The sequence below is a fragment of the Lissotriton vulgaris genome, unplaced genomic scaffold (assembly GCF_964263255.1).
Source record: "Lissotriton vulgaris unplaced genomic scaffold, aLisVul1.2 SCAFFOLD_2100, whole genome shotgun sequence".
Lineage (NCBI taxonomy): Eukaryota > Metazoa > Chordata > Amphibia > Caudata > Salamandridae > Lissotriton > Lissotriton vulgaris.
In genome coordinates, this window is record NW_028249252.1 from 5919 (window position 1) to 294276 (window position 288358).

At 47.3% G+C, this 288358-nt stretch overlaps 2 protein-coding genes across 2 annotated transcripts; both read left to right on the plus strand.

Annotated features, from left to right (window-relative positions):
- The first annotated feature begins 7562 nt into the window (after nucleotides 1-7562).
- LOC147663641 (uncharacterized) lies at nucleotides 7563-233055 on the plus strand. Its single transcript, XM_086950302.1, has 5 exons — nucleotides 7563-7691; nucleotides 75476-75547; nucleotides 76207-76259; nucleotides 100321-100412; nucleotides 230315-233055. Exon 5 carries the CDS (start codon nucleotides 231026-231028, stop codon nucleotides 232034-232036), a length of 1011 nt encoding a protein of 336 aa, XP_086806428.1. The 5' UTR covers nucleotides 7563-7691; nucleotides 75476-75547; nucleotides 76207-76259; nucleotides 100321-100412; nucleotides 230315-231025; the 3' UTR covers nucleotides 232037-233055.
- LOC147663642 (uncharacterized) lies at nucleotides 76788-79681 on the plus strand. The gene has a single exon (XM_086950301.1). The coding sequence runs from the start codon at nucleotides 77888-77890 to the stop codon at nucleotides 79277-79279; it is 1392 nt and encodes a 463-aa protein (XP_086806427.1). The 5' UTR covers nucleotides 76788-77887; the 3' UTR covers nucleotides 79280-79681.
- Nucleotides 233056-288358: the final 55303 nt, after the last annotated feature.

Genomic DNA, 288358 nt, shown 5'->3' on the forward strand with positions numbered 1-288358 from the left:
AGGCCCACAGCACAGGATCCTCGACAGTGTAGTGGCGCTCAGTGGGTGGTCCTCCTCCCAGTCGCGGTTCCGGCCACCCCAGGGTGATGTGTAGGGGCAATGGGTCACCAATGGGGGATCTGGTGGAGGGCAGCAGGAAGGAGGTCGCGGCACCACAGTCTAGCCGGAGGAGCTATGCAGCCCGGGAACCTCCACGGGCGTCTCTGGTAGTCGGGCCCCGCAGTAATGTTCAGGCACCCCCTCTTCACTGTGCAGGGGGGGGGGGGCCGTGCTAATGTGTCAGGGCTGTGACAGTCTCACCGCCGCAATGCGCCCGGTGCAACTCAGTGTTCCGCGCTGGGCGTTGGGAGGGCCTGGGGTGCTGAGTGGAAGCAAGATGGTGACTGGTCCCTGCGGCGGCGGGAGGCCGGTGCGGGTGATTCCCGTGTTCACCACGGTAACAGTGAATTGGGCAGCAGTGTCCTTTGCGCGTCAAACCCAGGCCCCAACTCCTCACCGGTGTCAAGCAGGCGCGGTAGTCTCCTCGCTGTCCGGGCGGGTGCCGGGGCGGCTGCGGTGACGGAGAGCCGCGATCCGGGCAGACTGGTCGGAAACGGGCCCCCAGGCTCGTAGGTTGAAAGGAGATAGTGCGGTGGCAGAGGGGACCGCATCCGCCGCCGATCCGGGCAGTGCCTCCGGGCTCCGCAGTCTCGCTCTCCTCCGGGGTACGCCAGCAGTCCGCCAATGCAATACAGCAGCCCGGCTCCCAGGCTAATCGAGTCCGCGGCTTGCCACGAGGGGGTCAGGCCTCCGGGATCGCCGCAGGTCCGCAGTGCCTCGGCGGAGCCCAAGAGGGGTGGTATGCTTCAAAGGTACGCCGCTCTCTCCCTGAACTTCGGGTGTGAAGATGGGGGAGGTAAAGGTGCAGGATGACAGGATAATCCGCGTGTATTCAGGGCTCAGGACGGAGCTCCTCAGCTACACGTCCGCCATAGACAGTTCTCGGCCACGCCCCTAGTCCGGTCCGGGCTATAAACCTTGGCCCCACTTCCATCTCTTCAGCCAACACCCCACCCAGCGGTGCACGCAGCGGCTAAGTGTGATGTCTACACGCGAGTACAGAAGCAGGGCAGCTAAGGGGAAACTGCAAAATGGAACACTTGATGACTTTATCACCAGAACCAATATTGCAATAGACAAAGAGATTAATAAGATGCAGCATAGGGTCTCCATTGAGTTAGATGCTGCCAGAAGGCTCTCCCAGGAGATGGCTAATGCCAAGAAATCCTCTCTGGGTCACTTTGCTTTTGCGAAAACACCGGACCGTACAGTGGGTCCAGCACCAAATTTCACACAGGCACTTATCCACCATCAACCAGCCTCACCTCCTGCAGTTCCAGTATTGGAGGCCGAAGCTCAACAGGAAGCCCCAACACTATTACCCAGGGTGGGAGGGGTAGACGGGCCACCCATGGGTACTCTACCAACTACAGAACTTAAGGGCAGGAGCGCGAGTACCCCGCCTATATCCCTAAAGGGCCCCAATCAAAAACGGAAGCGGAATACCAATACCGCCTATTCCAGGAAAAAGGCCATGGTTGCAAAGGCCCAGCTGCCTTCTCAAGCATTAGCTCAGCCTTTTCACATATCTGCTCCCAAGGTAAATGGTTTTCCCCCAGTCCAAGATTCTAGTCCAGTGGGGTTGATGGAGGAACACAAGAACCTTGTAATTGAAAATGGTGGGGTGCCACTTTGTACGATTGAAGGGAAGGATGTTGAATTCTTGACGATTGTGTGGGAAACGCAAAAAAAACTGCTGACCCCTTTAGAACTCAGATTTTCCCGCATAGAAACCCAGCTCCTCGAGACGGAAAAAAGCATCCTACACCTTGCCTCCCTGACCATCCCTGGTAACAAATTATCTAGCCAACCTCCAGCGAACAATATTCCTCCAGTAGTGGTTGCCTCCCAGCCGGTACCTACGGTAACCAAACCTGTTCCAAAGCCTCGGCATAAGGTTCCTGCAACCACCAATGAAAATAGAGTAGCGGGAAGAGCAAATGAGGTGCCGGCTCCATCTACAACAGCTCCGGAAGCACCGGCTGCCCCGCAGAATAAAGATCACGATACATATGCTCACAGACATAAATACTCGAAAAATCATCATAGGGCTTATGTTGATCTCCCCCCAGAGGTTAGACCATACGTAGTAGTGCTCACAGGGGTGCCTGAAATTCAGTACCATCAGCAGGAGGATTTTGGATCTTTAAAAAAACAAGGTCATCTATTGGCTCAATGTGAACAGACCTCTACCCAATCACCTGAGAAGTAAAATTCTCATGGTGCGACGTGTCCCTTGGATAGGAACATCGCACAAATCCATCACAGGTGATTGTGTCATGGTCTCATTTGAAGATCCTAAAATCGCACACTTCATACTTTCATCGAGTAATCATGGAGCAAATTCTCCCATTGCAACTAGATCACTAACCTACTTCTAGCCCCCGCATCTTCAAGCCCAAACGGGGGGAAATTGGAATTGGAACACGATGTCGGCACGGAACGGTGCGCAGGGGGGGTACCCAATTTCTGGCAAGGTGCACATGGAGGGTGGAATGGGGTCCTTACACACAATAGATTTGGATGCCTCGAGGACGTGGATTGCCTTCTATATAGTGCAAATGTCACCTTGTCAGCACTAGACTCACACAGCTCTTTGTCTGATCCCTCTCCCTGTTCTGTCCCTGTATCATCACCAACACATAGGACTACTGAGAAATTGCCACCGGGACACTGTTCCTTCCCATGCTTAGCCACACCTTCGAAATCGTCTCTCTCGGAAGACCATAATCAAATCATGGGTGACAATAAGTATGTGAAGGGGCAGCCCAATGATCATCTGGAGGGGGGCACATCCACTGAACTTAAGCAAGATAAAGTCACTACCACCAACACATGTATAGCTGGCTATATTGACAAGGACAAAGCCTCCCCTGAGGTGCGCAACGTAATTTCTCGTTCGACACCAGAGGCTTTGCCTTTTTCAAACCCTAGCCAGCTCCGGATAAGTAGGCGCAGAAACCCCCATAATCTTAGAGAGAAGCGGGGGGCACCGAGTACACTTTCGATACTTTCTTGGAATGTGGCTGGGTTGGCCAATAAGTTGGATTCCGAGGAATGGGCAGAATTCATAGAGGAATATGATATCTGCCTGTTCCAGGAAACGTGGGCAAGAGAACAACACTCCCGCACAGGTTACGTAACCTTCGAGACTATGGCCAAATGGGGTGGGAAGGGCACACCGTCGGGCGGTCTATCAACCTGGGTGGGTTCCCATCTTGGTTGCAGGGCAAGAAATATCGAAACTAACTCACCGGACTTGCTGTGCGTTCTCCTAGAGTGGCCAGCCGGAGCAAGAGTAGCAATAATAAACGAATACTCTAGACCAGTTGCCATTACGGGCACCTAGGGAACGATCGAGGATTTATCTGTATTTATTGATTCCATGACCCTTTCTCCATTACTCGTAATTGGGGGGGACTTCAATACTCAGTTTGAGCCCCTCCCGGATCACATGGAAGGGGCAATTAATGAAGAGGATGTTCTCTCGGAGATACCCACCATCTCGGGTCCACCTGTAAAAGCATGGTCACCTTTAGTTACACAAATAATATCCTTCACCCTATCCCATTCGTTGAGGGCTTGCAACGGGCGGCTTAAGGGAGATATCCCACCCCAGAACACCTTCAACAGACCAGGACACGAATCACGGATAGATTACATCCTGGTGTCAATTAAGGATTGGGCTAAAGTGAGGGACTTTACAATACTTAGTAGGACCGATAGTGACCATAATTCATTGTCACTGAGACTAGCTATACAGGGTGTCCCGATAGCAAATACAGATTTAAATGTAACACCCACGGAGGGCCTAGTTGCAGCTTGCAACAGACGCAGAATCAGATGGCCAACATTGGTCCAGAACCCCCAAAATATCCAAAGGCTATATGAGGTAGTGGTGCCCGCCCTTGAAAAGGTTAGGGAACCCGGAGGTCAGGGTGAGAAAGGTTAAGGGGAAAAGAGCCTCCTGGTTCAATGCTGCTTGTAGAAGAGCAAAGGTTGCCCTTTTGGAGTCCCTCAAGACATGGGAAACTCCTAGTAAGATCAGGGATAAACGGATGGCCTACAAGTCCATCATACGTATAGCCAAAATAGAATGGGACCAGGATAACTGGTCAGAAATGACGGCTGCCCTAGCCCGTAGGTTCTGGATCAGCCGAACCACTAGCGGCAGTAAATGCAAACATTTCTGCCACAGTTTGGGAAGACCATTTTAAATCTTTGTATAGTCCCCCCGACCAGAGCCAAGTGGGTAACTCTTCTGAATTCGCTCTGGACGGAACCCCCGAAATCCTAGCCCAAATGGACGGGTTCACCCTGGATGAACTTAAAATGGCAATTCAGGGTCTCGCGCCCGAAAAGGCGCCAGGCCTGGACAAGCTCCCAGGAGATCTTTACAAGCACGAAGCAATGATCTGGGCACCGTACCTAAGGATGCTGTTCAATGCAATTCTGGACGGCATGACGATCCCCACAACTTGGCTGGGGGCAGAGATCGTCCCTATATTTAAGAAGGGTTCGCCTCTGCTCCCAGCCAACTACAGGCCAATAAGCCTGATAGATGTTTCGCAGAAACTCTTTACAAGGCTACTTTTGGATCGTCTGTCGGACTGGATCATGGACCACTCTATTCTGAGCCCACTCCAGGCGGGATTCAGAATGAAGATCTCCACCACAGACTAGGTCTTCCGGTTTGCCCTCATTTTCTGGAAAACGGTACAGCTGGAGGGTGGCAGCCTCTACACTGTATTCGTGGATCTGAGGGCGGCCTTCGACCTGGTCCCCCGCGGTAAACTTTGGGAAGTGCTGGCCAAACTGGGGGTCCCGAGGGGCCTGTTAGAGATGATCATCCGTCTCTATATGGCCAACTTCGCTCAGGTGAGGTGTGGCAAGGATGGGGCGCTGTCTAATCGATTCCCCGTTGACAGGGGGGTAAGGCAGGGTTGTGTGCTTGCACCGACCCTGTTCTGCCTCTACGTCAACGGGGTATTGGCATACCTCAACGGAATTCCCAACCTAGACGCTCACAAGCTGGCAGGCAGCAGGGTGCCCGCGATCATGTTTGCCGATGACACCCTGCTGCTCTCTAAATCGCCAATGGGGATACAGCGTGTACTAAATGGTTTTGTAGATTTCTGTGGGGAACATGGACTAGAAATCAACACCTTAAAGACCAAATTTATGGTCTTTAATCCCCTACCAAAACTACGCACTACACCTACCATTGGTCAGACTAGTCTTGAAAGGGTAGACACCTTTGAGTATCTTGGGGTCATGATAAATGAAAAAATGACTTGGTGCTCACACCAACAGAAAGCACTACTTAAATTGACCCGGTACTCGGGAGGGGTTCTGAAGTTAATACGGAATAACAGGTCATCTATCAAACCCGTTGGTCCACCACTCCAGATTTACAAGGCACAGGCAAGGGGGGCTGCTATGTATGGCTCTGAGCTATGGGGTCATGAAGTCTCCCCAAACTTAGTGAAAGAGGAGAACAATTTCATTAGGCGGTTGGCGGGACTACTGCCTAGTACACCCCTTGTCCCATTGAGGCTAGATCTGGGGCTGCGCCCTTTAAGCGAAGAACTGGCATTGCGCCCCCTAGTTTACTGGAGGAGGTTGTGGGCTGTCCCGGAATTGACCAGCTATAGGCAGGGTTTACAGGAGGTCCTAGCCATCCCGAATGCGGGGAAAATCAAATGGCTAAAATTCATTAAAACTCAACTGGAGGTTATAGGCCTAGCGACACTCTGGTCTGATCCTTTGACTGTATCTCCATCAATTTCTAAGAAGAGGCTGGCAAAGGTCTATCGTGACAGTAAATTAGCGGCACTCTGTCGCCAGCCAACATTGGGGACACTTACGGATGATTTTTTAAAGACTAAGGATCATTATACTTTTGAACCAGCCCTGGAAAAAATGTACCCAGTCTTACTCAGAAAACTCTACTTGCAGTGGAGGCATGGGACCCTCCCACTAAGAGCGCTAACTAGTAAGTGGAGAGACCCAACCATCAGTATATGCCCGGCTTGCAGAGTGGCCACTGAATCAGAGCTCCACATGATCTTTTTTTGCTCAGCTTATAAAGCTCCCAGAAAGACATGGATTGTCCCCATATGTAGGAACATGGGGTTCGCTAAGTGTCTGGCCGCGTTCAGAGTACTAAAGACAGATATGACTGACCACATTGTTTTTGCTGTAGCCAAATATCTAGGCGTAATATGGACGCTGAGGATACAGAGTCTCAAGGCTGGTCACTAAGTGTACTCTGATCCCGAACCTTGTAACCGTTAATTTGATGACTAAAATGGACTGTGATGTTTTAAAGTTTTATTGTTTTATCAATGATGAATGTACCTTGTGTATTTTATGGTGATAATATTACCGAAATAAAGATTTATGAAATGAAATGATTGCTGCCTGGTTACTGAGGCTCTAGTGAGGTTGAGACATATTTGGGGGAGTTTTAGCCTCATCAGATGATGCTGTGCAGGCCCAGGTACAATGAGGCGCAGTCGGTGCTGACAGGGAGTGTGTTCTTTCACTTTCAGTTGGCGGGGCTGCCCCCTTTTACTCTGGTGAAAGCCAAAAACAGAATTCAAGTCGATCTTCTCATCACACAGACAAAATGTGACCGTTTGCTGAGGCCTTCAAAAGAGTGACCCAACTCCACCACTGAGGCCAACGAGCATTTTTGATACAAAATAATCATCCTTCAATACAACAACAACAAGAACAAATGATTCCCGGAGAGCAGGTTCGAGACCCCCCATCAGCAGACAATCTTTGTATCTCTGGACCTCACCTGGGGTTTCATGTGGGTGCTGCGGGCCCTGCTGGGGTCGGTTTAAAAGAGGGCCTCGGATGAACAACTGCGCATGCGCCGAGAACAGACACTGCCTCCTGCCACGGAGCCCGAGTTCAGGAAGGGCTTAGGTCTTGGATGAACAACTGCGCATGCGCCGAGTATAGACACTGCTTCCGACAGTGTGGGTAAAAGAGGCTTCGGCTTAACAACTGCGCATGCGCTAAGGACAGACATTGTGTTCGCAATCGAACACCAGAAGTCTTTGCAAGAAATATTCCTTTATTTAGTTCACAGCACGGAGCGCAGCACAGGCCCGGGGCGCAGTAAAGGGCTCCACGTCAGTACCAGTGCAGGTGGGACGGGGTCCGAGCAGGGTCACATTGAATGAGATACAGCACGCGCTGAGATGTACTGAAGTGCAAAGCTCCTCTGTCCGGCTCCTCTATGGGGGGGTGTCTCTCCTCTGCGCAGGCGCAGTGACGCTGAGCGTCCTCTGTCCAGGGCTGTTCACAGTCTGCAGTCAGTGTAAGGGCCCAACACTTTTTGATTGTTCTGCGATAGGGAGTAGTGTCTTTGCTGCGCACGAGCGCAGCTGTGACGCGCGGTGCTGCGCCTGCGCAACCGTGAGACGCCATCTACTGTTCGTTTGGGGGAATAACACACCGGGCCCCACTCCTCACAGGCAGCCGGGCCCTCGGTGCCGGACTCAGGCGGGCCGGCCCCCGGTGTGCCCCCTCCCTCCCAGGCCCTGCAAACCCCACTGAGCGGTGCACAAGGAGAGGTGAGGTTTTTATTTTATTTTATTTATGCATTTTTATATAGCGCGGACTTTACCCGAAGGCGTCAGAGCGCTTCACATTAGGAACAGAAATGAAACATAATGAGAAACATTACAGAATAGCAGATTACTAAAACATACGTTACTTACATAAGGTAATAGTGACAATTGTGAGCAAACAAAATACTTGAGGTAGTAAAAATTGCGAGCAACCAAAAATACATGAGGTAGTCAAAAGTGCACAAGAGGAAAAGTGACAAGTGTGCAGTTAAAAGAGAAAACAGAGTATAATTTGAGGTATAATACTGCAATAAGTGCTAGGCACAAGAACAGGCGTTACGTAGGCAAGGTGGCACTTGTGCAAGTATCAAAGGTAAAAACATGTGAGAGGTGTCCTCAAAGCGCCCAATCATTTGTGTGTGTTTAATAATATTTTTAGTGGATCTTATGTTTTTTGTTGTTGTTTTTGTTGTTGTTATTTATGAAGAACAAAATAGAGACTATGAACGTCATCGCCATAGTCAAACAATTCCATATAATCCCATTCACCGTGTGTGTATTTGTGGAATACCAAGTAATGTCCCTGGTGTCTGATTACTGGTGTTTGTTTTTATTTATTTTATTTTATTTTTTTAACCCCTTGGCCGTGGCTGTAATTCCACGGCGGCGCTAGGGGGGAGCCGCGCGGCGCCGCCATGCTCGTGACGGAACCACTCCGTCACAAGCCGCGGGCGCGCTATGCTTGTGACGGAGTAGTTCCGTCACGGCCCGCCTGCTCCATAGAACACGCCGCGCAGGCGCGGAATTGATGCCGCGCAGGCGCGGCGGCCGGGTCATGAAGGAACCATTCCGTCACCAGCACAGCGCGTCCGTAGCTCGTGATGGAGTGGTTCCGTCACGTGCACGGAAAGGGTTAATGCATTTTTATAAAGCGCGGACTTTACCCGAAAGTGTCAGAGCGCTTTACTATAGAACCAGTTACGTTACATGAGAGAACGGTTACAGGAATGGAACAAACAAAAATAGCATGCCATAGAATCAAAGCGACGCAGGAAAAAGGCACACAATCTCAAGCACAGCAAGCGCAGACTGTACAAGCAAAAATATGAATATATATGACAAATTTTACAATGACTAAAGCACTTCCTGGCGAAAAATAGCAGGCCATAGAATCAAAACAACGCAGGTAAAAAAAACACAATATTAACCGCAGCAAGCACAGGATGTACAAACAAAAATATAAATATAAGTGACGAATTTACTGAGAAGGAGGGAATTAGTTCTGAAAGTGTCTTTGGAATTAAAGAGATTTGAGGTCCGCTTTGAAGATCTGGATGGAGGTGATGGCACGGAGCGGTGCGAAGGAGGAAGCGAGTTCCAGATTCTCACAGCATTACCTGAGAACGATTGTGCCATCAATTTTTCCCTTTTGATGGAGGTGGGGCTCAAGCAGGAACTTTTCCGCATTGCGAGAAGGTCTTGAGCCTCCAGCCAATTTCAGTTTCTTCGCCAGATAGCGAGGGAAGGAAGAGTGCAAAGCTTTGTGGGTGATGCATGCTGTTTTGTAGATAGCTCTAGCCTTGATGGGAAGCCATCGGAGAGAAGATAAGATAGGATAGGAGTGATGTGGTCACTTCGTTTGGACCCTGAAATGAAGCGAGCTGCTGAATGGAGGACGGATTTGAGGGGGGAGAGGTGAGATTTGGGAAGGCCAAGTCAGAAGAGAATTACAATAGTCCAGTCTAGAGAGAACTAGCGATTGGACCAAGGTTTTTAGGTCATTCTCCGGGCAGAACCGGCGAATCCCCCATAAAAGGCACAGCTGATAACGTGCGATCTGGGCCATGGAACTGTGAGGTTAGGTTGAGTCTTTTGTCAAGTATGACACCTAAGGATTTAGCGCAGTCCACAATGATGGGTTTACTGTTGAGTAGATTTGATTGATCCATCCAGGATTGAACAGGAGGCGGAGAGAGAGAGCTAGATAAGAGGAGGAATTCCTTTTTAGAGGGAATGTGAATTACTTGGTGAGCTAACATCCAGTTGTGAATAGGGTTGAGAGTAGAGCTGAGTAGTGAGAGATCATGAGGGGAAGACACCTTGAGGTAGATTTGGGTATTATCCGCATAAAGATGGTAGAGGATTCCAGATTTGCTTAGAAGGTTCCCTAATGATTCCAAGTAGAGATTGAACAGAGTGGGAGCAAGGATAGAACCTTGAGGGTCACCTTGACCAACCACCAGTGGAGACGACAGACTGTTCGCAATCTTGATCATTTGGGATCTGTCCGAGAGGAAAGAGGCAAACCATTTGAGTACTGTGCCTTCCACGCCCATTCTCTGTCGGAGAATGTTAAGGAGGGTGTCGTGATTAACAGTGTCAAAAGGTGCAGAGAGGTCAAGAAGAATCAGAAGGCACGATTCCCCCGAATTAAGAATATGCAGCGCATCATCGAATACTAGCAGAAGTGTTGTTTCAGTGCTGCAGTTTTGAATAAAGCCCGACTGGAACATGTTGAGGAGATTATTGTCCATAATGTGTTGGGAGAGTTGTTTTGCAACACATTTTTCTGTGATCTTTGAAAGAAAAGGGAGATTGGTGATGGGGCGGAAGTTATTGAGGTCATTTGCATCTGCAGAGGGTTTTTTTTAGAAGGGGGTAAACCTGACCAGTTTTGAGGACAATTGGGAGGGATCCTTGACTGAGGAAGAGATTGACTAACCTGGTCCAGTAGGAGAGAGTGTCAGTATAGAAATTAATGGCGATGCCACTGGGTTTGGGGTCAGAAGAATGGTTGGAGGGTTTGATTTCGCGGATGCATTTGAGAAGCTCAACCTCTGAGATGGCGGCAAAGTTCTGCCAAGTGACTAAGGATTTTCGCTCCTCGATGGGGGTGGATTGGGTGACCTGTTCCACCAGAGATCTACTGTAAAGAACTCTGATACACACCAGATAATGGCGAAGAAGTTCTTTATTTATATATCCTTGAGTATCCCTTCTGCTAGTAAGATGCTTCTTAATTACGCTCCGGCTGTGTGGATGAGAAGTGTTTATTTTTCCTTCTTTATTTTTTTTAAAATGGCGCTGACGTACAAGGCAGGTAAACTGGACTGCTGATTTATTACTTTAAAGATGGCCGCTTGACGTTGGAGGCGTCCGTCTACGTCGCTGACGTTTACACAGATGGACTGATGACGTAGGAAGAATAATTCAAGGCAGCAGTTGGTGAGTGTTCGTTAAGGCAGTTGTGTACCTCAGCAAGTGTATTTTCCAGTCAGAATGTAATTCCAGCAATATTAAAAGTTGAAGAGAAAGTGTCAAATTTTTTAATATTAACCTTGAAATGTGTTGCTCGAAGCTTACTTGCTGTTTAGAGTTTTAGATGAAGTTTGGCTTGTTGTTCGCTGAAAATTCTTGTTGGTTTCTTTGTTGTAGTACGTTTTTTTCCGATAATTTTTCCTTGTTACTTCTTATTTCGATTGCAAGTTCCAAGTAAGTATTTTAGCCAAAGTTCATTTCTGCATGTTCAAATTTTATCAAGTTTCTTTTTCTTCAGTATTTTTACTCGTTTGAGTTTACTGTGTTTACCTTAATTACATATTTGACTGTTCTCCGACCTTAAGTGCACTGATGTTAACGACATCAATTTATTCTTTGCAAATCTTGGAATTCACCTGACACGAGGTACTTGAAATCGCGTATCTTCTATGACTGTATCCTTGTATATTTCCTTAAGTGCTGAGTTCTCGTGTTGGTGCTCGTCGCCACTTTGTAAAGAACTCTGATACACACCAGATAATAAGCGAAGAAGTTCTTTATTTATAATCGTCAACACAGGCTCCAGGGGAGCTATAGCGTAACTTGTCAAAGCAGTCAAAGCAGTGATCAGTTGCCAACTGTCAGCTGATGACCTCACGGCTGGTCCGGTATCCGCACAGGGACATCAAGAAAGCAATGGCAGAACGGTGTCCACGGAGGGACACAACTACAGAGGACGTAACATCTACTCATTATTTCTATGATGAGTTTGTATTGTTCTTGTTTTGTCTCAACATTGGTTTGTTTGTTCAACCTGGTGCGTTCAAGGCACTCTATATGCTCGATACTACCGCTGACCTAATGGCCTATTTAAATGTTTTTCCATTTAGCTGCCTACACCCGGAGGCTTTCTGACCATACCATTACTAAGTGGTTTATGCTTGCTATCATGGCGCTCTCACCAATATTGAAGTAGAAGATCGTTCTGAATATTTATGAGTAAGTGTTCCCTGTATCTGATGGCTTCTTCAGGCTTTTCGATGTTTGACGATTAGGGCAAGTGCAAGAGCACACTACCTGTTGTCCAATAGTTTGCATACCAATGTTCTGGTTTCTACTTACTTGTCGTTCCAGGACTCTTTACTTACGTATAACTACTACGAAGGTTCACTCGACACAGAGAAAATATTTCTGACCGACTACTTGGGCCACAGATACTCCTCTCTAAAGTAAGTGTAGGGAAGAGAGGTTGTTAGTGTCACTATATAGCTGGTTTTTAGAGATAGGTGATTTAAGTCATCTTTTGATTCTTTACATTTACTATCACCTATACTGATCTCTTTAGCTGCTGGTACTTACGCTGTGAGGGGTCTCATATTTCGGATGCTCCATCTTACTGCTGGTTATTAGTCTGCGGGCCCAGTACTCTTTATTGGATTTAGTAAGTTTTGGCTTGTTACTAAGCAGCCCACATGAGTTAAACCATTCATTGTATCTTGCATTAGTTACATTATATATATATATTTCTTTTTTTTTTACTATACTACATCACATATATACCTTTCCAGTAAATATATTTTTTAGCTGGTATGAAAGGTCATGTGGATCTATGTTTTGACGAGATCAATCAGGACTTTGAGGAGCTAGTTGTAAAACATATAAGAAGATTGTATAGGAATAACTCGTGGATTTTCGCCTTTATTTTATTTTTAGTATACATTCTACGTATTTGCAGAACATCTTCTAGCTTGGCAGCCATACTACCTCATCAGAATACCCTTTGAAAAGCCTCATATGATATTTATAACATTCTCAACTTGGGTATTTACTTATATGTTTCTCTCTGGAATTGTTTCACTTCACCAATTATCCTTGGATTTGGAATTGGCTTACTATATGGAGATTGGGTCTATTTTTCATTTTAATTAACTTTTTCTTTCTTTCACTTGGAGCTTCAATTTGTGTACGTGGGTGTCTTTGTGATTCACTGGATATTTCCAACATTTTCCCTTCGTTTCCCTTTTTTAACCAACACTTTTAAGACCTTCCTTTCTACCCCTTCTTGTTTCTTCTACAGGCATGTTTTTATTAGAATCTTAATAGATTTTTCTACATACAAAAACGTTTTTTGTGAATAACTATTAAAAAGTTATGAATGAAATGTACTTTTCTGTTAAACAGCCTTGAAAAAGTCGTCCCAAGATAAAACACGTGTCGACTGTTCTTGTTTCTGTCTCTACGTGTCAACATTTGAGAAGACTTATGAATAAAATATTTCTGTTACATATATAATTGGACTTGTGCTACTATTGTTCTCAGAGCTGTGGACCCACTTGAGTCCCCTTTATAACGTATTTGAGCTGTGCTCTGTCATTCAGATTATTGTTTTGCTATATGAAGATTTTCTACATATAGATCAGCACTGTGGATGGCACAGTGCTTGGTATTGAACCCGCTGGAGAAAATCTGCTTCATCTTGTTAACTTTGTGGCAACCTTTTACGGAGGTGCTGGCTGTTGTGTACCACTGCCATCAGGTTTTTTTGTAACAAGCCAGAACTATTGGCTTTGTCTATGGTTGTTAGTTGCATAAAATAAAAAAGCAGCAACCATGGCTGCTATATTCTTTCTCGGGAGGATGAGTATAGTCTAGTGATAGTGGCGCCTCACTTGATTATCGGTGTATCTGTACTATACTATTTAGTGTGTTATGGTGCTTAGCAAGGGGGTCCTCATCCTTGACCTCATCATTCAGTACTCCACATGAGAACTGTACAAATTTTGTTACAATGTCCTAGCACACATAAACCCTTATTCCGTTTTGTTCATATATATATATATACAAAAAATAGCAGTAAACAATCTCCGTATTCATATTTTCTTTTCTTTATTCCAAAAGTTGTTGCCAACACGTGTTTCGTCGCTGCCTGGGTAGTTCACCCGCGACTTCGTCAGGGCTGTAAAACATATATACAATGCGATGTAACAACATCACACATATGTTTTGCATCAAGATCTATGCATATGTGTACATAGTCCCTCAGTCCCCTTTTAAGGTAGAGGATAAGCACCCCAAAAGTGTGAGTTTAGTGAGACATATTCTTCATGCTATCTGTAGGGCTTACAGTGTATACCCCAGGAGTAGCATACCTGAGATACTGGAATCGAGATCAGCTGGCCTGTAATTCATAAGACCAATATGAGTATTCGGGCAAACATCAGAAAACGTAATCACTCCTAACTAGTTGACATATAATCAAAATGTCACCAAAAGAGCCTACCTTCCGACCGATTGTAATTCCGTCCCGGCCAATTGTCGTCCTGGGTGAGGATGTAGGTATCTTATGTCGTATGCTCAGAAATTCTGAAACAGAATCATACCTGTCCATTATTTCCAGTCTTCATAACATTTCCATCGAGCACCATATTACTCATCCATTACCGACTCCTCCAAATCAATCACCAACCTATTGTGTATCATCTTATCCTTAAAAACTAAAAACGGGAGTGGATTCCGTCACAACTATTAGTTATGGAATCGCTGTGCTGATCCCATTTTACCGACCTAAACCTGTCTGTATTATTAAAATTATAGATATCTTATCTGTTGTACCAGATTATCATGGGAAATATCTATCAGTTCTAAACTTGCCATGCATTATTATTATACAAACTCAAGTCTTATACTGCGTTTAGTAATATAAACCACTGTAACCCATGGTAATCCATATATTAGGTAAATCTACGCACAAAACTGCTCGTATAGATACCTTGCGTGTGTCTCAGAAGGCTCGTAGTAAGTCGATGTTTGAGAAGGCGGAACGCTGTACGTGGCGTCGTCTTCCCCAGTAATATTAGTAACTGTGTCCCAAAGTCCTAATTCGGATTCTGCATACAAGTATATGGAGATTTAGAGTGAGAGAGGTACCCCTTGGGAATGTCAAGAGAAATAGGGTAATTAAACCAATAGAGTTAAACCAATAGAGGGCAGAGTTTCCCTGGACCGTGATATATAAATACACAATCAACATACAACAATATAGTATAACAACGTAAATAAATAAATGATTTCAAAATGTATTGAAAATACATCTTAACATAAAATCATTAGAAATATATGCAATTCTTAATCCCCACAATGTAAGAGCATAGATAAAAATACATAAAAACAATCATACAATTATGACCAGCATAATTTATACAAGACAGAACATGTTATGTGACTTAAATTTGTCATTCCTCTTTGTACATCTCATATATTTTACTGCCACATAATGTCATCCACTTTCAAATATTTGATGATTGACAGAAATGTTGCTTAATGGGATGGTACAGGTGAATGCGTCAACGCGTTTCGATGGCTTGAAAATTTTACACCATCTTTTTCAAGACAAGTACGTTTTGTCTGTCTCTGACAGGGTTATTGGTCTTTTCCCTATAAAGATATACAGAATTAAATTCTATTCTTTTTTTGATAAAATCACATTTTATTCATCACGTTAATTTAAATGCTATACTTTAACATCATACATATAACGTCCCCTACAAAACATTATATGCAATCTGAAACCTTCTTAATGCTGTTAGAACATCATCATTCTTTCTTTTTTTTAAATTTATTTTTATTGCAGATACACAAGGGGCCATTATACAATCTGTCAGCGAAACTCTGTGTACAGTAGCTATTATTACCTCGCACCCCGAAAGATACACGGCCATTCAGCCCACACCCCAGAGGTCGGGCGGCGCGCGTCGGCAGTGGCTCTGTTACTCCCAAGGTTGCCAGCCATGATCAGTCTTAGGCTACCCAAGTTTTCACTTTTTCTTTTTTGTTGTAAGTATTGAAACTGTCCCCTTCCCTCCCCCCTCCCTCAACCCACGGCGGTCAAACGTTAAAAAACTCAAGATAGAATTCAGCAATATACAAGCAGTTTACAGAAACGTATCATTTTCGCTTACCTCTCCCTCCCTCTCTCTCCCACCATCAGCCAGGTACATACATTTGTTCGGAGCTTGTTATGATCAGTGACCCTCTACTCCTCGTGCGGTTGAAAGCATGTCCATTCAGTCCCTCCTATACCCCAACCGGACAAAAGCAGTGACGCAATCCCTCTAACCTCTCACATCCCATTACAACCCCCCATCCAATCCATGATAGTGTCTCCATTTAGACCAAACTTTCCTGAATTTCCGGGGACAACCTCTCGCCTTGTACGTGACCCTCTCCGCTGCCATATACAGGTCTAAACCTCTCCTCCACTCCTCTAGGTCCGGGGATTCTGGCGCTCCCCAATGTTTTGCAATGTCCCGCTTGGCAACTACTAATGCCAGGACCAGGAAAATGAGTAGTGGGCGGGTCAGGTCTACTTCGGTCGTCATACCAAGCAGCGCCAACTTAGGGTCTATAGGGATGGGGGCCCCGAGGACTTCTTCAAGTTCCTGAAAGATCTGCGACCAGTACCTCTGTATGACAGAACAGGTCCATACTGTATGAAAGAAGTCCCCCTCCTCCCGCCGGCACCTAAGGCATCTTGGTCCCTCTATTCTCCCCATTTTGTATAGACGTACCCTGTCGAAGTATGTTCTGTGGAGAAAGTTAAATTGGATCAGTCGCAGCCTGGACTTGATGGCCACTTCCCGGGGGTGTGTCAAGACTATCTCCCAGTCCAGGTCTTCCATCTCCCCTCCCTCCGCCTCCCATACCTGTCTAAGTTTTGTTAAGTCACCCAACATATGGTTCGTCAGTGTTTTATATGTGAGGGACACCGCCTGTCCAACCATGTGTTCCTGGAGCAGTCTCCCCTCTAGTGGGGCATACTCGGGAATAACAAGCAGCAAGATATTCTGGGTCTGCCAGGCATGGCGCAGCTGTACCTATTTGAAATGTTGCGTGGTGTGCAACCCGAACTCCATTTGGAGGGCCCTGAACGACTTTAGTTCCCCCTTGGCTATTACATCTCCAATAGTAGAAATGCCAATGTCGTCCCATCTCTGGAATCCACGTATTTTATGTAACTCATGTAGCCAGCGACAATACCACAGTGGTGTCTGCCTTGTAGGTTTGTGTTCCCACCCCATGCGTTTTGTAGCTTTCGTCCAGGCCCTTGGCGTTATGGATGTAGCAGGGAGAAGGTGGGCTCTCCTCGCATCCCCATAGAGATACTGCAGTATATTTCTGGGCGCCAGCTTAGCTCTTTCCAGGGAATATGTTGGGTGGTCCGCTGCCGCATGGAGCCAATCATTGATTGGAGTCAGATGTTCCACCCAATAGTAGGCTTCCAAATTGGGAAGCGAGATTCCCCCGTTGTACTGGTGTCTTTGTAGTGTGGCCAGGGCCACCCTCGCCTGTTTCCCGAGCCAGAGGAAAGATCACAAATCTGCATGGATCCTGGAGAAGACCGTAGTTGGCAGCGGATAGTACTCGTTTTGGAGGGCGTATAGAAATTTCGGTAGGACAACCATTTTATACATGGCCGCCCTGCCCAGGAGTGTTAAAGGGAGCTGTCTCCAACGGTCCATATCCGCCACCACGTTCACGATGATACGCTCCACGTTTTTTTGGAACGAGAGAGGGATGTTCGTCGTAATATAAACCCCCAGGTACTGGAACCCTTCTGCTGTCGTCGTCAGTTCCCCTGGTAAACTCCCCCACTGATTTCTCCCCTTCGGGTCGTATAGTACTGATTTGTGCCAATTTATTTTGTGGCCCGCCATCTCCCCATATTGTTCCAATTCTCGGAAGAGCTCCAGTACGGTCGTCTCTGGCTCTGTTATATAGAGCAGGACGTCATCTGCGTAAAGCGAAATCTTTTCGGGGTGGGGAGGCGTCGTCGCCCCATCAGTGCAGCCGTGGATATTTGCATTGTGTCTGACCCTGTCCACTAGGGCTTCTATTACAAGTGTAAAGAGAAGTGGGGACAGGGGGCATCCTTGCCTAGTACCTCTCTGGATAGGAAATATTCGGGAGAGCGTTCCATTAACCCTCACCCTAGCCCATGGGCCGGTATAGAGTAGTCTGATCCACGCCGTGAACTTTGGACCGAATCCAAATCTCCAGAGCACTGCAAACAGGAAGGGCCAATGTACCGCATCGAACGCTTTTTCAGCGTCCAGGGAGAGGAACCAGTGTGGGTCTTCCCTCTCCTTTACCTCCTGGAGCCAGTTATGAGTTCTGCGGAGATTTAGCTTCGTTGCCCTGTCAGGTAGGAAGCCTGACTGGTCCATATGTACCAGACCTGTTATGACCGCCCTCAAGCGAACCGCTAGGATGGTCGCCAGCACTTTTACTTCTGTGTTGAGTAGAGATATCGGCCGGTAGGAGGCACATTCAGTTCGTGGCTTACCCTCCTTGTATAATGGTATAATTGTGGCCATAGTAAGATCCGGAGGGAGTTCTCCTATCTCAAGGGCGTCTACTAGGAGGCCCCGAAGGTGGGGGGTCTGCAGGTCTGATGTGCGTTTAAAGAGTTCTGCCGGGAATCCATTCGGGCCCGGTGTTTTACCCGGTCGGAGTCTGGCAATAGCGGTCGTGATGTCTTCTAAGGTTATGTCAGCTTCTAATGTGTCCACGTCTTCCGGTGGAAGGACCGGCAAGGTGGTGTTGTCCAGATACTGAAGGGCCTCCTCGTAAGTCGCCAGGTTGCGCGCTTTGTATAAGGTTTCATAGTGGGTAGCAAAAGCCTCCGCTATTTCTACGTCAGTTTTGACCGCATTACCTCCCATCGTGGCTATGCCATCTATCCACCTCTCTGCTCTCTCCTTCTTGCTGAGCCATGCCAGTAATTTCCCTGACTTATCCCCCACGTCATACAATCTGTGTAGGTCGCTTGTGATTAGGTCTTGGCTTCGTTAGTCACCAATTCCCGATATTGCTTCTGAACATCAAGTAACCGCCGCAGGGAGTTTTCGGACTTATGGGCTAGGTATTCGCCTTCCTATTTTAGAATAGACTGTTCCAGGGCTGCTACCTCTGCCTGAAGTCGCCGTCTGTCTTCCCCTAGTTGAAGCCTAATCCTATCGCGCATGACTGGTTTCAGGGCCTCCCATAATGTGATTTTTTACATTGTCCTCGAGGTATATCTTTATGTCTGTCCTCACATCTTTCAGTATTTTTGCGTTCTGGAGGTCCCAGGCCGCGAGTCGCCAGTACCCCGCATCCTCAGCTCTGTCACGCCCTACTCTAACATACAAAGGTGAGTGGTCAGAGATGCCCCTGGCTCTGTAGTCAGCTACATCCCCTACTTCCAGCCATTGCCTGTGCATGAAAACATAATCAAGATGGGAGAATGTCCGATATGCCCCTGAGTAGGTGGAGTAGGCGCGCTGCGTCGGATGAAGCCACCGCCACGCGTCTGTCAGCCCCAAGGAGGACATCAGATCAAACAATGCCGTCCTATGTCCGCCGTCAACTGTGGTGCCTGATCTGTCGAGGGCAACGTCCATGACATCATTAAAGTCCCCTCCCACCACCTGTATCTTGTCTGCTGTGTCTAAGAGGATGTTCGCGACTGAGGCATTTGTGCGCGACTGCAGCTTAGGTGGTGCATAAACAGAGATCAAGGAATAGGTGTGCCTATTCCAGTTGCCCTGAACTCCCGCATAGGTACCCTGTGGGTCAAGCCACGTATGTGTGATGGCGAAAGGTTGGGATTTTTTAATCATGACTGCCACTCCCCTGGAGTCTGAAGTGTAACCCGCATGGACCAACATCCTGTATTTGCCCCTAGCAACAAAGGAACACTGAGTACCCCTAAGATGCGTCTCTTGCAGAAAAATGATGTCGGGTCAGTCTTTTTAATGTATGCGTTTACCAGCCCTCTCTTGATTTTCGATCCCAACCCATTGACATTCCACGTCAGTATGTTCAACCTCTTGCCAGCCACGCGTGATGCGTCTACGGTACCGGCCATGGAAGAGTGCAGTGACCATGTGTGACCCAACACTTACGGTTGGCAGTGTTGCGAAGACATAAATTGCTGAAGTGATTTTCTACCCGAGTCTTCAGTGTTCCCACCTGAGTCCCTCCCCGTACCCTGCCCCAACAAATTTGAAATACAAATAACTGTAATGCCCTTCCCCCTGCATCCCCACCAACTTGAGCATCCCCCTCCCTCCCCTTCCAGATGTGTCCTTGCACAGGACATAGCTTTTCGAAGGAGTAGGCCTGTCGCCCACCCGCCAACCCACCCTAGTAAACACCCATCAACCCTATCTACGTGTCAAACAAAGCACAATAAAGTGGTGCGCAACGCCGCGCCTCTCGACCCGGATGCAGCTGCACCTCTTGGAGAAGCGGAGCGCTCTTTCCTTGCCTGTCCTGTACCGCGGCTTCTGTATGGCGTCGCTGGGGTTTGCCTCTTAGATCGCCTGGATTTCAGTCATTGAGGTTTCGTATGTTCCCAGTGTGTCGCATTTTTCCGTGACCTATCTAGCACGTCACTCTCTCTACTGTTGAGGATCGGACGCTCCTCCAGCCATTGCCAAGCGTCTTCCGGGTGTACGAAAAAGAGTGTCCGCTCATTGAATATCACCTTAAGCTTCGCAGGGAACAGTAACATGTACGGAATTTTTAAGTCTCTGACTTTAGCCTTTACTGAGTCGAAGGATCGCCTCTGCTTTTGCATCTCCTGCCTATAGTCCGGGAAGATCATAACATGCGAGTTTTCCAGACGAATCTCCCCCATCTTCCTCGCCTCCCTCAGTATCAAATCTCTGTCTGCAAAGTTCAAAAAACGTGCAATGACCGGACGCGGTCTTGCTCCCTCAGGCAGTTTCGCGAGGAGTGCTTTGTGTGCCCTCTCTATTATGAAGCATGGTGAGAATTGCGCCAGGGGGAATGTTTCTCGTAGCCACGCATGAAGGAAGGATACCATGTTGTTCTTTTCAATTCCTTCTCTGAACCCTACAAAGCGTAGGGTGTTGCGCCGGGCCCTATTTTCGGCGTAGTCCACCTTCCAGGTGAGCTGGCGATTCGTGGCCGCAAGTTCTGCCATGTCTCTTCGAAGAGTTGTGATTGAATCCTCGGCTTCTCCCACTCGAGCCTCCGCAGCGGTGACCCTGTCAGATAGATTGCGGAAGTCCTGTCGTAAGAGTGTCACTTCCGAGCCCACCGAGCCGATTTTGACCTCCAGTGCCGCCCTGGGCTCCTGAATGTCGGTGCGGGAGGCCTGAATTGCCGCCATCAGTAGCTCAGTGTCTGAACGCGTGTTCGAGGGCGCGGGTGGACCTTCTGCCCCTGGCGCGGTGCCGCAAAGTTGTCCATCGGGCCTTGTTTGGGTCCTTTCGGCAGAGTCTCCTTTTTCCCCATGGTTCTTCGGGTTGTCAGCGTCCGGGCACCCCGCCGGCCGGTCTCCTCCCACCGCCGGGTGTTGTGAGTTTCCCCCAGGTGCTCTCCCACTGCCTGCGGCCTCCTCAGCCTTGTTCCTCCGCCGCTACCCGGCTGGGCGTCTTTCAGTGTGGCCCTCTCGCTGTTCCTCAATTTCCCCTCGCAGGGTCCCGGGTGTCCCGCTTATCTCTGCACCAGCTGTGGCCCCGTCCGAGACACTCACCCTCTCAACGGCTCCCGCTGTTTTGCCTCGGGCGTGTCATGCTTCATCATCGGGGTCATCGTACCCCTCTACGGGGTACGGCGTGCTGCGACCTACGGAGACGCGGGAGCACTTGTTAGACTATGTGTGGTGTTGGTGAGGGGGTATTTTGAATAAATGTGAGTGTATTGTGGGGTTTGGGAAATAGTGATAGTTAAAAAGAACCTGGCTCGTGGGGTGACTAAAAATTATTTAATAAGCCCCCGGGCTGGTGCTGTTAAAAATGAGGGTGGGAGGTCACTACGCTGACAATGTGCGTTACCTCCTTTTTGTGTGTGTCAACATGTTTCGGTGCCAGAAGCACCTTCTTCAGGACGGGGTGCACAAATCCCCACCTTACTCACGTTTCTCTAACTAATACCAGAATTTTCTAATAAAAGTGAGGAAAAATTACAGTGCAGGTAAAAGTAATGTACCTAAAAAAAAGATGTTGTCTGAAGTCATCTGCGGTGTACCACAAGGATCTTCACTCAGCCCCACCCTCTTCAACGTATACATGAGCCCCCTCGCGGCCATTGCACGCCAACACAATCTCAACATCATCTCCTACGCTGACGACACTCAACTGATCCTCTCACTCACCAAAGACCCTAACACCGCCAAAACCAACCTACATGAAGGAATGAAAGAAGTAGCCGAGTGGATGAAGCACAGCCGTCTGAAATTGAATTCAGACAAAACAGAAGTCCTTATCTTAGGTACCTCCCCCTCCGCCTGGGATGACTCTTGGTGGCCAGAGGCCCTTGGAAAAGCACCCATCCCGACGGACCACGCACGGAACCTGGGCGTCATCCTGGACTCCTCACTCTCCATGAACAGACAAGTCAACGCCGTTTCATCATCCTGCTTCAACATTCTTCGCATGCTCAAAAAAACATTTAGCTGGATCCCCACCGAAACTAGAAAAACAGTCACCCACGCACTGGTCACGAGCCGCCTGGACTACGGAAACACCCTATACGCCGGTACCACCGCAAAACTCCAGAAAAAACTCCAACGTATCCAGAACGCTTCAGCCAGACTCATACTAGACATCCTGCGTAAAGACCACATCTCTTTTCACCTGAAAAACCTCCACTGGCTCCCCGTCAATAAGAGGATCACTTTCCGCCTCCTAACCCACGCACACAAAGCACTTTACGAACTGGGACCTGAATGCCTCAACGCACGACTCTCCTTCTACACCCCCTCTCGCCAGCTACGATCCTCCAGCCAAGCCCTTGCTACTGTACCTCGCATCAACAAAACCACCATGGGAGGTAGATCCTTCTCCTACCTAGCAGCTAAAACCTGGAACTCCCTTCCTACCCACCTTCGCCTCACTCAGAACCACCTAGCATTCAGAAAGCAACTTAAAACTTGGATATTTGACAAGTAATTCCCCACCCTTCTTCAAGCGCCTTGAGACCCTCTGGGTATGTAGCGCGCTATATAAATCTTTTGACCTGACTTGACTTGACTCTATTGATCAACCTGTAAAGGAAAGAAGACACAAATGTTTTTTGGGGTGGTCTCTCTCTCCATATCCATAGGTAAAATGGCCAGTGGTTACAGGTGACATACTATAGCTGTATTCCAGTGCTTATAGTGGGATAAAACTATTTTACCAAAAACACACTAGACTCACTGACACACAACATAGAGCACACACACTTAATGAGGAAATTTTTGATCAGATGTTTTCAAATCATTTCCTGGTGGTAACACTATTGTTGGTAAAGAGGGAAAGGACAAAGTTTGTGTTATATCCCTGTAAAGTGAGGAGGAACAATGTCAATTTCATGCCATTACATATTTAAAACATACTGTTTTGGAGCTGTAGATAAACCTCATGAGACAAAACGTCAGGATCTGGTGTGCTAACTAGCACCTGTTTGAGAAAGAAAGGCATATTCAGGTCTTGGTTTAACTTACATTCATGTAGTGGTGGCAGTGCTCACAATCATCAGACCTTTCTACTCACGATTTCTACGAGGAAATACCTCCCGATCGATCCCTACGTGGCTCCGGTGATAATGCCAGAAGTAATTTTGAAACCGGGGTTTTATACCTTTTCCCGGGTTGGAGTTAATTAGTTAATTGCATGACTAAGGTTTCCTTATGGCCATATATGGTCATTGTCGGTTTTAGTTAGTTAATTGTTGAGGAAATGTTGTGCCCATTGTTATTTCTCCATTTTCCCATGATATGCCCCTTCGATGCCACCGCCAGGTTTCCCAGCCACTGAGAGTTTCTTCATCCTTTTCTGCAGTAGAATTAACCATTTCCAGCGCAGGGAAAGGTCCGATTTGAGTTTGTGAATGCTCATATACTCGCAAGCTGGTGGCCATTCACAAACTGAGAAGGCAAGCCACGCGTGCGCTGCATTTACGATTGTGCAATTCTACCCATGCCTGGTTAAGAATTACCTGGCGGGTTTCATTTTATTTTATTGGCTAAGAGGTGTTTGAACTGGAAACACAGTAGCAGGGGACAGACCCAATGAGGTGTCCAGTTTCTATTTGGCACCACTTCCCCCTTGACTAGTTTTATTTATTAACATTATAAGAAGAGTCCTAAAGACTTCCGGGAACCCGCAGGTGTGATCCCTGAGATTATGATTGGACAAAGTGCCCAACCTTCTTTCAAGTTAAAACTCTCTGCGCTTAAATGCGATAAACGTGTTTCCCTTTGTATCTCTGCCCAAGAGAGTGGTGGTGACGCGAGTTTCTTATTTTACGTACATGTATCATGACTTGCATTGATGTCGTATTTTCCAATGTTAACAGTGCGTTGTTGAACCGCCTGTTCGCTGGAGGGCCTGCTCCTGTGCTCATGCCTTTGTGATCTGGATGTTTCTAGTCTGTTTTCGGTTGAATGTAGGCGCTGGCTACACCTCTTTAGTCTCCAGCCAGCCTTGGGCATCTGGTGGTTTTGTGAATAATAGCATGGCTTCAGAGTCCACCAGGAGCAATGTAGCCATGTATATAAGAGAACATTCCAGGCCTGTTTGACCAGCAGGAATGAACCTCTCAGTCTCTGTGCTTCTGTAGTGTAGTCTGGATAGATGGTCACTTAGCCTTGGGCAATTTGCCTGGGGCCCATGGACCAGGCGACATGCATAGTGTAGTCGCGGTCCTGGTAGTTAAAGAGATGCAAAATGAATCTGTGGATTGTGGCACGCTCTTGTAGATGAAACCTAATGTATAAAGCATCCGCGCAGCACACACAGGCGACACACAAGGCACACTACAAAAAGACTCCTCACCAGGTTAGGTGGAAAACAGTATGTGTATTGTCAAATGAACACATCAGAAGGGAATCACTGGTGCAGATAAACTGTGCCAGCTGGCACTAGGTAATAATTCACATGGGACTATTTACTAGGCAGGGCCAATCAGAGAAGTCTAAGGAATAGATGTAGAGTCCATCAGCTTTAGCCTTAGGGGAAAAACATTATCAGCATAACACCACAGCATTACCATAAGTCCATTATGCCTAGCCTTAGCAACATTGCCATAAACATAAAGCATTATCAATCGGCATACACCTGTGGGCATAAACATGTGAACGTTAGGGGCATATTATGCACAACGACCATCAGTGCAAGGGCCTCCACACATTTGCATAAATCATGAGGCTCCTCCCTAGGCGTAAATGCACACCAGTCGCACGGGACCTACACACAAGGTCTAGAAGGAAGACATCCCTGCATCATCATATCACCACCAAAGTATGAGCATGGGAACATATGGGCAAGGAATCAGCACTGGACGCCTACATCACATTATTTAAGTGCAACGTAAATGAGGCATAACAACATTAGTGCACATGCTCAAAACAGCCCAGATCAAAGGTGTTCAGGAGAATATAAATGTGAAATTTAAGCAAAGTGTGGAACCAAAGTGCGGTAGCTTAAAGTTTTCCGTTTGTGATAAAAATGAAAATCAAACTGCCCAGAGCTGAAGCGATCCGAACTTGTCGTTATGGGGATAAAGTAAACTAAAGAAACTAACCACGTAGTCTCTTACAGTTCCATTACGAACCGGCTAAATCAATGTGTCTGTATGCACTGGCATGCAGGACAGTTAGTTTCACGGCTGTATTTCCAACGTAATTAACCCCTTCAATGCTGATGACGGCCCCCAGCCGTCATGCATCACGGGGCTCGTGTGCTGATGACGGCTGGGGGCCGTCATAAACACGCCCACTTCGGAAAACACCGCACAGGCGCAGAATCGCGGCCACGCCCAAGGGGTTAAAGGAAGTAGAAAAGGGACTAACCGGAAGCCGTACCCAAATGTAGACTTTCGTGACCGCAATCTAAAAAAAGGCAACGGCCAAAGCAAAGGTGCTCAAGACCGTGTAGTCGCTTATCGTTAATTTACAAAGCGGCATGTTTGGAGTGACCATGCACGGTTGAAGACGAGTCAGTGAGTTTTGTGCTCTACCATATTTACTTTCTGGGGTGATTTGCGGGATCTCTGGCAGTGCTGACCTTATTTCCAGTTGTCTTTGTAAGTCGCTTAGTGTTTACGTTGGTTGCTGTGTCTCTGTAAGTGACCCATGTCGCTTTGTGATGGGTCTGAAGTGTTCTTTTTGCTTAGCGATGGTAGATGCAGTGTTAGCTAGATTGACTTTTTAGGTCTCGCCTGTCAATGAGCATGCGCATTGAGCTTGCGAGACTATAGGGGCTTAAACAGAGTTTAACTAGACTGGCGATTTGATGCAGTGCATGTGCGCTTTTAGCTCAATGCGCAAGCGCAATGAGTTAAAATGCGCGTGCACAGCATCAAATCGCCAGCCATCTGTTGCCCAGCTTGGTGCCGCCAGCAGCTCTTCCCACTCCACCGCATGCTGCATCAAAGGCTTTCACGGCCGGCCGGCCGTGCTTTCAGTTTCACGGCCGCCAGGCCGTGTCTCCTTTTCTGTTGTCCAGCTTGGTGCCGCCAGCAGCTCTTCCCGCTCTGCCCCCTGCTGCATCAAAGGCTTTTACGGCCGGCCGGCCGGCCGTGCTTTCAGTTTCACTGCCGCCAGGCCGTGTCTCCTTATTTTTTAACTTGTTTTTTTTAATTGCCTACACCCAGTGACTGAAACACTTTTAATGTTGGGCCAGGCTACATATTTTCCCAAGTTTACTGACAACGTGGCCTCTGTTTACAGTAGATGCTTGGCCACAGTTACTTCCAACACTTTGCACTGGCACTTCTTGGGTTGCCTTGTCCTACAGCTAAATTCGAACTGTTCTGAACTAGAGTCTCATAATTTTCCCAATTTTGCAGTAAAACGATCAAAGAGGTACTAACTTTATTTCGACATCATTATTGAAGTGCAGTTTATCTTGTCTTCCTCAGTACTTCGTACATCTCTCTAGAGATGTGGCCTAACGGCCAGAGCTGCCATCTAAGTCACGTAAATACAAAACATGTTGCATTACAAATGCTATAGGTGTCACATTCGCGAAAGTTATAACTATTGGCATTGTAAATGACAAAGCTATCAATTTAGATATTTTAAAAACCAACACATAAATAAAATATTTGTCATTTACAAGACCAATAGCTCCAACTTTTCTAATGCGAGACCTATTGCATTTCCAATGCTTGTTTAATACTGATTATCTGTTCTAGAACCGCCGGTAGGGAGCTCAGTTTGTTGATTATAGGGTCACAGGCATAGGATCCTGGTAATGATGAGTCCATGGATTGAACTCTCGTTCTTAGACTGGAGTCAATGGATTGAACTCCCAATGTCTCATACCGGGATACTACGTCCTGAGGAGTGACCGGTAACAGGGGAGGGGAGGAGGCATTGCCATTATTTTAAAAGAGGGTTGTAAATGTCACATCGTCTCCAACATCCTACCGGATTGTGAAAAATGTTCTTTCTCCATCACGCTTTCCCTCACCCACACCTTTTCGAGTATTCTGATTTTCCACCTCCCTTGACCCCATGGACAATTGTTCAAAGTTTTACCACAAATTGTCTCCAACATGGCAAGCTCCCCCTCCAATTTCACTGTACTAGGGGATCTCAACTTGCATTTTGACGATCCCTCGGACCCAGTAGTGACTGAACTAATCCAGAATCTCCTAGGTATCCAGATGAAGCAAAGTGTTACTAGCCCCACCCATGAAAAAGGGCACCTCCTAGACCCCATTTTCTCCAATTGGAAGGAACTCTCAGTAGGAGACCCGGTCCCAGTGCCATGGTCTGACGACTTTTTGGTCCCTTTCTCCCGGGGGTGCTGAAACCCACTCTTACCACCGGCACGACCAGTAGCTGGAAATGCTCTTTGTCCAACCTTCCGTTGAACTCTTGGAATTCAGCTCTGGAAAACTCCATACCTTCTTTAGATTCCTGTCCCGAATAACAAATTTAACCATTGGATCGATTCCTCCCTGGACCTAGTCATAACTAGGAAACACATTCATAAAAAACTAGGAATAACCCCGCTCCGTGGAACTTCCCCAAGCTGCATGAGTACAAACAAACCTGAAAAAAACTTGAGAGGAAATGGAGAAGAAACTACGACGCAACAGGTAAACTGAAATACAGGGACTCCATAAAAATGTATCAAACCAAAGTGAAGGATGCACAAGCATCCTACTATGAGGAAAGAATTAACTCTGTTTCAAACTCCTCACACAATTTTTTTTAAATTGCTAAGCATCTCCTAAAGCTACCGATGAGGGATGCCCCCCTTGAGGGCTCGCACGCATGGTGTGATGCACTTTCAGAGTTCTTCTCCTATAAAATCAAGGATATCTACAATTTCTTTCCCCCTCCGGTCTCCACTGTTAATCCGCTTTCCATGGAGAACTCCGTGCCCGATGAGCATGCTCTCAAGAAAATTCCCTTTATGGTTATGGACACCCTATTGAACATCTGTGCCTTAGTAAAATCCATCTCTCCCTGTGACCGGGCAGACCCTCAATTCCTAAGCAAGGCTGAGGAAGTAGTCCTCCCGGTGTTACTAAAGATGATTAACTCCTCCATCTTGACCGGACTAGTACCGCCACTTTGGAAACACGCCCTGGTGAAGACGCTACTGAAGAAACCCAACGCTGACCGCGACATTCTTGGGAATTACCGCCCTACTTCCCTCCTTCCTGGGTTCAGTAAAATGCTAGCAAAGCATGTTGATTCAGCTATTTCCACCTTCTTCGAATCTCACAACATACTTCACTCCTTGCAAACCGTGTTCTGCCGCCAACATGGGACTGAAACCGCGTTACTGGCTTTGTTGAAAAGCCCAAAATGATTATCGACAAAGGTAAATCGACAGCTATCATCCTTTTGGACCTCAGCGCCGCTTTTGACACTGTTAACTATGACATCCTGATCCATAGACTGAGGAATGTCGGACTATCAGGCAGTGTTATCACCTGGCTGCAATCTCTTCTCGAGAATAGAACCTTCCAAGCCTTTGAAGGGGGTAACATTTCAAACCGGATCCCACTTGACTGCAGTGTTCCTCAGGGCTAGTTTCTGAGCTTGATGCTGTTTAATATCTATATGAGCTTCCTGGCACAGATTGTTGTCCCTTTTGGGATAGAAATTGTCACCTACGCCGATGACACCCAATTAGTGGTGGCCTTAAATCATCCAGAAAACTCCTCACCATGCCTAGGCTCCTGCCTGGAGAGAGTTCCCAAATAAATGGAACCCTCCTTCCTTAAATTGGATGGAAATAAAACGGAGCTTATTCTGCTGGGTAAGTCACCCACATTTGATATCGGTTTAGCATGGCCAAACTGTCTCGGCTCTCCACCCACGCCCAAAAATCAGATCAAAAGTCTCGACATGTGGCTAGATCGACCACTGACAATTTATTATCAGGCGACGAAACTGGCCGCATCCTGCTATGGCATCCTACAGATGCTCCTTAAAGTCCTCCCGCTCCTCCCCCTCTCAGCAAGGAAACTCATGGTCCAGGTCTTGATCCTCTCCCGCCTCGACTACAAAAATGCTCTGTATCTAGGAGCTCCAGGGGTGACAACAAACAAACTGCAAGTAATTCAGAATTGTGCAGCACGCATGCTTCTTAAGATCTGCAACAGCCACTCTGCAAGACCTGCCCTGAAAACCTTGCACTGGCTCCTGATTGTGGAAAGAATAACATTCAAGCCCCTATGTATTGCTCATGAATCTTTCTGGAAAAAAGGCCCCCCATCCTCCGATCCATAATCTCCCCCTTCTGTACTAACAGATGCCTCTGATTATCCATTCTCTACCTAGCTTCTCCCCCCCCCGGGGCCCCCAGTTACGTTCAGAACCCAACCCCCTTTCCTTCTGTAAACGTCTGAAAACCTGGTTATTCCAAAAACCCACCTACTAAGCTGGTGTGGCCTGCCATAAATCTCTGCTAGCACAAGGACACCTTCTGGTAGCCATGCGCTCTATAAATATCCTTAACATAACATAACGTTATTTTATAGAGGTGGGCGAGCCAGTGAAGGACGCCTGGCTTTAGCTCTGCTTGGAGTTTACTCGGATCCTCGGGCCAAAGCAAGCCAAGCCACTTGTCTGCCTCAGGAGGCCTTCTTTAGGGGTGACTGATATATATTAAAAATAGTGTTTGACTTTACCACACATGGTCAAGGCAGAGTCGAGATCAAGCAATTTACACTTTTCTGCAGTATGCATTGGCCGTCCTCATGTGAGTAGTTTACTTGGGCTACTCAGGGTGGCATAAATAGTGCTTCAGGCCCTGGTGACTACTTTAACACCCATGCCCTGGGTACCATTGGTACCATGTACTAGGGACTTATAAGGGGGTTAAAGTCATTGCCAATTGAGGATGCCAATTCACATATAGCAATTTCAACCTGCTCCAGTGCACTTTCAGAGTCCTAACCAACAGTATCTGGAGCAAAAGGATTGGGGGTAACCATCCCAAAAGGGTACTTTCCTCCAGGTGATGATGACTTAGGCTGACTTGGGGCCTGCGTCCTGTGAGTCCTCTCTATATTAAAGCACGGGTATAGCTCTCTGTCTGGAATCCATGTTTTAAACCAGTCTCCCCGGTTTGTGTTCTCGACTCATAGTGGGAGGCAAGATGCTGGAGAATTGGATTTGACTATGTTATGCCCTGTTGCGTCATTAATGTAACTTGTCTCTGTTTCCCAAATTTTGGTCCAGTTCATTGTGTACCTGGAAAACGCTTTAAAATCTGATATGGTGAACATCAGTGCTGACAACAAACGTTCTGGAGAGGCTAAAGTCAGGAGTATGTTGTCTGCTTACAGCATAATTTCCAGGTTGCCGGCTTTGGTTTCAGTTCCCCAAATGCCTTCTGAGCAGTATAGGGTGAATGTGAGGGTCTCTGGGGCTATCAGGAAGAGTATGTGTGAAAGGGGACGGCCTTGTTTCATGCCGCGTTCAATGAGCTTCTTTCTCTTCCTTTTGCTCTTCTCCACTTCTTTTCTTGTCTGTCATCTGTTTGTTCTAATCCAAGTGTGCACTTCACATTATGTGTTGTATGCATGCTCAGAATTCCTAAGTGTAAAGATTCAGAAGGTCTCAACTATTATGCATTTCATCCCTTGCTTTATTAGCATCCAAGTTAAACACAGTTACAAAAAGACTGCACTTCCCAGAGCCCATTGGAATACATGACTACGGAAAACTGAACCTGGTGCACCGTCATGGCACACTCGTTGTAAATCCTCCCGTGCATGCAGCAATTCCTCTTCTCTGATAATGCACATTGAAAACAAGGTGCATAAGCTTTTCTGTTATCAGTTTATATAGGTTCTAAATTGTGGTGTTTTTTCAGTGTTTTACAAACGTTTAAAACATTTTTGCTTTGTAAAAATTCACAAGGCTGGTGTTTTTCCAAAGAAAGTTGAGTTTATTTCCTTCTCTTGCTTGTCCCTAGTGCCATTACCAATATCCATCTATCTTCTCCTAACTCTCTTATTTGACTTTGTTCTTTCAGGTAATGTTTCATTGATTTGCTCACCTCCAAACCAATCTCATTTCCCATTGATCGCTTTCCAGCAGTCTAGTCCCAGGATGTGTAGGATGGAGGCATATTTGCATCTCATTATCTCATAAAGATTTGATTGCAGCTGGTGAAAGTTTTTTTATTTTTTATTCTTTTAAAACATCAACAAGAGGAAACTCAATTAGGGATACAGGTTGCAGGCAGCATCAATGACATAATATATGTGACATATGTAAACACATCATGGTTGGGCAGCATTGCCATTTACATCAGTGTCGGAGCAAGAGCTACTAAGATAAAGGGTGATCACAAGGCAAGGAGGACAATAAAACATTCCAATCCTAATCACAGACAGCGCATCACTAAAAAAATTAAATATAAGGAAGCAGGTGTAAGGGGGAGACTGCATCGAACACATAAGGGGAGATCAACATGATGTCTAATCCATGCCATATGCCGGCGTGGCTCCCGTCCTCAGGGGAACGCCAATTGCATGGACCGGAGGATATACATCATACTTTGGTACAATTGTACAGAAGTTATGCATTCATAAGGTCCTGGCCATAGTTCCTTCATGGTGGTCGAAAATCGTTTTTGGCTTCTATGCTAAGGATATCCATATTCCCCCCCATCCACTACCTACTCCTCTAGTGAATAGCATGTGTAGTGTGTTGGCCTCTGTTCGTGCACATTGCAGGAGAGTATGCAGCTGCCTCTTAGCACAGATGTTGCTTTACAAGAAATTTCAATTTGGCGCTTCAAAAGTACCTATGCACGGTCTGTAAACTGGTGTAAGTGTTTACCCCCCTTAGCTTTAAGGCAAAGGCCTAGCAGGCAGGATTCAGGAGTAGGTGACCATGTATGCGAGTTCCGATATGGTGGCTGTAACCTCAAGCCATGACATCTGTAGTCATGGGCACCCCCACACCATATGTTAGAAGCCGGCGTCACCCAGTTTACCGCGCAGCACTTTGGTGTCGAGTCAGGAAACATGCGCTGGATACGGTGAGGGGAGAGAACTGTGATGTGTGTAGTTAAATTATGTGAATTGGAATCGAGGATTCAAGTAACCCTTCGCTAACATGTTGTAGCGCCCGCAGGCATGACTTGAGCGGTTGCAAGAGCACGGTGTTCATCTAGCCAATGCAGTCCCCATGTGCAGCTGAGGTGGGGTGCTCGGTGCTGTCTTATTGGAAGCCAGCGTCCTACTACCCAGTTCTTTATCTCAAAATACTACATAGCTATAAATGTATCATTTCTGTCTGATCTGGGCCTGCATTGCTCTACCTGTCATAGAGGAGAAACTGCTGAGGAATTAGCACACATGCTGCTAGTTTCAGGCCCTTTGATCACAATGCAGTAACAATTCCACTATACAGCTGCCTCAACTATCACTCATTGACTCTGTCCCTGCCTTGGACCGATAGGGAGCTCAGCTGCTTTTAGGTTAGGTTTGTGCTGTACAAACACCACATGCATAGCACCTTTTTCCAAGGAAGAACGGCTTGGTGCCATTAAGCTGTGCTGCTGGATGAAGCAGCTGATATAATAAAGACCCTTGTGGCATGCAGCACGCTTTGTATCATTTGCTGGTGTGTTTCACACTGAGAATTCTTTTTATTTTACATTGTGGAGCTGTGCCTTGGGCATTTTGTGTATTTGTAAAGCAGTTCTAAGCATGTGGGCCTTTGTAAAAGCTGAGTATGGGCTGTGTACTTGCCGGGAATGTGTGAGAGTCGCAGAAGGCATTTATTAGGTGTTATGTGCAGCGTGCACTGTTGGGGAGCATTCTCCATCTTGTGGAAAGAATGAGCGCACCTCAGTATTGTTCCATTAAATGTGGCCACAGTGGTTTGTACAGGTGATGTTGAAAAGCATGAGTAGGAGGAGAGATCCATGAAAAGTCATGGGAAATACATGGTTTGAAAATCTTGTTCACAGGCCTCCGGCTGGAAAAGGAATGTTGATAGCAGGGCAATGCATGTGTGGAGCAGGTGAATAAATGTAAGAACCGGGCCTACCGTTATGGATACAAGAGTGGAGGGCAGCCGAGGTGTAGGACTTCTGGACAGAGCCATTTGACTTAAGAGATGTTTTTAAGAGAGTGTTTCACATGCTGGGCATGGTCCAGGAGTGAAAGAATGTTAACAGGCTTTGGCGCACCATCCATGCACTCGCTACACAGATGCACCCCAGTGTTCAACTAGTAGACAGCCAAGCTGGTGTGCTATGTCACAAAGCTCTAAAGTTAAAAGTGGGACAACTCAACAACAGACTAGCTCAGCTCAGTCTCCTAGTCCAGCCGGTGATCTCCCACTCCTGTGGATAATACTGGCCAACTAAAAAAGCTAAAAAAGAAATTGCAGCAGTTTACTGACATAATGAAGGGTATCATACTGTTTTGGGGTCCGATGTTCGATTCCCGCAATATCCGACGCCTGACTAGAATAGATGAGGTAGTCGGTAACACCACCACAGGTATACTGACTAATATTACAGTTGAGCTCCAAGCTACCAGACGTGTCTCGCTTCAAAATCGGATGGTTTTAGATTTTATCTTAGCTGACAGGGGTGGAACCTGCCATGTCATCGTCAGCAGCAGCTGCTGCGTGTACATACATGTCAGTGCCCCGACTGTAAAATCTGCAATGCAGAAATTGTATAGACTGGCTTCAGAAATTCACGAAGACAATGGTACCTGGTCCCTCTCGGGATGGCTCTGGGGAATATTGACATTATGGGGTTGGAAAATACTCCTTTTCCTGATAGCTATTGCAGGGTTTGTTTTCACATGCTTTCTATGCATAAATTGCCACCCAGCTTGCTGCACGTATTGCATAAGCAGACTCATTCCCAGTGTCTCACTACCAAAAAGTAATAATAAGCACACTCTCATGATGATGCAAGAAATACAGTCAATAATGTTAATCGACGAGGGAGTCTTCGAATATTGATTACAATTTATGATGTTTGCATTTGCTTTCTTTTCACATTTACTTTGGATAGATAACTATATCCTTTTCCCCTTATCATTGTAAAGACCCTACCGGATAGCCAAATAAAGCTAATTAGCATATAATGCTAAAAGGAGGGTCTGTTAGTCTGAAAAATCCCTTGCTATCCTTGAACTGTGCTATATTAGATTAGCATTATATGGCTAAGTTAGTTGCCGCTACCACGTTTGTATGCAACCCGTTGAGCTATCCCCGTAATGTGCAAGTCTCAGTTAGCAAGTGTGACTCCATTTTGTATTTTGTAATCCTTATTTAGACTGCATAGGCTGCACCAGCATTAGGCCCATGTATCCAGAATTGCTTGCCTCAGCTGAACACTGTATTTCACTGTTATTTTCTTTTATGTCCAAGGTTGTTTCTCGACTTGCTAATGAATAAGGTGCTCTCCCTTCAAATACCAAACTGAGCGTGTAGCTCTGCTCCCACGTTTAGAGACGCTGAGGCCCAGCACGATAACCGTGAGTTGCCGATAAGGTGTACCCATCTCGCAAGTAGTAGCGCATCTCTCTGTACCCCCATTTTTCGGATCCAGCTCGAGCCAGTACATTTCCATGGTGGGCGGGGTTGGAGATGGCTGGGAAGCTTCTTTACCTACTGTAACCAGTTTGGAAGGCAGTCCACTCAGCAACCATCTTAGGGTTCAAGTCTGACCGGATCTCTCTCTGCCGAGAACTGATAATAAATCCTATTTATATTCTCTACTGTCTGACCGACTCTTCATTCCTGGGAAGGCATAGCAGGTGGTTCTTAGTAACCCGGGTGGCCCCTAAGGGCCACTTCCTTCAGTTCTGAGGGACAAGAAGTCGTTGAACACCTTCCTGAACTCTCTGATAGTGACTCTGCCACTCTTAATGAATACGAGATCTGCATCAAAAAGCTGGACTTTCACTACCTCACCAAAGTGAGTACTTTCCTTGAACGATATTACTTCGGGAGAAGGATGCAATGGCAGGGTGAGTCGGTAGAACAGTACATAACTACCTTGCGCAAATTGGCTTCGACGTGCAATTTTGGTGCAGCTTTAGATGAGCTCTTAAGAGATCAGTTCATATTGGGATGAGTCCTCGATAAAAAGAGAGACGCCCTGTGGCAAAAAGGCACGCCATTGCTTCAAGAAGTGCTGACCATAGCCAAAAGTCACAAGCATTCAAAAGCGTGTGTTATTATTATACGCAAAGACAGTTCAGGTGATAAAAAGGAGAACACTAATGTCAAGGTCGTGGTGGATAGATTTGTTAAACCCAAATCGAGCACCACTTCAAAGCCCTTTAATACAAACAATTTTCAGGGGAAGTGCTTCAGGTGTGGCAACCAGGCCATATGGCCAACTTTAAAGACTGCCCATGCTGGAAGGCCATGTGCAAAATGTGTGAGAGAAAAGGTCATGCCTCAAAGAACTGCAGAAAGTGCACAGGCATAAAAAAGTCAGGGAAGTTGATCTTTATGAAGAAGAATCGAAATTTGCCAAGCTTATGTAACGGTAAGTTTCAATTCTATTAAGGACACGGAGGCGAGGATTATGCTATATCTTCCTTCGCTTTATTAACATAAAGACTCCACAGCAGCTTAGGAAAATATATATAACAGTGAACAAAAAATGCTTTAAGGCCTAAAGCATTTGACGGTACGTTTAACAGATCAAAAAACCACAACTCCCAAGAGTCTCTTGTATATTGTCAGTCCATAGTCCTTCCATTATGTCCATCACCGCTAGAAAACCAGCCTTCTCTTCCTCTTCCTCCTCTTTCTTCGCGCAGATCACGCATACACCTCATTGATCCTGCTTAGCACCCTCGTTGCCTGTCGAAAAAAGGGGACATCGTAAGCGAGGTGGCCCAGGAATGCAACAATAAGGCGAGGAGCCGTTAGTGACTATTACAGTACAGACATTGTAAAGGAAAACACTTTACTTACTGCCATACGGGTGGGTAGAGAAACCACTGTGTAGCCTGGGTGGGATAATCCTCGCCTCCGTGTCCTTAATAGAATTGAAACTTACCGTTACATAAGCTAGGCAAATTTCGATTCTATGTCAGGACCGGAGGCTTCAGATTATGCTAGTTCAAAGCTTACATACCACCAACTGGGCCAAATCCACCACGGGCTTAAAATAAAACCTCTTAAAGGTGGAATCCGAGGACCAATCCGCAGCTCGCATTAGATCCTCTTAGCGAGCACCCACCGAGAACGCCTTAGAGGCCATGGCCCCTCTGGCAGAGTGTGCTCCAAACAGAGTCGTATTGATGCCCGCTTCGTGCATGACCCAACGCACCCACCGAGCAATAGTGGGGGAGGAGACAGCTTTGTGTGGCTTCCGCAGGGCAATCAACAACTGACGTTCGCCCGGGGGGCGCAATTCCAAGGTCAGGTCTTCATATGCTTTGAGGCATTGCACAACACACAACTTAGGAGTGTCTAGAAAAGCTGGATAGGAAATGGATCGCGACGACGTTTTGGTGCGTCGGCCCACGGTAAAAGTAACCCCATCCGGGGAAAAAATGCGTGCAGATATATCCAGCGCGCGCACGTCAGATACGCGTCTACAAGAAACCAAACATAACAACATGGCCAACTTTGCCGAGAGTGCCTTAAGAGACAGGTAGGAATTGGCCGGCCAAGACAGGAACAAGTTCAGAACCAAATTGACGTCCCAAAGGTCGGAGTACCTAGGTTCAGGGGGCAAAGCGAGACAAATAGCCCGCAGAAGCCGACAAACAAAAGGATGTTCCCCTACCGGGTGGCCATCGATGTTGTCATGGCCTGCCGAAATTGCCGATCGAATCGCATTGATCGTTCTGTAGGCCAAGCCCTTGTCGGCTAGGTGAGCCAGGAAATTCAGCACGGGAACGAGGCCCGCGACCAAGGGATCCAAATTCCTTCGTAGACACCAACGCATCCACTTAAGCCAAGCGGATCTGTAGCGCTTCGTCGTACTATCGGCCCATGCTTTGGAGAGCAAGTGCTCAGCAGACCCCGAAAGGCCTGGGAGCGACCAGTGTCTCCTGAGAGCCTCCATGCCATGAGGCGGAGAGAGCTCTGCGTGATGAGAGGATGCGGTTCCCGATCCGGATTTTCCAGGAGCAGAGGAAACAGGGGGAGTAGGATTGGAAAATCCCAAGAAAGTTCCAGAAGAACCGGAATCCACACTTGAGACCTCCAGAGCGGTGTAACCAACACCAACTCCGCTCCTTGGCGGCGTATTTGGGCTGCCGTTCGCACTATCATGGAGAACGGGGGAAACGCAAACGGTCTTTCCCGACTCCAGTCCTGTAGAAAGGTGTCCGTGGCTTCCGCCAGAGGGTCCGGCCTCCAGCTGAAAAAACGCGGTAGCTGGTGGTCGAGACGGGACGCAAACAGGTCCACCGAAAAAGGACCCCAGAGAGTTTGTAACCACCGGAAGACTTCCGGATCCAATTTCCACTGACTGGCATCCCTGAGGTGCCTGGAATGCCAATCCGCTACTTGATTGGCCTGACCCGGCAGGTACTCCGCTGTCACCGCAATGTGTTGCGACAGGCAGTAGTCCCAGAAGTCCTTCGCCAAATCCGCCAGAGCGCGGGAACGAGGACCCCCTAGATGGTTCACATAACGAACCGCCGAAACGTTGTCCATTCTCAGCAGGACACAGGCTTTGACCGAATCCTTGGTCCAACAACGGACTGCGAAGGAGCCCGCCAGGAGTTCCAAACAGTTGATATGCAATCGTTGTTCTTCTGAAGACCAGGCGCCGCCGGTGGAGAAATCCCCGCACCGGGCGCCCCAGCCCGACCTGCTGGCATCGGACTCTATGACTAGATCCGGGGCCGATCCGAAGATCGCCCGACCATTCCATGCCTCCATGTGAGACAGCCACCAAGACATTTCCTCCTTCACTTCGTCCGTGAGAGGAACCCACTGATCGTAGCTCATCCCTCGCCGTAGGTGCTGAGCCTTGAGACGCTGGAGCGCCCTGTAGTGTAGGGGCCCCGGAAAAATCGCTTGGATGGAGGACGACAGAAGCCCTACCACCTTGGCGATATGGCGCAAAGAAGTGCGATCTTTGGCGATCGTCTGCCGAAGCAGGTGTCGTATTTTCGCGACTTTCCGACCCGGCAGGCTCAGGACCTCCTGTACCGAGTCCACCACGAAACCCAGGAAGGTAATCTTCTGAGTGGGAACTAAAACCGATTTGGAGCCGTTGATCACAAAACCCAGTTTTTGAAGAAGGTGCACGGCCTGCCGAAGCTGGCCCGCCAATACCTCTGGGCACTGCCCCATGAGGAGGATGTCGTCCAAGTACACCAACATCCGAACCCCCTGACCCCTGAGAAACTCCACCACCGGATGTAGCACCTTCGTAAAGCACCAGGGGGCCGATGACAGGCCGAACGGCAGTGCGGTGAACTCGAACACCCTGTCGTTCCATAGAAACTGTAAGAAACGACGATGCGGCGGGTGGATGGGGACGACCAGATAGGCGTCCTTGAGATCCAGTCTCACCATCCAATCCCGAGGGAGGAGTACGTCTCGAAGGAGGTGGATACCCTCCATCTTGAAATGTCGATAGATCAACCACCCGTTGAATTCCTTGAGATTGATCACAGGTCTCTTGCCCCCATCTGTCTTGTCCACTAAGAAGACATTGCTGAGGAAACCGTTGGGGTGGCGCGTTGATAGACGGATGGCCCCTTTGCGGAGCAGTTCCGAGACCTCTCCGTCTATCAACCGCGCGTCGGACTCTGAAAACACCATTGGACGTGGGGGCACCGCTTGCGTGGGCTGGTCGTAGAACTCTATGTGGAACCCATGTACGGTTTGCAAGACCCAAGCGTCGGCAGTGAGCAACTCCCACTCCCCGTAAAATGTTGCCAACCTCCCTCCAATCGGAACTTGATCTAAACAAAGTACACTCACCGGAGGCATTTCCTTGTCCAGAGTTCTTCCTGAACCCTCTGCCGCCGAAGCGCTGCCCTCTGGTGGGATAGAAGTTATTAAAGTTTGCGGAGGTCTGGTACTGGCCTCTGCCAAGGCCTTGTCCCTTATTGTTGGCTTGCTGGCCACGGCCGGTCGCGCGGCCCCTACCGCGACCGGCCCCTCCGGAGAAACGTTGGTGAAACACACTTTTAATGCTGGACTGCGCTTTGTCCAGCGACGTGAACGTGTTCACGAACTTGCCCAGCTCCCTGATAAAGGGCTCGCCGAAGAGGCCTCCCTGGGCCACTGCACCCGCCTCCGACGAGGCCAGATCCCCCAACTTCGGGTCCAATTTAATCAAAAGGGAATGCCGTCGTTCAGTAGATAGGGCGCAATTGGCGTTGCCCAGGAATACAATAACCCTTTGGGCCCAATTGGAAAGCACCTCCGGGGAAATGACGGTGCCATTAGCCTTCGCCTCCTCCGCCATGTCGAGGATCTTCGTGGCCGGCCCCACTGCATCCAGCAGTTTGTCCTGGCAGGATCGCCAGGACCGATCGATACCCTTCCTGGGGTCTTTCATAAACTTCGCCAAGAAGGTGGCCATTTTCGCGTCCAACTCGGGAGTCATGGCCACTTTACTCTCCAAAGTTGGTCGAGGGCACTCTCCACGCAGACAACCTCTTGCCTCCTTCTCCAACGGCTTGCGTAGCCGACCTGCCACGAATTTCGCCACCGTCTCACCCGGTGTCCAAGCCGCGGAGCGTGGGTGGACGATTTAGTCCGGATCCAACATGCCCGACTCATCCCGTGGCAGTTCTTTGGCCGAGGTCGACGGGCGCCAAGAGCGTACAGACTCCCCGTCGTCATCCGTGTCCGGTGAGTCGTATACAGGGGAAGCGAGGGCTGTCGACACGTCCCCCGAAGCACCAGGATCCGCTAAGGGGGCAGGGGGCACAGCCGTTGCCTTTGCCAAAAAGGTGTCTCGGAGACGCTCAAACGCGCCCCTGTCCACTCCTTGGGCCTCCGAGGACGGGCCTTCCCTGCAGGGCTTTTTCGATGCGGGCGGCAATCCGCCTGGAGTCCCCGGGAGGTCGGGAGCCGGAGTCACATGCGCGGACGCAAGCTTCGCGCATTCCTCCACAATGCGGGCGGAGAGGCGGTCCTCCATAGGCCCTACCACCTTCGTCACGCAGCGGTAAATGGAGCTATCCACCGCCTGGTAGAATTCGTCGGCCTGTAGGTAGGAATAGGGTTCCTCCTCGTACTCCCCTTCCATTCTGAAAGCACAGAAGTAACTCTAAAGGCACCCAGGAGGGTGTTAATCGAGATATTCCTCGAGTATGGGCAGACCAACTGACTGCGATCACTTTGTGGGCCAACGGACATGGCAGGTAGGGCTGCACCGACCCCCCAGCGCGCGGACTCTCCTCGCCGGGACCGAGTCTCCGTACCCCTCAAGCGTGCCAAGCTACACACAACCAGTGAGGTGCACAAAATGCGCCCGAAGGCGTTTCACGCGGTCAGCGCCGCAATACAGACCCCAGCGGGGCGTCAGAAATAGGGATTACAGACCCGGAGCACCAGGTGTCAGAGGGGTACGCGAGGGCTGGCTCCTGCGCAGGCAGACTCCTCAGCGCGGCTCCTGTAACTGCGGAGGCGCGCCGAAGAGTCGGCGAGACGCGTGGGCGCCCCCTGGCGGCTTTCTTAGTCACCGCACACAAATGGGAAAGAAATATCGCGTAGGAACGGTAGAACGTTCCCGCGACCGGGGACTCTGTAATGGAAACAAACCATGGGACGAGTCCCCCAACAATCGTATATACAATACAACCAGTAAATCTCATAAAAAGGAAACATGAAAAGCACTTATCTGGCTGCGGGAGCAGCGAAGAAAGAGGAGGAAGAGGAAGAGAAGGCTGGTTTTCTAGCGGTGATGGACATAATGGAAGGACTATGGACTGACAATATACAAGAGACTCTTGGGAGTTGTGGTTTTTTGATCTGTTAAACGTTCCGTCAAATGCTTTAGGCCTTAAAGCATTTTTTGTTCACTGTTATATATATTTTCCTAAGCTGCTGTGGAGTCTTTATGTTAATAAAGCGAAGGAAGATATAGCATAATCTGAAGCCTCCGGTCCTGACATAGAATTGGAAGAAATCAATATTCTCCCAGTCACAGGGAATGCTGATGATTGCCCTCAGGAGCTAGTTTTGTTCAATGATCCTCCCATGAACATGCTCTTCGACTCTGGGGCCAAGGTAACGCTAGTTCCCAAAACATTTTATGAGCGTAATCTGCTGGGCAAAGTCACCCTGTTGAAGCCAGACATTAGACCAAAAGGTTAAGGTGGGGTGACTATTGAGTTGCTGGGTTATTTCTGGGGCACAATTGACTTCAAAAGGAGAGTCATCCCTGGTAAAATCTATGTCTTGATGAAAGGGGACTCGCTCATAATTTGGTTCCATCAATGTGATCTACATATCTGCGTTGATCCCAATGAGATCTGTCTGCCTAAAAAAATTACCACCAATTAGTGTTGTTAGTAATGCTAATCGAGACTGTGTACATCGGATAAAGGTCAAATCTAACGCTGTTCTAAAAACAGCTAAGGAGCTAAGGTCAGGAATGCACGTCTGTTAGTAAGGGAGAGCATGAAAGTTGAATTAGACAATCTCTTAGCCAAGGGAAACCTTCAAGAAGTTGAAGCAACGGAGTGGGCCTCTCCTGTTGTTATGGCCCGCAAAGCCAATGGGGAGGAAAGGCTCTGTGTCGGCTCAAGAGAGCTCAACGAAGCAGTTATTGTTGATCATTGACCTTTACACAACATAACTAAAATGCTGTGTTCTCTTGAGGGGGCAAGGCATTTTTCATCCTTGGACTTGACCTCTCCCTTTCACCAGGCCAGGCTTCACTCCTCTTCGGAATACTCAGAAAATTCACTCCTCTTCCCAGGACCTTACCTCCTTTGAAACACCCTTTAGTACCTTTAGATTTCTAAGAATGCCTTTTGGACTGATTTCTGCATCCTCAGTTTTTTAGTGGGCGATGAAGGGCATTCCTGATGGCCTTCAGGGTGTCAAGGTGTACCCAGATGATGTGCTCATCTTTGGTGTGGATCTTGAGGAGCATGATGGGAGGCTGAGGTCAGTATTGAAGAAGTTACATGATGCATACCGCACTCTTAGGGCTGACAAGTGCAAATTTTATATCTTGGGGCACTTTTTGTCCGCTGCAGGCATCGAATCCAAAGTGTCATTGGTAAATAACCTTTGTAATTTGCACACCCCTTTAAACAAGGAAGAGTTTGTAAAGTTTCCGGCCATAGCTGAATTTTATCAAAAGTTTGTTCCGGAGGGGCGTGGCTAGCAGCCGATCATGGCGGCAGCATAAGGGACGAGCTCCGCGGCTGAAGCGGCCTCTTCGTCGATCCGACACAAAATCCGTTACAATTTCAAGCCCCAAAGGCAGGCACCGGATCCCAGGACCGGGCGGAGTGAGCAGCGACAAGCAGCGAGAAAATCCGACGTCCGTAGCCAAAGATACGTCGAAGCCTCCGACCGGCCTGCCAACACCTCCAGAGCCGGGACCTTCCTTGGCTTTTCACCCAGCCGGAAGTGCATCCTGACCGGAGAACTTGGACCGGAAGTGCCCGCGCTGCGGTGGCCTCAACAATTCGACCGCACCTCAGGAGGTCGGAGACGGCGGCTCAGGCAAATCAAGGAAGCAGTGCCCAAGGGAGGGACCGCTGGAATCCTGACAGCCTCGAAGGTCATCTCCTAAAGTGCCGAGAGCCTGGGCATCGACAACGGAGTGAGTACCCGCCATCTTGTGACCTGATCGTCGCTACGCACTTGGCGAACTACGGAGCACCTCCCGCCCCGAAGAAGCTCGCCCGACCTGTTCGCTGCTGTATCGGACTGGTCTGGGGGCCTGCACTGATCCCTACATCCTGGCGCGTAGGGGCACGAGGAGCACAACCTTCGGCGGCATGGCGGGGAAAGGCCCTAAGGGCGGCGTCACACAGACTCGCATAGATCGCTTCACCTCCGACAAGCCCACCGGATCCCCGGCAGGGAAGGAACAGACCGGTAAAACAGCCGACTCCCCTGGGGGTAAAAAGGCCACGCTGGACGACGTCATGGTGGCATTGGCACAACTGCAAACAACTGTTGGCGGAATCTCCACGGACGTCACCCTACTTAGAGCAGACCTCCACAAAATGTCGGAAAAGGTCAAGAGTATGGAGGTGATCACAAAATCACTGGTGGAAGACGTCGCGGAACTCCAGCGAGAAATGGGGAAGATGGCGCAGGACAATAGAATGCTCAGGGAGAAGCTGGATGAGCAGGAAGGGCGTTCCAGGCGCAACAATATCCGCATTATAGGGGTACCGGAATCGGAAGGCGTGAAGGCGATGGATCTCTTTGTAGAGAACCTGATCACCAACGACCTAAAGCCAAAGGGACTGTCCAACTTCTTTTCAGTGGAGAGGGCCCATCGAGTCCCGGGCGGCCAACCGAAGCCAGGGGCTAACCCGCGACCCATAGTGGCACGTCTGTTTAACTTCCGTGACCGGGACACAATCCTACAGGCAGCCAGGTCCTCCCCTCCCCTCAAGATCCAGAACGCCACCATTGCCATCTTCCCCGACTACACCGCGGAAGTCGCCCGTCGGCGACGCACGTTTTTCGACGTGAAAAAGGAACTGAGGTCCAGGGAACTGCCGTATTCCATGTTATTCCCCGCAAGACTACGGGTGGTAGCGGAGAACAAAACCTGGTTCTTCGACTGCCCCGAAAACGTGCAAGAATGGCTCGAGGGATATAGACCGGGTCAGAACCACAGACGGACGAATCGCTCCAGAAAGGATCGGGCCGACGGCCATCGCAGAGACTCGCAGGCCTCCGGCGGGAGGCCGGACAACAGTGACTCTTTGGGAGCTGAGGGCGGCGTGGACGAGACTGAGGAACAATGAAAGCTTGGGGACAATTCATTCGTACTTCAGTATTGAGACTATTAAGCTGTGAAGCGCTTCCCGCCATTGGACACTGGGTGAAGGGCCTCCGGGGGTGTGAATGAGAGACTGCCGGCTGCGGAGAGTCCCTCACCCCAACGCGCAAGTACACTGGTTTGGGGATGGGGTATGCACTCTGCTAAGTTGGGGGGGCGGGCAGTTTTGAGTCCGTGTAGCAGGGGGGCAGGGAGGGGGGAAGAGTTGAAAAAGTTTTTTCTATGGGACTTTTTGGTCCTACAAGTTTATGTTCTATGCACACTTAAGTATCTAGGCATGTTCTATGTAACCAAGAACTACTGGCACACTCGGGGCGCAGGGAGGTCTGATTGGGAGTCTAGCAATGGCTGCAACGGATAGCCCAACCACGAAGAACTCACTGATTGTCATGTCCTGGAACGTGAGGGGCCTGGGGGATAAGATCAAGCGAGGGCTAGTGCTACAGGGGATAAGGAGACGGGGCCCGGCTCTCATTCTCCTGCAGGAGACACACTTGTCGGGAGTGGCCACGAAGGCCCTGGATAGGAGAGGCTATCATATGGTAGTGCATGCGGAGTTCACCTTGGGGTCCCGTGGTACCGGCATCCTGCAGAAAAAATCTTCCAAGTTCATCGTCAAGTCTACAGCAACGGATGACCATGGCAGATTCGCGGCAGTGCATGGCCAGTGGGAGGGGAAGCTCTTTAATATAGTCTCTGTCTATATCCCACCAGCACTACACTCTGAGGCCTTGCCGGATCTGGGCAAATTCCTGCTAACACTCCCTGATGGGGAACTACTACTAGGTGGGGATTTCAACATGGCACTCACAAACTCAGAGGACCGCTTTCCCCCACGTACGCACGCAGGTGGGCCCAACAGGCTCCAGACATTCTTGACTGCACAGGGGTTGGTGGATGTCTGGCGCGCTCTGCACCCTACTCAGCAACAATACACATACTACTCGGCCACACACAATAGCCTGTCCAGGATAGACTACATCTTCACTTTGATTAATGGTCACCTTACGATAGCCGAAGCCGAGATACTACCAGGGGGGTCTCCGATCACTCGCCACTCACATTGACACTCACCACTTCGACCATGGCACGGCGCAGATTATTCCCGATTTTCCCGGGCTACCTCAAAGTGCCCCGGATTAACAAGGATCTTAAGAAGGTAACCCAACAGTACTTCGAAGAAAACCAATCCTCGGTGGCCTCCCCCTCCATACTGTGGGAGGCGTATAAAACAGTGTTCTGGGGTCAGGCCATAGCAGTGATAGCGAATCACAAAAAGACGCACAGGCGGGAGGTTCTCGAGATAGAACTAGGCCTAGAGCGGGCCAACACGGCCCATATGGCGAACCCCTCTGACGACACGCTTCACGAACTCCAGATCCAACAGCACCGCCTCACAGATCACATGCGCAGGGTCACGATGTCGGACATTGCGGCTACACAGCACAGGGTATACGATATTGGAGACAAGGCCAGTAAATTGCTGGCATGGTTAGACAAAAGACAGGGGGGGGGGAGAATATCTTGCAGATTATGGACCCACAGGGCAACAACCACACCCGCCCCGATGAGATAGTAAACGTCCTCGCCGATTATTTCGCCTCAGTCTACACCCCAGAGATAGTGGTAGAGGAGGGGGAGGTGCAGACTGCCCTTGAACATGTTCCCTTGCCAGAGCTGACACCTGAGATGTCCGAGGACATAGACGCACCTCTCACGGTGGAGGAGATCCAGATGGCCATAGGCGCCCTTCATCCAGGCAAAGCGATGGGCCCCAGCGGGATACCCATTGAATGGTTGAAAGTCATGGCCGAATCCTTAAGCACACCCCTACTCAATATGTACGAGGAATCTAGAACACAGGGAACGCTGCCGCTCGATCAGCGGATGGCTACTATTGTGGCGATACCGAAGCCAGGTAAGCCCCCCAACGAATGCACCTCATATAGGCCGATCTCCTTTTTGAACCCGGAGGCCAAAATTATTGCCAAAGTGTTGGCGAACAGGATCTTGCCAACTCTGTCACACCTGATCCACCCGGACCAGTCCGGATTCATGCCACACCGCAGCACTGCTTTAAATATCCGCAGGGTGCATGGCGTGTTGGCGCGAGTTCCACTACTGCAAGTACCGGCTGCCATCCTCTCCTTGGACGCCAAGATGGCGTTTGATATGGTGGAATGGAGCTACCTCTTTGCAGTACTCACGCGTATGGGTTTTGGCCCGGTGTTCCTTTCCTGGATACGAATGCTGTACAGGGACCCGGTGGCGCAGGTGACGGCCAACGGCCATATTTCAAACACCTTCCCCCTAGGCAGAGGCACACGACAGGGCTGCCCACTTTCACCCCTGCTCTTCGCCTTAGTTTTAGAACCACTGGCGGTTACGATTCGTACCACCCAACTCCTGAAAGGGATACAATGGACCCCGTTATGGGAGGACAGAGTGTCCCTCTACGCAGACGACATGCTGATCTATCTCACAGATCTGGAAGAGAGTCTCCCTAACCTCCTGGCTCTCTGTACGGCTCATGGGCGAATCTCGGGTTACACCATTAACTGGGCTAAGTCCACCATTTTTGAACTGCGAGGCCCACTCCCGCCTCTCCCGGATTCCTGCCACTGGAACTGGCCCACACGTCATTTAAATATCTGGGGATTCATATCACCCATAACGAGGCAGATTTCTCACGCCTCAACCTACTACCCCTGTTAGCTCGTCTCCGAGGAGACGTGCGACATTGGAAGGATCTCCCCCTAACACTCCTTGGCCGTGCAGCACTATTTAAAATGATGGCTCTGCCGCGCTTCCTATATGTGCTGGAGAACGCCCCGTATCTGGTGCCGGATGGCTACCTCCAGAAAATAACGGCGCAAATCTCGGGCCTGTTATGGGGCAACCAGCCAGCCCGCATTTCCCACACTAAACTGAACAGGGGGTGGTACGACGGGGGCATCGCCCTCCCGAATGTACAGTTGTACTACTGGGCGGCCCAACTCAAAATCCTTAACCAATGGATACATGCCCCGCAGGAAGACCCAGCGTACAAGGCCGACAGGGCACAACTGGGTGCCAACACCTTATTGGCCCCACTGTATCACCGTGGAGTGGCGGCAAAACTCACGGGGCCTACGAAACACACAGTCCGCATATGGTACAAGGCGCAGGCAAAGTTGAAGTGGGATGGCGTCATAACGAAACTTACACCCCTGTGGGACACAAAGGCGTTGGGCCATTTGCGGCGCTCCAAGGGCTTCGCACAATGGGACAGCATCGGCATCTCCACGGTGGGGGACATGTGGACGAGGGAAGGAGTGATCTCATTTGCCACTTTGCAGGACCAATATGAGTTGGGGAACACAGAGCTCTACAGATACACCCAGGTCCGACACGCACTACAGGCAGCGATCTCACCAGACGCACCCCTGCCCGAATCCTCCCCTCTGGAGGATCGGCTACTTACTGACTTCATGCAAGAAGGGGCGACATCGCTGACATACCGCAAGCTGATTAACAATATGCCTGATCCACTGGGGAAACTGAAGGACAAATGGATGGCGGAAGTGGGTGACCTGGATGACAATGACTGGAACGCAGCCATGGCATCCCCCCGTGAAGCAGGCATATCATCTAAATTTCGCCTAGTGCAGCTAAAATTTCTTCACAGAATCTACTACACCCGTACATTACTTCACAAACTGCACAGGGCGGATCATCCATTTTGCCTTAGGGGCTGCGGGGCAGAAGGGACCTTCATACACACGGTGTGGGAATGCCCATTGTTAGTCGGCTCCTGGCAACGGGTAATACGCACGATGGCCCAAGCTCTTCATACCACCCTCACCCTAGACTCACGGCTCTGTCTGCTAAACATCTGGGAGCCGACTGACCTCACCTTTTATGCAAGAACCTGGGTCACAGTGGGGATGGTAACAGCGAAACGGGACATAGCACAGAAGTGGGGGTCGGCAGATCTCCCCACGCTGCCCCAATGGCTCCGCAACATGGACATGCTCATGTTGACTGAAAGGGCGGTGTACAAATTGAGGGGTAACCCACGTAAATGGAACGGATTGTGGCAATCCTGGAACGCATACAGGGGGGATATCTGCGAACCATTGGAGGAAGATGATGACGGAGGGTCAGAGAGTGACGAGGAGCGTTGATTGGGTTGTAACTAGGTGAATAGGGCGAGCGCAACGGAGGTGGGTGGGTGCAGCCGTGGGAGGTGGCATGGGAGGGAGTGGGAACTAGGGGGCTATGCAACAATACACTGCTCTCTTTACAGATGGACTGTGCTACGAGTGCCGAAAGCTACTACTTCAAGTACGTGCCGGACTAAAGTGTGCTGTTTTTACTGTTTTATGTTTATTGCAAGGTGTGAACGGCAAGACTCAGACGGATAGTAGCCAACAAAACACAAAATTGCAAACTGTATTTTTTTCGACACAAGTATATTCCTATTCATCACATCGTCGACGAAACTCGCAATGCTATATACTACTGTGGATGTTATAAGTTTTGCCATTGTGAATACTGTATCACCTCATTCACCTAGTAACTTATGTATGGAACTGCGATGGATGACAATGTACTTACTATCTTTGTTTTGCACCAAAAATAAAAATTAAAAAAAAAAAAAAAAGTTTGTTCCGAACTTTGCAGAGAAAACCTCTTGTTTGAGGTCTCTCCTCCAGAAGCGAAGCACATTTGTTGGGTCCAAGGGCTGTGAGAAAGTGTTTGAGTGCATTAAGAAACATATGAATGAAACACCTTGTCTAGCAAGTTTTGACTCCACAAAGGCATCTTATCTCATGACTGATGCCAGCTCGAAGGGGTTAGGATCACTTCTTTTGCAGATGCTTGATAGGGAGGATAAAGCCATTCTTTTCGTCTCTAGGCCCTTGAGAGGTGCTGAATGCAACTGTTCTGTTGTGGAGAAAGAAGCTCTGGGTGTTTTCTGGGCGGTACTCAAGCTAAGAAAGGTTTTGTGGGGGAAAGGATCAGAAATCTTACTGGCCACAATCCTCTTAGGGAGGTCTTCTCCAAGAAAGACATTGACTTTGTCTCCCAAAGGATACTGAAGTGGGTTGTGGCTCTACAGTTCTGGCAGACTGTCTGTCAAGACTCGGGGTGAGGAGTGTGAAACGACGGATGATGTTGAGTGGTTTGGAGGTGAATAACTGGATGAAGGAATTAATTTGTGTCTGATTAGTGAAGGGTTGATACCTGAGAGTGAGTACAGTGAACCTCAGATGAACGATTTAGACTTGCAGAAAGTTCTAACCATGGTCACAAGGTGGTTGGTGTGAAAAGAAGGACTGTGAAGAGGTCCTCGAAGGCGCGGTAGTATGTTGGTTGGTATGTTGGTTGCACCCCTTGCACTAAGGGATAAGCTAGTAAAGAGTGCTCACACCTCGCACCTGGGCATTGACATGCCAAAGAAAAGGATCAAGTAAGCATATTGGTGGCCTGCCATGGATGTACATGTACAGAGGTTGGTGTGTGAATGTGTTGAATGTGCGTGGTGTGACAGGATACTGAAGTGCAGGATGCAACCCATGGTTATTAGAGAACAGGCTTCTGGTCTGTGGACGGACATTTCAATCGATATTTTGGGACCTGTGAAGTTGAAGACTCGGGATTGCTATTTGATCGTGTGTATTGATATGTTTTCCGTTTGGCCTGATATCAATATTGTTAATTCCGTTGAGCCTGGTGTAGTGATTGAGTTTCTAGAGTTTCCCGTTAACACTCTTGTCTGACAATGGTCTTCAGTTCACATCCTTAGTCATGGAAGAGTTTCTAAGTTCCAGGGGGATCAAGCATAAGAACGCGGCCCTGTACCATCCACAAAGCAATAGTGTGGTGGAAAGGTTTGTCAAGGTTCTTAAAGAGACTATGCAACAAGCTGTTGCCTGTGGTGAAAGTTGGGACTGGGCCATTGTTGGACTTGGCCCTTCTGGCAGGTTTACCCCTAAACTCTTTGCTTTTAATTGTGACCTGGTGTTTGATTTTGTTTGGCTTCTGCGCACTTTCACTGTGTCCCAGTGTAAAGTTTGTGCGCACTCTTCAGTGCGTGTGGTGAGATTGGCCTGCCCTCCCATAGGAATGCAAGGGGAATGTGTGTGTCCATGTTAGTTCCTGATGTGTGGGGAGTGCAGGGTCGAGTTGATATGTGCAGACTCGTGTGATCAACTAGAAGTTGGCAGGTCTGTGTAATAAAGATGAATTGACTTTCTGGCTTGTTTGTATTTAGCTGGCTCCAGGAGTCAGGATGGGTCTGCCCCGGTGGTGAATAGAGAGATTGACAGCCAGATGGGTGGGAGGAGTGCACCTGGGACCTGAATAGGGCTGGGCCTTCCCTACACAATGCTGGCTTCGCCCCCTGTGGTGCGACTGATGTCCCTAGCCTGAATAGTGAATGGGGCTGAGCACAACAAAGTGCTCCAAAACCAGCTGCGTCTGATTTTCCCTTAACTCTGCAGCCTCAGACAAAGGAGTTATGTGTATAAAAAAGGGCTGTGACCCCATATAAAATGCCCTGGACTTTTGTGCACCTCAAGCGCCTGGGTGCGCTTTGCCTTTATTTCTTTACAGCGCTTTGTTTTCCTCCAGGGAGTGCTTCTGCTTTTTACTGCAGCACGGAGCTGAGATCGTCCTGCAGAGGGAGTCCCCGGCATGGGGACCCCCTGCCTTTGTGCCGTCTTGTGCCCCTGACGGGTGCCCACCCTGCCAGAGACTTGGCGCTTGTTTGTGTCTCAAGCGGGTGCCTACCCCGTGTGGGTGGTGACTGGCAGCTTAATTACGGCGTGGGAGTCCACCCCATCTCGCCAGCCGCATCGGAGATAGACCAGGATTCCTCTGCGCATCTGTTGATTTGAAATTCCTAGCGGGTGCCCACCCCACCAGGGACTTTTGCCTCTAAACGGGAGCCTACCCCGTATCTTGCCAAGGGACTCACCGCCGCAGCCCGGGGCCTCATCGAGAGGGCCGCACTGCCATTGGCTAGCGCGCCCCAGGGCCTGAAGGTTTGTCTCCCGGGCCGCGTTGCCATTTGTTTAAGTGCCCCGGAGCCTAGAGGCTCGTCTGAAGGGCCGCGCAGTGATTGGCCGCTCAGCCAGCCTGCACCTCGAGCCAGGGGGTGCTTCCCCGAGGTGAGGCTGCACCGCCTGGGACCCGCGGCGGAAACAGAGAGACCGGAGAGCCCCCACGGAGTCCAGGAGGCTCTCCCGGACACCGCCTGCAGCCCCGCAGAACCGCCACAGGAAGGAGAAGGGAAGCCAGCGGAGACGCCACCTCCCAACAGCCGGTGAGTGCGGGCATCTCGGCGAGTCGCTCCTCTGCTAAAGGAGGCATTTGTTTGGAGCCTACGAGGCTCCACCTGATTTCGGGGCATTGTTTTAGTTAGAGCCCGAGAGGCTCCTGGGGGCATTGTGGTTTCGAGCCTGAAAGGCTCCACCGTGACTTGGGCACACTCTTTGTTTTAGAGCCCATGTAGCTCCAACGTGACCCGGGCACATTTTGTTTCAGAGCCCAAGAGGCTCCAACGTGTTGGGGCCCCGTTCATTTCGAGCCCACGAGGCTCCAGCGAGCATTTTGTATTCAGAGCCCACAAGGCCCCACGTTGTATTAGGGGGCATTTTGGAGCTTAGAGCCTGCGTGGCTCCCACATCGTGTTTGGTCGCATTCCTATATTCAGAGCCCCAGAGGAGAGCCAGGCTCAGTTCACCAGCTGCCCAGCACTTAGTGGGCAGCTGCATCGTTTAGGCCTTGTACAATCTTCTTTGGCTGCCTGCGCAGCCAGCCCAGACATTCTGGACATTGGGCCTGTGAACCCCTGAGAGGCCAAGCTGGCCTGGGGTCAGATATATGGTTTTCTGCGCAAATGTGTGATTACTTACCTACTGTGATTTCTGCATAGTATGTAATGCTTTTTGCCTCTACCCCTAAATGTATTTTTATGCCTAGGAGGTTGTTTTACCTCCTAGGTATAGTTATACTAGTGAATTCATGGTGCCCTGCGTGATATATGCCTACGGTGGTTAGGGTTGCAAAGTGTGTACTTACATTTTACCAGTGGTTACTGGTTGTGTGCTACATGTGCTATTTGGTGCTACAATAATTCTATGTTTTAAGTGTTATTCCTACAAAGTGCTATTTCTACCAAGTGCTAGTTCTAAAAGTTCTTATTCCTGACAGTGGTCTACGTGGCCCTGTCCCGTGTATATAATCCCCTGTAAATTCTGCCCGTGCCAGTTGGCACAGTGTAAATTGTGTGTTTATTATCTAATGTGTTTGGTATAATACAAAGGCTATTTTTATATATAACCTTGTGTCGAGTTTCCTTTGTGGTGGGCCTTGGGTGTTGTTGCTGGGTGCACGCGCAAACGCTTCACATTGCCTCCGGGATAAGCCTGACTGCTCGTGCCAAGCTACCAAGGGGGTGAGCAGGGGTTATCTTCGGCGGGTGACTTCCTTGACCTGCATCCATGAGGAAGAAGGTTTGCGAGTATAGGTACACTTCTTGATCGTCCACTGTTGAAACTCCCTTTCGTTTATTTAAAGGAAGGGTCCCCAACACGGAGGTCACTCGGTTGTGGGTAACGACCAAAAGAACCTTAGTGGATAAAAAGGTGAGCAGCATGGAGGGCTGGAAAGAGAGAAAGAGGTGATGAAAACAAGAAGGATCTTGTATGATAAAAGGAGGGCTGTGAAGAGAACAATGGTCGACGTGGGAGACTAGGGCAAGATTAAGTCTCCCAGGAAAGGCGGAGGCAGATCCAAATTCACTCTTCCATTTAATGTTATCAAGGTTTTAAAAAAATTGCAATAAAGACCAGGGACCATAGAATTTAGAATTTAAGTTGTGTGGCAAAGTGTCAGGCTAGTGCTAGTTTTGATACTAGCTCCGCAACTGGTGGGCCTGATTCGGGCTCTGAGGTGGAAGAGCCTGTTGCACGAGAAAGGGGCTCTGGGCCACTTTACTTGAAAGGTATTCCCCAACGTTTGCACGATTGTGTTTCTTAAAGTGAGCACTTTCCCATTTGCCATGCACCCCAGTTTTCTCTTTGCCTATGAAATCGCTTTGTTGAGTTCTTCAAAGATCGTAACTGCATTCTCTATTATGTTCTTAGCATTCTTTGCATTCATAGTTAAGTTTCCTTTTATTTTCTTCAAGTTTAGAATGTGTAAGGGGGGAGAAGGGGTGACGTCCTGTCTCATGATACTCTGGAATGTGGGGATGGTTGCTAGGTGGTGGGCTGGAATAGAGACATTTGTCGGTCGGTCTTAGCTTGATGATGGATGGGGTCTCTGTAGCTGTGATACTTAAATAAACCTTTCTTGACTTACACTGTATGTTCTACTCTGCTTTCTGGAGGGACACACTTCCACAGAAGTCCATGTTAAATCTAGAAGCGCACAACCCACTGAGCATTCCTGCAGGTATGGTACTTGATGGCAAAAGTTTATTGTCAGTGGTTTATGCCATAATGCCTAAAACATTAATATTTACAGCACATAATAAAACAATCACAATTCTTATTCACTTAAAACAACTTAAGCACAGTTGATATAAATACTACATCTTGCGCATCGTCCATGATCTGACGTTAAATGCAAGTGCAAACGGATGACGTACATCACGATTAAAACCAATCAATTAGATAGAGCGGTCATTAGATCTTACAAAGCGTATCAGCTCACAAGCGCGTACCTAGGTCCAGATACCGGCATCTCCGTCTGCTCGTTGCCTACTCAGAGAAGGTAAACCTGCTAGGAAGCCTGAAAGCTGTCTTATAAACAACAGAAATAAAAGAAGAGCACAAGATTGTGGCACAGACGTTACCTAGTATGGTAAAAAAAGCAAGATTGACCAAATAATGACAGTTTTGCTGACAGCCCAATGAAAATTAACCCTCAGATATGCGCCAATAGACGGCCAACACCTAAGCGAGCATTTTATAAAGTGCAGGTGCAAGTAGAAATGTGCAACAATACCTCTCGATGCTCTGTTCAGTCAATAAGGGGCTCCAGGTCGTCCATAGTGCCCTAGTGCTTTTAATGCCGGAGTCGAGCCACGCTCCATTTTATGAGGGCAGATATGTGTCAGTGTTCGATAACCAGATGCCCAAGAGTCCACAGGAGTGAAGAGAAATCCCCATAACCTCTAAAAAACAACCACAGGATTGATGAATAACATACACTCCTATGGGCTGTTCTCTAAAAGTATGGGGGAAAAGTCCAAGGAGTGTCCACCACTCTCCCCATACAAGGGGGTGGGGGGTATTGCAGGAGGGTAACAGGTCTGTCTGGTCTCAAGATGCTGAAAGGAAACAATAGGAATATACCAATACACTGTTTTATAAAATTTACCTAGCAGTACATTGACATGTGATTAGCATAGCATTACACTTACCCCAGGTAGGTCTCGAAATGTCCTTGAAGAGTAGCGTGGGTAATATATTGGACTCAAGGAGATAGGAGTCCTGAGGGACTGGGAAGGGCTACTCAATATCGCACTCACACGACATACAACCATACTGACCAAAAAGAAAGTGCCAAAGGAACAACTCAAGGGTTTTAACTTAGGGAATTGAGGAGCAATGGCCGGCTCTTCTGGGACACCGAAGAGCGGAGCATCTACTCTCTACGCACAAAGCTGGCCATTTGTTAGACCCTGTCATATCGAATATAAAGGAGCTAAAGTGGCTAAAAACCGACCCCATTTGCTGGTCAGATCATTTTCTAACACTTTTTAGTATTACCCTCAGAGAACCCACCCACTCATGTTCCACCCGCCCACCGACTCTCATGAGAAATTGGAAAAGGTTGGATTTGACTGAATTGCAGATTGCATTGAAGAAATCTTCCCCTGTTCTGGGTTGCGACATGGATAATAACGCGCTTGTAACTCATACATGGTTAGAGAAGGTGGTTGATACTTGCCTGCCCCTTGCTAGGTGTAGAAGGAATGTTCATCGCCCACCTGCTCCCTGGTACACTGAAAGTCTTAAAATAGAAAAATCTAAGTGTACGGCGCTTGAAAGACAATGGCGTAAACACTATGACCCTTTAAAAAAAGAGACCTATCGCAAGGCTAGAAATCTTTATCATTCGGTCTGCACGAAAGCTAAAGCCTGTTATGTAACGGAAACCATCAATACTGCTGCAAATAGATCACGTACCCTTTTTAATACGGTGAAAGAACTAGCTGGAGCTAATTCAATGGCTGCTGCATGTCCTCTTACTACCCAGAAATGTCAAGACTTGGCCACTTACTTTGTGGAAAAGATTGAGACCATCATCACTAACATTAATCCTCCTACTAAGGATGACAGAGAGGACTTTCCTCCGATTACAATTAAAACAAACTTCGGCGTCCAAGCCGAGAAGTGCACCGAGCGGTGCGGAAAGAAATAGGGACCCGGTTTCCTAGTTAACCGAGGGCTTGAAAAGGAGGTAGGTGGAGAAGTCCGCGCCGATGAAGCTGTCTCGGCAATCTCCCCTAAAGCAATCTTCGGAGAGCGGGGGATTCGGGGTGGAACCAGCAAACAGGCGTCACGCTAGGAGCGATGGCGATTAGCAACAAACAGGAACTGGAAAGGGGGTGTGGTCACGGCAGTAAGCCAAGCATCTGCTTCACGGTAGAGCGTCCCTTTACGTGATTAAGGGATCGTCTCTAAAGAGCAGTCTATGTTGTTCTATGAGGGAGTGAGGGAAAAGAGACACAGGGTGGCCATGTAAACACATGTCAATGCCTCTCCCGGCTTCTTGCTTGCTCTACATGAATGACCAATATGTCTTTGTAACCAGTTCTAGGGTTGCCTTACTCATCAGTTCCAAGTTATTCTATTGCTCTACCCTACAAGTGGATGTTGAAATGTTCTTAACATGCTTGAACCAGGGTAAACTATTATAGCATAACAAAACGGTTGGAGTGGGGTCTAAGGGGAAACCATATTTATAGAACCACTAGACAGTCTACACCCCCATATACAAGTAGAAACAAACAAACTGACTGTCAGTGGTCTGTAGCGTAAGAGGACTATGTGTCTGGAGAAACAGGAAATTTCACTGAGTACAGGAAATGAATCCCATCAGCCCACCCAACTGGCGGAGCATCATCATCTGGGATTGTTGTGGAAACTCGTATAGATAGGGAGTAACACTTTGTTGAAATATTGTGTTAATCTCCACTTCACCGAGACCACCAGCGATGGATCCAGCCATGGAATGACAGGGAGGGATAGAATGGTGTGGGATATTTAATTGCAGTGAGAAAAATGTGTAAACAAAGAGTGTGTAATTTAAAATTGGCTACCGTGACTGCAAGGAATAATTTTAATAGGGAGCAATCAGGTGTCAATATTAAAACAAAGTGTATGACAGTTTGACAAAATACCTGCCGGGGAAAGATGGTATAATGGTCAACATGTTTCTGCCAATTATTAGGGGTATTCCCTACTGGCTTTCGTCAGGACCTAATAATACACTACTGCAAAGAAAGGAAAACAGTGCAAAACAAAGTATTTACACCAAGATAAATGATACCGGGTATACTGTTGAGCGTGGAAGATCTCCTACGTCTCTTTATCCGGTTCAAAATCCTATTGGATACTTTCCTGCAAAATTTACTTTTTTTTTTTTTTTTATTTAAATATTTTTATTATCACAGGAATCGATAAGAAAAAAAGCATCATACATAAGTACAGTTACATTCTCAAATGTTTTTTTAAAAAACATAAATTTACGTTGCTTATAATAAAGGGTTAGGGTGTTGGCATAAAAAAGCAATAATAAAAAAAAAGAAGAAAAAGAAAAAAAGGAAAAAAAATGAGATAAAGCAAGAGTTAAATTATACAGCTTCAGGACGGCCATATTAAAAAAAGAGCTATTTCCCAAAAACAAATAATGATGATTCAATTAGATCTCACAAGTATCTTCATATATCAACACTAATCCATAGTTTTTATACTTCAAAGAATTGCTTCCAGATTTTTTCTTTTCTAGCTAAAGTTTTTGGTCCTCTATGTTTTGCGAGTGTAAGTTCCATGGTTCTGATTTCAATAACTAATGTTAACCATTCAGCTACAGTTGGAGTGTTCTTAGATATCCAAGCTCTTGCTATAATTAATCTTGCACATGCTAATAAGATTGTTATGAGATCTTGATTGAGACAGTGAGTCTCATAAATATCAAGTAAAACCAGTTGGGGTGATAAATCCGGTACTTTAATCTGACTGTCTTGAAGATGTTTTATAATTCCCATCCAATAGCTAGAGTACGCCGGGCAGGAGTAGAGCATATGTTCTATATCAGCAGCGTAAGTATTACACTTCACACATTTTGTTTTTTCTGATGTTTGGTTCCCTTGAGCCCAAGCGGATATTCTCTCCTGTATGATTGTACTCTTAAGTTGGAGGAGTGCACAACATCATTTATATGAGTTAAAGCTTTACTGATCTGTTCTGAATTTATGTCCCGATTTAACCGGCGAGACCATTTAGTAGCTAAGTTGGTGGTATTTTCAATTTTATCCTTGGTTAAAAGTTGATATCCCAACTTTATAAGTGATTTAGTTTTATCGGAATATATACACTCTATAATTTCAGACTGAGTAATTGATGTTAATTTCATTTTATTGATAAAGAAGTCTCTCAGCTGGCGATATCGGTAGTGCATATCATTTGTCACACCATTTAAAATTTTCATGGTGTCAAAATCTAGCATGCCATTATGTCCAAATATGTCGCCTAGTGTGTTAAGACCACAATTAATCCAACGATACCCAGTCCCATCTGAAAAAATTCCTGGAAGACCCGGGTTGTCCCATAGCCTGAGTTCCGTATTATAAAATGATATCTGACTGATGTGCATAATCTTCTTCCAGATATTTATAGCATGCTTAGCAGTCTTAAATCTCCCCCGTTTGTAGTAATTTGGGTCGTGTGTGCGGAGCAGAAATTGGTTGGAATCAGTACCTAACAAATATTGATTAAAAAAAATGCAAGACTCTTTCTTAAGTAAGCTCCGAATTCTAAAAAAAAAAGTTGCCAGGAAATATAATTTAAAATCTGGAAAAACAAGTCCCCCTTTTGAGATTGGTAGTTTCAAAAATGTTATAGCCCTGCGTGCCTTTTTGTATCCCCAAATAAAGCTGCTACACACGGAGTCTAGTTTTTTAAAGAAAGATTGGTTCGGTTGTAGTGGTATGGCTCTAAACAAATAGAGTAGCTTGGGGAGTATTTTCATTTTGATCAGATTTAACCGACCTACCAGACTAAGAGGGATTTTGTGCCATTTTTTAAGAGTTGTGGAGGTTTCTTTTAGAAAAGTATCATAGTTTATTTCCAATATTTTCCCTACTTTAGCCATTAACTTGATACCTAGATAAGTAGCTTCTTTGCAAGTGTCATAGACATGTATATCGGGAGTATAGTTAGCTATGATTTGAGTTTTACTCACGTTCAGTTTGTAACCTGAAACTAGACCATATATATGTGCCTCGTTAATAATTTCTGGCATAGCTCTGTTAAAGTCGCTCGTATAAATAGCTATGTCGTCGGCATAAGCCGTTAGTTTCAAAACAGTTCCTCCATGACTCACTGGAATAATGTTTATTTGATCATTTAGTGCATTTAGAAAAGGTTCTAAGGATAGGGCAAAAAGTAAGGGGGAAAGGGGGCAGCCCTGTCTCGTGCCTCTTAGTATTTTAAAGTTTGCTGATTCTTTATCTCCATAACTAACCAAAGCTAAAGGTTCGTCATAGAGGGACATAACCCAATCCAGGTAAGACCCGGAAAGACCCAATTTCCTTAATACTTCCCACAAGTAGTCCCACCCCACTCGGTCAAAAGCCTTTTCTGCGTCTAACAAAATCATACCGAGTGGGGTGTGTGTAACTTCAGCAACATCAAAGGCAATTATTGAGGTGTTAACGTGTGTAGTAGTATCCCTTCCCATGACAAAACCGTGTTGTTGTAGATTAACCATGGAAGGCATACTAGGGGCCAGCCGATTTGCCAGTATCTTAGAAAAGATTTTAACATCAGTGTTAAGTAAAGAAATCGGTCGATAAGACCCACATTCTTTTTCCGGTTTCCCTTTTTTCAAAAAAAATATTATTTTCGCTATTTTCCATGAAGGAGGTGCTTTTTTGGATACACTAATTGAGTTTATCACTTTCTCTAATAGAGGTAGTAGTTCTTGTGCGCAAAGTTTATAAAGTTCTCCTGGTAGGCTATCTTCTCCGACCGCTTTCCCTAATGGTAGACTATCTATGGCCCGTTTTATTTCATCTAGTGTTATTACAGAGTTGAGTTGTTCAATAGTTTCTATACTGAGTGTTTCAGATGCGGTTAAGTATTTATCTAAATATTGTGTTATGGCTGATTTTGCAGGTGATGTCTCTGGAGTGTACAATTGTTGGTAAAATTTAACAAACTGGTTTAATATTTGATCCGTTCTGTCGTATGTATTTAAGTCATTCCCTACTATTTCTTTAATTTTTGTTTTAGCTTTCCTGTCCGCGGTTTTAAAGGCCAGTAATTTCCCAATGTGATCGCCGCCCTCATATTGTCTGAATTTGTATTTTTGTAGTTGTGAAGTGTATTTTTCTCTCAGTGTTTTTAATAAACCTGCTTGTGATTTCGCCAGCTTTAGCCTAATACTCTCAATGTTATCCTTTGCATATTTCGTTGCCTCTGCCAAGCTTATTTCCAAATTTCGTATCTCATCTATTATTTGTTTCTTCTCATGGCGAATCTCAGCATTTTGCCTAAATATGTACTGTTGGGCAAAGCCTCTGATACTGCATTTACATGAGTCCCATACCATATTAATGTTAGCGGTATTAATATTAATTGAGATAAATTCCTGAATATGTTGCTTGAGTAAGGTTGAGAATCTTGTATCTGTCTCGGGAAAGAAAACTTTCGTGTTTCTTTAGTTTGGTCAGGAAACATAACCTCAAGTAATAGTGGGTTGTGGTCAGAAGTAATTTTAGGGCAGATATCTATCGAGCAGTTATCTAAAATTTGTTCTGTGGCCCAAATCATGTCAATTCTTGAACAAGATCTATGCGGTACAGAGTAATATGTGTATCCTGCCTGAAAAGGATATTTTGATCTCCATATGTCTCTGACATTATTCAATCTAGCTAATTCCAAGATAGCAGTTCTAACTTTATTCATTCTTTTAAGTTTACTTTGCCCAGTGGAATCAATTTTATAGTTGATAGTGCAATTAAAATCCCCAGCTATTACTAATTCTCCTTCCCAATCCAGTAAGTATAAACTTAATTCTTCGTAAACCCTAGGGTCATCGATATTTGGTCCGTATATTACACATAATACTATCTTGCAGTTATCACATTGTATCTGTGCAATTGCCCACCTCCCACGAACATCTGATGCAGTTTTTGTTGTTACATATCTAGCACCTCGTTGTATTAAAATAGCTACCCCTCTTATGGTCTCATCAAAAGTAGAGCATACCACCAAATTATAATTCAGTTGTGAAAGCAGCTTAGGGTCTTGATATTTAATATGTGTTTCTGACAGTAGAACTATATTCGGGTTGTACATCTTAATCTCCTCCTTTACTAAGTTTCTCTTATTCTTACTATTCAGGCCGTCCACATTCCAACTTAGTATTCTTAATTTAGACATGTTACTATCCTATTGGTTATCCAGTACAAATTTCTCCCAACTACCTTTGCCCTTTTCATATATATTCCATTTTCTTTGTTAAGCTTAAAGCAACAATCGAATCCTGCGATCCATTTTTTACACACATTTTTCCCCCCCACCCCTGACCGATATGGTCAGACCCTCCCCTGCCAGGACCCCAGCGAAGCCCTCGCACCCACCCGTCCCTTAGGGGGGAGCACCCCTCTATCTAGTGCTACCGCTGAGAAGGCAGCAGAGAGAGAAAGCTAACATGATAGTCTGCTCATGCTCATGCCACAATTACTTAATTACATAACAGTTACATAACTCCTTGTTTGCTCTTTCTTTTTTATCTACAACAGTTTAACCGATATGCTATTTAATTTTCATTCTGTTTTTCACTTTCATTTTCCCTAGAGAGTTTTTCCAGAGCTTGTTCGGCATCTTCTAAATCTGTAAAAAAAAACACCTTGCCATTTCGTATGACTTTAAGACGAGCAGGTTCTTGGAGATAGGCCATGCACCCCAAATTTTTGAAAGGATCTATCAACTTCCTAAGCTCCCAGCGTTTATCCATGGTGCCCTTACTAAGATCCGATTTCACAAAAAATGTTAAATTATCAACAGTCACGGGATTGTTTGGTCTTGCTTTCAGTGATACAGCTTGCCGCAAAACAAAATTACCAAAATAAATCCGAAACGGTCGAGGAAATTTACTATTAGTATTCTTTTGTATCAGAGGCAGTCTATGGACTCTTTGCAACTGTGAGTCCCAGTCCCAGTCCGCAAGATCAGAAAAGGATCTCTGGAAAAGTTTCACCACAAATGTCCTAGGATCGGACCCCTCCATTCCTTCCGGTATACCAAATAGGCGGAGATTTTGCCTTCGAGCGCGATTTTCCAAATCCTCCACCTTGGCCTCTAGTTTAGTGACTCTTAGAGAATTTTGTTTTGTGGTTGCTGAGGTCTTATTAACATCTCCTTCAACTTCTACAATGCGTTGTTTAATATCTTCAATCTCTTTAGTCACGCCTCCCAGGCCTTGGCAGATGGTACTCATTGTTTCTTGCATCTTAGTGTTGTCTTCTCTAAGTTGCAGATACTGTTGTTGAATCTCCGCTCTTTGCTCTAGGAGGGTCTGCATTATTGATTCCATGAACAACCTTGTTGGATCTGGAGTCTCATGAGTATTAAGAAGGCTAGAAAGACTAGACGAGTTAGTGTTAACGGAGTCGTAGGATTCATGTGGTACCTTTACTTGAGCGCATGTTTCAGCTAGCACTCCAGAGCCTGTTGGTATATCTTGGATCTTACTATGAGAATCATCTGATCTCATCTCCCTGACCTTTTCTCCATGACTATTGGCTATATTCTCGATAAGGGTTTCTGTAATCGGTATCTGTGTTTTTTTCAGTTTCGAGATTATAGTCTGATTTTACTCATTTACCTCATTTAGTTGACCTGAGCTGATGGTAACAAGATCCGGGTCTTGATCATCTGGTTCGGGTGTCTCAATATTAAGTTCGGTGGGAGTTGAAACATTATTATCAGTTAGAATAGGCCGGGGGATTGTACCTGTTGCGAGTGCCCCAGATGCAAGCCCTGAGTCAATCATGGCTAGGACAGATTGTTGCGGGGACTCTTGGTTGATAGAGGCATCATCTTGAGTATGTTCGCTTGTAATGTCTATAAAATTGTTTTTGCAAGCCCCCTGAGTATTGAGGGCCTCGTCTGGGCTGGCACCTGACAATCTTAGAGCCATGCTCTTGACTCCCCCCTTCGCCTCAATCCACCTTCTCAGAGGGCTATCGTCAATTAAGCGACTTTTCTTATTTCCAAGAGCTTCCTTGTTAACTGTTTTAAGTAGAACATTTTTTGTTTAGTTCTTGTTTTCATTTTAATTTTCTTGACGGTGGTTTTTTTAATTGCTGGGTTCTTAAGTGCTCCTTCAGCTCCCTCGTCTTCTGTCAACTCGTCGTACTCTAAGTTCGAGTCATCATCGTCAGCTACAGCCGTGCGATCCAGCACTGTGCTCTCGCCGTTTCCTTTCTCCCTTAATTCGATTATTTCAACTGGGGCATTATTAGTGTTTTCGGTAGCGGAGATAGACTGCTCCACCCTGCTTTTTGGTTTGTCTTGAGGTTGAGCATTAGTTTTTGCACTCTCAGGGTCTTCTACCACTTCTAATGATTGCAGGGTTAAGCTTCCAATGTTAGAGGTGGTCACTCTGTTTGCTACCTGTGTCTCCAGAGTAGCTTCTGATATATCTGTACAAGAGAGATTAGCAGTAGCGGAGAGTTCTTTAACAGTTTCCACGTCCGAGTTTACCACCATTATTGAATTAGATCTGTTGTTTCCTAATTTTTCAGCTTCTTTCTCAGTGTTGTTCAGTTTTTGAGATTTGAGCGCCGTTACATGCGCTAAGTCTGAATTAAGTTCAACACATTCATCACTGACCAAAGTGCCTTTCCCTTCCCCTGGTACCTTCCCCTCAGTCTCATTAGCCGGTATACCATTATTCTCTTTTGCTTTTGACCCCCCGTTTTTATCTACACCGTTGTTTTCCTGGGCAAACTGAGCAGACTGAGTCTCTTTACTGCTGTTGGGCCCTCCCACAGCTACAGCCCCAGCAATCCCTGTGATTGCAGCCATTGTACTTGCGTTTAGTTGTCTGCCAGCTGGGGCGGTCTTCTTGCTCCGTGTAGTCCGCTGCCGTCCGGACATCGATCCCCCTGATTCCTCCGCCTCCGCTCGCTGTAGCTGCCGCTGTGCACCTGTGAAGGCTGTTTCCAGGTACAGGTGTGCAGTCCGCTGAGGTGAACCAGCTCCGCCTCTCCCTCTCCCTCTGCCTCCCGGCGTGGTGACCGGTCGGGCTACCGCGTAGAACCAAACGCGGGAGGTGCGAGAGGTATTATTGCTTAACTGTAAAAATGCCCTTAGCATTGATCTTCTTTATTTTTTCCAGCCGGAGGACTGAACACACGTAGTCCCATATAATTGTGCGTCTCTCCGCTGCTCCGCTTTCCGCTTTTCTCTACTTCTCCGGCTTTTGAATGTCTGTAGTTTCCTCCGCTCTGACACAGAACGCTAAGCGCCGCTCAAAGCAGACTCTCGGCACCTCTGAAAAATCTGTAGTCTCTCCGCTCTCCGATCTCACATATCTCACTGCTCGCAGAGCGCTGCTCGAAGCAAAATCTCGGTGCCTCTGAATATCTGCAGTTTTCTCCGCTCCCGATCTCACATATCTCCCTGCTCGCAAAACGCTGACCCCTCAAAGCAGAATCTCGGCGGAGCAGAGCAGAATCATGTAGCGTCCTCACTCGGCGGTATCAGCCCGCCATCTTGACTCCTCCTGCAAAATTTACAAGCATAGAACAGTTGTACATGTAACAGACACAGAAAATACAGTTTCTAACCTAATGTTAGATGTCACTCTTATGTCTGACTTCTAGAGATAGTCGAATGTAACTCACCCAAAATTCTTTGGGAGTAAGCCCCACCTCTCCTGGCCACTGCTCAGGAAATGGAGGCCCGCTCTAAATCAGTGAAAAGAATAGAAATAATGATTGGTTGGTGGTACGGGTTCTAACTCTAGAGATACCAAAACCCATTTGTTCACTGTATTTACTCAATAGTTTAATAGAACCTTGGCATTTGATTTCTGAAGCACTTCAGACGACGGCATTCAGTGAGCTCACACCCAACGACGACATTGTGTGTTAATATTATTCAAGGATTTAGCCAAACTGCCAACTTCAACTCTAACAATTAAAAATCCTAATGCATTTAAGAAAAAAGGCAGGGTAACACTTCAATATAGCACTCTTTAACAACATAAGGTTTAGTCTAAATATTCTGACAACCAAATGACAAGAGAGAACAAAGATCCGCTATAGTTTTGCAGAGTGCCCCATTTTCCTGCTGTCTCTTACCTCTCCGTCGATACCTCTGGCCTCGTCCTGAGCCAAGAGGGGACGTACCGACTGGTTGAGCAGGTTCGTTATTTCTAGTCTGTTGTAGCCAATCGCAATGGCTTAACAGAACTCGTGGTAATCCGGACCGCAAAGGGCACCGCGTGTAGAATGCTCCACCCTGGTCCGCTATTTAAACCAGGCGACAGACTAGCATGGGACGTGCTGCGATCGTTGGCTTAGCATTCTTCTTATGAGCAAAGAGCCTCACTAAAGCCCAGTATGCAGACGTCAAGAAAGGAAAATAGTGGAAACAAAGCGTCTCTGAAACCCGAAAGTTCATCGGGGTAGGTGTACTGCATACCAAGGCTAAGCCGCTTCACTGTTAGAAAAACAGTAAACAGAGCCCGCGACCGCTGATTGGTTAACGCTATGGCCAATGGCGGGTGGTGGCTCAGATATCTCATCTATTTACCTTTTCGGCTCCAAATACGTCATATGGGCTAATCAGACACGGCAGCAGAGAGAGTAGAAATACACGCCGTCGTTTTATCCAGCGCGGAATATTTATAAAAACCATGCCGTTATTGCGATACATAGATAACAAACAACACCAAAAAACAAACGTCCGCTGATTAGGCATTGGCGTAATTAATCTCAGATTGCGGCAAGGAAAATGCAGAAGTCTCTTGAACGAGTCTCAGGCAGCATAATGCAGGCTATTTATGATCTATCAATCATCACTAGACCATGTAGTCTGCTTCACGGTAGAGCGTCCCTTTACGTGATTAAGGGATCGTCTCTAAAGAGCAGTCTATGTTGTTCTATGAGGGAGTGAGGGAAAAGAGACACGGGGTGGCCATGTGAACACATGTCAATGCCTAATTCTCGTAGCTGCTCTCAAACCCCTAACAATATGTCAAAGAACGACCACAGCCCCCAGAGACAAACCGAAAATGGTAAAACCATCACTACAGTTGGTTTATGGTTTGAACCCACTTCCTTCGCTGCTGTGTGTGGCAGGTCTGCATATACAAATCAACTGCCTGATAAATCTCCACACGATCAGTTCTATAACATAAGGATAGTGCTGCACTGCAGCATCTCAGTTTACTTGCTAGCAGGTAGTACCTTCGGCTTTTAAGTGACATATCATGCAACAGCATAACACGCATAAATGACTCGGTCCCCCTTATGTTCGGGGGCACGTGTCAGATCCGCCTCCAGGGGCTTTACCCGTGATTTAATAAAGGTCCGCACCTAAGGAGTTCCTAATCTGAACATGAGATATAAAGCCATTTTCTCAGCAGGGAACAGCAAGTCCAAGAACGGCCCCCAGTGACGTTCACATGTTACTTTCTGGTAATTAGTCGGAAGGATGCCTGTCCCGGCTTCTTGCTTGCTCCACATGAATGGCCAATATGTCTTTGTAACCAGTTCTAGGGTTGCCTTACTCATCAGTTCCAAGTTATTCTATTGATCTACACTACAAGTGGATGTTGAAATGTTCTTAACGTGCTTGAACCAGGGTAAACTATTATAGTTCCTGCATCATTGCAGTTCCTGCAGCTCCATTCTATATCAGGCAAGAGCTGGAGTCGACCACACTCGCCCCCGGTGTCTTACGGGGTCGAGATCCTCCAGTGTGGTGAACCTCAGATCAGCAGTTAATGCTGCCATTTGGGTACCAGGACCCAGGTTCAGTAAACTTCATAAGAAGATGTTTCCCAGTTTATGAAGAGCCTGAACTTTCATAAAATCTCACAGTTAGCACCAGAAGAACAAGCCACCCGTGCGTTTGTCTTGAATGCGTCAGTGCTCCTTTTATTGGTCTCTTGCTGCTTGAGTTAGCAAAATGTAGAATTGTGGCGTCAAGTTTGTTTCCAACTTCGCCCGATGAGTTTTCCAATATAAATGGTCTGCCGGGGTATGTGGGCAGCTTCCAGGGACACGTATTTCACACAGATTATGTACAACCTCAGAGCCTGGTCGATTCTACTTTGGCCTTTTCAGAATCCGGCCTGAAGGTTAGAGAGAATATTTTTCTCCTTTGTCCCGGTCTTGAGTCGTGACTGTAAGAGTTTCCTAAAGATTGCAAGATTCTAGAATCGCACCAAGAGTCATTACGGTGTTAAATAACTCTGTTAAAGGCCCTGAAGCACTGAATGTCTGAACTGGCCCTCCCTCCTCTCCTCTGAATCCATGCAATAACGCCTTGCGAAGGTGTGGCGGAGGGAAGCCCATGTCACTGCACAGTAAATCTCAGCCACAGGAACACCCCTGACAAGTGCTGATGCGGAGGACTCTGCTCTGCGGGACTGAGCGCAGATTCCCTCAGTCAGTTCCTTTGTGATGCACAAGATGATACAATGACATAAGGTCCTCTTCTGGGCAGAGGTACCCTTCTTGCAGCCTCTACAGTCGGCACCTCGGGTCAATATAAATGTACACTTCCTTTCGGGGCTCTTACTGATGTAATGTCGCCTCCTCTGAGGGTAGAAGGTGGGAAGGGTGACAGATCGCCTCAGATGGAAAGAGGTCACTCCTTGGGAAGGAGGGGCGATGTAGTTCTGAGGAATAATTCCTCCAGGAAGAAGAATGTGAAGGGCGGCAAAATGCTCAGTGCCTGTAACTCACTGATGCGCCGCAACGAAGTGATGCTATAAAGAGTACAAAGATATAGCCAAACTGCTAGACGAGGAACCTGGGGGAACAGCAGATAACAAGCAACAACGCTTCACTGTAGAGTGATTTCTGAAAAATACCAAGAGCGGTCCATTAACCAGAAATGTACAGTTTTAACATTTGCTGACATGACGTGGACAATATGGAAAATACAGTTCAAAAGCAAAGATAGAACAATCACACTTGATTAAATCTATTCACAGAATTTAGCAACTGAAATCAGCAATAATCATGAAATAAAGTGCGCAAGAAGTGAACAGATACTCATGTGAATAAAGAAGTGAGGGGTGCATCGAGACAAAGTGAAGACGTATGACTCGACTCCTCGAGTGACTTCCAGGCGCTATAGACACTCCATTTCGTTCTATGGTTTGTAAACTGTCTTAGTTCATAATAAGTCTACAGCGAACCATTGTTGTTTGTTGTATATCATCAAAATAATAACCACAAAAAACGGTGTACAGGATCAGTAACCATAGCTAGTAATTATGGAGGGGCTCAGAAATGTGAAAACAAGTCCATTGAAGTTTAAGCAATGGAATAGGTGCAAAGATATGTGCCAGTCCTCTCAAATATCTATGATTGGAGATTGCATGAGGCATGCTGGACAGGGAATCAAAGTATCCTTCGTCTACTGCTCAACTCTGCAGGACCAGCGACAGAGCACAATGGAAACCTTCTGAAAGGAGAGCCTTCAAAGAGTCCACGTTATGATCAACACGCCAGACGATGTATGATTTTTATCTTCCAGAAGAGACTGACTCGGTGGAGGGGCAACAAGCTGATAAAATTAGATCGACCACCTCCATTGGCAGCTGGAAGGAGCTCCGATGCCCCTTTCAAACTCCAGACATGAAGGTGGAGGCTCTGGAAACCGAGGTGCGGGTCCCGTCTCTCTCGATCTCCAGGCATGAAGGTGGAGGCTCTGGAGAACGAGGTGCCTTTCCTGCCCCTCTCGATCTCCAGACTTTCCAATTGGGAAAGAAGGTCCACTCGAGGCAGATGTGGCAGGTGGCACATGGAGAGGCGCAGGCAGGCCATGTACCACACCCTTCTGACCAGTGATGGGTGGTAAGAATTGCTTCAGAACAGTCATGGTGAATATTCCTGAGAGTGGGAGGGATTAAGGATATGGGAAGAAAGGTGTAGTGAAGCGGAAAACCCCACCTCAACCGAAATGTGTTCCCCAACATTTCCCACAGTGTAAACTGGAGGACACACAATTGTGGACAATGGGCGTTATCACAAGTTGCAAATCGGGGTCCCACAGGGCTAACATGTTCTACACCAGAATCCAAAAGGAGATGCCATTCGTGCCTGGCAAGATGAAGCCAACTCAAGCTGAGAGCTGACCAGATGGTTGGCACCTAGCCAGGTCCCATGCTGGTGCACGTAGAACCCAGAGACTGGCACTTTTGCGATGCCGGAACTTCACTTTTTTTAAGCTACAGTGGCGCAATGTGCCACTGCATATTTATAAGGCCACGTGAAAACTCTTTACATGGCTTTTCATGGCCTTATAAATATGTGCCCCTTTCACGCAGAGCACTGCATGAAACGGGTGATCCATAGTTGTTACTGTGGGTGGCATTAGGGAGGCACAACCAGAAGATGTATTTTTTATTTCTCCTCGGGCTTTCCTTTTTCTATTTGTGCTGCATTCTGCTACACACCTATAGTAATAGGAAATCGCCTCTTGTGATTGACTTTGTGCAGGAACGTCTCCCTACAATCAATCAACCCTGCAACGCGGGCACCCTTGCATTACACCTGCACTGGGGAAAAGGACAGGAATGCGCTGAATCACATAGATACGGTGCATTCCTACCCTTTTGTTCTGACGTAGGACAGTGCAGCAAGATTCCTTGTGGTGCTGCCCTACCCAAAACCTCATAAATTAGGCCCAGAGTCTCTGGGCTTCCTGACTGAGGAGGAGAGACCTCCAGCAGGACGGCGTTGGATTGACTGAATCCAGTCGAGCGTGAACTAGAAAAAGAAGAGATCACATTCTTTGGCCACATCTACACCGACACAAGATGTTTGGACGAAAGAGCCAGACCACCCGCAGGATCATGAGACCACCATGAGCCAGACCACCGGTAGGATCATGAGACCACCACGAGCCAGACCACCCGCAGGATCATGAGACCACCATGAGCCAGACCACCCGTAGGATCATGAGACCACCATGAGCCAGACCACCCATAGGATCATTAGACCACCATGAGCCAGACCAGATTACCCACCTCCCGTAGGATCATGAGGCCACCATGAGCCAGACCTGATTACCCCAACCGTAGGATCATGAGACCATATAGCGTTTGAGCAAGAAGCAACAGCTAAGACGAAGACATTCGCTGTATCAGAAGTCCACAGAGATGGGTCGAGGAGATGTGGTCATGTGGTGACTCGCGTGTATTCTCTTCCTCAAGCATTCTCTTTTTCGTGTTTTCTTTTCTTTCATTCTTCTCCTTCCTGTCTGATTTTCTTCCCCTCATACCACCTGATGGCCCAAAATTCTTTCATTTGTCAAGCAAGCGGTAAGATGTAGATTAGAGCTTAGTTTGAGGTGGTGGTCGGAGGTGGGGCCCTTCAGCACTCTCTTTTTGGAAGCTGACACTTATTTTTCCTCATCAGACTTTTACCCATCAATCCATCCATCCATCTACCCATCCATCCACCCACACATCCATCCACTCACCCATCCAACCGCCATCACACATCCATCCGCCCATCCACCCACCCATCCACCATCCATCCATCTACCCACCCATCCACCAACCCATCGATCCACCCACCCAACCATCCAACCACCCACTGACACTTCCATTCACACATCCATCCACCCATCCATCCATCCACCCACCCATCCATCCACCCACCGACACATCCATCCACCCACCCATCCATCCATCCACCCATCCATCCACCCACCCAACCATCCGTCCACCCACCCACTCAGCCACTGACCCATCCATCTAACCATCCATCCATCTACTCATCCATCCACCCTGACACATCCATTTCACCCATCCATCCACCCACTGACACATCTACCCACCCATCCATCCATCTCCACTTCTTTCCTCCATCTCTGACCGCCTTGGCAAAGTGGGCTCTGGCCCGGGCCCCGGCCTTTTAGGGGCCCCTGATACACCTGGCTCTGTTCTCCACACAGCCCTGCCCTGATGACCTTGAATGGTTTTTAAACACAGTTTGTTTTCATATATTTGTATTACAGGTGGGTGGCAGGGATTGTGCGCAGTGTCAGTGAGCTGCTGCTGGGTCATTGGACACACTTTAGAGTCTGGAGCAGTCTGATTAGATCAGGAAACCACAACTGGTCTGAGCAGGGGCCCAAAAATGTTTGGTCCAGGGCCCTCACAATCCTTAAGATATACCAGCCTCCCCCTCCTCTTCCTCTCTTTCCATCCATCTAATTTCTACCTCCCACCCCCAGAAGAGAAGCAGAGTAGCCCCTTCCAGAAGCAGAGGGGCCCCTCCTATAAGCAGAAGCAGAGGCGCCCCTCCCATATGGAGAAACATAGGTGCCCTCCCATATGGAGAAGCAGAGGGGCCCCTCCTATCCTTCTACAGGGGTCCCCAGGGGGAGGCAGCAGCAGTCGCCCATGGAAGGGATTATTCTGTCTTTATTTTAGGATCTTTATAAAGCGTGAACGAGGGGGGGGGGCAAGGCGCCTCGGATTAAACATTTATTATCACAAGTTGTGACAAGAAGAGATACACACGGTATAACACCCCCAGAGGGACAGACATCAGGAGTGGGGTACAGTGGGGTGCAGTGTCAGCTGCACAAGACACGATCATCACCTCAAGTCAGAAATACCCCAGAGATCTGCCCCCTCCGGAGAGGACATTTCATGGTTAAAAGTCACTTTTTGGGGACGGATCGTTGGGGGGGGGGCAGCAGCATCACGCGAATCAGGCCCCGGGGCTGAAAGATGGAAATGGATCAGGACATTTCCCTCATTTCCCTCATTCTGAGTGATGAACACGTGCCTCGTGTGTAGCGCCTCGTGTCTGGTGTGTGGTATTAAAGCGCCTCGGTCCGAACCACAGTCCTGCCACCGGGGGGCGCCTCTGGGCAGGTCCTGGGGAGCAGTGTCTCTCTTCGGGGCCTGTGGATAGCGTCCCGAGGCTCAGGGCGGAGTCAGAGGCGCTGTATGGTGTGGAATGAACTCTGGGCTCCTCTGTCCTTAATGAGAATCCTTCACTGAGAGGCCTGTCCAGGGGTCAGAGGAAATGAGGCCTGTCCAGGGGGACAGAGGAGGAGAGGCCTGTCTAGAGGAGGGGCAGATGAGTTGAGGCCTGTCCAGGGGGGCAGAGGAGGAGAGGCCTGTCCAGGGATGCAGAGGAGGTGAGGACTGTCCAGGGGTGCAGAGGAGGTGAGGCCTGTCCAGGGGTGCAGAGGAAGTGAGGCCTGTCCAGCGGTCAGAGGAAGTGAGGCCTGTCCAGCGGTCAGAGGAGGTGAGGCCTGTCAGGGGTCAGAGGAGGTGAGACCTGTCCAGGGGTGCAGAGGAGGTGAGGCCTGTCCAGGGGTCCGAGGAGGTGAGGCCTGTCCAGTGATGCAGAGGAAGTGAGACCTGTCCAGGGGTGCAGAAGAGGTGAGGCCTGTCCAGGGGTGCAGAGGGGGTGAGGCCTGTCCAGGGGTGCAGAGGGGGTGAGGCCTGTCCAGGGGTGCAGAGGAAGTAAGGCCTCTCCAGGGGTGCAGATGAGGTGAGGCCTGTCCTGTGTTTGGGTGGTTCATAGAAGGTGGGCCTGTCCAGGAGGAATGCAGTGGAGATGAGGCATGTTCGTCCAGGCGGCGTGGTCGAGAGCTGAGTTTAAGTTTGTTAATTGTTGTCCCAAGAGATTTGTGGAATGAGTGTAAGTTGCTTGTAAACTGGCCAATTGAAGAGCCACAGAGTGAAGCGCCGCAGAATACTTTATTATATATACAAGAAATTAATGCAGATTTACAGACAATATTGCAAAGTCGAAGACCGGGTAAAAGAGGGCGCATCTTTTAGCTATGCATCCAGATGTTAGTGCTTAATGTGAGGGGCTGCAGACTAATATTCTGGATGAGATTTTGTTGTAACCAAAGTACTCTAGTGACAATTGTATTACTAAGCATAAGAAGATCAAAATAATAATAATGATGGCTCAGTCAAAAATTATCCAGAAGGGTGACAAAAGTGGTTCTCACCGATTGTATTCTCGTTTTGATTCTGGGTTTGTTGCTGGTGTGAATTTGGATATGCACGGCGTTGGTGTGCAGAGTAATGATGTTCAGTATGTGCAAGGAGGAAATGTTGTTCCTCTGGGTCAGGGCCGGACTGAGAACCCAAACCAGGCCTGACAATTTTGACGGACCAGCTCCCTGCCTCTTTTGTTGCTGGGGGCGATATAGCAGCACCACAGCAAAACCGCCCCCAGTAAGAAATATGTTTCCCAGCATTGAAGAATGGGCCCCCACTCTTTCAGCCTCCCGGGGAACCACTGGAAGCCCGTTACGGCCAGTCCGGCCCTGCTCAGGGTATAGGTTTTACTGACAGTGGCAATTTAAATACTTCAAACACTAATAATGTGCAGAATAAGACATGATCCTTGCGATGTTTGCAGGAACCTGGGAAAATGGAACATGAATCAGATGGCACAGAATGGGATGTCACAGTCAGTGGTCCCAGCCCAACTGGCCTGTGTGCCGAGCATGCAGAATCAAAGGCAGATAATTGGAACATGCCTTCAGTCTTGATGGCCCCACAGCCCAGTGCAGAATAGAACGCTAAATTTTAAACAAATGTAAGATTTCAACAACATCCTTTAGTGAGTAATAAGGATTTTCCACAACTTGCATCTACACTAGGAGTTTCTACTGGACTGAATCAGACACAATGACGGTGCCTGAAATGGAAGAAGAATTGCGTGCTTGGTGCAGTCCTTGAGGTCACCCAGAGGGCCCTTTTGTAGAATAAGTAAATGGGAATCCAGCATCTCTTTTAATCAATAAATGTGCCTCCCGTTTTACAGTCAGACTGACGGGAGCTCCCAACCCACCCCTCTTGGGAAACAAGTCCAATTTGTAGGCATTTCTAATAAACAACTAATAAGCTGTCAGCAAATGTTCCCATACAAATTGGGTCAATGATGAATGGCCACAAACTTAAACTGTGATTAAGATCCAGTTATTATGTTAGGGAATAACCTTGTAAAATGATTGGTGGCTTTTAGGTGAAGAGTCACAATTCATTATTCATTTTGTGGGTGTGGTTTATTAAGTTACATTTTGTTGTGCCATGTTTTCATGAACATTCATTGATTGCTGTCATTTTTACCTCATCATGAACCATGTTAATAATGTGTTCTCTCTGTCTAAAAACTTAAGAACGTTTCCTTGATTTTTAACTAAGCAGGTTCTAGTCAGTTTGCTATTTGATATTATAAAAAAAGTTTTCTTGTTTCTTAGCACACATTTGTTGTGGTGGTCTGTCTATTGACTTTAGAGCTAGAGTTATTTCTGAGTCTGTCTTTTGATATACTTTGGAGGTTACCTTTATGTGATCCTCTTGCAAATATTATGATCATTATTTCTCTGATTGAGTAACCATGTTTATGCCTTCAGTAATAATTTGAAACCTTTAATATAGCTTTGTAGCTTGTTGTAGCTCCGAAGGCAAGGGCCTTTACCAAGGGAACGGTCCTTTAATGGGCAGTATTGCCTGCTATGGCTGACTATAAGGTCATTACACTTTTTGACCTATGAGGGCAGAATGTGTTACTTAATAAAACAACGGTGTCCCAGAGACCCAGGGGGTTGAAACTCCTCCGGTACTCCGAACTGCTGTAAGCGTGAATGTTGAACAGTTAACAGCCGCATGCAGGACCACAGGGGTTAATTGTTGAGAAATCAAAAACAATCGCTGTGAAAGGAGGCTGAAGTCAGCCCCTGGTTCTCCCTGGGCTTGGCTAAACTGCTTTTCATCATTCAGGTGAGTCGGGAGATACGGGAGATGAGCAGAACCCCCCCTCCTTCCGAGATGCCAGTGACACTGCGAGCTACGGGAGGAAGAAGGGGGGGAGGCTCCTGTGTGTCCTGCTGCAGGCTCTATCTTCTGCCTTCTCCTGTCCAATCCATATATTTCAGAGAGGCAGAGGCTGTGTATTAGGACATTGTAATGTTGAGAGCAGCGGGCCTATATCAGGTTGTATAGGCTGCTGCTGCTTTGTTGTCTTCAATGGAGATCTAAACATTTCAATGTTCCAAGCTTTGTCTCGTGAAGGATTTATTTATGCTGACCCTCTGCATCATCCCTTCAGATAAGTTATAGATAAAAAGCGCCAACACATTGATGCTTTGTTACTTCCATTGCTTGGCATTCAAACTCTGCATCAGTTTGACCTTGAATTGCAGTTGCTCAGAGAGCATGGTTTGTATAAATATAAGAGTCTGGTTGATTTATGAAGTGTGGGCAGAATTATGTTCAAGGACTTTAACATACCTTTGCCAACCAGATTGTTTTGATTTGCAAGTTTCATGGTCTGTAAATGGAAAGATGGGGGTTATGAAGAAGTGGACTGTGTTGTTGGGGTTTGTTCTCTGAGACTGTGGGTGCACTCCATATTCACAGAGACCTTTTCCAGCAAGGGATCATGGTTCTTGGTGAACCAAAAAAGTATTTATTCATACCCATATTTGCTTCACAATGGCCTCCAGAGAACAAGAGATTCTTTTGTGTTGTAAGTTCAGGATGGTTATTTGTAAAATGTGATGAAGTGTGATAGTCGTCTGATGCAAAACTATTTCTTTACTTCCTTTCAAGGTATTCTGGGATGACCAGGCAGTGCAGCGTGGCTGCCACCCTTGGAGGAACAAAATATAATATAACTGTCAGGTAAGGATTCCTATAACTCTTAAGTTTCCTTTTCCCCTGTTTCTACTTTCTCTATTCCCTTTCTTGATCTCAGTCTTTTTTTTTGTCTCTTCAGCTTCAACATTTGACTCCCTCTGTACACTATTCTTGTTGTTATCAAATTTCTGATAATAATATGATGGAGCCACATTCCTCCTGGAAATGTTGGGGGTGTAGTGCAGGTCCGATTCCTTTTTAGGTCGGTTTTGCCCAGCAGTTCCTTAACTATTGGCACATTTGTCTCCTCCTCTACACCAAGTGATACTCTCCCCCCTCTGACTGTTCTTTCGGCGTCTTTTCTCTCTTGATCTAACTTCCATCTCTTTATGTCCTCCTAAACTATCCTTTTCTGTCTTATCTACTACAAGCAAAAGACACAGTATATGTGTGTGAAGACACATGCACACAGGGCTTGCTTTAGGGTGATGCAACCGGTGGAGCTGCACCTAGTGCTGACCTTGGGGGCACTGTCTTTAGAATTAACCTATGGGTTTACAAGCATCTGCTGCACAGTTTCCTGCGCAGGAACATGTGGTGAGAGTGGAAGATAGCCTTTTATCTCTTTCTTCTGTTTTGTGTTTTTCTTTTCTAGACCCTTATTTGTTTCCTTTACTGTTGTGCTGTTTTTTTCTCTTTTTCAGGTGTTGCAGTGCCTGGGTCCTGTTGGAGGAGTGTGATGAGTTCTGGGAACCAAGTAAGTCCTTATCATCCGCACAATTTGAAATAGTGAATTCCACTGAGCTAACTGGACACAGCGTCAGTCTACAGTGGCATTTAAAGCAGTGATTACAACAAAGCGAATTCCTTTGTTCAATAAAATGTCCCTTCCTAGATCACTGGAAAAAGGAATAGATTAACAGTCTAGGTGGGCAGGAGATAATTCATTAAAAGTATTAGAAATATCTCATTGTGATGCAAGCTTTTGCCACAGAAATTGTAAATTGATAGTGTTGGCTGCTGCTGAGAATCTGTGTCACAATATAAGTGCAACTTGTGTTTCTTTCTTAAATAGTAATTACGTTTTCTCTCACATCCATGAGCTCCAGTGATCCGAAGCTCCTGATTTACAGTGTCCCCGAGCTGTTTCACCACTATCAGAAATGATACTCAACTGATTTCCTGGCTTGTTTTTGTCAGTATATTCTTTGTGCAAAGTATAAGGTCATAAATATTTTTTCTTTGTGTTCATTTACAATTTCTGACTCCGTTTCTACAGGTGACTGAAGCATGAACAGAAAAAAGAAGGTTTAAATTTAGAGAAACACAAGGAAAGTTAAAACATTCTTGAGCTCTTAAGAAGAAACACATTCTATGTACCAGGAATGGTGAGGATGTTGGTGCGGAAGAAACTGGTGAATGTGAAAGTTGTCAAATCCCTAAAGGAAAATGACCATAAATGTTTACCAAGTGTCAGTAACTGAGATTGAGGAGAACATTGGCCACAATTGATGCCCACGCAGTGCGCATGGGAATACTCAGTGTTGTAAATTCTGTTTGATGGTTTATGAGAAATACTTTGGAGACGTAAACCCTCCACAACAGATCAGCATCCGTAGATGTGTTGTGATGTGACAGAACCGTCAAAAAGACTAATATCCTCGGTTTACAAGAGCAAGCTTTTGTCTCTGTCTCCTGAAGATGAGAGGAGAGAAAAGGTTGTTTAAAAGAAAGTCATTGTAAATACGCTTTCTCAGATGTCAATTCACCAAAGATGCTGGCTTACCATTTCCAATATAGGAAGATTTTCCCCCACCAACTCTGTCTCTTGAGGTTGATCCGAGGGGTTTCAAAGGGTCCTGTAACTCCAAAGTGGATCATGTACCTCATGTACCTGTCTTAGTCACTGAGCAAAAAAAAGCATATACTGACAGAAAGTATAAAAGGGGCCAGTGTTACGGTGTTGATAATTCATAACCCACCCTGGCAAGCCCTAAGCATCTGTCATTACTTGTATGAAAAAACATACCTAACAGTCAAACACTAAAGGCCAAAGACCTTATCAGTGCTTTTAAAACTCCTAAATCAAATGTGATAAACTAGAATCACTAAATGAGACTAATTAAACTTGAGAGAACTCACCCGGCATAACTTGGAGAACATGAATCCATGAGGGGCCTCTTAATCAATACAAGGGGCTCCTCAGTGAAAGTTAATAAGACAAGTTAGATAGGTGCCTTTAAAGGTAGGAAAATGATCTCCAGGTAAAAACTATCATTAGTTAAAATACATATGTTAAGAAGAGCATCTGAAATGTATTTTAGAAGTTAATGCTGAGTTGTAACATAAACAAGTACACAATCAGAAATCAAATTTAGTCTTAAGATGGCATGTACCCAGGAACAAACCCAACTTGGAGAAACAAACAACTCTAATAAGAGCAATGAATGTGAGAACAGCTTTAGTCATCAATCCCACCTCACTAAACATGAGAAAACTATCGTTGGACGAAAACCCTATCAGTGTCCCGAATGCCAGAAAGTCTTCAATCACAAATCCAGCCTTACGGTACATGAAAGAATCCACACTGAGCTTAAACCGTATCAGTGCTCTGAATGCTGTAAAAGCTTCAGTACCAAATCCAATCTCACTTCACATGAAAGAAACCACACTGGGCATAAACCGTGCTCCACATGTCAAAAAAGCTTCAGTTTTAGTTGCAGTCTGATTCACCATCAGGGAACTCACACTGGCCAAAAACCTTATCAGTGCTCTGAGTGCCGGAAAAGCTTCAGTCGGAAAATAACTCTCACTCACCATGAGAGAACTCACACTGGGCAAAAACCTTATCAGTGCTCTGAATGCTGTAAAAGCTTCAGTCATAAATCCAGCCTTACTGCACATGAAAGGACCCACACTGGACAAAAACCTTACCAGTGCTCTGAGTGCCGGAAAGGATTCAGTCAGAGATCCAGTTTAATTGAACATGAGAGAACTCACACTGGGCAAAAACCTTATCAGTGCTCTGAATGCTGTAAAAGCTTCAGTTATAAATCCAGCCTTACTGCACATGAAAGAACCCACACTGGGCAGAAACCGTATCAGTGTTCTGAATGCCAAAAAGGCTTCTATCACAAATCCGGTTTAACTCAACATGAGAGAATCCATACTGGGCTCAAACCCTATCAGTGCTCTAAATGCCAGAAAAGCTTCAGTCGGAAAAATTTTCTCACTCACCATGAGAGAACTCACACTGGGCAAAAACCGTATCAGTGCTCTGAATGCTGTAAAAGCTTCAGTCAAAAATCCAGCCTTACTACACATGAAAGGACCCACACTGGACAAAAACCTTATCAGTGCTCTGAATGCTGTAAAAGCTTCAGTCAGAAACACAACCTTACTGTACATGAAACAACCCACACTGGGCATAAACGGTATCAGTGTTCTGAATGCCAAAAAGGTTTCTATCACAAATTCGGTTTAACTCTACATGAGAGAATCCATACTGGGCTCAAACAGTATCAGTGCTCTGAATGTCAGAAAAGCTTCAGTCTGAAAAAGACTCTCACTAGACATGAGAGAACTCACACTGGGGAAAAACCTTATCAGTGCTCTGAATGCCAAAAAAGCTTTGGTCAGAAATCCAACCTTGCTGTGCATGAAAGGACCCACACTGGGCATAAACCATATCAGTGCCCTGAATGCCACAAAAGCTTCAGATTGAAATCAACTCTCACTAGACATGAGAGAACTCACACTGGGGAAAAACTTTCTTAGCTCTTTGAATGCTGGAAAAGTTTCAGTCGGAAATCTGGTCCCACTCAACCTGTGAGAACTTACCTGGAAAAATCCTTGTAATTGTTCTAAATGCCAGGAAAGGGTCTGCTGGTGATTCAGTTTCATTCAACAAGAGAGAACCCACAATGAGAAAGAAAATGACCCGTGCTCTCAATGTGACAAAAACTTCAGCTGTAAATGTAACTTTCCACATAAGAGAGACAATGTGGGAGAATAAAAGGTGCTCACTGTCAACCCTGAGGAGGAGCTTTCAGCATTGCAAAACATTTACATGAAGCAGCCACAAAGACATCAATCCATTGATTGTCCAACAAACTGTCTACTGAGAACAGCGCACAGCGAGGGATGGAAATGCTTGAATTAACCTCATTCTTTTGTAACTATTTGTGGCCTCATTCATTCAGTGTGTTTTGTTCCCTGAGTGTTTATAAGCAGTGGCTCTGACCCACAAAGGCCATTCGATCCTGAACTTTGAGCCCACGCTGCTAGGATCTGGAATGCAGGTAACTTCAAACTGTTTCCAGTGTTAACGAGCCTCACCAGGGGGCTGCAGCAGAAGTCCCATTGTCGTAGGTCTCTATGGGACCAATATCTGTTCATGTCTGTACCACGTAGGGCTGATCACTGAGAAAAACTAAAGGTGATGGGTGGACTGGTAGTTAATCTTGGCAACATCCCGCCACATCATTTTCTATTCTCCGTGCCACTAAAGACAAGGCCAACCATATGCAAACCATTTGTGGCCCCACCCTAAATAGTCCTAATGATTTCTGTTCCAATGGGACATGGCCTCGTATTACAAAGATCCACATGAGTGGCCTCTTTCCATCTTCTTTTTGTTTCAAATAGAACCTGCTATCCCTTTAACCATGCCTCAGGCCTGCCACGTTCCATGCTTTGGCTCTTATCATCAACCTTGAACCATCTCCATAACTTGGCAGCTGTTGTAATTGCTTGAAGTTTCACACATTTTGATGGCCGTGGATTCAGGTTCAACTTGATGACCCAACTCTACTCTGTGGGAATTTTGCACTTCAAGCCACTTCTGTGCAGCTCATCACCTTCTGAGACTGATTCAGCCAAAAACCTTGCATCAAATTCCAGTGTTAATCATCACCAGAGACTAAACTTATCTTTGCCCTCTCGAGCATAGCTACCGAAGTCAACTACAATTTTGTAGGTGACTTCCTGATTGATTCAGTGGATCTACTAGTTTTTTATTCATTTACCTTTTTGTTTGGCTTTGACAGTTGTTTTTGCTAATTAATGATCCTTACATCACAGCCCACCTTTAGATTTTGCTTCTGAATAATTATTAAATTTTCTTTTTGATCTAAACTTGGTTTGAATCTTAAAGTTCCTTGTCCATTTTTAATAAACTGTATTGAAATGTGTGACTTCCACTGTTTTGCTCTACCTACACACCATGCTCCTGTCGCGTTCTAATCTAGGACCCCGATCAATACTGTGACCTTATGCCCCTATACGGCTATAATCCATTTATTCCCCTATATTGGCATAAACGATCAAATGCAATATTCAGAAACTCGTCTCTGGCCTCACACGATCAGAGCCACATTTCAGAATCACTTCCTCTGCAGCTCATTAGAGCAAATGACACAGCAGAAGCCACTATCTAAGATTCCTAGATTACACTCCGAGTTCTTCAACAAGATAAAAACTCAGCAACCTGGGAAAGCCCCGCTTGCTATGTTTTGATTAGTAATAGAACTCTAATGAGCACTAAGAGACGATCACTTCCTAGTGACATCTTTATTGACGTCTTATGTCCAAAAACTTACGTCAAACCAGGCACCTTTCAGGTATAAATATTACCAATGTTGCCTTAAGCAAACGCTGATGCTGATGCTATCGCTGCCTCGACGACATCGATGATAGCGATGGTGTGGTGAACATAGGAGCAGAACAGCTGTCCCCCTGCAGAGCCCAGCAGATACTAGCTGCCCACGGACGCTGCCCCTCCTCCTCTTCCTCGACGCGCTGAGAGAGACGCTGTCTTTTCTCCTGCCGAGAAATCCAGCTCTGGCGTTTCCAGCCCACTCTTGCGAGTGACTGGGATATCGAGTCCTGGAAGGAGATACAAGACCTCCAACATTCTTTTCCAGAGGTATGGTGTTGACTAAACCCTTAGAGAGAATTCTTGAAGCAAACCTTGGCAAAACCAACTTAACTAAAACTGCTACTTACTTACTCCCTCCCAAGTATTAGGCTTAGGTCAGGTACACTGGGGTAGGCGTAGTTAGAAGCACCAGTTGAGTACGTTAGCCTACTGTATATATGAATGAATATATGTTTTATTCATTTTAAACCATTGTATGGCTAAGAAACCATATCAATGTTTTTACAGTATTATTTCGCAATACTCATTTTACTGTACGCACTTTTTTATAATAACTAGTCTTGCAATTGTGGCAATTCATTTCTCTTGTATGAGAATAAAGACTGTTCAATAAATAATACCTTTTTATTAAAAACGCCTGTCTCTCTATTCTCTGCACTTTGGTGAAAGTAATCTGCACAAAACTGACTGAGTAAAATAACTGTCTATTGTTTCACACGACTCTAGAGATTGACTCTTATTCTAAGGAGCAAAGTTGTCATGTTTATGCGGTTGTTAGAAAACTGAATCCCTTCTTGTCTGTACCAGGGAAGCTGATCACTTCCTATTCAGTCAAGAAAGTTTCCAGTGACCTCTGAGCTAGTTGGTAACAAACCCAATTAAGTTTAGCATAGTCAGTGGAGACCTGGAAGATCCGCACTTCTACGTCCATACTACTGTTTATGTTATTCCAATGCGCAGGGCCTATTGGGAAAATAGGAACTACACTACACTCCCATCTCTTCTAGTGCGGATGATAATGTGAGAACTGTAACAAGATCACAATCAAGGGCTGTATTGAGAAATAATTGTCTTCCAAGTCACACAGTAGTTTGTAGTTCTTTATTTGTCTTTTATATGTACATCCCCCCATTCCCTTCCAAGGTAGAGTATAGTTTGCGAAGCATGACTCTCTTGTGGCCCGCTCCCCAGATTAAGTCCATAAGAACAGAAACAGAGTCCAATGTCCTAAAGAAGCGCCGAGGCGGGTAAACTAGAGGTGTCGAAAATCAGTATACCGTATTTTCCGACGTATAAGACGACTTTTTAACCCCTTAAAATGTTCTCGAAAGTCGGGGGTCGTCTTATACGCCGGGTACAAAATTTTATGGTATGTTTTCATGCGCTTTTTCATAGCGAGGACTTCACTCGAAGGTGTCAAACCGCTTCACAATAGGAAATAACAAGAAACAACACACCTTATGTTAAAAAATACAGCCACCGGCCCTGGCAACGTCCACACCCAGGCCCCGCGCCATGAATTGTGCAAGTATCGAAAGCGAGCGTTTTTTTGTCATAGCGAGGACTTCACTCGAAGGTGTCAGACCGCTTCACAATAGGAAATAACAAGAAACAACACACCTTATGTCAAAAAATACAGCCACCGGCCCTGGCAACGTCCACACCCAGGCCCCGCGCCATGAATTGTGCAAGTAGTATCAAAAGCGAGCGTTTTTTTGTCATAGCGAGGACTTCACTCGAAGGTGTCAGACCGCTTCACAATAGGAAATAACAAGAAACAACACACCTTATGTCAAAAAATACAGCCACCGGCCCTGGCAACGCCATGAAGTATCGAAAGCGAGCGTTTTTTTCATAGCAAAGACTTCACTCGAAGGTGTCAAACCGCTTCACAAGCGAGCAAATGGCGCCATGAGTCTTACCTCGACTGCCGCTGCCGCTGTACACGCGCCTCCAACCGCTTGCACATCCCCAGGCAGACGAGGCAGCAGGACGAGGCAGCAGGACGTCCGAAACACGGTACATGGTAATGGGCAGCCAGCGCCGAAGATGGCAGCGCCCAGTGTGTTGACACGTTTGGCACGTTTGCCACGTTTTGGCACGCGCACCTCTCCCCTTGACATGGGCGTGGCATAGAAAGGGGACTGTAGAATGTTCCCGAATGTTACCGAAGGCAGTAGAGCACTTGCCGTGATTGGCTTGTTGTTGCGAAGAGGAAAGGCAGTCTGGTGAGCAGATAGCGTATTTGCCGTACCGTACGTGTGGTGTTGAAGACAGTCTGCACCTGTTCATACTGTACAGCACCAGTACATCGAGTGCAAATGGCTGACAGTCAAGAACCCGGCAAGGCTCCAGCAGCACATTCCGTGCAAATGGCAGACAGCGAAGAACCCGGCAAGGCTCCTGCAGCGCATCCAGTGCAAATGGCTGGCAGTCAAGAACTCAGCAAGGCTCCAGCAGTGGCAAGAAGAAGGAAATATGAAGCCAGTTACAAACTTAAAGTTGTGGATTTTGCCACGGAACATAATAACTGTGCTGCTGCTAGACAATATGGAGTGACAGAAAAGATGGTTCGGGCCTGGAGAGCAAATGAGCAAGCATTACGGAGTATGCCATGGGGCAAGTGTGCACTAAGAAGAGGCACCCCACATTGGCCAGAACTGGAAAAGCATGTAAAAGACATGGTGGCCGAGCATCGGCAAAGCGGGTATGTCGTGACCCAAAATAAAATCCGATTGGTTGCACTTCAGTGGGCCAAATCTAATCCAGATCTCAGCCACAGATTTAAGGCCACTGTATCCTGGTGTACCAGATTCTTGGGAAGGCATAATCTGGTATTGCGGCAAAAGACAAAAATTGCCCAGAAATTACCTGCGGATCTTGATGCCAAAATGCATAGCTTCCATCGCTACGTTATTAGGCTGCGCAATGAACATGGCTATGCGCTAAGTAGCATCGGAAACATGGATGAAACTCCAATGAATTTTGATATGATTGCCAACAAAACTGTCCATCAAAAAGGCGAAAAGACAATTTTAATAAAAACAACAGGACATGAGAAGTCCAGTTTCACAGTGGTACTTGCATGCACAGCTGATGGTGGCAAACTGAGACCAATGGTTATTTTTAAAAGAAAAACAATGCCGAAACTCAAGTTTCCTGTTGGTTGTTTTGTGCATGTGAATGAGAAAGGATGGATGGATGAAGAAGGGGTAAAGCTATGGCTTGATAACGTATGGAGCAGGCGACCAGGTGGACTTCTACAAAGGCGTAGTCTACTGGTGTGGGATATGTTCAGGGCTCATTTAACTCCCAGCACCAAGCAAAGGCTGGCAAGACTAAAAACAGATGCTGCAGTTATACCTGGAGGACTGACATCGTTGGTGCAGCCACTGGATGTGTGCCTAAACAAGCCATTTAAAGATCGCATCCGAGAACAGTGGAATGAGTGGATGGTTAGCGGTGAAAAAACATTCACAAAAGGAGGAAACATGCGTGCTCCACAGTTGGATGTTTTGTGCACCTTTGTTATAAAGGCCTGGAACGACATCGATGCAGAGACTGTAATAAAGTCTTTCAAGAAGTGTGGCATATCAAATTCATTAGATGGTATGGAGGACGACTATCTGTGGGAAGGTGAAGAGGATGCCGAAGAAGAGACCACATCATCTGATACGGAATTGGTACAAGATCCATACGATGACTGCCTTACAGATGTACCACAAGATCTCATTGACTTACTTATGAGATCAGATGACGAAGAGGAGGATTTTGAAGGCTTTTAAAGGGAACGTTGTAAATCCTGTAGAAATCGCTTGGATTTATGGGAAGTTATGGAACGTTTAATCCACTTGCACTGTTTCATGCACTAATTTATGTTTGCCGTACCGTACCGGTATATTCAGAAGTGACAGTTTTTGATATGGTTTTAAATAAAAATATTCCGAGTAAAGCAAGATTGTTTATACAACCAATTTGTTTGCGTTCAGTCTTTGAGTTTGTAAAATAAACGCTTATAGGTACCCACTGCCCACTGATAAAGCCTTACTGCTCACCCACAGGGAGGAGGACTAGACTAATACGGTAAGTTCAAAATACCGGTACATTCTCGGAATGGCTATGCTGCGCTGGAAGTGAGGGGTCGTCTTATACGGCGAGTATAGCACAAAACCTAAAATTTTTCTGGCAAAGTAGGGGGTCGTCTTATACGCCGGGTCGTCTTATACGCCGGAAAATACGGTAAATGTATTAACAGCATTTTTGCAACTTCCACTCTACCCATGGGTCGATAGTGGCAGGGAGCCCCAAAACGACAGGGAGCTGCTAACATTGGACATCACCTAAGTTGCCCAGTATAAGTTCATCATCGGTGTGGTACGTTCACCCCTAAATACCTGAAGATGTCAGGGTGCCACCCCAGTGCTAATTGGGGCAGCACTTCCTGTTCTAAGTTGTGAGTTTGCACATTGAATATAAGTTGGATTTGGTCCAATTTAGCCTCAGTCCAGAAGTCCTACCAAAAACGTCTAGAACATCCATCACCTGTGGTAGATCGCCTGCACATTCCTGAGGTACACAAATACATCATCAGCATACATTGATATGGCCTCCCAATTTGGCCCACTCCGTATACCGACTGCTGGGTCCTGCGAATGAAACAGGCCAGCGAACAGGTCCATGACTAAGGGTGGTGTCTCAGCCTGAGTATGGCTCTTACTGCGGTGCCACTCAGATGTTGCTGAGGAGGATGTGGGCGGTACCACTACACTACTGGGGACAGGTCTAGAAAGGCCTCCCTCTTCTTCACCTTCCACCGCAATAATATCGTCCCCTGATTCTTCATGCCCAACTTCAATGGGTTGAGTTGGGGTAGTTTTACTTAACGAAAGTGCTGATGTGCGTGAAACTAGGTTCATAAATACTGCACTGGGTAATTCTCCTCTACACCAACACGCTGGCCCACATCCGGACAGGCAGAGATCTCAGTTTCTTTTGAAGCATGAGCCTAAGTGGGTTAATGAAAACAACAGCAGCACAAAGGAAAGTAATCCATTCTACCATTAACAACATGCTTAGGTTGGAGGGGCAGTTCCAACGCAACCACCCAAAGGCACGGTAGTACAATGCGAAGCTTGCTAAAATGTTAGCAATGGACCTTCTCCCTTTTTCATTTATGGAAGGGGTGGGTTTCCTTAAATTTGTGTCAGCCATCTCCCCTAAATGGAAGGTACCCAGCTGGTCCTATTTCGCAAGAAACCTGTGGAAAAGTCCCCAGCTATGAAACATCCAAGTGGTTGAATCCTGGTCAGTTCTATCCAAAATCCTTCCTCACAATCTGTATTTCATACAGAAATTTTCAATATACAATCACACTTAAAACTCCACTCCTGAATTAATGCAAGCACTCTCGCAATCACGCTGTGTATACATAATACATAAATACCATCTGGGACACTCACCCAAAACAAATATTATATAACTCTGTGTTTAAATATTAGATTGTGCATGAGTCAGGCTCCCACTGAAACCCGCTTTAAAAGAGACCAGCCAATGCAATAATAAAAACACATTAACACAACCAAGATTCCCCAAGATGAATAATCCCTGAAGTTAAAACAAACTGCATATCCATCGCCCTGACAGCCTAGTAATGCTGCATCTGTGTGGCGTGCTGGATTGTAAATGCCATTTTTGTATTGTGTGTCTTAAGACCATCCATGTCTGTGACTAGTGTTGCCATCTCAGCTGGTTTTAGGTGTCAATCCTGTCTGTAACATCTAAAAATCTAAAACCCCAGGTCTTTACAGGTATAAATGCTTGCTTATGTGAAAAATTCAATGCTGGAGCCTGGAGGCAGCTGTTCCATCAGCGGCCACCAGAGGGCGCTCCTCGCCTGCTGATGAAACCCACTGAACTGCATATTGGATGAAAGGAGAAGGGTTTCCTCTTCCGGGTCTGCGGTGGCAAAAACAGCACCAGCAGCGATGCTGACATCACTTCCAGCCTCTCCTGGTGTATTTAGCCTGCTCCAGAGCTGGAAAGGCACCCCTGTCTGCTGGGCAGTTACCTTCATCTTCCGACCCTCTCAGACCCCAGATCTGCCCCCCCTCAGATCCCAGATCAGCCCCCTCCCAGACCTCATATCTGCCCCTCCCCCCAAGCCCCAGGGGGAGGAGAGAGCCTGGACAGGTTTCTGCTCAGGTAGGAGATTGTCAGCACCTTCTGCTGTGTTTGTAGAAATAGACTGAATAATCCTGGAGGGAATCTCTGCAGGAGCCAGGCTGAGATGGGCTCTTCTATCTGGGGGCCCCTGGGGCTGAGCGGGGCTCTTCTATCCGGGGGCCTCTGGGGCTAAGCTGGGCTCTTCTATCCGGGGCCCCTGGGGCTGAGCTGGGCTCTTCTGTCCGGGGGCCCTGAGGCTGAGCTGGGCCCTTCTATCCGGGGGCCCCTGGGGCTGAGCTGGGCTCTTCTATACGGCGCCTCTGGGGCTGAGCTGGGCCCTTCTATTTGGGGGTCTGTGGTATTGGGTTCCCAAGGCCTACATGCTCCGCAGAACACCCACTTACACCATAAGAACTGTTGGCACAGAAACTGAAAAGTACAAAAGACAAGTTTATTAAGACCCCATGGGGTGGTGGTACATTCCTACAGCACCCTTCGGCAATGCAAGAAGTATCACCCCGAACATCGGTGCGAGTTCTTCTTTTATACACATTTACAGTAATAAAAAGGTAGGCGGTACATGGTCACAGAGTTTAGGTACATATATGGTCATTTTTGGAGCACAGCCAACTCATGGGAGGGGTTACAAGACCACTGGTCAGTTTGGCGGAACATTCCAAAAGGGTGACTGGTCAGTCGGAACTGCGCATGTACAAGCTTGACCGCTACTAAAAATAGCCTGTTGCTGGGCAAACTCGAGTGGTCAGTAACACGGACAAAGGACAAAAGGGCATGCTGACCACGAGGCGGCTCATTCTCTAAAATGGCCGCCGTAACATACAAAATGGCGTTTTCGTGTAAGGCCAAGATAAGAAGAAAAACATGTAGCAAAGCTAAACGCTAACCCAGTCATTGTCAAATTACGACAGGCCCTGGGGCTGAGCTGGGCTCTTCTCTCCGGGGGCCTCTGGGGCTAAGCTGGGCTCTTCTTTCCAAGGGCCCCTGGGGCTGAGCTGGGCTCTTCTATCCGGTGGCCTCTGGGGCTAAGCTGGGCTCTTCTTTCCAAGGGCCCCTGGGGCTGAGCTGGGCTCTTCTATCCGGGGCCCCTGGGGCTGAGCTGGGTTCTTCAATCCGGGGGCCCTGAGGCTGAGCTGGGCCCTTCTATCCAGGGGCCCCTGGGGCTGAGCTGGGCTCTTCTATCCGGGCCCCTGGGGCTGAGCTGGGCTCTTCTATCCGGGGGCCCCTGGGGCTAGGCTGGGCTCTTCTATCTAGGGGCCCTGGGGCTGAGTTGGGCTCTTCTATCCGGGGGCCCCTGGGGCTGAGCTGGGCTCTCCTATCCGGGGGCCTCTGGGGCTGAGCTGGGCTCTTCTATTCGGGGGCCCTGGGGCTCAGCTGCGCTCTTCTATTCGGGGGCCCAGGGGCTGAGCTGGGCTCTTCTATCCGGGAGCCCCTGGGGCTGAGCTGGGCTCTTCTATCCAAGGGCCCTGGGGCTGAGCTGGGCTCTTCTATCAGGGGCCTCTGGGGCTGAGCTGGGCTCTTCTATCCGGGGGCCCCTGAGGCTGAGCTGGGCTCTTCTATCTGAGGACCCCTGGGGCTGAGCTGGGCTCTTCTATCCAGGGCCCCTGGGGCTGAACTGGGCTCTTCTATCCGGGGCCCTTGGGGCTGAGCTGGGCTCTTCTATCCAGGGGCCCTGAGGCTGAGCTGGGCTCTTCTATCCGGTGGCACCTGGGGCTGAGCTGGGCTCTTCTATCCGGGGGCCCCTGGGGCTGAGCTGGGCTCTTCTATCCAGGGCCCCTGGGCCTGAACTGGGCTCTTCTATCCGGGGCCCTTGGGGCTGAACTGGGCTCTTCTATCCAGGGGCCTTGAGGCTGAGCTGAGCTCTTCTATCCGGGGCCCCTGGGGCTGAGCTGGGCTCTTCTATCCGGGGGCCCCTGGGGCTGAGCTGGGCTCTTCTATCCAGGGGCCCCTGGGGCTGAGCTGGGCTCTTCTATCTGGGGCCCCTAGGGGGCTTTCCTTCCGGCCCTGGGGGTGTTTATGGGCATCATTTGTGTTAAAGAGGGGATCTGTGCACTTCTGCACTGCATTTTACTGCGCTGTGAGGAGTCTGTGCGTGCTGCACTGTATTTCACTGCACAGTAAGTTATGTGTGTGCACTGCCTCTTAATGCACTCTGATGAATCTCGGCATACTGGACTGTATATTACTGCACTATGGTAAATATGTTCCACTGCATCTTACTGCAGTGTGAGGAATCTGTGCATGCTGCTCTACATACTACTGCACTGTGAGGAATCAGTACCACTGCACTGATCTGTACTGCACATGCATTCTGCCCGTATCCTACTGCACTGTGAGACACCTGTGCATGCTGCACTGCTTTTTACAGCATTGAGGAATCTGTGCACACTGCTTTTTATTACACTTTACGAAATTTGAGCACGCTGCGGTGCATTATACCGCAATATGAGGGATCTGTGCACACTGTTCTGCATCTTACTACACTTTAAGAAATATGTGCACGCTGCACTGCATCTTACTACAATATGAAGGATCTGTGCACACTCTTCTGCATCTTACTACACTATAAGAAATCTGTGCACGCTACACTGCATCATACTACAATATGAGGAATCTGTGCACACTGTACTGCATCTTACTACACTGAGTAATCTGTTCACACCACACTGTTTTTTCTATGTGACGGCAATATATGGGCTGCACTGCTTTTTGTTGTACTGACGAATCTGTGCACACTGCACTGCTTTTTACTATGCTCGGTGTATACGCTTCATTACTTGTAATTGACTATGATAAAGCATTGCATGCAGTAGTTTACCAAACAATGAGATATATGTGCACATTGCACTACTGTTTGCTGCACCTTGAGAAATAATGGGACGATGCAAAGCCTTTTACTACTTGAGGAGAAATCAGTGTACACTTCAGTGATGTTTACTGTACTCTGGAATCTGTACACACTAAGCTGCTGTATGAAAAATATGTGCACAATGGATTGTGCATTCTGAACTGCTGTTTAATACATTTTGAAAAATCTTTTAACGCTACTGAGATTTGTTCTGATCAATTAGTAATGTGTGCGTACCTCACTGCTTTTCTGCTACACTGTTAGAGCACTATTAGCACCATGAGAAATCTGTTATGCCCTTTGGTTTAAAAAATGGCCCTGTCACCTTCCAGTGGTTGGTGAATCAAGTCCTGACTGGGTTGGAGTCCTTTAGTGCAGCTTATCTTGATGGTATTGCTGTCTTGAGTTCCACCTGGCAGGATCACCTGATCCACCTTGGGAAGGTTTTAAAAGCCCTGCAAACTGCAGGCCTAACCATCAAGTCATCCAAATGCCAGCTAGGGCATCTGTGGTGTACTAGGGCCACCTTGTTGGTGGAGGCCAGGTACAACCCTTAGAGCCCAAGAGCCAGGTTATCCTGGACTAGGCATCTCCAACAACCCAGGCCCAATTCAGGGCATTCCTTGGCTTGACTGGGTACTACAGGAGGGTTGTGAAGGGATATGGGTCCATTGTGGTTCCCCTCACAGAACCCACCTCCAAGTAAATGCCCATAAAGGTAAACTGGACAGTTAGTTGTCAAAAGGCTTTAGACACCCTGAAAGAAGCAATGGGCTCCTTCTAATCAGGTACCCAGGGCCTATGTTTCTTCCCTAAAACTGTTTTGAAGCCTAACCCCAATTGGCATCTCTGGCCACATGTCAGCCCCTTGTAAATGGTACCACAGGTACCCAGGGCACTGTGACCAGAGAAGGCCCCTAAGGGCTGCAGCACTTATTGTGCCACCCTTAGAGGACCTATACCCTGACACTCACACACTGCCCTTGCAGGCTGCGTGTCTTGGTGCAGAACAAAGTGAAGAGTTGACATGGCACACATCCCTGTATGCCATGCCCACAAACCACTGCCCTGGCATACATCAGTCACCCCTCTAGCTGGCTGCCCTTTGCCAGCGGTGAGGATACAAGTGCATGAGCCCTGTGCCCCTACAGTACGCAGTGCCATTAAGAGTATATGGTGCTGGGAGTTTGTCATCACGAAATCTACAACCCCATAATGGATACACTAAAGACTGAGAGGTTTGTTACCAAACTTCTCAGCACATAAAACCCACACTGATGCCAGTGTGGGATTTAATGTAAAATGCACCAAAGAGGGAATCCTAGAGATGCCCCTGACACTCGACCAACTCCTAGTGACCTGACTGAGTGGCTGCTTAGGCTGCCACCAACAGACATGTTTCGGGACCCCTGGGTCGAGAGCTTGCTGCTCTTGGGGGCCTAAAACAATGCACATCCTGGGACGAGGTGACAAGCCTCAGGGTTCGCAAAGGAGAAGATTTAAAGGCATACTGCCTTTGTGAGCCTCTCCAGACAATTTGCTGCTTTCAGCAACTGGTCCCTAGTGGTTCTACCCCTTACTTTATGTGGGAAAAAAACAAGTGAGAAAGAGGGATGTTGCCAACTCCACCCCTCAGTTGGGGGAAGCGGGTTGAAGCACAGCCTCGAGTCCCCGCCATCTTGAGGATGGGGAACCCAGCCAACCAGGGACAGGCTCCTGCCCCCCTACCACTGGAGAGTGGCAGAATAGGGGGTGTACCCACCCCAGGGAATGGACCCATTGGTCCATGCCCTTTACCTACCTGTAATATCCCTAAATCTAGTATTTAGGGGGCACCCTGAATCTTGCTTCCTCAGATCCAGAAATGACAAGAAAAGAAGATAAGAAGAAGGACCGAAGAGCCGTGCACAACTAACAAGAGGACAGCGCCCACTAACTTGGCCCCAGTCCTACAGGCCTGCCTCCCCTCGAACCTGCTCCTGTGAAATCCCGGTGTGTCCTGCAGCCAGCAACCTCAAAAACCACAGAGGACCTGCCTGCCTTCACTTTAAAGACTGAATCTCCTGTGAACACCGGATTTGTTCAAACAGCAACCCCTGGCAGCAGCCAGGGCCTGCGAATACAGCCCACTCTGCACCCGCCGAATCCGGCCCGAACTCGAGTGGAAAAACACCACAAGGAGGTCACCCCGGCGATCCTGACCTGAGATCCGGCGACCCCTGACCTACCTCAAGCCACCAGCCAACGAATGCAGCCTAAATCCAGAAGGCCCCCTTAAACGCGACCAGGAGCTGGTAAGAAGACCCGACCCCAGAAGTCAACCCTGCTCCCGATGCCCCGCGGCCTTGTGTGCCCAAACCAACGTTGCCTAACCAATCCTTAACTTCCCAACTTACCTCTCCCAGTGGTGGTCGCACCCAGAAGTCCTTTGTCTTCCTGCCTAAGGTTCTCCATAGAAAACAACAGGGCGCCCAACGTCGAAACAGCACTCTGCACCCGTCCGCCCCAGTGACGCTGAGGGTGCACCTTTAGTGCTACTTTGTTTCCCCATTTGTCCTGACCTTAACCCTAGGAGCTTTGCTCTCACAACCCAGTGACCTGCTTGCCAGCAGCCACCAACCGGAGACTCCCTGTCCCTCTTTGGATAACAGTGGGCCTCAGCACTCCGCACCCGGCTGCCCTAGTGCCACTAAGGGTGCAACGACAGTGCGCCACTGACCCTGGGGGACCCCTGAGTTTAACCCCAGAACCTTAGCTCCCACAGTCGATTACTTACCTATGGACCGTTAACCTGTTTTCTCTCCATAGGATAACATTGACACTTTTACTCCAAAAAGTTTCTAAGTGTGGTGTTTTGAAACCTAAAAATATTCTTTAAAAATCATGTGAATAACCAAAACGAATTTACGTACCTGTTTCCAGGAAATGTCCCAGTGCTAAATCTAGGTATCCAGCACTGAGTAAGAAAAGTAACGTAGAAATTAACCTACCTGAAAAAGCATATTAATTTCAATGTACTGTATTTGCTAACTGTTGCATCCTTCTGCATACCCTGTAAATCAAACAAAGTACAATTTCTATTGCATTTTCAAACTGTTCTCTATCCAGTAACTTATTAATGAAAAGTATTTAATGCATACCTGTGCCAGGCTTACTTGGTTCTAAAAATAAAACAACAGTATATATTTTTATACAAATACAATTGGCCTAGTCAAGTCAAGTCAAATGATTTATATAGCGCACTACATACCCAGAGGGTCTCAAGGCGCTTGAAGAAGGGTGGGGGAATTACTTGTCGAATATCCAAGTTTTAAGTTGCTTTCTGAATGCTAGGTGGTTCTGAGTGAGCCGAAGGTGAGTTGGAAGTGAGTTCCAGGTTTTAGCTGCCAGGTAGGAGAAGGATCTACCTCCCATGGTGGTTTTGTTGATGCGAGGTACAGTAGCAAGGGCTTGGTTGGAGGATCGTAGCTGGCGGGAGGGGGTGTAGAAGGAAAGTTGTGTGTTAAGGCATTCGGGTCCAAGTTCGTAGAGTGCTTTGTGTGCGTGGGTTAGGAGGCGGAAAGTAATCCTTTTATTGACGGGGAGCCAGTGGAGGTTTTTCAGGTGTTGCTTTAGGTTTTTGCCAAGGATGGATGAGTTGACACTTTCACAGGTTCAAATGTCGGCTGGCCAATGATCGAGCAGAAAAGGAAGCCTCGTTTGCATAGTATGGGTCTGGCCTTTGGGTCTTTTTGAGACTACGGAGGCGATTAAAAAGTAGTGTCTCCGCTACCAGCAAAACACAGACAGGGTTCTTCCAAAAAAGCTTATTCACATGAATAAAGAACAGTTGTAAAGGCAAATAGTGACGTCACTCAGAGCATGGGACAACAGTTTTGCATAAAATGACAGTAATACCAGAACCTGTCCTAGGCAGGCTCCCTAAGCCATTGCTGGGGTCTCCATACATGGGGTGTAGGGCAGGTGGTTTAGGGGGTGGAAACAGGTGAGGAGCTTGTAAGAAGCTCTATATCTTAAGGGAGAACAAACTTCACAATGCAGTTGTTACACTGCGATAGCTTTACAACCCGGTCATTACAACCCAAGTCGTTACAACGACTTGCGCCGGATGGCGCTCTACACTGAGGAATAGTATGATTTACTATTCCAACACCTTCCCTACTGTTCCACACACTGGAGCTGGAATAGTAAATCATACAATTCAGTATGAGTGCTTGAATTCATTTGCTGACTGAGTTTGTACATCAAATGCTTAACACTGTCCTCTGATACTGCCTTACTGCTCGACCAAGCTACCACAGTTAGAGAGTAAGGATCTATCTAACTTTAACCTCATCCATCCTTACATTATGGCATTGAGTGTTTTTGCAACAAGTGATGGATGGGACGGAAGTCTCTGTAAGGTTTGCTCCAAGAATCATGAAAGATTTAAAACACAATATTCTGTAATAGAAAGTGAAATGTTGGAATGCGTTTGGGGTGTCGGCAAGTTTAAGCCTTATCTCTTGGGAAGAAAATTTTGCTTGAGGACCGATCACAGACCACTTGTTGCTATTTTGTCTAGGATCCAGATTAAGATCCTCAGCCAGATTATCTATCAAATTATTTAGTGTGCTTCATATTACAGGAGAAAAGAACATTAGAATAGACTTTCTGGCTTGGTTACAATTAGAGTTTGTTAAGTAGATTTACAGGAAGAAATTGCGGCATGTATCATTGCCTAAGTTGAAGCTTTGGTAATTTGTTCTGATATAATGGTATTGTGTGATCGGTTGAGGGAGGATACTTTATTGAACAAGGTCATGAATTTTGGGAAATTTGGGGGGCTGAGGGAAACACTTTGGAGCCTTCTTTGCAATCTTATTGCAAGGTGGCGGATGAGTTATCTTTGGAAGGAGGATTGTTGGTAAGAGTTGATAAGTTAATTCCACAAGGATGTTTCCACCAAAAGATTTTGGATACAGCTCATGTAGGCCATCTGGGTATGAGTGCCACTAAGCGTAGGATAAGAAATGATTTCTGGTGCCCTGGAGTGGATGTGGAGGTAGAAGGATTAGTGAGAAATTGTGCACCATGCTGTTTGAGTGATAAACATTTAGTGACCTCTGTGTGCACTGCTGTTCCTGTTTCATGTCCTCGTAAGGTGTGGCAGATAGTTGTGGTTGATTTTTGAACCCAACATGAACTCTCCCGAAAAGCAATTTTACATGCTTAACAGCAAATAACCAATTCACAAAAATTTCTTTTTACAATGAAAACATTAGGTAATGAGAGAGATGATGATTTTGGGGTCTCCCCTAACCTAGGGAGAGCACCAAGCAGATGCCTTTAACACAAAGAGCATAAACTAAAAGCACATAGTACAGTACTTCAGTGGTGATCCCATCATTTTAGAACCACCCCAAGCACAGTTATTGGCAAAAAAAAACAATCCCAACCAAAGGCCCTGCAAAGCATTATGGGACGAGATTAGCAGTGGCAGAGAATAATATAGTATCCAATATCAAAATAATTCTACAAAGAGCTGCAGTTCACCTAGTTGTTACTAGATGTCCCTCACGAGTCAATGCAAAGCATTGAAATTATTCTTACATCAAGCTGCAGTTCCACTGGTCGTCCCTAGATGTCCCTCACGAGTCAAATGCAAAGCATTGAAATTATTCTTAAATCAAGCTGCAGTTCCACTGGTCGTCCCTAGATGTCCCTCACGAGTCAAATGCAAAACCATTGAAACCCTTTCATCAAGCATTTGCATTTGACTTGTGAGGGACATCTAGTAACCACCAGTTGAACTGCAGCTCTTTGTAGAATTCTTTTGATATTGTATGCTATATAATATTCACTGCCCACTGCTAATCTCATCCCATAATGCTTTGCAGGGCCTTAGGTTGGGAATGTTTTTTTGCCAATAACTGTGTTTGGGTTTGTCCTAAGAGGATGGGACCACAATTAAATTGTTCAATAAGATGTGTTTTTTTGTTTTCAAGGCATCTGTTTGGTACTCCCCCTAGGTTTGGCAGGATCCCAAAATCATCACATCTCCCACTGCTTGCTAATTTTTCAGTTTCACCAATGTGAAAGTACTATATACATTTTAGCATATAAAGATAACTTATTTTATCATATCTGGTCATGTACAGGAAGTTTTTTGCAATTTTGGCACAGTACAGACAAGTACACAGTGTCTTCAGCTCTGCTGTTCTATGCAAAGTTAAAAGTATACAAGCTACGTGTAGTGCTGCTACGCAAACTACGCCCAGGCTTAATGTTGAGTGGCATCTGGTTAGTTTTTCATATTTACCTTGGGTATTGTTTTTTTCTGGTTCTCTGGGTTGATTTATTGTCCTGTTTTGTGTGTGGTAGTGTCTCTGTGGTTCTGTGTGTGTGTGTTTGTGTGTGTGTGTATGTGTGTGTATGTCTGTGTGTGGTGTTAAAAAGGGGCGAAGATGTGTAGCCTCTGCAGATAGGATGCATTTACTGTTTATTGTTATATGATGTAATACGGCAGTGTACAGACATTGGTCATGTTGTGTTCTGTTATGGAATTTTGTTATGTGATGCTTTGAATAGTGTTATAGATGCCAGGATCCGCTGGGCCTTCTACAGCTGTGTAACAACTGGCTCTTCTGGAACTTCTCAGACCTCTACCCCCACCCTGCCCCCCACCTTGTGGATTGGCGTTATTTCCAAATGGTTTCTACCCCTCTGTTTCGGGGGTTCTTGCCTGTCCTCCCCATGGCCTCCACATGTTTGCCGCCACTGACCCATACAGTAAATAGTGGTGGGAAGGTAGAGTATATTTGTTTGCGAGTTTCACAAAGTTCCTTAGTTTTCCACCTGTTACCCACGCCATAGCACTATGATACCCTTTCTCTCCAACAACCTAGACCAATATCCCTCATGCGAGAGATGTAGTAATGCCGACAGTGTGAGGTACTTCTCACACGGAACCCTCATTTGTGTTCGCTGCAAGACCCAGGCCCATTGAAATTGTAGGATGTCCAGCAAAAGACCAGATATTTAACGCTTGTTTGAGCATTAGGGCTAATCAATCTGGCCCATAGCATGGAACTGGTGTAGAGAAAATGTACGCCAGTCTCTATCACGCCCCTCTCCCCCATCGACAATGTCATCAGTAAACTGCCCATTTCAGGTGCGCCGCCAGGCAATAAAGCTCCAAGTCAGGGACCGCTAACCCACCTCCATCAGTGGGGAGCCGTAGTTTGATTAATGCCAGTCTACGACATCCTGTGCCTTATATGAGGTATATCAATAGGCTGTTAATCTCCCAAAAGATGGATTTTGTGAGCCAATTTGGGCGAGCTGCAAAGTAATGAAAGAGACTGGGAAGGAAAACCACCTTCACAGTATCACCCTGCCTGCGACTGATAGAGGAAGTATTAGCCAGAAATGTATGGATGTCTGCAAAAATCATTGTCAGTTGAAGATTGCTCAAGATCGGCCAAGTTGTAGTAAATATGAATGCCCAGGAAGCATAATGTGACTGGTTCCGAGCAGAGATCCTGCGCCATTTCTGGCAGAATAGTGGCTGGTGTCAGAGCATGTATCGAGAATGCATTTGACTTATCCCAATTCACCTGGACTCTCGACGTCTGGCTAAAATCATCCAAAGCTCTAAATGCGTGATCCACATTTGCGTGTTCCCCACACCGGTACACTTATAGATCCTCTCCATATAGGGGGATATAGATGGGGTGGTCGTCAATCACTATTGCTCGATAATGATGGATGGTGCAGAGTGTCAGGGCCAGGGTCTCAACAGCCAAGGCAAACGGCACTGGCGACAGCGGGCAACCCTGTGTGGCAATGGCCTCTACCCTACAGGGTGCTGATATCACACCCCATTTCGGACCGGAGACATCAGGGGCACATATAGCAGACGTGTTCAGGTGAGGAAGCCATTCCCCAGTCCCATACTGGCCAGAGTAGCATCAAGAAAGTCTCAGCGCCGATAGTCACATGCTGTCTCTGTGTCAGTGCTTATCACTTTCCCTTCATTGGTGGTAGTTCCCCCACTGTTTTTGCTGCATTATACAGTGTAGTCAATATTGGGGCAAGCGAGTTTGCACAAAATGCATAAAATTCCAGGGTCAAGCCATCTGAGCCTTGTACCTTGCCCAGGGCTTTACTCGCCCCCTCACCTCCTGGATTGTGATGTAACCTCCTAGGGATGCAGCCACTACCTGTGTCATTTGCTTCGTACTTGCCGATAGAACATAATCCTGCACTGGCTGGGTTGGGTCCACATCAGAGCACCCATAGAGGTCAGAATAATAGACAGCAAAGGCCGTATTAATCTCGGCTTACCTATAACACTGGTCACCCTCCCCTTGTTTTGCATCTGCAATATTTGGGAACCCTGTCTATCAAGATTGAGCATCCACACTAATAATCTGCTGGATTTATAACATTCTATGTGTGCCCTAGTTTTATATATGCTCACTATTCGTATGCCGTGAGTCTCTCCACTAGTTTTAGGAGTTTTTCGCTTTCTGCTCTCAGTCTGTCATGCAGCACCTGTTCTCCCTCTGTCGGTAGATCCGGTTTTATTAAGAGGTGCTCCAAGTGTTTGATCTCAGTGTGACGCTGGGACCGAGTCCCTATTACTGCTGAGATTCTGTGACCACGTACCGCTATTTTGAATTCCTCCCACTCCGCTAGTGGGGAGGAAGTCATACACGTATTTTCATTAAAGTAATAACTGATCACGTTCCTTAGGGTAGATCTGAAGACTAGGTCATCAGCTTCGCAGTATTGAGCTTCCATGTCACAGTGCGGGGTCTGGACAGCGCCCAGGCCAGAATCAGTAATAACGGATGGTGGTCGCAGTATTTTTCACCAGATATTCAACCCTTCTAGCTCTTGCATGTACGCTAGCCGAGCATAAGCAAGCATTTAAGTGTACTGATAGCTTGTGTGTACCCAAGTAATAAGAACCGAACCCGCCCTCTGAAGTTAAGGTTCTCCAGGTATCAACAAATCCTCAATTGTTAATCCAACGTGGGCAGTTTTATGTAGTAGGGATGTGAGCAGTGGGGGTGTGATCTATCTAAACGTACACCAGCCATGCAGTTAAAATCTCCTCCAAGTAACATAGGGTAATGATGTATTCGGGTGAACAGAAAATTAGGGAGAAAAGGAATGATAGTTTGGCCCACATTGGGGGCATAAATATTCACACAGGCCATATCTTTGCCATCCAGTTTAACTGTTAATATTACGTAGTGACCTTCTGGGTCTACGATCTCGATCTGTGAGAGAAACAGGGAAAGAAGGAAACAAACCAGCACCCCCTAGCAAAGGCGGAGTACATGGTGGCAAAGATTTCCTCCTTCATCGCTTCTGTAGCGCTAGGCCCACAAAGCAGTTCTGTTTGAGGTATCTGTGAGGGATGATGCAGATATACCACCTGCGGTCTCCTTGACCACCCACAGTTGTTGTTTCAGGAGTACCCAATTGATGCGTTTCCATCTTTGGAAGTCTCAGTCCGCATGAAGTAGCAGCTTGGAGTTTCGACATGGCCAGTCCGCGTGTCTCACCTTGCCGGAAGTATGTTATAAGGGCTGCGTCTATTATGCATAGTTCTGATGCCAAGACCAGTATAATAAGCATGCTGCAAATGTAGTTAAACCTTGGACTACCACCATGTTCCCAGTTTAGACTCGTCCCCACAGCGACAATTGCCATTTGATCAATTTAGTGAAATCCCTGTGCATTTGATCAGTCAGTGCAGTCATATTGTCTTTGATCATCATTGGAAATCAATACTTATAATATTTCATCTTTGTGTCGATTTACCGAAATGGACGTGCACGGAGGGCTTCCCTCGTGGTATAGAACATCAAGGGTAAGACTTCACTTTTGGTCTAGTTCATTTTGTACTCTTCTCTGATCATAGGCATTGAAAACAAGATGCATAGGCTTTTCTGTTTTCAGTTTCTATAGGTTCTAAATTGTGTTTTTTTCAGTACTTTGCTAACTTTAACTTTTTTTGCTCTATAAAAAATCACAGGGCAAGTGAGTTTATTTCCTTATCTTGCTTGTCCCTATTGTAATTTCTAATATCCATCTATCTCCTCCTTACAATTATTTTTTAATTTGTTCTTTCAGGTAATGTTTCAGTGTTTTGCTCACCTCCAAACCTTTCTCATTTCCCATCGATCTCTTTCCAGCAGTCTTGTCCCAGGATGTGCAGGGTGGAGGTATGTTTGCATCTCATTATCTCATAAATATTTGATTTATTCTTGTCAAACATCAACAAGAGAAAACTCTTTGAGCAAAATTGGTTGCAGAGAGCATCAATTACATAATATATTTGGCAGATGTAGAGCACATCATGGTTGGGAAGCATTTCCAGTTACATCAGTGTCAGAGCTAGATCTACTAATCCCCTTCCAAGCCTTGGACATAACGGTTACGTCCAGGTTTGTGGTGCTCCGGTGCCATGGATTGAACCATTACGTCAAGGCCCACTATTTTGAAATCTAGCTGCCCAAGGCACTTTTTTCCAGTATACTGACAATCGGCGTGCATGGTGTGCTGACTTCCTTATAGTGAAATTAGCTGATCGGTTCATTTAATTTTCACTGTCTATATGCTCTTGACACCGCAAGAGGGCGATCGCCTAGCAGGGATCCACCACTAGACACCAGAGAGGGGGGATTGGCCCCTTGGGCAAGAGTATTTGCTCCCCCATAATAATTTGGCCATATTCAGTCTTTCCGCCCCCTCCCCCCGGGTGCGGGCTGCCCAAAGTGGGCATTATAATGCCCCCAACTGTCACAGAAAGCCAACTAGGCACCAGGGATTATTGTCTTTTTTTAATAATAGAGAGGTGGAGGCTGCCCACAATGGGCATGTCTATGCCCATACCCCAAACACAACAGCAACAGTCTGCTTGCCCCTCTGGGAGGTAGATGGGGATTGTTAGACCTGGCATCCTTGGCGTGGGTCTCCCTTTCCATTTTTCATTATGCCTCCTACGTGTATGACCTATTTTTGTGCTGGACAAAATGCTCTGAGCACTGTGCCACTGCTGATCAGTGCCACAGTGCAAGTGCTCCTTCTGATAAATATGACATCTTATATTCGTATCTGACCCAGTGAACATGGTAGAGATCCCAGACGAGTGTCCCTGAACTCAGAAGTTCGTAATGCATTCTTTTAGGGGAATGATTTTTAGACGCTTGGAAATAGCACTTTTAGAAAGTGACTATTTTCTTATCCAAACCTTGCTGTGTGCTGCCGTAGATGTGTAGTCAGATGTCTGGGAAAAGTGACAGGGTCTGGGCCGTCTCCAGAGCCTGGTGTTAGCTGGCTGCATTTAGATAGGAGGGGTGGAGTCGTTTCTGTTGAGCATCTTGCCTTCCGCAGTGCCGGCCCCACTTCCAGCTGAGCGTCTGGCGACCCTGCCTTCCTCCTTCAAAGGAAAGAGGTGTCATCTGGCAGGAAACACCCACAACAAGGACCTAGGTACCGGGGAACCCCCTGCCGGATCAAACAACTTCAAAAGCCCTTTTGCCCTACATCTAGGGGCCTTTTTGGCTGTAGTTTAGATTGCTTTGGACTAAGAAGAGCCCTGCTGAATTCGTCGCGGCTCACACCCTACGAACCGTACCTTCTGTACGCATCGCATCTTATCTGTTGAGCCCTGCTGACATTGTCGTGGCCTACACCCTACGAACCGTACCTCCTGTATGCATTGCATCGCATCTGACAAGCCCTGCTGACTTCGTCGCGGCTCACACCCTACGAACCGTACCTCCTGCACGCATTGCAACGCATCTGATGAGCCCTGCTGACTTCGTCGCGGTTCACACCCTACGAACCGTACCCCCTGTACGCATTGCATCGCATCTGATGAGCCCTGCTGACTGCGTTGCGGCTCACACTCTACGAACCGTACCTCCTGTATGCATTGCAACACAACTGACGAGCCCTGCTGACTTCGTCGCGGCTCACACCCTACAAACCGTACCTCCTGTACGCATTGCAATGCATCTGCGAGCTCTGCTGACTTTGTCGCGGCTCACACCCTATGAACCGTAACTCCTGTACGCATTGCATCGCATCTGACGAGCCCTGCTGACTTTGTCACGGCTCACACCCTATGAACCGTAACTCCTGTACGCATTGCATCGCATCTGACGAGCCCTGCTGACTTCGTCGCGGCTCACACCCTACGAACCGTACCTCTTGTATGCATTGCAACGCAACTGACGAGCCCTGCTGACTTCGTCGCGGCTCACACCCTGCAAACCGTACCTCCTGTACGCATTGCAACACTTCTGCGAGCTCTGCTGACTTAGACCCGGCTCACACCCTATGAACCGTACCTCCTGAGTGCATCGCATTGCACATCTACAGCCCGGCAGTATTTTAGCGCGGCTCGTACGCCTCGTACCGACATCTACAGCCCAGAAGTATTTCAGCGCGGCTCGTACGCCTCGAGCCGAACATCAAGTACGCCTCGCACCAACGTCTACAGTCCAGCAGCTTCTCATCGCGGTTCCCCAGAACCATCTCGTACTATCGAACACATCGTACCAGATGATTCCACATCACACCCCTGTCGACTGTGAGTATCCGAGTCGCCCCAGCCACTCGAAACCGAACTGAACTGAGTCTTGTTGCAACGCACTTACAATCATCTTTTTCTTCTAACTTATTGTGGATTATTTTTTACCGTTATTGGCCTGATGATAAAGATTATATAAAGAACACTATTTTTTCATATACAACTGGTGTGGTGTCCATTTGTAGAGTGTCAAGATATTACTGTACATGGTCATAAATGCGTCATACCTTTCCTCGAAGATAAGTCTAACTGCTTGGTAACACTACTAAGGGGGTAACCTTCTACCCTAACTAGAGGAGGTGGGTCCCTGCTTGGCCAGAAGTAACTACCTCTGCCTACCAGAGACAGCCAAATCTAACAGGGATTATTACCCCCGATCAGCCCCCCAGTGGGGGCAGAAAGCCCACTAGACGCCAAGGTTTTTTTTCCCTCTCTGAAAGAAGAGTGGGGGCTTCCCAGAATGGGCATGCTAATGTCTCTACACCCCAAAACTAAAGGGACAGTCTTTCTGTTCCTCCCTGGGGCAGATGGGGGTTATTACCCCTGATCTCTGCCCCCCGGGGGGGAGCCCACTAGACACCAGGGATTTCATTTTTATTAGAAAAGAGGGATGGGGGGGCTACCCACAATGGGCAAAGCCATGCCGCCATTCACAATTATAAAAATAGAAGTCTTTCTGCCCCTCCTCAGGTTTAATTGAGGTTACTAGCCCCCGCTATGCCCCCATGGGGGCAGAAAGCCCACTAGGCCCCAGGGATTTCTTGTTTTTAATATGTATGCCAATGCCCCCAACTCCAAACAAAAAATGGGATAGTCTTTCTGCCCGCCTTCAGGGGGCAGATGGGGGTAATTGCCCTTGATTTGCCCCCGGGGGCAGAAAGCCTATTAGACACCAGGATTTGTTTTAATAAAAGATGGGTGCGATGCTAATGCACCCTCCCCCAAAGGGGCAATAGCCCCTGATCCGCTCCCTGGGGTGCAGAAAGCCCACCAGGAACCAGAGAAATGTTTATAGGCTTAGGCTGGGCCGGTCTCCTTTTTTTGTGAACAAATCGTTGCTGCTTCTGTCCCCCTCCACACTCTTGGGGGCAGATCAGCAATATTTTTAGGCTAATCTGCTGAAAACCTCTAGACACTAGCTTCTGTGTGTGAACTGGAGTGCGGCTGATGGTCGGTGTTTACTGGCGTTTGGCTGCCTGTGTGTGAACATGCATTTTGCTGGTGGTGTGTGTGGGCTTGCGCTTAGCTGCAGTGTGTGTGGACTAGTGCTTGGTTGGCAGTGTGCGTGGATTGTTCCTTGGCTATCGGTCTGCATGGATGGACCATGTCTTGAGGTGTGTGTGTTGACTTCAGCTTTGCTTGTGGTATGTGTGGGCTGTCACTTGGCTGGCGATGTGCGTGGATGTTGTGTTGCTGGCGGTGTACATGGATGGTGCTTGGCTGCAGGTGTGCATGGATGGTGCATGGTTGGTGGTGTGCATGGATGGTCCTTGGCTAGTGGTGTGCATGGATGGTGCTTGGCTGGCGGTGTGCATGGATGGTGCTTGGCTGGTGGTGTGCATGGATGGTGCTTGGCTGGTGGTGTGCAAGGATGGTGCTTGGTTGTTGGTGTGCATGGATGGTGCTTGGCTGGTGGTGTGCATGGATGGCACTTGGTTGGTGGTGTGTATGGATGGTCCTTGGCTGGTGGTAAGCATGGATGGTGCTTGGCTGGTGGTGTGCATGGATGGTGCTTGACTGGTGCTGTGGGTTGCGTGAAACCTCCAGCCTTTGCCTACCCAGAATCTCCTGCATAACGTCAATTTAGATAAAAAGTCACACTTTCCTCACATTTCAGTGTGGAAAAGTTGTGGGATCACCATGCCGGCACAAATTTCCCACCACCCAGCGTACTCCTCAGTTTCCTGATAAAAATGATACCTCAATTGTGTGGCTGCCCAAAACAGAGAACTTAAAAACTTATAAAATGAAACACTGATGGGGACCAAAGAGGGTCCAAAAGGGCAGTTTTATTATATAAGTTATTAGGCTGGCTCTGCTTTGGGCACCCACACAAGTGAGGTATCATTTTTATCAGGAGACTGAGGAGACAATGGGTGGTGGGAAATGTGTGCCGGGCAGTGATCTCACAAACTTGGCACACAGAAATGAGAGGAAAATGTGACCTTTTAGCTAAATTTGAGCTTTGCAGGGGATTCTGGATAAGAAAACTTTGGGAGATCCATGCAAGACACACATCCCTGGACTCCACCAGGTGTCTAGTTTTCAGAAATATCTATGGTTAGTAGGTTTCCATTGATGGCATGCAAGCCAGGGCCCAAAAACGCAGGTGCTCCCAATCTATCACAAAACAACCTATTTTTGCGAATGGAGTTTTTTACCAAGCACTCACACATTTCCTACCACCCAAAGTTCTCCCAGCTCTCCTGATAAAAATGCTACCTCACTTGTGTGGGAAGGCTAAGGGCCTGCGACAGGGAGGGTCCAAAAACACAATGTGAAGACATCAAAATTATTTACCACAAAATGACCTTGTTTTGCAATGTGGGCATCTGCATTTTTGGTCCCTGGCTCTGTGGCTATCTAGGAAAACCTTCCAAACTCAGACATGTCTGAAAACTAGACACCCGGGGAGTCCAAGGATGTGTGGTTTGCATGGGTTCCCCAAAGTTGACTTACCCAGAATTCCCTGCAAATCTCAAATGTAGCTAAACAATTACATTTTTCTCACAGTTCTGTGTGGGTACACCATGCTGGCACAAATTTCCTGCAACCCAGCATTCCTCTTGGTCTCCCAAAATTATGCTTCACTTGTTTGGGTTACGATTTTGTATCACTTAATATTTATAACAGGCTCAATGGCAATGGAAACATTGGAAGGAGGGTGGCAAAAGAAAGAGAGACGCACACCTGTACCATGAAGGACATTTCCTTATATTTAAGAATTTGATCATGAAAAATACATGTAGATAACTTGCGACATACAAATATTACACAAAGTGCAGTGTATCCCAAGTGAATAATAGGCGAACCAAGAAGGTGTATAAAAAAGTGAACTATACAGGTTTCAGCTGTGAATATTTACAAAAAACAGGAAACTAGACTCTAAACCAATTATATCAACAAATGATTAGCCAGCTGCTATAAAATTATAGAAACTGTGTTGGTCTGATTTGTTTCCTGAGGCGTCGACGGCGTTTCGACCATTAGAATAAAGGTCTCATCAGGACTGGGCAGTGAGGGACATCTATCAAAATACAGAAACAAAAATAGTTTGTAACTATTGGCAGTCGCCATGAATAAATAATATTCATGAGTATAGTCAGGAAGGTTTTGGAGACACTGATTGGTTGGCCACTTTGGACATATCGTCTCTATACACAAACATCCCACAAAGAGATAGTATCCAATGTATAAGAGAGCTTCTTGACACTAGGCCTAGGCCCTGGAATGTGCCAACTTCATTTATAATTGCACTATTGGAAGTGGCACTCCAGAGAAACTATTTTGTATCCAATGGACAGTTCTATGAACAATGCTGTGGCACCAGTATGGGCGCAATTTTTGCTCCCAATCTGGCGAATATCTATATGAACCATGTGGAGGGACTATATGTCCTGAACAACCATAATCCACACTATGCCAGCATTAATGGCTGGCATAGATATATTGATGACATTTTCCTTATTTGGAAGGGGAATGAAGAGGATTTCACTGGATTCATTCTATATCTCAATACGGTTCAAACCCACCTTACTTTTACATCCACATTGCATAAAGAAACCATTCCTTTTCTGGATCTTAATATCATGAATATGGATGGTAAACTAATAACATCTCTTCATAGAAAACCTACGGAGAAAAATACGTTATTATCGTATGAGAGCCAACATCCCAGGGCCCTAAGAGATGGATTGCCCTTTGGGCAATTCTTGAGGATCCGCCGTAATTGTGCACGACGTGAAGACTATATGAGAGAGTCAGAAGTCCTAAAAAACAAACTACTAATGAGAGGCTATCCAAATAAATTGGTTAAAAAATCACTAAAACGAGCCTGGTACTGTCCCCGAGAGGAATTGTTGGTCATTAGACCGAAAAAAGTGATGGATAAAATTGTCTGTGTCACGACATTTGGAGTCCATACTAACATGATTCGTAAAACCATCACGAAAAACTGGAACATCATTAGGAGCATTGATCCAGCGATCGAGATACCCCTTTTTGCTTATAAGAGAGCAAAAAACTTAAAAGATCATTTAGTTAGATCGTCCACTGAAACAGCTGTCCAGAAAAGTGGCACGTTAGAATCTAATTGGAACCTGCCTCCCATTTTGGGACATCACCCGTGTGGAAATTGTGTGATTTGCCCATTAACATGTAAGACATTGAATTTTAAACATGGCAATTGTGACTATAAACTTGATTTCTTTTCAAATTGTAACACACGTAATGTCGTGTATTGCATTTGGTGTCCCTGCGGCTTACCCTATATTGGACAAACGCAACAACTAGTAAAGGCCAGAATAGGACAGCACCGCAGCCGCATAAGGAAATCTGTTTTGACTGCACCTCTTGTTGCCCATTTCAAAGAGTTAAACCATTCTGCGGATGAAATGAGGTGGCAAGTGGTTGATATCGCAACATTACCAGAAAGAGGCGGCGATATTGCCCAAATATTGCAGCGTCGCGAGTACCATTGGATTGACAAGATCAATTCCATAAATAAAGGTCTTAACACGGCCGATGAATGGAGAGGCTTTGTATCCAATATGACATAGACAGTATGTTAGTTTTTGTAAACATTCAATTGGTTGACTCGATGGTGTAACATCGCTATTGGTTCCAGTATGCGCAATAATGTAATTCCAAATATTGACATTGTGCACTCAGTGTTTCTGTAAAGAAAGGAGTTTTCTCTTGCAAAATGTTTTTTAAAAAAAATGTATATATGTGTTAATGCCTGTATATAGTTGTGGCTTCATTATGTTTTCATAAGGGTGGGTGCCCATGAAATTGTAGAGCTCCATTGTAATTCACTGGTTATATAATGCAATTGTTATTTGTTATTTGTAAAATGCTCATTATTTGAACTGGTAGCTATGAGAGAACTAGATGTAATACGTAGATATCGGCACAGTGGCCATCTGCGAGAGTAAATACTATAAGGACGCGCAAGTCCTCTTTCTATGCTGACACACGCCGTCCATCTTGTCATAACGGCGATCACGCCGCCTTCCGTGACACTCCCCTTACCAGAGGTTTGATCGGAGCAGCCATCGAGCAGCACGATTCGAAAGCGCCAAGGTATGTGAAAGCCTTGTAAAAGCCTGTAACCAACTAGGACAGGTAGCGGAATTATTTCGCTCTACAAGAGCGGTTGACACAGTTTCACTTTTTATCCTTAGCACACCTGTGAAACTTGGCGGTGAAACGGCATTGACCGCGAATATTCAATATTCAAAATTAAACAAAACAAAGACACGCTACCAACTGTGGCTACAGTGGTAAGTTGCATTTGTAATTGGGCACCCCCGTTTTTTGATGACTAAGTCATTTTCAGATATATTACATTGACGCTTGGTTTCTCCCTGTTTCTGACAGTGCCCGGCCGGGTTCACTGTAAGTAAATTCAATTTACTTTCACACGCTTGGGCTATCTACACCCTGGTGCAAGGTACAAAACCTTCCTGACTATACTCATGAATATTATTTATTCATGGCGACTGCCAATAGTTACAAACTATTTTTGTTTCTGTATTTTGATAGATGTCCCTCACTGCCCAGTCCTGATGAGACCTTTATTCTAATGGTCGAAACGCCGTCGACGCCTCAGGAAACAAATCAGACCAACACAGTTTCTATAATTTTATAGCAGCTGGCTAATCATTTGTTGATATAATTGGTTTAGAGTCTAGTTTCCTGTTTTTTGTAAATATTCACAGCTGAAACCTGTATAGTTCACTTTTTTATACACCTTCTTGGTTCGCCTATTATTCACTTGGGATACACTGCACTTTGTGTAATATTTGTATGTCGCAAGTTATCTACATGTATTTTTCATGATCAAATTCTTAAATATAAGGAAATGTCCTTCATGGTACAGGTGTGCGTCTCTCTTTCTTTTGCCACCCTCCTTCCAATGTTTCCATTGCCATTGAGCCTGTTATAAATATTAAGTGATACAAAATCGTATGCCATAGGAACCATTGTTTTTCTATATAAACGCACTGCCCTGGTTCCGCTGTGAGTAGGGTTCCCTTGTTTTCACATTTCGCTCACTTGTTTGGGTGGCCAAGAGTCTGCGACTGGGAAAGGCCAAAAACGTAGAGACTGAGAAAATAGCACAGCAAGCTCTACGCACCCTATTTTTAGGTCGAGCTGACCTAGCATTCAATGCGAAAGCATTGAATGTTGTCAGCAAGACAACTAATGTTACCCGTATTTGGGAATGTGGACACGAGAAGGTGCACGAGCGCAGAGCGCAGATTTCACCTCGTGGCCGCGCACGGCGCCGTGCCCCTCTCGTGCCTCATTCCCATGCGCAAACACACTCCACACTCACGCATGCGCACATACACAGCCATACACAGGCACACACACACACTGCATACACACACGCAGACCCACGCGCACACACACAGACACATTCGAACACACACAGACACACGCGCGTACACCCCCCTCCCCTCCCACTCACCGGGCTCTTTCGGCGTGTTCCGTGTCTCCTCTGCAGCGCTGGTCGGGCACTCACCGGGCTGTTGCTGGGGACCAGGCTCCTCTCTGCGGCAGTCTCGTCTCGTCGCGGCACCAGGGGGCAGGACTTCACTTCCAGGGCTCCCTCCAGCACCTGGGAGCCCTGCAACACTCTGCCCCGCAACACTCTGGCTGTTTTGCTGTTGGCAGCCCCGGGACTCTCCTCAACTCATGGGAGCCCCGGGCTGCGGAGAGGCCATCAGTCGGCCGGCTTCACTTCTTCCTTGGCGGCGGCGGGCGGGACTTCCTGCCGGATTGCAGGCCCCGCCCCCGTCTCGGCCAAAAGTGCCTGACTTCCGGTTTTCACAGAGCAGGGCTGCGGCGGTGATTTCTTTCGGGGGCAAGAGGGGTAGGCACCCTCGAATTAAAATATAATTATATATGCGAGGTGGGCACTCGCAAAGGACCTAAAAACGGGTCCCGTAAATAATTAGATAAAGTGCACTCGAGGCACTCGGGGCTAATGCCGGGTGGGCACCGGCCTGGTAACAAAGCACTCTCAAGCGTACAAGCATTTGCATTGCAATAGGTCTCGCATTTATGCGAGTTTTAGCCATTTGCATTGTAAATGACAATGCCTTTTATTTATGTTTTAAAAACAAAAATAAAAGGCGTTGTTATTTACAATGTCAATAGCTCAAACTTGCGCAAATGCGAGACCTGTTGCATTGCAAATGCTTTTTTTTTTTTTTTTAGGCGATTCTGCAATGGACACCCAAACAAGGGAGGTATCATTTTTATTTTTTAAGGGGCACTCTGGGTGGTAGGAAATCTGTACCGGCATGGTGATCTCAAACAGAAATTTGAAGATAATATAATTTTGATTAGCAAAATTTGAGCTTTGTAGGGGATTCTTGGCAAGCAAACATTGGGAGATCTACGCAAGCCACACCTCCCTGGACTCTCCCAGGTGTCTATTTTTTAGAAATGTCTGGGTTTGGTAGATTTCCCTAGATGGCTGCCAAGCCTGTGACCAAAAGCGCAGGTGACTCCCTCGCAAAACCATGTCTTTTTGTGATTAATACTTTTGAAGTCTCCACAGTACGTTTTGGGAAATTTCCTGTTGCTGTTTCCCTTCGTGCCGGCTGAACTAGGGTCTAAAATCCACAGGTAGGCACGTTGCGAAAGAAGGGTCTGTTTTCCTGGCAAAACATTATGTGACCACATTTCTTTTATTTTGGACCGTTTCCTGTTGCGGGCTCTAAATCTACCCACATAAGTGGGGTACCAATTTTATCGAGACACTTGGTGGAATGCTGGGAGGTTGGAAGTTTGTGGCTCCCCACAGATTCCAGAACTTTCCATCACAGAAATGTGAGGGAAATGTTTTTTGTTTTACAAAGTTTGAGGTTTGCAAGGGATTCTGGGTAACAGAACCTGGTGATAGCCTCACAAGTCACTCCATCCTGGATTCCCCTCGGTGTCTAGTTTTCAAAAAATATCCATGTTGCATTTTGACCCATTTCCTGTCACAGGCTTTAGGCCTACTCACACAAATGAGGTACCGTTTTTATCGGTAGACTTAGGGGAACCCAGAATAGTAGAATAAGTGTTATTAGCAGCTGTTTTTCTAGGCATTTCTGCCTTCGAAAATATAACACAGTGGGTAAAAAAGACATTTTGAAAAATGCCCCCTAATTCACATGCTGGCATTGCTACCCACAAATTCAGAGATGTGCAAATAACCACTGCTTCAAAACTCCTTATCTTGGTCCCAATATGAGAAATAGCTATGTTTCTTTGATACCTATTTTTCTCTCTTTATATTTTGCCAAATGAATTGCTGTCTCCCCGGTACACAATGAATAACCATTGCAAGGCGCTGCTCAGTTATTGGCTCTGGGTATCTCGGGTTCCCAGTGGACCTTCAAGCCTGATATATACCCGCTAACAGAAGGGTCCTGCAGACATAACGGTATATTGCTTTAAAAAATCTAACATAGTTAGAAGTTACAGGTGAAAATGTAGGCACAAATGACTGTTGTTTTGAACTAATTTTCAATATATTTTATTTCAACTGTTAATTTCTATAGGAAAACCTTGAAGGATCTACACAATTGACCCCTTGCTAAATTCAGAATTATGTCTTTTTTCATAAATCTATTTCTTTCCTGGATCCATTATTGGTTTTACACCCATTTCTACCACTAACTGGAAGGCGGTTGAAAGCACAAAAAATAGGAAAATAGCTTATTTCCCATTAAAATGCCAAAACCTTGTAGAACATTTTGGTTTTCTGACAAATATTTGCCTGTTCGTGAAAGCTGGGAAGATCGTGATTTTAACCAAAAAGGGAGTGGCACAGGGGGACAAAAGGCCTGTCAGCGAGGGGGCTAAGGTAAAGGGTGATCACAGGGCAAGGAGGATGGTGAGGACTGTAAAACATGCAAATCTTAATAGCAGACAGTGTGTCAATAAAACAATACATTATAAGGAAGTAGCATGTAAGGAGGAGGCTGCCAGGAAGACTTAAGTGTAGATCAACATAATGTCTAATCCATGCAATCTACCAGCGTGGCTCCCGGCCCCACTGTCCACAGGGGAACAGAGATCACATGAACAGGAGGATATACATCATACTTGGGTACAATTGTACATGCACCAACTCACACAGGCTGCAATGGCATGCCTGTAGTCAGAGTTAGGAGGTACCCTTATGGGTGGCATAACACATGGTGCAGCCTATGGGGGTCCCCTGGAGTACCTAGGCCCTAGGTACCTAGTACCATATACTAGGGACGTACAAGGGTACACCAGCAGCCAATTAGGAATGTACCAAGGTACTCACCATAGCCAATTTAGGAAGGAAGCACAGTGACTGGGGTCCTGATTAGCAGGATCTGACGCAGACTAGTCAGAAAAACTGTATGACACCAGCAAAGAGTGGGGGAAACCATGAAAGCAGATCCTACCTTCCCACCACCCCACCCATTCTCCCCACTCCTCTAGAGAGCAGCATGTGTAGTGTGTTGTCCTCTGCTCGTGCACAGTGCAGGGAAGTATGCAGCCACCTCTTAGTGTCCGGCACAGAGGCCGCTTTCCTAGACATTGCTATTTGTCACTTGAAAAGTACGTATGCAAGGTCTATGAACCTGTGTAAGTGTTAGCTCCCTCTTTGCTTTAGGGTGAAGGCCTAGCAGGCAGGATTCAGGGGTAGTTGACAGTGTATGATCTGCAAGTTCTGCTATGGTGGCTGAAACCTCGAGCCATGACACCTGTAGTGGTGGGCACTCCCACACCATATGTTAGAAACCAGCATCAGCCAGCTTACAGCACGGACACTCTGGTGTCGAATCAGGAAACGCGCTCTTGATACGGTGAGGGGAGAGTTAACTGTAATGTGTGTAGTTAAATTGAGTGAATTGGAAACGAGGGATCCAGGACACATGTTGTAGCACCTGTATGCATGACTTGAGCGGTTGCGGGAGCACAGCGTTCACCTAGCCAATGCAGTCCCCGTGTGCAGCTGGTGAAAGGTCGATGGTCAGCATTTAAAACACCTTCCTGTTGCTATGCTCTTCAAACAATCGTTAAAGATTGGCTGAGGTGGAGTGCTCAACGCTGTGTTATTGGAAGCCAGCATCCTACTTTCCGCTACTATATCTCTGAATATTACTGAGCTATACATGTTTTATTTCTGAGAGATCTTGGCCTGCACCCGCTCTACATGTCATAGAGGGAAAGCTGCTGAGGAATTAGCACACATGCTGCTAGTTTCAGGCTCTTCGATCACAATGCAGTAACAATCCACTATCCAGCTACCTCACCTATCACTCGTTGACTCTGTCCTTGCCTTGGCCCGATAGGGAGCTCAGCTGCTTTTTGGTTAGGTTTAGGTTTGTGCTGTACAAATACCACATGCATAGCACCTTTTTCAAAGGAAGAATACTTTGGTGACAGCAAACTTTGCTGCTGTAGAACGCAGTTGAGATAGTAAAGAACCTTGGTGGAATGCTGCACGCTTCGGATCATTTGGTGGTGCATTTCACACTGTGAAATACTTTGATTTTACGTTGTTGAGCTGTGCCTATGGCATTTTGTGTGTATTTGAAAAGCAATGCTAAGCATCTGGCCCTTTGTAAAAGCTGTGTAGGGGCTGTGTACTTGCCGGGCATGTGTGAGAGTCGCAGACGGCACTTTATCTTTATCTTATGTGCAGGCTGAACGGGAGGGGAGGTGGGGTTGCGGTAATTTATAAAGATACCTTGAAGATGGGGACTATTGATATTGATGTGGTTACTGGACTGGAACTATTCGGCATGGCCATTAAAAATGATTCTGGTCTTATTTCAACGGGGATTATCTGTTACAGACCCCCCGGGCTTTTAGTGTACAGCAGCAGCAATCACTATTGGATACCCTCACTGATATGGCAGCCACGCATCATAGATTAGTAATTTTGGGTGATTTTAATTTGTGGTTAAATGGCTCTCTTGACTCTGGTTTTTATAATGTACTTCACTCATGTGAAGGTCTTGGCCTCTTTCAGCAGGTCTCCAAGGCCACTCATAAAGCTGGGCATCTTCTTGATTTCATTTTCTCAGAAACCCATCTTCTGCATATTGGCGAAATTCTGCCTATGGAATGGACGGATCACTTTCTGATTAAATTCTTTGTTAACTTTAATACCCTTAATACTAAGGTATCTCACTCCACAACAGAATATATCAGTAGAGATTGGAAGGCTCTCACACGGGTGAGGGGTTCTGATATTGTGTTCAAGGTCAGAGATTGTTTCTCATTAGACAAGCAAGTTAAGGAGAATTATGCCTCTCTGTGTCTGAGATCACCTCGGCCTTGGACTCTTGTGCCCCCCTGAAAAAACATAGATGTAGGGGCAGGGCCCCGTGGTTTAACGATACTTTGAAAGACTTGTAATTAGCGTGCAAACAGGCTGAGAGGAGATGGAGGCGAGGCTACAAGGAGATGGACAAGCTCCTGTGGAAACTCAAAATTATGGATTATAAGAAGGAGATCAGAAGGTCTAAGGCTGACTATTTCTCTTCCTTAATCTGCAATGCCTCTAACAGCTCTAGAAACATTTTTCACATCCTGAACAGTCTTACTAGCCCTGACTATTCTAAGAATGTGATACCCCCTCTCAAGAACTCTGTGAGAACCTGCTCAGGTTCTTCCAGGAGAAAATCCAACTGATCATTGATGATCTGGAGGGTGGCCATCAGGCAGCAGGGAGTGTAGTCTCTGAGGCTACGAGCGTTGACGCTCCTGTGGTGAGTGACTCTGAAGGTGTGGATATTAGCACCGCTTGTCAGGCCCCTGAATATCTATCTGAGTTTGTGCTTCTGGCGGTGGAGGATTTCAGTAGGGTGGCACGGGGTATTTCCTCCGGTTCTCCCCTGGACCCAGTATCACACAAGATTTGGAAGGAGTTTGAGGAAGAACTGTTTCCAACTCTCCGCTTGATCTGTAATCAGTCTTTAGCCAGTGGTGTGGTCCCTCCCTAATGGAAGCAAGCTCTGGTGACACCTCTGCTGAAGAAGTCTTCTCTTGATCCAGAGTGTTGTAAGAACTATAGACCTATTTCCTTGTTGCCGTTCCCGGCCAAGATTGTGGAACGTGTGGTCAGTAACACTTTTTCTAGGCACCTGGAGCAACATAACTTGATGGAGGAGGTGCAGTTCGGATTTCGGCCAGCCCACGGTACCGAGACGGCCTTGGTGACCGTTATGGATGACTTTCAGAGGTGGGCAGACAGGGGTCAGGCAGCAGTGCTGATCCTGCTCAACCTGTCTGCAGCCTTTGATACGGTCAACCATGAGATCCTGCTAAGAAGATTGAGCAAGGTTGGGGTGAGGGGCTGTGCCTTACAATGGTTTCAGTCTTTTCTACAGGACAGACAGCAGGTGGTGTCCCTTCCTCCTTTTCAATCTGCCTTCTCCAACGTGCCGCATGGTGTGCCACAGGGTTCGGCAAAAAGCCCTATTTTATTTAATATTTATTTGAAACCCCTGATTGCGGTCATCAAAGCATACAATATTGACATCGTAAACTATGCTGATGACACGCAGCTGATTCTCTCCTTTGAGGGAGAGGACTCAACATCAGTTGATGTGTTTCACAACTGTCTGCGGGACACAACCCGTTGGCTTAAGGACAACTCATTACAATTTAATGCAGGGAAGACGGAGGTGATTTCCTGCTCAGTGGGCAGGATTCCTCATGTCCTTCCTTGCAATTTTTGGCCCTCTGGTAATTCAACCGCAGTTCGGCCTGTAAAAGCGGTCCGTAACCTGGGCATTATGTTTGACAACAAACTTACTATGGAAGCTCAGGCTACAAAAACGAAAGCTTGTTGTTTTGTGATCATTAGATCCCTGCGGAAAATCTTCCCTTTGCTACCTCCTCAGGCGCGTGCGCTAGTGGTAAGGTGTACGATTCTCAGTAGGTTAGACTACTGTAATGCCCGATTGCTTGACTCCCCGAAGTTCCTTTTGGACAGACTACAGAGGATCCAGTCAGCAGCAGCCAAGGTAGTCCTAGGGCTGCCTAGAAGGTCCTCTACATCTGCAGTCTTGGAAGAACTGCACTGGCTTCCTCTGAGACAGAGAGTTTATTTATTTTATTTTTAGAGTTGGTGAATTCTGGCTTCAAATGGTAGCCAGTTTAGAGATTTAAGGTCAGGGGAGATGTGGGCCCTTCTTTTTAAGCCAGTGATGAGTCTCGCTGCCGCATTAGTAGATGCTCTTAGGGGAGCTCTAGTAGCTGTGGGGAGACCGCATAGCGAGACACGTCCGTAGTCCAGCCGAGAGAGACATAGAGCTTGAACCAGTTCTAGTTCAATCTCTTTGCCTTGTCTGGGCTGAATAAAGATATTCAGCCCAGTGAAGTGCGACTCCGCTTTCCTTAAGCAGAGAAGGAAGATTGATACAATTTACTACGGCGTGGTCCAGCCGTGGGAGTAGCGCACAGTCAGCCAGAGCGCCAATCAATTCCCCGAAAAGGACTACAACTGACTCACCGTGAATGCGGATTACAGGGGAAGTGGCTGCCACTGGAAACCATCTCCAGCATGACTCCTGCATGTACCTGAAGAGGGGTGCAAGCGGGGCACTGGGTGAGTGAAAAACCACCGGAGGTCAACTAATTGCAGGGAAAAACTACAAGGACCAGCATGCCCACCAGAGGGAACTGAAAAAAATGCAATATAAGCATCACAAATTAAAGAAGCTGGCGTTGTGGGAACTCCGTGCAAACGAAAAGCGGCACACCTTTGAAAAAGTCGATGTTCGACGAAACGCGTCAGGACTGCCCAACCTGTTGTTAACAATAAAGATATTCAGCCCAGTGAAGTGCGACTCCGCTTTCCTTAAGCAGAGAAGGAAGATTGATACAATATATATATATATATATATATATATATATATATATATATATATATATATATATATATATATATATATATATATATATATATATATATATATATATATAAATTCGATTGCGAGTTGCCCAATTCGTGCAGGGGCCACAGCAAGGCTGTTCTGTTTCACTTCAATTATTCTGGCTGCAGGCACGCGTAGGACTGCACAGGAATCCTCTCTCCTTAAAATCATCCGCCTGACGCGTTTCAGGAATGTGCTTCCTTTCCTCAGAGGATATATATATATCAGATACAAAACGGCATCAGAAAACACGCACAGGAATCGTTTAAGTGCAGTGAATGTTGAAGTAGGTTTTATAAATATTCAATATTAAGTACTGATCAGCAAACACACACTGGAAAAGCCATGTCATTGCAGAAGAGGTTTAGTTGATTATCACAACTAAAACAGCATCAGAGAACACACACTAGGGAAAAACCATATCATTGCCATGAATCTAGAAGTAGTTTTAGTGAATCATCAACATTAAGAAAATATCAGCGAATACACACTGTAAAAACCATTCAAGTGCAAGGACATATATATATATATATATATATATATATATATATATATATATATATATATATATATATATATATATATATATATATATATATATATATCAGATACAAAACGGCATCAGAAAACACGCACAGGAATCCTTCAAGTGCAGTGAATGTTGAAGTAGGTTTTATGAATATTCAATATTAAGTACTGATCAGCAAACACACACTGGAAAAGCCATGTCATTGCAGTAAATGTGTGAAGATCTTTTGTCAACTTTCAAAGCTACAAAGACGTCAGCCTCTCTTCAGAAGAGTGCAGGATCAATAATGACAGTCGCAGAGCTCCAGCTGTGTGATAGCCAGGCCGAGCACACTTCAGAAGAGTGCAGGATCAATAATGACGGTCGCAGAGCTCCAGCTGTGTGATAGCCAGGCCGAGCACACTTCAGAAGAGTGCAGGATCAATTATGAAGGTCTCAGAGCTGCAGCTGTGAGATAGCCAGGCCGAGCACACTTCAGAAGAGTGCAGGATCAATAATGAAGGTCACGGAGCTGCAGCTGTGTAATAGCCAGGCCGAGCACACTTCAGAAGAGTGCAGGATCAATTATGAAGGTCACAGAGCTGCAGCTGTGTGATAGCCAGGCCGAGCACACTTCAGAAGAATGCAGGATCAATAATGAAGGTCACGGAGCTGCAGCTGTGTGACAGCCAGGCTGAGTACTTCACTTCAGAAGAATGCAGGATCGAAAAAAAAAATAGAAAAAAAGTTTATTGTTTAGTTAATTAAAACCATAACAATTTAAGGCTAATAACAAATGCGAGAAAGACCAATATTATAGCAAAATACATTAAAAAAGAATTAAACATACAATCTCTTCTTCTCTTCATGATGTTTCTAAAAATCATTGTTAATAAAAGTTCTGTGCAGAGTGGTAGTCCATTTTTTGTTCCTCGTTGCCGTATTTAGCACAGCTTTTTAAATGCTGTGAGAAATGTAATCAGTCTACCGTTCAATGGTGGATCTGAGGGATTTAGGCACGCCGTTATTGCAGCTCTACAGGATCTAATGCCTCTGTCATTAAAGATTGATTTTAGGATCCTGACTCGTTCTTTATACAGATTCTTGCATATGCAAATTACATGGATAAAATCTTCTTTGTGAAAGTTGCACAGCCGACATGATTTAGAGCCTGTATGCACCCAAGCAGGCTGGTCAGCCAAGGATGGCAGTGACCCAAAGCGTAATGCCAGAAGTTGTTTTTTTACATTAATTGAAAATGTTTCGCTCAGATATACCGCCGGTGCAAGGGACTTATAGTTGTTTATCACCATCCAAGCGTGCGACCCTGATCTAAAAATATTTTTATCCAATGTTCACGAATGGATTTTTGAAACTTTGTTTATAGCTTGTTTGAAAGATTGGTACGGCAGATTTTTATTCCATAATTCCGTTGTACCTGTAGTTAATGGGATTTGCATAGGTACTGACTAAAAAGGGAGGTTTTGACCACAGGGCTTCATTTATTTCTGATGTAGCTACATTTTGCTTCAGGCGATACCAAGTTTTCACTGTCGCGTACATTCTGCCTATGTCTTCATTTATTAGGCCGAATTCAAGGCAAACCTGGGCTGGAGAGGCAGATCTTTGTATCTGGAATACTTTTTTATAGATGGAAACTATTAGTTTATTTAAGACCTCTCCATCTTCGCCATGGAAGGCAACACTAGCATATGTTTGTGTTGGCAGGATTTTTGCCTTCATTACAGCTAGCAGGGGTTTTTGTATGAAGGGCCCTTCAGATTTTTAGCCAGTAAGCTCAAAGCAAATATGAGCGCGCTTGTTCTCTGAGACATGTACCTTTTTTGCTCCGTGATGTTTCTTGAATTATCAATATAGAGACCTATGTACTTATTTACCTCCTCAAGTTTGTTACCGTTAAGCCAGATTGTCTGTTTACTTTTCTGTTTGGCCCCAATCACCATTGTTTTAGTCTTGGATATGTTTATTTCAAGATTATTTTCTGAAGTATAGGCTGACATTTCATTAAGACTTCTTTGGAGACCGATCTTTGTTTGGCTCATTAGCACCACATCGTCGGCGTATGCAAGGTGAGAAAGTCTCAATCTACCAAGTTTCAAGGGATGGGAGTTAATACAATCCAGCCTTTGAGCGAGGTCGTATAGAAACAAATTAAAAAGGTGAGGGGCCAGAACACACCCTTCTTTGAGGCCCCTGGTGGTTGTCAGCTTCCGTGATAGTCTCGACCCATCACCTATCTTGATCCTTAGCCAGGTGTTTGAATAAAATAGCAATAAGCCTTTTAATAGCTTTTTAGGGATGTCCCAGGCTCGCAGCTTTTTCCACAGGAGGTGGCAATCAACGCTATCAAAAGCTGCTGTTAGGTCTATAAAGCAGAGGTAAAGATGTAGTTTCCTCTGCTTATACTTGTTTGCAATTAATGATAGACCTAAAATATTCGTCGTCGTCCCTAAACCTTGTTTGAAGCCTGTCTGGTTGGCCGGGATCAGGTTAAGGTTATCAGACCATACCTTGAGCTCTTCTAGCACCAAGGTGGCATAGTATTTGGCCTCTACATCCAGCAGAGCTATCAACCTGTAGTGAGCTGGATTTGCTCTTTCTCCTCCTTTGAATATAGGGGTCAGAATCGAACCTTGCCAATTTACTGGTATGTTGTTTAGGTGCTCTATTTCTTGATATAGGTTAGTAAGGTAATTACCCCAAAACGAGATATCATGTTTAAAGATTGCTTGGGGAATTCCGTTGGGGCCTGGCGCACCGTCATTTCTGCCTTTCTTGATTATACGTCTAACTCCTTCATTTGAAGGTGGCGAGTAACTTATTGCCGCTATCAGAGAGGCATTTTCCTCCGTTGGAATGGTATCAAGGTCTAGTAGCTCTTTTTTATGAGGAGTTATCACATCTTCATGGCTAATCGTTTCACTGGCCTCTTCGAATTTGCCTTTTCCAGCAGCTAGGTGGTGAGTGTTTCCCACGGATGTATCTTAGGTAGATGTTTCAGTAAACCTTGTGGATAAAAATTCCACCCACTCTGATTCTTGTATGTTAGACGATAATGCGTTCACTGGTCTATGCAGTTTATTTATGATTAACCAGAACTGTTTTGAGTTGGATTTCCTGGAGCTACAGAGAAGTTCGGCCCAGAATTTATCATTGCTCTTTCTTTTATTTTCCCAGAGCTCTCTTTTATAGCGTTTCATTAGCTCCCCTACACTGTCCCAGGCCACTGCGTCAGGGACTGTTCTTTTTAGCCTCCTTATATATTTTCTGAGTTTACATTTCAAGGCTCGCAGCCCTGCCGTTAATGTTCGTCCCGAGTCGTTTTTATGGCCGTGATTGTTTGTCTGTTTTTGTGCAGATGACATTAAAGAAGTTCAGTCTTCTGTGAGGTTTTCCCATGCTTGAATTTTATTCTGGGCCCCAGCTATGCTTATTGTTAGCTTCTTTTTGATTTTTAACTGCAGCATTTCAATTGTGTCATTTGACCATTTTAGTTGTTTTAAGTCGTTTAAGTTAACCGTGTGTATGTAGCCTTCAACTGTTGCGTTTACCTGATGTTTAATGAGTTTTAACCTAAAATGGATCCGCTGATATGAATGATCGCTCCTGGTTGTGAACTCTATTGAGAAGTGGGAAAGGAATGGCATCAGCGATACTGAGATGGCTGTGTAGTCCAATCTTGATCGTGTCTTTCCCCCGTGGTAAGTATGATTAGGGGGGAAATCGTCCTGAGTTCTACCATTTATGACTCTTAGCCCTAGAAACTCTATGGCATTTACCAACCCCTGACCTACGTGATCCGTTTTTTGCCTCGCTGGCTGATATTGATGTGGGAAATTCCAAAATATGTTATCCGATGTTAGAGATTCATCCTCATCCGGGGTGTGAATTAAGTTTGAATTAAAATCCCCATGTGAGTATCAAGTCCCATAAGGGAAAGGTACTCCTGATTTTTGTGATGGTTGCAATTAGTTGTTTGTTATGGGCCAATTTTTTTCTGGCCGTTGGATGCGCATATGTGTTTATGAGGAGGATGGTTTTTGTTCTGCTTGCTGACCCAGTTGATAATTTGATCAGTTGGATGTTAGGTCCTACAGAGGCCATCTGTTCGCTTTCAATTTTTAGCTCTGTGGATATGTAGACTGCCAGGCCCCCTCTTGGGCGACCAAAGGTTTTGGTTTTGCTGGCTGGAACTGTGTAATGGATGTAGTTTGGCAAAGGGAGAACTTCTAGTGCCCAAGTCTCCTGTAGAGCTATTATGTCATAGTTTACCCATTTTTCTGGATGGGACCCGTTCTCCAGCCATTTTTTTGCCCCTGCGATGTTCCATGAGAGCATTTGTATGTTGTTCAAATCTTGGGTTGCTAGTTTCTTTTTCGTAGGTCAATGGCATGAGGTCGAATTTTGCGCTCCTGGCAGCCAGCCCCAACTGTCCTTGGCCACATCCAATCCGTGTACTTGGTCGTTCTGCAGCTCCCTTTTCAATGTTGTCAAAAGGCTGCTACCAATTGCGCCTTTAAGGAATGTTTTATTATTCAGCGTGATGTCTTTACGCTTTTGACTGTTACCATTGCAGGGATTAAAAATGTTATTTAAAGGGCCAGGATAGCGTGGTGTTGCAGGCTTTAACAGTTTAATTCCCCAAGCTTCAAATTGAGCCTTAGCATTCATGACTCATGCATATCAAGACCTTTTTATTTGTTTAGCTCATCTTGGGTCTTTTCTCTTTTTGCTGCCCGCTATTAATGCTGTGTTGTGTTTACCTCCTCAAAGTGCCAGGACGCCCCTTTGCTGGGGCAGCTGTACGCGGTACAAATAAAAATAACATAACATAACATAACATAACATATGCTGGGCGTCTTCTTTGGTCAGCCAAGTTGTCAATGTTTGCTCCTTATTTTTTAGGTGATCCATTCCGATAAATTCTACTGTCAGTAAATTCGCTGAGGTCAAATATTTTAACACTGGGATATTTGCTGTTAGTTTTAATATATTCCCCTGTTCAATATATCATGATGCCCTTTTGAGTCATATTCCGGGATTAGCAATAATTGCCGTTTGGTTGGATCGTTGCAATGACCTGACTGAAGCATTGGTTCGACAGACTTATTTTCCACTATGATTTGCTTTTTGTCGTCTTTTATTTAAATTTTTATATTTACATGTTGGATCTTGTCTCCCACCGCGGGACGTAAGACCTGGAGATCGTCCGCCCAGCGTCCCGAACTATGGACAGTTTCTGCTTCCTGTTCCATTTTCCTTCGTGCTAACTCTCCTTCCTGTATCAGTTGGGAATTCCTTCGCTTTTCCGCCATTGTATAGGTTTCTCCAGGGCCAAACACTTGGACCTCTGGGGATGTCCTTTTCAGGCCTTCTGACGTGCAGTCACCGCACTCTTGGAACCCCGTGGTTATAATTTCATGTTTATCATTTACCTTTGTTCATTCTTTCCATCCTTCTTCACAGTGTTCCTTTGTACAAAGGTCCATTTTTGTTTTGGGTTGACCTTGATTATTTGCAACATTATTTCCCTGCCCTTTTACCTTGAAGCAATTGTGAGGTGTTAAACTGCTGGTCATAGGACCTAGTTGCTCTTGGATTCTCCTGTCTTCTTTGATGATATCAGTGCATTGCCCGCTTTTGTTCTATGGGTCTTTGAAGACCTTGAGCTTCCTTGTTTGTTGATTTCTGGTTAAATTCCCTTCTCGGGTGGCCTTTTTCTTTGGCCCATGTTTGTTATCTCCTTTTCTTTCCACTTGATTATCCTTGTCTGCCAGTTCTAGGTTTGTGGTACTGGCCGACAGGTCGTCTGTTGAAATGATGGAGACTGAAGTTATGTTGCCCGTCTTTGGTAGGCTGAACATTGGGTAGGTCTTTGTTGTCAACTGATCTGTTGGCAGGGACGTTTTGTTACATTCTTTCCTGTTGCGTTTCTTTTGTTTGCGTGATAGTTTTTGATCTTTATTGCTTGTTCTCTCCTGATTGTCTGTTTCCTCCTCTTTATGAGATTCGGGGCTTAAGTGAACTTGGGTGTTTACTATTTTAATTTTTGTTGGTTCTTCTTCTTTTTTTTTTTTCTTTCCCTCCCAAAGTAGATTTATTAATTAATATTATTTGTTCAAGGAGTGTAGGCAAAAGGCTTAGTTTGTCAATTATTGGGCAACATGCACACTGGGCAGAGTATTTTGACTGGTGAACAACCTTTACAACGAAACTTTTACAACGCACTACCATTACAACGCGAGCATTACAATGCAAACCACTACAACGCATTGCGCTGGGGGGGCGCTCTAGGATAGGGAATAAGTTTAATTTTCTATCCAACACCTTCCCTAGTTTCCCCGGGGACTGGAGTTGGAATAGAAAATTAAACTTTTCACTATCCAGCACCTCTAAGCGCTATGCGTTGTAAAGGTTTGCAATGTAAAAACCGCGTTGTAAAGGTAGGCGTTGTAAATGTATGCGTTGTAACGTCATACATCCATATTCATAAGATCTATTTGAATATCCATTTTATCGCTTTGCATGTTAAACGCTGATATTGTTGTCTGTAATGTATTCAATAGTGATTTAGATATCTCCAAGAAAGTACTTTGATTGATAGCTGTCTCTCCTTGATGGTACTGCGGTTTTAATTCTTGGTTCGATTTTTGATCTTGATTTAACTGATAGCTATTGTCATCAAACTCCCTACAGTGGTTGTTGTTAATATTTCTTTGAGTAGTTTTAATTCCCTGTAAAGCCGTATTGTTTTGAGGATTGATGGAGTGCTTTCTGCCTTTTTGAGCAAGCGTTTCAGAACCCGATGTTTGCATGATGTCTTTAGGTTTTGATGACGTTTTTTCCGTTGGCCAGACGTGATCTGTGCCTTGTTGGTCATCTTGGTTCACCTGGTGGACCTGAGCAACTATCTGAAGTCTTGATGTTCGTGCATTGTTTGTTGCTGGCTTCGGGGTAGAAGATGTATGGTCCCCATGGGATGATTTAAAGGTTGTTGTTGGGGAAAAGGATTGTTCCCTGTAGATTAATGCCCTTTGGCCGAAGTTTAGCGATCCTGTTGTTAGGTTCAATTGGTTCATTTGTTCTCGACTTCCGTCATTGATGTTGTGTGAGAAGCCCTCATTTTTTGACCTGTCCATTTGAGGAATGTCCAAGTTCAGGCATATATCCTCTTTATATGTCGTACTTGTACTAGTACAATTAATCAACTCCACCGTATCTGCCGGAATCAGACCGGACTTATCCTTGTTCTTGCTGGGTTTTTGCAATAGCCATTGTTTAATCGAACGGTTTGAATTTTGCCCCGCTTCGTTTTGTTCCTTTATTTTTCCTTTCCGTAGCGGAGCAAGTGACAGGGGTGCTAGAGGAGACATAAGACCAGGGATCTCTGCTGTTGTAGAGTAGCTGCTCCGGGGTCTTTAAGCAATAATAGCAGTCTGTCGCTCGGAGATAGCTTTCCTTTGGTACCTTCCTCTATGTTTCTAAACATTGTTAGTATAGGTGATATTAGAGGACTGTTTTGCTTGGTGACGCAGCCTTCCGATTTTACGCCTTGTTTTTTTTTTGTTCTACTTATCACTCTTGGTTTTCTGAGTTGGGGACTGTCTGACTCTTCCTGATCTCATCTCTCTGATTTGGCTACCTTCGTAGATCCGGCTGATGGCCCCCCGAGGGCGGAGCCTTATGCCACAAGTAGTTTAACACGATTCTCCCCTCCTTTTACCCCTCCAATGCTCTCCTCTTGTATGGAGCTAAATGCGGGATCCAGATGCCCAGCTTTAAGGGCTGGAGGTCTTGAGTACTTGCAGCCAGCTGATACCCACTACAGGTACGTCAGTGCCCCTTCAGCACCCTAGCAAAATGCGGCTAAAAGGGTCACACAGTGGTGACAACTTGCTACTCGCAGGCAAAGCAAGACAGTAGCCATTATCCGCCTCGGCGAATGCGGAGGGGAGCCTGAAGAGGAGCCGAGCCGAGCCGAGCCGCCTCTGGGATCCACAGCCCAAAAGCCTCCAAACTCCGCTCTGTCCAAGGCTCCAAGGCTCAGGAGGCTCACCTAGAAGATAAAACTGGCCCCCGAGCCACCACATGCCGTTGCCGTCCTCCACTCACCGCTCTCTGCACTCTGCCGGCTGCTCCCAGCTGCTCCCGGTCCTGCGAGTGGTTGACGGGTGGGAGGCTCGGGCTCGGACACGGGCACAAGCACTGGCAGGATCCAAGTTCGAGAACAGAGTCAGCATGTGAACTGGTACTTGCTGATGCCGATGCCTTCACAGGTACGCTGCCCGCCTCATGTGATTCTGGGGCTTTTTGGCTCTGAGGCAACAAGTCCAGCATCTGGCGCACGGGTCAAGGAGAAGAAGACCACAGCCCAATGCACTTTCGCGGATCGCTTGAAGTGCCACACTGAGAGCGGGGGCCAGAGGGGGCCAAAGAGGACCAAGCAGGGCGAAGTACGGCCAGGCGGGAGCTACAGGCTAGTTGTTGAGGCCACCCGCGGCGCTCCTCATGGCGCTCCACGCTCCAGGCTCCTCCCTTCACGCTCCTCGCTGACGCGCCTTACCGTGAACCGAGGACAAGGCTGCTGCGGGCCGTTTAAAGTCACCCGCAGCGCTCACAGTGCTCCTGGCGCTCGGCACTAATGGCCCGCGGTGCTCACGACCTACGCTGCCCCCGCTGGGAGATAGAGAAATGCAGGGGGTGAAGCGGGGGGCTGAAACAGGCTGGAAGATGCTGAAAGGAACCTCCGGCTTTCACGCTTCCTCTCTGGCAGCACAGCACAGCACCGCCGGGAACGGACAATCAGAAAACCAGGGTGCAGGATCAATAATGAAGGTCACGGAGCTGAAGCTGTGTGATAGCCAGGCTGAGTACACTTCAGAAGAGTGCAGTATCATTATTAAAGGAGACAGAGCTACAGCTGTGTCATAGCCATGCAGAGTACCTCACTTCAGAAGAGTGCAGGATCAATAATGAAGGTCGCAGAGCTGCAGCTGTGCGATAGCCAGGCCGAGCTCACTTCAGAAGAGTGAAGGATCAATAATGAGGGTCACAGAGCTGCTGCTGTGTGATAGCCAGGCCGAGCACACTTCAGAAGAGTGCAGGATCAATAATGAAGGTCACGGAGCTGCAGCTGTGTGATAGCCAGGCCGAGCACACTTCGGAAGAGTGCAGGATCAATAATGAAGGCCACAGAGCTGCAGCTGTGTGATAGCCAGGCCGAGCACACTTCGGAAGAGTGCAGGATCAATAATGAAGGTCACAGAGCTGCAGCTGTGTGATAGCCAGGCCGAGCTCACTTCAGAAGAGTGCAGGATCAGTAACGAAGGTCACAGAGCTGCAGCTGTGAGATAGCCAGGCCGAGCACACTTCAGAAGAGTGCAGGATCAATAATGAAGGTCACAGAGCTGCAGCTGTGTGATAGCCAGGCCGAGTATTTCACTTCAGAAGAGTGCAGGATCAATAATGAAGGTCACGGAGCTGCTGCTGTGTGATAGCCAGGCCGAGCTCACTTCAGAAGAGTGCAGGATCAGTAACGAAGGTCACAGAGCTGCAGCTGTGAGATAGCCAGGCCGAGCACACTTCAGAAGAGTGCAGGATCAATAATGAAGGTCACAGAGCTGCAGCTGTGTGATAGCCAGGCCGAGCACACTTCAGAAGAGTGCAGGATCAATAATGAAGGTCACAGAGCTGCAGCTGTGTGATAGCCAGGCCGAGCACACTTCAGAAGAGTGCAGCATCAATAATGAAGGTCTCAGAGCTGCAGCTGTGAGATAGCCAGGCCGAGCACACTTCAGAAGAGTGCAGGATCAATAATGAAGGTCACGAAGCTGCAGCAGTGTGATAGCCAGGCTGAGAACACTTCAGAAGAGTGCAGGATCAATAATGAAGGTCTGAGATCTGCAGCTGTGTTATATCCAGGCCGAGCACACGGTGTCTGTTCAGCAAATACAGATTATCATGAAAGTCTCCAACCTGCATGCTGTGTGATAGACAGGGTGAGCGCTTCTCTTCAGGAGAGTGAGGAATCATTTATAAAAGTCACTGAGCCGCATGTTGTGTGATAGTTGGGCAAAATCACCATTTTACATTCTTGGACGAAGATTTTTTGATGGCTAATGGAGCCGAATTTTGACATGATTGTTCCACAAAAGAAATGAAAAAAAAGATTGATTGTATAAAAAATAATATTAAGGTAGAACCAATCACGGTGCTATAAAATGTACACAATAATGACTAAGTTTTACATATTAAAAAGAAAGGCACGTTTTTAAGATATGTAATAGAATAAAAAATGATTTGGATTTTGGCATTTTACTGCTGATTGTAAAGAAATTATATTGAGCCCCTAAACTCAAGATAATATGTGCTGCCAGCAGGGAGTCTGGCAGAGGTGGCAACAGATGGGGGTTCTATCTCGACAGTGTGACTGCTGTCGGCAGGTGGTCTGGCAGAGGTGGCATTAGATGGGGGTTCTGTCTCGACAGTGTGACTGCTGTCAGCAGGTGGTCTGGCAGAGGTGGCATTAGAAGGAGGTCCTGTCTCGACAGTGTGACTGCTGTCAGCAGGTGGTCTGGCAGAGGTGGCATTAGAAGGAGGTCCTGTCTTGACAGTGTGATTGCTGTCAGAAGGTGTCTAAAATGAACAAAAGAGATGCACGTGCCGCTATTGACTTAGCCTAAACTATTTTTTCAAAACATATGAACTAAAACACCATGTTTCGTGTGTATTATCACTTCTTTTATTTCTTTTATATTTTATTTATATATTTCCTTTATTTTGGTATCTTAGTTTGCCAAATTCACATTTTTAAGACCTTATGTAAACAAAGAAATACATTCATATTTACATAAACAGAAAACAACAAAAACAGATTTCAATATACACTTCAAAAATAGGAATCATTCAAGCCACTATTCAAACGGTCCTGATGATAACTCCAAAATAAAACGAGTTTGAAACGCGTAGAACTTTCAATAAGCCAAAAATTACAAAAAGGGTTCCACGAATTGTATAATTAGATCTCTTTTAGAGAATATTAATTGTAGATGGCTTTACTGTGAATAATTCTATTCCAGTATTCATTTAAAAGTATATTGTTATTGTTGTTTGTGGTGGTACGTCTGATGAATGAAGTTGAAGGCATTGAGTAAACTTAGTGCTGTACTACTTCTATAATATACAAGAAATGCATTGTGTGTCCCTCTCTTGCTCTGGATTAAAGTAAGTCCAGGCCCCCAAAAATGTGTTTTGGGTGACAACACCTTCACAGACAAGGTTCTGCAAGTACTGCAGGGGTGAGGGGGAACCAGGTCGGGACCTTAGTTCAACAGGTGAAGTGTACTCTTAGGCAGATGTGACACCTTTCCCATGGACTTGAAAGTAATGGGGAGCTGATGAGGCGCCATTAGTGCTTGAGCCTTTGAACGTCTATATGAAAATAGGTGGATGAAAGATAAAAGCGGTGCTTTGTGAGGCTCTGTGTTTGCAATGCATTGAGCCCACTTGTTAGGCCCAATGTTTGCTGGCCAGATCAAAAGTGCTGTTGGGTCCTATACCACTGGACGGGGGCTGCTCAGTCGCGAGAGATTAAGCTATTATCTTTTTTAAAAACAACACATAAATAAAAGGCATTGTCACTTACAATGCCATTAGCTCAAACTCTCATAAATGCGGGACCTATTGCATTTCAAATGCTTGTTTCACTTGTATCTCTTCCAGTACCTTTTCTGTCAGTATGTTGACGTACTTCAGACACTTTCTCTTAACTCTCCTTGGGTATATACAGACTGGAAGCATACATTTGGCCAACATCCTAACAGGAGTGCATTTCTGGACATGTTATATTTATACATTTTTAATGAACAGGTTCTCTTGCCACAGAAGGAATTGTCAGAGAATTTGCAACAAGGGCCTTTATGTTGAAATAAGTTTAGGAAAGCTGATGGAATGTGCTTTGTACTAAAATCTGTACAAACAGCGTGTGACTTCATTTCTCTCAAGCCTCCCTTTGATGATCTGTCAGTAGCCTGTAAACATTGTTAACCCTGCAAAAACATGTTTCTTCTAAAAGTATTGGGTTTGTCCAATATGTTTAAAATATTGTCACTATTTTCTTGAGTTGGTTCCGAGAAGTCCACTTCCAAAAGATTTGAAGCAGTCGGGAAGCCTCCATTGCTTGGTATGTCAGAGGACACTGCCCAATACCCCCCCCCCCTCCAGTTCCGGTCAAGACGCGCCTTTGATGGGACCCTATGGGCAGTGAAGCGCCATAGGAGAAAGAAAAAACTAATGAAACTTCTGCTGTATCCTACCCACCAGTCGCAGGCTCCCTCGTGACGTGACTGACTCTGCACCAGCCCTACCGCATGGCTATAGTTCTCAGGCCTTTCCGGCCCCGGAGGTGAGCGCCCTGGACAGCAAGGTGTGCCCGTCCTATGTCCAGCAGCTGGAGGGGCGCTAGGACCAGGGAGGCTTCCCTCCCGCCCTGTTCTGCAGGACTGAGCAGGAGGAGAGGGATGGAGCTTAAACAGGCGGCTCAGCTGTGGCTGTGAGAGCCGGCCGGAGAGAAGCGAGGGCGGGGGCGGAGCAGCCATCAGCTGCCTACAGAGCGCGGTGAACACACACACATACAGCCAGGACAGTGTATCCATCACCGAGCGGCCCCCTCCCTGCCACACGCCAGGATCGCTCTCCCAATCACAAAGGAGGCTGCCTTCTCTCACACACCAGGACACCCCCTTCACCATCACCCAGGAGGCTGCCTGCTCTCACACACCAGGACCCCCCCTTCACCATCACCAAGGATATGTGTGGGGGTGAGAACCCCCAGAGAATGAATACATTGGTGTCACGTTACAGCTGTGATAGGCCCCAGGAGTTAAAATTTTATTGGGGCCAGCTCGCACTTCACACTTCTCTTTGGAACTCCGCGGGATGCAAACGCCGATCCCCACCCTCGTGACAGGCTGTGGACAGCCCATTGTCATTCTGACTGTAGATGATTATCACATTTAGAATGACAATGGGCCGTCTGCCTTTACTCACTTGGCAATAGTAGATTGTAGCAGAGGAGCTTAACGTGCGCCCAAGGTGTGCTTCCTCACTGCTGATTAGCACATGCCAGAAGGTGACCTTATCCATGAAGTTTTACTCGTATTTTTCCGTTTCTAAATATAAATGCAGACAATGGAAAAATAGTTTTCCGTCTGTATTTATGTGTATAAATCCGTAAAAACGGAAAACCGGGAGCCCTAATTATGATTGTCACTTATGAAGTGCACAGTAACAAAAGAATTTCTGTGACAAAAGCAGTAACCACGAACCTATGCACATAAAATACTGCTTTTTAAGATGCATGATACACGTTCTTTGCAGTAGGCACATTAACCCTCTGTGCTACATTAGTTCAATCAAAGCTGCCACTGAACAAAACTCTCCTCAGCTGATGAATATAAAAACTGGTCAGGCGGTTGGGTCGATGTCTTGCAAGTTTTTGCCCGGCGTTAAACGCCTCTAATACCATGCAAGGGTTATCAAACAAAGAGGCAGGCGCTGGAGGCTGGAAGGCAGGAAACAAAGTTTATTCCAACGGAGCAGAACACATCAGATCGGACAACGAGGTATCGTCTCGAGGTGCTCTAACAGCCTCTCTGAGGCCTGGCCTCTTATACACTGGTTTATGACATGTGGACATTCTTTATTGCAATAAAGACACTTTGAAATATGAAAAGACATCCCCGGAATTCCCGCTTCAGGCCCCTTCCCACACATATCTATTGTAGAGGTCCCCACCCCACATACAATAGGAGATGGCTGTCACACAGCTGGATATTCCGCTGATTCTTAGAATGTGTGCGCCTGATCGGATCTCAGGGGATGGGGGGGCCATGGTCAATCGTAGCTCCTTTGAAGAGGGGCGATTCCATACAGTAAGGGGCAATAAACTGTATCCTCAGGCTAAGTGATGACCAGGGGTCCGTGCAGACAATCGGGCTCGGAGGAAGGGGTCATCAAAGGAGAGGTATTCATGGAAGGGATGGTCTGTCGTGAACAATCGAACGCAGAGGAAGGGTTTATCAAAATAGGGGTATTCATGAAAGGAAGGGAGGTGTTGGTCAGGTGCGGGGTGTGATTCCCAGGGGCAGAGTCGCGCAGAAGGAGAGGTCTTATGACCTGTGCATGAGAGAGCGGGGGCAGCCAGAGTACACGGAGGAGGGGGGGTGCTTGCAGCGCCAGGGCAACGTGATGGCAATTGATCGTGAGCCGGGAGACCATGGTGCCTAAAATGGCTGCCGTGCATATTCGTGTGCGAGTCTGGGGAATGGACAAGATGGTGCAGATGATGTTCAGTTCACAAACTAGATTTCAACAGTCCTCCCTTTTAACATGTCTCGCCAACTTGTCAATTCGGATCTATCCCCATAAGGCCACGTATTTCTACCTCATAGAGGGGACTCATGCGCTCAGTTCCAAGGTCCAAAGTCTTAGGGCACATGCAGTTAGCAACGAGTGAACACAAAGGTGGCAAGCATTGTATACCTAAGCAACACCCACACAGCACCACGACTGGTATCAGTATAAATGTAAACAACCTCCATCCCCAGTCCTTCAAAGTATCCCAAAACCAGCTCCCAAGCGACCATCCTTCTTGCTCCTGGTGAACCTCTGAGGAAAGTCTGTGGAGGTGTTCGATTGCTTTGTAGACTGAGGGCGAGTTATCTGGCATGTAGGTGCAACAGCTGGATCCGATGATGCGGCATGCTCCTCCACGGTCAGCTAGAACCACATCTAGAACAAGGCAGTTCTGAAGAGCCACCAGGCGGACTGCCTGAAGCTCGGCCGTATTGTTAGCAAGGATGCCAGCCGTGATGTTCATGGTCGTTTCTACTGCCTGGGTCAGGTGACGGATAGCGCGGCTGTTTGCCATTGGGCCCCATAGAGGAACAAGTCCCTTCGCTGCATCCAGGAACTGTGCTCCGGTGGAGTCGGCTTGTTCAATGTCTCTTGCGCGCTTATGCCGGTGATGGTTTGCTGGGGCCACGTACGTTGGAGGGAGAATAAAGGCGATGTAGCAAGTACCCCCCCAACCCTTTGGAAGCCAAGTGTAAGCTTTGGTGCCACAAACAAAGTACATATTCGGAGAAGCAGCAAAGGAGGGGGATCAACTGAGTCCAATGTTCTGGTGATGCGGCAGGAACTGTGACCCACCAGCTGTGTTCCCTGGCCTTCGAGGCACACGAGGCCTGTGACATTGATAACAGACAGGGCCACAGTCAGAGTGGCGGCAGTTCGTTTCCGTAGGTAGGAGAAGGTGGGTCTGGCCGGATTATGGAACACCTGCATTTCAAATCGCTCCTTGGCGGGAATGTCCATATGGAAGGAAGAACCAGAGGTCAACGGACAAAAGGGAGTAGATGTCCTTCCGGTTTTGTTCAGCCAGAACCCATGGTAGAAGTGTGACACTGTTTGACCAGAGACGGCGTTGTCCTTGTAGCTCTCTTGCAAGAGGACCAACCAGGCAAGGCAGGAGCCGTGAATTGAGAAAGGCGAAGGGATGAAAGGGATGGAGTGTCCGGTGGCATGCGGGAGCAACCCGCAGATCCAGCAGTTTGTGGCGTTGGCAGCATGGTTGTGTTGGTGCAACAGTTGCACGAAGGAATTGTTCCAGAACTCCTTACGCCTTTCTCGGAGCTGAGGCGAAAGGGGGATCAGGCGATGCTCTTTCATAGTGGTTGGCTGTGCAGTGATCAGCAATATCTGATGAGCGGGTGCGCTCTCTTCCACGATCCAGAAGGAAGTCATGAGGAGGAGGCAAAAGAGGAGGACAATAAAGAGGGCAATTGTCTTTGATTTGTGCAGACTGTCAGTCTTTGGGTTCCTGTAGTGGGTATTTCCGGTTGCTTCCATCATCTTCTTATCTGGCGCTTCCATCATCTTCGAGGTGCTCGGTAGTGGGCAGAACCACAGACTTCGATTAGCCTCTCTCCGGGTAACCCTTGGTTGTGTTTAGGCTACCGTTCTGAGATTCAACCTAGTCCGTGGTCTACTTAGCCGAAGCTCCCTCCTTTCGACGCAGGAAATACCCTTGCCTGGATGGCACAGTGGGATCGGAGAATTTTGCAAGTTCGAGTGCCTCGGTGTCAGGATAACAGTTCAGTGATGGCTGGTCTTTGTTCAGGAGCTCTTCTTGGGTGCTGACGTTTTCTGTCGTGGCCAGGGTCGAGGAGACCTTCTTACAATGGTGTGCATGTAGCCAGTGCCGTTTCCCCTCCACTCGAAGAGCCGTCCGGGTGGTGATCAGTACTTGCCAGGGGCCCGTCCACCGGGGTTCCAGACTCTTCGCCCGTTGGAAATTTCGGATCAGCACATAGTCCCCCGGTTGGATGCCGTGACCCGGACCCCTGGAAGCATCGGGGATGGCCTGCTGCACCTGCTGATGAATGACAGACAACCCGAGAGCAGAGGACGGCCCGGGACCAGGGTTCGAATCCAGGCGCGGCAGGTTTCTGGACCAGGGTCAGCGGACTCGATAATTCTCTCGCCTCGGTGCCCACTCTGATCAGCGACCACACTCGGCAACTCTGGGCATTAGCTTGCCTCATCTTCACTAACGGCCCCACCAGACCGCCGGGGATGCCTGGTCTCACCCTGGAGATACCCATTAAGGGACCATCTCTCAGGGAAGCCAGGAAGGGTTTCGCAGCGGTCGAAGCGCCTTGGGACCCTCCGGGTAAGTAGTGCGCTATATAAATGCCTATACATACACATACATACATACATACAACGTTTTAGTCAATTTGCACAAGTAATCAGACAGTAGGACGTCTGGGACGTCGTGAATGGAGGTCGGTTTAGGGGCAGTCCAGAGGTTCATCGGTCGCCCGAATACAACCTCGTAGGGGGTCAAATGGTGCTTAGTGGGAGTGGAGCGCATCGATAGTAATGCTAGTGGGAGGGCATCTGGCCATTTAAGTCCTGTTGTGGCCACTATCTTTGACAGTTTTAGTTTCAGTGTGGCATTGTGTTGCTCAACTAAGCCAGCAGATTGGGGGTGAAAGACTGCATGAAACCTCTGTTTTACACCCGACCCTTTCAAGATTAGGTGGATAACTTCAGCTATGAAGTGGGGGCCGTTGTCGCTCCATAAAATTCGACAAAGGCCGTAGCGAGGGAAAAACTCTTTCAGTAGTACCTTGGCAGTGGTCATGGCAGTGTTATCACGGGTTGGATATGCTTCTACCCATTTGCTAAAGGCACACACAATGACTAAGACATACTTCAGGCTTTGGCATCTTTCTAGTTGGATGTAGTCCATCTGGAGGACCTCAAAGGGATGGTCGGGGACCCCAAACCCTCCCCGGGGCACCACAGTTCCTTTCCCAGGATTGTGTTGCAGGCAGATAAGGCATTGCTGGACCAGGCGTCTGGCTGAATCGGGGATTTTGCCGTTGTGCCAGACCGTGGAGATGAGTTCGATCATGGGGGCAGATCCTATGTGTGCGGGGGAGTGTGCCATAGTCAGTATGGGAATCAGGTACGAGTCAGGCAGCAACCATTTGTTTGTGTCTTTTGTCCGCCAGCAGCCTTCATCTTTTAAACCCACCGTGCCCACTCAGTCAGTTCGTGAGGTGTGCTGGCCGACTGGATGTCCCTAATCGTTTCCCTAGCGTCAGTCCATTTTTCTGCTTGTGACCTGGTCACATACATGCGTGTCGTCGTCCTATTCTCAGCTGTGGTTCGGGCAGTGATGTCGGCCAGTGCTTTTTTCGATATCCGACTAAGTCTGTCACCTTCTTGTGTGCCTGGCATTTGACCACTGCTAATTGTTTGGGGAGGTGAACTGCTTCAATCAGGGCGGAGACTAGATCTCCGTGGAGAATGGGCGTGCCGTGGGACGTCAGGAATCCCCTCTCCCTCCACAAGAGTCCAAAATGGTGAACCACCCCGAAGGCGTACTGGCTGTCCGTGTAGATGTTTGCCGTGGTCCCTGCCGCTATAATACAGGCTCGTGTGAGGGCAATCAGTTCTGCTGCCTGTGCGGATCGTTGTGTGATGCGGGCTGTCTCAATTACGGTTCGGGCTGTCGTTACTGCATAGGCAGCTGAGGTGGTGCCGTCGGAGAGTTTGATGCAAGAGCCGTCTACCCATAGCTCTCCGTCAGGGTCTGTGAAAGCAGTGTCTCGGAGGTCAACTCTACTCCTAGTCTGTTCGTCCGTGCGGGTCACACAGTCGTGTATAGGGGGCACATCGGGGTCGTTTTCAGGTAAGGGCAACAGTGTGGCGGGATTCAAAGTCGTACATCTTTTCAGAGTGATGTGGGGTACGAGTAGTGCCAATTCGTACCCAGTCAGTCGTGCACTAGTCAGGTGTTGAGTCTTGGTCTGGTTCAAAAGGGTGTCGACCGCATGGGGTACTAACACAGTGAGGGAGTTCGAGAGCACGATTCCCTCGCTCTGACGGATAGAGACAGCAGCGGCAGCTACTGCTCGAAGGCAGGCAGGCAAAGCTCTGGCTACGGGGTCAAGAGTGGCAGAGAAGTAGGCACAGGGGCGTTGCTTAGGGCCGATAGGCTGAGTTAGGACAGACAACGCGCATCCCTCCCTTTCGTGAGTAAAGAGGGAGAAGGGCTTGGAGTAATCTGGCGTTCCTAGGACAGGTGCTGAACAAAGGGCATCTCGCAACTCTTTAAAGGACGCCTGGCATTCGGGGGACCAAGGGAGCGGGAAGGGGACATCTTTAGTCAACAGGGAAAGTAGATGTTTTACAATGAGACTGAAATTTGGTAATTACTGTCGACAGAAAGAGGTAAGGCCCACCAAAGAAAGGACTTGCTTCTGTGTTTTTGGGACGGGGGTGTCTAGGATGGTTTGGATCCGGTCAGGCGTAAGTTTCCTCCCTTCTTAGGACAGGAGATGGCCTAGGTACGTCACTTGAGGCTGGCAGAACTGCAATTTCTTTTTGGAGACTTTGTGGCCATTTTCTGCAAGAAAGTGTAAGAGTTGGATGGTGGCCGTGATTGCAAGTGGAGTGGTGTCAGCCCCCAAAAGGATATCATCGACATATTGGATCAACACCACCCCATCTGGTAGCTGGACGGCGTCCAGCTGTCTTTTGAGGGCCTGGCTGTAGATGCTGGGACTTTCAGTGTAGCCTTGGGGTGCTCTACAAAATCTATACAAGCGGGATTTTAGGGTGAAGCCGAAGAGATAACGGCTGTCTGGGTGGATGGGGATAGAGAAAAATGCATTCTTGAGGTCAATAACAGTGAAGGCGGTGGCAGTGGACGGGATGAGGGTCAGAATGGTGGTGATGTCTGAGACTACGGGGTACTGAGGCACAACCACTTTGTTCACCTCTCGCAGGTCGATGATGAAGCGGTACGCTTTCTCATCTCCCTCGCCTTGCTTCTTAACAATGGGTAGGATAGGGCTGTTGCAGACATTGCTAACTACTTCCTCTACCACTCCTGCATCTACCAGGGACTGAATAATCGCTACCAGTGCCTTCTCGCCCTCAGGTGATATCCGATACTGTGGGAGTTTTGGGAGCATTGCGTTTTGTCGAACAGTTATGTGCACAGGATCAATCATCATTCGTCCTACGTCTGAGTCGTTTTTGGCCCATAGGTACGGATGCAGGGTGCCGAGCAAGGACAGGTCAGCATCAGTTATAGAGTACATATGTCGTGCGGGGCAGGATTTGGACATGTTCGGGTTGTCGTACAGGATGACTCGGACTCCATCTGGGGAACACCTAATGGTAGCTCGGAAATGTTTTAATAAGTCAATACCCACAATGGCGTCAGGGGAGTTGGAGGAGAGCAGAAAGGTTGTGTCAGTTGGGTTGTTTCCTAGGTCGAAGGAGATAGGTGCAGACAGGGGATTAGTAGAGGGCGTCCCATCAAAACCTATCGATGTAATGTGTGAGCCAGACAAGGGTGCCCTTGGAATCAGTCATTTTGATAACACACTACGTGTCGCCCCAGTGTCTACCAAAAAAGGAGACTTTGTACCCAGGACCTTAGCGGTGATGTAAGGACCTTGCTGGTCAACACAGAGCTCGACTGGATCCCTCCCTTGCCCCTGGCAGTCCTATGCAAAGTCAGGGGCATTCTCACAGTCGGATAGTTGATACTGGTTCTGTCGGGGGTGGTCAAATGTGTTCGATCTACCTGGTCTGTCGTTGTTGGTGTCGTTTGTGTACCCTCGTCCCTGCCCTCTAGTCCTGGGGCCATTTGTCGTGTCCCTCGTCTCTTTATTTTTAATCATTTCCAGAAGAACCGGACATTGAGACTTCCAATGCCCGAATCCTCTGCAAAATGCGCACTGATTATCCTCTATGTCCGTACGTCCAGAGTAGGGAGTAGGTGCGCAATCCTTTGGGGGTGGATTTCTAGGGGCGGCTGATTGGTAGCTCCCCCTGTGGGGTTCTCTTCCGACCGCCACCCCTTGTATCTGGGCTATCATCACCCTTTCTTTCAAATCTTTCTTCTTTCTCTCGGATGCCCTATCATTCTCATTCTTTTGGTGTTCGTAGTACTGAGCCATCTGAAGGATAGCTGCGGGTTTAGAGGCCCCCCAACTACTCTCGTTCGTCTGTAACTTTTGGGAGACCTCTTGCGATAGACCCTTTACGTAGTTTTGTACGAATAGGTGTTGTCCGGTTGCAGTGGTCATGTCTTGGCCACTGTAGTCAGAGAACACCGTCTCAAATCGGGAGAAGTATTCTGATACCTCTTCCTGGGGTTTCTGACGGCAAGCCGTGACTATCGACCAGTCTACCGTCTTCTCTGGGATCAATGTCTTTAGCTTCTGAACTATTTTGTCCGGGAGTTCCAGTATGTCTTTTACAGGTTTCTTTCCGGGCTCTCGCTGTCTATCTAGTTCACTGAGTTGATTCCAGGTATGTCCGAACAGATCCGTGTGGTCGGCTTTCCGGATTTGCTTCCACACGTCAGCCGGCAGACGTAACCCGAAAAGCAAGTCAATGTCCGCTAGAGTCATTATTGTTGAACCCAGGGCTGTACCTAGTTCGGTATAAAATGCTGTTGGGTTCTTTCTTAAATCAGGCAGGGTCTGCCTAAAAGTTAAAATATCTTGCCGATCCCATGGTTGATAAACCCAGTTGTACACAACCCTCCCCTTCGCATCTGCATGGTTGATATCGTCGCTTGTTCCCTGACCTCGCGGGGGAACCCAGTAGGGGCGGCTTCTTTGATAGGCATCATAGTGTTGGCTACTTCTGATGAGGACCCAGTCGTTTCAGGGACAGTAATCTTAACTTCTGGTTTCTGTTCCGTGAGGTGGCGGAAGACCTCAAGCGTTTGCATGAAGAGGTCTGTCACGTCGTGCTCAACCCCATCTCCGACATTGACTTTTCTATATAAAGCTGTCAGTTTAGCAGGACCCTGATTCTGATACCTATCCTCATATGCATTCAGGGTGTGGTAGCTGATTCGTAATCTGTGGCTGCCGGTATGTGAATTGTGCATATCCATCGTGTATTCTTCGTTCTCCCTCCGTTCTACCAGTGTCTTTACTATCTTGTCGATTCCATCCCGCTCATCTTTGCTCAACCTATTCGGTCTGGCTGGTAGCTGCTTGCTAGTCTCGAGTTCATCTGATGTTGTTACTAATGCGGCCGGTGCGGAGGCCGTGAGGGCTGGGGCACTAGCGCCAAGGTCACTCGGAGCTGGCAGGTGCTGTACTAGAGGTTGGGAAGGGGCATATGGAGGGGGCATGTAGATGATCAGAGGACCTAGCAGTAACTCATCGTTCGCCCGTTGTTTGGAGAGCAGCTCAGGGTAGAGCGTAGAGGGGGTCCTAACAGGGCATTGGCCTGCCGACTCAGATTCTTGCTTTTGTCTAGCTTCCTCTGTTTCTTTTATTTCTTCTTCTAGTTTCTTAGCGGTCAGGTGGGCTGCCTTTCGTAACTCTTTTCCTATTCTTGCTGCTTCTCTTTTCTTTCATTGCTCTGCTTCTTTGCGCCACATGCCGACACTATCGAGCATGGTGGGCGTTATCTTATTTTTCTGAAGAGCTGCTTCTAACGTTTCTATTTTATGGTCATCAAAGGAACCCATCAGTGGCCACTGACTTTCGGGGTCCTTCTTTGTATATTTATGCCATAACTTGCTATAAGCTACGGCGACTAGTCCATGCTTAGTGAACATGTCCTTATTATGGGTGCCTTCCAGTGGAGCTGGATGGTTCATCTCTAATAAGCGGTCCGGGCTGTACAAACTGCCAATCAGTGGGGAGAAGACAGGCATGACAGATTACAACGGGGGACAAAGGTCCGCACTACCTATCCTTCACTACTTGCAAAGACTAGACAGAATATTTCTATTCTACGTTATTTGTAAGCAGAGAATATCTCAAAAGAACTATACTCCAAACAATCTATGCTCGGACAATCAATCAGTGGGGAGAAAAGTAGGTACGACAGATTACAACGGGGGACAAAGGTCCGCGTTACCTACCCTTCACTATCTGCAAAGGGAGACAGAATATTCCTATCCCTCCCCGTTTGCAGGCAGCGAATGTCTCAAGGAGCAACAGAGTATCTCAGGTATCGAATCTAACGAACCAGAGAACCAAAAAATCCAACAATCAATCAGTGGGGAGAAGAGATAGGCACAACGGGTTACAACGGGGGACAAAAGTCCGCGTTACCTACCCTTCACTATCTGCAAAGGGAGACAGGATATTCCTATTCCTCCCCGTTTGCAGGCAGCGAATATCTCAAAGAGAGACAAAGCAAATACTAGTATTTCAATCAATCAAACAATTAATCAATTCGCAATTCGTCGTGTTTCGCGACCTTACCCGGACCGCATGGACAGTTTCTCGTCTTCCGCTTCCAGCGCCCGATCGTCCTCTACTCTCTGTTGCTACTGCGGCACTCCTGATGGTTCCCAGTCAGGACCGTAGATCACTCGGGAGAGGTCTGCTCGGAACCAGTGAAGTTCGGATGACCGGCTGCCAGACGAGGGTCTATCGGGCAGGTGCACTTCCGATCGTTGCAGTCGTTCACTCTGTCGTCGGGACCTCTCCCACTGGATCCACGTGTCGCTGATGGGCCCCACGCTTGGGACGCCAATTGATGAATATAAAAACTGGTCAGGCGGTTGGGTCGATGTCTTTCAAGTTTTTGCCCGGCGTTAAACGCCTCTAATACCATGCAAGGGTTATCAAACAAAGAGGCAGGCGCTGGAGGCTGGAAGGCAGGAAACAAAGTTTATTCCGACGGAGCAGAACACATCAGATCGGACAACGAGGTATCGTCTCGAGGTGCTCTAACAGCCTCTCTGAGGCCTGGCCTCTTATACACTGGTTTATGACATGTGGACATTCTTTATTGCAATAAAGACACTTTGAAGTATGAAAAGACATCCCCGGAATTCCCGCTTCAGGCCCCTTCCCACACATATCTATTGTAGAGGTCCCCACCCCACATACAATAGGAGATGGCTGTCACACAGCTGGATATTCCGCTGATTCTTAGAATGTGTGCGCCTGATCGGATCTCAGGGGATGGGGGGGGCCATGGTCAATCGTAGCTCCTTTGAAGAGGGGCGATTCCATACAGTAAGGGGCAATAAACTGTATCCTCAGGCTAAGTGATGACCAGGGGTCCGTGCAGACAATCGGGCTCGGAGAAAGGGGTCATCAAAGGAGAGGTATTCATGGAAGGGATGGTCTGTCGTGAACAATCGAACGCAGAGGAAGGGTTTATCAAAAGAGGGGTATTCATGAAAGGAAGGGAGGTGTTGGTCAGGTGCGGGGTGTGATTCTCAGGGGCAGAGTCGGGCAGAAGGAGAGGTCTTATGACCCGTGCATGAGAGAGCGGGGGCAGCCAGAGTGCGCGGAGGAGGGGGGGTGCTTGCAGCACCAGGGGAACGTGATGGCGATTGATCGTGAGCCGGGAGACCATGGTGCCTAAAATGGCTGCCGTGCATATTCGTGTGCGAGTCTGGGGAATGGACAAGATGGCGCAGATGATGTTCAGTTCACAAACTAGATTTCAACACAGCTCCATCAGGTACATTAATCACTGGCATTCTCTTGACACTTTTATTGCTGCTGGAAGGCTGCTAATTATACAAGAAATGTTTCTGTGCTTTTAAAACTGTTGCCTACGGACCCCCTGGGAATGTGTCACGGACCCTACAATAAGACCACAACTCACAACCACCCTCAACCTACTCTGCGAAGAAACTGGAACAAAATCACCATCGACCAGATCTCCTCATCGCTTCTTCAAAACCCCCCTGCCCACTCCTCAAACCCCGACCAAGCAGCCATTAACCTCACCCAATGGCTATCCAACAGCGCCGACATCCTAGCACCGCTGAAAAAACGTCAAATCAAACTAGGCAGCAAAAACGCCTCCTGGTTCAACGATGATCTTAAGAAATCGAAGAAACTCTGCCGCTCCCTCGAGAAGGCCTGGAAAAAAGACCCAAACACCAGCACCAGGGACGCCTTCAAAAACGCCACCCGCATACACCACCAACTAATCCGATCTGCTAAGAAAGCCGCATTCAAAGACCGACTAGACAACAACGCCCACAACAGCAAGGAATTATTCAACATCGTCAAAGAATTTACCAACCCCTCAGCCAACTCCAACGACATCACCCCCTCTCAAACCCTCTGCGACTCCCTAGCTTCGTTCTTCCACAACAAAATCGCAGACATCCACAACAGCTTCGACAACCGAACCGGAGACCAACCCACCCAACCTTCTGCAGGACCTTCACCCCCCCTTGAATATTCTTAATGACTGGAACCCAATCTCCACTGAGGACACCATCCGCCTGATGAACTCCATCCACTCAGGATCCCCCACAGACCCCTGCCCTCACCACATCTTCAACAAAGCAGACTCCATCATAGCACCACACCTCCGAGACGTCATCAACTGCTCCCTCAACTCCGCCACCTTCCCAGAAAGCTGGAAACATGCAGAGCTTAGCGCCCTTCTGAAAAAACCCACAGCGGACCCCACCGAACTCAAAAACTACCGCCCCATCTCGCTCCTTCCATTCCCGGCCAAAGTCATCGAGAAAGCCGTTAACAACCAGCTCGCCGCCTTCCTCGAAACAAACAAATCCCTCGACTCCTCACAGTCCGGGTTCCGAGCCAAACACAGCACGGAGACCGTCCTCATCGCAGCAACAGACGACATTCGAACTCTACTGGACAATGGAGACACAGTCGCCCTCATCCTCCTCGACCTCTCCGCAGCCTTCGACACAGTCTGCCATAGCACCCTTCTACAGCGCTTCAGAAACATCGGAATCCAAGGAAAAGCACTGAAATGGATCACCTCGTTCCTCACCGGAAGAACCCAGAGAGTCCGCCTCCCACCATTCAACTCAGAGGCCACTGAAGTCATCTGCGTCGTACCCCAAGGGTCCTCACTCAGTCCCACCCTCTTCAACGTATACATGAGCCCCCTCGCGGCCATCTCATGCCAACACAACCTCAACATCATCTCCTACGCGGATGACACTCAACTGATCCTATCACTCACCAAAGACCCTAACACCGCCAAAACCAACCTACATGAAGGAATGAAAGAAGTAGCCGGGTGGATGAAGCACAGCCGTCTGAAACTGAACTCAGACAAAACAGAAGTCCTTATCTTAGGTACCTCCCCCTCCGCCTGGGATGACTCTTGGTGGCCAGAGGCCCTCGGAAAAGCACCCATCCCGACGGACCACGCACGGAACCTGGGCGTCATCCTGGACCCCTCACTCTCTATGAACAGACAAGTCAACGCCGTTTCATCATCCTGCTTCAACATTCTTCGCATGCTCAAAAAAACATTTCGCTGGATCCCCACCGACACCAGAAAAACGGTCACCCATGCTCTGGTTACAAGCCGCCTGGACTACGGAAACACCCTATACGCCGGTATCACCGCAAAACTCCAGAAAAAACTCCAACGCATCCAGAACGCATCAGCCAGACTCATACTAGACATCCCGCGTAAAGACCACATCTCTAGTCACCTGAAAAACCTCCACTGGCTCCCCGTCAATAAGAGGATTACTTTCCACCTCCTAACCCACGCACACAAAGCACTTTACGAACTTGGACCCGAATGCCTCAACACACGACTTTCCTTCTACACCCCCTCCCGCCAGCTACGATCCTCCAACCAAGCCCTTGCTACCGTACCTCGCATCAATAAAACCACCATGGGAGGTAGATCCTTCTCCTACCTCGCAGCTAAAACCTGGAACTCACTCCCCACTCACCTTCGTCTCACTCAGAACCATCTAGCATTCAGAAAGCAACTTAAAACTTGGATATTCGACAAGTACCTCCCCACCCTTCTTCAAGCGCCTTGAGACCCTCCGCGTATGTAACGCGCTATATAAATCTTTGACTTGACTTGACTTGACTTGACAGTTTGGGAAACACTGCTCTAACCGATGCTGTTCACGGCGGTTGGTTTTCTTCTGCTAAGGAATGCTTCTGTCAGCCCAGGGAACTCCCTTAGACCAACCAGAACCGTCGACCTTGCGTCTTCGGCTTGCACTCTCTAGTCTTTACACCGTGACCCTACAGCTGAACCCGGATGGTGGTTCACAAAAATATACCAAAAAAGTTTCTTGGCTGAGAGAGTTCAGTTCCTGAGAGAGTTCAGTTCCAAAAATAAAAAAAAAGGAATTCATTTATTTTATTAGTCCATTGTTTCTAGGACGTAGATTATAACGCTCTTTTCCAGGCCTCGTTTGAGGCTGAAACAACAGTTCAGGTTCAGTAGTGTCTAATCTTTGAGATACAGGAACAGCTTCTTGAAGGACATCGTCATCTCCTTTCTCGGAGCCTCTCCACACCAACTCAGCGTCGCTAAACGGTGCAAACTTCGGCACCCTTCAGTCTCTGAATCTGCAATACCTTCTCGGACCCACTGGTCGTACGGCAGAGGCAACGGCACCCTCTTACAATATACGCCGTGGATCCAGTTTTTCTTCCCGAAAACCTTTACTGAAGTCCTCGTAGATAGCAGGACTTGGTACGGTCCATTCCAGGGGGGCTGATCATTCTTAGTCCGCTGAAAATATTTCACCAGGACCCAGTCACCGGGATTGAGGATGTGACCTGGGTCCGCAGAAACTGGCGGCAATTTATCATGAACCTGTTGATGTAAGACACGCAATTTAGTCGTCAAGTCATACAAGTAGTCCACTAGCATAGGGTATTCGATGTCACTAAACTTCGTTGGCCTCGGCACTCCCCAAACGTTTGCCGGACGACCAAAGACAATCTCATACGGACTAAGGCCTATCCGGGAATGTACTGTAGTTCTAGTCGACAAAAGTGCCAATGGTAAAGCATCAGGCCATTGAAGACCAGTGCTCGCTTGAATCTTAGCCAGCTTTAACTTTAACATGTCATTATAGTACTCAACTAAACCAGCTGATTGGGGATGATTCGCAGCGTGGAATTTCTGGTGAATTTCCAACCCTTCACACACTCTCTTCATCACCCTCCCCACGAATTACCTTCCGTTATCACTCCATACCATCCTTAGCAACCCAAACCTAGGGAAATATTCTTTGACCAGGACTTTAGCAGTGGACGAGGCAGTATTATCTTTTAGGGGGTATGCTTCTACCCATCTAGAAAAGGCGCAAACAACTACAAGGGCATACTTTAAATTATTGCCTCTTTCCATGTGGATGAAATCCAATTGCAAAACCTCGAACGGATACGTCGGAGGAGCAAAGTGACCAGCTGGAGTTGGGGTTCCCTTGCCAGGATTATACATTAAACACACCATGCAATTCTTGACCACATTCTCCGCACATTTGGGAATTCCAGCATTCTGCCATACTGGAGCCAACAACTTACAAATCCCTTTCACACTGATGTGAGACAAACCATGTGCCATAGTAACCACTGTAAGCACGTGCGCATTTGGCAACATCCATCTTTGGTGTTCTGACAATTCAACCCAACAACCAGTCGAATCCAATCTACCCGTAGTTTCTCTCCAAACATTCTTCTCACTTTCAGTAGCTTCAGCCTGTATCGATTTCACACTCTCAGTCGTATCTTCGCACATTCCAACATCACCAATCCATCTCGCAGGGCCTGCCACATACATTCGACTCATCAGATTTCTTGCTGTGTCTTTCGCAACTTCATCCGCAAACGCATTACCACGGTCAACATCATCCGTAACCTTCCGATGAGCACTACACTTCACAATCGCAACTTGCTTCGGCAAAGTAAGTGACTCGAGAAGCTCATTCACCAACTGTCCATGCTGAATCTTAGTCCCATGGGATGTGAGGAATCCCCTTTCTTTCTACAAACGTCCAAAACTATGGGCAACACCAAACGCTTACTGACTATCGGTATACACATTCACTCTCTTTCCTTCAGACAAAACACACGCTCTCGTTAATGCAATCAATTCCACTGCTGGTGCTTAATTATAGCTCACTCGTTCAGTTTCAACAACTGTACTTAATGTCATCACGGCATATACTGCAGTCATGTCACCATTCGGAAGCTTGTAGCATGAACCATCAACCCATAACGTACCATCAGGATCCGGAAGAGGAGAATCTTTTAAATCGATCCTACCCTTCGTCTCCTCTTCCGTCCTCAGAAAGCAATCGTGCTGTACCTAACCATCTGTATCCACAGACGTCGGCAACAATGTTGCTGGATTCAATACATTGCATCGCTTAATATGCACATGACTAGCCAAAAGTGTCAACTCATAACCCGACAACCTTGCACTAGTAAGGTGTTGAGTTTTTGTCCGATTTAATAAAGTATCCACTGCATGTGGAACCATCACAATCAACGTATTATCCATCACCAGTCCAGCAGACTGTCGGATATTTATTTATTTATTTATTATTTATTATTAATCTTGTAGAGCGCGAACAGCTACCCGTGAGGGTTTCCCTGCGCTGATGGACAGTGATAGCATAGTAATCCGGAGGGAGTTATTGAGCAAAAAGCCATGTCTTAACGGCTTTGCGGAAGCGAAGATGGCAATGCTCCACTCGTAGGTCCAGGGAAAGAGAATTCCAAAGTTTGGGTCCTAGTACAGCAAAGGAACGACCACCCACTCTGTAAGCCTAAACTTAGGCACACAGAAAAGATGTTGGGAAGAGGAACGGAGAGAGCGTGCGGGTACATAGGGTTTGACAAGAGATTGGAGATAGGTGGGGGCAGCTTCAATTTTTATCTTATGCATAAAGCATAGTGCCTTGAATCTTACCCGTTTATCAAGGTTGAGCCAATGGAGTTGTTTGATGCGTTCAGTAATTGGATCGTATTTCCGGCATCCGCACAGAAGCCGAGCAGCGGCATTCTGGACTAGTTGGAGACGGCGCATGACCGCCCTGGTCGCCCCCAGATAGAGCACATTACTGTAGTCCAATCTGGAGGTCACCAGCGCCATCACAACAGATCTCTGGGTGTCAGAAGGCAGGATCCAAAAGATTTTTCGCAGCCATCTAAGAATAGTAAAGCAGGTGGCTGCAACTTTATTAGCCTGGTCTTTCATCGATAGCTCCCTATCGATAAGGACCCCGAGATTTCTCGCTCGTTCCGATGGAATGGGTAAGTCTCCCATAGTCGACGGCCAGTGTCTCGAACTCCATAGGTCAGGCTTGTTACCGAAGACAAGCACCTCCGTCTTGTCGCTGTTGAGCTTAAGAAAATTACAGCTCATCCAGCGGGAGATGTCCCTAAGACCTGATTGTAGAGAAGAAGGTGATGAAGGGTCGGCTTGGGATAGGGAAAACACAATCTGTGAATCATCGGCGTAAGTAAAAAGATTAAGACCAGAGTGATGTGCAACATGTGCTAAAGGGACAACATAAAGATTGAAGAGAAGAGGACTAAGGATAGAGCCTTGGGGGACACCATGTGGAGAAAGATAAGTGTTGGAAGTGGAAGTGTTGGAAAAAATTTGAAAAGTCCGGTCAGTGAGAAAAGACGAAAGCCAGTGCAAGGCTTTGTCACATATACCAAAAGAGGCAAGGCTACTGAAAAGGATACTGTGCGAGACAGTATCGAAGGCTGCACTGAGGTCGAGCAATATCAGTGCAGCCGTTTCACCTCGATCGAGTAGTTGGCGAATATTCTCAGTTACTCCTAAAAGAGTGGATTCAGTGGAGAAGCCTTGACGGAAGCCTGACTGGGAGGGATGAAGGAGATTGTTGGTGGCAACAAAGCGAGATAGATCTAAATGAATATGCCGTTCCAAAATTTTCGAAAACGCCGGCAGCAGTGAGATAGGCCGGAAGTTAGCAGCAACATTTGGATCTGCAGTGGGTTTCTTAAGAAGCGGGGTCACCATTGCATGCTTCCAGCTATGGGGGACCGTGGCTGAGTCAAGAGAAGCATTTAACAAAGTACAGATTACATCAAGTTGAGAAAACTCAAGTTGACGTAAAACCGAAATAGGTAGGGGGTCCATGGGTGAGCCAGATTTAATGTTGTTTAAAATTTCCAAGAGGGTAGCGGGTACAAGATTTGGCCAAGTCTTCAATGAGGCCGGGGGAGGGCAAGGAGTAGTGAGGGATGGATAAGCGCTAACATTGGATTTCTCCTGGGCTGCTATGTCTTTATAAATTTTATCAATTTTGGATGTGAAGTACTGGGCAAGTTCATCACATTTCATGTTGGAGAGAGGAGGGGGTATAGCAACTGTCTGTGAACCAGCAAGGTCTTTTACCACCTTAAATAGAACGTTGGACTTATTCATGGCTTCTGTAATCAGGTTGTTGACATAGGTAGCTCTGGTGTGAGCAGAGGCCTTGTGGTAAAGTTTCAGTTCAGCTTTATACGTAAGCCCAGCAGCGATGGAATAATCTTTCCTCCAGGTTCGCTCTAGTCTTTTGCATTGAGATTTATGTACACGGAGGGTTTCATTGTACCATGGGGCAGGGGAATTATGGACAATAGAAACAGCCGCTGCCGCTGTAGCTCTCAAGCAACTCGGCAACGCTCTAGCAACTGGATCTAACGTTGATGAAAAATACGCGCATGGACGCTGCTTGTCCCCAAAAGATTATGTCAACACTGACAACGCACATACCTCTCTCTCGTGCACATACAACGTGAAAGGCTTGTTATAGTCTGGAGTACCCAACACAGGAGCCGAACACAATGCATCACGTAATTCCGAAAAACTTTTCTGACATTCATCAGACCAAGGAAGAGGATACGGAGTATCTTTCACAGTCAATGCTAACAGAGGCTTCGCCAACAATGAAAAATTAGGGATCCATTGTCTACAATACGATGTAATACCCAAAAAGGCAAGAACTTCTCTCTGTGTCGTTGGCACACTCATTTGCGCAATCACCTGAATTCTTTCTGGGGTCAATTTCCTTCCCTCCTTTGACAAGAGATGACCTAAGTAGGTTACCTCTTGGCGGCAATATTGCAACTTTGAAGGCGATACTTTATGATGCAAGTCCGACAGATGTCGCAACAAAGAAAGAGTAGCTTCTTTACAAGTTTTCTCATCATCAGCGGCCGCTAACAGATCATCCACATACTGAATAAGAGCAGCACCAGCCGGCAACACAAGAGTATCAAGTTGAGTTTTCAAAGCCTGGCTATAGATAGAAGGACTTTCACAATAGCCTTGGGGAGCTCTCTTAAACCGGAAGCTTCGGCCTCCTAAAGAGAAGCCAAAAATATCTCTACTCTCCTCAGCAATTGGAATACTGAAAAAAGCATTTTTCAAGTCTATGACTGAAAACCAGGCAGCTGAAGCAGGAATCAAAGTCAACAAAGCAGTAATATCCGGAACAACTGGAAACTGTGGCACAACAATCTTGTTAACCTCTCTAAGATCGATCACAAACCTGTAAACAGGTGGCTGAGAAGAGTAAGTGCGTTTCAGGACAGGCAAAACAGGACTGTTACACACATTACCTCTCGTTTCTTTAATCACACCTTTCTCAATCAGATCATAAATGATTTCTAAAAGCGCTCTTTCACCATCGCTAGAAATCCGATATTGGGGAATACGCAGCATTTTAACATTCGCTTTAAGCGTTACAACATAAGGTGGAATCACCAAAAGACCCACATCATTAGGACCTGTAGCCCAAAGATTATCAGGGAGAGAACGCAATTCCGGTGGAAGCCGATCTTTAGACAAATACATCGGAGAGATCACTTTCTTACCCAATGTAAGGTGTACTCCCGCAGGAGAACAACGTAATGTTGCATGCAACCTTTTCAACAAATCCAAACCCAACAAATTCTCACCACAACCTGTCGTTAAAATCAGAGGTGCTTCCAACTCACAAGGCCCTATAGAAAGAGACAAGGGACTAGAAACTGGTTTACGAACTGGGGCGCCAGAGAATCGTACTGAAACATTAGTTAAGCCAGACAAAGGTGTGCCAGGGAGTGTAGAGTGCATGATAGAACTCTTTGCTGCACCAGTATCCAAAAGAAAAGGCTCTACCACACCTGATTTAATCACTTCAACATACGGTCCACTCTGATCTACTGGAACTGACACTACTCCCTCACTTTGTCCATGGCTGTCCTAGTTATCATTATAACCAACACTCTCAACTTCAACGTAGTAATCCTCAACATAGTACTGAGTCGACTGACCAGATGCAATTTTCTGTTGATCAAAACAATTCATAGAATTCTGTGGGGGAAAGGAACGTTCGTTCTGAGGAAACGCACCACGTCCTGTACCCCTAAACACTTGCTGATAACCACCACGGCCTCTCGGGCCGTCATACCACTAGCGCGCTGTCGCAACACAGGGCACTCATTTTTATAATGGCCTTCCTCCCTACAATACGCACACTGATTTAAACTGAAGGGTGGTCTTGGAGGAAAATGCCCAGCGTTCTGTGGCGGTCTCTGAAATGGGGGAGGTTGCTGAAACTGTGGGCGTTGCTGTGACTCTTGCTGATTCAAGCGAGGCGGATATGCCTGCTGCAAAAGAACCTTTGTCTTTAAGTCTTTGGTCTTTTTCTCTACTCTTTCTTTCTCGTCCTTGTCCCTATTCTCGTAGTACTGTGCAGTCACTAATATCTGGGCCGACGACGAAACAGCCCAAGAACTCTCAGAATCTTTCAACTTATTACACAGTTCAGGAAGTAAGTTAAAGACAAACTTATCTACGAACAATCTTTGCCCACCTTCCGTACTCATATCCTGACAACTATGATCTACAAATGTTTCTTTAAATCTAGTGAAGAAATTAGATACACTTTCGTCCTTCTTCTGCTTACATGCTGCTAACTTGTCCCAATTTACTCATAACGCTGGCATCATCGTCTTCATTAAATTAATAATTCAACCTGGCAATTCCGTAACCAAAGGTTCAGGTTTAGCACCTCCCTGTTGTCTACCATCCGCAGCAATAATATTTGCCCATGTATCTCCTAATTCTACCCCATGATTCTCATGACGAATCTTTGCCCACAGAGGTTGAGGTACTACATTACCCAACAGCATATCTATGTCTGCCAAATTCATGATGCATGCGTCAACTGTCTGGGACAATTCTTTGTAATAGCCAGCAGGATTCTAATGGGGATCCGGTAAGGTCTGCTTAAGAGCCAAGACCTCTGCTCTCTTCCATGGCACATGTACCCATACTCGCTGAAAATGAGCTGGTGCGGCAATAATACCCTGATTTACATTAGCCTGAACAGCTTCCTTCCATACAGGAGGAACTTCTCTCATGGGATACTGTCTGGTTTTCTTCTAACAGAGGAATCAGGTTTGTACAATGTCTGAGGAGGAAGGCTAGATCTAAAAGCCAGTATCATCTCTACGGCATCTGTAATATCAGATTCCACTATCATCCCTTTAGCAAAATCCGACTGAACATCAAGTAGTTCCTGCGGGATCAAACCCAAATCATTATCTTCCCATTCCTGACGTAGAAACATACACATCACATTAAAAACATACCTTTGCTTAGGCGGTTCCCACTGAAAGAAAACATCCATAACCGCTGGCAAACTATACCTTGAGGCATTTATAATCCATTTACGAGCCAACAAATCCAACACAGCCAGGAAGCTCTCTACGACCCTGCTTACGTTCCAAAACAGGGATCATATTCAGTGACCCAAACAATGGAGACAATAAACTAGAAACAGTTTCTGTCATTTGTTTTTGAACAGAAGGAGAAGAAACAGTCATAAGAACAGGAGAATAAGTGTTTTGAGGCAAAGAAGGTGTAGGAATAAGAACAGTAGGAGTCTCAGATGCAGAAGCGGAAGGCAAAGGAGTTTGAGGCAAAGCTGATAGCAAAGCTGGCAACCATAGAGCGGGTTGTGCAGGAGGAGGTAAAACCATCTGTGGAGTACCAGGTGGGTGAACAATAGCAGGAGGTTGAACAACAAAGGGTGGAACAACCGGTGGTAATGGAGGCGCAGTAGCACCCTGCACATAAGGAGGTGGTAATCTCAGTAAATGAGACATCAAAGGATCTTTCTCAAGATCTTCAATCACTTTCAGAGGAGTAGACGGCAAGGCCGGATAACATTTATCTATGGCCATGCAACGTTGCCTATCTGACACCTCAATTGCTTTATCTTCTTCGTTTTCTTTAAACTGCCTAGCAGCTTGCATTATTGATACATCCTTTTCTCTTTTATCTCTTTTAGCTTGTTTAATTTCTCGCTGTCTGGCTTCTTTACACCAAAGGCGAAAGGAGTCAAACATTGCCGGCCGGGCTTTCGTCCTAAATAATTTAGTTTCTAAATTGTCTAAAATCTCTGTATTAAAGCTACCATGTTGGGGCCATTGTAAGACACCATCTTTTCTAGTGTAGTGGACCCATACTTCATTGAACGTAATGGGGCCCACGCCGTGTTTAGAATAGAGCTCATAAGTCGGAGTTCCAACCGGAGGTATCGGACACGAATCCTCCAATCGGGAATCTCTGTTGCAACCACAACCAAACCAAGTACAAAATTTACTACGATTAGGCATCCTCGCTTACCAATCGAGCTTCAAACTTCAAGGGATTATCTCTACCGATACACTCGTAAATATACAAGACCCTCGGTTTTGGAAATTGCAATTTTCAAATCAAAACTAAGGACCAAACAAACTAAGAACCAAAAACTAAGGACTGGGGGCGACCCACTTTTACTTAACTGAGGTATCAGTCACACCACCAGAAGACCTGTCTATCGTCTCGCCGTACAAAGCATCACAAGTGGGTCCAAGACAGGGCGACATTCAGGGCAGCAGTCCTTCGTAGCCGTCAGGAAAGCGGGAAGCCTCGCAGAAAAGACCTTCAGTCCACATTCGACATGCCGGGGTCGATGAAGTGGTGGCCGTCCTCCAGAATTTCCTCACGAAGCTCCTCACGATCTTCAGACTTGGACCGGTACCGCTGAGGTCGCCCCACGTTGGAAGTGCCAACTGATGAACCGGGTTATTTAATACCCAGCGGCGCCAGGGGTACGCCCAAAGTCTTCGGGTTCCACCTGTCTTAGAATACAGAGACACAGAAACTTCTTGGTGGCGTCAAAGATCAGATTTATTGGCTGCAGCCAGTAACAGAAATCCTAGAAATCATCACGGTATGAGTTCTCAGGGGACTGCTCAATTTTACACAGCAAGTCGTCCCTTTTTATGCCAAAAATCACATTCCAGACAAATACCTAATATTTACAAACTGTCCAATCACATGTATTCACACCAAAGGTATCGCATGACAGTAAAACCCACTTTTCAGTTGCCCAGCCCATGATCAATCATCGGTCAAACCCAACATTCTTCTTTAAACAGGTCGAACGAACCCATAATAAAAAAGGCTACAACCCAATCATAAATAGACCATAAAGAAAGGAGCAGAAACAAGTGAGAGTAGGATAAGGCATATTTGTGTGCAATAAAACTTTACGATGTCCTGTGCTCTGATCCTTAATCTTGATCAGCTAGAGGTCAGGAACTGGTTTAACAAGGTCAGCTTCAGGCAACAGGGTCAGTTCACTCAGGTCAAACAGGAGTCGGCACGAACTGGAGCTAAGGTGTACATGTCCTTAAAAAGACTAGTTCAGCCACAGTAATGTGAGGCCTATGTGAGGGCAACCACAAAATGGCTGCCATACACAAAAATGGAACCCAAGGGTTCAGAACGAAATCCCTAAATACGTAGTGAATCCATCGGTCTAACGTGATGAAAACACTCATACTTGCCGCACTAACTAGTTACGGTTCGCTAATATCAAATTCGTAACGAAATCATCACCTTTATGAAACGGGTTCAGAATTCACGGAACCTCACTTCTAAAGCCAGGACACCATATCTAAAAATATAAAAATTGAAAATAATTGCTAGTGAGGCTGAGTCATTTGGAAATTTTAGAGAACCAAAACATTTGACACAAAAAATAGTGATATGAAATTAATTGCATTTGGTTCTTTTGAATGCGTAAACCTTTTTCTGCCCCTGGTTCTCTTTAAAACAGGTGCTAGCCGAAAAGCCTATAAAGCTAGTTTGAGATACAGCCTAGCACACTAGTTCTATGTCCAGTAGAATAGGACGAGGTCACTGTCAGAACTTGGAAATGAAACCGTTAGTTACCGTAAAATGCTAGAAAGAGCATAGCACAGCCACAGCGCCAGAGTTCCATCCACCATGGCTCTTTTGGTATGGAAGGCTTTGTGAACCAATGATATTCAAGTAAAGAGAGATGACTCCCTATCGACTTGGCTGCCTGTCCTGTATGGCATGGTGGGTGTTCACCGAGAACTGGCTTCTCAAGCTAGGTGGCGGCCTCGCGGATGCTCAAACTAATTTAAAGGGTAGTCTGATTGATGAACAAGACTGCTGTCCCTGGCTTTTATTGCAGTGTACAGAATAAAAAGTTCATACATTTCTGAAACACCTAGTTGCTGACTCGGGAGGGGAGGATAAAATGATAAGAAAACGGCAATTTGCCAACAGTTATGTATTGAGATACATTTTCACTGTATTAAAGCCCTTAAATGGCTTGTAATTGCTGGTATAAGTCCGGATCTCCAACATTCCAATGTTTGTCTTCATGTTTTTCTCTTTTTAATTTAGAACATTCTAACCTTAGTGGGTGGAATCTTCTGATTGCCTTATAGCCCTTCTGCCTCTGGATATACCGGTCGTTAAAGGCCCTGAACCCGTTATAGTCCCGAGACGCAGGCCCTCGGCAGGGGGCCATAAGGCTATATTAAAGCCTGCCTGACCAGAATAGTATTTTTGCCAATCATGTATTTGATTGCATTCTTAAAACAGTACTTAACTGCAATGTTTAAATAAGTCTAGACATACTTAAACATTGCGAATTGAATAGAATAATTGTGAAAAATTCTGAGGGGCACCCGACGATCGCTGTGAGGTTGGGGGCGTGGCATTAAAAGGTTTTAAGACCACCGGTCTAGGGTGTTCCTCCTCAGAGAGGTGTGAGGGGCCTGATGTAACACTGTTGGTTACACAGGGCACTCATTTTTATAATGGCCTTCCTCCCTACAATACGCACACTGATTTAAACTGGAGGGTGGTCTTGGAGGAAAATGCCCAGCGTTCTGTGGCGGTCTCTGAAATGGGGGAGGTTGCTGAAACTGTGGGCGTTGCTGTGACTCTTGCTGATTCAAGCGAGGCGGATATGCCTGCTGCAAAGGAACCTTTGTCTTTAAGTCTTTGGTCTTTTTCTCTACTCTTTCTTTCTCGTCCTTGTCCCTATTCTCGTAGTACTGTGCAGTCGCTAATATCTGGGCCGACGACGAAACAGCCCAAGAACTCTCAGAATCTTTCAACTTATTACACAGTTCAGGAAGTAAGTTAAAGACAAACTTATCTACGAACAATCTTTGCCCACCTTCCGTACTCATATCCTGACAACTATGATCTACAAATGTTTCTTTAAATCTAGTGAAGAAATTAGATACACTTTCGTCCTTCTTCTGCTTACATGCTGCTAACTTGTCCCAATTTACTCATAACGCTGGCATCATCGTCTTCATTAAATTAATAATTCAACCTGGCAATTCCGTAACCAAAGGTTCAGGTTTAGCACCTCCCTGTTGTCTACCATCCGCAGCAATAATATTTGCCCATGTATCTCCTAATTCTACCCCATGATTCTCATGACGAATCTTTGCCCACAGAGGTTGAGGTACTACATTACCCAACAGCATATCTATGTCTGCCAAATTCATGATGCATGCGTCAACTGTCTGGGACAATTCTTTGTAATAGCCAGCAGGATTCTAATGGGGATCCGGTAAGGTCTGCTTAAGAGCCAAGACCTCTGCTCTCTTCCATGGCACATGTACCCATACTCGCTGAAAATGAGCTGGTGCGGCAATAATACCCTGATTTACATTAGCCTGAACAGCTTCCTTCCATACAGGAGGAACTTCTCTCATGGGATACTGTCTGGTTTTCTTCTAACAGAGGAATCAGGTTTGTACAATGTCTGAGGAGGAAGGCTAGATCTAAAAGCCAGTATCATCTCTACGGCATCTGTAATATCAGATTCCACTATCATCCCTTTAGCAAAATCCGACTGAACATCAAGTAGTTCCTGCGGGATCAAACCCAAATCATTATCTTCCCATTCCTGACGTAGAAACATACACATCACATTAAAAACATACCTTTGCTTAGGCGGTTCCCACTGAAAGAAAACATCCATAACCGCTGGCAAACTATACCTTGAGGCATTTATAATCCATTTACGAGCCAACAAATCCAACACAGCCAGGAAGCTCTCTACGACCCTGCTTACGTTCCAAAACAGGGATCATATTCAGTGACCCAAACAATGGAGACAATAAACTAGAAACAGTTTCTGTCATTTGTTTTTGAACAGAAGGAGAAGAAACAGTCATAAGAACAGGAGAATAAGTGTTTTGAGGCAAAGAAGGTGTAGGAATAAGAACAGTAGGAGTCTCAGATGCAGAAGCGGAAGGCAAAGGAGTTTGAGGCAAAGCTGATAGCAAAGCTGGCAACCATAGAGCGGGTTGTGCAGGAGGAGGTAAAACCATCTGTGGAGTACCAGGTGGGTGAACAATAGCAGGAGGTTGAACAACAAAGGGTGGAACAACCGGTGGTAATGGAGGCGCAGTAGCACCCTGCACATAAGGAGGTGGTAATCTCAGTAAATGAGACATCAAAGGATCTTTCTCAAGATCTTCAATCACTTTCAGAGGAGTAGACGGCAAGGCCGGATAACATTTATCTATGGCCATGCAACGTTGCCTATCTGACACCTCAATTGCTTTATCTTCTTTGTTTTCTTTAAACTGCCTAGCAGCTTGCATTATTGATACATCCTTTTCTCTTTTATCTCTTTTAGCTTGTTTAATTTCTCGCTGTCTGGCTTCTTTACACCAAAGGCGAAAGGAGTCAAACATTGCCGGCCGGGCTTTCGTCCTAAATAATTTAGTTTCTAAATTGTCTAAAATCTCTGTATTAAAGCTACCATGTTGGGGCCATTGTAAGACACCATCTTTTCTAGTGTAGTGGACCCATACTTCATTGAACGTAATGGGGCCCACGCCGTGTTTAGAATAGAGCTCATAAGTCGGAGTTCCAACCGGAGGTATCGGACACGAATCCTCCAATCGGGAATCTCTGTTGCAACCACAACCAAACCAAGTACAAAATTTACTACGATTAGGCATCCTCGCTTACCAATCGAGCTTCAAACTTCAAGGGATTATCTCTACCGATACACTCGTAAATATACAAGACCCTCGGTTTTGGAAATTGCAATTTTCAAATCAAAACTAAGGACCAAACAAACTAAGAACCAAAAACTAAGGACTGGGGGCGACCCACTTTTACTTAACTGAGGTATCAGTCACACCACCAGAAGACCTGTCTATCGTCTCGCCGTACAAAGCATCACAAGTGGGTCCAAGACAGGGCGACAGTCAGGGCAGCAGTCCTTCGTAGCCGTCAGGAAAGCGGGAAGCCTCGCAGAAAAGACCTTCAGTCCACATTCGACATGCCGGGGTCGATGAAGTGGTGGCCGTCCTCCAGAATTTCCTCACGAAGCTCCTCACGATCTTCAGACTTGGACCGGTACCGCTGAGGTCGCCCCACGTTGGAAGTGCCAACTGATGAACCGGGTTATTTAATACCCAGCGGCGCCAGGGGTACGCCCAAAGTCTTCGGGTTCCACCTGTCTTAGAATACAGAGACACAGAAACTTCTTGGTGGCGTCAAAGATCAGATTTATTGGCTGCAGCCAGTAACAGAAATCCTAGAAATCATCACGGTATGAGTTCTCAGGGGACTGCTCAATTTTACACAGCAAGTCGTCCCTTTTTATGCCAAAAATCACATTCCAGACAAATACCTAATATTTACAAACTGTCCAATCACATGTATTCACACCAAAGGTATCGCATGACAGTAAAACCCACTTTTCAGTTGCCCAGCCCATGATCAATCATCGGTCAAACCCAACATTCTTCTTTAAACAGGTCGAACGAACCCATAATAAAAAAGGCTACAACCCAATCATAAATAGACCATAAAGAAAGGAGCAGAAACAAGTGAGAGTAGGATAAGGCATATTTGTGTGCAATAAAACTTTACGATGTCCTGTGCTCTGATCCTTAATCTTGATCAGCTAGAGGTCAGGAACTGGTTTAACAAGGTCAGCTTCAGGCAACAGGGTCAGTTCACTCAGGTCAAACAGGAGTCGGCACGAACTGGAGCTAAGGTGTACATGTCCTTAAAAAGACTAGTTCAGCCACAGTAATGTGAGGCCTATGTGAGGGCAACCACAAAATGGCTGCCATACACAAAAATGGAACCCAAGGGTTCAGAACGAAATCCCTAAATACGTAGTGAATCCATCGGTCTAACGTGATGAAAACACTCATACTTGCCGCACTAACTAGTTACGGTTCGCTAATATCAAATTCGTAACGAAATCATCACCTTTATGAAACGGGTTCAGAATTCACGGAACCTCACTTCTAAAGCCAGGACACCATATCTAAAAATATAAAAATTGAAAATAATTGCTAGTGAGGCTGAGTCATTTGGAAATTTTAGAGAACCAAAACATTTGACACAAAAAATAGTGATATGAAATTAATTGCATTTGGTTCTTTTGAATGCGTAAACCTTTTTCTGCCCCTGGTTCTCTTTAAAACAGGTGCTAGCCGAAAAGCCTATAAAGCTAGTTTGAGATACAGCCTAGCACACTAGTTCTATGTCCAGTAGAATAGGACGAGGTCACTGTCAGAACTTGGAAATGAAACCGTTAGTTACCGTAAAATGCTAGAAAGAGCATAGCACAGCCACAGCGCCAGAGTTCCATCCACCATGGCTCTTTTGGTATGGAAGGCTTTGTGAACCAATGATATTCAAGTAAAGAGAGATGACTCCCTATCGACTTGGCTGCCTGTCCTGTATGGCATGGTGGGTGTTCACCGAGAACTGGCTTCTCAAGCTAGGTGGCGGCCTCGCGGATGCTCAAACTAATTTAAAGGGTAGTCTGATTGATGAACAAGACTGCTGTCCCTGGCTTTTATTGCAGTGTACAGAATAAAAAGTTCATACATTTCTGAAACACCTAGTTGCTGACTCGGGAGGGGAGGATAAAATGATAAGAAAACGGCAATTTGCCAACAGTTATGTATTGAGATACATTTTCACTGTATTAAAGCCCTTAAATGGCTTGTAATTGCTGGTATAAGTCCGGATCTCCAACATTCCAATGTTTGTCTTCATGTTTTTCTCTTTTTAATTTAGAACATTCTAACCTTAGTGGGTGGAATCTTCTGATTGCCTTATAGCCCTTCTGCCTCTGGATATACCGGTCGTTAAAGGCCCTGAACCCGTTATAGTCCCGAGACGCAGGCCCTCGGCAGGGGGCCATAAGGCTATATTAAAGCCTGCCTGACCAGAATAGTATTTTTGCCAATCATGTATTTGATTGCATTCTTAAAACAGTACTTAACTGCAATGTTTAAATAAGTCTAGACATACTTAAACATTGCGAATTGAATAGAATAATTGTGAAAAATTCTGAGGGGCACCCGACGATCGCTGTGAGGTTGGGGGCGTGGCATTAAAAGGTTTTAAGACCACCGGTCTAGGGTGTTCCTCCTCAGAGAGGTGTGAGGGGCCTGATGTAACACTGTTGGTTAGTCAAATCTTAAAGGAGAGGGCACAGAGACTCAAAGCCAATGGATTTCAATGTCAAACCTGTTCATCACCACTTAATCATCCTTACAATTGCAATAAGTGACTGGATCAGGCCCCTTCCTCCCACGACCAGAAGGGCTGCTGGCTGAGTATATTCAGCACAGGTTTGGAAATCAAGGTTTGAGATGTAAAACATGAAAGTAATATAAACATGTACGATTTACAAAGGAACGGTGATGGTGATGCCAAGCCCTGTGTGGCACTGTTAGTACTGCTAGCAAGAGTGTGTACATTTATCTGCTAACAGCGCCGCTCCATGGAAAAGGTCAGCCGTCCCTCATCATACCTGCAAACCTAACCTATTCTAGACCCTCTCCAGCAGCACCTGTAGGCGGCTGGCGAGTGAACAATAAACTCTCTCTCATAAACCCACCTGTAGCAGACAGGGGGGTGAACACTTCAGGCAAAAACAACAAAACTAGGGCTGCTGATCAACCCAGATCACAGGCCCAGAGTGTTTGGTTCTAGAGATCCACAAGGGCTAGTTTGGTCCCGTGTGGGGCTGAAACGTAACCGGTTCCATACAGAAATGCTGAGTGTTGACAGGGGACAGGCAGTACTTGTTCTGGAAGAGCATGGGCATTGAGTGCTTATGACCAGGGGTTGCTCAGACCCTTAAAATAATTTATAGAACGTACATACACCACTAGTACAGCAGCTGGTGTCAAACTCTTGAAGGGGGAAGAGTTGTGTTTCCTAAACCGCTGCAGTTAGAGCTGACACTAGGAAACCACCCAAACTTCAAGCAGCCTTTGACCCTGTTCTCAGGCAGGTCTCCCCCAGCCGCTGCACGGTCCTCCTGTGACGCCACTCCTGTGCCCTCGCCGTCGCCTTGCCGCTGCCTGGTGCGGCCTGAGCCTCCCTGATCTCGCCACCCAGCTTCAGCCCTGGTTTTGTGTCGTTTTGCTTTATGCCCATTTTTCTGATTGTATCCTCCTGTGATAAAGTTGTTTTTGTGCCCGTTTTTCTTCTGTTTGTGTCCCTCCATCATACGCCTTCTGTGCCCGCAGTGCTCCTGAGCCCTCTCCCCGCCCTCCCCCCTGGCTTCCCTCGCTACCACCTCCCGCCGCTGCGTCCCTGCGGCCTGCTCTCCGCTGCTCCCATTTGCTACCCCCGCTCCTGCCTCCCAGCTGCTCCGCCCTCCCTCTTCCTCACGTATGGAGGCCGCGCAGCGGTGAAGGGAGCGACCTTTGACCCTGTTCTCAGGCAGGTCGCCCCCAGGCCACCGCACGGTCCTCCTGTGTTTTGTCGCTCCTGTGCCCTCGCCGTCGCCTTGCCGCTGCCTGGTGCGGCGTGAGCCTCACTGATCTTGCCACCCGGCTTCAGCCCTGGTTTTGTGTCCTTTTGCTTTGTGCCCGTTTTTCTGATTGTATCCTCCTGTGATAATGTTGTTTTTGTGCCAGTTTTTCTTCTGTTTGTGTCCTTCCATCATACGCCTTCTGTGCCTGCAGTGCCCCTGAGCCCTCTCCCCGCCCTCCCCCGGCTTCCCTCGCTACCACCTCCCGCCGCTGTGTCCCTGCGGCCCCGCCCCCTGGTGCTCCCATTCGCTACCCCCGCTACCGCCTCCCAGCTGCTCCGCCCTCCCTCTTCCCCACATATGGAGGGCGCGCAGCAGGCGTGCCGCTGGTGCGCCGAAGGCGCGCCAAAGGCAAACCCGTCTGCGCCCATCCGCGCCTGGACCGCGCCCAGCACCAGAACCCCTGGACCCTGCACCCCACGCAACGCCAGACTGCTCTACGACTCCAGCACCCTTCACGCCCTCAACACCGGACAAGACCACCCCTGCTACCGGGCACCGCTCGCCCACGTCGCACGACAACACAACCTTAACATCATCTCCTATGCTGAGGACACCCAGCTGATCATATCCCTCACCGTAAACCCCCCACACCGCCAAAGCCAACCTCAACAGAGGAATGAAGGCCGTAGCCGACTGGATGAAGGACAGCAGACTGAAGCTGAATGCAGACAAGACGGAGGTCCTCATCCTCGGACCCACCCCATTCGCCTGGGACAACACCTGGTGGCCCACATCGCTAGGCACAGCTCCGGAACACACAGACCACGCTTGCAACCTGGGGGTCATCCTCGACTCCACCCTCTCCATGACCAGGCAAGTCAACGCCGTCTCTGTACCCTGCTTTAACACCCTCCGAATGCTCCGCAGGATCTTCAAATGGATCCCTCCCGACTCAAGACTCAACTACGGGAACGCCCTCTACTCAGGAACAACAACCAAGCTCCTGAGACGACTACAAGGAATCCAGAACGCCTCGGCACGACTACTCCTCGATGTCCCCCGACGCAGCCACATCACACCCTACCTGAGAAGCCTGCACTGGCTCCCCGTCAACAAGAGAATCACCTTCAAGCTCCTCATCCATGCACACAAGGCACTACACAACACCGGACCCACATACCTCAAAACCGACTCAGCTTCTACACCCCCACCCGAAACCTCCGCTCAGCCAACCTCACCCTCGCCATGGTCCCCCGTATCTGGAAGACCACTGCCGGAGGCAGATCCTTCTTCTACCTCGTCGCCAAGACCTGGAACGCTCTCCCAACCAGCCTACGACAGACTCAGGACCTGCTGGCCTTCAGGAGACTTCTCAAAAACTGGCTCTTCGATCAGTAGTGGCCCCCCTCCTCCCCTAGCGCCTTGAGACCCTCATTGGTATATAGCGCGCTTTAGAAATGCATTGATTGGTTGATTGACTAGGTTTCCACTGGTTCTTTTGGTAGGGCACCGCCAGAACCTCCTTTAGACTTACTTCAGGAAGTAGTGGGTTTGAAACTCTGTGACTTGGATTACAGTCCGTCTTTGTGTAAGTAGTTCTAAAGTTGTAGGGTGCTTCATAGGGTTAGCTTTAGAGTTGGAATAGGAATGTCCCCTGCATTGTTTTTGGAGTTTTATTAAGCTTGCACTCAACCCGAAGGTATCGGGGATCATAGTGCTTTATATGAGCACCAGTTGCGTTACAGATGAACACATTAATTTTTGTTAGGCACGGGGATATTGAATGATTTGCCCAGAATCACAGGATGTCTCACGTGACGGATCAGAGTGCCATGCCTGAATGTAGCTAAACCAGAATTCTTAAATGTGATCTGCCAGCTTTGCTCAGTTTGACTTCTAATTATTATAGCAACGCTCCAGCACTTGACAGCTCAGAAAGCCATACAAATGTGTGACTTTGCATTTCAGTACATGATGCGGACCACCACATTGAAATGTGTTAGTCAAACCCCTGATGCGTGGTACTTGTCAGGCCTGTTCCCCTCAACGCACTATGGTGCAAGGCTGGCTGCATTGACGCTAAGCAGCTAAATTTAGCCCAAGCACAGGGAGAAACGTAGGGCTGCACCGTATTCTTGTAAACACGGTGTAGCCCGGCATTTCAGAAGTGGAGAGCGTGGCGTTAAGCCAAGGAGGCTAACGCTGCGCTCCTCCACTTGCTTATAATATGCCCCATAATATCACCAGCCTGCCCTATTTTATCAAGAGGCAGGAAATCCTCTCATTTCAGAAGATAGACCTCCTTGATGTAGCATTGCTCCAGGACACACACCTGTCACCTATTGAACATGATAAACTCAGAAGGGATTGGATGAGTACGGTACTACATGCCAGCAGGATCCAGACTACCCTTATGCACCCATATACTCCTTTGGAACATAGGGAGAGTGGGTTGGACATCTTATTCCACAAATCCCTGGGGGTTTCCACACTGCAGACATGGCAGGACCCCCTGGGCAGATATATATTTTTGCCAAGGTTCAGATGTTCAATGAGTCTTTGTGTGTGGGCTCTATCTATGCCCCGGCGGCTGACCAAACTCCTTTTCTCCTTTGGGACAGCCGGGGCATTCATGAGGGGGGGTGCTGGAATATGACACCTTGACAAGTCCAGAAACCATACGACCAGGCAGCCCCGAGACCGGTTCATCCTCTCTGACATTATTGATGATCATGCCTTGATGGATCCATGGTGATTGACGCACCTGAGGGACGTGGACTATACTTTCACTTCCCTCGTCCATTGTAAACATTTATGCCTTGATCCTCCCAAACAGTACCTCTGATCATGATCTTCTGCAACTCGACCATAATCTTCTACTGTTGTAAACCCCTCAGGCCCGTTGGAGAATGTATACAGCATGGTATAAAGCCCCTGAAAACAAACACAAACGGTTCCAATATCTGAGCCAGTACTTGGAGGAGAACGCTGGGTCCATCTCCTCTGCACAGGTGCTGTGAGAGGGCAGGAAGGCCGATGAACAATTTGGCTGCCTATAAGTGCCACTGTGAGGCATAACAGCGTTGGTTGACTGACTTCATGCTTCACCTGGCTCAGACGTATAGCGCATTGCTGACACCTGCTCTTCTCAAGAAGCTGCTTGGAGCCAAGTATGATCTGAACTCCGATTACACACTGGAGGACCAGAGGGATACACTCTGTGGACGATATAGTAGGGGACGGTGAGCTGGCCCCCTTTGCTACTCTCATGCGTGATTATGGGCTGCCACAATCGCATCACTGACAGTACCGACAGCTCCTGCAGAGCCTGCGACACATGCTGGGTGCTCCCCCTTATGATCTGAAGACTGTCCCAATGTTGCATTATATCCTGATGTGGAAAGGATACAAGGACACTATGGTGGGATTGTATGTTACAGCTGCAGACAGCCTTTTTTGAGCTCCACTGCCCACAATTTATGCAGTTTGTTGGAGCAGAGACTGTGCCTCTCACTCTCTGAGCAGGACTGGCACAACCAGGAGGTCAGGTTGAAATTCAGTTATTTCAAGTTCCTACACTGGACACCGGAGTGCATCTATAAAGCACACATGGCAGACAATTCCAAGTGCTGGAGGGGTATACAACCGTTACAACGCAACTTTTACAACGACCTACTATTACAACGCAATTTTTACAACGCAAACAATTACAACGCATTGCGCTGGGGGGCGCTCTAGGATAGGGAATAGGTTAATTTACTATCCAATAACCTTCCCTACTATCCACGGGGACTGGAGTTGGAATAGTAAATTAAACTATTCACTATCCAGCGCCTAAAAGCATTATGCGTTGTAATGGTATGCGTTGTAAAAACCGCGTTGTAAAGGTAGGCGTTGTAAAAGTATACGTTGTAACGTCATACATCCGCTGGAGGTGCTGACGGTGTGGCGCACTCGCTTGTGACATTTTGCATTTCCGGTGGACTGTACAGTACTTTGTGCTACTGGGGCTCTGTTTGGGATACCTTGATGACCTTCCTAGGGGTGGCACCACAATTGATGGCCCGTCTGACCTTGCTTCACAAAATGTAAATATTCCAGGATTTAACACGCCATGGTAAGAGTTATCTGGCTACGGCCTTCTTAGTGGGAGTTGGCTTTTTGGGGGGCGACCATGGTGCCTGGCACCCTGACTTTTCTCTCCTGTTCCTATGTCCCTTCCCCTCGTGTTCCCCCTCGTCCTCCTTTCCTTATCATCTGCAGGATCTTCTGGGGCGTATCACCTCTATCTGGAGGGGTTATTTTATTTATTGTTTTTCCTGTTATCAATGTCGTCTCACCAGTTCTAGTTTACACAGTATCTTGGACTCTGCTGAATCGATAAACTTTCATACACGTTATATGCTCATTGTATATGAAAAATCAATAGAGAATTGAGGTATTAAAAAAATACACAGAGTGGTGTCACTTAATATTTGACTTTGACAATACCAAAGGAAGAGACATTACTGAATTTATAGACATGATCAGAACAAATGGAAAGTGATAAAATTAACAACCAAGTCTCACTAAAATAGACATTCAATTTAACATTCTGCTAAACTGTGTGCAATACTCCTTGTGAAATATGAGAAAAGTTCTGCCAACAAAATGTGGGACAGAGGGTCCGCTCTGTGCCGAATAGTCACGTGTGAAGTTCTAGTTAATCCCCATAGTTTGGGAGAATGGGCCAGGTTTGAGTGAGACTTCAGACCTACCTCCAAATGTGTTAGTGTCACTCGTGATGAGTGAGGCTTGAGGGCTCTGATGTATGCACGTCTGAACTAATGTTGCTGTCGAGGCATTCAAGGCTGCTTGCATGACAATGCTATAAAGAGTTGACACACTTACTAAGCAATGGTGTATTGATGACGAGCGTACTATGATATAGGGGCCTTTGTGAAGGAGTTCAATATTTTCGAGTAATGAAATGCCCCTCCGCTGTTCTTCAAATCAGTAACACCAACTCATTTTTATGATACAATGCAAACTGTATGAGAAATTTCTGGTTCATACTTGATATCTCTATCGTAGGAATTAATTGTTTCAAAAATAAATTGCTTTATTTTTGGTTTGTGAATCTTTGTTGAGAGAGGGAGGTGGTTACTGTAAACAAAACAAAAAAGCCTGGAAGAGGCCCCTATCTTAATATTTTAGGAGTCGGTTGTGCTCTTAAATCAAAAACTCCAAACCTAATTAGGGCCAAAATTTCAGTCTTGTTCGAGGATATAAAACCGTATCAAATATAAGGAGTAAGCCACAGACACAGTAAAATTAAAAATAAGCTGTTCCTTTAATTGTTGCTATGACTCATGACCTATGCCGCATTGTCACTGATCTGATGTTTATCTGATGATATCTGGTGGTATTTACCTCTGTTTACTTTCCTATGTACCACACTGTGGATTTAAAAAACCTGCAAATAAATTATTTAAATAAATATATAAGCTGTAAAGTTTAATTGCAAAACTGACTGAAATATTCATATATTCATTGAAATACAAATATATTCATTGAAATACAGATATATTCATTGAAATACAGACTGCCACTTCCAGTTGTCACCTTCCTGTAAATACTCTTAACCCCTTCGCAGCGGGGGTAATTCCCCCGCTGTGCTAGGGGGAGGGGGGCGTGCACAGCGCCCCGGTGCTGATGACGCCACGGTGCTCGTGTGCTGATGATGAGCTGAGTTTGTCACGTCCCGCCTGTTCCTTAGAACGCTCAGCACAGCAGGGGAATTATCCCCATGTGTGAGCGTTCTAACGGCCATGACGAGCTCAGCTCGTCATCAGAACATGAGTACCGTGGCTGATGACGAGCTGAGCTCGTCATCAGCACACGAGCACCGTGGCTGATCATCAGCATGGGAGGGGCTAAGTCCTTTACATCAGTGTTTGGAAGATGCCCATCTGAAGTGAAGCTATAAATACTTGTTTACAGCAGCAACCAAGTGTGAGGCCCTGTACTTGAACTGTCTGACCCTTAAAAACATTCACGTCTGTGACATCTGAAAGGTCTTTACAGGTATAAATGCTTGTTTATGTGAAATGTATTCACGCCTGGAGGCAGCGGTTCCGTCAGAAGCCACCAGAGGGCGCTCCTCGCCTGCTGATGAAACCCACTGAGCTGCACATTGTATGAAAGGGAGAAGAGTTTCCTCTTCCGGGTCAGCGGCGGCAGAGACAGCACCAGCAGCGGCAGTGACATCACTTCCAGCCTCTGCAGAGGAGGGAGAGCCCCTGTGTGTCCGTGCAGTTACCATCATCTTCAGACCCTCAAAGACCCCCCTAAGACCCAGATCTGCCCCTGCCCCCCTCAGACCCCAGATCTGCCCCCTCAGACCCCAGATCTGCCCCCCCAGCCAGGGGAAGGAGAGAGCCTGGACATGTCTGCACAGGTCTCTGCTCAGGTAGGAGATTGTCAGCACCTTCTGCTGTGTTTGTAGAAATAGACTGAATAATCCTGGAGGGAATCTCTGCAGGAGCCGGGCAGAGCTGGGCTCTTTTATCTGGGGGGCCCCTGGGGCTGAGCTGGGCTCTTCTATCCGGGGGCCCCTGGGGGCTGAGCTGGGCTCTTCTATCCGGGGCCCCTGAGGCTGAGCTGGGCTCTTCTATCCAGGGACCCCTGGGGCTGAGCTTGGCTCTTCTATCCGGGGGCCCTCGGGCTGAGCTTGGCTCTTCTATCCGGGGGCCCTAGGGCTGAGCTGGGCTCATCTATCCAGGGGCACCTGGGGCTGAGCTGGGCTCTTCTATCCGGGGACCCCTGGGGCTGAGCTTGGCTCTTCTATCCGGGGGCCCTCGGGCTGAGCTTGGCTCTTCTATCCGGGGGCCTTCGGGCTGAGCTGGGCTCTTCTATCCGGGGCCCCTGGGGCTGAGCTGGGCTCTTCTATCCAGGGGCCCTTGGGGCTGAGCTGGGCTCTTCTATCCGGGGGCCCTCGGGCTGAGCTTGGCTCTTCAATCCTGGGGCCTTCGGGCTGAGCTTGGCTCTTCTATCCGGGGGCCCTCGGGCTGAGCTTGGCTCTTCTATCCGGGGGCCCTAGGGCTGAGCTGGGCTCTTCTATCCGGGGTCCCTGGGGCTGAGCTGGGCTCTTCTATCCGGGGGCCCCTGGGGCTGAGCTGGGCTCTTCTATCCAGGGGCACCTGGGGCTGAGCTGGGGTCTTCTATGTGGGGGCCCCTGGGGCTGAGCTGGGCTCTTCTATCCAGGGGCACCTGGGGCTGAGCTGGGCTCTTCTATCCGGGGGCCCCTGGGCTGAGCTGTGCTCTTCTATCTGAGGGCCCTGTTGCTGAGCTGGGCCCTTCTATCCGGGGGCCTCAGGGGCTGAGCTGGGTTTTTCAATGTGGGGCACCTGGGGCTGAGCTGGGCTCTTCTATCTGGGGGCCCTGGGGCTGAGCTGGGCCCTTCTATCCGGGGCCCCTGGGGCTGAGCTGGGCTCTTCTATCCGGGGGCCCTGGGGGGCTTTCCTTCCGCCCTGGGGGTGTTTGTGAGCATCATTTGTGATAAAGAGGGGATCTGTGCACTGCTGCATTGTATCTTACTGCACTACGATGAATCTGTGTACACAGGATTGCTGTCTACTGCACTATGATAAATCTGCATTTATTTTATTTATTTTATTTAATGCGATTTTATATAGCGCGAACATTACCCAAAGGTGTCAGAGCGCTTTACAAAAGAACCAGTTGCGATACATAAGGACTTTGGATTGCATGAGTTACATAAGAGATACAAACAGAGAAAAAATTGCAAATGTACAAGTTGTAAAGTCACTCAAGGAGAGATACAAACAGATACACACTCTAAGATCACATAGAAATGGTGGTAAGTACAAAGGTCTACTACATATACTAATGGGTGAAGCCATAGGGGTGTCAGGCTCTCTAACGGTAAAACTATCCCCGAGGGTCTCCCAGGCTCGGGCTGATGCTATTGTTCCTATCCCTTGTCTGGCTTATCTCAGGAGTAATCTCCCTTCACAACCCACCCACTTCTCCATCTCCTTCCTCCATGTGTGGTTGAGAGACCCCCGGTGGCTTCCAATTTCTGATAATTACACGTTTTGCCTGGACAAATGCCAAGTCTTGAAACTTGCTCTTAACTTTCGTCTTGGGTGTATGGGGAAACCATGCCAGGAGGCAATGCCCCGGGGAGTTACAAATTTCTCTCTCAGTGGCTACAACAATCGTAGTTATGACCCCTCCCCCCAAGTGAAGGGCATGACTAGAACATATGGAGAATATGACTTCCCCTTTCTGCTGCTTTCGTTCATGTGAATAGAGAGAAGCTGTGGGCCCTGCTGATTAGATTAGGAGTTGAACAGGACTTAGTCAATATATTGAAAGCACTGCACTGGAATACCTCTGCTAAAGAGCGTTTCAATTCGGAAGGGGGCACAACATCACCTTTCCCATGTAACAGTGGGGTTAGGCAGGGTTGCATTCTAGCCCCATTTTTGTTCTCCATATATATCAATAACTTAGAGATGGAATTAAACAAACTAGGAGTAGATTCCCCCCAAGTAGGTTCCCGCCTTGTCCCGGTCCTGTTATATGCGGACGACGCGGTGCTTCTAGCCCATACTCCTAAGGGAGTCCAGAGTTTGATTGATGGGTCTGTCATCTTTATGAATACGTTAGACTTATCTGCATATCTGGATAAGTCCTACGTTATGCTGACAGGGACCAAACCCTGCAGGTTTTCTTATAAGATAGGCACTCCCAGACTAGGGCAGGTGCAGTCCTTTTCCTATCTAGGCCTGTTATTTGATGGGTTTTTAAACTTCAAACTTCTAGTGGAAGAACGACGCTCAAAACCGGTGGCCTCGACCGGGACGAAAATGAACTACGGACGTAGGCTGGGAAGGTGGTCGCCCGAACAAGTCATGACCTATATAGATCGATTTGTTGCTCTAAAGTGTCATATGGGTCTGATGTTTGGGGTTTTGCAAAGACCCAGCAGTTACAGACAGAGGAGAATAAATACTTTAGAAAGGTACTCAAAACCCTGCAAGTATCCCCGCCTGTATCATTCACGAGCAACTGGGAGGGGCATACATGGAGGGCCTAATAAAGGTTAGACCTCTTATAGCCTGGCTGAAGATCTGGACTAATAACGAAGCAGGCCTAAGCAGGCAAATTATTACAGACTGCCTGAAAAGGGACAAAGGAATGTGTATTCCCTGGTTAAAATATGTAAAGGGCACATTCGAGGGGATTGGTTGCAAGAACCTATTTACTAACTCCAATGAAATTACCCCCCATGACAAACTGAGAGTAAAAAAATTGGGGGAATGGACAGCTTCACGCAGGGCCGCTGTAGAAGAACGCAAACCCACAGTTGGTGCCTATTTAGTAATGAAAACAGAGGAAGGAATGGAACCTTGCCCTCATGCACAACGCACAGGACAGATTTTTAATGTCCCGTTTTAGGCTCAACCTTTTACATAACATACTGGCTGATCCACCAGGTTTTACTTCAACGGTTGAGCAGAAGGGTACCTGCAGCTGCGACAATAGGTCTCCGCAGGATACCCTTCATTTTGTACTCTTATGTTCATTTTACACTTTACTGAGGCGTAGTTTTTTAGTAGGAATTTTAAAACAGGCAAAGTTTAAACACGCCAAGGTTGCTTTATTGTTTTTGCAAAGGGCCAATGATCCTCACACTCTGTTTTGTATTATGAATTTTATTAAGGTTTCTATAAGGCTACGGAACTCAAGAGGGCGGTGTTGAATGTATCTCTTTTGTCTATTGTTTAATTACCGGCAGATGAATTGTATTTTATGGATTTTAACAGTTTATATATATATATATTTATATTTTTAATACTGAATAAAGATCTATTGACTTGACTTGACTTGGCTTCCCCTTTCCCCACATCTAGGATAGGCCACGATGGCTAGATGGTAATATATCTACCCACACCCTCCGGGTGAGTTATGACCTATGAAGGACATAATAATTGATTACTTTAAAGCATGCATTTCCGCAGACTTTGGGCGTTCTCTCCAGGGTGGTGTCCCACGGCTTAGCAGCAATAGGGACTCCCAGATCCTCCTCCCACCGTTATCATAATTGTTCTAATGGTTGTTTGAGATACTTTCGCAATGCTCCATATGAGCACGACTCCATCTTGACAGGGCCCCCGATAGTGCTACATATTGGCAGCACTTTAGCGTAGGAGGATCTAAAGAGCCGGTACCCCCGTGTTTCCTAAATACCCTGATGAGCACTCTGTGTAGAAGAAAAAGTGGGTAGATTGAATTCTGCTCAGAGCTCTTCGAAGGGAAGTAACTCCAAATCTCTTAAGAGGCCCCCCACCCAAATCACCCCAGCTTCAGCCAAGATTTCAAGACTGCCCCAGCTACCACCATCGGTCAGTGGTGTCAACTCTTAAGAATATGGTATTTTGGGATGCGGTACAGCGGCCTGTTTCCAGGCTTATAGGAAGGCGACTGTGTGGATGGAGTCGATCAGGATAGGAGTATTGACTTTGCTGATAGGGTGATCTTGTTCCAAAAGAAGTCCAAGAGATCATTGCATGAGTCTTGTGAGAGGGTGATGTTGCTAGTGGCGGCTGTAGGTGCCGTGAATTCTCTGATGATGGAGGTGGATTTCTTTGCTGTTGCTGTTGCTGTTGCTGTTGCTGTTGCCGGCTTTGATGTGGTCTGTGAGAGCTGTTTGCTTGCCATTCTGAGTTTGTTGGCTGTTGTGTCTCAGGGGGGATTTGAAGACGTTGTTGTCTGAGATGCTTTAGCTCGTTCTCCGCTTACATTCCAGTTACTTGCAATGCTTCTTTGCCATCCTGAGTTCTTCTGTGTACCAGCTGGTCTGTGTTTGTTATTTGATGTTTTGCTTTGCTTGAAGGGGGCCAGGGTGTTGATGCGGGTAGTGATCCATTAGTTGAAGTTCTTGATATCTCCCTTTAGGTTGCTAGTTTGCATAGTGGGGCGTGCAGAGAGGGCACAGCCCAGTCCTTCTCTGAGATGATCTTTAGCAGCAGTGGGCCTGTTGCGAGGTGGTGGGGCTCCTATGGTCCGGGATGGTGATGTTAAGCTGATGAGGGAGTTTTCAGACCAAGTGATGAGTGTTGGTTTGTTGACCGTGATGTTGCTCACTGAGGGGAAGATCTGGTCCAGGAGGTGTCTATCGGTGTGGGTTGATCCAGTAATGTGCTGAGTAAGGTTGAGAATGCTGAGGCTTTTGAGTTCCTATGAATAGTAGGATGTGATCACTAATTCTTTTATAAAACACTCCTATTGAAACAAGCACAAATGATTAAAATAGTCAAAGTGTGTCGGCACATTTATATACAGGTTCATCCGCCCACTGCAACGGGTCATCAATGATGAAGCTCTAGTCACCTCCATAAGAGGAAACAATACTGACTTAGACTAGTTCATGGTTTTGCCGCAAGACTGCTAAAGCATATGATTTTGTGGATCACTTGTGAAGTGGTAAGCTGAGGGTCTCACGGGCGGAGAGCAAAACCATCCTCATCCATAGAACCTGGGACGCTTCTGTGGTATAAGGCGAGTCCTTTTTGTGAGTTTTGTTGACATAGTCGGGCCGCCAGTGGTTCCATGGCAATGGCCAAAAGAAGAGGTGACAGGACATCCCTGTCTGGTGCCTCTGGCTATAAGGATTCCAGCTTTATTTTGCCACTGATGCGCAATATGGCGCATAGAGATGTATACAAGAGTTTAATCGAGCTGACGAATCGCTGCAGTTGCTACTACAAGAAGAGCCATTCTAATGAATCAAACGCCCTGTTGGCTTCAAGTAGGATTGCCACCGCCTTAGGCTGAGAATCGATGGAATGCACAAGCGCAAACATCATGCATACATTGTGAGATGCATTGCACCTAGATACAACCCTGACTGGTCCGGGTGGACTGCCAGGTAGCAGCGGTGTTAGGCGGGTGGTGAGAAGCTTGGGAAGTATTTTATTGTCAACATTGATCATTGAAAGTGGCGGTAGAAGTGACATTGATCTGGTGCGTTCCCAGGGTTCAGGATGGACACTTATAGTAGGGGTGGGGGGGGGCTTCCAACATGGAGAGCTTCATCGTAAAGTGCTAGCAAGTTGGGGGCAGTGATCTGACCATATTCCTTATAAAAGGAAACGGTGAGTCCAACCAGTCCCGGGACTTGTCCCCTGGCAGGCTTTGATCGTCTTTACAATATCCTCCACCCTGAAGGGAACATCGAGATACAGCTGAAGGATGTTTAGAGCCAAAGCACTGGAGTTCCTGTTCCAGCAGGACTGAGTCAAAGGTAATCGTTGAAATATAGAGGTTAGTGCAGAAGGAGGTCACCGTGTTTCAGAGGCCCTCGAGGTCTGTTTGCAGAGTCTGCTCGTCATCCTCAAGTTCCGAAATGTAGTCACCAGCCCAAGATAAGAGGAAAGAAACCAGACCCACTGCAACCCCTGCTCCTCCCACCTGTAACTGGGAGCTGGTGTGTATTGGGAACAATCAGTTCTCTGAGACCTGCAGGATTAGTTTATAAATGATTTCCAGAGCTCTTTCCACTCATGGATGACCAGACAGGAGAAACCCACAGTGTACACTTTAGAGGGCTTTAATGGAAAGGAATGCCCCATCCAACCAGAGATACTAGGCAAACATGTTGTGAGCAATATAAACAGAAGAAGCAGGATGATATGAGCAAGAAAACGGTGATGTGATTGATGGCTTTTGATGTAATCAATGTATGATGAAAGCCCCTCCCCCCCAATCCAGGGTCCAAGCAGAGTTAACCCTATTCAGCGGGAACCGTGGCTACATGTATCTCTCAGCAGCCCTGACATGCATTCTTTACCAGATGTTGCCTTGATCTTCTGCTGTGCCCGGCTTCAAAGACAATGTCGCTCTGTGGTTCTTTTGGCATTTCATCCTCCTAGAGTCGAGCTCCAAGTCCATGGCCTTCAGGGGTCAGATGAGTGCATCACCAGCCTCCCTCTGTCTGAAGATCTGAAGATATCCTCTGATGAGATGTCTGTGCATTGAGGTTAAATACACCTGTACATTATTCTGGGAAGAGTCAGAACTCCGGGCTTGTGATGTGAAACGCACACATTAGCATGTGAATTCTGTTGCACAAAAATGTATTTACAATGACTGAATAAACTGGGGCGAGCAGAATGCGAACGGCCGGCGGACTAACTAGCAGCCAGTTCTAACTTAAGCGGTAAAAACTACAGCTGCTACAGCTAAAGGAAGCGCAACCAACAGGCGACTTCCCGCGGAGGCACCGCTTCATTGAGGTGCCCACGCCGCTGAGACCCGGGGAACTCTTTACTTCACAGCCATTAAATACCATCTATTGATCACTTTTTGTATAAAAAATTGTCTGCAAGTGAGAAATATAGGATATCCACGGCTGTGGCTTTTCTTTAAAGTCAGTGCTTCTTGGTCCTGATGAGAACCCCAGTATTGGTCGGGGTTTGAAACGCGTAGACCTTTCAAGTTTCACACCACCAAACAATTATAGTTTACATGGAGCATGCTATTTTGAATAATGTACAAAGTGTTTAATGGTGACCACATTTTTGCATGCAGCTAAACCAGAACATATTAATGCTTTGTTTTGGTGGGTGTAAGGGCCTTTATTTACATTGAACACATTATATTGGCCCAAATAGGACTTTGTGTTGAATGTTTGAATGCAGTCTGAATGGATGTGACAGTGTATGTGTAATAGTCAGGATATTGATTGAAGGATTTTTCTAGAAAGTTTGTGTGTAGGAAGAATTTATTACACGTTGTATGTATATGTATCTTGTGTACAGATTTCTTTCCTTGTATGTGTGTCTCTTTATTGAAAAAATCTTTTTGGAATACTTGAAAATAAAAAGGCTACTAATGAGCCTATGGTTGTTAGGCTTTGACATCCTTGCACCTTTCATTTATTTGTTAAAAATTTCTATCAGTATTGACATTTTGGTTGGTTTTTCTGAATAAAGTGGGGAGCACAAAAACAAGAAGAATGAAAGCACACAGCAGCATCCTGGTTTGTTGGTTGGAATCTCATGGGTAACTCTATTCACCCAGGACCTCCCACAGGTCAGGGAGGCCTTGCAAATGTGAGTGATCAGCACATTGTCTCCCAACGACTCTCTAAATCAAGGGGACTTGCAAACATGTTCTCATGAGTCAAAAAAGTATGGTCTGTGAAGTGGCAGAGAGCTGTATTGAAGCCAGCAGTGCAGGGATAGGACTGTGCGTGAGGTTGGTGTAGGAGACGTGATGCACATATGTGGTGTGCAGAGTGAGCCTTGGAGTTATTGTGAAGGTTGCATTCCATACTGCCTTCTAAATGAAGCCCCTATTCTCTGCAATAGAGGTATGGATATGATAATACCGTGATCCGATAGAGACATCTAGCCACAGATTCCTTAACTTAGAATATCCCCAAGCATCAGACTAGATCTAGAAAACTTTCCGCAGCAGCACCTCTGCGCGCCGAGGGCGGTGCCGCATGGCTCCGCCCTGACGTCGTCAATGGACATGACATCAGTGGAGCCATATATGCTGCTTCCGGCGTGCTGACGTCAGTTTTCTACATTTCTGCATCCCAACGCGAATCCTGGAAAACCAGCGGTTCCTTGGCCTGTTTTTCGGGGCTTCTCGATGCCTTCGGCATCCCGGAACAGTGTGCACTGCCTTCAGGCTTTAAGGTGTGTGAGACCTGTGCAAGTCAGATGTCCATAACAGGTCCGCATGCCATCTGTATGTGGTGCCTCGGAGTGCACCATGACTCCAGAGTGCGACTCCTGTCAGCGGATCAAACCAAAATCCTTACGGGACTGTCGTATGAAATTGCTGGCCGCATGGCTGTCCGGTCCTGCACCTTCTGTTGCTGCTCTCCCTCTCTGGATTGAGCCCATTCCCGAGGTTGTTCCCGCGGACGTCACTAGGAGGCGAGTAAGCACAAGTGTAAGTTGAGGAGGTCTTCCATACCTGTGACGCTGGCACCACCACTCCTCGCTCCCAGCTGGGCACAGGTGCCAGGCAGTCGCCTCCTCCGTACCCTCCCTTTCCAGGTGCGAGAGCGACGCAGGCCCAAATGGAGGCTTATTCTAAAGCATGCCACTCTTACTTTGGGTCACCCCCTCTCCCTGGTGTGCCTTCGAGTCCCATAGAGGTGGATGGCACTCATGTTGGGTCCTCGCCGAGGGATTCGTCCTCGGCGCCGGCTGAGTGCATCGACTCCGGTTCCGGAGCTGATACGACATCGACAGGACATGGCCCAGAGGGTCCTCCCAGTCGTCAGTCCAGCCCACTCCTTCAGTCTCCGCAGAGCCCTGAGCAGCTTCCTGCTCTGACATCGGAGGTGGTGCTGGGCTTGACACCCTGTTCCCCACATGTTGCAGTGGGGTCGACGTTGGACGGTGCCCAGGCCAAGTCCCCTTTGGAAGTCGTCGACGGCCAGACAACTCGATGCCGGTCAATGCCGGTGCCTACGGTCAAGCCTCCTCTATTACATTAGGATGGTGTCCAACCCGACTCCCCGGATGTCGAGGTGACTTCCACGCGGGATCGGTCGACGCAGATGTCGGCGACTAAGCCTCCTCTTATGCAAGAGGTTGACGCTTCCCTGATCTGAGGTCGTTTCGGTCCATGGTAAAGGTAACTTGTGTGGCGTGGCCCTCGGATCAGCCTCCGGCTCCTCAACTTTTGCTGTCTAGATGACGGGTCTCCAACCGCTTCCTACTGCTGGTTTATCATCACATCCCCAGATGGCAACAGAGGCTAGTGCTGCCTTCGCACGGGCTATTCACAGGGTGGCAGCTACTTTTTGTTTTCAGCCCCCTGTGGTTTCTCTGCCTTCTGATCCTTTGTTGGAACTTCTCCACATGGAGCCGGTTGAGGTGGAGCCTTTGCTGCCCCTTGTGGCATCTTTGTTCAACATCATGCTGGGCACATGGGCGAGGCCTTTCTCTGGGTAGCTTGTGGATCGGGCCATAGCTCGTCGACACCGTCCTGCCCCGGATGATCCGCTCTGTCTATCCCTTCACCCTAGAGCTCAGGGCCTAGTTGTTCAGGCGGCTTTTGATTTACAGTCTGCCTTTGACTTGCCACTGTTACCTCCCACCATGGAGTTTAGGTGGTTAGACGCATGTGGTCGCCAGCTTTTCACCTCTGCCAGTCCTGGCATCCGCATTGAATATGGCTTGCGTGTTCAGACGCGCATCCTCTGCGCTTTGGGACTTGGTCGAGAACCTTCTCCCTTCAATTCCAGCAGGCCCGCGGGTAGAATTGATCCGCCATCTGCATGATGGCAGGGGATTGGCGCAATTTTCCCTCCACTCTTCCCTTGAAGCCACTGACTCGATGGGACAAGCTTTTGCTCGGTCTGTGGCTTTGCGCCTCCGTGCTTGGCTGCGCGACAGTCGTTTCCCGGACAATGTTCGGGATGCTCTTAGAGATCTGCCGTTCAACTGCGTGGACCTTTTTGATAGCCATGCAGATTCAGCGGTCTCCCGCCTCATGTCTGGGCTACTGTGACTCTTGCGGCACATCTTTTTGCCTTATGAGTATTCTTTTATTCTGCGTAGGGGATGTTGCCTTGTTGGTTTGATTTTCAAACATGTTCCGGTTCCCTGTGTAGCACCCAGATAGTGCAGGCGGTTGCTCCGCCATCTCAGTATTCGTTCAAGACAGCTCGTTGGCTGGTTCTGTCTTTCCTTTCAATCCTCTGAATGTAAGCTTTGCCCAAGAGGACTACCCTCGCAGGGGTTAAGACTTACCCTATGTGGGGTATTTGCAGGCTGTTGGGTAACTGCCTTAGCCTTCGTACGCTCCTATGGAGTCTTCCTTACAGACATCCTCCTACGGGTCAGGCAGTTCTCTTTTCCTGCCGTTAGCACCCCTCTCTTGCACTTTGGTTGCAGTTGGCTCCAGTTGTCTGTAGTGATTCTAGGCCTAAGCTTGGGTTCCTTGCCTAGCGGCCTTTCCCTCGCCTGTCTTCATGAGGTCCTTATGTTTTTTCAGCATTGCCGTGATCCTCTGGTCTATAAGGGCTGCTCCTCTTTTGCCGGCCTCACTCTCTCTGGGCGCTTGTTCCCTTCCCTCAGGCGCTGTTTTTTCACGGCTGATGCCCTGTCCTTGCTTTGCTAGGGACAAACACCACTATGCGGTTTGTTTATTGATATTAGCACACACCTGGATACACCCTGGTCTGTTTGTGTTGTCAGCCTTTACTGGGCTTGTCTTTCAGGGTAGCAGATTTTCCATGTCTGTCTCTGCTCTACATTGTCTTATAGCCTCGTTTTCTGGTCACTTTCCCAAAAGCAGTTTTTCCACATTCCCTGCTGCTTCTGCACAGGTGTTTTCCACGCTTCTGTTTGGGTTCATTCTATACATGTTCTCTTCAGGATACTCGCTTCTTGGTTCCCGGGACCATTAGGTTGGTCCCGACTGTTTCCACTCTTGTGCCTAGCTCAATCTCCTCCTCTGTCTTGCAGGGGACCCGTTGTTCCTCCCAGGCGAGTGGCAGATGTCGCTAATGGGCTTGGACATTGTCCTGTCCAGTTCTGCTTCCACATGTCTGTTGGTACTCTTCACTTGCCCTAGTCTATTGTTGTATTACGCTTTATTTTTTAGCGCCTTTTTTCTTATTCAATGTCTGCTGTGCTCTTACATAGTGGTATCTTGCTGGCAACGTCCCTTGGTCTTTGACCTGGTCTGCTTGTGCTACCTATTCTTATATAGGTGTCCGGCTTTCCTGGTCCCCTTTTTGCTGGTTGCGTTCTTGCTGCTGCGTGTTGCGTCTCTCACATCTGGGCTATTCACGCTACCCTATAGGAGGGTCTTTGCTATACTACGTGTGGCTCTAATGTCCACACTGTCTGCTTATGTACCTTCCAGTCTTCAGCTTGACTATCGTTCTTACTGTAAGTTCAGTTTTGGGTGCATCTGCTGCTTGCCGTCGGCTCTTTCACATATCTGTGACAGACCGACTATGTACTGGCATGTCTTCTGTTTCTCATACCTCCGGCATTTTCTGACCCTAGATTGGCATCCTGCCACTGCTGTCATACGTATTTTTGCTGGAGCGGGTTTTAACAGTGCTTCTTTCCACAGTTGTGCATACTGCACAGGTATGCACTAACTCTGTCATACCAGTTGCCATCTCTCTGGGTCTTACTTACGGTCAGCACACTGGATCCTGCGGAGCTATCAGCCCCTAGGTTCAGTTCCACTTCTTGCGAAGTCCTGCACTTTCCTTTTCACACCTCCATATCTAGTATGTATTTTCTTTCTCTCACCCGGTATACATATGGGTGTTTTCATGCTGTTCTTGGACGGCTTGTGGTGCCTTTTCATCCCCATGTTTTCCGCTCTTTTTTGAGCTTCATGGTCTGGTGTGGCTGCGCTGGCTTGCGGTCCCCACTGTGTTTCGTCACCTTGTTGACGCCTACATTCCCTCAGGAACTTCATGGTGTTCAGTCGCAGACCCACCTCCTCTATGGGTATGGGTATGGCTTTGGTATCTATTCTGAGTTGAGGAATCTGCGGCTAGATGTCTTTATCAGATAGACGAGTTACTTACCCTCGGTAATGATGTATCTAATAGAGACACAGTCTAGCTGCAGATTCCTTAACGCCCGCCTGTTCCGCCCATTCTGCAAGGTCATTTTCAGGTGGGGTTTACTGTATTCGCCTCCCTCCGGGTGGCTTGCCTTTCTACAAGGTGAGTTTTTCACTTCACTCCTTCACGCAGTGTTCATTCTGTTTTCCTTGTTCTACTCCACAAGTTCACATGATTTGGCTGTATGCTCATATGTCATGTGTCTTTCCAACCCTGTACCAGGATTGTATGATGTGGGATCTAATCAGGTTTTTCCCACCCTCCGCTCTCCCCTTCTCCGTCGACTTGGGGTGTCTTACCACATTTGCGACCCATTGGTTCAAGTCTATAGGCTGTCCCACATTCTATCAGTCTTTTATTGGGGTTGTGACGTCTCTTCTGGTAACGTCTAATGGTGAAATTGTCCTTGATCCGATGTTCTGGACTTGTGGTCCTTCATGGTCCTACAATATAGTTGCAGGATTCTGTCATCTGCCATCCTGTTTTTTCACATCTTCCTCTACTTCCACAGGTGGTTTGGCCTTCGCATTTCTGTTGGTGCTTCTCAGAGCGGTGCTCTGCTCTTCCTTCTAATGGTTTGCAGGATACAGTGCCTGGCACTGTCCTTTGTGATTCTATTTTTCTTTGATTTTTGCACACTGTTGCCATATTCTCTAAGTTTTTGGTGGTGGCTCCGCGTTCTGGCGCAGAAAAGTTTCTCCAATGAAAACTGACGTCAGCGCGCCGGGAGGGGCATGTGTGGCTCCACTGATGACACGTCCGTGGGTAACGTCATGGCGGAGCCGTGCGGCGCAGTCCCCGGCGCGCAGAGGTGCTTCTGCGGAAAGTTTTCCGGATCCAGTCTGATGCCTGGGGGTATTCTAAGTTAAGGAGTCTGCGGCTAAACTGTGTCTCTACCAGATACATCGTTACCAAAGGTAAGTAACTCGTCCGTATACTGCATCTGAGGGTGCTGTCCTTCTACCACAACCTGGGGTGAGTCTTCTCTGCTTGCTATTGCTATCTATAGCAAGTCAAGAGCACAAAGGAAGTAACTTGATTACTGAATCACAATAAAAGCGATTCTATGGCCTCTCAATCTCCATCTGTCTCTTATCTGATAACATTAGGAGTGTTTAGAATCAGGTACGGATAAGGTAGCGAGTGCTATAAATAATGCACAACAACGACCCCTCCAACAAGGCCACAATTCACTGAGGTGGGCAGAAACAACACCTAGCCTCCACCGCTAGACATGCAACAATGGGAAAGTATTATTATTATTATTGTTATTATTATTATTATTAATATTATTATAAAGTATTGGCCAGGCCACGGTGAGGCCCTCTACTTGAACTGTAGTCTGTACCTTACAAACATTCATTCTGTGACAGCTAAAATCCCAGGTCTTTACAGGTATAAATGCTTGTTTGTGTGAAATGTATTCACTGCTGGAGCCTGGAGGCAGCGGTTCCGTCAGCGGCCACCAGAGGGCGCTCCTCACCTGCTGATGAAACCCACTAAGCTGCACATTGGATGAAAGGGGGAAGGGTTTTCTCTTCTGGGTCAGCGGCGGCAGAGACAGCACCAGCAGCGGTGGTGTCATAACTCCCGGCCTCTCCTGGTGTGTCCAGCCTGCTGCAGAGGAGGAAGGAGCCCTGTCTATCTGTGCAGTAATCTTCCTCTTCAGACCCTCACAAACACCCCTCTTCAGGGGCTGAGCTGGGCTCTTCTATCTGGGGGGCCCCTGGGGCTGAGCTGGGCTCTTCTATCCGGGGCCCCTGGGGCTGAGGGGCTGAGCTGGGCTCTTCTATCCGTGGGTCCCTGGGGCTGAGCTAGGCTCTTCTATCCGGGGGCCCCTGGGGGCTGAGCTGGACTCTTCTATCTGGGGCCCCCTGGGGCTGAGCTGGGCTCTTCTATCGGGGGCCCTGGGGCTGAGCTGGGCTCTTCTATCTGGGGGGCCCCTGGGGCTGAGCTGGGCTCTTCTATCCGGGGGCCCCTGGGGGCTGAGCTGGACTCTTCTATCTGGGGCCCCCTGGGGCTGAGCTGGGCTCTTCTATCGGGGGCCCTGGGGCTGAGCTGGGCTCTTCTATCTGGGGGGCCCCTGGGGCTGAGCTGGGCTCTTCTATCCGGGGCCCCTGGGGCTGAGGGGCTGAGCTGGGCTCTTCTATCCGTGGGTCCCTGGGGCTGAGCTAGGCTCTTCTATCTGGGGGCCCTTGGGGCTGAGCTGGGCTCTTCTATCCGGGGGCCCCTGGGGGCTGAGCTGGACTCTTCTATCTGGGGCCCCCTGGGGCTGAGCTGGGCTCTTCTATCGGGGGCCCTGGGGCTGAGCTGGGCTCTTCTATCTGGGGGGCCCCTGGGGCTGAGCTGGGCTCTTCTATCCGGGGGCCCCTGGGGGCTGAGCTGGACTCTTCTATCTGGGGCCCCCTGGGGCTGAGCTGGGCTCTTCTATCGGGGGCCCTGGGGCTGAGCTGGGCTCTTCTATCTGGGGGGCCCCTGGGGCTGAGCTGGGCTCTTCTATCCGGGGCCCCTGGGGCTGAGGGGCTGAGCTGGGCTCTTCTATCCGTGGGTCCCTGGGGCTGAGCTAGGCTCTTCTATCCGGGGCCCGATGGGGCTGAGCTGGGCTCTTCTATCCGGGGGACCATGGGGCTGAGCTGGGCTCTTCTATCCGGGGGCCCCTGGGGCTGAGCTGGGCTCTTCTATCGGGGGCCCTGGGGCTGAGCTGGACTCTTCTATCTCGGGCCCCCTGGGGCTGAGCTGGGCTCTTCTATCGGGGGCCCTGGGGCTGAGCTGGGCTCTTCTATCTGGGGGGCCCCTGGGGCTGAGCTGGGCTCTTCTATCTGGGGCCCCTGGGGCTGAGGGGCTGAGCTGGGCTCTTCTATCCGTGGGTCCCCGGGGCTGGGCTAGGCTCTTCTATCCGGGGCCCGATGGGGCTGAGCTGGGCTCTTCTATCCGGGGGCCCCTGGAGCTGAGCTGGGCTCTTCTATCCGGAGCCCCTGGGGCTGAGCTGGGCTCTTCTATCCGGGGCCCTGGGGATGAGCTGGGCTCCTCTATCCAGGGGCCCCTGGGGGCTGAGCTGGGCTCTTCTATCCGAGGGCCCTGGGGCTGAGCTGTATCCGGAGGCCCCTGGGGGCTTTCCTTCCAGTCTGGGGGGATTTGTGGGCATCATTGGAGTTAAAGAGGAGATCTGTGCACTGCACTGCATCTTACTGCACCTTGAGAAATATTTGTACCTCAGTGCATCTTACAACACCGCGAGGAGTCTGTGCACACTACACTGTATCTTACTGCACTGTGAGAACAATCTGTGCACTGTATCTTACTGCACTGTGAGAAATCTGAGCATGCTGCACTGCATCTTAATTCACTAGGAGAAATCTGTGCCACTGCATTGCACCTTACTGCTCTATGAAAGATCTGTGCACTGCATCACACTGCACTGTGAGGACTCTGTGGCACAGCATTGCAGTGGATCGTACTGCACAATGAGAAATCCGTACACTACACAGGATCTTATTGCACTGTGAAGTATCTGTGCACACTGTGCTGCATCTTATTGCACTGTGAGAAATGTGTGCACACCCTTTATTCGTCTCTCCCTGTTAAGTTGTTTACTTGCACACCTCTGCCCCTATGTTCGCAGCATGTCCCCCAGGCAGTTGAACGTCAAGGCTGCCCTGCTGCCCTGTGCCCCTGTACCCATCTTACCCTTGTTCCCATCTCTCAGACTAGGCAAAGGCTTCAGTCATTGCAATGGTTTCTTGTGGCGTAGGCTGGCTTGTAGCATTGTCTGACCTTGAGCCTGCCAGGTAGGAGGCCTGTCAAGCAGAGAAACTTAGGTGTCTGTGTGTTTAATGTACCTCTGCAGGAGGATGTGTGTCTGCAGGGTCGGTGTGTGCTTGTGAAGAGAATAGGGATGTCTTTTCGTGTGTCTATGAGACGTGTCTGTAGCATGTCCATCTCTTTGCAGGGTGTCTGTCGTCGCAGATGTTAATGGCGCTGTCAGTCACTCTTCCTGGCCTCTGCTCTCTGTTTGAGTGAGACTTCAGCCCGACCTCCAAATGTGTGAGTTCCCCCAAGTACCCAGCGGTACGTGTATAACAATGTTACATAGGGCCTGCATGGTATATTGACAGTGTATGTACTGCATATATGAGGTCCAAATGCATTTCTACAAATCACCTTACTGTAGTGCACCATACAATACTTCTTCAGTGAGTCTTTGGTCATTCTTGCTCGCTCTTTCCTTCACATGTAAACTTTTATCTGAGAAAAGGCCCTCTCAACATTGGCCCTTGAGACGGGCAACGCCAAAACAGCCAGTACACAATTTGCTAAATATGGCCCCTGACATACCTTTCCATGCCAATGCTGGTGCACCTGAAGATTGCTAATCTCTGGGACAGGTACCGCAACATGCGCATTGATCTAGGCGCATATGCCCTCAGGGTTATTGAAGCGGTCAAAAATGAAGCAGTACTTTTCAGAGTCCGGAGAAATGTCCCTTTAGGGAAGAGATCTAGAACGTGCGCAGCGAGAGTGCCACAGTGAGGCTTCATGGACTTCAAAGGCCATGGTTGCTGAAGGGACATTCCTATGCATCATTGCAGCCATTTCTTGGCATTGTAAAGTAACATTTCATGAATTGCTCCTCAACATTTCTTTGCTTGTCAAGTGGCAAGAAATCTACCATGGAACCCACATGGTATCATTCTTTGAGACTGTCCTTGCATACTAACTGTAACTTGTGTTAGAGTTTTCCTTGAAGTGCATTTTATGTGAAGTGTTAGGATAGTAGCTCATAGGCGTCAGTCTTGGGGTGGTTATCTAATCTTATCTAGGGACCTGGTAATGCCTGATACTCGCTGTGGTAATTTGATTTTGCCAATGCTTTAGTACTATAATTATTGTTTGACTGTAATGCTAAATACTCAACTAATATAACACATTTTGGGAAAATCATGAATGCTCTTTAGTGTTGGACCTTGTATTATAGTGGTTTATAAAGGAGTGATGTGTATTTCTTTAACCGTGGTAGGCATATTACATTTAGAAAGTTGTCACCAACTTGTGATGGCATTTACGGTTTACACTCTTAAACATACAACTGCACTCTGTGGGTTAATTTTGGGAGGGGATGGTTGTGGCAACTGGAAAACACCAATTCAATGCCTCATAAGGGGTCGTAGGTGCTTTATAAATACAATTTCCATATATAGATATAATTACAATTTGACAAAAAGGTAGGTCTTGGTCTAGAAAGCATGCTTTTTTTTAATGGTATAAATCCGTTCAGTAGTTGCTGAGAAATTTAAAAAATAAAAATTTCGATAACTGAGTACCGAGGAGGATTCGCGAACCCTCCTGGGCACGAGTTTCACTCTGATTGGCTGTCAACACTCCAACCCAGGACGTGTTGGCAGCCATCTTGTGACTTGGCAACCGAGTCACAATTAAAAGGGGGCAAAAAAGATGAAAAACAAGAGAAGGGGGCAGGGTAGAAACACCCTGACCCCCTAGGCCTGCTCAGGGGGTCCCAAAAAAGCATTTTGTTTAATCATCAGAATTCGTGTTGGGTCCACGAATCCTGCTGAGAAAATTTTTAAAAAATAAAGCACGGACTCCGATTTTGGGTTGTATTTGAAGTCTGTCCCCCTCATTTAGAGTGTGGCTGGTGGCCGGCCGACTGTCAAAGGAGCGAAGGTGATAACCATCCACCACTTTTAGACATCTCCAGAACCTGGCAATATCCAAGCCCTCAGATAAGCCACATCAGCTCCTCGGAAAGTACTGAAAATGTGCTCAGTGGCCTCCATGTTTCACACAGAAGCTCATCAAATTGTTTGAAAAACTAAATAAATAGTGACTTTCACAGCCTGGGAGTTTATTTTACGAGGGAGCGGGGTTGACTTTTTGAATATTTAGGGCTGGCGTTAGCCAAGACATTTTTGGTTTACAAACGTGATATGTATAATACACTTACTTAATGGGGCTTTCCGCCAGCTCTATTCATCCATTGGTCTACTGTTGTGTCAGTCACATTTTGCTTCCTCCCTTTACAGCATACAGCATGGGGCAGTGGGTCAGCATACTTCAGCCACTGGTTAATGATACTTTGAGTGACTGCATTTAGTCTTTCACAAGGAGCACATCTGCACACAAGGAAGTTTCCTACAGTCCCAGTGTTTATGTTTTTACGTTAGCATTAGGTCTCAGCCTTACGTGAGCAGTGCATGAGCTGCTCTTGTCCTACGAGGGTTTGGTGGAATTGAAACAATTGCAGAAGTCATCTCGCGGCTCCGCCTCCAATTTTCATTGGTGCGCGTCGTTTTGCGTCATGGCTGATGCAAAACACAGTGTAATGATTGCACCGGAGACAATCATTACACTGAGAGTTGCCACCCTGTCCCCTTTTGGCCCCGCCCACCGGGATCCGATCGTTTACTTGCGGAGGGACACGGCCTCATTCAATTACTCTATAAGCACTATTTACATGTAAGCACGTCGGGGAAAAACACAAGCGAGTCAAACACTTCTTTCCGTGCCATCTTTTGGCTCGTGGAAAAGCGAGCGCGCCTAGCTTGGAAGTGCCTATGTGTCAACTTCTCTGATGTGGATATGGAAAAATTGCCTTGGGTTTAATATTTCGGGGAAGAGGTTTGACCAGCGACGTAACCCCGAGCAGAAAATGAGCTTGCGAAAGTGAGTTGGCTTGCCCGTCTGGTGGTGGGTGGGCCCTTTACTGGCAGACAGGGGACATCCCGCCGGAGGTTGAGCTACCCCCACGGCGACTTGACGAAAGAGGTAAGGGATTGAGGAGGGCTCTACGAGAAGTGTGCAGCCCTGGAAGCTCTAAGCAGGGTCTGTGAAAGGTTCACAGAAAGGTTTGCGAGGAGATACCCCGCACCTTAGAAGCTGTCTGCAAACAGCAAGGGCAGATCTGAGCTGTTCGGAGGAAGGACTGTCGTGTGGAAAGAGAGACGATTCTGGCTGGTCCTCCGGGGTACCCGCTGACGTCATGGCAGGGCAGCCTTGGGAACCAGCCGCAGGTGCTGTCTACTTTGGTCGGCGCAAGGAGGGCATTTGCAAGGAGTGATGTGACCAGTTGTGGTCGGTGGTGGAAGTAGCTGACGGGTGGTGATGTGGATAGCGGGAGGGCAGGGTGGGGTGGTAGTAAACTATGGATTACGGAGGAGTACAGGTAAGTAAACATATAAATAAATAAAATGAATTTTGTTGCGAGCACTGCATCCCGAAATGTCGGGTGCCCCCCTACCGTATTTTATATCGCTGGGAGAAAAAGGGCTGGATCGCGTCTTATTGTTTGTTTTTCTCCCCTTTCTTCGCACATCTTGGGTCGATTTGAAAAGAAAGAGTGGGAGCAGCAAGGGTGTGGCTATTAAACAGAAAACCTATTTTGTCCCAAGAATCGTGTAGCACAGTAGACACCCCCGTCGAGCAGTGTGTTGTTTCTGCAAGGGGATTTCCTGTTATAGTCCAGCCCTCTTTTATGAGAGCCACCCCCCAGATGTGCATTTTTGTTTCCATTTCCCTTTTTTGCTCGGCTGCAGCGCAGACTTCTCATTTGCAGGGGTTTGCTAAAGCAGCCATGACCGCGGGTTCCTTGGGGGGCCCTAGTGCAGGGAAAGGAACTGCCCCTCCCCCTACTGCTATTTGAACTATAAAATACATCAATCATCAGGATCGAGAGACCTCTCTGCACCCTGGTGCCACTGCACCTGCTGCACCAGTGGAAGTTACGTTGCTGCGCCTAACAGGGCCTGACATTTCCTGCTGCGACTGGAGGAGGCTGGCAGCGCCCTGGCTTCACCCTGGCCTGGCTGAGAGCCAGGGCTGCCGCAGCTCTGGGGGCCGCCCTCCCTCACACCGTTGCTAGAATCCAGCCCTACGGGTTAAAACTTTTCCACACCCAGGCCTGCAAGAGAGACAGGGACATATTTTCGTTCAATGCAAATTAACAACTTTTCCGAAAAGGTATGTGGGGGCTTGGGAACTGATTTTCAATATTTTGCCTCTAACCTATGGAAAATACCGTCCGGAAAGAAAGCAGGGGAGAGAAGGGTTGGTGAAGGGGCATTCCTCCGAAATACGCTGTCTATTCTGTATATGTTTTATACGTTTTCAAGGTCATCGGGCAATTATTCAAAAAGCAGTATTCCCAAACTGCATTTTAATAATCTGCCCCTAGAGTCTAGTTTTAAATGGGCTCACTGGTTTGAGATGAGAGCTGTGCGCTGGGTGCAGTTGAACCGCCCTCTCTGCGCTGCACTCACTGATGACTCTTTCATGAAACCTGGCCACAAATGTAAAGAGAGCAGCACTCCGCATATTGCATCAAGATAGTCTGAATGTGGCGCATTCTTTGCACAACTTGCAAGGGGTTCCTGTCCCAAGTGACGCCATGAGCCAGTCGTGACTTTTCAAACACTAAATTGCACCAAGTGAGGTTTTGTCAACAAAGCATTTGCCCGAAGGCAAGATTGGCAATAAAGCCCACTCTGACTCATTGTATTGTTGGGGGTGGGGGGGGCATTAACATATGGACTCTGGCGGGGTTGCACAATGGAGAGATAAGACCTGTTCGGCCGGAGCCACATGCCTCAGTTCAATGTTTCCTTTTATTGGGCTCATGGGGCATATGTTTGATGAATAAAACTGACTCTCGCCTCAGCCCCCCTTGAACAATAAACAGCGCCGCCACTACAAATAATACATCCCATGCCAATCGGGCAACCAAAAGCAAAATAAACATTTCCACAGTGTCCCGGATAGGCATCTTTGTGCCAGAGGTCTCAGCCCAGTCTGCGCGGGGCAGTAAAGGGGGGTCTTTACTGGTATTAGGACTCCTTTCCAGTTGGCCTTGGCACAGTTCCAGCTGTTCCACTGGTCAGGGACTGACGTCCACATCTGGAGCTGTCTCTGCGTCTTCTTTTACTCTCATGCTCACACTTTGATCACTCGCATTGGTAACAAAAACCTCTGGAGTGGACTGGAAGCGAGTTTGCCTTTGTCTCGAATGCCTGATGACTGGCACGTGACAGTTAAGGCTAATGAATGACGTCATTTCCTATGACAGCTGCCAGTGTCTTTCTGCAGTCATCAGAGCCACGGACTGAGGGTCAAAAGCAATTCTAAACTTCTAACTTGGATGACCGCCTCTGACCAACTCTGAGTCCTTCTCTGTAAGGCTCATCGTCTTGACACCACTGAGTCCTTCTCTATAAGGCTCATCGTCTTGACACTACTGAGTCCTTCTCTGTAAGGCTCATCGTCTTGACACCACTGAGTCCTTCTCTATAAGGCTCATCGTCTTGACACCACTGAGTCCTTCTCTACAAGGCTCACCGTCTTGACACCACTAGGTCCTTCTCTATAAGGCTCATCGTCTTGACACCACTGAGTCCTTCTCTGTGAGGCTCATTGTCTTGACACCTCTGAGTCCTTCTCTGTGAGGCTCATCGTCTTGAAACCTCTGAGTCCTTCTCTATAAGGCTCATTGACTTGACACCACTAGGTCCTTCTCTATAAGGCTCATCGTCTTGACACCACTGAGTCCTTCTCTGTATGGCTCATCGTCTTGACACCACTGAGTCCTTCTCTACAAGGCTCATCATCTTGACACCACTAAGTCCTTCTCTCTAAGGCTCATCGTCTTGACACTACTAGGTCCTTCTCCATAAGGCTCATCGTGTTGACACCACTGAGTCCTTCTCTATAAGGCTCTTCTTCTTGACACCACTGAGTCCTTCTCTGTAAGGCTCATCGTCTTGACACCACTGAGTCCTTCTCTATAAGGTTCATCATCTTGACACCACTGAGTCTTTCTCTCTAAGGCTCATCATCTTGACACCACTAGGTCCTTCTCTATAAGGCTCATCATCTTGACACCACTAGGTCCTTCTCTATAAGGCTCATCGTCTTGACACCACTGAGTCCTTCTCTGTGAGGCTCATTGTCTTGACACCTCTGAGTCCTTCTCTGTGAGGCTCATCGTCTTGACACCTCTGAGTCCTTCTCTATGAGGCTCATTGTCTTGACACCCTTTGATGCCTGTTGCTGACGTCATTCTTCCCATTGCCTTCTGTCTGCATGACTTCGGTCTGTCTGGATTTGGTGCCCACTAGGACAGCCTGGTTGGAGCCAGCAGGGACGGTGGCCGTCCCATGATCTATCATAATGACTGCCGCAGAGATACCGTAAGTCGATTGGTGAAGAGCAGATCAATACTCCTTCATGACTTGGGAAAGCATGTGCCTTGTAGGTGCACCTCTTGTTTGTTTGCATAAACCATTGCCTTTTTTACTGTACTCGTGAACCTCTTAAATTTGCTGCTGACTTTGTATGTAAGTTGATAAGGCAATCTTAAATGCCAAAGGATGCGAGGTATAACTTTAGTTTGTGTGGTTGATATGGGAGAACCTGTGCCTGTTTTTGTTTGCTTTTGTGTTTACTCTGTTGGTCGCCAAAATCAACAATATTATATTTCTGATTCTTCAGGTATGTTAACCAGCAGTTCGGCGTCCGGGACACAGGCATGTTTATCTGGGGGATAAGGGCTTGACACCCATTAAAGTGCTGCAACTGTCGAAACTCAGCTGTTTTCAGGAGCCACATTCAGTGGTTGGGTGGTGTGGGGTTGGCTTCTCTGCTCATCTTGATATTGGACGCATGAGGCATGACCCCGCCTCCCGTCTCACCTGTTATTAGATATCAGTATCACTGTCCCCTGAGGTCCTACTGGTGACAACTTGATAACCTAGGGAAAAATGGTGTCTTAACAGAGCAATCCCTCCTCTGAAACAGACGCCTGCATGCATGGCCCTGTTTATCTTCATTTTAGAGCCACTAGGCTTACTTTATTGATTCAAATCAGACACCGTCACTCATTTACTCTGCCTCTAATAACACATCTTCATATGCAATCAGACACAGTCAAATCAAAATCAAACTTTGTTTCACATTAAAAATGCATAAAAGTGCATACCATTTCATTCCTTGTGTCTTTACAATAGTTGAGTAACCACGCAATTTCTAAAACAATAAAAAAAATATAAAACCAAATTTACAACAATTAATTCCGATTCAAATTTACAAACGTTCTATAAAACCTTCTTAAAAACCCTATACAGTGTGAGGCACCCAGACATCATTGACATTTGAAATAAATTCCGATATACACCCTTTTACATAAAAGGAGAGTGTGCTATAATGATGGGTAAGCTGGTGAGCCAAAGACAGCCATCAATTCACAAAGCGTTAAATACATAAAGTAATCTATACACTTATCCATGGGCTATACGTTAACTGTGTCTCACTAAGCTACCATTGTAGTGGCAGCCCTTCTAGTCTTTACAGCAGCCGGTAACAAGCATTACAAATGCAATAGGTCTCGCCTTTATTCAAGTTAAAGCCATTTGCTTTGCTGTACAATACCATTAGCAAAGCAAATGGCTTTAACTTAATCAAAGGCGAGACCTATTGCATTTTCAATCCTTTGTGTTTAGATCTGATGTGATAGCCGGATGCCCTCTACTCTTCATGTTTTTCCTTCTCTGCCTCACCAAGATCCTACACTGCTCATGCTTGCTTCCTCCATACCCTGCGCTCCTCATCTCCTTCCCAGCTTCACTTTGCTCCTCTCCTCTGCACAAGCTGTTAGCTGCTTGTGGTAGTTTTTGTTAGTTGCTGAGAGGCAGCTGCCTAAGTTATGGTTATCGCAAGAGCTGAGTATATTGAGCTGTCTGTGACTTTCCTCTTGAAAGCTCAGTGAGTGTAATGGAAAGAAATTCATTGCAATCATTCTGGGTGCTTGTTTCGGTTTCCCTTTAGCAGCACATGTATGGACGTTTTTCTTTTAGTAAAGTTGTTGGCATTTTAAAACACCTTCATACCCCTAACGAAACAAACATAAGGAGATGATGGACGGAGCGCTGAAACTTTTCAGACACTCACCCACAGTCACAGAACTGGGTTGAATCCATCCTTTAGCTCACTTCGCCACCCCAGTTCAGACACAGTTATATGCAAATCAGTCTTGACCCTGTGCCTCATGGGAACAGTCCAGACCGAACTGCCAAGCCATGTCTTCCCTGGACCAGAAACAAGCATCCTGGGACGGTTTCTGGCTAATCAGCCTTCATCAGCCAGGCTAGCTTGAATCCGGTGGTAAAGTGAGCAAGGGACCCACGTCTGAGCATACCCTGCCAACTTAGGGCGAATAAAGCGATACCAAAGAGGATGATGGACGGAGTTTTGAAACTTTCTGTGACTAGGGGTGAGTGTCTGAAAAGTTTCAGCGCTCCGTCCATCATCTCCTCGTGTTTGCTTTGTTCGTCCTAAGTTGGCAGTGTATGCCCAGACGTGGTCTCTTGCTCATTTTGCCACTGTATTCAAGCTAGCCTGGCTGATGGAAGGCATTTGCTCTTTTTAGGGTTAGCTGCGCGGTTCTAACGGGTCTCATTGGGCATAATTGTCCTTGGAGCTCTGAAAGGAAACCCCTCTACTATCTAATAGTCATTCTCCAATTGTGCCTTTATTTTTAAATGAGGTCCTCAAAGCAAGGAGTGTTAGGCAGTTTGATAATGAAACTGGAACTGGAACACAACAGCCTAAAATACTTTGTGTTGAGGATAAAAAACCTCCCAGGAATGAAAGCTTCAGGTACAGGTAGATATATTATGAATTTTATCAGAGCTTTGCTTTTTACTATCCATGGATGCATCTTTGTAATTTTAGTGAAATTATTCAGGACTTGAACAGTACAGTAAATGTAAAGTTGTGCATCTGCAGCCATCTGTTGCTAAAGAATTGAATTTCAGGTTCCAAGGAAAATTTTGATTTGTATCATTAGTTCTGAGCTTGTCTTTAATGATACGTGTTTTATATGGTGGCCAGGGTTAGCTAGAGGCAAATGTTCTTTTTGAAATTGGCACATGATTGAAATAATAACAACATGCTAACCATCACACCAGCCTGCCAAGGACAGACATATTATCTTTGCTTGTTTTGCTTTTGTGTCTTGGGACCACCAGGCTTTCCTCGTAGTTCTAAATAAAGGGTGGAATACGTTTATAATCAGTGCTCTGACAAATTGCTTAGTTTTTCCAAAGTTGACTTTCCTAAATAGAAATGAGCATTGCTTGGAGCTTAGATAATGTCTTCTATAATGAGTCCCTGAGCAGAATTAGCCACATAGTGTTTCTTTTAAGGGATTGATTAACACCTTCCTCATTATCTTTGCTTCCGGGACTGGCTTAGATGGCCTATAGGATAGTCCAAATGTCTCTGTGTTTGGAATCCATTCTTGCGCTAGGTTTACCACTTTTCAGAGTTACCGGTCAGTAGCTTTGTTTTTATCTTTGATATTTTTGATGTTGGTAAGCTTGTGTTTAATTTCTTGAATTTGTTTGAGTGATTGCAATCTCTTCAAAATGTTAATGTTGTCTACCAAATCAGATTTAAACTCAACTTGTTTTCTAAGGAGAGCGAGGTCAGGAACAAACATAGATAAGTCAAACAAAACTTTACAGGCCTTTTACTCTAGGCAAATTATTTAGTTCTCACTTAACCTGATAAAGTCTATGAAACCACGACAATCATAAATACAGGGCGCTAGCTATCGAGTCTTGCTACAATTGGCTCACTTTACCACAATCCAAATGGAAATTACCCCCAAAGCAGATATAGCATCCATAAATTCCTTATTGGAGAAAGCAAGGCCATCGTCTGAATGAAAGGTATGAACTGCTTTCATTTCTACAAGGCACTGCAAGTATTTTATGACTGCTCCAACAAGGACAGTCTTGTGCTGCCACAACCATAGAAACCAAGAGCAAGAATCAAGCCCAATATGTAGTTATTATACTTGGCTGCTGGCAGTGGGCCAAAATGGATTAGGAAATGACACCCAAGGCATATTGATTTATTTATAAAGCACAAGCTAATACCCAAAAGTGTCTAGATGCTGGAAACTGGATATCATGATGGGAGTAGGTGCTGGACTTACCACAGGAGAGTAATTTTGTGGCATTCGTAAGTAATCATGGCCACCACTATCATTGCTGTGGCACTGTAGTACTGATAATAGAATGTGCAGAAGCTAATCCTTCGCAAGCTGCTCTGAATTTATCAAAGCTAGCTTTTATTACTAGTTGTGTTCTTACTAACACTCCTGGTATGGTTTACATGGGCACTGTATCTTTGATAAAAGTATACGTATACCTAGAAAGGAAACCATCAGGGGGCTTTCGCCTTTTAATGTTGCCTCGGTTACCATCAATGTGTTTTGTGATCCAGTTACATTAGCAACTGTGCAGGTTTGATCCATTCTTTGCACTAAAGAGAGCTGCACTGTTCCATTTAGCATGGATTCTGTCACTTTTGTGACATTTTGCCTCTAAGGAGAGAACACCCAGTTTCATAGTCCACTCATCAAAATATGGTTTAGTGAGAAAGTTATGAATCTTGAAACAATACCTTTCTCTGCTTAATTGCCAGCATGTGATAGAGGTGGGCTTGGATCCTCGGCCAAAACAAACTGAGCCTTTTGTCTGTCACCCACACCTAAACATTATGCCCCAAGTACCAAAGACATAGCATTAACCTGTGATGTGAAATGAGAGAGCTAAAGACATACCCATCCAGTTGCTATTTTGTCAGTCAGAAATTAGAAAACATAGGATCAATCTTGGCTTTCCTGCTTGGCCAAATTGTATTACCCCAGGCAATTGTTTAATTTCACTTTTGCTCCTTTTACTTCATTATCCCACATATCAGAGCAACTTGAAATTCATGAGTTCAGGATGAACACTGTACAAAACATCTTTGTTTGATTTAATAAATGATATTTTTACCATGTATAATAACAACACAGGTCACATAGAAGGTGCACAAGACAACTGTCTAGACTCTTGATTTTATAATGGTATTGTCGTCAGTGTGGGGAAGGCATGAGATATTTTCTAAGATGAAATTTGGGAACTATCCCTTTTAATAAATGCCTCTCAATGCAGTGATACAATCTGATGCATTTAAGTGAAAGTTTGGGCTATCGAGCAAGAAAAGAACTCTAGGAAGTGTGTCCTTATGTCAAATTGCCTCATTTGATAGACATCTATGGACATTAGACCCTCGTCTGGCCATGCAATTAATAGTTAGTACCCACTACCACTACGTATCAGACCGGCTCCCTCCCTGAAAGTGATGAAATTAGAGTTCAAGAAGGACTCTAAACGAAGTTCATCATTTCATCTTTTTCTAAGGCTGACCCTTTGCTTATAATAATTAAGCACTTGTCGAGCGCCTGGCTACCCTCGGGCATCCCCGTGCTAGGCTGGGCTATTTTCCTCTGTTCTCATCCCAGTATACACTTTCCAGGAGGTATGTTGTAAGCATGCTCAGAGTTTAGAGTTTCCAAAGGGCAAAGTGTCAGATAGTCTCCACTTTATTACATGCAGAGAGCAGCACATTATGCATTACTTTCCGTGCCTTATTCTTACGCCCGCCGAGTTAAATGCAGTCACAAAAAGACTGCGTTTCCCAGAACCGGTTGGAACGCTTGATTACAGAAGACTAAACCGGGCGCCTTATCATGGCTCTCTGGATCTCATTCAAGCCTCCCATGCTTGCAGCCGGCCCTGGCTCTCTGGATCTCATTCAAGCCTCCCATGCTTGCAGCCGGCCCTGGCTCTCTGGATCTCATTCAAGCCTCCCATGCTTGCAGCCGGCCCTGGCTCTCTGGATCTCATTCAAGCCTCCCATGCTTGCAGCCGGCCCTGGCTCTCTGGATCTCATTCAAGCCTCCCATGCTTGCAGCCGGCCCTGGCTCTCTGGATCTCATTCAAGCCTCCCATGCTTGCAGCCGGCCCCGGCTCTCTGGATCTCATTCAAGCCTCCCATGCTTGCAGCCAGCCCTGGCTCTCTGGATCTCATTCAAGCCTCCCATGCTTGCAGCCAGCCCTGGCTCTCTGGATCTCATTCAAGCCTCCCATGCTTGCAGCCAGCCCTGGCTCTCTGGATCTCATTCAAGCCTCCCATGCTTGCAGCCGGCCCCGGCTCTCTGGATCTCATTCAAGCCTCCCATGCTTGCAGCCGGCCCCGGCTCTCTGGACCTCATTCAAGCCTCCCATGCTTGCAGCCGGCCCTGGCTCTCTGGATCTCATTCAAGCCTCCCATGCTTGCAGCCGGCCCTGGCTCTCTGGATCTCATTCAAGCCTCCCATGCTTGCAGCCGGCCCTGGCTCTCTGGATCTCATTCAAGCCTCCCATGCTTGCAGCCGGCCCTGGCTCTCTGGATCTCATTCAAGCCTCCCATGCTTGCAGCCGGCCCTGGCTCTCTGGATCTCATTCAAGCCTCCCATGCTTGCAGCCGGCCCTGGCTCTCTGGATCTCATTCAAGCCTCCCATGCTTGCAGCCAGCCCTGGCTCTCTGGATCTCATTCAAGCCTCCCATGCTTGCAGCCGGCCCTGGCTCTCTGGATCTCATTTAAGCCTTCCATGCTTGCAGCCGGCCCTGGCTCTCTGGACCTCATTCAAGCCTCCCATGCTTGCAGCCGGCCCCGGCTCTCTGGACCTCATTCAAGCCTCCCATGCTTGCAGCCGGCCCCGGCTCTCTGGACCTCATTCAAGCCTCCCATGCTTGCAGCCGGCCCCGGCTCTCTGGATCTCATTCAAGCCTCCCATGCTTGCAGCCGGCCCCGGCTCTCTGGATCTCATTCAAGCCTCCCATGCTTGCAGCCGGCCCTGGCTCTCTGGATCTCATTCAAGCCTCCCATGCTTGCAGCCGGCCCCGGCTCTCTGGACCTCATTCAAGCCTCCCATGCTTGCAGCCGGCCCTGGCTCTCTGGATCTCATTCAAGCCTCCCATGCTTGCAGCCGGCCCTGGCTCTCTGGATCTCATTCAAGCCTCCCATGCTTGCAGCCGGCCCTGGCTCTCTAGATCTCATTCAAGCCTCCCATGCTTGTAGCCGGCCCTGGCTCTCTGGATCTCATTCAAGCCTCCCATGCTTGCAGCCAGCCCTACTCGCTGATGGTGCCCATTGGGAACAACATTTAAAATAATCAATCGAGTAAAGAGCTTCAGTCACTGGAAACATCCGAGTGAAACAGAAGCAACATCGACTCTTAACAGTTCATAAGCATCGGTGACAGGAGCTGAGCAAAGAAGCGAACAGAAACACAACAGGGGTGGCATTATAACTCCAACTCACAGCTGCACTGAGAGGATACTGTCTTTAACTTTCTGACACTTAAAAGACATCGGACACACGTCCACCATGCGCCTGATTTAGAGTTTGGCAGGAGGGTTACTAGGTCACAAAACATGACAGATATCCCATCCGTCTTATTACAAGTGCATGCTATCCTGGGGCGGTTGTAATAAGGTGAGCAGATGGGATATCTGTCACATCTGTGAAGGAGTTACCTGTCCGAGAGGCAGGTGTAGAAGGAGAGGAGTTGAAAAAGGAGTCAGAACTTGATATTGTGGACTGATGGCAAAATATCCCTCAGATCTCTGGTGGGAACGCCCTGAGAGCCGGAGTGATTTTAGGATGCTTTTGTCTCCGAAGCTTATGTTGTGAGACACCTGGGCCCTCACCTGGATCACCCCCTTGAGGCAGGCAGTCTCCAGATGTTGTGCTGTATGAGGCTTTGCTGCTCTCAGGTGAATGGTCAAGTGGTAACACCCACTCAGCAAGCGCCCATGTGAGGCTGCAGGAAGAGGATTCATTGAAAACCAATACTCCGCCCAGTGCAGAGGGAAGCAGACCCAGAAAGGAACATGCACCTGATGGAGCAAGGATTCGCACGTATAGCGCCTTGCTCGTATGCAAAACCCTTGTCTAGATTGCATAATAATATTAACACCATTGTTCGTCATTTGTAAAGTGTTTTCCCCTACACGCGGGTGTCCCTAGGATGCTTGCTTGTTTGTCTTTTCACGTACTAACGAAGCTTGCACTGAAAATGGCTGCTTTGCCGCAATTCAGTCTGCGCATGCGTCGGTCATACCCATGTGATGTGACGCACTCGCATTCTGGAGGGATTCTGTGCTCATGCGCATTGATGCTGAATATGGCCGCTTGTCTCTCACCACGCTCTCTGCTTACTGCAGCAGCTTTCAGCCTATCTATTCTTTCGCATTAATCCTTAATGCTATAGTTATTATAAAGTAAGGGTTGGTTATCTCGTATCATGGTATACAGTGCGATCATTTTTATGTATGATTCTAATTTGTTTTCGCTTACTTTTCATGTACCGCGTCTTTGTGGGCTGGGTAATCATGAGCGGAGCCATGCTTGAGGTTCTGCTGGGCACCGTCACGTGACCAGAGAAAGTTCCAACTGCGCAGAAGCTAAACCTAGCCAGCTGGCACCTGAAGCACAATGCGCCTGGGAACATCGCTGGGAATACGGCGCCTTACCTTGAAAGAAGCAATACTGTTGCTACCTATTGTAAAACTGTCCTGTACTGCTGTATTCTATGCATGGGAACGTGAGCCTGGGGGGCGGGTATGAAAATTGAATAATTATGATGGGAACGTTGAATTTAGGAGGTGGTAAAGACCACACCACCTCTCCTGACCAATCACAATGTGGGAAACTGTCACTTGCAACATTAGGGGGTGGTCTGAGGGTCCCCAAAATTGTATAATTACCCTAGTTTAGCTTAGGAAAATTGTCCGACTTGTCCGAGTAGCAGACCTGTCACTGACCCTACGATCTCAATAGGTGCTCAATCCTGAAAGTGCTGCGGAGCACTCTGTCCATACTTTCCACAAGCTCCCAAGGGGTGGAAAATCCTAAGTGCTGGCGAAGCACTTTGCTGGGGAATTCGAAAATCCAATCGGGGTTTCTGGCGGATTACTTGCAGGAGGGGGTAACGCAGGCGTTGCTGTCCGAAGCTGTGGGTGTTGGTCGTACCCTGGGAGGCCCAGTCCTAGATCCGAACCTGAGGGGTATCCTGTCCTTATTCTCCGTGAGCTGTACCTGCTCACAGTCTGGCATTCCTTTCTGAGGGTCCCTGTCCCCGTCTTCCCAACTGACCCGTGGCCAGGGTTGGTCTTCAATCTGAATTAGGTAAATATAGATTGTGGGTTTGCGTATCTCTTTCTCTCTCTCTCTCTCGTCTGATCTGTTAAAGCATTTTACCTGTGTTATTGCCTTATTGCCATTGAACTTATATGTGCCTGAATTTTAGTTGGTTCCTTCTCTCCCCCTCTCCTTTAGAAATTCATTGATTTCATAAACTATAGCATGTTCCCGTTTTCCCTTTTCCTTTAGTGGATTGCAGTGAAAGTAGCAAGAATAGCCCAAACTCTTAGGTTAAGTACATGTTCTAGGTCCCATCCCATTCCTATGTTCTAGTATAACATTGCAGTGAATAGTATGTGCTAAAACTTCTCCCTGTAGTTTCCCATATATTCTAAATGGTCATATTTTTGGTGCAAGGTTACCTTTTGGTACTGATTTTGATGTTTGATATATTACTCTGTGTATCGCTTATTATTTTGGCTTCTTCACTTTGAATTCTTATATAAAAAACTCGAACTTAATCAGGTGTCTGTGGTCATTTTACAAAAACTGTGGAAAGTATGTTACGGATTTTAAGGTGTATTGGATGTTAGGCCTGTCTACTTTTCCTTAACAGCTCCAGGTCCGTCAAAGAATTGCGCCTGTGGTAAGTCGGGTGCATGGTAAGCAGAGGTAAAACCAAACCTGATTACTCCTAGCAGCGTGCAGGAGGAGAAATCCTCACCCAGTTTTTCACCCAAACGAAATTTATGAGTTCTTCACGCCAAGGGCCCAGTGCGTGTTAGAGAATTGGTATCCCGGGTGACCTGGGGAAAACTGCGCGCTCTAGCAGTAATTTCTGGCTAGCAGAGGATGGTTTGGACTAGTTAGATTAGGTAGACAGGATAGTCATAAACAAACCGTGAATACGAAAACGTGCTGCTGATTGTTACTGTATTTTTACAATATTTTTGAAATGTGTTTTTATATGTAAATGTTCATGAAGTTGTATTTCTGTTATAAATGCTGCATGTTGAATTAACCCAGAATTGTTTGTAAATGTTCAGTGTAGTCTGAATCCCCGGGGAAGTATTTTAGCTAACGGTGAGTAGAATCCGGTTAGCTGTTGAAGTCACTAAGTTTGAATCATTAGTGCAGGGTTAAAGGAGTAACTGGAAGCACTAATTAGGACCTTTGTTTCTGGAGTGAATGATAGCTACGAGCCCATTATAAAACTTTCATTGCGATATCACCTAGTAAGGGTCGCATACGGAAGGAGTAGTAGGGTCTCCGAGGCTTGTCTGGTAAGTAAAATAGTTCGCTGGTGAAATCCTGGCTCAGTACATATCCCCGACTAAGGTGGATGAGTCAGAAGAATAACGGGTTCTATGTTACTAGTGTGTAGGGACAGGCAAAGAAGTCTATCCAGAGTGAATGAAAAGTAGACAGAAGTGGTTTACTAGTAGCGAAAGAAAAGTCTTTTCTCTCTTTAGAACACTCAGACATAGTGGCAAACGTTGTGTATTGTTAACTAAAACGTGCACTCGCACTTTAGAGAGAGTAAAAAGTTTCCGTTACCTTGTGAAGGCGGGAGTCAGCCGGAGAGCTGCTCTGACGTCACTCCGTGCCGCGCTGGTATTGGTCAGGACAGCGGGCGTGTAGCGGAGCTGAATTTGTGAAGGAGGGGTGAGTGCCGGAGCGTGAGGCTCTGTCTTGTGAAAAGGCCGCGCACCCATTGGTTAGCCGCGTTTGTATTCTCTGAACTGATTGGGTGGTGCGAAATAAAATTCGCGCTAGCATTGGAAGCTCAAAGGTAAACAAAATTGAACAAGCCGAGTTCAAAGAGGGTCCCGAAGATTATATGTGGTATCCAGACTTTATACCGAATCCAAAGTACCTAGGATTTTATAAGGATCAGCTTATACGAGGTAGACCGCACATGATGTATGGAATAAAGAGAAAACTGTCATTTTCCGACAAAGTAAAGAATTTTTTCAAACCCGACAAGCCTATTAGAACGAGAGAAGGCGTACTCATTCCCCCGCCAAATACCCCTGCCTCCTTTATGATGTTTGATAAAGGGTATCACACTTGTATCTGGCTAGAAAATTGGGCAAAGTATACTGTAGATGACGGAGTCCTGGCATTCCCTGTTGAAGGTACATTTAATGGTCGGATCCTGTTTAACTTAAGGACCCGCATGAATGAGTTACACCCTAGACCTAGGCTGACCCAGTACGAAGCTTTGGAGGAATGGGAGATTGAGGCTGCAGAGCGAGATAAACCCCGAATGGATAAAGGAGTGAGTAGGTGGTATCCCAGACTTCCAACGCCAACCAAAGAGCAGAAAATGAAACAGTGGAGGCAGTCTATGTTAACTGAAGGACTGTTTCCCATGATGGGAGTATTAGAAGAGAAAAGAGGAAAATGTAAAGCAAAAACCCATCACCTAGCACCTATGGGGGATGTAGAAGATGAACACCTGGAAGACTTGTTAATGAAAGATCCACCTCCCTATGTGGCAGAATCAGATTCGGTGCATTCTCAGAGTTCTGTTACCAATTACCCCCGAAGTAGGAGGGAAAGTGATACAGACAGGACAGCTGCAAGCAGTAAACATAGTGGAAGGGATGAGTTTTGCAGACCTAAGTCCACAGTCCCGAATTATCAGCCATTCGGGGAAAGTCCTCCTCGATTGGTTGCCCCGACTGCCCCGAGTATTTATCCCTCCTTAGTACCCCAGGTATTACATGGCAATACTGCTGAAAGGGGTTTGCAGGACAAGGAGAGAGAAGTCCTCTGTAAACAACGAGAGGATTTAGCCAGAACCATTGCACAGATGCATCCCCATCCTGAGGCCCTGACCATTCCGGTAACTATTGGTCCAGCTATCCCAATGTATAAAAATGACTTGATTAGTCCCCTTCCTCCTGTCATCACCCCAATACTGCCCACTCCTAGCTTCCAGACCCCGAGGAAAGAAGTGTTCATAGATGAGGATCAGGAAAGTGAGTGTGAATCTGGAAGTTTAATGGATTTGCCCATAAGGGAGTCGAGGGCTAGTGTAGTAGGGACTAGAAGTCAGCCTAGACAAAAGGAAGTGGTGATCGAAAGTGCATCTGGAATTAGGAACGCCTCTTTAGTTTCCCCTGAAGAATTAGACAGGTGGACAAAGGAGATAGAGAAAGAGACCACTTCTCAACCTAAAACATTGGAAATATATAAATTAAGAATAGAAATAGAAGAAATGATGGCTGGGAACGTGGGAGTTGAGCGCTTGAGCTCGTATACTGAAGAAGAGTTACTATTCATCAGTAAAAATCTTACCCGGAGTGCTAGGGTGCTCCACGAAAAGATAATGGATGCCGCCACAGAAATGGGAGTTGATGTTAGTCGCTCCAAAATTCTTCAGAAACCTTACAGAGTGGACTTTTCAGACAAGGACTTAGAAAGCCTGAATGTGATGGGGAAACAGATCCAAGTGAAGGAATTGTTGAAACTCCTGCAGAAATGGGGCGAAGTGGGGAAGTGGAGAACAAGGTGGGCAAAGAAAAAGGAAGGCAGCAGGGCTGGGTCAGTAACTTCGGAACTTGTGTTAAAGGAAGTAACCCCAACCGAAAAATTGTGTCCCATGAGGGAGGTCCCGGGAGGAAAGTATGTCCATGTCCCTTGGTCCAGACAAGACATTGTGTCATTTACAAATGACTTCCCGAAATTACGTGAGAAACCAGTTGACTGGTACCGACAGGTAGAGCGGTTCATAAAAGTTCAGAAATGCCTGTTGAAAGACCTGGATGGGTTTTTCGATATTGTGGTCCCTGTGGATCTGTGGACGGAGTGTAAGATAGAAATTGATTGGCCTAATGATGAATATCCCAGAGACGAGAGAACGGGAGCCCCTTCACCGGATGTAATGAGGAAATATGACCAGGTCATACAGTATCTAAAGAAAAAGGTGCCAGCCAAAGAGACAGATTGGACCCGAATAGATAGAACCACCCAAGAGCGTGACGAGACAGTGCATTCATTTTACGAAAGGTTACTACAGGTATTCAAAACCTACAGTGGTATTGATAATGTAGACATGAAAGATATGACTCACTTCAGTTACAGATTTGTGTTAGGGTTGAGGCCTGAAATATCACAGTGGATTCGAGATAATAAAATCAGTTGGCAGGGAAAGCCCATAGATGATGTCCTGAAATATGCAAAATACTGTGAAGATGAAATTGAAAATAAAAAGAAAGCCCTCCAGGAGAAAGTGATGTGGGCACAGGTGAAATTAGCCGAACAGCAAGAAAAACAGTTAAGTAAAATAACTTCTGATAATAATGTTCCGAATAACAGTTCTGGGGGGGGAGGAAAGCCCAGACCTAAAATGAGTCGTGAGGAGGCCATGAAAAAGTTTCCGTGCCATGGGTGCGGCCAGATGGGGCATTGGAGAGACGAGTGTCCACACCTACAGGCTGGTAATGCCCCTGTAAATGGTTTAAATCCACAGGTGCCGAAAGAGGGGACAAGAAAAACCCAGCAGCAGGTAAAATTACCTCCAGTACCTCGCGCTCCTAGACAGAATTTTAAGAGCCAGGGCCAGCAGAATGAGAGGGCGGAAGTATGGGAGGTTGAGAGTGAAAGAAATGCAGTCATCCCACAGTACTTGCTAAGTGATACCTTCCTCTGTGAAGATCAAGATTGACGGGGCCTGAGAGGGGAGGATGAGGAGTGCGTGCTTGGCGCCTCCTTGCCGGTAGACCAGACTGGACCATACATTGAAGGAAAGGTTGAAGGAAGAGATGTCACCTTTCTGTTGGACACTGGCGCTACCAGATCTACTGTAAGAACAGTGGATGTTCCTAACCTACCCCTCTCGGGAGAAGCGATCCAAGTAGTGGGCGTATCAAATCAGATAATAAGTACCCCTGTAACTGAACCAATGGAGATTTCCATAGGAAATTTCAAGGAAATGCACAGATTTGTGGTCTGTGATTCCAGTCCTGTAAACCTACTGGGACGTGATTTGCTGTGCAAAATGCGTTGTACCATTTTCTGCACACCAAATGGCGTTGAAATTCAGACCCCCGATGAAGATGGCCTGTACAAACTAATGTTAGTCAGACAAGATGCTGACATCAAGCCTTTGACAATTGAGGATTTACCTGAGGAACTCCAGCTAAGAGTAGTACCCGAAGTGTGGGATTTCACGGGAAAAGATGTAGGCCTGATGGCAAATGTGGACCCTGTTAAAATAACTATAAAAACAAATGCTGTATACCCCAAAACCAGACAGTACAAAATGAGTGCAGAAGTAAAGGCAGGAGTAGCGACTGAAATCACGAGGCTGCTAGAAGCAGAAATAATAGAAGAAGTGTTGAGCAGCCCTTGTAATTCGCCTATCATTGGGATCAAAAAGCCTAGTGGGAAGTATCGAGTGGTGCAAGATTTGCGCAAGGTAAACCAGATTGTTGTACCTTGCTGTCCTATTGTACCTAACCCTGCAGTGATACTTTACCAGATTCCTTGGAATGCAGAGTGGTTCACTGTCATCGATCTGTGCCACGCATTCTTTTCCATCCCATTGCACCCTGAAAGCAAATTCCTTTTCAGTTTTGAATTCAACAGTCATATCTATGTCTGGAATCGTGTCCCCCAGGGGTACACCGAAAGTCCATCGATTTTCAACCAGATACTGAAAAAGTGCCTTGAGTCCCTAGTACTGCCAAGAGAGTCCGTTTTGGTGCAGTACATAGATGACCTGTTAGTGGCATCTAAAACCCAGTCTGACTGTGTCACTGACACAATTGCCTTGCTGAATCACCTAGGAAAGGGAGGACATAAAGTGTCGCCTGACAAATTACAATTCTGTAAAAACTCAGTGAAATATCTGGGGCACCAGATAGAAAAGGGAATCAGGAAGGTCACTACCGAAAGGATCAAAATAATTAAGGCAATGGAACTGCCCACAACCCAGAAAGAGGTGAGAATGTTCTTGGGAGTTGTGGGTTACTGCAGGCAATGGATTGCAGGATTTGCGGCTCTAGCCCGACCCCTGATAAATATGACAAAGAAAGGAGTGGAAGACCCCGTCCACTGGGACAGTGAGAGCATGAATGCTTGGGTAACTCTGAGAAACTGTCTGTGTACCGCACCTGCATTGGGTATGCCTGAGTACAATAGACCCTTTGAACTGTTCTGTGACACCAGAGAAAATTGTGCTCTTTCAGTCCTGACCCAGGAGCACGGATCAGTCAGAAGGCCAGTCGCCTACTTTTCGGCCACCCTAGATCCAGTGGCGGCTGGACTGCCTGGCTGCTTAAAAGCCGTGGCTGCTACTTGCGTCAGTCTAGAACAGAGCGAGGGCATTGTCATGGGACATCCCGTCACTGTCTATGTTCCTCACTCTGTTGTCATCCTACTGACTAGAACTAGGACCCAGTACCTCACACCTAGTCGGCTGACTAAATATGAGAGAATTTTGATTGGTGCTGAGAATATAACTATCTCCCGGTGCAATGTCCTAAATCCTGCGACACTGTTACCTGTCCCTCTGGATGCAGAATCGGATGAGGGTGGGGAACATAATTGCATTGATCTGACTGAATATAGCACCAAGCCCCGTCCTGACATTCGTGAATTGGCACTACGGGACGGGGATAAAACAATGTTTGTGGATGGCTCGTGTTTGAGACATGAAAGTGGGAGTCTGAGTGCTGCCTATGCTGTGGTTACTCTGACAGGAGTCGTCGAGGCATCTTACATGCGCGAGGTGAAATCTGCACAAGTGGCGGAGCTTATCGCGTTAACTCGAGCATGCAAGAGGGGAAAAAACAAAAGAATTACTGTTTACACAGACAGTCAGTACTGTTTCGGGGTTGTTCATGACTTCGGCCAATTGTGGTTGCAAAGAGAATTCATGACTTCCTCTGGCACACCTATCCGAAATGGGAAAGTAGTGCATAACTTACTGGAAGCTATCCAATTACCCAAAGAATTGGCTGTGGTCAAGTGTGCGGCTCACAGGTCTGGAAATGACGATGTGACTGCCGGTAATAGGTACGCTGACCAAATTGCACAGTTTTGTGCCCGACACCAGATGTCCCTGCAAATTGCCCGGTGGGATGGAACCAGCTGCCAACTTATGTTGTTTGATAATGTGTCCACGTGGGAAGAATTAAGAGAGATACAACAAGCCACAGACAGGCAAGAAAAAGGCAGGTGGGCTGCAAAGGAATGCGAGTTGCGAGAAGATGGTGTGGTGGTAAATCCGGAGGGGGTGCCTGTACTGCCTGATAGCTTGATCGACCCCATGGTCAGAATGATACATGAGCCAACACATATGGGAAGAGATGCGATGTGTCGGGTGTTTGAACAAGTGTTCTGCAATTCAAAGTTCAGGGACCAGGCGGACAGGCTTTGCCAGAGGTGCCTAGTGTGTCAGCAATTCAATGCAGGAAAGAAGACTGTAGTGAAACAGAGTACTATTGGAAAGGCAGTAGGTCCCTTCGTAAGAATACAGGCAGACTTCATAACCATGCCCAGATGCAACGGATACAGATATGTTTTAGTCATAGTTTGTCTATTCTCTAGGTGGGTGGAAGCATATCCAGCTAAGAAAAATGACGCTATCACCACAGCCAAACTACTGCTCAGGGAGTTGATACCTAGGTATGGGATCCCAGAGACAATCGAAACGGACCAAGGTGGGCATTTTGCCAACGATGTCCTATTGGAACTCTGTAGGGCATTCAAAATGAAGCAAAGATTGCACTGCGCCTACCACCCAGAGGCTTCTGGGGTAGTGGAACAAATAAATGGCACTCTGAAGTCCAGACTGGGAAAAATGTGTGATTCCACAAAAATGAACTGGATAGAAGCTTTACCCCTGGTGCTGATGAGTTTGAGAAGTATCCCGAATCGAAAAACTGGCCTGAGTCCCCATGAAGTGTTGATGGGAAGAGTGATGCGCCAGGCATGGGTACCCGGAAACAAACTGCTAAGCATTTCTGATGATATGGTGCTAGAATACTGCAAGCAGTTGGGTGACCAAGTGCGTTCTCTCTCTCAGCAGATTGGAGAGACTGAAGACGAGTGGCCAAAGACTCCAGCACACAACCTGCAGCCAGGAGACTGGGTGGTGTTAAAGAAACACACCCGGAGCAGCTGCTTGAAGCCAAGGTGGGGAAAGCGACGACAAGTGATCCTCGTCACTACCACTGCTGTGAAGTGCGCTGGTGTACCGAAGTGGATCCACGCCAGCCACACAAAGCGGGTATCTGGAGAAAACGCGACTGGAGCTGAAGGCAGCACAGCTGAAGAGACCTCCGAGGAAGAGAGTCCGGAGCTAGCTGACATCGAACTGCCGAGCACAAGTCAAGACGTTGAATGGTATCCCGCCGACGAACCAGTTCATGACCCAATAAGAACAAGGAAATATTCCTACTTAGATAGTGAGTGGGATAGTGCAGGTGAGTCAGGAGTAGAAGAAGCAGGTCAGGTCAATGAAAACCATAACCCACCTGATCAGGAAGTAGGCCAAGTAGGGTCAGATCAGGACATCGACACTCCTCCTGAAACTCCCGAAAGGGGAGAGGGACAGTTAGAAATTAGGGCTGACGTTCATGCAGAAGAAAGCGAAGAGATCGAAGAGCATGAACAGGAACAGATAGAACTAGATCAAAGTGCTCAGACAACGGAAACAACAGTAACAAAAAGTAAAAAGAAAGTGCGATTTGAATCTGAGCAGGGACAGATTAGCGACCAGGCAGAAGAAATAGACGAAAGACCTGGAACTAGTCAGATAGGTAGGGAATCAGAAGTGCCACAACAAAAGGTGAAAAGAGTGCACGAAGAAGGAGAAGTCTCCTCAACTACTGGGAGGCACGGGGGAAGAAGTACACCCCGATACGTCAAGAGACTAAGGCTCAGACTAAAAACAGTCGAAGAAAACGATAAAGACCGAAAAAGGGCTCTAAGTGAAAGGAATGCAGCCCAAGGCAAATCGCTGAGAAAGAGCGACAGAATAAAGAAACAGAACCGACTGTATCGGAGCCCTGAGTGGACGTACTTTGTGTTGGAAGAGATTGATGAGCCTCACCACAGTGGCAACAGCGACAACGAGTCCATTGCTGATCGGAGTTCGGACGAAGACCCTCCTTAAGCGAGCCCCGAAGTGAGCCTTTGGTACAAAGGAACGAAGAGGGGTAGCAAAAGCCACCTGTAAGCTAAAATGTCCGATCCGAGTGTCTCTGGGAGATCCCGCTGTGGGTGTCTCAAAACCTGTTGTAAGATATGTCTGTGTAGTGTAGCTATGCTAATAGTGATGTGGATAGGACTAACAGTTTTTCTACCTTTCATGATAAGTAAGAATCCTAACTTGTCCCCCACTGAACCCGAAGTAGTAGATGTAGGAGATGTACAGACTGCAGAAACACCACGAAGACTAGAAAGACGCGACAAAAGAGTAGGACTGACACACACACGACCTGATTTAGAAGCACCAGATGAGGATGGACTACACTTTCACAAAATGAAGAACAGGACGCACTTGAATGTTTTTGCTAACTTGTTAGTGCATTACGTAGAAGCTATGGAAATAGAGGACTGTTATGTCTGCATGAAGCTGCCAACTTCAGTGGCTGAAGGCGTGACATACCACCACCTACCTTTGACCTATGGAATATCCTGTAGTATATTAGCTAGCTTGTTCTATAGAAGCACCTTGCAGTACTATTATTCAAATGATGACGTAGTATTTTCTGAACTTCCTGTTAGAGGACATTTGAACCGTGTACATACTACAAGTGACGTGACCCGCTATATGGGAGAATATTTCCTGACTATAGGTAACATAGACTTAGATCAAGCAAGAGAAGACAATCTGACCTGTTCTCTGCAAGAGCAGGAAAAGATGTTTATAAAGATGGCAGACAGAAGGAGAGAAAAGTTTCAGAAGAAGGCAAATGACGAGAAGGATAGAGTCCCTAGGTGGGCTAAGCACATGGATAACACCTCAGAAGGCGAAGCCAGTCCTGCCTTGTTGCTGGATTTTGAAAGAAAGGGGAAACTTTGTATCCATAGGGAAAAGACAGAGTACTATAACAATGTATTCATCGGTTCCAGCGAGTGTGAACATAATTATAAGGTAATCGGAGGTTGGGGTTTCAAAAATGGGTCAGAACCTGTGTTTCCCGGAATATATTATATATGTGGGAACAAGGCTTATTTCAAATTGCCGGATCACTGGTATGGGAGCTGCTACTTTGGCATTGTTTTCCCGAAAATATACCATGTGAACAATGCAGCTGGAAGCGATGATGAAACTAACGGCTTAGTGCGTAGTAAACGCGAAAGTGTAGGCGAAATTGTAGGTGATATTTTTAGTGCACTGATACCTGGAATGGGGGTAGTTCTGAACACCCATAGAATCTGTAAATTGTCTACAGTAGTGGACCGGTTATCAACGGACACTGCTGCTGGTTTCCTGCTGGTCAATACTGAAATGGTTGCGATCAGATCAATGGTTTTACAAAACCGTCTTGCCCTTGACACCCTATTAGCAAAAGAGGGCGGAGTCTGTAGAATGCTGAGAGCGCAACATTGTTGCACTTACATTCCTGACAAAAGTATCGAATTAAAACAATATGTGAGGAACATAACTAATTTGGAAAGGGAACTCAAACCATTGGAGGTTGACAGTGCCTGGACGAGACTGACTGGAGGTCTCTCCTCTATAGGTAGTTGGTTTACTAATCTAGGTAGAAATATTTTGTGGAAAATACTGATGCCAATAGTCATAATAGGTGTGATTGTATTGATCATTTTTATCTGCTGCAAATGTCAGAAGTGTAAAAAGAAATATACAGGAAATCCGAGGGGGGTGAAAAGAAACATTGATGAATTAGAATTAGAAGAGCTGAAGAGTGCAATTTATAAAAAGGCGAAAAATCACCACTCTCATAGGGAAGCTGAAAGAAAACTAAACAATAAGTTTATCGAAATCGAAATGGACGATATGAATGAATGAGAAAAGTTGGCATCTGTTTCCTTCATGTAGTGATGATAGTAAATATCATCAAAGAGGGGATTGATGGAGCAAGGATTCGCACGTATAGCGCCTTGCTCGTATGCAAAACCCTTGTCTAGATTGCATAATAATATTAACACCATTGTTCGTCATTTGTAAAGTGTTTTCCCCTACACGCGGGTGTCCCTAGGATGCTTGCTTGTTTGTCTTTTCACGTACTAACGAAGCTTGCACTGAAAATGGCTGCTTTGCCGCAATTCAGTCTGCGCATGCGTCGGTCATACCCATGTGATGTGACGCACTCGCATTCTGGAGGGATTCTGTGCTCATGCGCATTGATGCTGAATATGGCCGCTTGTCTCTCACCACGCTCTCTGCTTACTGCAGCAGCTTTCAGCCTATCTATTCTTTCGCATTAATCCTTAATGCTATAGTTATTATAAAGTAAGGGTTGGTTATCTCGTATCATGGTATACAGTGCGATCATTTTTATGTATGATTCTAATTTGTTTTCGCTTACTTTTCATGTACCGCGTCTTTGTGGGCTGGGTAATCATGAGCGGAGCCATGCTTGAGGTTCTGCTGGGCACCGTCACGTGACCAGAGAAAGTTCCAACTGCGCAGAAGCTAAACCTAGCCAGCTGGCACCTGAAGCACAATGCGCCTGGGAACATCGCTGGGAATACGGCGCCTTACCTTGAAAGAAGCAATACTGTTGCTACCTATTGTAAAACTGTCCTGTACTGCTGTATTCTATGCATGGGAACGTGAGCCTGGGGGGCGGGTATGAAAATTGAATAATTATGATGGGAACGTTGAATTTAGGAGGTGGTAAAGACCACACCACCTCTCCTGACCAATCACAATGTGGGAAACTGTCACTTGCAACATTAGGGGGTGGTCTGAGGGTCCCCAAAATTGTATAATTACCCTAGTTTAGCTTAGGAAAATTGTCCGACTTGTCCGAGTAGCAGACCTGTCACTGACCCTACGATCTCAATAGGTGCTCAATCCTGAAAGTGCTGCGGAGCACTCTGTCCATACTTTCCACAAGCTCCCAAGGGGTGGAAAATCCTAAGTGCTGGCGAAGCACTTTGCTGGGGAATTCGAAAATCCAATCGGGGTTTCTGGCGGATTACTTGCAGGAGGGGGTAACGCAGGCGTTGCTGTCCGAAGCTGTGGGTGTTGGTCGTACCCTGGGAGGCCCAGTCCTTGATCCGAACCTGAGGGGTATCCTGTCCTTATTCTCCGTGAGCTGTACCTGCTCACAGTCTGGCATTCCTTTCTGAGGGTCCCTGTCCCCGTCTTCCCAACTGACCCGTGGCCAGGGTTGGTCTTCAATCTGAATTAGGTAAATATAGATTGTGGGTTTGCGTATCTCTTTCTCTCTCTCTCTCTCGTCTGATCTGTTAAAGCATTTTACCTGTGTTATTGCCTTATTGCCATTGAACTTATATGTGCCTGAATTTTAGTTGGTTCCTTCTCTCCCCCTCTCCTTTAGAAATTCATTGATTTCATAAACTATAGCATGTTCCCGTTTTCCCTTTTCCATTAGTGGATTGCAGTGAAAGTAGCAAGAATAGCCCAAACTCTTAGGTTAAGTACATGTTCTAGGTCCCATCCCATTCCTATGTTCTAGTATAACATTGCAGTGAATAGTATGTGCTAAAACTTCTCCCTGTAGTTTCCCATATATTCTAAATGGTCATATTTTTGGTGCAAGGTTACCTTTTGGTACTGATTTTGATGTTTGATATATTACTCTGTGTATCGCTTATTATTTTGGCTTCTTCACTTTGAATTCTTATATAAAAAACTCGAACTTAATCAGGTGTCTGTGGTCATTTTACAAAAACTGTGGAAAGTATGTTACGGATTTTAAGGTGTATTGGATGTTAGGCCTGTCTACTTTTCCTTAACAGCTCCAGGTCCGTCAAAGAATTGCGCCTGTGGTAAGTCGGGTGCATGGTAAGCAGAGGTAAAACCAAACCTGATTACTCCTAGCAGCGTGCAGGAGGAGAAATCCTCACCCAGTTTTTCACCCAAACGAAATTTATGAGTTCTTCACGCCAAGGGCCCAGTGCGTGTTAGAGAATTGGTATCCCGGGTGACCTGGGGAAAACTGCGCGCTCTAGCACACCTGCCTGTAAACCACTTCTGTTTGTACCTCATAAGCACCTACCTGTGCACCTCCTCTGTACCTCACAAGAACCTACCTGTGCACCTCCTCTCTTTATAACTCATTGGAGGCAGGCGACCCCGGTGGCAGAGGGTTCGCGCTTGCAGTCAGGAACGACACTGTGTTTTTACTGAATGCGACTGCTACGCCCTGCTGAAGGAGAGCAGCGGCGCTTGACTTCATCATTGTTTTAACCATCTCCAAGTCAACAGGAGACTAACTTTTAAAACTCACCTCTTCAGGGCTCGGTGGTGTGTGGGCACCATCTTCCTTTGGGCTGGTCATGCGACCTAGCTCGGTGCCACACCCCCGCGCTCCGCCCCTATTTAGGAGTGGCTTTCCATCGCTCGCTATTGGAGGCAGGCGACCCCGGTGGCAGAGGGTTCGCGCCTGCAGTCAGGAACGAGACTGTGTTTTAACTGAATGCGACTGCTACGCCCTGCTGAAGGAGAGCAGCGGCGCTTGATTTCATCATTGTTTTAACCATCTCCAAGTCAACAGGAGACTAACTTTTAAAACTCACCTCTTCAGGGCTCGGTGGTGTGTGGGCGCCATCTTCCTTTGGGCTGGTCAGGCGACCTAGCTCGGCGCCACACCCCAGCGCTCCGCCCCTATTTAAACGTACCCAATGAGGAAGCGCAGCGGACGAGCGCAGCGGGCGCGACGAAGGCGCGCCAAAGTGGCGCCTAAGTCAAGCCCGTCTGCGCCCGTCCGCGGCCGGACGGGGTTAGGGGCGCGTCCTCATGTCCCTTTGTACTCATCCGAGGACCTAATTACTATTCAGGGCCCTTGACCCCTGCCTGTGCCCATTATTAGGCACATCTCTGCTCTTGGGCTTGATCCTACTTTTCATTATACCCTCCCTATCCACTCGATCCCTCCGTTGCACCTCACTCCCGATCCTGGCCCCTCATCCCTCTCCCCTCCTTTGGCCATCATTCTGCTCAACACTAGGTCGGCAGTAAGGCATCACCAGGAGTTATTTGTGCTACTTGACACCCATCAGCCTGATATGTTACTTTTAACAGAAACCTGGTTCTGTGAGTCCTCCCTGCCCTCTCTTTTGGCTGCCCTTTCTCCCTCTTATGTGGCCCTCCACTCTGATCAACCGGTGGGCAAGGCAGGGGGTGGTGTGGCTCTTATTGCCCGATTTGAGAACAACTTTCAACTCCTTCCCTCCTCTCCTATTAGTCCTACCGAGCATCTTGTGGCTCGCTCTCTTGCCTTTTCTCCCCCGCTCACCTGTTTATTGATGTATCGTCCTCCCCAGTCCTCTCACCTGTTTCTGCCAGCATTTCAGGACGTATTAGCCACTATAGCGCTTAACCACGCTTCAGTAGTAGTATTAGGGGACTTTAATTATTGGCCCACCGATCCCTATGAATGTACTGCTTCTAAGCAGTTCTCTGAATCACTTGTATCCCTAAATTTTGTTTCCCACCTGCATACCCCTACGCACATTCACGGTCATGTACTAGACCAGGTTTGGTCTCTTAATATCTCGGTCTCCTCCATGTCCGTGACCCCATGCCCCTGGTCCCATCATGCCTTGATCTCCTTCCTCCTTCGCCTTAAGCCGGCAGAAAAGATTCCGCTCGCCAAAAACACCTGGGCGCGGAACTGGAATAGGGTAGACCTTTCTGCACTATCATCCTCCCTTCTGAATCTTGCACCTAACCTAGAGGGTTTATCTTCTCTTTCTCATGCCGCTGCCATCGATACCTGGCTTGCTGGAAGCTGCGATACGGTAGCCCCTTTACGTCGGATATCAACCCGACGACCTAAGGAGTCAAATCGGTGGTTCGGCGATGACCTGAAGATAAAAAAGCTGACCCTCCGGCGGGCCGAGAGGCAATGGAGAAAGGATTACTGTCCTTTATTAAAAGCCCAATATGTGACTCTGCTTGGCGACTACAAAAGGGCCATACTAGGCGCTAAAACTGCTTACTTCTCAGCCAAAATTCTGGTGGCGGAGAACAAATCTAGGGAGATCTTCTCCATCGTTCATGACCTGGCCTACTCTGACAGGGCTTCACTTAAGCCTCCCCCTACCCAGTCCCTCTGTGATTCTTTGAATTTTTATTTTTTGGATAAAATCAGCAATATTAAAGCCAATATTCCACTTCCTTCCCCTTCATTTGTTGAGCCCCTTCTCCCGACTGTTCACTGTTGTCTCTCGTCTATCCCTCCTCTAACCAAAGAAGTGTTCCTTGCAATACTTCCCAAAGTAAAGTCTGGTTCCCCGGCGGACATCTGTCCAGCCCATATTCTGCAACAGATCTATTCTGCTTGCCCTAAACCGCCAATCTCCTTTCTCAACAGCTCTCTGGCCCAGGGGGTGGTAATCCCAGCACTTAAATCTGCCGCTATAGTGCCCATCCTGAAGACGCCTGGCGTGGATCCTTCTGCTTCAGCTAACTATCGCCCCATCTCGCTTCTACCCTATTTGGGCAAGGTGCTGGAGCGACACGTAACATCGGTCCTCAGTGCCCATGTAGAAGTGAATGGGGGCCTAGAGTCCCGGCAGGCAGGCTTCCGGCCTAGGCACTCCACCGAGTCCGTCGTGGTGTCGGTCCTGAACAACCTCAGGGAGGGCATGGACCAGAACAATCACCAGGCCCTGGTGCTCCTCGATCTTTCCGCCGCCTTCGACACGGTGGATCATTCCATCTTACTTTCCCGTGTCGGAGCGGCGGGGGTCGAGGGCTCAGCCCTGGTTTGGCTATCGTCCTTTCTGAGGGACCGCACCCAGGCAGTCCGGTTGGGGGATTTCTCGGCCACCCAACTCAAGGTCACATGTGGTGTTCCCCAGGGTTCTTCTCTTTCCCCTCTTTTGTTTAACCTTTATATCTATCCTTTGATCTTTGCACTTCAGCAACTGGAGGTCACCGTTTATAATTATGCGGATGACCTCCAGCTTATCTTTAACCTTTCTTCCTCTTCTCATTCTATTTCTAATTTTCAGACTACTATGATTTTCATCAGGGACTGGATGAACCACAATCATCTGAAGCTGAACCCCGATAAAACGGAATTGGTTCTCACGGGTGGTTCTTCTAGTCCTTGGAACTCTTCATTCTGGCCTTCTTCTTTAGGACCCCCTCCCACGTCTTCTTCCTCAGTTAAGACCCTGGGCATTAAAATCAACAATCATCTCACTCTTCACTCACAAATAACTTCTGTTGTCTCTTCTTGCTTTCTTGTTCTTCGAACTATTCGCTCTGTCTCTCGCTTTTTCTCCCTCCCCGCACTTAAACTTATCTTGTCCGCTCTGGTGATTTCCCGGCTGGACTACGCCAACGCCCTATACAACGGCATTCCAGCGTATAGTTTGCGGAAGCTCCAGCTGGTCCAAAACCAGGCAGCCAGTCTGGTCCATGGTCTCCCCCGCACTCATCACTCTACCCCCTTACTGAAGGCACTGCATTGGTTACCTGTCAGGGAGCGATCCCTTTTCAAAACAGGTTGCATGGTTTTTCAGGCGCGCCAGGGCACAGCCCCTGCCTTCATTTCCTCCTTGCTAAAAGAGTACACCCCTGCCCGTGAGCTTCGCTCATCCACTCAATCATTTCTTCAGGTACCCCGTTACAGACGTAAGAAATGGGGTGGAGCCAATTTTTCATTCTTGGCACCATCCTTCTGGAACTCCCTTCCTGATCATCTACGTCTGGCCAGACATTACTCCCTTTTTCGTAAAGATCTTAAGACTTTTTTGTTTACCCAGGCCTTTTCCAATGTAAACTGATCTCATTTCCTGTTTCCTTACCAGTATCTGCGTTCCTACTGCTAATTTAGTCTCCACAGCGCCAAGAAACCGCACGGTGTATGTAGCGCTATATAAATATTTTAAATTCAAGTCATAATTCTCTACCTGTGCACCTCCTCTGTTTGTACCTCATAAGCACCTACCTGTGCACCTCCTCTGTTTTTATCTCATAAGCACCTACTTGTGCACCTCCTCTGTTTGTACCTCATAGGCACCTACCTGTGCACCTCCTCTGTTTTTATCTCATAAGCACCTACCTGTGCACCTCCTCTGTTTGTACCTCATAATTCTCTACCTGTGCGCCTCCTCTGTTTGTACCTCATAATTCTCTACCTGTGCGCCTCCTCTGTTTGTACCTCATAATCCTCTACCTGTGCACCTCATCTGTTTTTATCTCATAAGCACCAACCTGTGCACCTCCTCTGTTTGTACCTCATAATCCTCTACCTGTGCACCTCCTCTGTTTTTATCTCATAAGCACCTACCTGTGCACCTCCTCTGTTTTTATCTCATAGGTACCAACCTGTGCACCTCCTCTGTTTGTACCTCATAATTCTCTACCTGTGCGCCTCCTCTGTTTTTATCTCATAAGCACCTACCTGTGCACCTCCTCTGTTTTGATCTCATACGCACCTACCTGTGCACCTCCTCTGTTTTTATCTCATAAGCACCAACCTGTGCACCTCCTCTGTTTTTATCTCATAAGCACCTACCTGTGCACCTCCTCTGTTTTTATCTCATAAGCACCTACCTGTGCACCTCCTCTGTTTTGATCTCATACGCACCTACCTGTGCACCTCCTCTGTTTTTATCTCATAAGCACCAACCTGTGCACCTCCTCTGTTTTGATCTCATAATCCTCTACCTGTGCACCTCCTCTGTTTTTATATCAGAAGCACCTACCTGTTCACCTCCTCTATTTGTAACTCAATTCAATTCAATTTCAAAATGCTTTATTCGGTATGTATGAATACAACCTTATAGCAACAACATAAAATAGAATAAAAACAGCATATATTTATATCAATTTTGGTTTGCCAAATGCCATGATTACTTGAATACGGTATACATTTAACAACACATATCCGACAGTCTTTAAAGTGCTTTTTGGTGCATTTGTATACTAATGTATGTGCAAATTTAGCAATATTAAAGTGCAAAATTAGTTGAATCATCCTTACATATGTACAACTTACATTGGAGCATACTTCTACTAGTACATGTGCAAAGTGGCAAGATAAAGTACAAAGTGGCAATACCGTTCTTTCTGAACACAGTATACAATAGCAGCGCTTGTCTGGCAGTTAAGGTGCCTATTTAGTGCATACATCTGGAAGTAGATGTGCAAGCTGGCATAATAAAGTGCAAAGTGACTGTACCATCCTTCCTAAAGTGCAGTATACATTTAGCAGCACAAAACCGGATGCTCTAGAAGTGTTTCTCACTACATTCCAGTAACAAGACATGTGCAAATTCGCAGTATAAAGTGCTATAAGTGATATAGGTATTGAAGATATTCGATTTCTACATATAAAAAAAGGGATACAAAGCTGTCATAAAAATGCATCATTGGTTGAGTTCATACAATAATTGATTTCCGTGCCAAAATACATTTTAAAATATAAGTGGCCACATAGAAACATACATCTGGGGTCCCTAAATTAAACATCAATTGCATCACTGTTTTTGTACTACGCATATTGTATTTCAAAAAGATGGGTTTTTAGATAAAAATTCCTGAGAGGAGTATAAAAGTTAGAAAATAGCAAAAAGTGACAAGTGCTCTGTTTGGATTTGCCATCACAGGGACATAAACATGTACCGGGTTTCTTAATTGTAGGAAATGCCACAAGATGTTGCACAATTCCCAACCGCAAACGTGTTAATACAAAACGGTGGGAACTGGTACTAACAATAGTTAGGTAAATTTGGAAGCCTTCATTGTTGTTATATTCCAGATATAGATTAAACGTACTTTGTTTTACATATCTTTCCGTTCTAATTCTGTCTGTATGTTTAAGGAATGAGACTTTGAGCTCCTGCTTCGACAACACAAACCCCGTTGTTAAATCTTCAAAGATGTTTTGGCCGTACAGTGTCTTATACCAGTGTTGTATGTGGCATAACCAGGGGATATTTGAGCGGCGATCGAGCTTTAAACAATCAGAAATGACATCCTGAGTACATTTTGTCTCTTCCTTTGCCCAGATTGAGCGCCATAGGGACAGGGGTCGTAAAGCAACTAAATCATTAACATAATTCATTCCAAGTTCCCTATGTACTATCTCAGTTGAGACCGTTGCCGGGGCACAAATTAATCGTTTTAAAAACACGTTTTCCTCACGCTGTACTCTGGGCATTATAGCCCCATATCCCGGCCCCATATATGGCTGATGTTATACATCTTGAGTTATATATTGACAACATTTCATGTATTCTACGACCCCCCAATTTGGCAGCAAATCTAAAAACGCAGCTTGTGTTCCTAGCCATTTTAAAAAGGACACTTTCTTGTTCACTAGTCCATTTCCCATCTCCTGAGAAAGTGATGCCAAGGTAACAAAAACTCCTAACGGATTCCAGTCTCTCCCCGTCTAAAAAAAAAGGACCTACATTTTCTTGGTTTCTTGCCACATGGCATTGTGACAGTTTTTCCTTTGTTTATTTTCAGCTTGCTACTTTCGGTAAATATGTGGAACCTATTGATCAGATGTTGTAATCCGTTTTGGGTCCTGGAAAGAAGGACAGCGTCGTCCACATATAAGAGGATTGGGATTGGGTTACCGTTAAAGACAAACTAGTCTTTTTTCTAGTCCGATGCTTCGGTCACTCAGCCCCGCCCACCCTTAAATACAAACCCGGAAGTAACCGGGTTTGATGTGGTCGGCATCAACACTCTCTGCACCGTGAACCTTTTGGATTGAATACGCAACGGTTGTATTCATCAAGGTAAACTAAGACAATATTTCCTTTACCCCCTGTCAAACCGCACGGAGCGTGGCACGATTGTGGCGTCTGAATCTAATTTTCGGTCGCCTGACTGTTTTACAGGAGGCAGCCGAACCTGCATAGGAACGTTGAAAGAATGTCTGCTTATGAAGGTAAGCACTCGACACAGTCGGCCTTATCCTCCTTTCTCCCCCCCCTTATTTTGAAGTAAATACAACACGGATACTGACAAATGCCTCCCTTACATTTTTTAGGCTGAATTTTCGTACTACTTCCTCTACAACGCCTACTGCTGATAAAACTCCTTTTGTGCTAAGATAATCAAGTAAAATGTTGACTGGTAAGGTGTTTCTAACATTAACCTCCTTTCTTTTGAATAAAACACGGCTTGGTTACTTGCCTCCCTTATATATATATATATTTTTTTTTAGGCTGAACTTTCAAACCACCTCCTCTACAAAAAGCCTACTCCTTTTTTGAGAGGTAATCAAGTAAAAGGTTGACTGATAAGCTGTCTTTGACTTTACTATTTTCAGACAATATATAAAAATCTGTCCAATTCTCTTTCAATTTGTTTCCGTTTTTTGTCCTACATGTGCAGGCCATTTTTTGCTAGAATCTATCAAGAACCCTATGATAACAAATATCGAAGCACAATTTATGTGCTATATGAGAAGAATCCACTCTCCATTGTTTTCTAATAAAAGTATTAGTGGTGAGTTCACTGACCCAGACTATGTTTTTTGACACCCAGAACTAACATGTAATAAATCCACGAATGATAGTATCTTGTCTCCTTAATCAAGGTGATAGCATTCAACCAGTTTTTAAGAACCGACTAATGAACTGCTCCAGTCCGACCAACTGGAATTCTATAAAGTACAAGTGGTGAGGCTTCGGATAAAAACTACTTGTGCTTATCAGAATCATTATGTAAACAATACCTTAATCATAGGTTAATACCCTGGCTGATTAATTTAGGTGATCTTTCCACCACTTCTATGAATTGACTACTGGACTGCTTGAGAAGCTCATCATTGATCTGACGACTTATCAATTTTCCACCTCTCTCACCCCTTGCGATAGGTGAGCCTAAGTTTGGACTCTGTTGAATCTTTAACGTATAAGTATGTGCTTTAGGCACGACTTGACAACACGTTTTTAATTGATGAAATGTTCTTCATTTATCCACCCTCCTTGTAATTAATTGACAGGTTGGGTTTGTTTCTAATTTGGTTCCTTAACTGTTCCCTAGGAGGCGCCCACCCACAACCTTCTCCGTCCTTACGTAGACCCGACTTGTAAGGAACATTATCCTACGGCTATTCCGGGTCGAAACGTTGACCACGTTACCCGTGACCTACTCCGATCCCAAACAAGACACTAACAGCTCTAGCGGAGTCAGGCCTTTGTTCATGAGTAATACTTTAGGACTCATTTGAGCCTCGTATGTGGCCTTCTATCAATAAGGACCACTTGTACACAGTCTTGTTAATTAAGAATGATGACTTGTCACTGAATGACACAGATTACCCCTACCCTTTTCTTGACACTTCCCTCACTCAATCCCCCTCTTTCCCCTCCTGTTGTGTATGTGGGCACGTACATTTAAACCTGTGATGTTTATAACAAAATGTATTATGAGTTACAAACATTGAAAATGATGTGCATGCAAATCCGAATTAAATTCATTTGCATCCAATAGCTTTGCTTTCTGAGTTTATTGTATATTAATTGTAATTAAGTTTGACTTATTTGTTTTGGTCTTGGACCCCTTCCTTTCATACCTATCAAACCATGCAGTTTTATTTCTCTTAGGATTTCTATTTCTTACTACCAGGGAATTCTCAATAGTATTAGTAATTTGCAAAAAATTAGAAAGTAAAGTGGACGCGATCACACCAGGTGCTAAGCAATAGCCTACCTCTCTATTACATTTGCGGATAATATCCGCCATTAGTTTATTGGGGTCTATTTTGATCCACTTGATCCTCATGCCATTTGGTCTCTCAGCCACAATCCCTTGGACGGGTCTACCATGCACATTTGTTTTTGGGCCCCAGCCTATTAATTCCATTGATATATTATTGTGATCACTCACTGGCTGTTCTATTACCCAGACATTGGAATAGACAGAACCATTGGACACCAAGATATGGTCAATGTTTGAGTGGGCACCTCTCCCTCTAAATGTTGGGCACTTCTCGTTGTTTTTATTTTATTTATTTATTTATTTATTTGTTTGCATTTATATGGTGCACAGCTACCCAACAAAGGGTTTCCCGGCGCGACAGATCCCAGTGTCAATGCGGTTACAGGAATTAGATGTTGAATAGCCATGTTTTTAGGGCTTTCCTGAATTTGATGTAGCTTGGTTCAGACCGCAATGTGTGTGGCATTGAATTCCAAAGTGTGGGTCCTAGAAAAGAAAAGGACTTGCCACCCATGCGTGACAACTTGATCTTTGGGATTTCAAAATTATTTGCCGTAGAGGACCGAAGAGATCTAGAGGGACGGTAGGGGCGCATCAGGCTTTGTAGGTATTTTGGGGCGGGATAGGTGGAAATCCTGTGCATGAAACATAGGGATTTGAATTTGACCCGATTTTCAATTTTTAACCAGTGTAGTTTCCTAATGTATTTGGTAGTTGGAGTAGTGATGGGAATTTTCCAGAGTAGTCTGGCTGCTGCATTCTGTACTGACTGTAACCTGTGGACAGTAGCTTTATTTGCCCCCAGGTACAGAGCATTGCCATAATCTAATCTGGATGTGATCAGGGCGTTGACAACTGTTTTCTTGGTGTTTTCAGGTAACATCCAGCAGATCTTTTTAAGCCATTTCAATATGGCGAAGCAGGTGGATGAAGTTTTTACTGCTTGCTGGTGTAGACTGAGTGAGTCGTCAATAATGACTCCCAGGTTGCGGGCATGCGCGACAGGGGTTGGGGGGGTACCCATTTCAGATGGCCAGTGTTGGGGTCCCCAAAGATCTTTGTTTTTACCCAACACGATTAACTCTGTTTTCTCGCCGTTAAGTTTTAGAAAGTTTTTCTGCATCCAACCGGCGATTTTACTAAGTCCGAGTTGTAGGGAGGATGAATTGTCAGCGTCTGCTGCTGATAGCGAAAAAAGCAGCTGAGAGTCATCAGAGTAAGAAAACATTAAAAGCCCAGTGTCTTCCACAATCTTGGACAGGGGACTCATATAAACATTAAAAAGCAACGGGCTAAGAATGGAGCCCTGAGGTACTCCCTGTTTAAATGTCCTTGTATCAGAACAGGCAGTTTGCGAAAATACCTGAAACGTTCGATTTTCTAATAGTGATCTGATCCAATTAAGAGCTGCCCCGCGAATGCCTAGGGAGTGGAGAGTCTGGGCGAGGACCGCATGCGACACGGTGTCGAATGCCGCGTTGTTATTCTTAGTACAATCTAGTAGTTCCAGATCTAATTTAGCTACCAGATTGTTCAGTGCACTACCATTGTTATTGTAGGGAAATGATTAAAGACAATACTATCACCACCAGGGTACTCCTCTCGGTGTCCACAGATCCCCTTCTGAGCGTGGCTGCATGCTTGGGTATTAAAATATCTTGCCCAGAGTATTACAGGGCATTTGCTTGATAATGCAAGTGTTTCTTCTATTGCCCGCTCAACATCCGATACGATCATACCCCGGTTGGGACCTACAATATTATAAAAATTCACAATAAGTAAGTCCCTACATTCGTTATGTGTCAGTCGTAAAACTGATGCATGCGGACCCACCTCCACATATCCACCAGTACTGAATTCCGTTAATTTAGTGGATACCAGAGTCAATAAACCACCCTTTGCTCTACCTGCCTTGGATGCTACGGCTGTCACACTATAGGTGGTATATCCTATTTGATATTATATAATATATTTGATCTCTGTGCCACGTTTCATGCAGACATATTATATCGTAACCCTGTATGATGAAGTTATCCCAGAACGGAGTAGTTAATTTAGCAGCAATTCCCGCTATATTCCAAGTGGTGACCTTTAAACAGTCAGTAGGGTTGCCTTGTGTAACATCAGGATAGTCAATCTGTGACAGTGTTTCTAAGCTCACGTTCGGGCTTGTCTCTGTAGGGGTGGTTACGATTGGCATAATTGCATCGATATTTGTACATTGTTCAGTGCTAGTCGTGTTTAACACAGTTACATCTTCTAACCCTATTTGACCCCCTAACCCTTGTTCAGTTGTAGCTATTTCACCAGATACAATAGATTCACAGAGTGGGATCATAGATGGTACATTCAGTCAGTCGTTCTCCTCTAGTGAGTTAAACACCTGAAATCTGTTGCAGATCGGAATTGTGAAATTGTCATATACATTATACAGTGGTGCTGGTACAGAGGGTACAATGGGGTAGTTGAGGTGTACAGCTCTAGGGTGCTTAAAAGTCTGCGTTGTGGTTTGTCTTTCTAACTGGTTCCTATAGAAGTAGTCAAGTGGGAACAACGTGGTGTTATATTCATGATTAGATGGCATTGGTGCATTTAAGATTGAGTCTCTTGCCCATTCAGTGGCCCTATAGTTTATGACTATACAGTCCCCATTTATTTCTTTTTTACTTGGTCCCACCCAACCTACTCTTTGTGTGGAAACATCTGATTTGCACCTCGTGTTGGGAATCCACAGTTTTTCACGAGCCAATGCAAAGTTTTGTTTTTCAGTGTTTCCTGATTTTCGAATTGGGTAGGCTTCAGTTTAGGGACATTAGCAAGGATAGCTACATATGGTCTACATTCCGGTGGGAGGTTAATCATAGCAGGGATGGTATTGTTAATGTGGTGCCTAGGTGCTGGTAAGATTGTGTTGTTGTAACTGGGGCCACCTGTCTCCCTTTGTCCTGCTGCGACTTTCTGGCCCGTTGTAACATTTGGGGCAATGGTATTTAACATTTTCACTCCACTTGTGGTTGCTACCGGGGTCACTGCCATAGTGGGTATACTAGGGACTCTAGTTGTGCTGCTTAGAGTGTTTTTGCTCGGTCTCCCTGTTGGTATATTAGTAGTAGGGGACTTGACTTGCATGCCCAGATGTTCTAGAATGTCTAAGTTGGCTATGCCTAGTTTTTCCAAGTTCTCCACTTTTTAGGTTTTGCCTAGCCAATGCGTACGAAGAACGCGTGCGCTAGGAAAAACTTAATGATTTCTGTGTGTGGGGACTGGACCGTCCCCACTCTCCCATTGGCTAGCTCCATAAATGGAGGCTAGCCATTGGGAGAAGACTCTGTCCGCCAATCTCGGACCAGATTCGGGAGCGTTCCCGAGAATTTTTGGCTTTTGGCTATGTCAGCCGAAAGCCTGTTCATGGGAACGCCCCCGAATCTGGTCCGGCATTGACGGCACCCGGAAGAAGTCCAGGTGAGTGCTTGCTTTTTTTTTTGCTTGATTTTTTTTTTTTTGCCCGTTCCCACCCTCTCTCCCGCTCTCCGTGTCTCCGGACCCTGATCCCGCCCCCCTACCGCTGCCTCGCTCTCCGTGTCTCTGGCCCCGTTCCCGCCCCCCTCCCGCTGGTGCCCGTGCGTTTTTTTATGCATGTTCGGCTCGTCTTCCGGCCCCGTTCCCATTCCCGGGGGCATTAATGCAATAGAAATGCAACTTGTTTGTTTAATGTAACGCACACGTCCTAACTTTGCAGACACCCACAAACATCCAGCAAAGCTCAGCCCACACTCTGGTAAGCAGCTAAATTACTCCCAGGTCAATCAGGAACAGGCAGAGAGGAGTTTTCTTGTAACACTGCCAATACTTAATTAAAACCGCTGACATCATGGTGTTATAATTAACCGTGGCATTAATTAGGCTGGAATAATGATTTTTTTTAATAAGAGCTACTCCTCCATAAGAGTGCAAACGCTGAAAAATATATTTGTTGAGTGATGGCTGGTTTTTTGCTTCCACGCAGCCTGGATTTATTTCGGGATCGTTAACGTGCACAAAGTTTTCAGTGTTGCCTTTTTAAGGAGAGAAGAGGACAGACTGAGGGAAATTTGAGTTTTTCCAACAAAAAAATTACATTCATGATAAAAAAAAGTCCCCAGCTGCCAGTGTGACCAGTAGGTCACGACTTGCAATAGAAAGAGGCTGGGGGGGCACTGGGATTGCGTGATCCTCCTCCCCAGTAAACACAGGCATTTCTTGTATATTCATGATTTTCACATTTATTTGCTTGTAATTTGTATTTTATTTCCACGCTGAACGTTGTGTAGTGACTCGTTTCAATACACCGCTGGTGTGGTTTTGGAAGTTTTAATTGTTTTTAACGGTGACATATCGTCGTGCATACACTCTGTCCGTTATTGGGAGACAGGGTGTTACCGGGAGAGCCCCCTTCACATTTAAACCATCTATCTGCTGCCCGGACTTGTGGGGTCAACAAAGGCTTGATGCTTAACGTAGGCAACGGCGAGACAAAACGTACCTTTATTTGTAGCACTTTGTTGAGGACGGTGTACTTGATCAATTGTATCAGTGCTGTGATAGTTCTATTGTCTACTTGGGCACAAGGGATGTTTTTGGGGGTTAAATCTCTTTTCATGACCCTAAACTGCTATCAGACATAGCACCCCTCCCTCCGTTTGCCCTTGAACGATGTTTATGTGCCTCGCATCACAATGACAGGAAGCCCCCCGCCCCGCCTTCATTAGGAGCACTGGTCCTAGAGGGGGTGCTAGGCATTTGAAAACAGGTACTCTAGGTTGTAGCGGCGAAAGGGCTTAAAACACCTCTGTGCCTCGGCCTATCTCTTCTGTTTCATGTCTAGTGCTACCCTTTGTCCTCGCTGCCCCCTCCCTTCTCTTTGTTTTCGACGCCCCCTCCTCACGGGGTACCCTTGTCCTCCCTGTTCCGGCTGGCAGGGGTCCTCCCACAGTTTCACTTGCTGGTTTGTTTCAATGACCCCTACTGACCCCTCCTTTAGTGCGAAATTCAGCTACCAGTTACACGTGTGTTTTTGTTTTTCAACCACCTCTTTAATTGTACGAAAATTGTGTTTATGGTAGGAATCTTGTACAGGAGACCTGGCCTATGTAATTTTACAGTATGGCTGAAAACCATGTCAACTAAAATCCTGACCAGTCAATTTGAATGGATCGGTGTGACCTTTCCCTTATTGCTGCCAGACATATCACTCTACAACAAACATTTGCATAAAACAAGCCAGGCCGATTGGCTTTGCCAGTTTTTTGCAAGTTGTATCAGGCAAATGAATAACCACAGTGATTTTGTTGTGAATACTTATTATTGAAAATGTTTATATTCTGAAAATGAGACCTTGTATTAAACTCTGCTAAGGTCTGTGAAAGAGGTGGTATTTGTAGGGGTGCAGTCGCCCCGGCTCTCCCATTGGTACCACTTGTCTTCTTCAGTGTCTCACCCTGGTAGATATGTGTGCCTTTTTTTTCGCACATCTTTCTATTTGTTTCACATTTCCCCACAAATATGATTGACAAATAGGCAGCCATCACAGATTGAATGAGCATATCGTTTGCACAGCTGTATTAATTAGTCACTGGGGGAAACGTGCGCTGCTTTCTGACGCCACTTCCAGAGCGCTCCATCGCGGCCCGTAAACGCCCACCTACCACCTGAATTCACTCAGACACAAAGAGGCAGTATGTGCTGAAAGAGTCCTATGTTTAGTGAACAGCAATATAAGAACGCAAACTTTTATAAAACAAAAAAAAAAGCAAATACTCCTGGACAATGCAGGATGAAGTAAAATGTAAACGGGGATTGCATTGCTGATTTTCATATAACGCGGCTAAACTATGGAACTCGCTTCCCCCAAACCTCAGAGCCCAACCTAACCTTCTTTCCTTCCGTAGAGCGCTCAAAACATGGCTTTTCCCATAAGGCTCGTCACACCAGGTTCTTGTCTATCAGCGCTGGGACGCCCATGGGCAGCCATGCGCTCTACAAATCCGTAAAATAAAATAAAATAAATTTGTAAAGCACAGCTAATCACCCGTGGGGGTCTCCAGGCGCTGTATTAAATACCTTAAGGGGTTTTCAGTCAATAGTTGGGAAATGGATCAATGCTTTTCCTAGTAAAGTTAGAGGCGTGGGTGGATATATGGTGCTCCAGGGAATCGATGTCTGTTTTTTAATTATTGCCATGTCTGAAACCCTACAGGACCCACCACACTTAAAACATGCTGTTTAGAGGGAAACTCAGAATTGAAGTTTCAGACATTCGAGGCTATATTCCGGCTCAGTGTCTCTCACCCACCATGACATGTCAGATCACGAGCAACTTTTAACATTAATAGAGCTTGTCTGCAAACAAATTAAAGATTGTGTATCGTTGGGGTTTTTGTCCTCAGTCGGTTTCATTACACGTGCTGTTTTTCCTACTAACTACTGGGCACGTACATTTTATTATCCATACTGAGGAATTAGATCAGGCTGTGATTGGATAACAGGAATTTCCTCCAGGGCTCAGATGTTTGTGGCCTAACTCCCCCCCTCCCCCCACACACCTTCCAATAGTCTTTGCGCTCGGTTATGGTGGGGTCACCCCGCCACCCCCAGTGGATTCAATCTAACAGGACAGTCTACTGATTTATTGGTTCTCCCGCCCCAAAAACTGATGGTTCTGTCTGTGTCCCGTGTCATGCTGCCTCCTGGCTATGTTGCATTGTCTTGCATGTTAACCTCCCAGTGACGGTTGATAATGCAGGCTCCTTTGTGGCTGTAAGTCAGATTGCAGTGTCATTTGGTGTAGAGCTGGGTGAGTTGCATTGCATGCGTTTTCCTCCTCCCATAGATGTGCTTGCTTCCCTGCCCCCTCGCTGTGCTTGCTTCCCTGCCCCCTCGCTGTGCTTGCTTCCCTGCCCCCTCGCTGTGCTTGCTTCCCTGCCCCCTCGCTGTGTTTGCTCCCCTGGGTGTGTGGGTGGCTCTGTGTATGTGGCTCTGTATGTGTGGTTCTGTATGTGTGGTTCTGTATGTGCCCCTGTTGCCTACTTGTGCCTCTGTGTGCCCCTGTTGCCTGCTTGTGCCTCCGTGTGCCTCTGTTGCCTGCTTGTGCCTCCGTGTGCCCCTGTTGCCTGCTTGTGCCTCCGTTTTCGTGCCCCTGTTGCTTGCTTGTGCCTCCGTGTGCCCCTGTTGCCTGCTTGTGCCTCCGTGTGCCCCTGTTGCCTGCTTGTGCCTCTGTGTGCCCTGTTGCCTGCTTGTGCCTCTGTGTGCCCCTGTTGCCTGCTTGTGCTGTTTGGGTGTGTGTGGAGGGCTCTGTGTGGCTGTGTGTGTAGGAAGCTTTGTGTGGCTGTGTGTGGGGGGCTCTGTGTGGCTGTGTGTGTGGGGGGCTCTGTGTGGCTGTGTGTGGGGGGCTCTGTGTGTGTGTGTGTGTGTGGGGGGGGGCTCTGTGTGTGTTTGTGTGTGTCATTTGCGAGAGATAAAGCTAGTGGCATTGTAAATGACAATGCCATTTATTTATGTAAAAAAAAACATAAATAAAAATAATTTCAAGAGCAATGCCTATAGCTCTAACTTTAACAAAGGCAAAACCATTGCATTGTAAATGCTTGTTTACTAAGGGATTCTAAAATTTCGGTCACTGGTGTAATGTAGGATTTTATTATATTCTCTATATGTTGCGTCAGTCCCTCTATGTTAATTGTGGTTAGTTTCTCCTTGAGCTATGTTGCAATACCTCTCCCTCCCTTCCATGATCTGTGGAAGTTTGGGTTACTTTCTTTCTTTTGCATCTGTATCTCTTGCCCAGTTTATTAACTAACAACATCTTCCTACTGTGAGTGGGTTTACCTTTGGGCCGAGTAGACCCGTGGTCAGTCACACTGCTTAACAGACTAGTGTTAGTTGAATCAGGGATAGGGATAATGTCATTGATATCACAACCGTCCATCTCCCCTGTATCATTAGGCACGTCATTCAATATTGGGGGTTGGGGTATATCACTTGTTATCAAATTAGGTGTTAATGATAATCTACTCTCCCTAGCAGAAAACACAGTAGGTTCTAAAGGTTGTGGTGCAACAACATGGTTTAAATCATTCCCTGGCAGACCTGCGAAAGATTGTAATAGCATCGAGTCATGTGATAGTGTTGTTACATTAGTTGTATTTGCAGGGGATTTCGCAATTTGTGGCGATTGAGAATTTAAACACATACTGGGTGGTAGAGATAGTCTTTCAGTGTTTTTCAATCGCATTCACAACAACCCTAATTGTTTGCTGCAACATTCTATCAACTGCGGTTAGGGTAGGCAGTGTTAATTTCCTGGTTGCAGATCGTGTATGCATTGGTGTCTTTTTGGCCGCAGCCTTACGCAGCCTTACGTTTAGCCTCCATCAGAGCGATCGATTACCTTAGTTGGTGTGTTCACAAAGCCAAGGGGGGTGGCCCAGTCCAGTCTCTTTCGGTCTCTAGAGGGCCACAGAGGGCCCGCCCTTTTCCCCGGGCTTCGCCGGGCGCGTCCCGCGTGCGTTCCGCGGGACGAGGGACTGGCGTTGCCTTTATGCGCCTCCTGGCGCTGTTGTGGGTGTCACTGGTGGTGGGAGGGGCCCGGCGGAGCCAAGTCCGGCTGGGAAACAGGCGGAGCAAGGCCCGGCCCTTTGCGGCTGGTGTGGTGCTACAGCGGAGCAATGCCCGGCCGTGAAGTCTGCAGAATCAAAAACAAGGACCCCCACTCGACTCAGCCCTGGCGCTGCCTTTATGCGTCTCCTGGCGCTGTTGTGGAAGTCACTGGTGGTGGGAGGGGCCCGGCGGAGCCAAGCCCGGCCGGTAAACAGGCGGAGCAAGGCCCGGCCCTTTGCGACTGGTGTAGCGCTACGGCGGAGCAATGCCCGGCCGTGAAGTCTGCAGAATCAAAAACAAGGACCCCCACTCGACTCAGCCCTGGCGCTGCCTTTATGCGTCTCCTGGCGCTGTTGTGGAAGTCACTGGTGGTGGGAGGGGCCCGGCGGAGCCAAGTCCGGCCGGGAAACAGGCGGAGCAAGGCCCGGCCCTTTGCGGCTGGTGTGGCGCTACGGCGGAGTCTGCAGAATCAAAAACAAGGAGTTATTTGTAACTCATAAAAATCTTGAAAAAATCTAAAAAAATCTTATGCATTTACCTGTGCACCTTCACTGTACCTCACAAGAACCTGCCTGTGCACGTTCTGTATTTGTACCTCATAAACAGTTGCCTCTGTACTTCTTCTGTTTGTACCTCATAAGCACCCCATGTGAACACCTCCTCTGCTTGTACCTCTCAGGTACCTATGCACCTAGTTTGTTATCCCTGCACTGCTAACCACGGGCACTTGACAATCAGGCCAGTACCTGTCTTCTGCTATTTGCATGCAGGCAGACGCTCCACTGCTTTGGAAAAAATGCACCCCGAGTTACCTTTGTTTTGTACCTCCTGAAGTTTTAGTTTTGTTATATACTTGTTATATACTTCCCGAAGAGTTACCATTGTTATACACTTCCTGAAACTGAAGAAACAGCAGCACATCCTGATCCATCTTCTTCCATAATCTGCTCTTGTTCAAATAAAATCTTGATCATTTGCATCTACCTAGACTTGTGCCTGTAGCAAGTGGGTGCTCCTTGAGTGCATTGTCTTCACTGAGTTACTTTGTGAACACTGACAAATCACCTCCTTTTCTGAAGTCAATAAGATGTGTTGTGCTAAACAGAACTTCTAGTTAAATATCTGAGTATGAGGGAATATCCCCTACTAAGTTTAAAAAACGGTAAAGACAAGATGTCTTTTACTACCATTTAAACATTGTATATTCACATTCCAGTACATTTGCATGTAGTAATTATACATCTCTTTACATCCAACAGAAAACAAGCCTTGAATAAAAATGAATATGGATAATGAAGATATTACTGTAAATCTGCAAGAACAATGAAAAACTGGGCTCCAGTATTCAGGAAAACATCAGCACGGTCATAGACAGACGAACCTGAACCTTAACTGACAGATCTTGGAAGAAGCAGTTAAGGGCAATTCAGTGAATATACAAGTCTGAGCTGTGCACCTCCACGCCACAAGACCAAGAAAAGAACTCTGGAAGATTTAGGAAACACCACTGATAATCTCTTATTGTATAAAAAAAGTATCCAGTACAAGCTTTGATCATGGGATCGGTGTGATGTGCTTACAGCAGTGCTTTGCTCCGTAAAATGACTACTACTACTCAGTCTTTTATGTGTATTGTAAACTATTTCTGGCCAAACCACAGGAAGCAGAAAAAAGAAAAGTGGAGTGGAGCTGGACAACTGAAGTTTAAATGGAAGTCGAGTTCTGCTAAATAAAATGAAAACCTCTGTCCCAATTTGCACAAACCAGAAGGAAGATTAATCTTTACCCCTAGCTGTACAAAACCAATAGCCATTCTAAAGGCACTATCACCCACAAAGAAGTATAACACACATTATGAGTGTAACAGATATTTGGTGCCCTTTGCACTTTATTGTTAAATCGGAAACCAAATGTGAAAAATAGCACACACATTTAGGGAGTGTGAGAAAAACACAATTGCTTTAACAGACATGTTGACCCTTCAGGAAACACAGTTATGTGATGTAGACAAATATATACCCAATCCAGAGACACTAACCAAGAATAAAGAATCATACACATGCACCGAGAGCTTTAGTTTGTCATCACTAGTAAAGCGCCCTCAGCAAACGCACACAGGAGAAAAACAATTCAATTGCACTGAATGTATGAAGAGCTGTGGTCAGTTATCTGACCTCCAAAGACATCAACGAACACACACAGGAGAAAAACCATACCAATGCAATGAATGTAGGAAGAGCTTTAGTCAGTTATCAAACTTCCTAGTACATCAACGAACACACACAGGGGAAAAACCATACCATTGCAATGAATGTGCAAAGAGCTTTAGTCACTTATCAAACCTCCAAAGACATCAACAAACACACACAGGGGAAAAACCATACCATTGCAATGAATGTATGAAGAGCTTTAGTCAGTTATCACACCTCCAAGGGCATCAGCGAGCACACACAGGTGAAAAGCCATACCATTGCAATGAATGTGTGAAGAGCTTCAGTCAGTCATCACATCTCCAAAGACATCTTCGAACACACACTGGGAAAGCACCATACCACTGCAATAAATGTGGATGTAGTTTTAGACATTCCTTAACATTTAGGAGTCGTCAGCAAACATACATAGGTGAAAAGCCTTCTGAGTGCAGTGAGTGTGTTAAGAGCATTAGTCGGTTATCATGTTTACAAACAGATCAGCGACACACAAGGGTAAAACCATTCAAGTGCAGTGAATGTGGGAAGAGCTTTTGTCAAACGTCAGTCCTACTCAGACATCAGCGAACACACACAGGGGAAAAACCATACCTTTGTAATGAGTGTGGAAAGAGTTTTAGTCAATTATCAGACCTACAGTGCCATCAGCTAACACACACTGGGGAAAAACCTTACCATTGCATTGAATGTGGGAAGAGCTTCAGTCAGTCATCAGTCCTACACAGACATCAGCGAACTCACACAGGGGAAAAAGCCATTCAAGTGCAATGAATGTGTGAAGAGCTTTAGTCAATTATCAATTCTGCATAGTCATCAGCGAACACACACAGAAAAAACCTTACCATTGTATTGAGTGTAGAAGTTCTTTCAGTGACTCCTCAAACCTAAGGAAGAATCCGAGAACTCCCACGGTAAAAGCCACACAAGTGTACTGAATGTATGAAAGCCTTTAGTCAATTATGAGTTCTGCACAGCCATAAGCAAAAACACACCTTCATTGAACAATTGAAATAATCCTAGAGATGTAGAGAATTTGGCAAGAATGTAAGGCCAATAATAGTGACCCAACTGTGGATACACACAGGAGTAAACAAGTGCAGTTATTGAGAGATGAACGAATTACAGAAAATTATAACATTACAATTAAGTGGGACATTCCAGAACCAGATAATAAAAAGTAGATGATAGAAGACCCGACTTGCAGGAATGAAGAAAAACATAGATATTTACGGAATTATGAAAGTGTCTTTTCTTCTCTACATTAAGGGAAAACCATGAAATACTTGGAAACATATTAGAAGACTAGCATAAGTTGGACAAAAAAAAAAGAAATATAGTTGTTTTTTAATTGAGTGAAACAGTGCTCTTAAAAAGTGCAAGAAAAAACCATGCAAGCATATCTGATCATACTACTGGTAAAAGCAACACTATGAGCAACGCTTGGACTAACAAGGATCTTCACAGCTAGATTTCGGGATTCGTGATAAAACCTGTAAATCCATAAACCCAAAACACATGCACTCCCATGGAACTCTTAACCAAAAATAGACGCGTAGTTCCTCATAGCGAGCAGTGAAAGTATCAAAGTCATCCAATCAGAAGGATGGTAAAGAGGCTCTATTCCAGGGGAGTGACAAGAACAAGAAGAGCCAACACAAGCTGGCACACAACATGCAAATTAGGCATGCCACTAACAACATCTGTCAAAAAATATCCTAGGATAAAATCTAAATATGAGCATAGTTGTTGATCTCTACACAAAATAATAAAAATAACCATCTATTACATGCTATTCACTCATTTGTCCCTTTATTAAAAAGTGATGTTACTACCAAATGTAATGCTACTTATTTTACCAAACATAGCTCAGTATGTCTGACACAGCCTTTCTGCCATCTATTGCGGTTTTATGCCAGCTTGTATTTCTATAAAACCTACCTTGGAGAAGCAGAAGGTGGGAATAATACTAATATTCTCAAAAATCTGAAATAAGAAATCACTCTTAGGGGTAAGCAGCCACTTCAGTGACTTTCACATAATAAATAAAGCACTCATGTTATCTATTAAAATGTATGATGACTATAAAAGATATGTGAAAACATTCATTCTCTGTAGACTGTGTGCTGTTTTATAATCAGCAAATCAAAACGGAGAGAGAGGACTAGGTAAGCCAGTCCAGATCCCCAATTTAATATGTATCTATCAATAAAGGACTAGCTTTGTTGTGTTGTAGGGAGACTCAGTACGTATGATGGCAAACCAGTTGGTTTGGTTGTTAAGCCCTCACCCACCGACCTAGTCGGTGGCATGCTTCATCATCGGGCCCACCACAGTGACACCGAATGTGTCCCGGGTGTGCTTCGACTCCAGATTACTGAGGAGCTGGTATACTTTTCTGAGTGTGCTGTGAGGGGGTGTGTAAGAAGGTGAATGAAAAGCTATGCAGTAGATCCCAGTTCCCGAGGGTATATAGAAAACTTTAATAGCTGGGCTCACGCTAGCGAATAAAAAGGCAAACGGACGCGGTGGAGCGAATTATGAACTCCCGCGTCCTATGTGGTCGACATGTTTCAGCCAGGCCTTTTATGTTTACAACTGGCTTTCCTCAGGACCAATGAGTGTGTGGGTGAAACTATAAATTATATTAAGTGAAATGAGTTTAAAAGGTGTCGCACACGCTAAGGTGCTATACGTGTGTGGAGGGGGATTCCCTCCGCTTTACTGTACACAAAACAAAAAGGACGAAGACAGACGTACAGGGTAAAGTCAAATGAGTATATTATACTTGTAACACAACGCATTGCCGGCAAGTTAAGGTGTGTGAACGACCTCTACCGGCGAGATTTAGAACGTGACCATGAGAGTTACATGGCAATGGTGATTACAAAGCGGTTAAAAACGGGGTGGTAGTGGTGGACTAAACAGCGGGAAATAGTCAAAGAGTGAGAACAGGTAAGAATGTTTCTTTATCCTCACACTTGCTATTAGCTGTTAAAGCCTCATGGGTCACCAGGCAGGGGAGAGCGGACCCTAGGTTTTGTAGAAAGCAAAGGTTAGAGCCAGTCCTGTCAGGAGAAAAAGCTGCTTACCTATGCGGTCGTGCTGGGCTTATCTCTGTACTTACGAGATTTCCGGTCTGAGAGCTCCGTGAACCTGTTGTCCTGCTGCGGTGTCCCTAGTGACTGGGGATCAGGCACGTACGGGTATTTATACTCAGTCGTATAGGGCGGTACCTGCAGAGGGGTGGAGCAATGGGCGCGGCTGCGCGTAATCATATGTTAAGTGACGCATACACGCATGGTCAGAGTCGACTGGGAGTGTGTTCATAGACTACGCATGCGTATAGGTATGCGGTTAGTGCAAATATATAGCAAAAGTTATGGGGGACATAGCACTGATAAAACGTACAGATAGGGACTGAACCACCAGTCCAACGGAAACAGGGTTCAACAATTCAATGAATTCCATGGTATGGAATCGTTAAGTCCGGTCAGATGGGTGGAAAGACGGTAAATCCACCGTTGTTCTCTTGTATGGAGAGTTCTTTCATCACAGTTTTCAAATTTCTCAATCACTGTCCATGTGAAATCATTGGGAGTGTGGTTATGGGACAGGAAGTGTTCCGTCAGTTTACTTATATTTTTGCCACACCTCATGGTGCTCCTATGCTCAGTCATCCTAGTCCTCACTTTTCTGGTGGTCATGCCGATGTATTTTAGGCCACAACGACATATGATCAAATGTACCAAGTTGGTAGAATTACAGTTGGTAAACTGGCGTTGTGTCCAAACTTTGCCATTTTCCAGATTGAGTGTTTTTGATGGGGAGGTGAGATGGCAAACACTACAATTGTTACAAGGTTGGTGTCCAGTGAGTTTAGGTAGTCCCCATGCATTGAGGATAGTGTTGCCTGTGGGTCGTGGGTTTGCTCTTGGTCTTGTGGATACTAATTGATCTCTTAAGTTTTTTGCTCTCTTGTAGGCAAAGCGAGGGAGGTCCCACTTCCGTGCTCCTGAATTGATTATTTTCCAATTTCTCTTAATTATGTTGGACACCTGGTTAGAGGCAGTGTTATACGTTGTCACGCAGGTCATGACGGGTGACTCAGGTGGTTTTATTATGGTTTCAAGGAGTGCTTCCCTGTTTTGATTTCGTGCCCTTTTACAGGTCTTGGAGATGATTCTCGTCGGATAGCCACGATCTTCCAGTTTGTGGACTAATGCCTTTGACTGTGATTTATAGTCTTGAATTCTGCTGCAGTTTCGCCTTATTCGTAAGAACTGGCCAAAGGGGAGGTTTTCCCTGAGTGGCCTAGGGTGGAAGCTGTCAAAACGCAATAAGGAGTTGCGTGCGGTAGGCTTGTAGTGTGTGGTGGTAATCAAGCCATTTTGCTCTGCCTTGATGTTGAGATCCAGGAATGCTAGCTCAGTTGGACTGCTAGTGCATGTAAACCGGAGATAAGTATCACGATCATTAATCCATATTAGGAATTGATTCAGGGTGTCCTCATTGCCCTCCCAGATGATAAAGATGTCGTCAATATAACGACGCCAGGTTATGATGTTGACTGAGTAAGGGTTAGTGGGGGCCTCGATGTAGCTACGTTCAAAATGATGGACGTACAGCCCAGCCACGCTCGGGGCAAAAACACTCCCCATCGAGGTTCCATTTGTCTGGAGATAGAATTTCCCTTCGTATTCGAAGTAGTTGTCTTTTAGTGCTAGGGCCGCACAATCAAGAATGAATTGTCGAGGGGTACGATGTTGCCAGGTGTTCTCCATTAATACATCGTGTAGTACACGTAGGGTTGCACCCTGAGGTAAGCTTGTGTACAAACTCTCTATGTCTAGTCCGACAAGGAGTTGTGTTTCGGGGTTGAAACTGATGTCCTTGATGACATTTAGCAGATGTTTAGTATCCTGGATGTAGGATGATGTTTTTTGTACAAGTGGATTAAGGAAAAAATCACAAAAGCGCGAAAGAGGTTCGAGTAGGGATTGGATACCCGATACAATTGGTCTTCCAGGTGGTGGAGTGATACCTTTGTGCACCTTGGGCAAGGTGTAAAAGTACGGTACCCTCGCGTTTTTTGTGCAGAGATAGTCACCCTCCTGCTTGGAGATGTACTCCGCATCGATAGCCTCTTTGACAAGTCGGTTTATTTTCAACTGAAGTTCTTCGGTTGGATCTTTAGCCAGGAGTTTGTAATTGCGAGTATCGCTCAGTAGGCGACAACATTCTTTGTCGTAATCGCATTTGTTCATAACCACGATGCCTCCTCCTTTATCCGCAGGTTTTATAATGCGGGTGGGGTCATTCTGTAGGTGTTTAATTATTTCCCGATCTTGGTAGGAGAGGTTGTTGAATGTGTTCCTTGGTTGCAGTTTTTCTATTTCCGAATAGACCGCATTCTCGAAAGTGGTAATTTCCACTGGTACACTTGCTGGTGGAGGAGTGAAAGTAGATTTGACTTTTAATCCGGTTTCATTCATGTTTTCCCGATTGTCATCGGGTTTCTCTTGTTTTTCAAAAAAAGCTTTTAATTTCAGTTTCCGGAAAAACTCTGCGAGTTCCACATGGAGTTTAACATGTCTAGTCTGGTGGTCGGGACGAAGGAGAGACCTTTATTGAGGACTGCAGTTTCCTCGTTGGTTAGAGGTATGTCTGAGATATTGAACACCAAAGGGTTGTCCGTTTGGAGTGTAGTTACTTGCTGGACCCTGCTTGTTCCCGGGTTTTGTTCCGGGTGTTCGAACTCACCGGGTCTTCTTCCGTTTCCCAGTGTACCCGTTGAGTGGGATTTCTTCTCTTGCCGCGTGATCTGCGGCCTTGACCTAAAAAAGGATACCGCTGGTTTAGGTTGTTCTGGAAGTATGGCATCTGTCCTGGGGCATATAGTGGGGGGTATCCGAAATATGGAGGTGGAATGGGGCCAAATGGTGGGGGGCCAAAATTATGGTGTTGTGGGGGCCCTTGCCAAGGTTGTTGCCAATTTTGGCCTATGCGTCCCCTTCCTCTTGTGTTGGTCGAGCCTGTGCTGGACCCACTTGAGACAGAACTACTGTCCTCAGAGTTGTCTTGGCCTTTTGTCGGTGCAGTGTAGTCGTCATCGGCATAGGGGTATGTCTTGGAGTAACTGAATCTTTTCAGGTCCTTCTCAAACTTTTTCATCTTAGTTTGTGTGAGGTATTCATTATATTCAGACATTTCACGGTTTTGGTCCTCAAGTTTTTTCTTATAGCCTGTGAGCGTGGTTTTGAAGTGAGTCTCTGATGCCTGAATTTCTATGACTATGGCTTCAGATAGGCGTTTAGCCGTCTTGGTAATAAGTACCAACCAGTCTCTGGTACAATGCCAGGCTATTTGGGCCCAGTCCTTTCTGAAGGTGACATCATCAAGAAAGATCCGGGGGCGTTGGTAACCAGTAGTCCCTTCGGGGCTGTATTAGTACGCAGGTATTGTGCAAGGATAATGCCATGTAGGATCGTTTGAATCCTGTTCCGCTTTTTCTCAGTGAGAGCGTCCCAATCTGTAGTTTGTGCTATGGTCGATGCTGTGTTGAAATCTGCCTGGAGGGAGGGGTCAGAGAGGATTTCACTGATATCATCCTCTGAGTAGGTTAGGCCAAAGTTTTGCGCCATGGTTTCAAGGTGTTTGTATGTCTCTCGCAGCTGTGCGCTGCCAAGTATCAGCAAATCAAAACGGAGAGAGAGGACTAGGTAAGCCAGTCCAGATCCCCAAGTTAATATGTATCTATCAATAAAGGACTAGCTTTGATGTGTTGTAGGGAGACTCAGTACGTATGATGGCAAACCAGTTGGTTTGGTTGTTAAGCCCTCACCCACCGACCTAGTCGGTGGCATGCTTCATCATCGGGCCCACCACAGTGACACCAAATGTGTCCCGGGTGTGCTTCGACTCCAGATTACTGAGGAGCTGGTATACTTCTCTGAGTGTGCTGTGAGGGGGTGTGTAAGAAGGTGAATTAAAAGCTATGCAGTAGGTCCCAGTTCCCGAGGGTATATAGAAAACTTTAATAGCTGGGCTCACGCTAGCGAATAAAAAGGCAAACGGACGCGGTGGAGCGAATTATGAACTCCCGCGTCCTATGTGGTCGACATGTTTCAGCCAGGACTTTTATGTTTACAACTGGCTTTCCTCAGGACCAATGAGTGTGTGGGTGAAACTATAAATTATATTAAGTGAAATGAGTTTAAAAGGTGTCGCACACGCTAAGGTGCTATACGTGTGTGGAGGGGGATTCCCTCCGCTTTACTGTACACAAAACAAAAAGGACGAAGACAGACGTACAGGGTAAAGTCAAATGAGTATATTATACTTGTAACACAACGCATTGCCGGCAAGTTAAGGTGTGTGAACGACCTCTACCGGCGAGATTTAGAACGTGACCATGAGAGTTACATGGCAATGGTGATTACAAAGCGGTTAAAAACGGGGTGGTAGTGGTGGACTAAACAGCGGGAAATAGTCAAAGAGTGAGAACAGGTAAGAATGTTTCTTTATCCTCACACTTGCTATTAGCTGTTAAAGCCTCATGGGTCACCAGGCAGGGGAGAGCGGACCCTAGGTTTTGTAGAAGGCATAGGTCAGAGCCAGTCCTGTCAGGAGAAAAAGCTGCTTACCTATGCGGTCGTGCTGGGCTTATCTCTGTACTTACGAGATTTCCGGTCTGAGAGCTCCGTGAACCTGTTGTCCTGCTGCGGTGTCCCGAGTGACTGGGGATCAGGCACGTACGGGTATTTATACTCAGTCGTATAGGGCGGTACCTACAGAGGGGTGGAGCAATGGGCGCGGCTGCGCGTAATCATATGTTAAGTGACGCATACACGCATGGTCAGAGTCGACGGGGAGTGTGTTCATAGACTACGCATGGGTATAGGTATGCGGTTAGTGCAAATATATAGCAAAAGTTATGGGGGACGCAGCACTGATAAAACGTACAGATAGGGACTGAACCACGAGTCCAAACGGAAACAGGGTTCAACAATTCAATGAATTCCATGGTATGGAATCGTTAAGTCCGGTCAGATGGGTGGAAAGACGGTAAATCCACTGTTGTTCTCTTGTATGGAGAGTTCTTTCATCACAGTTTTCAAATTTCTCAATCACTGTCCATGTGGAATCATTGGGAGTGTGGTTATGGGACAAGAAGTGTTCCGTCAGTTTACTTATATTTTTGCCACACCTCATGGTGCTCCTATGCTCAGTCATCCTAGTCCTCACTTTTCTGGTGGTCATGCCGATGTATTTTAGGCCACAACGACATATGATCAAATATACCAAGTTGGTAGAATTACAGTTGGTAAACTGGCGTTGTGTCCAAACTTTGCCATTTTCCAGATTGAGTGTTTTTGATGGGGAGGTGAGATGGCAAACACTACAATTGTTACAAGGTTGGTGTCCAGTGAGTTTAGGTAGTCCCCATGCATTGAGGATAGTGTTGCCTGTGGGTCGTGGGTTTGCTCTTGGTCTTGTGGATACTAATTGATCTCTTAAGTTTTTTGCTCTCTTGTAGGCAAAGCGAGGGAGGTCCCACTTCCGTGCTCCTGAATTGATTATTTTCCAATTTCTCTTAATTATGTTGGACACCTGGTTAGAGGCAGTGTTATACGTTGTCACGCAGGTCATGACGGGTGACTCAGGTGGTTTTATTATGGTTTCAAGGAGTGCTTCCCTGTTTTGATTTCGTGCCCTTTTACAAGTCTTGGAGATGATTCTCGTCGGATAGCCACGATCTTCCAGTTTGTGGACTAATGCCTTTGACTGTGATTTATAGTCTTGAATTCTGCTGCAGTTTTGCCTTATTCGTAAGAACTGGCCAAAGGGGAGGTTTTCCCTGAGTGGCCTAGGGTGGAAGCTGTCAAAACGCAATAAGGAGTTGCGTGCGGTAGGCTTGTAGTGTGTGGTGGTAATCAAGCCATTTTGCTCTGCCTTGATGTTGAGATCCAGGAATGCTAGCTCAGTTGGACTGCTAGTGCATGTCAACCGGAGATAAGTATCACGATCATTAATCCATATCAGGAATTGATTCAGGGTGTCCTCATTGCCCTCCCAGATGATAAAGATGTCGTCAATATAACGACGCCAGGTTATGATGTTGACTGAGTAAGGGTCGACCACATAGGACGCGGGAGTTCATAATTCGCTCCACCGCGTCCGTTTGCCTTTTTATTCGCTAGCGTGAGCCCAGCTATTAAAGTTTTCTATATACCCTCGGGAACTGGGACCTACTGCATAGCTTTTAATTCACCTTCTTACACACCCCCTCACAGCCCACTCAGAGAAGTATACCAGCTCCTCAGTAATCTGAAGTCGAAGCACACCTGGGACACATTCGGTGTCACTGTGGTGGGCCCGATGATGAAGCATGCCACCGACTAGGTCGGTGGGTGAGGGCTTAACAACCAAACCAACTGGTTTGCCATCATACGTACTGAGTCTCCCTACAACACAACAAAGCTAGTCCTTTATTGATAGATACATGCTGTTTTATAATGTCATCACTGGCAGACGTTCATAGACATGTGACATTTTTAAGAAATAATTTTGTTGCAATAAGTAGAGGTGGAAGGTGCTAGACAGATGCTGATAACATCACACGTAACAAATCCAAATTGAATGGGATGTAGGTGCCATTAGTGTATGAATTACACAACCGAATCAAGCGGGAAATGTCTGCAATTAGCCATTCAGGAAGCAGAGGCAGGAGCAATCCAGGGCAACTCCAATGATGCCTGCTTAGACAAGGCATATAATCGAAACAGCATGTTCGATAGTTTGTACTATACTGGAGAGCATACTGTGCAGATGTATTTTAACATCACTTTTTATTTGATTTTTAATAACATTTCACACATTTATATTAGGCATTATTATCAAGGCTTTTGTTCTTGATTAGATATTAATTTTGTTGCATAACTTCAAGAACAATATCCTAGTGGGTTGTCTTACCTTATTCTTGTATAAGGTGGTTGCCTTCCCATAGAACCAAAAGTAAATTCAAGGTTTATTTGGATCTCACGTAGGTAGAACAATAAGACCTTAAAGTCATGAGGCTGCCCCCAGTAAGATGGCCAGGCCGAGCACAGGGCATCTCTTCAGAAGAGCGAGGGCTCATTAATGAAAGTCACAGAGCTGCAGCTGTGTGTTAGTCAGGCCGAGCACAAAGCAAACAAAAGCATTTACAGCTTTTGCAGAGTTGTGTAGAGGGCAGATGAATAATGGACTCCAATCTTGGAATGTCTGTTCTACATAGGAAATGAAAAACAAAACATTGTTCCCATTAAAATATGATACAGATAAAATCAATTCTGATGCTATAAAATGCTGTGATTGATTTTACATGCTAATAAGAAATGTAGGTTTTTTGTTCCCCAGTTCTTGTCAAGGAAGGGAGCCTGTCTAAAAATGAACATGATTGAATAGCATTAGTAGAGTAAGACTGTGTCATTTGATAATTTATTGAAGAAAACAAATTGGCCCCACGAATACGGATCTAAAAATGAATCTATTTGCTTTTTTGAATGGGTAAACCAAAAAACGCTTTTTATTTTTGTGCCCAGGTTTTCTTGAAAATAGCTGCAAGCTGATATGTTTATAAAGCTGGTGTGATATGCAGATACACCAGTCACTACGCTAGATTTATGTGCGGTAGCCTGGAATGAGGTAACTTTTCGAACTTGCAAATTAAACTGTTACTTGCTGTTGAGCACCAGGATGAGCACAGCACATGTATGGAGCCTGACGTCTGTACATCTTGGCAGGTTTGGTGTTGAAGTGTTTGTGAAAAAATTACAGTCAAGAGTGTCAGCATGTGACTAAAGAAAGACAATTTCCTGGCCACATGGCTACCTTTCCTGCTTAACACAGCTGGGGTTCACTGAGAATTGTCTTGTTCCTCTTGGCTGAGTGCACTAGATGTGTTCAACTAATTTAAATGATTGATTGATTGAGGAGACATCTGTCTCCAGTGTTCAGTGCTGATGGACAGAATAAAGAGGTGCACACAGTCACTGTGATGCCAAGTTGTTGTGGTGCAGAGGAAACATATAACAAGGGGAAATATCATTTACCTTGCAGTCTTTACAGCAACCAGCCTTTACAGCGAGGTTGGTACCCCGCATGCGACGTTACCAGGGCGTTACTTTAGAATGCAAGTCATTACAGCAATTTGCTGTAAGGGATGCATTGTTGGACTGGTCTTGGATTTTTAAGTCCAACACCTTCCCTACTGTTGAGTAGACTGGAGATGAAATAGTAATTTATACTATACAAAAGTCCAGCCTCGCCTAATGCAAGTCGTTGTAACGACTTGTGTGATAAAGTAACGCATGGCAGTGCTTGGTAATGTCGCACGCGGGGGTACTGACTGCGTGGTAAAGACATGCAGGGTAAATGCATGCTGGATTCCATCATACAACCATAACAGGAAAAAAGAGTAGCAGTTTGTAAGCAGCTGTGGACTGAGCTACGTTTGTCAATGTATTTGTACCCTTAAGATAAAAATGATATTTATTTTAAAAAGCTTGTGTGAGAGCCTACATATATGTAATAATGTTCCTCTTAACATCAGATGAGCCCGACGTTCTGTAGTAATTGGCTGAAAGTATGAACAGACTGAAACTAGAGAGGAATAGTCTACGTTTGTGAGTTTTAGGCCAAAAAGTAACTTTGTTAGCTTACTAATTCCCGTCACCCATAGTTTGGAAAATGCTGCTGGTACATAGTTCTGCAGGTTTCAGTTAACTAGTGGTGTAAAAACTATGGACTCATTTTAGTCAGTCTGAGTATCTTTCAATGTTTAATCAAATATGTAATGATTTTTAGACTTGGGATCACATTATAGTTTTGATGCAGCAGTTCCTTGGTTCCTACCAGTGTTAATGAGTTGATTGATTGATGGTAAAATGCATATTTATTATTAATGTATTGTTCTGTACTATTGATGCATCGATTTCATGGGATATTCTTGAATTCCAAACGTTGAGTGATTCATTCACTCACATTCTGTAAGCGCTTTGTGATTTTTTATTTATGAAGAAAGAATGTGTGAAATGTATGTCCAGGGTCTTCCTCATGGGGGAGGTGTGAGGGGCCTGAAGTAATACTATCGGTCAGTCAAAACTTCAATTGGAAGCTGCAGACACAGCCAGGGTATGTCAACCTGTTGATCGCCACTTACTCGTCCTCTCTGAGAGAAATAAGGTTCTGGTCCTGGTTCCCTGTCTCCCAAGTCCAGATGGATCGCTGGCTGAGCGAGTTCAGCACACATTTGAGAATCAAGATTTCATGGTGTAAAGAATAAAGGCAAGATAATCACATAGGCATTTCAAATGGGAGCGGGGAGGGTTATGCCAAGTTCTGGTGGGACTTCCAATCAAGTACCTCAAACGGGAGTGCAAACATTTACACATCAATAGCCGCCCCTTTGTGAAAGAGGCCAGCAACTCCTTGACTCTCTTTCTCTCTCTGTCAAATACACCCTATTCTAAACGCTCTCCGGCAGCACCTGTAGAAGACTGAGAGGGGAACGAACAGCAGACACTATCACAGAAACCAAACCTGTTTGACACGCTCTCCAGCAGCACCTGCAGACGGTTGGTGTGTGAACAGCAGACGCTATCACAAACACATCCTGTTCGACACACTCTCCAGCCGCACCTTTAGAATACTGCTGGGTGAACAGCAGACACTCTCTCATAAACCAAACCTATTCTACGTGCTCTGCAGCAGCACCTGTAGAAGACTGATGGGTGAACAGCAAACACTCTCTCATAAACCAAACCTATTCTACGTGCTCTGCAGCAGCACCTGTAGAAGACTGGCTGGTGAACAGTGGACACTCTCTCATAAACCAAACCTATTCTACGTGCTCTGCAGCAGCACCTGTAGAAGACTGGCGGGTGAACAGCAAACACTCTCTCATAAACTAAACCTATTCTACGTGCTCTGCAGCAGCACCTGTAGAAGACTGCTGGGTGAACAGCAGACACTCTCTCATAAACCAAACCTATTCTACGTGCTCTGCAGCAGCACCTGTAGAAGACTGACGGGTAAACAGCAGACACTCTCTCATAAACCAAACCTATTCTATGTGCTCTGCAGCAGCACTTGTAGAAGACTGGTGGGTGAACAGCAGACACTCTCTCATAAACCAAACCTATTCTACGTGCTCTGTAGCAGCACCTGTAGAAGACTGACGGGTGAACAGCAGGCACTCTCTCATAAACCAAACCTATTCTACGTGCTCTGCGGCAGCATCTGTAGAAGACTGGCTGGTGAACAGCGGACACTCTCTCATAAACCAAACCTATTCTACGTGCTCTGTAGCAGCACCTGTAGAAGACTGACGGGTGAACAGCAGACACTCTCTCATAAACCAAACTTATTCTACGTGCTCTGCGGCAGCACCTGTAGAAGGCTGGTGGGTGAACAGCAGACACTCTCATAAACCAAACCTATTCTACGTGCTCTGCAGCAGCACCTGTAGAAGACTGGTGGGTGAACAGCAGACACTCTCTCATAAACCAAACCTATTCTACGTGCTCTGTGGCAGCACCTTTAGAAGACTGGTGGGTGAACAGCAAACACTCTCTCATAAACCAAACCTATTCTACATGCTCTGCAGCAGCACCTGTAGAAGACTGGTGGGTGAACAGCAGACACTCTCTCATAAACCAAACCTATTCTATGTGCTCTGCAGCAGCACCTGTAGAAGACTGATGGGTGAACAGCGGACACTCTCTCATAAACCAAACCTATTCTACGTGCTCTGCAGCAGCACCTGTAGAAGACTGGTGGGTGAACAGCAGACACTCTCTCATAACCCAAACCTATTCTACGTGCTCTGCAGCAGCACCTGTAGAAGACTAATGGGTGAACAGCGGACACTCTCTCATAAACCAAACCTATTCTACGTGCTCTGCAGCAGCACCTGTAGAAGACTGGTGGGTGAACAGCAGACACTCTCTCATAAACCAAACCTATTCTACGTGCTCTGCAGCAGCACCTGTAGAAGACTGGTGGGTGAACAGCAGACACTCTCTCATAAACTAAACCTATTCTACGTGCTCTGCAGCAGCACCTATAGAATACTGCTGGGTGAACAGCAGGCACTCGCTCATAAACCAAACCTATTCCACGTGCTCTGCAGCAGCACCTGTAGAAGACTGACGGGTAAACAGCAGACACTCTCTCATAAACCAAACCTATTCTACGTGCTCTGCGGCAGCACCTGTAGAAGACTGGCTGGTGAACAGCGGACACTCTCTCATAAACCAAACCTATTCTACGTGCTCTGCGGCAGCACCTGTAGAAGACTGGCTGGTGAACAGCAGACACTCTCTCATAAACCAAACCTATTCTACGTGCTCTGCGGCAGCACCTGTAGAAGACTGGTGGGTGAACAGCAGACACTCTCATAAACCAAACCTATTCTACGTGCTCTGTGGCAGCACCTTTGGAAGACTGGTGGGTGAACAGCAAACACTCTCTCATAAATCAAACCTATTCTACGTGCTCTGCAGCAGCACCTTTAGAAGACTGGTGGGTGAACAGCAGACACTCTCTCATAAACCAAACCTATTCTACGTGCTCTGCCGCAGCACCTGTAGAAGACTGCTGGGTGAACAGCAGACACTCTCTCATAAACCAAACCTATTCTACGTGCTCTGCAGCAGCACCTGTAGAAGACTGACGGGTGAAGAGCAGACACTCTCTCATAAACCAAACCTATTCTATGTGCTCTGCAGCAGCACCTGTAGAAGACTGGCGGGTGAACAGCAGGCACTCTCTCATAAACCAAACCTATTCTACGTGCTCTGCAGCAGCAACCTTTAGAATACTGGCGGGTGAACAGCAGGCACTCTCTCATAAACCAAACCTATTCTACGTGCTCTGCGGCAGCACCTGTAGAAGACTGGCTGGTGAACAGCAGGCACTCTCTCATAAACCAAACCTATTCTACGTGCTCTGCGGCAGCACCTTTAGAATACTGGCGGGTGAACAGCAGGCACTCTCTCATAAACCAAACCTATTCTACGTGCTCTGCAGCAGCACCTGTAGAAGACTGGCGGGTGAACAGCAGGCACTCTCTCATAAACCAAACCTATTCTACGTGCTCTGCAGCAGCACCTGTAGAAGACTGGCGGGTGAACAGCAGGCACTCTCTCATAAACCAAACCTATTCTACGTGCTCTGCAGCAGCACCTTTAGAATACTGGCGGGTGAACAGCAGGCACTCTCTCATAAACCAAACCTATTCTACGCCTCTGCCGCAGCACCTGTATAAGACTGGCTGGTGAACAGCAGGCACTCTCCCATAAACCAAACCTATTCTACGTGCTCTGCAGCAGCACCTGTATAAGACTGCTGGGTGAACAGCAGACACTCTCTCATAAACCAAACCTATTCTACGTGCTCTGCAGCAGCACCTGTATAAGACTGCTGGGTGAACAGCAGACACTCTCTCATAAACCAAACCTATTCTACGTGCTCTGCAGCAGCACCTGTATAAGACTGGCTGATGAACAGCAGGCACTCTCCCATAAACCAAACCTATTCTACGTGCTCTGCAGCAGCACCTGTATAAGACTGCTGGGTGAACAGCAGACACTCTCTCATAAACCAAACCTATTCTACGTGCTCTGCAGCAGGGCCTGTAGAAGACTGGTGGGTTACAGTGGACACTCTCTCATAAACCAAACCTATTCTACGTGCTCTACAGCAGCACCTGTAGAAGACTGGTGGGTGCATAGCAGACACTCTCTCATAAACCAAACCTATTCTACGTGCTCTGCAGCAGGGCCTGTAGAAGACTGCTGGGTGAACAGCAGACACTCTCTCATAAACCAAACCTATTCTACGTGCTCTGCAGCAGCACCTGTAGAAGACTGGCGGGTGAACAGCAGGCACTCTCTCATAAACCAAACCTATTCTATGTGCTCTGCAGCAGCACCTGTAGAAGACTGGTGGGTGAACAGCAGACACTCTCTCATAAACCAAACCTATTCTACGTGCTCTGCAGCAGCACCTGTAGAAGACTGGCGGGTGAACAGCAGACACTCTCTCATAAACCAAACCTATTCTACGTGCTCTGCAGCAGCACCTGTAGAAGACTGGTGGGTGAACAGCAGACACTCTCCCATAAACCAAGCCTATTCTACGTGCTCTGCAGCAGCACCTGTAGAAGACTGGTGGGTGAACAGTGGACACTCTCTCTTAAACCAAACCTATTCTACGTGCTCTGCAGCAGCACCTGTAGAAGACTGACGGGTGAACATCAAACACTCTCTCATAAACCAAACCTATTCTACGTGCTCTGCAGCAGCACCTGTAGAAGACTGGCGGGTGAAGAGCAGACACTCTCTCATAAACCAAACCTATTCTACGTGCTCTGTGGCACCACCTGTAGAAGACTGACGGGTGAAGAGCAGACACTCTCTCATAAACCAAACCTATTCTACGTGCTCTGCAGCAGCACCTGTAGAAGACTGGTGGGTGAACAGCAGACACTCTCTCATAAACCAAACCTATTCTACGTGCTCTGCAGCAGCACCTGTAGAAGACTGGTGGGTGAACAGCAGACACTCTCTCATAAACCAAACCTATTCTACGTGCTCTGCAGCAGCACCTTTAGAAGACTGGTGGGTGAACAGCAAACACTCTCTCATAAACCAAACCTATTCTACATGCTCTGCAGCAGCACCTGTAGAAGACTGGCGGGTGAACAGCAGACACTCTCTCATAAACCAAACCTATTCTACGTGCTCTGCAGCAGCACCTGTAGAAGACTGGCGGGTGAACAGCAGGCACTCTCTCATAAACCAAACCTATTCTACGTGCTCTGTGGCAGCACCTTTAGAATACTGGCGGGTGAACAGCAGACACTCTCTCATAAACTAAACCTATTCTACGTGCTCTGCAGCAGCACCTGTAGAAGACTGCTGGGTGAACAGCAGACACTCTTTCATAAACCAAACCTATTCTACGTGCTCTGCAGCAGCACCTGTAGAAGACTGCTGGGTGAACAGCAGACACTCTCTCATAAACCAAACCTATTCTACGTGCTCTGCAGCAGCACCTGTAGAAGACTGCTGGGTGAACAGCAGACACTCTCTCATAAACCAAACCTATTCTACGTGCTCTGCAGCAGCACCTGTAGAAGACTGGCGGGTGAACAGCGGACACTCTCTCATAAACCAAACCTATTCTACGTGCTCTGCAGCAGCACCTGTAGAAGACTGGCGGGTGAACAGCAGGCACTCTCTCATAAACCAAACCTATTCTACATGCTCTGCAGCAGCACCTGTAGAAGACTGACGGGTGAAGAGCAGACACTCTCTCATAAACCAAACCTATTCTACGTGCTCTGCAGCAGCACCTGTAGAAGACTGGGGGGTTAACAGCAGGCACTCTCTCATAAACCAAACCTATTCTACGTGCTCTGCAGCAGCACCTGTAGAAGACTGACGGGTGAACAGCAGACACTCGCTCATAAACCAAACCTATTCTACGTGCTCTGCAGCAGCACCTGTAGAAGACTGGGGGGTTAACAGCAGACACTCTCTCATAAACCAAACCTATTCTACGTGCTCTGCAGCAGCACCTGTAGAAGACTGGCTGGTGAACAGCAGGCACTCTCTCATAAACCAAACCTATTCTACGTGCTCTGCAGCAGCACCTGTAGAAGACTGGCTGCTGAACAGCAAACACTCTCTCATAAATCAAACCTATTCTACGTGCTCTCCAGCAGCACCTGTAGAAGACTGGTGGGTGAACAGCAGGCACTCTCTCATGAACCAAACCTATTCTACATGCTCTCCAGCAGCCCCTTTAGAAGACTGGCGGGTGAACAGCAGGCACTCTCTCATAAACCAAACCTATTCTACGTGCTCTGCAGCAGCACCTGTAGAAGACTGGCGGGTCAACAGCAGACACTCTCTCATAAACCAAACCTATTCTACGTGCTCTGTGGCAGCACCTTTAGAATACTGCTGGGTGAACAGCAGGCACTCTCCCATAAACCAAACCTATTCTACGTGCTCTGCAGCAGCACCTTTAGAAGACTGGCGGGTCAACAGCAGACACTCTCTCATAAACCAAACCTATTCTACGTGCTCTGCAGCAGCACCTGTAGAAGACTGGCGGGTGAACAGCAGGCACTCCCTCATAAACCAAACCTATTCTACGTGCTCTGCAGCAGCACCTTTAGAAGACTGGTGGGTGAACAGCAGACACTCTCTCATAAACCAAACCTATTCTACATGCTCTGCAGCAGCACCTGTAGAAGACTGGCGGGTGAACAGCAGACACTCTCTCATAAACCAAACCTATTCTACGTGCTCTGCAGCAGCACCTGTAGAAGACTGACGGGTGAAGAGCAGACACTCTCTCATAAACTAAACCTATTCTACGTGCTCTGCAGCAGCACCTGTAGAAGACTGGCGGGTGAACAGCAGGCACTCTCTCATAAACCAAACCTATTCTACGTGCTCTGTGGCAGCACCTTTAGAATACTGGCGGGTGAACAGCAGACACTCTCTCATAAACTAAACCTATTCTACGTGCTCTGCAGCAGCACCTGTAGAAGACTGCTGGGTGAACAGCAGACACTCTCTCATAAACCAAACCTATTCTACGTGCTCTGCAGCAGCACCTGTAGAAGACTGCTGGGTGAACAGCAGACACTCTCTCATAAACCAAACCTATTCTACGTGCTCTGCAGCAGCACCTGTAGAAGACTGGCGGGTGAACAGCGGACACTCTCTCATAAACCAAACCTATTCTACGTGCTCTGCAGCAGCACCTGTAGAAGACTGGCGGGTGAACAGCAGGCACTCTCTCATAAACCAAACCTATTCTACGTGCTCTGCAGCAGCACCTGTAGAAGACTGCTGGGTGAACAGCAGACACTCTCTCATAAACCAAACCTATTCTACGTGCTCTGCAGCAGCACCTGTAGAAGACTGGCGGGTGAACAGCGGACACTCTCTCATAAACCAAACCTATTCTACGTGCTCTGCAGCAGCACCTGTAGAAGACTGGCGGGTGAACAGCAGGCACTCTCTCATAAACCAAACCTATTCTACATGCTCTGCAGCAGCACCTGTAGAAGACTGACGGGTGAAGAGCAGACACTCTCTCATAAACCAAACCTATTCTACGTGCTCTGCAGCAGCACCTGTAGAAGACTGGGGGGTTAACAGCAGGCACTCTCTCATAAACCAAACCTATTCTACGTGCTCTGCAGCAGCACCTGTAGAAGACTGACGGGTGAACAGCAGACACTCGCTCATAAACCAAACCTATTCTACGTGCTCTGCAGCAGCACCTGTAGAAGACTGGGGGGTTAACAGCAGACACTCTCTCATAAACCAAACCTATTCTACGTGCTCTGCAGCAGCACCTGTAGAAGACTGGCTGGTGAGCAGCAGGCACTCTCTCATAAACCAAACCTATTCTACGTGCTCTGCAGCAGCACCTGTAGAAGACTGGCTGCTGAACAGCAAACACTCTCTCATAAATCAAACCTATTCTACGTGCTCTCCAGCAGCACCTGTAGAAGACTGGTGGGTGAACAGCAGGCACTCTCTCATGAACCAAACCTATTCTACATGCTCTCCAGCAGCCCCTTTAGAAGACTGGCGGGTGAACAGCAGGCACTCTCTCATAAACCAAACCTATTCTACGTGCTCTGCAGCAGCACCTGTAGAAGACTGGCGGGTCAACAGCAGACACTCTCTCATAAACCAAACCTATTCTACGTGCTCTGCGGCAGTAGAATACTGCAGGGTGAACAATAGGCACTCTCCCATAAACCAAACCTATTCTACGTGCTCTGCAGCAGCACCTTTAGAAGACTGGCGGGTCAACAGCAGACACTCTCTCATAAACCAAACCTATTCTACGTGCTCTGCAGCAGCACCTGTAGAAGACTGGCGGGTGAACAGCAGGCACTCTTTCATAAACCAAACCTATTCTACGTGCTCTGCAGCAGCACCTTTAGAAGACTGCTGGGTGAACAGCAGACACTCTCTCATAAACCAAACCAATTCTACGTGCTCTGCAGCAGCACCTGTAGAAGACTGACGGGTGAACAGCAGGCACTCTCTCATAAACCAAACCTATTCTACGTGCTCTGCAGCAGCACCTGTAGAAGACTGGCGGGTGAACAGCAGGCACTCTCTCATAAACCAAACCTATTCTACATGCTCTGCAGCAGCACCTGTAGAAGACTGACGGGTGAAGAGCAGACACTCTCTCATAAACCAAACCTATTCTACGTGCTCTGCAGCAGCATCTGTAGAAGACTGGGGGGTTAACAGCAGGCACTCTCTCATAAACCAAACCTATTCTACGTGCTCTGCAGCAACACCTGTAGAAGACTGACGGGTGAACAGCAGACACTCGCTCATAAACCAAACCTATTCTACGTGCTCTGCAGCAGCACCTGTAGAAGACTGGCTGGTGAACAGCAGGCACTCTCTCATAAACCAAACCTATTCTACGTGCTCTGCAGCAGCACCTGTAGAAGACTGGCTGCTGAACAGCAAACACTCTCTCATAAATCAAACCTATTCTACGTGCTCTCCAGCAGCACCTGTAGAAGACTGGTGGGTGAACAGCAGGCACTCTCTCATGAACCAAACCTATTCTACATGCTCTCCAGCAGCCCCTTTAGAAGACTGGCGGGTGAACAGCAGGCACTCTCTCATAAACCAAACCTATTCTACGTGCTCTGCAGCAGCACCTGTAGAAGACTGCTGGGTGAACAGCAGGCACTCTCTCATAAACCAAACCTATTCTACGTGCTCTGTGGCAGCACCTTTAGAATACTGCTGGGTGAACAGCAGGCACTCTCCCATAAACCAAACCTATTCTACGTGCTCTGCAGCAGCACCTTTAGAAGACTGGCGGGTCAACAGCAGACACTCTCTCATAAACCAAACCTATTCTACGTGCTTTGCAGCAGCACCTGTAGAAGACTGGCGGGTGAACAGCAGGCACTCCCTCATAAACCAAACCTATTCTACGTGCTCTGCAGCAGCACCTTTAGAAGACTGCTGGGTGAACAGCAGACACTCTCTCATAAACCAAACCTATTCTACGTGCTCTGCAGCAGCACCTGTAGAAGACTGACGGGTGAACAGCAGACACTCTCTCATAAACTAAACCTATTCTACGTGCTCTGCAGCAGCACCTGTAGAAGACTGGCGGGTGAACAGCAGGCACTCTCTCATAAACCAAACCTATTCTACGTGCTCTGTGGCAGCACCTTTAGAATACTGGCGGGTGAACAGCAGACACTCTCTCATAAACTAAACATATTCTACGTGCTCTGCAGCAGCACCTGTAGAAGACTGCTGGGTGAACAGCAGACACTCTCTCATAAACCAAACCTATTCTACGTGCTCTGCAGCAGCACCTGTAGAAGACTGCTGGGTGAACAGCAGACACTCTCTCATAAACCAAACCTATTCTACGTGCTCTGCAGCAGCACCTGTAGAAGACTGCTGGGTGAACAGCGGACACTCTCTCATAAACCAAACCTATTCTACGTGCTCTGCAGCAGCACCTGTAGAAGACTGGCGGGTGAACAGCGGACACTCTCTCATAAACCAAACCTATTCTACGTGCTCTGCAGCAGCACCTGTAGAAGACTGGCGGGTGAACAGCAGGCACTCTCTCATAAACCAAACCTATTCTACGTGCTCTGCAGCAGCACCTGTAGAAGACTGCTGGGTGAACAGCAGACACTCTCTCATAAACCAAACCTATTCTACGTGCTCTGCAGCAGCACCTGTAGAAGACTGGCGGGTGAACAGCGGACACTCTCTCATAAACCAAACCTATTCTACGTGCTCTGCAGCAGCACCTGTAGAAGACTGGCGGGTGAACAGCAGGCACTCTCTCATAAACCAAACCTATTCTACATGCTCTGCAGCAGCACCTGTAGAAGACTGACGGGTGAAGAGCAGACACTCTCTCATAAACCAAACCTATTCTACGTGCTCTGCAGCAGCACCTGTAGAAGACTGGGGGGTTAACAGCAGGCACTCTCTCATAAACCAAACCTATTCTACGTGCTCTGCAGCAGCACCTGTAGAAGACTGACGGGTGAACAGCAGACACTCACTCATAAACCAAACCTATTCTACGTGCTCTGCAGCAGCACCTGTAGAAGACTGGGGGGTTAACAGCAGACACTCTCTCATAAACCAAACCTATTCTACGTGCTCTGCAGCAGCACCTGTAGAAGACTGGCGGGTGAACAGCAGGCACTCTCTCATAAACCAAACCTATTCTACATGCTCTGCAGCAGCACCTGTAGAAGACTGACGGGTGAAGAGCAGACACTCTCTCATAAACCAAACCTATTCTACGTGCTCTGCAGCAGCACCTGTAGAAGACTGGGGGGTTAACAGCAGGCACTCTCTCATAAACCAAACCTATTCTACGTGCTCCGCAGCAGCACCTGTAGAAGACTGACGGGTGAACAGCAGACACTCGCTCATAAACCAAACCTATTCTACGTGCTCTGCAGCAGCACCTGTAGAAGACTGGGGGGTTAACAGCAGACACTCTCTCATAAACCAAACCTATTCTACGTGCTCTGCAGCAGCACCTGTAGAAGACTGGCTGGTGAACAGCAGGCACTCTCTCATAAACCAAACCTATTCTACGTGCTCTGCAGCAGCACCTGTAGAAGACTGGATGCTGAACAGCAAACACTCTCTCATAAATCAAACCTATTCTACGTGCTCTCCAGCAGCACCTGTAGAAGACTGGTGGGTGAACAGCAGGCACTCTCTCATGAACCAAACTATTCCACATGCTCTCCAGCAGCCCCTTTAGAAGACTGGCGGGTGAACAGCAGGCACTCTCTCATAAACCAAACCTATTCTACGTGCTCTGCAGCAGCACCTGTAGAAGACTGGCGGGTCAACAGCAGACACTCTCTCATAAACCAAACCTATTCTACGTGCTCTGTGGCAGCACCTTTAGAATACTGCTGGGTGAACAGCAGGCACTCTCCCATAAACCAAACCTATTCTACGTGCTCTGCAGCAGCACCTTTAGAAGACTGGCGGGTCAACAGCAGACACTCTCTCATAAACCAAACCTATTCTACGTGCTCTGCAGCAGCACCTGTAGAAGACTGGCGGGTGAACAGCAGGCACTCCCTCATAAACCAAACCTATTCTACGTGCTCTGCAGCAGCACCTTTAGAAGACTGCTGGGTGAACAGCAGACACTCTCTCATAAACCAAACCTATTCTACGTGCTCTGCAGCAGCACCTGTAGAAGACTGACGGGTGAACAGCAGACACTCTCTCATGAACTAAACCTATTCTACGTGCTCTGCAGCAGCACCTGTAGAAGACTGCTGGGTGAACAGCAGACACTCTCTCATAAACCAAACCTATTCTACGTGCTCTGCAGCAGCACCTGTAGAAGACTGCTGGGTGAACAGCAGACACTCTCTCATAAACCAAACCTATTCTACGTGCTCTGCAGCAGCACCTGTAGAAGACTGCTGGGTGAACAGCAGACACTCTCTCATAAACCAAACCTATTCTACGTGCTCTGCAGCAGCACCTGTAGAAGACTGGCGGGTGAACAGCAGGCACTCTCTCATAAACCAAACCTATTCTACGTGCTCTGCAGCAGCACCTGTAGAAGACTGCTGGGTGAACAGCAGACACTCTCTCATAAACCAAACCTATTCTACGTGCTCTGCAGCAGCACCTGTAGAAGACTGGTGGGTGAACAGCGGACACTCTCTCATAAACCAAACCTATTCTACGTGCTCTGCAGCAGCACCTGTAGAAGACTGGCGGGTGAACAGCAGGCACTCTCTCATAAACCAAACCTATTCTACATGCTCTGCAGCAGCACCTGTAGAAGGCTGACGGGTGAAGAGCAGACACTCTCTCATAAACCAAACCTATTCTACGTGCTCTGCAGCAGCACCTGTAGAAGACTGGCGGGTGAACAGCAGGCACTCTCTCATAAACCAAACCTATTCTACGTGCTCTGCAGCAGCACCTGTAGAAGACTGACGGGTGAACAGCAGACACTCGCTCATAAACCTAACCTATTCTACGTGCTCTGCAGCAGCACCTGTAGAAGACTGGCGGGTGAAGAGCAGACACTCTCTCATAAACCAAACCTATTCTACGTGCTCTGCAGCAGCACCTGTAGAAGACTGGGGGGTTAACAGCAGGCACTCTCTCATAAACCAAACCTATTCTACGTGCTCTGCAGCAGCACCTGTAGAAGACTGACGGGTGAACAGCAGACACTCGCTCATAAACCAAACCTATTCTACGTGCTCTGCAGCAGCACCTGTAGAAGACTGGGGGGTTAACAGCAGACACTCTCTCATAAACCAAACCTATTCTACGTGCTCTGTAGCAGCACCTGTAGAAGACTGGCTGGTGAACAGCAGGCACTCTCTCATAAACCAAACCTATTCTACGTGCTCTGCAGCAGCACCTGTAGAAGACTGGCTGCTGAACAGCAAACACTCTCTCATAAATCAAACCTATTCTACGTGCTCTCCAGCAGCACCTGTAGAAGACTGGTGGGTGAACAGCAGGCACTCTCTCATGAACCAAACCTATTCTACATGCTCTCCAGCAGCCCCTTTAGAAGACTGGCGGGTGAACAGCAGGCACTCTCTCATAAACCAAACCTATTCTACGTGCTCTGCAGCAGCACCTGTAGAAGACTGGCGGGTCAACAGCAGACACTCTCTCATAAACCAAACCTATTCTACGTGCTCTGCAGCAGCACCTGTAGAAGACTGGCTGGTGAACAGCAGGCACTCTCTCATAAACCAATCCTATTCTACGTGCTCTGTGGCAGCACCTTTAGAATACTGCTGGGTGAACAGCAGGCACTCTCCCATAAACCAAACCTATTCTACGTGCTCTGCAGCAGCACCTTTAGAATACTGCTGGGTGAACAGCAGGCACTCCCTCATAAACCAAACCTATTCTACGTGCTCTGCAGCAGCACCTGTAGAAGACTGGCTGGTGAACAGCAGACACTCTCCCATAAACCAAACCTATTCTACGTGCTCTGCAGCAGCACCTTTAGAAGACTGGCGGGTCAACAGCAGACACTCTCTCATAAACCAAACCTATTCTACGTGCTCTGCAGCAGCACCTGTAGAAGACTGGCGGGTGAACAGCAGGCACTCTCTCATAAACCAAACCTATTCTACGTGCTCTGCAGCAGCACCTGTAGAAGACTGCTGGGTGAACAGCAGGCACTCTCCCATAAACCAAACCTATTCTACGTGCTCTGCAGCAGCACCTTTAGAAGACTGCTGGGTGAACAGCAGACACTCTCTCATAAACCAAACCTATTCTACGTGCTCTGCAGCAGCACCTGTAGAAGACTGACGGGTGAACAGCAGACACTCTCTCATAAACTAAACCTATTCTACGTGCTCTGCAGCAGCACCTGTAGAAGACTGGCGGGTGAACAGCAGGCACTCTCTCATAAACCAAACCTATTCTACGTGCTCTGCAGCAGCACCTGTAGAAGACTGACGGGTGAACAGCAGACACTCGCTCATAAACCTAACCTATTCTACGTGCTCTGCAGCAGCACCTGTAGAAGACTGGCGGGTGAAGAGCAGACACTCTCTCATAAACCAAACCTATTCTACGTGCTCTGCAGCAGCACCTGTAGAAGACTGGGGGGTTAACAGCAGGCACTCTCTCATAAACCAAACCTATTCTACGTGCTCTGCAGCAGCACCTGTAGAAGACTGACGGGTGAACAGCAGACACTCGCTCATAAACCAAACCTATTCTACGTGCTCTGCAGCAGCACCTGTAGAAGACTGGGGGGTTAACAGCAGACACTCTCTCATAAACCAAACCTATTCTACGTGCTCTGTAGCAGCACCTGTAGAAGACTGGCTGGTGAACAGCAGGCACTCTCTCATAAACCAAACCTATTCTACGTGCTCTGCAGCAGCACCTGTAGAAGACTGGCTGGTGAACAGCAAACACTCTCTCATAAATCAAACCTATTCTACGTGCTCTCCAGCAGCACCTGTAGAAGACTGGTGGGTGAACAGCAGGCACTCTCTCATGAACCAAACCTATTCTACATGCTCTCCAGCAGCCCCTTTAGAAGACTGGCGGGTGAACAGCAGGCACTCTCTCATAAACCAAACCTATTCTACGTGCTCTGCAGCAGCACCTGTAGAAGACTGGCGGGTCAACAGCAGACACTCTCTCATAAACCAAACCTATTCTACGTGCTCTGCAGCAGCACCTGTAGAAGACTGGCTGGTGAACAGCAGGCACTCTCTCATAAACCAATCCTATTCTACGTGCTCTGTGGCAGCACCTTTAGAATACTGCTGGGTGAACAGCAGGCACTCTCCCATAAACCAAACCTATTCTACGTGCTCTGCAGCAGCACCTTTAGAATACTGCTGGGTGAACAGCAGGCACTCCCTCATAAACCAAACCTATTCTACGTGCTCTGCAGCAGCACCTGTAGAAGACTGGCTGGTGAACAGCAGACACTCTCCCATAAACCAAACCTATTCTACGTGCTCTGCAGCAGCACCTTTAGAAGACTGGCGGGTCAACAGCAGACACTCTCTCATAAACCAAACCTATTCTACGTGCTCTGCAGCAGCACCTGTAGAAGACTGGCGGGTGAACAGCGGGCACTCTCTCATAAACCAAACCTATTCTACGTGCTCTGCAGCAGCACCTGTAGAAGACTGCTGGGTGAACAGCAGGCACTCTCCCATAAACCAAACCTATTCTACGTGCTCTGCAGCAGCACCTTTAGAAGACTGCTGGGTGAACAGCAGACACTCTCTCATAAACCAAACCTATTCTACGTGCTCTGCAGCAGCACCTGTAGAAGACTGACGGGTGAACAGCAGACACTCTCTCATAAACTAAACCTATTCTACGTGCTCTGCAGCAGCACCTGTAGAAGACTGGCGGGTGAACAGCAGGCACTCTCTCATAAACCAAACCTATTCTACGTGCTCTGCAGCAGCACCTTTAGAATACTGGCGGGTGAACAGCAGACACTCTCTCATAAACTAAACCTATTCTACGTGCTCTGCAGCAGCACCTGTAGAAGACTGCTGGGTGAACAGCAGACACTCTCTCATAAACCAAACCTATTCTACGTGCTCTGCAGCAGCACCTGTAGAAGACTGCTGGGTGAACAGCAGACACTCTCTCATAAACCAAACCTATTCTACGTGCTCTGCAGCAGCACCTGTAGAAGACTGCTGGGTGAACAGCAGACACTCTCTCATAAACCAAACCTATTCTACGTGCTCTGCAGCAGCACCTGTAGAAGACTGGCGGGTGAACAGCGGACACTCTCTCATAAACCAAACCTATTCTACGTGCTCTGCAGCAGCACCTGAAGAAGACTGGCGGGTGAACAGCAGGCACTCTCTCATAAACCAAACCTATTCTACGTGCTCTGCAGCAGCACCTGTAGAAGACTGCTGGGTGAACAGCAGACACTCTCTCATAAACCAAACCTATTCTACGTGCTCTGCAGCAGCACCTGTAGAAGACTGGCGGGTGAACAGCGGACACTCTCTCATAAACCAAACCTATTCTACGTGCTCTGCAGCAGCACCTGTAGAAGACTGGCGGGTGAACAGCAGGCACTCTCTCATAAACCAAACCTATTCTACATGCTCTGTAGCAGCACCTGTAGAAGACTGACGGGTGAAGAGCAGACACTCTCTCATAAACCAAACCTATTCTACGTGCTCTGCAGCAGCACCTGTAGAAGACTGGGGGGTTAACAGCAGGCACTCTCTCATAAACCAAACCTATTCTACGTGCTCTGCAGCAGCACCTGTAGAAGACTGACGGGTGAACAGCAGACACTCGCTCATAAACCAAACCTATTCTACGTGCTCTGCAGCAGCACCTGTAGAAGACTGGGGGGTTAACAGCAGACACTCTCTCATAAACCAAACCTATTCTACGTGCTCTGCAGCAGCACCTGTAGAAGACTGGCTGGTGAACAGCAGGCACTCTCTCATAAACCAAACCTATTCTACGTGCTCTCCAGCAGCACCTGTAGAAGACTGGTGGGTGAACAGCAGGCACTCTCTCATGAACCAAACCTATTCTACATGCTCTCCAGCAGCCCCTTTAGAAGACTGGCGGGTGAACAGCAGGCACTCTCTCATAAACCAAACCTATTCTACGTGCTCTGCAGCAGCACCTGTAGAAGACTGGCGGGTCAACAGCAGACACTCTCTCATAAACCAAACCTATTCTACGTGCTCTGCGGCAGTAGAATACTGCAGGGTGAACAATAGGCACTCTCCCATAAACCAAACCTATTCTACGTGCTCTGCAAATTTATTGATTTTAAGCTTCGTTTTTCTGATATTTGCACTATTTTGTTGGAGCTTCGTTTTAATTATATAACTGTTTTCTGGCCTCTTACCTGCATTTAAATTGTGCCCCCACCGCGTTTTTTCGCGGAATTTCACCGGTTTTGTTATCTCTTCGTGGCGCTTGGCCGCCATCTTGGGGTGGTCTCTGCCTCGTGGGCCACTTGCTGCAGCGCTCTAGCGCTTCATGTAGCCCAGGTGAGCAGGTATTTAAGGCGAGCTCTCCCATTGTCCTCCCTTGGGAAAGGTGCCTGCATGCGCTATACTAGTCGCATTTAAGCGTGCTGCGCTTTTTATTGATTTTAAGCTTCGTTTTTCTGATATTTGCACTATTTTGTTGGAGCTTCGTTTTAATTATATAACTGTTTTCTGGCCTCTTACCTGCATTTAAATTGTGCCCCCACCGCGTTTTTTCGCGGAATTTCACCGGTTTTGTTATCTCTTCGTGGCGCTTGGCCGCCATCTTGGGGTGGTCTCTGCCTCGTGGGCCACTTGCTGCAGCGCTCTAGCGCTTCATGTAGCCCAGGTGAGCAGGTATTTAAAGCTCACTCTGCTAGCGCAGCGGTGACGCGCAGCGGTAGCGCCTGACTCGCGCCTGAGTCGAGCCAGAGTCTGCCCGTCTGCGCCCGTCCGCGCTAAGTACGCGCGGTACGCCAGGGATTTTCTCTTTTATTTCCACTTAGTGTATATTTGTGTGCCTGTAGCTGTCGCCCTGTCAGGATGTTTAGGTATTCCGGTGCCGCGCTTCTTGCCATCAGAGATACTCTCCCACGCTGCTCTACCTCACCCCACCATCCGCTGTGTGGCCCATTTCAGTGTGCTTGCAACAGATGGTCATTGGACCAGCCTGTAGGTATTCGCGAGCTCGCCATTTCTCCCGCCCCACGAGCCCCTCCTGGTCTCTCTCCGTTGCCTGATGGTTTGGGAGCTGGTCTACGTTTTTTAAATCTGAACACCAGATCACTAGTGAAACACCATCTGTCTGTGGCTGACCTTATTTTGGATAAGACTCCAGACCTGTTGGCTGTAACGGAAACCTGGCTACAAGATACTGACGACGCCATAGTCAATCTCGCCTGTCCTCCGGGCTATTCATGCTTTAGGTCAAATCGCCATTCTAGAGGTGGTGGGATCGCCTTATTTATCAGATCCGCCTATACATGTATCTGGACGGTCTTGCAGATTGCTGGATGTGAGAGTGCGCTGTTTAAGGTTTCCATCAGCCCTCAGTTCTCGCTGTCAGGGATGGTTGTTTATCGCCCTCCAGGCAGCGATGTAGCTTTTAGAGGTGCCTTTCCGGAGGCTGTGAGCCTTTTGGCTAGTGGATGTGCTAACTTTTCTATCTTGGGCGACCTAAATCTCCACTTTGATAGGTTAGAATCTCTGACCATCAGTGGTTTTTTGGCCGATTTAGAGGCTTTGCAGTTGACCCAGCTTATTGCTCAGCCTACACACGTGGCCGGCCACACCCTTGATCCGTTTTTTACCACTCTCTCGGATGTTCGGATTGTGGCGGTTGATCCTGTGATATGGTCTGACCACTATCTGGTGTCTGCTTGGCTTCCCCTCCCTGCTATTCCCACTATACCGCCTCCTTTGCGGATACCCCGGCGTCACTGGAACAAACTTAGGTTAGAGGATCTTCACCGCATTTTGGGTGCTGAGCCATTAGGTCCCCTGCTGAATGCCACTTCGGGCTATGACCGGTTCTGTAACTGGATTACCAGGGCGCTGGACGTCCTGGTACCCATCATCTCCAGCAAGTCCAGTCCCCGGCAGGCTAGCCCTTGGTATGACAGCGCGCTGCGTGCAATGAAATCCTCTTGCAGACGGGCGGAAAGGGCGTGTCGTAAGTCGTACGATGCCGACAAGAAATCCATCTACCTGGCCTTAGTTAAGCTTTACCATCGAGCTATATGCAGGGCCCGGGCGGCGTTCTACGCAGCCGAATTTCGGAATAGCCTCAACCCGACTAAAACCATCTTTAAAACCATAAAAGATTTAATGGCAAAGAGAGTTCCCCCACAGTCGGATAGTTCTACTGCCCACTGTGAAGCCCTAGCCACCTTCTTTTTGGACAAAGTCAGGAAGATCTACCTGGCGTTTCCAAGCATATTGTCTCCTGTGACTCCCTGGAGCGGCTCTAGCAGCTGCCCATCGCTGCACTCCCTCCCTACCATCTCCAATGAGGAGTTCGCAAAATGGGCCCTGCGAGTCAAGTCTGGATCGCCTGCAGACCCGGTAAGATCGGCTCTTTTCAGGGATGCTGCTTTTCAGGGCCGCACAGCAGTGTGTTCCCTGATTAACCTCTCCCTAACCTCTGGCCTGGTCCCTGCCAAATGGAAGCAAGCGGTGGTTTCCCCGATCCTAAAAAAAACCATCTTTGGATCCATCAAGACCTGAAAACTACCGCCCTATATCTTTGCTCCCTTGGCCGGCCAAGGTTATGGAGGCCCATGTAAATCGGGCCCTCACGGAGCATATGACCCTCGTGAATGTCCTGGATCCCACGCAGAATGGGTTTCGTGCTGGCCACAGCACTGAGACGGCCCTTCTGGCAATGGTTGAGCATTTGCGAAGTGTGCTCGATGCAGGTCAAACGGCAGCGCTTATTTTACTAGACCTGAGCGCTGCCTTTGACACTGTTTCCCATCGCATCTTGCTACACCGCTTGCAGGACATCGGCATCTGTGGGTCAGCTCTGCAGTGGTTCCGCTCCTTCCTCAGTGATCGCTCCTTCTGTGTTGCCACCCCTCCTTTTCAGTCCAAGTACCATCCTTTGGACCTGGGGGTCCCTCAGGGCTCCTCGCTCAGTCCCACGCTGTTTAATCTGTACGTGCAGCCGCTGGCTGAGGTCGTCAGGCAATGGGGCCTTACCATGGTCTCCTATGCTGACGACACTCAGTTGGCGGTTACGATTAGCGGGGATGCTAAGCAGGATGCCCTCAGGTTCCGAAGTGGACTGAGAGAGGTGGCCAGCTGGATGAATAACAACTGTCTCCAGCTGAACGCGTCAAAAACAGAGGTGATGATCGTTGGAAGGGAAGCGGACCACTGGGGGGACGAATGGTGGCCTCCAGAGCTGGGATCAGCGCCGGCCCCCGTCCTGGAACTCAGGAATCTCGGAGTATGGCTTGACCACACGCTAAGCTTTGTGACTCATACAAAGAGAGTGGCGGCCTGCTGTTTTGGAGTACTTCGCGGGCTAAGACCCCTGCTGCGATTCTTCGATGCTCCTACTAGACAGCTGGTCATTCAAGCAATGATCATCTCGCGGTTGGATTATGCCAGTTCTCTCCTTTTAGGAGCGAACCAAGCCGAGATTCTCCGCTTACAACGAGTCCAGAACGCGGCGGCTAGGGCGGTGGTTGGTCTGCCTCGAACCTGCCCTACCTCTAACACCCTGCGGTCCTTGCACTGGCTACCGATATGCAAGCGTATCCAATTTAAGGCTCTCTGCCTGGTTTTTAAAATTCTGAGAGAGTTGGCACCTGGAATACTGAATACACTGATCTCTCCCTATGTCCCTACCCGCTCACTACGTTCCCTTGGACAGTCCTTGGTGGTCGTCCCTCGCTTCAGACTTAGTCGGATGGGGGGTCGCTCTTTCCGCGTGAAAGCCGCAACCCTCTGGAATGCGCTCCCCTTGGAAATCCGCCTTTTGAATGACCTAATGTCTTTTCGTAGGGCCCTGAAAACCTTCCTGTTTTAACTGTTTTCTAGCTTTTACTGTTCGCCTTTTGTTATTGGACCTAGTGTTGTGTTGTGTTTACCTTTCCCTGCGCCAGGACGCTCCTTCGCTGGAGCAGCTGTGCGTATTAAAATGTAACTAACATAACCTTTAGAAGACTGGCGGGTCAACAGCAGACACTCTCTCATAAACCAAACCTATTCTACGTGCTCTGCAGCAGCACCTGTAGAAGACTGGCGGGTGAACAGCAGGCACTCTTTCATAAACCAAACCTATTCTACGTGCTCTGCAGCAGCACCTTTAGAAGACTGCTGGGTGAACAGCAGACACTCTCTCATAAACCAAACCAATTCTACGTGCTCTGCAGCAGCACCTGTAGAAGACTGACGGGTGAACAGCAGGCACTCTCTCATAAACCAAACCTATTCTACGTGCTCTGCAGCAGCACCTGTAGAAGACTGGCGGGTGAACAGCAGGCACTCTCTCATAAACCAAACCTATTCTACATGCTCTGCAGCAGCACCTGTAGAAGACTGACGGGTGAAGAGCAGACACTCTCTCATAAACCAAACCTATTCTACGTGCTCTGCAGCAGCACCTGTAGAAGACTGGGGGGTTAACAGCAGGCACTCTCTCATAAACCAAACCTATTCTACGTGCTCTGCAGCAACACCTGTAGAAGACTGACGGGTGAACAGCAGACACTCGCTCATAAACCAAACCTATTCTACGTGCTCTGCAGCAGCACCTGTAGAAGACTGGGGGGTTAACAGCAGACACTCTCTCATAAACCAAACCTATTCTACGTGCTCTGCAGCAGCACCTGTAGAAGACTGGCTGGTGAACAGCAGGCACTCTCTCATAAACCAAACCTATTCTACGTGCTCTGCAGCAGCACCTGTAGAAGGCTGGCGGGTGAACAGCAGGCACTCTCTCATGAACCAAACCTATTCTACATGCTCTCCAGCAGCCCCTTTAGAAGACTGGCGGGTGAACAGCAGGCACTCTCTCATAAACCAAACCTATTCTACGTGCTCTGCAGCAGCACCTGTAGAAGACTGCTGGGTGAACAGCAGGCACTCTCTCATAAACCAAACCTATTCTTCGTGCTCTGTGGCAGCACCTTTAGAATACTGCTGGGTGAACAGCAGGCACTCTCCCATAAACCAAACCTATTCTACGTGATCTGCAGCAGCACCTTTAGAAGACTGGCGGGTCAACAGCAGACACTCTCTCATAAACCAAACCTATTCTACGTGCTTTGCAGCAGCACCTGTAGAAGACTGGCGGGTGAACAGCAGGCACTCCCTCATAAACCAAACCTATTCTACGTGCTCTGCAGCAGCACCTTTAGAAGACTGCTGGGTGAACAGCAGACACTCTCTCATAAACCAAACCTATTCTACGTGCTCTGCAGCAGCACCTGTAGAAGACTGACGGGTGAACAGCAGACACTCTCTCATAAACTAAACCTATTCTACGTGCTCTGCAGCAGCACCTGTAGAAGACTGGCGGGTGAACAGCAGGCGCTCTCTCATAAACCAAACCTTTTCTACGTGCTCTGTGGCAGCACCTTTAGAATACTGGCGGGTGAACAGCAGACACTCTCTCATAAACTAAACCTATTCTACGTGCTCTGCAGCAGCACCTGTAGAAGACTGCTGGGTGAACAGCAGACACTCTCTCATAAACCAAACCTATTCTACGTGCTCTGCAGCAGCACCTGTAGAAGACTGCTGGGTGAACAGCAGACACTCTCTCATAAACCAAACCTATTCTACGTGCTCTGCAGCAGCACCTGTAGAAGACTGCTGGGTGAACAGCGGACACTCTCTCATAAACCAAACCTATTCTACGTGCTCTGCAGCAGCACCTGTAGAAGACTGGCGGGTGAACAGCGGACACTCTCTCATAAACCAAACCTATTCTACGTGCTCTGCAGCAGCACCTGTAGAAGACTGGCGGGTGAACAGCAGGCACTCTCTCATAAACCAAACCTATTCTACGTGCTCTGCAGCAGCACCTGTAGAAGACTGCTGGGTGAACAGCAGACACTCTCTCATAAACCAAACCTATTCTACGTGCTCTGCAGCAGCACCTGTAGAAGACTGGCGGGTGAACAGCGGACACTCTCTCATAAACCAAACCTATTCTACGTGCTCTGCAGCAGCACCTGTAGAAGACTGGCGGGTGAACAGCAGGCACTCTCTCATAAACCAAACCTATTCTACATGCTCTGCAGCAGCACCTGTAGAAGACTGACGGGTGAAGAGCAGACACTCTCTCATAAACCAAACCTATTCTACGTGCTCTGCAGCAGCACCTGTAGAAGACTGGGGGGTTAACAGCAGGCACTCTCTCATAAACCAAACCTATTCTACGTGCTCTGCAGCAGCACCTGTAGAAGACTGACGGGTGAACAGCAGACACTCGCTCATAAACCAAACCTATTCTACGTGCTCTGCAGCAGCACCTGTAGAAGACTGGGGGGTTAACAGCAGACACTCTCTCATAAACCAAACCTATTCTACGTGCTCTGCAGCAGCACCTGTAGAAGACTGGCGGGTGAACAGCAGGCACTCTCTCATAAACCAAACCTATTCTACATGCTCTGCAGCAGTACCTGTAGAAGACTGACGGGTGAAGAGCAGACACTCTCTCATAAACCAAACCTATTCTACGTGCTCTGCAGTAGCACCTGTAGAAGACTGGGGGGTTAACAGCAGGCACTCTCTCATAAACCAAACCTATTCTACGTGCTCTGCAGCAGCACCTGTAGAAGACTGACGGGTGAACAGCAGACACTCGCTCATAAACCAAACCTATTCTACGTGCTCTGCAGCAGCACCTGTAGAAGACTGGGGGGTTAACAGCAGACACTCTCTCATAAACCAAACCTATTCTACGTGCTCTGCAGCAGCACCTGTAGAAGACTGGCTGGTGAACAGCAGGCACTCTCTCATAAACCAAACCTATTCTACGTGCTCTGCAGCAGCACCTGTAGAAGACTGGCTGCTGAACAGCAAACACTCTCTCATAAATCAAACCTATTCTACGTGCTCTCCAGCAGCACCTGTAGAAGACTGGTGGGTGAACAGCAGGCACTCTCTCATGAACCAAACTATTCTACATGCTCTCCAGCAGCCCCTTTAGAAGACTGGCGGGTGAACAGCAGGCACTCTCTCATAAACCAAACCTATTCTACGTGCTCTGCAGCAGCACCTGTAGAAGACTGGCGGGTCAACAGCAGACACTCTCTCATAAACCAAACCTATTCTACGTGCTCTGTGGCAGCACCTTTAGAATACTGCTGGGTGAACAGCAGGCACTCTCCCATAAACCAAACCTATTCTACGTGCTCTGCAGCAGCACCTTTAGAAGACTGGCGGGTCAACAGCAGACACTCTCTCATAAACCAAACCTATTCTACGTGCTCTGCAGCAGCACCTGTAGAAGACTGGCGGGTGAACAGCAGGCACTCCCTCATAAACCAAACCTATTATACGTGCTCTGCAGCAGCACCTTTAGAAGACTGCTGGGTGAACAGCAGACACTCTCTCATAAACCAAACCTATTCTACGTGCTCTGCAGCAGCACCTGTAGAAGACTGACGGGTGAACAGCAGACACTCTCTCATGAACTAAACCTATTCTACGTGCTCTGCAGCAGCACCTGTAGAAGACTGCTGGGTGAACAGCAGACACTCTCTCATAAACCAAACCTATTCTACGTGCTCTGCAGAAGCACCTGTAGAAGACTGCTGGGTGAACAGCAGACACTCTCTCATAAACCAAACCTATTCTACGTGCTCTGCAGCAGCACCTGTAGAAGACTGCTGGGTGAACAGCAGACACTCTCTCATAAACCAAACCTATTCTACGTGCTCTGCAGCAGCACCTGTAGAAGACTGGCGGGTGAACAGCGGACACTCTCTCATAAACCAAACCTATTCTACGTGCTCTGCAGCAGCACCTGTAGAAGACTGGCGGGTGAACAGCAGGCACTCTCTCATAAACCAAACCTATTCTACGTGCTCTGCAGCAGCACCTGTAGAAGACTGCTGGGTGAACAGCAGACACTCTCTCATAAACCAAACCTATTCTACGTGCTCTGCAGCAGCACCTGTAGAAGACTGGCGGGTGAACAGCGGACACTCTCTCATAAACCAAACCTATTCTACGTGCTCTGCAGCAGCACCTGTAGAAGACTGGCGGGTGAACAGCAGGCACTCTCTCATAAACCAAACCTATTCTACATGCTCTGCAGCAGCACCTGTAGAAGACTGACGGGTGAAGAGCAGACACTCTCTCATAAACCAAACCTATTCTACGTGCTCTGCAGCAGCACCTGTAGAAGACTGGCGGGTGAACAGCAGGCACTCTCTCATAAACCAAACCTATTCTACGTGCTCTGCAGCAGCACCTGTAGAAGACTGACGGGTGAACAGCAGACACTCGCTCATAAACCTAACCTATTCTACGTGCTCTGCAGCAGCACCTGTAGAAGACTGGGGGGTTAACAGCAGACACTCTCTCATAAACCAAACCTATTCTACGTGCTCTGCAGCAGCACCTGTAGAAGACTGGCGGGTAAACAGCAGGCACTCTCTCATAAACCAAACCTATTCTACATGCTCTGCAGCAGCACCTGTAGAAGACTGATGGGTGAAGAGCAGACACTCTCTCATAAACCAAACCTATTCTACGTGCTCTGCAGCAGCACCTGTAGAAGACTGGGGGGTTAACAGCAGGCACTCTCTCATAAACCAAACCTATTCTACGTGCTCTGCAGCAGCACCTGTAGAAGACTGACGGGTGAACAGCAGACACTCGCTCATAAACCAAACCTATTCTACGTGCTTTGCAGCAGCACCTGTAGAAGACTGGGGGGTTAACAGCAGACACTCTCTCATAAACCAAACCTATTCTACGTGCTCTGCAGCAGCACCTGTAGAAGACTGGCTGGTGAACAGCAGGCACTCTCTCATAAACCAAACCTATTCTACGTGCTCTGCAGCAGCACCTGTAGAAGACTGGCTGCTGAACAGCAAACACTCTCTCATAAATCAAACCTATTCTACGTGCTCTCCAGCAGCACCTGTAGAAGACTGGTGGGTGAACAGCAGGCACTCTCTCATGAACCAAACCTATTCTACATGCTCTCCAGCAGCCCCTTTAGAAGACTGGCGGGTGAACAGCAGGCACTCTCTCATAAACCAAACCTATTCTACGTGCTCTGCAGCAGCACCTGTAGAAGACTGGCGGGTCAACAGCAGACACTCTCTCATAAACCAAACCTATTCTACGTGCACTGTGGCAGCACCTTTAGAATACTGCTGGGTGAACAGCAGGCACTCTCCCATAAACCAAACCTATTCTACGTGCTCTGCAGCAGCACCTTTAGAAGACTGGCGGGTCAACAGCAGACACTCTCTCATAAACCAAACCTATTCTACGTGCTCTGCAGCAGCACCTGTAGAAGACTGGCGGGTGAACAGCAGGCACTCCCTCATAAACCAAACCTATTCTACGTGCTCTGCAGCAGCACCTTTAGAAGACTGCTGGGTGAACAGCAGACACTCTCTCATAAAGCAAACCTATTCTACGTGCTCTGCAGCAGCACCTGTAGAAGACTGACGGGTGAACAGCAGACACTCTCTCATGAACTAAACCTATTCTACGTGCTCTGCAGCAGCACCTGTAGAAGACTGGCGGGTGAACAGCAGGCACTCTCTCATAAACCAAACCTATTGTACGTGCTCTGTGGCAGCACCTGTAGAAGACTGCTGGGTGAACAGCAGACACTCTCTCATAAACCAAACCTATTCTACGTGCTCTGCAGCAGCACCTGTAGAAGACTGCTGGGTGAAGAGCAGACACTCTCTCATAAACCAAACCTATTCTACATGCTCTGCAGCAGCACCTGTAGAAGACTGACGGGTGAAGAGCAGACACTCTCTCATAAACCAAACCTATTCTACGTGCTCTGCAGCAGCACCTGTAGAAGACTGGCGGGTGAACAGCGGACACTCTCTCATAAACCAAACCTATTCTACGTGCTCTGCAGCAGCACCTGTAGAAGACTGGCGGGTGAACAGCAGGCACTCTCTCATAAACCAAACCTATTCTACGTGCTCTGCAGCAGCACCTGTAGAAGACTGCTGGGTGAACAGCAGACACTCTCTCATAAACCAAACCTATTCTACGTGCTCTGCAGCAGCACCTGTAGAAGACTGGCGGGTGAACAGCGGACACTCTCTCATAAACCAAACCTATTCTACGTGCTCTGCAGCAGCACCTGTAGAAGACTGGCGGGTGAACAGCAGGCACTCTCTCATAAACCAAACCTATTCTACGTGCTCTGCAGCAGCACCTGTAGAAGACTGACGGGTGAAGAGCAGACACTCTCTCATAAACCAAACCTATTCTACGTGCTCTGCAGCAGCACCTGTAGAAGACTGGGGGGTTAACAGCAGACACTCTCTCATAAACCAAACCTATTCTACGTGCTCTGCAGCAGCACCTGTAGAAGACTGGCGGGTGAACAGCAGGCACTCTCTCATAAACCAAACCTATTCTACGTGCTCTGCAGCAGCACCTGTAGAAGACTGGCGGGTGAACAGCGGACACTCTCTCATAAACCAAACCTATTCTACGTGCTCTGCAGCAGCACCTGTAGAAGACTGGCGGGTGAACAGCAGGCACTCTCTCATAAACCAAACCTATTCTACATGCTCTGCAGCAGCACCTGTAGAAGACTGACGGGTGAAGAGCAGACACTCTCTCATAAACCAAACCTATTCTACGTGCTCTGCAGCAGCACCTGTAGAAGACTGGCGGGTGAACAGCAGGCACTCTCTCATAAACCAAACCTATTCTACGTGCTCTGCAGCAGCACCTGTAGAAGACTGACGGGTGAACAGCAGACACTCGCTCATAAACCTAACCTATTCTACGTGCTCTGCAGCAGCACCTGTAGAAGACTGGGGGGTTAACAGCAGACACTCTCTCATAAACCAAACCTATTCTACGTGCTCTGCAGCAGCACCTGTAGAAGACTGGCGGGTAAACAGCAGGCACTCTCTCATAAACCAAACCTATTCTACATGCTCTGCAGCAGCACCTGTAGAAGACTGATGGGTGAAGAGCAGACACTCTCTCATAAACCAAACCTATTCTACGTGCTCTGCAGCAGCACCTGTAGAAGACTGGGGGGTTAACAGCAGGCACTCTCTCATAAACCAAACCTATTCTACGTGCTCTGCAGCAGCACCTGTAGAAGACTGACGGGTGAACAGCAGACACTCGCTCATAAACGAAACCTATTCTACGTGCTTTGCAGCAGCACCTGTAGAAGACTGGGGGGTTAACAGCAGACACTCTCTCATAAACCAAACCTATTCTACGTGCTCTGCAGCAGCACCTGTAGAAGACTGGCGGGTGAACAGCAGGCACTCTCTCATAAACCAAACCTATTCTACGTGCTCTGCAGCAGCACCTGTAGAAGACTGACGGGTGAACAGCAGACACTCGCTCATAAACCTAACCTATTCTACGTGCTCTGCAGCAGCACCTGTAGAAGACTGGGGGGTTAACAGCAGACACTCTCTCATAAACCAAACCTATTCTACGTGCTCTGCAGCAGCACCTGTAGAAGACTGGCGGGTAAACAGCAGGCACTCTCTCATAAACCAAACCTATTCTACATGCTCTGCAGCAGCACCTGTAGAAGACTGATGGGTGAAGAGCAGACACTCTCTCATAAACCAAACCTATTCTACGTGCTCTGCAGCAGCACCTGTAGAAGACTGGGGGGTTAACAGCAGGCACTCTCTCATAAACCAAACCTATTCTACGTGCTCTGCAGCAGCACCTGTAGAAGACTGACGGGTGAACAGCAGACACTCGCTCATAAACCAAACCTATTCTACGTGCTTTGCAGCAGCACCTGTAGAAGACTGGGGGGTTAACAGCAGACACTCTCTCATAAACCAAACCTATTCTACGTGCTCTGCAGCAGCACCTGTAGAAGACTGGCTGGTGAACAGCAGGCACTCTCTCATAAACCAAACCTATTCTACGTGCTCTCCAGCAGCACCTGTAGAAGACTGGTGGGTGAACAGCAGGCACTCTCTCATGAACCAAACCTATTCTACATGCTCTCCAGCAGCCCCTTTAGAAGACTGGCGGGTGAACAGCAGGCACTCTCTCATAAACCAAACCTATTCTACGTGCTCTGCAGCAGCACCTGTAGAAGACTGGCGGGTCAACAGCAGACACTCTCTCATAAACCAAACCTATTCTACGTGCTCTGCGGCAGTAGAATACTGCAGGGTGAACAATAGGCACTCTCCCATAAACCAAACCTATTCTACGTGCTCTGCAAATTTATTGATTTTAAGCTTCGTTTTTCTGATATTTGCACTATTTTGTTGGAGCTTCGTTTTAATTATATAACTGTTTTCTGGCCTCTTACCTGCATTTAAATTGTGCCCCCACCGCGTTTTTTCGCGGAATTTCACCGGTTTTGTTATCTCTTCGTGGCGCTTGGCCGCCATCTTGGGGTGGTCTCTGCCTCGTGGGCCACTTGCTGCAGCGCTCTAGCGCTTCATGTAGCCCAGGTGAGCAGGTATTTAAGGCGAGCTCTCCCATTGTCCTCCCTTGGGAAAGGTGCCTGCATGCGCTATACTAGTCGCATTTAAGCGTGCTGCGCTTTTTATTGATTTTAAGCTTCGTTTTTCTGATATTTGCACTATTTTGTTGGAGCTTCGTTTTAATTATATAACTGTTTTCTGGCCTCTTACCTGCATTTAAATTGTGCCCCCACCGCGTTTTTTCGCGGAATTTCACCGGTTTTGTTATCTCTTCGTGGCGCTTGGCCGCCATCTTGGGGTGGTCTCTGCCTCGTGGGCCACTTGCTGCAGCGCTCTAGCGCTTCATGTAGCCCAGGTGAGCAGGTATTTAAAGCTCACTCTGCTAGTGCAGCGGTGACGCGCAGCGGTAGCGCCTGACTCGCGCCTGAGTCGAGCCAGAGTCTGCCCGTCTGCGCCCGTCCGCGCTAAGTACGCGCGGTACGCCAGGGATTTTCTCTTTTATTTCCACTTAGTGTATATTTGTGTGCCTGTAGCTGTCGCCCTGTCAGGATGTTTAGGTATTCCGGTGCCGCGCTTCTTGCCATCAGAGATACTCTCCCACGCTGCTCTACCTCACCCCACCATCCGCTGTGTGGCCCATTTCAGTGTGCTTGCAACAGATGGTCATTGGACCAGCCTGTAGGTATTCGCGAGCTCGCCATTTCTCCCGCCCCACGAGCCCCTCCTGGTCTCTCTCCGTTGCCTGATGGTTTGGGAGCTGGTCTACGTTTTTTAAATCTGAACACCAGATCACTAGTGAAACACCATCTGTCTGTGGCTGACCTTATTTTGGATAAGACTCCAGACCTGTTGGCTGTAACGGAAACCTGGCTACAAGATACTGACGACGCCATAGTCAATCTCGCCTGTCCTCCGGGCTATTCATGCTTTAGGTCAAATCGCCATTCAAGAGGTGGTGGGATCGCCTTATTTATCAGATCCGCCTATACATGTATCTGGACGGTCTTGCAGATTGCTGGATGTGAGAGTGCGCTGTTTAAGGTTTCCATCAGCCCTCAGTTCTCGCTGTCAGGGATGGTTGTTTATCGCCCTCCAGGCAGCGATGTAGCTTTTAGAGGTGCCTTTCCGGAGGCTGTGAGCCTTTTGGCTAGTGGATGTGCTAACTTTTCTATCTTGGGCGACCTAAATCTCCACTTTGATAGGTTAGAATCTCTGACCATCAGTGGTTTTTTGGCCGATTTAGAGGCTTTGCAGTTGACCCAGCTTATTGCTCAGCCTACACACGTGGCCGGCCACACCCTTGATCCGTTTTTTACCACTCTCTCGGATGTTCGGATTGTGGCGGTTGATCCTGTGATATGGTCTGACCACTATCTGGTGTCTGCTTGGCTTCCCCTCCCTGCTATTCCCACTATACCGCCTCCTTTGCGGATACCCCGGCGTCACTGGAACAAACTTAGGTTAGAGGATCTTCACCGCATTTTGGGTGCTGAGCCATTAGGTCCCCTGCTGAATGCCACTTCGGGCTATGACCGGTTCTGTAACTGGATTACCAGGGCGCTGGACGTCCTGGTACCCATCATCTCCAGCAAGTCCAGTCCCCGGCAGGCTAGCCCTTGGTATGACAGCGCGCTGCGTGCAATGAAATCCTCTTGCAGACGGGCGGAAAGGGCGTGGCGTAAGTCGTACGATGCCGACAAGAAATCCATCTACCTGGCCTTAGTTAAGCTTTACCATCGAGCTATATGCAGGGCCCGGGCGGCGTTCTACGCAGCCGAATTTCGGAATAGCCTCAACCCGACTAAAACCATCTTTAAAACCATAAAAGATTTAATGGCAAAGAGAGTTCCCCCACAGTCGGATAGTTCTACTGCCCACTGTGAAGCCCTAGCCACCTTCTTTTTGGACAAAGTCAGGAAGATCTACCTGGCGTTTCCAAGCATATTGTCTCCTGTGACTCCCTGGAGCGGCTCTAGCAGCTGCCCATCGCTGCACTCCCTCCCTACCATCTCCAATGAGGAGTTCGCAAAATGGGCCCTGCGAGTCAAGTCTGGATCGCCTGCAGACCCGGTAAGATCGGCTCTTTTCAGGGATGCTGCTTTTCAGGGCCGCACAGCAGTGTGTTCCCTGATTAACCTCTCCCTAACCTCTGGCCTGGTCCCTGCCAAATGGAAGCAAGCGGTGGTTTCCCCGATCCTAAAAAAACCATCTTTGGATCCATCAAGACCTGAAAACTACCGCCCTATATCTTTGCTCCCTTGGCCGGCCAAGGTTATGGAGGCCCATGTAAATCGGGCCCTCACGGAGCATATGACCCTCGTGAATGTCCTGGATCCCACGCAGAATGGGTTTCGTGCTGGCCACAGCACTGAGACGGCCCTTCTGGCAATGGTTGAGCATTTGCGAAGTGTGCTCGATGCAGGTCAAACGGCAGCGCTTATTTTACTAGACCTGAGCGCTGCCTTTGACACTGTTTCCCATCGCATCTTGCTACACCGCTTGCAGGACATCGGCATCTGTGGGTCAGCTCTGCAGTGGTTCCGCTCCTTCCTCAGTGATCGCTCCTTCTGTGTTGCCACCCCTCCTTTTCAGTCCAAGTACCATCCTTTGGACCTGGGGGTCCCTCAGGGCTCCTCGCTCAGTCCCACGCTGTTTAATCTGTACGTGCAGCCGCTGGCTGAGGTCGTCAGGCAATGGGGCCTTACCATGGTCTCCTATGCTGACGACACTCAGTTGGCGGTTACGATTAGCGGGGATGCTAAGCAGGATGCCCTCAGGTTCCGAAGTGGACTGAGAGAGGTGGCCAGCTGGATGAATAACAACTGTCTCCAGCTGAACGCGTCAAAAACAGAGGTGATGATCGTTGGAAGGGAAGCGGACCACTGGGGGGACGAATGGTGGCCTCCAGAGCTGGGATCAGCGCCGGCCCCCGTCCTGGAACTCAGGAATCTCGGAGTATGGCTTGACCACACGCTAAGCTTTGTGACTCATACAAAGAGAGTGGCGGCCTGCTGTTTTGGAGTACTTCGCGGGCTAAGACCCCTGCTGCGATTCTTCGATGCTCCTACTAGACAGCTGGTCGTTCAAGCAATGATCATCTCGCGGTTGGATTATGCCAGTTCTCTCCTTTTAGGAGCGAACCAAGCCGAGATTCTCCGCTTACAACGAGTCCAGAACGCGGCGGCTAGGGCGGTGGTTGGTCTGCCTCGAACCTGCCCTACCTCTAACACCCTGCGGTCCTTGCACTGGCTACCGATATGCAAGCGTATCCAATTTAAGGCTCTCTGCCTGGTTTTTAAAATTCTGAGAGAGTTGGCACCTGGAATACTGAATACACTGATCTCTCCCTATGTCCCTACCCGCTCACTACGTTCCCTTGGACAGTCCTTGGTGGTCGTCCCTCGCTTCAGACTTAGTCGGATGGGGGGTCGCTCTTTCCGCGTGAAAGCCGCAACCCTCTGGAATGCGCTCCCCTTGGAAATCCGCCTTTTGAATGACCTAATGTCTTTTCGTAGGGCCCTGAAAACCTTCCTGTTTTAACTGTTTTCTAGCTTTTACTGTTCGCCTTTTGTTATTGGACCTAGTGTTGTGTTGTGTTTACCTTTCCCTGCGCCAGGACGCTCCTTCGCTGGAGCAGCTGTGCGTATTAAAATGTAACTAACATAACCTTTAGAAGACTGGCGGGTCAACAGCAGACACTCTCTCATAAACCAAACCTATTCTACGTGCTCTGCAGCAGCACCTGTAGAAGACTGGCGGGTGAACAGCAGGCACTCTTTCATAAACCAAACCTATTCTACGTGCTCTGCAGCAGCACCTTTAGAAGACTGCTGGGTGAACAGCAGACACTCTCTCATAAACCAAACCAATTCTACGTGCTCTGCAGCAGCACCTGTAGAAGACTGACCAGTGAACAGCAGGCACTCTCTCATAAACCAAACCTATTCTACGTGCTCTGCAGCAGCACCTGTAGAAGACTGGCGGGTGAACAGCAGGCACTCTCTCATAAACCAAACCTATTCTACATGCTCTGCAGCAGCACCTGTAGAAGACTGACGGGTGAAGAGCAGACACTCTCTCATAAACCAAACCTATTCTACGTGCTCTGCAGCAGCACCTGTAGAAGACTGGGGGGTTAACAGCAGGCACTCTCTCATAAACCAAACCTATTCTACGTGCTCTGCAGCAACACCTGTAGAAGACTGACGGGTGAACAGCAGACACTCGCTCATAAACCAAACCTATTCTACGTGCTCTGCAGCAGCACCTGTAGAAGACTGGGGGGTTAACAGCAGACACTCTCTCATAAACCAAACCTATTCTACGTGCTCTGCAGCAGCACCTGTAGAAGACTGGCTGGTGAACAGCAGGCACTCTCTCATAAACCAAACCTATTCTACGTGCTCTGCAGCAGCACCTGTAGAAGGCTGGCGGGTGAACAGCAGGCACTCTCTCATGAACCAAACCTATTCTACATGCTCTCCAGCAGCCCCTTTAGAAGACTGGCAGGTGAACAGCAGGCACTCTCTCATAAACCAAACCTATTCTACGTGCTCTGCAGCAGCACCTGTAGAAGACTGCTGGGTGAACAGCAGGCACTCTCTCATAAACCAAACCTATTCTTCGTGCTCTGTGGCAGCACCTTTAGAATACTGCTGGGTGAACAGCAGGCACTCTCCCATAAACCAAACCTATTCTACGTGATCTGCAGCAGCACCTTTAGAAGACTGGCGGGTCAACAGCAGACACTCTCTCATAAACCAAACCTATTCTACGTGCTTTGCAGCAGCACCTGTAGAAGACTGGCGGGTGAACAGCAGGCACTCCCTCATAAACCAAACCTATTCTACGTGCTCTGCAGCAGCACCTTTAGAAGACTGCTGGGTGAACAGCAGACACTCTCTCATAAACCAAACCTATTCTACGTGCTCTGCAGCAGCACCTGTAGAAGACTGACGGGTGAACAGCAGACACTCTCTCATAAACTAAACCTATTCTACGTGCTCTGCAGCAGCACCTGTAGAAGACTGGCGGGTGAACAGCAGGCACTCTCTCATAAACCAAACCTTTTCTACGTGCTCTGTGGCAGCACCTTTAGAATACTGGCGGGTGAACAGCAGACACTCTCTCATAAACTAAACCTATTCTACGTGCTCTGCAGCAGCACCTGTAGAAGACTGCTGGGTGAACAGCAGACACTCTCTCATAAACCAAACCTATTCTACGTGCTCTGCAGCAGCACCTGTAGAAGACTGCTGGGTGAACAGCAGACACTCTCTCATAAACCAAACCTATTCTACGTGCTCTGCAGCAGCACCTGTAGAAGACTGCTGGGTGAACAGCGGACACTCTCTCATAAACCAAACCTATTCTACGTGCTCTGCAGCAGCACCTGTAGAAGACTGGCGGGTGAACAGCGGACACTCTCTCATAAACCAAACCTATTCTACGTGCTCTGCAGCAGCACCTGTAGAAGACTGGCGGGTGAACAGCAGGCACTCTCTCATAAACCAAACCTATTCTACGTGCTCTGCAGCAGCACCTGTAGAAGACTGCTGGGTGAACAGCAGACACTCTCTCATAAACCAAACCTATTCTACGTGCTCTGCAGCAGCACCTGTAGAAGACTGGCGGGTGAACAGCGGACACTCTCTCATAAACCAAACCTATTCTACGTGCTCTGCAGCAGCACCTGTAGAAGACTGGCGGGTGAACAGCAGGCACTCTCTCATAAACCAAACCTATTCTACATGCTCTGCAGCAGCACCTGTAGAAGACTGACGGGTGAAGAGCAGACACTCTCTCATAAACCAAACCTATTCTACGTGCTCTGCAGCAGCACCTGTAGAAGACTGGGGGGTTAACAGCAGGCACTCTCTCATAAACCAAACCTATTCTACGTGCTCTGCAGCAGCACCTGTAGAAGACTGACGGGTGAACAGCAGACACTCGCTCATAAACCAAACCTATTCTACGTGCTCTGCAGCAGCACCTGTAGAAGACTGGGGGGTTAACAGCAGACACTCTCTCATAAACCAAACCTATTCTACGTGCTCTGCAGCAGCACCTGTAGAAGACTGGCGGGTGAACAGCAGGCACTCTCTCATAAACCAAACCTATTCTACATGCTCTGCAGCAGCACCTGTAGAAGACTGACGGGTGAAGAGCAGACACTCTCTCATAAACCAAACCTATTCTACGTGCTCTGCAGTAGCACCTGTAGAAGACTGGAGGGTTAACAGCAGGCACTCTCTCATAAACCAAACCTATTCTACGTGCTCTGCAGCAGCACCTGTAGAAGACTGACGGGTGAACAGCAGACACTCGCTCATAAACCAAACCTATTCTACGTGCTCTGCAGCAGCACCTGTAGAAGACTGGGGGGTTAACAGCAGACACTCTCTCATAAACCAAACCTATTCTACGTGCTCTGCAGCAGCACCTGTAGAAGACTGGCTGGTGAACAGCAGGCACTCTCTCATAAACCAAACCTATTCTACGTGCTCTGCAGCAGCACCTGTAGAAGACTGGCTGCTGAACAGCAAACACTCTCTCATAAATCAAACCTATTCTACGTGCTCTCCAGCAGCACCTGTAGAAGACTGGTGGGTGAACAGCAGGCACTCTCTCATGAACCAAACTATTCTACATGCTCTCCAGCAGCCCCTTTAGAAGACTGGCGGGTGAACAGCAGGCACTCTCTCATAAACCAAACCTATTCTACGTGCTCTGCAGCAGCACCTGTAGAAGACTGGCGGGTCAACAGCAGACACTCTCTCATAAACCAAACCTATTCTACGTGCTCTGTGGCAGCACCTTTAGAATACTGCTGGGTGAACAGCAGGCACTCTCCCATAAACCAAACCTATTCTACGTGCTCTGCAGCAGCACCTTTAGAAGACTGGCGGGTCAACAGCAGACACTCTCTCATAAACCAAACCTATTCTACGTGCTCTGCAGCAGCACCTGTAGAAGACTGGCGGGTGAACAGCAGGCACTCCCTCATAAACCAAACCTATTATACGTGCTCTGCAGCAGCACCTTTAGAAGACTGCTGGGTGAACAGCAGACACTCTCTCATAAACCAAACCTATTCTACGTGCTCTGCAGCAGCACCTGTAGAAGACTGACGGGTGAACAGCAGACACTCTCTCATGAACTAAACCTATTCTACGTGCTCTGCAGCAGCACCTGTAGAAGACTGCTGGGTGAACAGCAGACACTCTCTCATAAACCAAACCTATTCTACGTGCTCTGCAGCAGCACCTGTAGAAGACTGCTGGGTGAACAGCAGACACTCTCTCATAAACCAAACCTATTCTACGTGCTCTGCAGCAGCACCTGTAGAAGACTGCTGGGTGAACAGCAGACACTCTCTCATAAACCAAACCTATTCTACGTGCTCTGCAGCAGCACCTGTAGAAGACTGGCGGGTGAACAGCGGACACTCTCTCATAAACCAAACCTATTCTACGTGCTCTGCAGCAGCACCTGTAGAAGACTGGCGGGTGAACAGCAGGCACTCTCTCATAAACCAAACCTATTCTACGTGCTCTGCAGCAGCACCTGTAGAAGACTGCTGGGTGAACAGCAGACACTCTCTCATAAACCAAACCTATTCTACGTGCTCTGCAGCAGCACCTGTAGAAGACTGGCGGGTGAACAGCGGACACTCTCTCATAAACCAAACCTATTCTACGTGCTCTGCAGCAGCACCTGTAGAAGACTGGCGGGTGAACAGCAGGCACTCTCTCATAAACCAAACCTATTCTACATGCTCTGCAGCAGCACCTGTAGAAGACTGACGGGTGAAGAGCAGACACTCTCTCATAAACCAAACCTATTCTACGTGCTCTGCAGCAGCACCTGTAGAAGACTGGCGGGTGAACAGCAGGCACTCTCTCATAAACCAAACCTATTCTACGTGCTCTGCAGCAGCACCTGTAGAAGACTGACGGGTGAACAGCAGACACTCGCTCATAAACCTAACCTATTCTACGTGCTCTGCAGCAGCACCTGTAGAAGACTGGGGGGTTAACAGCAGACACTCTCTCATAAACCAAACCTATTCTACGTGCTCTGCAGCAGCACCTGTAGAAGACTGGCGGGTAAACAGCAGGCACTCTCTCATAAACCAAACCTATTCTACATGCTCTGCAGCAGCACCTGTAGAAGACTGATGGGTGAAGAGCAGACACTCTCTCATAAACCAAACCTATTCTACGTGCTCTGCAGCAGCACCTGTAGAAGACTGGGGGGTTAACAGCAGGCACTCTCTCATAAACCAAACCTATTCTACGTGCTCTGCAGCAGCACCTGTAGAAGACTGACGGGTGAACAGCAGACACTCGCTCATAAACCAAACCTATTCTACGTGCTTTGCAGCAGCACCTGTAGAAGACTGGGGGGTTAACAGCAGACACTCTCTCATAAACCAAACCTATTCTACGTGCTCTGCAGCAGCACCTGTAGAAGACTGGCTGGTGAACAGCAGGCACTCTCTCATAAACCAAACCTATTCTACGTGCTCTGCAGCAGCACCTGTAGAAGACTGGCTGCTGAACAGCAAACACTCTCTCATAAATCAAACCTATTCTACGTGCTCTCCAGCAGCACCTGTAGAAGACTGGTGGGTGAACAGCAGGCACTCTCTCATGAACCAAACCTATTCTACATGCTCTCCAGCAGCCCCTTTAGAAGACTGGCGGGTGAACAGCAGGCACTCTCTCATAAACCAAACCTATTCTACGTGCTCTGCAGCAGCACCTGTAGAAGACTGGCGGGTCAACAGCAGACACTCTCTCATAAACCAAACCTATTCTACGTGCACTGTGGCAGCACCTTTAGAATACTGCTGGGTGAACAGCAGGCACTCTCCCATAAACCAAACCTATTCTACGTGCTCTGCAGCAGCACCTTTAGAAGACTGGCGGGTCAACAGCAGACACTCTCTCATAAACCAAACCTATTCTACGTGCTCTGCAGCAGCACCTGTAGAAGACTGGCGGGTGAACAGCAGGCACTCCCTCATAAACCAAACCTATTCTACGTGCTCTGCAGCAGCACCTTTAGAAGACTGCTGGGTGAACAGCAGACACTCTCTCATAAAGCAAACCTATTCTACGTGCTCTGCAGCAGCACCTGTAGAAGACTGACGGGTGAACAGCAGACACTCTCTCATGAACTAAACCTATTCTACGTGCTCTGCAGCAGCACCTGTAGAAGACTGGCGGGTGAACAGCAGGCACTCTCTCATAAACCAAACCTATTGTACGTGCTCTGTGGCAGCACCTTTAGAATACTGGCGGGTGAACAGCAGACACTCTCTCATAAACTAAACCTATTCTACGTGCTCTGCAGCAGCACCTGTAGAAGACTGCTGGGTGAAGAGCAGACACTCTCTCATAAACCAAACCTATTCTACATGCTCTGCAGCAGCACCTGTAGAAGACTGACGGGTGAAGAGCAGACACTCTCTCATAAACCAAACCTATTCTACGTGCTCTGCAGCAGCACCTGTAGAAGACTGGCGGGTGAACAGCGGACACTCTCTCATAAACCAAACCTATTCTACGTGCTCTGCAGCAGCACCTGTAGAAGACTGGCGGGTGAACAGCAGGCACTCTCTCATAAACCAAACCTATTCTACGTGCTCTGCAGCAGCACCTGTAGAAGACTGCTGGGTGAACAGCAGACACTCTCTCATAAACCAAACCTATTCTACGTGCTCTGCAGCAGCACCTGTAGAAGACTGGCGGGTGAACAGCGGACACTCTCTCATAAACCAAACCTATTCTACGTGCTCTGCAGCAGCACCTGTAGAAGACTGGCGGGTGAACAGCAGGCACTCTCTCATAAACCAAACCTATTCTACATGCTCTGCAGCAGCACCTGTAGAAGACTGACGGGTGAAGAGCAGACACTCTCTCATAAACCAAACCTATTCTACGTGCTCTGCAGCAGCACCTGTAGAAGACTGGGGGGTTAACAGCAGACACTCTCTCATAAACCAAACCTATTCTACGTGCTCTGCAGCAGCACCTGTAGAAGACTGGCGGGTGAACAGCAGGCACTCTCTCATAAACCAAACCTATTCTACGTGCTCTGCAGCAGCACCTGTAGAAGACTGGCGGGTGAACAGCGGACACTCTCTCATAAACCAAACCTATTCTACGTGCTCTGCAGCAGCACCTGTAGAAGACTGGCGGGTGAACAGCAGGCACTCTCTCATAAACCAAACCTATTCTACATGCTCTGCAGCAGCACCTGTAGAAGACTGACGGGTGAAGAGCAGACACTCTCTCATAAACCAAACCTATTCTACGTGCTCTGCAGCAGCACCTGTAGAAGACTGGCGGGTGAACAGCAGGCACTCTCTCATAAACCAAACCTATTCTACGTGCTCTGCAGCAGCACCTGTAGAAGACTGACGGGTGAACAGCAGACACTCGCTCATAAACCTAACCTATTCTACGTGCTCTGCAGCAGCACCTGTAGAAGACTGGGGGGTTAACAGCAGACACTCTCTCATAAACCAAACCTATTCTACGTGCTCTGCAGCAGCACCTGTAGAAGACTGGCGGGTAAACAGCAGGCACTCTCTCATAAACCAAACCTATTCTACATGCTCTGCAGCAGCACCTGTAGAAGACTGATGGGTGAAGAGCAGACACTCTCTCATAAACCAAACCTATTCTACGTGCTCTGCAGCAGCACCTGTAGAAGACTGGGGGGTTAACAGCAGGCACTCTCTCATAAACCAAACCTATTCTACGTGCTCTGCAGCAGCACCTGTAGAAGACTGACGGGTGAACAGCAGACACTCGCTCATAAACCAAACCTATTCTACGTGCTTTGCAGCAGCACCTGTAGAAGACTGGGGGGTTAACAGCAGACACTCTCTCATAAACCAAACCTATTCTACGTGCTCTGCAGCAGCACCTGTAGAAGACTGGCTGGTGAACAGCAGGCACTCTCTCATAAACCAAACCTATTCTACGTGCTCTGCAGCAGCACCTGTAGAAGACTGGCTGCTGAACAGCAAACACTCTCTCATAAATCAAACCTATTCTACGTGCTCTCCAGCAGCACCTGTAGAAGACTGGTGGGTGAACAGCAGGCACTCTCTCATGAACCAAACCTATTCTACATGCTCTCCAGCAGCCCCTTTAGAAGACTGGCGGGTGAACAGCAGGCACTCTCTCATAAACCAAACCTATTCTACGTGCTCTGCAGCAGCACCTGTAGAAGACTGGCGGGTCAACAGCAGACACTCTCTCATAAACCAAACCTATTCTACGTGCACTGTGGCAGCACCTTTAGAATACTGCTGGGTGAACAGCAGGCACTCTCCCATAAACCAAACCTATTCTACGTGCTCTGCAGCAGCACCTTTAGAAGACTGGCGGGTCAACAGCAGACACTCTCTCATAAACCAAACCTATTCTACGTGCTCTGCAGCAGCACCTGTAGAAGACTGGCGGGTGAACAGCAGGCACTCCCTCATAAACCAAACCTATTCTACGTGCTCTGCAGCAGCACCTTTAGAAGACTGCTGGGTGAACAGCAGACACTCTCTCATAAAGCAAACCTATTCTACGTGCTCTGCAGCAGCACCTGTAGAAGACTGACGGGTGAACAGCAGACACTCTCTCATGAACTAAACCTATTCTACGTGCTCTGCAGCAGCACCTGTAGAAGACTGGCGGGTGAACAGCAGGCACTCTCTCATAAACCAAACCTATTGTACGTGCTCTGTGGCAGCACCTTTAGAATACTGGCGGGTGAACAGCAGACACTCTCTCATAAACTAAACCTATTCTACGTGCTCTGCAGCAGCACCTGTAGAAGACTGCTGGGTGAACAGCAGACACTCTCTCATAAACCAAACCTATTCTACGTGCTCTGCAGCAGCACCTGTAGAAGACTGCTGGGTGAAGAGCAGACACTCTCTCATAAACCAAACCTATTCTACATGCTCTGCAGCAGCACCTGTAGAAGACTGACGGGTGAAGAGCAGACACTCTCTCATAAACCAAACCTATTCTACGTGCTCTGCAGCAGCACCTGTAGAAGACTGGCGGGTGAACAGCGGACACTCTCTCATAAACCAAACCTATTCTACGTGCTCTGCAGCAGCACCTGTAGAAGACTGGCGGGTGAACAGCAGGCACTCTCTCATAAACCAAACCTATTCTACGTGCTCTGCAGCAGCACCTGTAGAAGACTGCTGGGTGAACAGCAGACACTCTCTCATAAACCAAACCTATTCTACGTGCTCTGCAGCAGCACCTGTAGAAGACTGGCGGGTGAACAGCGGACACTCTCTCATAAACCAAACCTATTCTACGTGCTCTGCAGCAGCACCTGTAGAAGACTGGCGGGTGAACAGCAGGCACTCTCTCATAAACCAAACCTATTCTACATGCTCTGCAGCAGCACCTGTAGAAGACTGACGGGTGAAGAGCAGACACTCTCTCATAAACCAAACCTATTCTACGTGCTCTGCAGCAGCACCTGTAGAAGACTGGGGGGTTAACAGCAGACACTCTCTCATAAACCAAACCTATTCTACGTGCTCTGCAGCAGCACCTGTAGAAGACTGGCGGGTGAACAGCAGGCACTCTCTCATAAACCAAACCTATTCTACGTGCTCTGCAGCAGCACCTGTAGAAGACTGACGGGTGAACAGCAGACACTCGCTCATAAACCAAACCTATTCTACGTGCTCTGCAGCAGCACCTGTAGAAGACTGGGGGGTTAACAGCAGACACTCTCTCATAAACCAAACCTATTCTACGTGCTCTGCAGCAGCACCTGTAGAAGACTGGCTGGTGAACAGCAGGCACTCTCTCATAAACCAAACCTATTCTACATGCTCTGCAGCAGCACCCGTAGAAGACTGACGGGTGAAGAGTAGACACTCTCTCATAAACCAAACCTATTCTACGTGCTCTGCAGCAGCACCTGTAGAAGACTGGGGGGTTAACAGCAGGCACTCTCTCATAAACCAAACCTATTCTACGTGCTCTGCAGCAGCACCTGTAGAAGACTGACGGGTGAACAGCAGACACTCGCTCATAAACCAAACCTATTCTACGTGCTCTGCAGCAGCACCTGTAGAAGACTGGGGGGTTAACAGCAGACACTCTCTCATAAACCAAACCTATTCTACGTGCTCTGCAGCAGCACCTGTAGAAGACTGGCTGGTGAACAGCAGGCACTCTCTCATAAACCAAACCTATTCTACGTGCTCTGCAGCAGCACCTGTAGAAGACTGGCTGCTGAACAGCAAACACTCTCTCATAAATCAAACCTATTCTACGTGCTCTCCAGCAGCACCTGTAGCAGACTGGTGGGTGAACAGCAGGCACTCTCCCATAAACCAAACCTATTCTACGTGCTCTGCAGCAGCACCTTTAGAAGACTGGCGGGTCAACAGCAGACACTCTCTCATAAACCAAACCTATTCTACGTGCTCTGCAGCAGCACCTGTAGAAGACTGGCGGGTGAACAGCAGGCACTCCCTCATAAACCAAACCTATTCTACGTGCTCTGCAGCAGCACCTGTAGAAGACTGGCGGGTCAACAGCAGACACTCTCTCATAAACCAAACCTATTCTACGTGCTCTGCAGCAGCACCTGTAGAAGACTGCTGGGTGAACAGCAGACACTCTCTCATAAACCAAACCTATTCTACGTGCTCTGCAGCAGCACCTGTAGAAGACTCCTGGGTGAACAGCAGACACTCTCTCATAAACCAAACCTATTCTACGTGCTCTGCAGCAGCACCTGTAGAAGACTGGCGGGTGAACAGCAGGCACTCTCTCATAAACCAAACCTATTCTACGTGCTCTGCAGCAGCACCTGTAGAAGACTGCTGGGTGAACAGCAGACACTCTCTCATAAACCAAACCTATTCTACGTGCTCTGCAGCAGCACCTGTAGAAGACTGGCGGGTGAACAGCGGACACTCTCTCATAAACCAAACCTATTCTACGTGCTCTGCAGCAGCACCTGTAGAAGACTGGCGGGTGAACAGCAGGCACTCTCTCATAAACCAAACCTATTCTACGTGCTCTGCAGCAGCACCTGTAGAAGACTGGCGGGTGAACAGCAGGCACTCTCTCATAAACCAAACCTATTCTACATGCTCTGCAGCAGCACCTGTAGAAGACTGACGGGTGAAGAGCAGACACTCTCTCATAAACCAAACCTATTCTACGTGCTCTGCAGCAGCACCTGTAGAAGACTGGGGGGTTAACAGCAGGCACTCTCTCATAAACCAAACCTATTCTACGTGCTCTGCAGCAGCACCTGTAGAAGACTGACGGGTGAACAGCAGACACTCGCTCATAAACCAAACCTATTCTACGTGCTCTGCAGCAGCACCTGTAGAAGACTGGGGGGTTAACAGCAGACACTCTCTCATAAACCAAACCTATTCTACGTGCTCTGCAGCAGCACCTGTAGAAGACTGGCTGGTGAACAGCAGGCACTCTCTCATAAACCAAACCTATTCTAGGTGCTCTGCAGCAGCACCTGTAGAAGACTGGCTGCTGAACAGCAAACACTCTCTCATAAATCAAACCTATTCTACGTGCTCTCCAGCAGCACCTGTAGAAGACTGGTGGGTGAACAGCAGGCACTCTCTCATGAACCAAACCTATTCTACATGCTCTCCAGCAGCCCCTTTAGAAGACTGGCGGGTGAACAGCAGGCACTCTCTCATAAACCAAACCTATTCTACGTGCTCTGCAGCAGCACCTGTAGAAGACTGGCGGGTCAACAGCAGACACTTTCTCATAAACCAAACCTATTCTACGTGCTCTGTGGCAGCACCTTTAGAATACTGCTGGGTGAACAGCAGGCACTCTCCCATAAACCAAACCTATTCTACGTGCTCTGCAGCAGCACCTTTAGAAGACTGGCGGGTCAACAGCAGACACTCTCTCATAAACCAAACCTATTCTACGTGCTCTGCAGCAGCACCTGTAGAAGACTGGCGGGTGAACAGCAGGCACTCTCTCATAAACCAAACCTATTCTACGTGCTCTGCAGCAGCACCTTTAGAAGACTGCTGGGTGAACAGCAGACACTCTCTCATAAACCAAACCTATTCTACGTGCTCTGCAGCAGCACCTGTAGAAGACTGACGGGTGAACAGCAGGCACTCTCTCATAAACCAAACCTATTCTACGTGCTCTGCAGCAGCACCTGTAGAAGACTGGCGGGTGAACAGCAGGCACTCTCTCATAAACCAAACCTATTCTACATGCTCTGCAGCAGCACCTGTAGAAGACTGACGGGTGAACAGCAAACACTCTCTCATAAACCAAACCTATTCTACGTGCTCTGCAGCAGCACCTGTAGAAGACTGGCGGGTGAAGAGCAGACACTCTCTCATAAACCAAACCTATTCTACGTGCTCTGTGGCACCACCTGTAGAAGACTGACGGGTGAAGAGCAGACACTCTCTCATAAACCAAACCTATTCTACGTGCTCTGCAGCAGCACCTGTAGAAGACTGGTGGGTGAACAGCAGACACTCTCTCATAAACCAAACCTATTCAACGTGCTCTGCAGCAGCACCTGTAGAAGACTGGTGGGTGAACAGCAGACACTCTCTCATAAACCAAACCTATTCTACGTGCTCTGCAGCAGCACCTTTAGAAGACTGGTGGGTGAACAGCAAACACTCTCTCATAAACCAAACCTATTCTACATGCTCTGCAGCGGCACCTGTAGAAGACTGGCGGGTGAACAGCAGACACTCTCTCATAAACCAAACCTATTCTACGTGCTCTGCGGCAGCACCTGTAGAAAACTGGCGGGTGAACAGCAGGCACTCTCTCATAAACCAAACCTATTCTACGTGCTCTGTGGCAGCACCTTTAGAATACTGGCGGGTGAACAGCAGACACTCTCTCATAAACTAAACCTATTCTACGTGCTCTGCAGCAGCACCTGTAGAAGACTGCTGGGTGAACAGCAGACACTCTCTCATAAACCAAACCTATTCTACGTGCTCTGCAGCAGCACCTGTAGAAGACTGCTGGGTGAACAGCAGACACTCTCTCATAAACCAAACCTATTCTACGTGCTCTGCAGCAGCACCTGTAGAAGACTGCTGGGTGAACAGCAGACACTCTCTCATAAACCAAACCTATTCTACGTGCTCTGCAGCAGCACCTGTAGAAGACTGGCGGGTGAACAGCGGACACTCTCTCATAAACCAAACCTATTCTACGTGCTCTGCAGCAGCACCTGTAGAAGACTGGCGGGTGAACAGCAGGCACTCTCTCATAAACCAAACCTATTCTACATGCTCTGCAGCAGCACCTGTAGAAGACTGACGGGTGAAGA

Excerpts from the sequence above, each read along its gene's own strand:
- LOC147663642 (XM_086950301.1), top strand. The coding sequence starts at position 77,888 with ATGGCATGTACCCAGGAACAAACCCAACTTGGAGAAACAAACAACTCT.
- LOC147663641 (XM_086950302.1), top strand. The coding sequence starts at position 231,026 with ATGTTGACCCTTCAGGAAACACAGTTATGTGATGTAGACAAATATATA.